The sequence below is a fragment of the Oncorhynchus tshawytscha genome, linkage group LG20 (genome assembly GCF_018296145.1).
Source record: "Oncorhynchus tshawytscha isolate Ot180627B linkage group LG20, Otsh_v2.0, whole genome shotgun sequence".
Classification (NCBI taxonomy): Eukaryota; Metazoa; Chordata; class Actinopteri; order Salmoniformes; family Salmonidae; genus Oncorhynchus; species Oncorhynchus tshawytscha.
This window is the reverse complement of record NC_056448.1, coordinates 35,118,623-35,356,122: the sequence shown is the minus strand read 5'-3', so window position 1 is coordinate 35,356,122 and position 237,500 is coordinate 35,118,623. Positions and strand designations below refer to the sequence as shown.

Below are 237,500 nucleotides of genomic sequence, written 5' to 3'. Positions count from 1 at the left end.
AACAGCATGTGAAATTTATTGTCAATCAGTGTTGCTTCCTAAGTGGACAGTTTGATTTCACAGAAGTGTGATTGACTTGGAGTTACATTGTGTAAGTGTTCCCTTTATTTTTTTGAGCAGTGTATATATACACACATATACACAATGTTTGGCTCACATAATATAATTTAAAAGTATGCTTTTTTTTTTTACCTTTACTTAACTAGGCAGGTCAGTTAAGAACAAATTCTTATTTTCAATGACAGCCTATGAACAGTGGGTTAACTGCCTGTTCAGGGGCAGAATGACAGATTTGTACCTTGTCAGCTCAGGGGTTTGAACTTGCAACCTTCCGGTTACTAGTCCAACGCTCTAACCACTAGGCTACGCTGCCGCCCCATTAGGGTGTGTGTAATAGAATAAACGTGGCTTCCAAAATATTTTCAAAAATGGAGGAGGAGTACTAAGATGGCTGTGCGGTGGCTTCAGTACAGCGCCCCTGTCAGTCCAGGGTTTATATACATAATTGGTTCTTTCCCTACCCCAAAGTGTAGGCCTAATTGGGATTTTAGAAATCAACAGCTAACCCAATTACATCAAGCTCTAAAACGACAGCTAGCATTCCTTTTAAATTTGTTTTAGCTGTTTTCCATTGACATTTACATGCATGTTAATGATGCTGCTGCATGATTTTGCCTGGTCAGAAAAACAGTCAGCGGACGTCCCGACATCAGCTCTCTTTGGAAAGGGGAAGATCTAATTCATATTTTGCAATAGTGTTGCTGTCACGTCCTGACCATAGAAAGCCTCTATTTTCTATGGTAGAGTAGGTCAGGACTTGACATGGGGTTTTAGTCTAGTTTATTATTTCTATGTGGGGTTCTAGGTTTATTTTCTATGTTGGGGTTTGTGTATGATTCCCAATTAGAGGCAGCTGGTAATCGTTGTCTCTAATTGGGGATCATACTTAAGTTCAATTTTTTCCACCTGTGGGTTATGGGATATTGTTTGAATGTATGTGTTTTGAGTTCGTGCACATAGCATATCTGTAGTCACGGTTCGTGGTTAGTTTATTGTTTATTTGTTTTTGTCATTGCTTAGTTTCACTTTCATTAAAATATGTGGAACTCAACATACGCTGGCTGCGCCTTGGTCCGACCATCATTATTACGAACAACGTGACAGTTGCAGAGGTCTGAGTGGTAAAGACCAAGGTTCTTACACACCCGTGCTGTTGCAAACTAAATGCTAGCCAGAAGCAACAGGAAATAATGTGCTTAATAAAAGCATACACTCTATATATAGAACATTTAGGTCAATTCAACATTTGACTGCAATTCTGATTTTAAAAAACAACTGACAATCCATTCCTGCTTGATGACACAAGAGGACGGTGGTTGAACCAACTTCCAAGTAGGGATGATTTGCAGGTTGACTCATAACCCGCAGTCCCCGCAGTTATATCCGCGTGGTGGGCGGGTTTAGGGTCATTAAATACTGTGTGGATGAAGGGCCGGGCAGCTTGAATAAAGAGAAAACAATAGTCTAACTATAGGCTACATTGAGCTTTTTCTTTCATTATTTTTAGGCTTTCTGGCATTATTGTGTAAACTTAAGCTTTAGGATCTAACTGTAGCTACCCACCAAATAGCCCACACACCAATCACCAAAAGCTTTTGGGAATGGGCAGAAAGTCAGTTTAATTCAATAAGAGAAAAGCTGCGAAATGGAGAGTTGGTGAATGGTAAAAGATAATGACTGCAGTGCCAGCTATGTTTTGTGTGATGATGAGGCGCGCTATACGAATTTGGCAGTCACAAGACAGGGACTTCAAATAGGCCTATGGCACGTCAAGGGAACTGTATCCTTTTCTGTTCAGATGGGTTCAATGGAAACTGAAATCTGGACACTGACAGTAGGTCTATAACCTCTTGCATAGCCTTCATTTATTTGCAATAAAATTATAGGCCTACACCAAAATGTATCCTACATTTAGACTTGGGAACAGGTGTTGAGAAATATTTATTTTTCAACATCTTGAGAGAATGAAATGTGCAGTTAGCACCTTTACAGACGGTCCCTATCTTTATCAGCATCATGAAAGCTGAAAGTATTTCCACCACATCAAGTATCCATCCAAGCAGACATTAAATCTTATTGCATTCTCCTCAGTCCCTAAACATCTTTCCTGTTATTTAGTTATTGCATTCTCCCCGGTCCCTAAACATCTTTCCTGTTATTTAGTTATTGCATTCTCCCCGGTCCCTAAACATCTTTCCTGTTATTTAGTTATTGCATTCTCCCCAGTCCCTAAACATCTTTCCTGTTATTTAGTTATTGCATTCTCCCCAGTCCCTAAACATCTTTCCTGTTATTTAGTTATTGCATTCTCCCCGGTCCCTAAACATCTTTCCTGTTATTTAGTTATTGCATTCTCCCCGGTCCCTAAACATCTTTCCTGTTATTTAGTTATTGCATTCTCCCCAGTCCCTAAACATCTTTCCTGTTATTTAGTTATTGCATTCTCCCCAGTCCCTAAACATCTTTCCTGTTATTTAGTTATTGCATTCTCCCCGGTCCCTAAACATCTTTCCTGTTATTTAGTTATTGCATTCTCCCCAGTCCCTAAACATCTTTCCTGTTATTTAGTTATTGCATTCTCCCCAGTCCCTAAACATCTTTCCTGTTATTTAGTTATTGCATTCTCCCCAGTCCCTAAACATCTTTCCTGTTATTTAGTTATTGCATTCTCCCCAGTCCCTAAACATCTTTCCTGTTATTTAGTTATTGCATTCTCCCCAGTCCCTAAACATCTTTCCTGTTATTTAGTTATTGCATTCTCCCCAGTCCCTAAACATCTTTCCTGTTATTTAGTTATTGCATTCTCCCCAGTCCCTAAACATCTTTCCTGTTATTTAGTTATTGCATTCTCCCCAGTCCCTAAACATCTTTCCTCTGTGAAAGAAGCAAAGATGACTTTAACAACGTCAACTAGATTGAAGCATTCATTCCATCAATTTATGCCATTACATTGAGCAAGGCTTTATTTTAGTCTTCTAGGGCAACATATAGGCTAATGACAGAAGAGAAGCTGCATGTATATACAGTTGAAGTCAGAAGTTTACATACACCTTAGCCAAATACATTTAAACTCAGTTTTGCACAATTCCTGACATTTAATCCTATTAAAAATATCCTGTTTTAGGTCAGTTAGGATCACCAATTTATTTTAAGAATGTGAAATGTCAGAATAATAGGAGAGAGAATTATTTATTTATTTCATCACATTCCCAGTGTGTCAGAAGTTTACTTACACTCAATTAGTATTTGGTAGCATTTCCTTTAAATTGTTTAACTTGGGTCAAATGTTTCAAGTAGCCTTCAACAAGTTTCCCACAATAAGTTGGGTGAATTTTGGCCCATTCCTCTTGACAGAGCTGGTGTAACTGAGTCAAGTTTGTAGGCCTCCTTGCTTGCATGTGCTTTTTCAGTTCTGCCCAGAAATTCTCTACAGGATTTAGGTCAGGGCTTTGTGATGGCCCCTCCAATACCTTGACTTTGTTGTCCTTAAGCCATTTTGCCACAACTTCGGAAGTATGATTGGGGTTAATATCCATTTGGAAGACCATTTGCGACCAAGCTTTAACTTCCTGATTGATGTCTTGAGATGTTGCTTCAATATATCCACATCATTTTCCTACCTCATGATGCCATCTATTTTGTGAAGTGCACCAGCCCCTCCAGCAGCAAAGCACCCCCAGAACATGATGCTGCCACCCCCGTGCTTCACGGTTGGGACGGTGGTCTTTGGCTTGCAAGCCTCCCCCTTTTTCCTCCAAACATAATGATGGTCATTATGGCCAAACAGTTCTATTTTTGTTTCATCAGACCAGAGGACATTTCTCCAAAAAGTACGAGTCTGGCTTTATGGCGGTTTTGGTGCAGTGGGTTCTTCCGACTGCTGAACGGCCTTTCAGGTTATGTCGATATAGGACTCGTTTCACTGTGGATATAGATACTTTTGTACCTATTTCCTCCAGCATCTTCACACAATGTCCTTTGCTGTTGTTCTGGGATTGATTTGCACTTTTCACACCAAAGTATCTCTAGGAGACAGAACGCATCTCCTTCCTGAGCAGTATGATGGCTGCTTGGTCCCATGGTGTTTATACTTGCGTACTATTGTTTGTTCAGATGAACGTGGTACCTTCCGGCATTTGGAAATTGCTCCCAAGGATGAACCAGACTTGTGGAGGTCTACAATTTTTTTCTGAGGTCTTGGCTGATTTCTTTTAAATTTCCCATGAAGTCAAGCAAAGAGGCACTGAGTTTGAAGATAGGCCTTGAAATACATCCACAGGTACACCTCCAATTGACTCAAATGATGTCAGAAGCTTCTAAATCTATGACATAATTTTCTGGAATTTTCAAAGCTGTTTAAAGGCACAATCAACTTAGTGTATGTAAACTTCTGACCCATTGGAATTGTGATACAGTGAATTATAAGTGAAATAATCCGTCTGTAAACAATTGTGGGAAAATTACTTGTGTCATGCAGAATGTAGATGTCCTAACCGACTTGCCAAAACTATAGTTTGTTAACAATACATTTGTGGAGTGGTTGAAAAATTTGTTTTGACGACTCCAAACGAAGTGTATATAAACTTCCGACTTCAACTGTAATTATAGACAAGTTGACTAACAACCTGCCTACCAAAATGTCAAAAATTATAAGCAGAAACATATCTGCTGAAAAATATCCTGCACCCCCTGTCAAAACAAATCGTTCAGCTGTTTCTCAATGGCCTACAGCCATTTTTTATATTTGCGGATTATAGACCATTTATGCTCTGAAGATGCGATCCGTAGGAATCATACGGAGGGTCTGATGCAATTGCAGAGCCTCTGGAGGCTTGCTGAAGCCAAAACGAGTTTTTATTATACATTGTTTATTATAAATAATTTATACATAATCTACCTCCTCTCAGTCAGCAACAGTCTTCTATTGGCTTCATGAAACAGGCTAGTCCCTCAATCGACTCCACACTGAAAATCGGAAATAAAATACACAATTAACTATTTTCCAATGTCAGGCTGGGTATGTAGCTCTTTTTGACATATCCCACAATAAAAAAATGAAGTTTATTTGAGAGTTAGCTGGCTAACTTGTAAAGTGGCGAATAAAAGTAGCCTTTTCTGTCTAGCTAGCTGCTTACAAACGTGCTCAAAACACTTTATCTAGCCTATAGTTTATCATATGACTTTGGATTCATATATTTGAATTAAATAAATCAACTTTGCTTACCTTAACACATTGAAAAATAACGTGCTTATTGGTAAGAACAGAGCAAAAGACACTAATGAACAAGGTATATCATATTGCATTGGTAAAGTTGACATGGACTATCATTGGGAGGCAGGTAACCTAGTTGTTAGAGCGCTGGACAAGTAACTGAAAGGTTGCAAGATCGATTCCCCAGGCTGACAAGGTAAAAATCTGTGCATATTTCCAAACTATCTTTGCATATAATGACAATCAATTCTAAAAAACATTGCTGATATTCTTGTTTATTAAATGATATTCTTCACTCAAATGATGACTATTTAATAGCAGTAGACAATTCATAAATTGCACAGGCTTCTATATGGAACCATTTTGGTTCAGTGAAGAAAAACCTCTAGGGTTCGGATCAAAGAACTATAAAAGGGTTCTATTTAGAACTTTTAGGAGTTCCATATATGAAGCAAACGATACCCCTTTTGGTTCGATAAGGAACCTTTTTTCTACAGTGAGGGTAAAATAGCTTAGTAACAATGTAGCACACAGTGTGAACAGTACCAACTATGCTGTTAGCATTCAAGATACAGAAGAATCAGAAAACAAAGAGGTGAAGCTGTTCCCAGGGTGAATGATGAAGGGATGTATGGAGTGAATATGGCCAGATTTTTTTTTTTTTTTTACACACACACAGCAAATATTAATTTAAAATATGTGTTACATTTATTATAAGCTACTAATAATTCATTGGATAGCATTTAGAATCAAGTCTTAAGCTTTTTATCAGATCAGGCTCGAATTTAATCGTAATCAATCACAAGTTTACTCAGGTGTCATATTTTTTTTTTTTAATTTTACCTTTATTTAACCAGGCAAGTCAGTTAAGAACACATTCTTATTTTCAATGACGGCCTGGGAACAGTGGGTTAACTGCCTGTTCAGGGGCAGAACGACAGATTTGTACCTTGTCAGCTCGGGGGTTTGAACTCACAACCTTCCGGTTACTAGTCCAACGCTCTAACCACTAGGCTACCCTGCCGCCCCATATACATGTGTAAAGAGCCTAATCAATTGATATCTGGCATTTTAGCTGCAAATTTCATTAGTGACACGGGCACCAGGGGCTCCCAAGTGACGCAGTGGTCGAAGGCGTCACTACAAAACCTGGTTCGATTCCAGGCTGTATCACAACCGGCTGTGAATGGGAATCCCATAGACAATTGGCCCAGCGTCATCCGGGTTAGGGTTTGGCCGTCATTGTAAATAAGAATTTGTTCTTAACTGACTTGCCTAGTTAAATAAAGGTTAAATAAAAATAAATAATAAAAAAACAACAGACATATGCAGAAAGAGGCGAGTACAGACGCATGGCTAAAGTAGTGCAGGCACGCCCTCTACTGGTCAGATACAGATCTGCTCCAAAAGGAGGCTCAGCAGCAGGTACACCAGTGAGGTTTCGGCACATCTTGGACTGGTAACTCCGATAGACCTAGCTACTCAAACATAAAACTACAGCTAAACTAAAACACAACCAGCTATAACACACGACACACCATGTTCTAAAAAATAAAAGTGTTTAATACAAACAAAGGCCTTTCCAGTGATGTACAACTTTGATAAATCCTCTTTTCACTTCTGTACAAATCAAAATGTAGTTATTACACCTCACAAAATAGTTTAAAAGAATGGTTCAAACAAAAACCCTGTACATTTATGTCAGTGCCATGATACTCTTAGGGAAACATAATATAAAACTCTGAATGTGAAATAAGGTGCTTCGTCATAAGGTGCCCAGTACATTGGGGATTCACTCTCAAAGGTAAAGTAAAGACAGTGAACTTGGATCATTATCTATTGACCGTGTTTGTATGTACCGGTCAGTATTGATGCTGTACTCCATATTCGTCCATGATGTCTGATCTGGGCATGACCAGGCCTCTCTCCTTCAGGGCCAGGTGTTTGGTCTTCTCTGCCTCCTGCCTGCTCTGCTGCTGCAGTCGCTGTTCCTCCAGGATGTCCTCAATACACACCTGCTGCAGACTGGTGTCACTCTCCTTCTCCAGGTCCTTCACAGGAGTAGACACACATTCAGACATTGGTGTGTGTAGGAGAAGGGGGAAGTTGCATCCCAATATGGCGACCAGAGAATAGGCGATTGGGCGCGTGGAAAGCAAAGCAGTGGGCGGTTGGAAAGCAAAGCAGTGGGCGGTTGGAAAGCAAAGCAGTGGGCGGTTGGAAAGCAAAGCAGTGGGCGCGTGGAAAGCAAAGCAGTGAGCGAGTGGAAAGCAAAGCAGTGGGCGCGTGGAAAGCAAAGCAGTGGGCGCGTGGAAAGCAAAGCAGTGGGCGCGTGGAAAGCAAAGCAGTGGGCGCGTGGAAAGCAAAGCAGTGGGCGCGTGGAAAGCAAAGCAGTGGGCGCGTGGAAAGCAAAGCAGTGGGCGCGTGGAAAGCAAAGCAGTGGGCGAGGGGAAAGCAAAGCAGTGGGCGAGTGGAAAGCAAAGCAGTGGGCGAGTGGAAAGCAAAGCAGTGGGCGCGTGGAAAGCAAAGCAGTGGGCGAGTGGAAAGCAAAGCAGTGGGCGCGTGGAAAGCAAAGCAGTGGGCGCGTGGAAAGCAAAGCAGTGGGCGCGTGGAAAGCAAAGCAGTGGGCGAGTGGAAAGCAAAGCAGTGGTCGAGTGGAAAGCAAAGCAGTGGGCGAGTGGAAAGCAAAGCAGTGGGCGAGTGGAAAGCAAAGCAGTGGGCGAGTGGAAAGCAAAGCAGTGGGCGCGTGGAAAGCAAAGCAGTGGGCGAGGGGAAAGCAAAGCAGTGGGCGAGTGGAAGACAAAGCAGTGGGCGCGTGGAAAGCAAAGCAGTGGGCGAGGGGAAAGCAAAGCAGTGGGCGCGTGGAAAGCAAAGCAATGGGCGAGTGGAAAGCAAAGCAGTGGGCGAGTGGAAAGCAAAGCAGTGGGCGCGTGGAAAGCAAAGCAGTGGGCGCGTGGAAAGCAAAGCAGTGGGCGCGTGGAAAGCAAAGCAGTGGGCGCGTGGAAAGCAAAGCAGTGGGCGCGTGGAAAGCAAAGCAGTGGGCGCGTGGAAAGCAAAGCAGTGGGCGCGTGGAAAGCAAAGCAGTGGGCGAGGGAAAGCAAAGCAGTGGGCGAGGGGAAAGCAAAGCAGTGGGCGAGGGGAAAGCAAAGCAGTGGGCGAGTGGAAAGCAAAGCAGTGGGCGCGTGGAAAGCAAAGCAGTGGGCGAGTGGAAAGCAAAGCAGTGGGCGCGTGGAAAGCAAAGCAGTGGGCGCGTGGAAAGCAAAGCAGTGGGCGCGTGGAAAGCAAAGCAGTGGGCGCGTGGAAAGCAAAGCAGTGGGCGAGTGGAAAGCAAAGCAGTGGGCGAGTGGAAAGCAAAGCAGTGGGCGAGTGGAAAGCAAAGCAGTGGGCGAGTGGAAAGCAAAGCAGTGGGCGCGTGGAAAGCAAAGCAGTGGGCGAGGGGAAAGCAAAGCAGTGGGCGAGTGGAAGACAAAGCAGTGGGCGCGTGGAAAGCAAAGCAGTGGGCGAGGGGAAAGCAAAGCAGTGGGCGCGTGGAAAGCAAAGCAATGGGCGAGTGGAAAGCAAAGCAGTGGGCGAGTGGAAAGCAAAGCAGTGGGCGAGTGGAAAGCAAAGCAGTGGGCGCGTGGAAAGCAAAGCAGTGAGCGCGTGGAAAGCAAAGCAGTGGGCGCGTGGAAAGCAAAGCAGTGGGTGCGTGGAAAGCAAAGCAGTGGGCGAGGGGAAAGCAAAGCAGTGGGCGAGGGGAAAGCAAAGCAGTGGGCGAGGGGAAAGCAAAGCAGTGGGCGAGTGGAAAGCAAAGCAGTGGGCGAGTGGAAAGCAAAGCAGTGGGCGAGTGGAAAGCAAAGCAGTGGGCGAGTGGAAAGCAAAGCAGTGGGCGAGTGGAAAGCAAAGCAGTGGGCGAGTGGAAAGCAAAGCAGTGGGCGAGTGGAAAGCAAAGCAGTGGGCGAGTAAAAATAAAATTTAAAACATGTATTACATTTTATTGCTCTGCTATAGGTTAAATGGTTTTGACTGAGCTGTGTTTAATTGTTCTTCCGTTTCCTACCATGAAATTACCTTACATTGAGCTACCTTACCGCAAGAGTTCAGACTTCTGTTAAGAAGCCTGAGTCGTATGTGTCTGAGTCGTATTTCACTCTTAGTTTTAGACAAATAATTGTAAATGTTCAGTTATAAAACTGACAATAGTTTATTTTTTATTAAAGTATTGATGGGTCTACTGTTGCTTCATGCATTGTATGCGTGTGCTTACTGTGACTGCCACTCTGATATTGGCTAATAGGTAGCTACTTCCCGCGGCGTTGCCAGACAGTAGCACTTGTCAAGTGGGAGCAAAGGGCACTGTGTCCTGGTGTTGTTGCCATTCATGTTCCCCCCTAATTTTGTAGTAGACTGTATATACAGTACCAGTCAAAAGTTGACACGCCTACTCATTCAAAGGTTTCTCTATTTTTACTATTTTCTACATTGTAGAATAATAGTGAAGACATCAAAACTATGAAATAACATATATGGAATCATGTAGTAACCAAAAAAAGTGTTAAACCAATCAAAATATATTTTAGGTTACTCAAAGTAGCGAACCCTTGGCCTTGATGACAGCTTTGCACACTCTTGGCATTTTCTCAAGCCAGCTTCACCTGGAATGCTTTTCAAACAGTCTTGAAGGAGTTCCCACATATGCTAAGCACAGTTTGCCTGCTTTTCCTTCACTCCGCAGTCCAACTCATCCTAAACCCTCTCAATTGGGTTTAGGTTGAGTGATTGTAGAAGCCTGGTCATCGGATGCATCACTCCATCACTCTCTTTCTTGGTCAAAGCCATTACATAGCCTGGTGGTGTGTTGGGTCATTGTCCTGTTGAAGAACAAATGCGCAAACCAGATGTGATGGTGTATCGCTGCAGAATTCTTTCATAGCCATGCTGGTTAAGTGTGTCTTGAATTCTAAATAAATCACAGACAGTGTCATCAGCAAAGCCCCCACACCTCCTCCATGCTTCACGGTGGGAACCACACACATGGAGATCATCCGTTCACCTACTCTGTGTCTCACAAAGACACGGTAGTTTGAATCAAAAATCTCAAATTTGGACTCATCAGAACAAAGGACAGTTTTGAACCAGTCTAATGTCCATTCCTCATGTTTCTTGGCCCAAGCAAGTCTCTTCTTATTATTGGTGTCCTTTAGTAGTGGTTTCTATGCAGCAATTCGACCATGAAGGCCTGATTCACGCAGTCTCCTCTGAACAGTTCATATTGAGATGTGTCTGTTACTTGAACTCTGAAGCATTTATTTGGGCTGCAATTTCTGAGGCTGGTAACTAATGAATTTATCCTCTGCAGAGGTAACTCTGGGTCTTCCTTTCCTGTGGCGGTCCTCATGAGAGCCAGTTTCATCATAGCGTTTGATGGTTTTTACGACTTGAAGAAACTTTCAATGTTCTTGAAATTTTCCAGATTGACTGACCTTCATGTCTTAAAGTAATGATGGTCTGTCATTTCTCTTTGCTTATTGGAGCTGTTCTTGCCATAATATGGCCTTGGTCTTTTACCAAATAGGGCTATCTTCTGTATACCCCCTACTTTGTCACAACACAACTGATTTGCTCAAACGCATTGAGGAAATCAATTCCACATATTAACTTTTAACAAGGCACACAAGTTGATTAAAATACATTCCAGGTGACTACCTCATGAAGCTGGTTGAGAAAATGCCAAGAGTGTGCAAAGCTGTCATCAAGGCAAAGGGTGGCTACTTTGAAGAAACACAAATATAAAATGTATTTTGATTACTACATGATTCCATGTGTTATTTCATAGTTTTGCTGTCTTCACTATTACTCTCAAAACTTTTGACTGATACTGGATGTATCAAGGTGACAACTAGATGGTTATCAATATTAGTTATTTCTTGTGTAGGCTGCTATCATACTTGAAATAAAATCATGTGAGAGAAAAAAAATGGCCACGTAGCTACCGCCAGCGACCCGACACCCAGTAGGAATCACTTCAAGTCAGCAGGCACAACACTGGAGTACTGGTCGGCGGCTTACTATCGACTCGTAGTGAAACCCAATCAGCCACAAATAAACGCTTGAGTGACAACAAATCTTCCCATTTAGCCGATTCCCTTTTCATACGCCGATTCCCTTTTCATACACCCATTCCCGAGTGGCGTAGCAGTCTGAGGCACTGCATCTCAGTGCTAAAGGCGTCACTACAGACACCCTGGTTCAAATCCAGGCTGTGATTGGGAGTCCCATAGGGCAGCACACAATTGGCCCAGCATCGTCTGGGTTTGGCTGGGGTAGGTTGTCATTGTAAATAAGAATTACACTCCAAGTATGTGTAGTTGTAAGGGGGTCTGTGTGTGTTTGTTGCTGACTTACGATCTCCCCCAGGAGGACTACGTTCTCTCCCCTGACGATAAAGATTCCTCGAGGGATGTCTCCATACCTCTTGCCCACGTGGATCCTCTCCACCGTCTGCTGCAGCACCAGGTTGGCTACACACACAAACACGTACACAAAAATGCTTGGTTGCTTTCCGACTATGTTGTATGCAATACTATGGTATTGCAATGCAATGGTTGGAATACTTACATACCAAACTGATCAATGCTTCTGAGAAAGCCGATCAACGTTCTTCCATCTCTGAGCAGGACGAGATGTTTTTCTGTCAATTCAAACAGGCAGCAAAATGATTGTATATTTGATGCAATTACTATGGTTTTAACTGTGCATTTTTGTTGGGGGTTTATGAAAAGAGATCATGATTATTGATGGTTAGATTAGTAGCCTACTGGTCATGCTCTGCTTACAATCGCGGCCTACAGCCGTTGCCCCTGACCTAGGGAGGTAGCTATGTTGACAGTTGATTTGATAACAGTGTTCAGGTGTGCACTCATCTAAGTGTCAGGCGCACACATCAAGTCCTCTGGTAATACCATGTGTGTGCATGTCATGTTGGCGCTGCTTTACAAGCTGTTATCTAACAAATATATCAATGGACATTATTTCTAAAACCCTCTACCAGAACCAACCAACGGTAAAAACCGGTGCATCTCGACACAACACCGGCTAGCGGTGTTAGCATGCCTTGGAATGGCCATGCAGCGCCATCGACTTACTATCGATATCCTCGATGAGGCTGGCTGTTCCTGGCATGTAGTTCATTTTTGGTCGGCTTGTAAATCTCATGTACACGATGTTTGGTGCGAATTTAGAGGGGTTATTTGCTGTTGTGTCACTGTCCTTTCAGGCCATCGGACTCTCGTGCAGTTCGGTTTGGGCGATAGTGAAACACTTCCTGTTATGTAATGTACGCACAAGACAGTTGGGTAGCTCCGTTCTCTGCTACTATTGGTCAAACCAAATTTGACGCCACTTGAAGTTTTAATTCTAGAGTGTTATTACAGAATAGATGTATTTGTCTGTAGGTTATAATATTAAACCCAAATAGACACCAGTAATTATATAATCTTCAACAACAAAAATCCTCCCACTTCTTATCCCGTACAACACCATGGTTGTCACTAGTTACCACAGCCACAAAATAAAAATGGTCCTAATTTAAGTTTAGTGTTAGGCATAAACAGTGGCGGATTTACACATAGGCGACATAGGCAGGCGCACAGTGCGGCATCTTGCCGGGTATGGCACAGGGGCGCTGCACGAATTATGTTCAGAATGGTGTCATTTACGCGATCGTTTTTTATCACTCATTTTACTAGACAAGTCAGTTAAGAACACATTCTTATTTTCAATGACAGCCTAAGAACAGTGGGTTAATTGCCTTGTTCAGGGGCAGAACGACAGATTTGTACCTTGTCAGCTCAGGGATTTGTTCTTGCAACCTTTCAGTTGCTAGTCCAACGCTCTAACCACTAGGCTACGCTGCCGCCCCACTTTATGTCGCCCCACTTTATGTCAATGGGATCATGTCACCGTGTGGGGCTGTTGGTCAATTAACCTTGTCGGAGAGGGTGCCCTGTTTCTAGTTTGTGAGCTAGGCAGGCTACTGCCTGGGAAGGTCTCCCACTCAGGTACCGTGAGCAGGGGAATCTATCAAATAGCCCACCTCTATATTTGTACAGTACTAATTACTTATTTTTTATATTTACGAGTCTTATTTTTATACATATTTATATAGTTTTAAATGTTTTGATTATTTATTTGTGTTGTTCCAAATGTCTGAATAAAAATGACAGTTAGTGCAGAATGGTGTTTTGTGAGGGGGGGTTCGCCCAGGGAGCCATACAAGCTGGAACTGCCACTGGATAAGGTTAGCAGTGTGGTTAAAGTTAGGGTTAAGTTTAGGGTTAGGCTTCAAATCTGATTTTGAGTAGAGAACTTGTATAAATAGGTGGAGTTTAGCCATAATTATAACTTTGAGGCTGTGGTAACTCGGGACGACCCAGTACCATACTTGATTGGTTTCATCATCTCATTCCACAGTGATGCCACAAGAGAGAGTATAATCATGTGTACATGTTAAGAGTTTGACCATGGATGGAAATTCTGGCCATTATCTACTTTTATAAAATACAAATATATTACAGTCTTAAACTTTCTTCCTGCTTCTATTGGTCTACACATGCTTCCCTAAGTTCCCTCAGAGACTATACCATATGGACTCATTTAACCCAAACATCTGCCTTCCTCTGCTGGAACATACACTGAGTGTACAAAACATTAGAAACACCTACTCTTTCCATTACATATTGATGTCACCTGTTAAATCCACTTCAATCAGTGTAGTTGAAGGGGAGGAGAAGGATGTTAAGCCTTGAAACAGTTGAGAAATGGATTGTGTGTGTGTGCCATTCAGAGGGTGAATGGGCAGGACAAAAGATTGAAGTGCCTTTGAACGGCAACACTGCTGGGTTTTTGACACTCAACAGTTCCCCGTGTGTATCAAGAATGGTCCACCACCCAAAGGACATCCAGCCAACTGGACACAGCTGTGGGAAGCATTGGACTAGCATCCCTGTGGAATGCTTTCAATACCTTGTATAGTCCATGCACCTACACAGTGGCGATTTTAGCATGTAAATCTTGGTGGGGCAAACACACAAAAAATGTGGGATGCATGCCAGAAAAGCCACTACACAACACAACACTAAACAATACATGAATTGCACTATAACAGTGACAAAGGTTGCCCACAAACTGTTAGGGCCTACATAAAGCTGACCCAACAGCAGAATCCCAACAGCAGAGTCCCAACACCCTACCACTGCTACACCTGGCTATCATCCGAGCCTTGTCTGGCAGCGAAACAGTTCATTCAGCTTCATTACTGCCTTTTAAAAAAACATAGCTGTTCTGCTGACTTGCTTAAACAAATGTGGTTTCTACAAAAAAATGAGATGTACAAATTATGGCATAAGGGGACGACAAGCAGATAAGAGGCAATCTGTAATTTCGATTAAGACATTAATGAGCGAGCTAGGACGGATATAGTCAATATAACTATGTGTTCAGCACTTTTGAAATGTACAGCGACAGAATTCAGAACATGGGCCGTTCTTACAACGTACTCCCTGTACCAGTCAGAACCGTAGGATAAATAAATGGGGTATATAAACAGACAATGAAAGCTCTTACAATATTCGATGATTACATTTCTCTAAAACAGGTTATAGGCTATTTGTGCACTACCAAGTTAGAACAGTAGGTGAAATTAAGAGGTGAAAATAGACACAATTATTAGGCACATAGAATGTCGTTTGGGTCTTTACGTGTCAAAAAAGATACACGTCATATAACGCTATTTGACGCGTTAAATAACACAATTCTATTATAGAATGTTGTGTGAAGCCATTACCACAACTACTAATGTTCTGTGTTAACAATACCGCGTTGGTGAAAATAGACCAAATTATTAGGGTGAGGCACATTGGTGACTAACATCTTACTACACAACATACACTTAGTATTACTTTCTTAGCTACATTATACATATATCCCTTGTATATACCATCATTTATGCAGCAGCATACAATACATTTTGTGAAGGTGGCGCAGCGGCCCTTGGTGGGCAAATTTTGTCTCAAACTTTGACATGAAAGTCTGCAATTCTCTGGATTTATGGTTGGAACTCTGAAAAAACACAGCCATTCCATTGAATAGCAGGCTAACATTAGTGTTTTTTTGCAATACTTGCAGTTAGCCACTGATTCATTCCAAACTACTCATTGTTGTGTAATCTTCATGTACAATGGCCAATGAGCATGGATACTTTTTATCTATAATTTCTCTTCATTATTTATCTTCAATGACAAGGATTAAAAAGGATTTGCCAGTAGATTGTCGACTTGATGATAACTGATGATGACCGCTAGCTAAGACTTTGAAAGTAAGATGTTGACATGATCAGTCCAATCAAAGCTACTGTAAATATAACGTGATTTGATGTCATTCTATCTGTGGCCAATGACCTTGAGCCTTCTTGGATGGCCGCTTCTAATATAACTCTATGGCAGAACTCAAGGGGCTAAAATTTTAGAGCTCTAACCTTAGAATTGGGGATGACGTACTGTCCCATGAGTGACAGAAAACTGAGCCAATCATGAGAGAAAACTGAGCCAATCAGGCGCAACACTCTGTATTTTCTGCTGGCTAGCCCCACCACCACAGAAAGCACTGAGCTAGGCTGAAACACAATTTTGCATCTGCCTTACTCAAGAAAACAAAAAAGAGACAATGTTTGTATGCGGCTTTATTAACTTAATTAATGATTTATTTTTTACATTGTTTGCAAACTGATATGTGACACGTATTAATGCCAAAATAGCAAACAAAACAGATTATTATTATTTTTAACCTAAAAGTGTTCCTAATGTTTTGTACAGTCAGTGTACAGTAGGGCTACTCATGATTTCACAAAGATGGATGCATGCAGATAACCTGGCTGACAGCAAATGGAGAGTTGGGGGCACTAGTCGCCAAATTCAATTTCCATGGATAAATCCTAAGTAGGTAAACATCTTATAGGCATACATTTATATCCTCAAACTAACTCGGTATAATTGAAGGATGTGCTTAACTATCTGTTAGTGCTTAGGCCTATAGTTTACATTGGCATTTGAGTAATTTAGCAGACACTCTTATCCAGAGTGACTTACAGTTAGCTAGGTGGGAAAACCACATATCTCAATCATAGTAAGTACCTTTTTTCTCAATAAAGTTGCTATAGGCAAAGTCATTGCTAGTAGGGAAAAAAAACTCAAGTGTGAGTGTTTGTTCACAAAAGGCAAGTTATTATTTTATTTTTTGGGGGTGGGCTGCAGGATTATTTAAGATACTCTTTTAAGAGGTATGGTTTCAGATGTTTTCGGAAGAGGGGCAGGGAGAAGCTTGTTCCACCATTGGAGTGCCAGGACAAAGAAGAGATTTGTCTGGTCTGACGGGGGCTGCCATACCGTAGGGGTAGAAGGACCAGGAGAGAAGAGGTGGCAGAACAGAGTACTCAGGTTGGGGTGTAGAGTTTGAACATAGCCTGAAGGCAGGGAGGGTCAGATCCCCTTGCTGCTCTGTAGACAAGCAGTATGGTCTTTTAGTGGATGCAAGTCAGTGGAGTGTGCAGAGGAGTTTGTGGTCTTTGGTTCAATGTTTTTACCCTCTGAGTTGTCCTGAGCTGCAGAGGAATCACTGTACTGCTGAACATCTTTTCACTTTGATGCTCAGGGTTTGGGCCCTGAGAGATGGAGAGAGAGAATGAGTAGGAAACCCAGATACCCAGCTCACACTGCAGAGATGGAAGAGGGAGAGATCTACAGAACCCCAGCTCATACTGCAGAGATGGAAGAGAGAGATCTACAGAACCCCAGCTCACACTGCAGAGATGGAAGAGAGAGATCTACAGAACCCCAGCTCACACAGCAGAGATGAAGGAGAGAGAGAGACAGAACCCCAGCTCACACTGTACAGACCCCAGCTGAAGGAGATGAAGGAGAGAGAGAGACAGAACCCCAGCTCACACTACAGACATGAAGGAGAGAAGAGAGAGAGACAGAACCCCAGCTCACACTGCAGACATGAAGGAGAGAGAGAGACAGAACCCCAGCTCACACTGCAGACATGAAGGAGAGAGAGAGACAGAACCCCAGCTCACACTACAGACATGAAGGAGAGAGAGAGACAGATCCCCAGCTCACACTACAGACATGAAGGAGAGAGAGAGACAGAACCCCAGCTCACACTACAGACATGAAGGAGAGAGAGAGACAGAACCCCAGCTCACACTACAGACATGAAGGAGAGAGAGAGACAGAACCCCAGCTCACACTACAGACATGAAGGAGAGAGAGAGACAGAACCCCAGCTCACACTACAGACATGAAGGAGAGAGAGAGACAGATCCCCAGCTCACACTACAGACATGAAGGAGAGAGAGAGACAGAACCCCAGCTCACACTGCAGACATGAAGGAGAGAGAGAGACAGAACCCCAGCTCACACTACAGACATGAAGGAGAGAGAGAGACAGAACCCCAGCTCACACTACAGACATGAAGGAGAGAGAGAGACAGAACCCCAGCTCACACTACAGACATGAAGGAGAGAGAGAGACAGAACCCCAGCTCACACTACAGACATGAAGGAGAGAAGAGAGACAGAACCCCAGCTCACACTACAGACATGAAGGAGAGAAGAGAGAGAGACAGATGCCCAGCTCACACTACAGACATGAAGGAGAGAGAGAGACAGAACCCCAGCTCACACTGCAGACATGAAGGAGAGAGAGAGACAGAACCCCAGCTCACACTGCAGACATGAAGGAGAGAGAGAGACAGAACCCCAGCTCACACTACAGACATGAAGGAGAGAGAGAGACAGAACCCCAGCTCACACTACAGACATGAAGGAGAGAGAGAGACATAACACCAGCTCACAATTCCACAGACACCCACACCTAAGCCTGGTTCATGTTTCCTGGTCCTCCAGACCACAACCCAGTCTTAATGTGGTTCTAAGACATTTAGATAAAGTTCAAATATGAACTCCCTTGCCTAAAAAAATACACAGATCTTGAAACTAAATAAATAGTAATAGATACAATAAACATAGTCTGTATCCACACAGGAAACAAACCCTGGTCATAGACATAGCTCAAAAACCACAATGTCCTCTAACATGAAGCTGCTTTACCGGAAGACTGATGGTTTTAGGTCAACTCATTCCATGATGTCATGATACATTACCACTGAGCTATACAGTACATTCTATTGTTCACTCCAAGTCAGGAAACTACTTTTTATTTATCAGAATTTCCCACACAAACCCACAGAACATAGAGCTCACATCATTAGTAGTGTCTTTAAAATGGTTTATTAGCAAAGCATTCATATTCCATTTATAAAGCTGGAGAACATAGACAGAATGGTATTCCAAGGCTCTGATTCAAGGGAGAGGATTTGTTAAAGGAAAACACCCAAAAACTGTCTTTTGGTATTTGTTTCATTAGTCCATTGTTGACATAGTCCCAAAATGTTTTGCTTGTCAGCAATCAACTTTTCAAGATATATAACTTCAAAATATCCCTATGATGCAAAATGATCAAATATCAACTATGAATCAACTTAATAACTATCTGTCAACAACACTTTGGTCATCATGAGTTCCATTTTACAAGTACACATAGGCTAACCATGAAACACTCATATACACACACTTGAGATGTCTGTTAAACACATTGAATAACTTTTCCATAGTGAGTGAATGTGAGAGTGTGTCCACAGTGGTGTGTGAAGTGATACTCCAAGCGGCACCTCAGAGGTTTCTACTCATCCTCAGTTTGACCTCGGAGTCGGTTTGTCCTATACTTCACCACAGCCATGATGGTGCACAAGAGGAACACCACTGCATTAACAGTTTTCGGCAGGTAGAATAATGTTCGCTCCCATCTGTAGAAGAATAGCATTGCTTTGAGATAGTAATTCATGAAATCTTTGCATAATGACTATAGGATGGTGTAGCCTACCGCTGGGCTCCATGGTGTGTGTTGTTGACTGAGGCCTGTGAGGTGGAAGAGGAGAGTGCATATTCTCCCGTCATAACTGAGAGCTCTTGGGTAGTTGGCATTGGCATTGCTGTCAATGTTTAAGAAAAAATGTAGTATCAGTACTTCACAGACTAGGATCAAAGTGTGAATATAAAGCAGAACCTACATCAAAATGGGAAGTTTTCGCATTACTGATTCACAATATTGTGTGAAAAGAGATTGCGCAGTACTTACTGATGGTGGTGGTAAACTGTGTTATTGTTTGAACTGCAAACATCTCTTGAATAGTTGGTATTGATGTCAAAAAAAAAAACTCAACTCCAGTCTCCTCTTGGTCAACAATAGGACTGTCTGAATAAAGAGGTTCAGAACACAAGAACTCAGGAGCAGAAAAACAACGTCCATTCAAGACTCTTAATTCAACAGACCACTAAGTTACATGATGTGTAAGTTTCATTATCAAAATAGACATAGAATTGTATTTCAAATGTCATTCTTCTACAGTACTGATATTTATGCCATTCAACATTTTATCTACATTTCTTGGGTCAGCTTGCTAGTTGATAGTTATCAGAAAATGAAGCAATAATGTCAGTAATTGTCTAAGAATGTCAGTGACACACTCATCAACAGGACTATCCATTGGACATTACTGGGCATTATTCATTGTGCTTTACTAAACACAGACTCAAGCAGTGCAGGGATCTTCTTACCTGTAATGACTAGTTTGAACAATTCTAGCCATTCATCTGGTCCGTTCTTCTCCACTACACACCAGTAAATATCAGAATCACTTTGTTCTAGACTTTTCATAGTCACAGTAAAGGTTCTCAGATTGACGGCATCAGATATTGAGGTTTTACCACTGCTATTGGGATGGTCAGTGCGTACCACATAAGAGCATGTAATCCAGGAATCCCCTTTACACCAGTATTTGACATGGTTTAGGTAATCCTGATGATAGATACATGGGATGGCGATGGAGTCTCCTGTCCACACAGACATCAACCTAATCCCGTCCGTTCCTGTAGACATAGAAACAGAAAACATTCAATTAGATTTTAAGATGTCTTGTGATTTTAGGGTTCTTTTTCTTGTCAGTGCAGGAATGATGTACCTTTTTCCATGGTAACTGTAAGTGAACATTTCTCGGGCTATACCGTATATATGCACACTACCGGTCAAAGGTTTTTGAACACCTACTCATTCAAGAGTTTTTCTTTATTTTTACTATTTTCTACATTGTAGAATAATAGTGTAGACATCAAAGCTATGAAATAACACATATGGAATCATGTAGTAACCAAAAAAGTGTTTAACAAATCAAAATATATGTTATATTTGAGGTTATTCAAATAGCCACCCTTTGCCTTGATGACAGCTTTGCACACTCTTGGGATTCTCTCAACCAGCTTCACCTGGAATGCTTTTCCAATAGTCTTGAAGGAGTTCCCACATATGCTGAGCACTTCTTGGCTGCTTTTCCTTCACTCTTCGGTCCGACTCATCCCAAACCATCTCAATTTGGTTGAGGTTGGGGGATTGTGGAGGCCATCTGATGCAGCACTCCATCACTCTCCTTCTTGGTCAAATAGCCCTTACACAGCCTGTGGGTGTATTGGGTCATTGTCCGATTGAAAAACAAATGATAGTCCCACTAAGTCCAAACCAGATGGAATAGCGTATCGCTGCAGAATGCAGTAGTGCCTTGAATTCAAAATAAATCACAGACAGTGTCACCAGCAAAGCACCCCCACACCATAACACCTCCTCCTCCATGCTTTACGGTGGGAAATACACAGTTGATGTTGAGATGCGCCTGTAAATTGAACTCTGTGAAGCATTTATTTGGGTTGCAATTTCTGAGGCTGGTAACTCTAATGAACTAATCTTCTGCAGCAGAGGTAACTCTGGGTCATCCATTCCTGACACTTGAAGAAACGTTCAAAGTTATTTTAAGAAGGCACACCTGTTAATTAAAATGCATTCCAGGTGACTACCTCATGAAGGTGGTTGAGAGAATGCCAATAATGTGCAAAACTGTCATCAAGGTAAATTGTCGCTACTTTGAAGAATCTCAAATATAAAATATATTTTGATTTGCTTAACAATTTTTTTGCTTACTATATGATTCTATAGTTTTGATGTCTTCACTATTATTCTACAATGTAGAAAATAGTAAAAATATAGAAAAACTCTTGAATGAGTAGGTGTTCTAAAACTTTTGACCAGTAGTGTATTTAAAAATAAATCAGGGTTGATCAAAACATATTCACATCCAAAATATAGATACAACTTTCTTGTATGAAACCAACAGAAGCCACCTGCTGCTCCTGTCTTCAATGTCAGCATGTTCCTAAGTTCATGGAGCACAATCACTTCAGAGAAACATGGTGCCCTTACCTGAGAGTCTGGAGAAGATGAGGAGGAGGGAGAAGGAGAGACGAGAAACCATGTGTGAGCTTGTGTCTGCGTGTTATATAGTACCTGTGCACAAATGTGTGTGTGAAGGACCAAAGCACCAAAGACAATGACTTTACTTAAACATCAATGTCTGTAACTCTCTTCCTGGTTCTGTTTGTGCACACCTGCCCCATCTGTGGCAGGAAGTAATATCTTATCTAGGCTAGTTGTAACCCAAGGCGTCCAGTCACCTGAATTTCATTCTTTATTTACGTAGAGTTAATTTGTTTCTTTATCCAATACGCTTACACTCCGGGAACAGAGCACCTAGCTACAAAGGAGGCCTCATAACATCAGACATTTCTGTTTTAGTCCTTTACACAGCACATGTCTATGGGTCAGATCCTCTGGTATATCTTCTAGGTATTTTTTTTAACCTTTATTTAACTAGGCAAGTCAGTTAAGAACAAATTTTTATTTTCAATGACAGCCTAGGAACAGTGGGTTAACTGCCTGTTCAGGGGTAGAACGACAGATTTGGACTTTTTTAGCTCAGGGGTTTGAACTTGCAACCTTCCAGTTACTAGTCCAACGCTCTAACCACTAGGCTACCCTGCCGTATAACATAGCAAGTCAGATCCTCTCTGGTTATCTTCTCTTCAAGGCTTGTTCTGTGGTACTGGAGAGCAGGTCTGCTCTGATAGGGGCATTGAATTTGAAATGATTTATACTTTTACTTTTGATACTTAGGTATATTTTATCAATTACATTTACTTTTGATACTTAAGTATATTTAGAACTAAATACTTTTAGACTTTTACTCAAGTAGTATTTTACTGGGTGACTTTCACTTTTACTTGAGTCACTTTCTATTAAGGTATCTTTACTTTTACTAAAGTATGACAATTGGGTACCTTTTCCACCACTGCAACTACTTTGCAGTGAATAGTCTGTGTGCATGCAGTACTTTATCTAAACACAAGATGGTGAAACACACCACGATTCTTAAATGGAGCTTCAATAAATAGGCATATTTTCATCCTGCAATGCAACGTAGATATCAACAAATCCACAACCGAATGTAATTGTGTTCAACTCACACACACTACGTTATTCAATTCTGATAAAACCATCATTGAAAAACTTGCGATTCTTCTTCAAATATGCTTTACCTGGTGGCTGTCCTGGTCCTTACAGGGATACTTTGGGATTTCTACTTCCCAGAGTCAGACTAAGTTGTGGATACCATTTTTAGGTCTCTGCATGCTGTTTGAAGGAAGTTGCTAACTAGTGTTAGCGCCATGACTCACTTCCAGCCATTGCACTAACGCTAGTTCGCATTGGCTCATAAAAATACACTACATGGCCAAAAGTATGTGGAAACCTACTCGTTGAACATCTCATTCCAAAATAATGAGATGGTCCCCCCTTTACTACTATAACAGCCTCCACTTTTCTGGGATGGCTTTCCACTAGATGTTGGAACATTGCTGTCGTGACTTGCTTCCATTCAGCCAAAAGAGCATTAGTGAGTTCGGGCACTGATGTTGTGCGATTAGGCCTGGCTCGCAGTTGGTGTTCCAATTCATCTCAAAGTTGTTCAATGGGGTTGAGGTCAGGGCTCTGTCCAGGCAAGTTCTTCCACAATGATCTCGACAAACCATTTCTATATGGACCTCGCTTTGTGCACGGGAGCATTGTCATACTGAAACAGGAAAGGACCTTCCCAAGCTGTTGCTACAAAGTTGGAAGCATAGAATCGCCTAGAATGTCATTGTATGCTATAGCTTTAAGATTTCCCTTCACTGGGCCTCCTGAGTGGCATAGTGGTCTAAGGCACTGCACTATTGTGTCCTGCATCGCAGTGCTTGAGGTGTCACTACAGACCTGGGTTTGATCCTGGGCTGTGTCGCAGTCAACCGGGATACCCATGAGGCGGTGCACAATGGGTCCAGCATCGTCTGGGTTAGGGAAGGGTTTGGCTGTCTGGGATGTCCTTGTCCCATTGTGCTCTAGCATGCACTCTGACACGGTCGCCAGTTGTGTTTCCTCCAACACATTGGTGTGGTTGACATCCGGGCTAAGCGAGCATTGTGTCAAGAAGCAGTGTGGCTTGGCAGGGTCGTGTTTCAGAGGACGCATGGCTCTCGACCTTCGCCTCTCCTGAGTCCATACGGGAGTTGCAGCAATGGAACAAGACTGCATCTACCAATTGGATATCACGAAAAAGGGGGGATTTTTAAATATTTTTTAATACAATAGATTTCCCTTCACTGGAACTAAGGTGCCTAGCCCGAACCATGGGGGCAGGTAGCGATCTCCTGGCATCCGCTAAAGCACAATTCATCCATCGGACTGCCAGATGGTGAAGCGTGATCCATCCCTCCAGAGAACACGTTTCCATTGCTCCAGAGTCCAATGGCGGCGAGCTTTACACCACTCCAGCCGACGCTTGGCATTGCACATGGTGATCTTAGGCTTGTGTGCGGCTGCTTGACCATGGAAACCCATTTCATTAAGGTCCCAACGAACAGCTCTTATGCTGACCTTGCTACCGTGGCAGTTTGGGACTACGACTGGAACCGCTCTACGTGCTTCAGCACTCTGCGGTGCATTCTGTGAGCTTCTGAGGCCTATCACTTTGCTCCTAATTTTTTCTACTTCACAATAACAGTGCTTACAGTTGACCGGGGCAGTTCTAGCAGGACAGAAAGTTGACAAACTGACTTGTTGGAAAGGTTGCATCCTATGACAGTGCCATGTTGAAAGTCACTGAGCTCTTCAGTAAGGCCATTCTACTGCCAATGTTTGTCTATGGAGATTGCATGGCTGTGTGCTCGATTTTATACAGCTGTCAGCAACGGGTGTGTCTGAAATAGCAGAATCCACCAATTTGAAGGGGTGTCCACATACTTTTGGTGATTTAAAAAAATATATATATTTTCACCTTTATTTAACCAGGTAGGCTAGTTGAGAACAAGTTCTCATTTGCAACTGCGACCTGGCCAAGATAAAGCATAGCAGTGTGAACAGACAACACAGAGTTACACATGGAGTAAACAATTAACAAGTCAATTATACAGTAGAAAAAAAAGGGGAGTCTATATACATTGTGTGCAAAAGGCATGAGGAGGTAGGCGAATAATTACAATTTTGCAGATTAATAACACTGGAGTGATAAATGATCAGATGGTCATGTACAGGTAGAGATATTGGTGTGCAAAAGAGCAGAAAAGTAAATAAATAAAAACAGTATGGGGATGAGGTAGGTAAAAATTGGTGGGCTATTTACCGATAGTCTATGTACAGCTGCAGCGATCGGTTAACTGCTCAGACAGCAGATGTTTGAAGTTGGTGAGGGAGATAAAAGTCTAGTGTACCTCTAACTTCCTTCATACTGGACACAGAGACATAAAAATGGTATCCACAAGTTCATCTGACTGATAAAGGGCATCATTGCCAAGTAACATTTTAGTCATTTAGTGGACAAGTAACTTACAGGCGCAATTAGGGTTAAGTGCCTTGCTCAAGGGCACATCGACAGATTATTCACCTAGTTAGCTTGTGATTCGAATCAGCAACATTTCAGTTACTGGACCAACCTCTTAACAGCTAGGCTACCTGCCATGTTGTTGTGTTTTGGTCTAAACTATTGTACCCTTCATCATCTATAGCAGCCTTTATTGAATATTATTATACTAAATGTTTTATTGGTCAGTATCATTAGTGAAAAGCCCCTTTCTGTAATATAATCTAATAATCGAATTAGTTGCTATCAAAACAATGTTTCGTAAAGTAATAACATGGGTATGCTACAATATTGAGGAAAAAGTTGTGTTATCTTAAATTTGCCTGGTAAGTAATGTGTTGCTGTGACCCTGTTTATGGTCAACTATGATTTTTACATGATTTTACATCCCACTGTTGCTGTATCATGTTCAATAGGCGAGGAACATGGCGGATAGTATGGGCGCCCTGTAGTCGCGTGAGGAGAGGAGAGGAGGGGTGACGCTCGAGAGATAGAAAGTGAAACGAGAAGGAAGAAGGTGAATGATTCTTATTGTGGGATTTTTTTTCCTCCGGTTTGTAGTGTTGTTAGAAGATGTAAGGCATTGTGTAGATAACTCTAATTAATACTGTGTAGCATCAAGCATAAACTCGAGAATAAACAGACATCAAAGAAATTCAAGCGAATCAGAGAAATAGATGCGCTTTAATGTTGATTATTCGCTCTCGTATTATTGCAGAGAGAAATGTCGCCCACCGTTAAAACGTGGATATTCTTTATATGTTCATATAGCTATGTTTTTGCTCTGCAAGCCAATTGTGTTATCTGATGGTGATTTCACCAGCATATGCACGCAACAACAAAAATATGTTTTCTGATTAACGAAATCTATTCACTCATAGGCTACATGAGTGGGCCACGTTTTTGGCAATTACATATCGAGTATTAAATATTGTAAAACAAAGTAACGTTGTGTAGATAAACATATCTCATAATGACTTGAGAAGCATTTAACGTCTTAGGAACCATTAACAGAGCTGATAAACCAATCATATGCGCATGCTGCTGTGATATTGATGGTCTGGAACGCAACCAACAAAAATGTATTATTTTTCTACCAGAAGCACACGCCCCAGATGGCGTTCATGTCCCGGTTCTCCCGGTCCCGGAGCAGCTCGAGATCTCCCAACAGGAAAGATTCGGGGCGCGGGTCCCCGGTGCTAACAGTGTCTGAGCTGGAACGGCTCCTCTACACTGGGAAAACAGCGTGTAACCATGCCGACGAGGTCTGGCCCAGGCTCTACATTGGAGACCAGTGAGTAACCTAGGCTGCAAAACATTGTGCTTTTTCCTAAGTCTAATATGATATCCAAACATTTTTTAGACATAAGAGATAGGCCTCTATCTGAATTTCAGCAAATTTTGTGATTGGTTGCTTGAATAATTGATCAATTTACTGATTGCCCTCCCCAACCCAACTGTACTGCAGAGACATTGCATCAGACCGGCGTGAGCTGGCACGGCTTGGCATCACCCACATCCTGAACTGTGCCCAGAGTAAGTGGCGCGGCGGGGCGGAGTACTACGCTGGCATGGACATCACCTACCAGGGCATCGAGGCCCACGACACGCCCTCCTTCGACATGAGTGTCAACTTCTACCCCGCTGCAGAGTTCATACACAGAGCCCTCAGCAGCGGTGGTGAGTCAATTTGTCTTCCTCTCTCTCTCACACATACACTCAACACACTCAGCAAAACCGAGGCTTGAGTCAGCACAATCGATTCACCTGCAACAATTCAAGCATGGCCCCCCTCGCATGCAGTAGTTCACGCAGACACACACACACAAAAACACATACACATACACACCTTCACATCTGCACACACATACACCTTAACACGTACTTAGGTGCACACCATCTACAAATATTCATCCCACACCTGTTGATCTGTTCAGATGTTCCTGTGTGTGTACTATTGCCCTGGAGGTCAACACGTCCTCATCTCTCTCTCTCTCCTTCTCTTCTTTCTCTTTCTGTACCTCCCTCCCTCTCTCTCTCCCTCCCTTCCTTCCCTCTCTTTCTCTCTCCCTCCTTCCATCCCTCTCTTTCTCTCTCCCCCCTCCCCTCTAGGTAAGGTGCTGGTGCACTGTGCGGTGGGTGTGAGTCGTTCGGCCACGCTGGTTCTGGCCTACCTGATGATCCGTCAGAACCTGACCCTGGTGGAGGCCATCAAGGCAGTGAAGGACCACCGTGGCGTAATCCCCAACCGGGGCTTCCTACGACAGCTCAACGGCCTGGACAGCATCCTCCGGGACAACCGCAAGGCTCTACACTCCCCAACCTCCGCAACCTCTCCAACCTCTCTTTAGAGCTAACAGGCTAACACAGCTAAAGACACTACTTTAGAGTTGTAACAATGCTAACCCATCTACAAAACCTGGGTTAACCAGGGTAAACAATTTTTTAAACCAGAAAAATACATCAGCAACGGGTGTGTCATTGTCTTTCCCATGTCTTGATCTCGTCATGAAAAAGGCGTCTTTACCTGGTTGAAACAGAGACCAATTGGTCAGAATCTGGTTTTATGACATCTTCAAAACCAGAAAAACAGTTTACAACCAGAAATGGATATAATTCAAACGTCAGGCAGAATTTCTTTCCTGCTGTGTGGTCGTGTGACAATCGTTGTCTGTTTCCCTTTTTATCTTTGGATAAAAGCGCCTGGGTCTTGACTAACAGTCCCAGGTATTGTGGTCAGTTATACAGTACTAACTATATGGTAGAATTAAGTATCAATGGGATATAAATCATGCCTTATATAGAAGTAACTTCAACCTATACAGTGCAGTAGAGACATGGAGACATTTTGATGACATGTACAATCATATCATTCCCAAATGGCCATTCCAAGACATTTAAATGTTTCCCCTTAAACCACTCGAGTGTTGCTTTAGCAGTATGCTTAGTATCATTGTCCTGCTGGAAGGTGAACCTCCATCACAGTCTCAAATCTCTGGAAGACTGAAACAGGTTTCCCTCAAGAATTTCCCTGTTTTTAGCACCATCCATCATTCCTTCAATTCTGACCAGTTTCCCAGTCCCTGACGATAAAAAACATCCCCACAGCATGATGCTGCCACCACCATGGCAGCATCATGCTGGGGATGGTGTTCTCGGTGAGTGCATTACGCACTCAAGCCACCATCAGTACGCACACCTGCCTTCCCCCCGTAACATGCATCAGCGATCATTGGACTCACGTGGACTCCATTACTTGTGTCATGTCATTACCTTCCCTATATCTGTCTGTTCCCAAGCTCTGTTCCCTGCTTTGGGATTAATTGTCTCATGTCCATTTTACCCGTGTTCTGATGCTGTTCCTGTCTTGTATCCTTGTCTGTTCCCGAATAAATTTCTGACTCCTCATTCCTGCTTCTCCTGTCCAGCGTCGGTCGACATTGCGTTTTCCTTGATGGACAAAAAGCTCAATTTTAGTCTCATCTGACCAGAGTACCTTCTTCCATATTTTTGGGGAGTCTCCCACATGCCTTATGGCGAACACAAAACGTGTTTGCTTATTTTTTTCTTTAAGCAATGGTTTTTTTCTGGCCACTCTTTTGTAAAGCTCTGTTGAGTGTACAGCTTAATGTTGTCCTGTGGACAGATACTCCAATCTCCGCTGTGGAGCTTTGCAGCTCCTTCTGGGTTATCTTTGGTCTCTTTGTTTTATCTCTGATTAATGCCCTCCTTGCTTTGTCTGTGAGTTTTGGTGGGCGGCCCTCTCTTGGCAGGTTTGTTGTGGTGCCATATTCATTCCATCTTTTAGTAATGGATTTAATGATGCTCCATGGGATGTTCAAAGTTTCTGATATTTTTTTATAACACAACCCTGATCTGTACTTCTCCACAACTTTGTCCCTGACATGTTTGGAGTGCTCCTTGGTCTTCATTGTGCTGCTTGCTTGGTGGTGCCCCTTGCTTAGTGGTGTTGCAGACTCTGGGGCCTTTCAGAACAGGTGTATATATACTGAGATCATGTGACACTTAGATTGCACACAGGTGGACTTTATTTAACTAATTATGTGACTTCTGAAGGTAATTGGTTGCACAATCTTATTTTGGGGCGTCATAGCAAAGGGGGTGAATACATAGGCACGCACAGATTATTTTGCTGTGACAATACAAGTCAAATTAAAATACTAGCTAGCTACTACCTACTGTGTTTTTTGTTATTTTATGTGCTAGGCTTCTGTACCAGCTGAACTTTGGGGATTTATTTTGCATAATGGCAAGCTGGTTTGAGCTCAATCAAATCAAATCAAATCAAATTGATTTACATAGCCCTTCTTACATCAGCTCATATCTCAAAGTGCTGTACAGAAACCCAGACTAAAACCCCAAACAACAAGCAATGCAGGTGTAGAAGCACAGTGGCTAGGAAAAACTGCCTAGAAAGGCCAAAACCTAGGAAGAAACCTAGAGAGAAACCAGGCTATTTGGGGTGGCCAGTCCTCTTCTGGCTGTGCTGTGTGGAGATTATAACAGAACATGGCCAAGATTTTCAAATGTTCATAAATGACCAGCATAGTCAAATAATAATAATCACAGTAGTTGTCGAGGGTGCAGCAAGTCAGCACTTCAGGAGTAAATGTAAGTTGGCTTTTCATAGCCGATCATTGAGAGTATCTCTACTGCTCCTCTACCGCTCCTCAATCCCATTTCAGTTCAGTTCATTCAGCAAGTGCCAATTATTTTGAGTAGTTTTCAATATATGCTCCTGGGTGGCGCACCGGTATAAGGCACTGCATCTCAGTGCAAAAGGCATCACGACAGTACCTGGTTTGAATCCAGGCTGTATCACATCTGGCTGTGATTGGGAGTCCCATAGGGCGGTGCGCATTGGCCCAGCGTTGTCCGGGTTTGGCCGGGGTAGGCCGTCATTGTAAATAAGAATTTGCTTTTAACTTAATTTGCCTAGTTAAATAAAGATTAAAAAGTATATATACAAAAAATAGGAATGTCAATTGGCAGAATTGATATGGACCTCAACCCTGCATGCAGACAAAGTCAAGAAGGCTTGCGTATGGAATAGATGACAAGTCAGAATGATTGATTATCCAATGCTGACATTTACTCCAACTGAAAATATTCCTGTTCGTTGATTATGAATACCTCAAGTAGCCTCTATGTGTGTGACACATACTTTATGTCTGGTCTCCACATACCATTTGATATACCATCTCTAAACAGTGCCAGGATGTTAGAGTTGCACCTACAGTATTACTATAGTATTTCTATGTTATTACTACAGGTGTACTATAGTATTACTATGATATTACTAGGGTTGCACATTTTGGGGAATATTCTGAGGTGAAAACTTTCCGTGGGAATTAACAGGAATATATGTGTAGCGGTTTTCTAGTGGTGATGAAGGAGAGTCGGACCAAACTGCAGCGTGTCGATTGCGATCCATATTTATTAATCAAAACGTAAACACGACTAAACACTAAACACGACTAAACACTAAACACGACAAAACAATAAACGTAATGAAAACCGAAAACAGCCTATCTAGTGCAAACTAACAGAGAGTACAAGTAAGACACTAAGGACAATCACCCACGACAAACTCAAAGAATATGGCTGCCTAAATATGGTTCCCAATCAGAGACAACGATAAGCACCTGCCTCTGATTGAGAACCACTCCAGACAGCCATAGACCTTGCTAGACAACCCACTAAGCTACAATCCCAATACCACCACCAAAACCCCAAGACAAACACACCACAATACAAAAACCCCATGCCACACCCTGGCCTGACCAAATACATAAAGATAAACACAAAATACTTGGACCAGGGCGTGACAGAACCCCCCTAAGGTGCGGACTCCCGAACGCACCTCAAAACAATAGGGAGGGTCCGGGTGGGCGTCTGTCCATGGTGGCGGCTCCGGCGCGGGGCGTGGACCCCACTCCTTTAATGTCTTAGTCCCCTCTCCCTTCGTCCCTGGATAGTCCACCCTCGCCGCCGACCATGGCCTAGTAGTCCCCACCCAGAATCCCACTGGACTGAGGAGCAGATCGGGACTGAAGGACAGCTCGGGACCGAGGCAGCTCGGGACTGAGGGGAAGCTCGGGAGTGAGAGAAAGCTCAGGAGTGAGAGGAAGCTCAGGAGTGAGAGGAAGCTCAGGAGTGAGAGGAAGCTCAGGAGTGAGAGGAAGCTCAGGAGTGAGAGGAAGCTCAGGAGTGAGAGGAAGCTCAGGAGTGAGAGGAAGCTCAGGAGTGAGAGGAAGCTCAGGCAGGTAGATAGATCTACCAGCTCCTGGCTGGCTGGTGGTTTCAGCAGATCCTGGCTGACTGGCAGATCCTGGCTGACTGGCAGATCCTGGCTGACTGGCAGATCTGGAAGAGTCTTGTTGACTGGCAGATCTGGAAGAGTCTGGTTGACTGGCAGATCTGGAAGAGTCTGGTTGACTGGCAGATCTGGAAGAGTCTGGTTGACTGGCAGATCTGGAAGAGTCTGGTTGACTGGCAGATCTGGAAGAGTCTGGTTGACTGGTAGATCTGGCGGTGCTGGGCAGACTGGCGGCGCTGGGCAGACTGGCGGCGCTGGGCAGACTGGCGTTGCTGGGCAGACTGGCGGCGCTGGGCAGACTGGCGGCGCTGGGCAGACTGGCGGCGCTGGGCATACTGGCGACGCTGGGCAGACTGGCGACGCTGGGCAGACTGGCGATGCTGGGCAGACTGACGGCGCTGGGCAGACTGGCGACGCTGGGCAGACTGGGGGCACTGGCGGCGCTGGGCAGACTGGCGGCACTAGCTGCTCCATATAGGCTGACAGCTCTGGCGGCTTCTTACAGACTGACCGCTCTGGCGGCTCCGGGCTGACTGGCAGCTCCTTGCAGACTGGCAGCTCCATGCAGACTGGCAGCTCGGGCTGCTTCATGTAGACTGACAGCTCTGGCTGCTCCATGCAGACTGACAGCTCTGACTGTTCCATGCAGACTGACAGCTCTGGCTGCTTCATGCAGACTGGCAGCTCTGGCTGCTCCATGTAGACTGGCTGCTTCATGCAGACTGGCAGCTCGGGCTGCTTCATGTAGACTGACAGCTCTGGCTGCTCCTTGCAGACTGGCAGCTCCATGCAGACTGGCCGCTCTGGCTGCTCCATGCAGACTGACAGCTCTGGCTGCTTCATGCAGACTGGCAGCTCTGGCTGCTCCATGCAGACTGACAGCTCTGGCTGCTCCATGCAGACTGACAGCTCTGGCTGCTCCATGCAGACTGGCTGCTTCATGCAGACTGGCAGCTCTGGCTGCTCCATGCAGACTGACAGCTCTGGCTGCTCCATGTAGACTGGCTGCTTCATGCAGACTGGCAGCTCGGGCTGCTTCATGTAGACTGACAGCTCTGGCTGCTCCATGCGGACTGACAGCTCTGGCTGCTCCATGTAGACTGACTGCTTCATGCAGACTGGCAGCTCGGGCTGCTTCATGTAGACTGACAGCTCTGGCTGCTCCATGCAGACTGACAGCTCTGACTGTTCCATGCAGACTGACAGCTCTGGCTGCTTCATGCAGACTGGCAGCTCTGGCTGCTCCATGTAGACTGGCAGCTCTGGCTGCGCTGAACAGGCGGGAGACTCCGGCAGCGTAGGAGAGGAGAAAGGCTCTGGCTGCGCTAAACAGGCGGGAGGCTCCGGCAGCGCTGTAGAGGAGAAAGGCTCTGGCTGCGCTAAACATGCGGGAGGCTCCGGCAGCGCTGTAGAGGAGGAAGGCTCTGGCTGCGCTAAACAGGCGGGAGACTCTGGCAGCGCTGGAGATGAGGAAGGCTCTGGCTGCGCTAAACAGGCGGGAGGCTCCGGCAGCGCTGTAGAGGAGGAAGGCTCTGGCTGCGCTGAACAGGCGGGAGGCTCCGGCAGCGCTGGAGATGAGGAAAGCTCTAACAGCGCTAGAGAGGCGAGGCGCACTGTAGGCCTGATGCGTGGTGCTGGTACTGGTGGTACTGGACCGAGGACACGCACAGGAAGCCTGGAGCGGGGAGCTGCTACCGGAGGACTGGAGTGTGGAGGTGGCACAGGATGGGCTAGACCGTGAAGGCGTACTGGAGATCTTGAGAGCAGTGTTGGCACAGGATGTGCAAGGCTAGGGATGTGCACAGGAGGCCTGGTGCGTGAGGCTGGCACCAACTTCACCAGCCGACTAACACGCACCTCAGGACGAGTATGGAGCGCTAACCCAGGTGCCATCAAATCCCCAACACGTTCCGTCGGGCGAATTCCATGCAAAAGCACCAACACAGCAACTCCCTCATTTCTCTCTCCTCCAATTTCCCCATTAACTCCTTCACAGTCTCTGGTTCTGGTCTCCTCCTTGGCTCCTCACGATAAACAGGGAGAGTTGGCTCAGGTCTGACTCCTGACTCTGCCACACTCTCCCTGAGCCCCCCAAGAAATTTTTGGGGCTGATTCTCAGGCTTCCATCCGCTACGCCGTGCTGCCTCCTCATATCTGCGCCTCTCAGCTTTCGCCGCCTCCAGTTCTTCCTTGGGGCGGCGATATTCTCCAGGCTGAGCCCAGGGTCCTTTACCGTCCAGTTCTTCCTCCCATGTCCATTTCTCCAGGTGGTGCAGCCTCTCCCACTGCAGCTGCTGCTGCTCCTGCTGCTGCTGCCTCTGTTGCCTCTCCTGTGGTTCCTGCCTGTTAACACGCTGCTTGGTCCGTTGGTGGTGGGTGATTCTGTAGCGGTTTTCTAGTGGTGATGAAGGAGAGTCGGACCAAACTGCAGCGTGTCGATTGCGATCCATATTTATTAATCAAAACGTAAACACGACTAAACACTAAACACGACTAAACACTAAACACGACAAAACAATAAACGTAATGAAAACCGAAAACAGCCTATCTAGTGCAAACTAACAGAGAGTACAAGTAAGACACTAAGGACAATCACCCACGACAAACTCAAAGAATATGGCTGCCTAAATATGGTTCCCAATCAGAGACAACGATAAGCACCTGCCTCTGATTGAGAACCACTCCAGACAGCCATAGACCTTGCTAGACAACCCACTAAGCTACAATCCCAATACCACCACCAAAACCCCAAGACAAACACACCACAATACAAAAACCCCATGCCACACCCTGGCCTGACCAAATACATAAAGATAAACACAAAATACTTGGACCAGGGCGTGACAATATGGGAATTAAGGGGAATTAAGGGGAATATATGCTAATTAATATTAATACCATTTAAATGTAGATGCTTTTTGCATTGGATATATTTACCATATAATATGGAGACAGAAACATAAACCTTTTAACTTATCGTAGACATAATTGGAAATTATTAAATCCTTCCAATAGAAATGAAAAAAAAACTATTTAGTTACGAATTGAACTTTAATTAAATGAGTTGACTCTTCACATGGGATGATTTCACTGAACAACAAAAGAAAGGGAATATTGAATGATCCCCAATGATCCATCGCATCTCCCAAAAACATTTTCAACATACATCTGGAAAATGATAGTCTAGAAACTAAAGCTTTGGTTGTTTTCCTCTCAGGCTTCCATGTCTTCTCCCTGGATCTCCTCAGTGTCCACCTCTTGAACATCAGACTCTGAGGCCTCATCTTCACTGTCACTTTCCAACCTTGTTGAGGATGGCTCAAAGTTTGGCTCAAAAAGCCTCAAATTTTCCCAGATGGCCACCAATTTGTTTACCCTTGTATTGGTCAGCCTGTTGCGTGCTTTGGTGTGTGTGTTCCCAAACAAGGACCAGTTGCACTCTGAGGCGGCTGATGTTGGTGGGTTTTGGTGGATGATGGAGGCAACAGGGAAAGAGCCTCAGATCCACAAAGTCCCTTCCACCAGGTAGCTGATGAGATATGTTGGCACGACTGCCATATTGCATGTCCATCCCAAAGCCCTTCCTTGGAAGTGTGCTTCGCCAGACTGCCAAGAAACTTGCCCTCATCCAGGCCAAGGTGGTAAGACATGGTAGTGATGACACCAAATGTCTTGTTGAACTCTGCACCAGACAGGATGCCCTTGTCAACATACTTGGGGTCCAACATGTACGCTGCGGCGTCTATGGGCTTCAGGCAGAGGTCTTCACGCTTTTTGATGTATTTCACAACTGCAGTTTCCTCTGCTTGGAGCAACAGTGAAGTGGGCAGGCAGTACGGATTTCTTCTCTTACATCTGCAAGCAGAGTCTGAACATCAGACAGGATGGCATTGTCTCCCTCAATCCGTACAATAGCTACTGCTTTAGGTTTTAGGAGTTTCAGACTGCTTACCACTCTCTCCCAAAATACTGTATGTCATATAAAATATATTCACCTTACCCAGTATTGTAATCAAAACTCAGCTCAGACAGTCTAGTAGTATAGGTTGAATAGCATCTCATTAGTGTGCAAGGTCTTGAGAATCAGATGTACATGTGATGGAAGAATGCACTGTGCATGCAGAGGGTTGAAATTTCATTGAATTGTGGATAGTTTAACCAAAATATTCCATGAGACCTAGAATTGCCTTATGTGTATCCCACAAAAAAGGTTCACTGTTATAAGCTAATTTTTTTTGATGAATTTAACTTCTTGTCGCACCCATTCCGTTATGGGGATAATTTTCGTCAACATCCGCTGAATTGCAGAGCGCCAAATTCAAATTAAATTACTAAAAATATTTCATTTTTATGAAATCACAAGTGCAATATAGCAAACCACAGCTTAGCTTGTTGTTATTCCACCTGGCATTTCAGATTTCAAAAAAGCTTTACAGCAAAAGCTATCCAAGCGTTTATGTTAGGACATCTCTCTCAGCAGACAAAACATTACAAACAGCTAGCAGCAAAGTAGATTGGTCATGAAAGTCAGAAAAGCAATAAAATGAATCGCTTACCTTTGATCTTTGGATGTTTGCACTCACGAGACTCCCAGTTTCACAATAAATGTTCCTTTTGTTCGATAAAGATTATTTTTATATCCAAAAACCTCCATTTGGTTGGCGCGTTTTGTTCAGAAATCCACAGGCTCATGCAGGTCATGACGGGCATTCGAAAATTCAAAATAGTAACCGTTAAGTTCGTAGAAACATGTCAAATGTTTCTGTACCAAATATTAAGTTCTGCTTTTCTGATATATCAAATACTTATGTCATGCAATAAAATGCAAATTCATTACTTAAAAATCATACAATGTGATTTTCTGGATTTTTGTTTTAGATTCCGTCTCTCACAGTTGAAGTGTACCTATGATAAAAATTACAGACCTCTACATGCTTTGTAAGTAGGAAAACCTGCAAAATCGTCAGTGTATCAAATACTTGTTCTCCCCACTGTACATTCCTTTCTTCCTAGGTCTATGCTACATAACCCCTTCCTAATGAACAAACATTATTCATCATTATATAAATACAGGGTAGAATTCTGTTAGTTATAGTTCTACATTGAAGTATACATCATTTAGTCATTATTCATAAAAATCCCATAACAGGCATGCAATGGAACAGGGAGATTCGTTTATCTTAGGCACTTCCTTGTTGGATTTTCCTCAGGTTTTCGCCTGCAATATCAGTTCTGTTATACTCACAGACAATATTCTGACAGTTTTGGAAACTTGAGAGTTTTTTCTATCCTAATCTGACAATTATATGCATATTCTAGATTCTGGGCCTGAGAAATAGGCAGTTTCATTTGGGTACGTTTTTGTTAATGTAATTCTCTTAGTCTATTCTATGAGAATTTGTAAGATTCTTATTTGCATAAAATAGACAGAGACCAGTCAAATCAAAATGAGATAATAGTATTTATTCTCGAAGCGCGCTGCCATGTAACCACGAACAACAGTTTATATACAAAATATGACGTCATAGGTTATAAAACGTCCTTTCTCCCAACAGTTCAAAAGTTTATTCCCACCCCTTCTCTCTCTCACTCCAGACACACAGTTAAGTCGAGATTAAACTTCTGAAGTCTTCATCCATCACCATTCAGCAGACAGTTCCAGCTAATGGAAAACCTAAGAAAACACACACTGCCTTATCTAAACATCCCAGAGCTAAGTTGAGTCGGTTCAACCATAGGTTAACGACCCTTTTTGCTTACTTAAAAACCCACAATTCCAGTCCTCTCTAACCTGGCTGGAATGGTATTTATTTTATTACCCCCTGTTTCATGCTCCACAATCATGTAACGATTTGGGTGTCGTGGGTGTGAAGTCAGGCGCAGGAAACAGAGAGTTCAATATAGTGCTCTTTTAATGCACACACGGTGAACAACGGCCACCCCACAAAACACTGGGTGCTCAAAACAAATGCCCTGTCACGCCCTGGTCTTAGTATTTTGTGTTTATATATTTTTTTGGTCAGGCCAGGGTGTGACATGGGTTTATTTTGTGTTGTGTTTTTGTATTGGGGTTTTAGTAGGTATCGGGATTGTGGCTGAGTAGGGGTGTCTAGCATAGTCTATGGCTGCTTGAGGCGGTTCTCAATCAGAGTCAGGTGATTCTCGTTGTCTCTGATTGGGAACCATATTTAGGTAGCCTGGGTTTCACTGTGTGTTTTGTGGGTGATTGTTCCTGTCAGTGTGTTTGTATTTTCACCAGATAGGCTGTTTCGGTTTTCACATTACGTTTATTGTTTTGTATTGTTCGTTTCATCATTCATTAAAGATGTATCGAATTAACCACGCTGCATTTTGGTCCGACTCTCCTTCGACGGAAGAAAGCCGTAACAGAATCACCCACCACAAGAGGACCAAGCAGCGTGGTGACAGGCAGCGACAGCAACAGCAGCGAAAAGAGGAATGGACATGGGAAGACGTTTTGGATGGCAAAGGTTGTTACACTTGGGAGGAGATACTGGCTGGAAGAGATCGCCTCCCATGGGAACAGGTGGAGGCACTTAGGAGAGCAGAGGCAGCCGGAGATAGGAGCCGACGATATGAGGGAACACGGTTGGCAAGGAAACCCGAAAGTCAGCCCCAAAAATTTCTTGGGGGGGGGCTCAGGGAGAGTGTGGCAGAGTCAGGGTTCAGACCTGAGCCAACTCCCCCTGTTTATCGCGAGGAGCAGCGATCAAAGGACTTCTGGACTTGGGAGGAAATATTGGACGGAAAAGGACCCTGGGCACAGCCTGGTGAATATCGACGCCCCAAAGAAGAACTGGAGGCGGCGAAAGCGGAGAGGCGCTGGTATGAAGAGGCAGCACGGCGACGCGGATGGAAGCCCGAGAGTCAGCCCCAAAAATGTATTGGGGGGTGGCTCACAGGGAGTATGGCTACGCCAGGTAGGAGACCTGCGCAAACTTCCTGTGCTTACCGGGGGGCTAAAAAGACCGGGCAGGCACCGTGTTATGCTGTGGAGCGCACGGTGTCTCCAGTTCGGGTGCATAGCCCGGTGCGGTACATACCAGCTCTTCGTATTGGCTGGGCTAGAGTGGGCATCGAGCCAGGTAAGGTTGGGCAGGCTCGGTGCTCAAGAGCTCCAGTGCGCCTGCACGGTCCGGTCTATCCAGTGCCACCTCCACACACCAGTCCTCCGGTGGCAGCTCCCCGCACCAGGCTTCCTGTGCATGTCCTCTACCCAGTGCCAGCACCACACACCAGGCTTTCAGTGCGCCTCGCCTGTTCAGCGCAGCCAGAGCTTTCCTCCTCTCCTGCGCTGCCGGAGTCTCCCGCCTGTTCAGCGCAGCCAGAGCCTTCCTCCTCTACAGCGCTGCTGGAGTCTCCCGCCTGTTCAGCGCAGCCAGAGCCTTCCTCCTCTACAGCGCTGCTGGAGTCTCCCGCCTGTTTAGCGCAGCCAGAGCCTTCCTCCTCTCTTGCGCTGCCGGAGTCTCCCGCATGTTCAGCGCTGCCAGAGCCTTCCTCCTCTACAGCGCTGCTGGAGTCTCCTGCCTGTTCAGCGCAGCCAGAGCTGCCAGTCTGCATGGAGCAGCCAGAGCTGCCAGTCTGCATGGAGCTGCCAGTCTGCATGGAGCAGCCAGAGCTGCCAGTCTGCATGGAGCAGCCAGAGCTGCCAGTCTGCATGGAGCAGCCAGAGCCGCTAGTCTGCATGGAGCAGCCAGAGCTGCGAGTCTGCATGGAGCAGCCAGAGCTGCGAGTCTGCATGGAGCAGCCAGAGCTGCCAGTCTGCATGGAGCAGCCAGAGCTGCCAGTCTGCATGGAGCAGCCAGAGCTGCCAGTCTGCATGGAGCAGCCAGAGCTGCCAGTCTGCATGGAGCAGTCAGAGCTGCCAGTCTGCATGGAGCAGTCAGAGCTGCCAGTCTGCATGGAGCAGCCAGAGCTGCCAGTCTGCATGGAGCAGCCAGAGCTGTCAGTCTGCATGGAGCAGCCAGATCCGCCAGTCAGCCAGGATCCACCAGTCAGCCAGGATCTTCCAGATCCGCCAGTCAGCCAGGATCCGCCAGTCAGCCATGATCTTCCAGATCCGCCAGTCAGCCAGGATCCGCCAGTCAGCCAGGATCTGCCAGAACCACCAGCTAGCCAGGATCCGCCAGTCAGCCAGGATCTGCCAGAACCACCAGCTAGCCAGGATCTGCCAGAGCCTACTACCTGCCTGAGTTTCCTCTCAGTACTGGGCTTCCTCTCGGTACTAGGCATCCTCTCAGTGCTGAGCTTCCCCTCAGTGCTGAGCTTCCCCTCAGTGCTGAGCTACCCCTCAGTGCTGAGCTACCCCTCAGTCCCGAGCTACCCCTCAGTCCCGAGCTACCCCTCAGTCCCGAGCTTCCCCTCAGTCCCGAGCTTCCCCTCAGTCCCGAGCTTCCCCTCAGTCCCGAGCTTCTACCTCAGTCCCGAGCTGCCCCTCAGTCCAGTGGGGTCCTTGGTGAGGGTTATTAGGCCTAGGTCGGCTGCGAGGTTCGCCAATCAAAGGATGCGTTACAGGGGGACTAAGACTTGGTTGGAGTGGGGTCCACGTCCCGAGCCGGAGCCGCCACCGTGGACAGACGCCCACCCGGACCCTCCCCTATGGGTTTTAGTGTGCGGCCGGGAGTCCGCACCTTGGGGGGGGTTCTGTCACGCCCTGGTCTTAGTATTTTGTGTTTATATATTTTTTGGTCAGGCCAGGGTGTGACATGGGTTTATTTTGTGTTGTGTTTTTGTATTGGGGTTTTAGTAGGTATTGGGATTGTGGCTGAGTAGGGGTGTCTAGCATAGTCTATGGCTGCCTGAGGCGGTTCTCAATCAGAGTCAGGTGATTCTCGTTGTCTCTGATTGGGAACCATATTTAGGTAGCCTGGGTTTCACTGTGTGTTTTGTGGGTGATTGTTCCTGTCAGTGTGTTTGTATTTTCACCAGGTAGGCTGTTTCGGTTTTCACATTACGTTTATTGTTTTGTATTGTTAGTTTCATCATTCATTAAAGATGTATCGAATTAACCACGCTGCATTTTGGTCCGACTCTCCTTCGACGGAAGAAAGCCCCAAACGCGGGGACGAAAACAGTCCAGTAAAATCCACGAACAGAAACAAACACGTTCGCCTCCAACATACACAAATGCACAAAGAAACAGGCGGGCCGGCTGACTAATAAAGACCGACTAATTACGACAAACTCATAACAGGTGTAACCAATAAACACACAAGGAGGGGGAGGAAAGAATCAGTGGCAGCTAGTAGGCCGGCGACGACGACCGCCGAGCGCCACCCGAACGGGAAGGCGAGCCACTTTCGGTCGGAGTCGTGATAAATCCCTTCCTTATGAATTAATATTGTTCATCAGATATAATAAAACAGAGTAGAGTTTAGTTAGTTATAGTTCTATTTAAAATGTATATATTGTTTAGTCATTATTCATAAAATTCCTAACAGTTTTTCATCCAAACATCAAAATACTGCCCCCTACACTCAACAGGTTAAAACCTCTTAGAGAGGCTGCGAATTTTTGCAGCTTTTTGTTAAAAATCGCGCAACATTTCAGCGCCCTGCTACTCATTCCAGGAATATAGTATATGCATATGATTAGTATGTGTGGATAGAAAACACTCAGACGTTTCTAAAACTGTTTAAATCACGGCTGTGACTATAACAGAACGTCTGTTTCATCGAAAAGCGCAGGAAAATCTGATCACTGGAGATGGAAAAAAATATCCATGCGCCACTTCCATGAATTGTTAAAGGTGAACCGTATTAAATGAGGCCGAGCTTGCAGTACCTACAGCTTCCACAGGATGTATAGAGTCTTCTCATTTGATTCTGATTTGATTCTTGGTAGATCTGACCAAAGGGAACCGATTCCCTCCGACCACCAACTCGAGGCATTGTCTCTGTGTTTTTCCGGACATTTTTTCCACACGACCAGCTAACGATTTACATCGCCTCCTGATGATTTTTATAGCTTATTAACGTGTAGTATTACCTAAAGTTGCATTAGAAAGGTATTTCGAAGTGTTTTGTGAAAGTTTATCGTCGACTTTTTAACTTTTAAAAAATGACGTTACGTTATGAAACGCTATTTTTTTCCGTTTATCACACAGTCTTCATAGATCGATATCTAGGCTATATATGGACCGATTTAATCCAAAAAAAGACCCAGTATTGATTATGGGACATCAAGGAGTGCCAAGAAAGAAGATGGTCAAAGGTAATGAATGTTTTATATTTTATTGTGCGGTTTGTGTAGCGCCGACTACGCTAATTATTTTTGTTTACATCCTCTACGGGTCTTTTTGGGTGTTACATGCTATCAGATAATAGCTTCTCATGCTTTCGCCGAAAAGCATTTTACAAATCTGACTCGGTGGCTAGATTCACAACGAGTGTAGCTTTAATTCAATACCTTGCATGTGTGTTTTAATGAAAGTTTGAATTTTATCGAAAAACGATCAGTGACGCTCTAAAATATCCGCTGATTACCCGCTGATTTGATCCCCCCGAGGGAACATCCTCCCTAAGAAGTTTTAAGCAAAATCCCCCAAATTCCTTAACTTCCCATGGAAGAATTATGGAAAGTTTCCGACCCATTGCAACCCTAGATATTACTTCAGGTGTACTATAGTATTACTATAGTTTTACTATGTTATTACTACAGGTTTAATACTGTAGTAAACCTGTAGTAATAACATAGTAAAACTATAGTAATACTATGTTATTACTACAGTTGTACTTCAGTATTAGGTGTGAGAAGTTAGCTAATGTAGCAAACTGTTGATAGATGTACAGTATGTAAGAGTTGGACTTGAGGATGTGATCGTGCTCAGTCAGTGGAGTGTTGAAGTGATCTGTTGACTCGTATGTATCTTGTGTACAGCAGAATATTTGGGGTTTTGCACATACAGAATTATCATTATTTGGCTGATAATGGGGACCTTGAGGGAAAAAATGGTCTGATTCTGGTCCCAGTCCGTCTCTTGTGTGCAGAGGTTTGTTTACAGGCCTCTGTAACTGTGATCTTGTCATTCTGTCCCTATGTAGTGTGTGTCTGTAGGGTTCGGTGAGGTTATTGATCCTGTATGTCTCTGTGTCTGTTTATACTCTACACTTCTACCTTTCCATTTCGTATAGAGACCCTTTCTATAGGAATTCTTGAATATTTTTTTTAGCTTTGTTATTTCTGTGTCCTCGGTCTGTGAAATTGTATATAAAGAACAATAGGAGCAGAGAGGTTGTCGCCTTAAGTGTAGTTCAATAACCTGACAGTTTAACCTGTGTAACAGTTCAATAACCTGGCAGTTTAACCTGTGTAACAGTTCAATAACCTGGCAGTTTAACCTGTGTAACAGTTCAATAACCTGGCAGTTTAACCTGTGTAACAGTTCGATAATCTGGCAGTTTAACCTGTGTAACAGTTCAATAACCTGGCAGTTTAACCTGTGTAACAGTTCAATAACCTGGCAGTTTAACCTGTGTAACAGTTCAATAACCTGGCAGTTTAACCTGTGTAACAGTTCAATAACCTGACAGTTTAACCTGTGTAACAGTTCAATAACCTGACAGTTTAACCTGTGTAATAATTCAATAACCTGGCAGTTTAACCTGTGTAATAATTCAATAACCTGGCAGTTTAACCTGTGTAACAGTTCAATAACCTGGCAGTTTAACCTGTGTAACAGTTCAATAACCTGACAGTTTAACCTGTGTAACAGTTCAATAACCTGACAGTTTAACCTGTGTAATAATTCAATAACCTGGCAGTTTAACCTGTGTAATAATTCAATAACCTGGCAGTTTAACCTGTGTAACAGTTCAATAACCTGGCAGTTTAACCTGTGTAACAGTTCAATAACCTGACAGTTTAACCTGTGTAACAGTTCAATAACCTGACAGTTTAACCTGTGTAACAGTTCAATAACCTGGCAGTTTAACCTGTGTAATAGTTCAATAACCTGGCAGTTTAACCTGTGTAATAGTTCAATAACCTGGCAGTTTAACCTGTGTAATAGTTCAATAACCTGGCAGTTTAACCTGTGTAATAGTTCAATAACCTGGCAGTTTAACCTGTGTAATAGTTCAATAACCTGGCAGTTTAACCTGTGTAACAGTTCAATAACCTGGCAGTTTAACCTGTGTAACAGTTCAATAACCTGGCAGTTTAACCTGTGTAATAGTTCAATAACCTGGCAGTTTAACCTGTGTAATAGTTCAATAACCTGGCAGTTTAACCTGTGTAACAGTTCAATAACCTGGCAGTTTAACCTGTGTAATAGTTCAATAACCTGGCAGTTTAACCTGTGTAACAGTTCAATAACCTGGCAGTTTAACAGTTTAACCTGTGTAATAGTTCAATAACCTGGCAGTTTAACCTGTGTAATAGTTCAATAACCTGGCAGTTTAACCTGTGTAACAGTTCAATAACCTGGCAGTTTAACCTGTGTAACAGTTCAATAACCTGGCAGTTTAACCTGTGTAATAGTTCAATAACCTGACAGTTTAACCTGTGTAATAGTTCAATAACCTGGCAGTTTAACCTGTTTAACCTGTAACAGTTCAATAACCTGGCAGTTTAACCTGTGTAATAGTTCAATAACCTGGCAGTTTAACCTGTGTAATAGTTCAATAACCTGTCAGTTTAACCTGTGTAACAGTTCAATAACCTGGCAGTTTAACCTGTGTAACAGTTCAATAACCTGGCAGTTTAACCTGTGTAACAGTTCAATAACCTGGCAGTTTAACCTGTGTAACAGTTCAATAACCTGGCAGTTTAACCTGTGTAACAGTTCAATAACCTGGCAGTTTAACATGTGTAACAGTTCAATAACCAGGCAGTTTAACCTGTGTAACAGTTCAATAACCAGGCAGTTTAACCTGTGTAACAGTTCAATAACCTGGCAGTTTAACCTGTGTAACAGTTCAATAACCTGACAGTTTAACCTGTGTAACAGTTCAATAACCAGGCAGTTTAACCTGTGTAACAGTTCAATAACCTGACAGTTTAACCTGTGTAACAGTTCAATAACCTGGCAGTTTAACCTGTGTAATAGTTCAATAACCTGGCAGTTTAACTTGTGTAACAGTTCAATAACCTGGCAGTTTAACCTGTGTAATAGTTCAATAACCTGGCAGTTTAACCTGTGTAATAGTTCAATAACCTGGCAGTTTAACCTGTGTAACAGTTCAATAACCTGGCAGTTTAACCTGTGTAACAGTTCAATAACCTGGCAGTTTAACCTGTGTAATAGTTCAATAACCTGACAGTTTAACCTGTGTAATAGTTCAATAACCTGGCAGTTTAACCTGTGTAACAGTTCAATAACCTGGCAGTTTAACCTGTGTAATAGTTCAATAACCTGGCAGTTTAACCTGTGTAATAGTTCAATAACCTGTCAGTTTAACCTGTGTAACAGTTCAATAACCTGGCAGTTTAACCTGTGTAACAGTTCAATAACCTGGCAGTTTAACCTGTGTAACAGTTCAATAACCTGGCAGTTTAACCTGTGTAACAGTTCAATAACCTGGCAGTTTAACCTGTGTAACAGTTCAATAACCTGGCAGTTTAACCTGTGTAACAGTTCAATAACCTGGCAGTTTAACCTGTGTAACAGTTCAATAACCTGGCAGTTTAACCTGTGTAACAGTTCAATAACCTGGCAGTTTAACCTGTGTAACAGTTCAATAACCTGACAGTTTAACCTGTGTAACAGTTCAATAACCTGGCAGTTTAACCTGTGTAACAGTTCAATAACCTGGCAGTTTAACCTGTGTAACAGTTCAATAACCTGGCAGTTTAACCAGTTTAACCTGTGTAACAGTTCAATAACCTGGCAGTTCAATAACCTGACAGTTTAACCTGTGTAACAGTTCAATAACCTGGCAGTTTAACCTGTGTAACAGTTCAATAACCTGACAGTTTAACCTGTGTAACAGTTCAATAACCAGGCAGTTTAACCCGTGTAACAGTTCAATAACCTGGCAGTTTAACCTGTGTAACAGTTCAATAACCTGACAGTTTAACCTGTGTAACAGTTCAATAACCTGGCAGTTTAACCTGTGTAACAGTTCAATAACCTGGCAGTTTAACCTGTGTAACAGTTCAATAACCTGACAGTTTAACCTGTGTAACATTTCAATAACCTGGCAGTTTAACCTGTGTAACAGTTCAATAACCTGGCAGTTTAACCTGTGTAATAGTTCAATAACCTGGCAGTTTAACCTGTGTAACAGTTCAATAACCTGGCAGTTTAACCTGTGTAATAGTTCAATAACCTGGCAGTTTAACCTGTGTAACAGTTCAATAACCTGGCAGTTTAACCTGTGTAATAGTTCAATAACCTGACAGTTTAACCTGTGTAATAGTTCAATAACCTGACAGTTTAACCTGTGTAATAGTTCAATAACCTGACAGTTTAACCTGTGTAACAGTTCAATAACCTGGCAGTTTAACCTGTGTAACAGTTCAATAACCTGGCAGTTTAACCTGTGTAACAGTTCAATAACCTGACAGTTTAACCTGTGTAACAGTTCAATAACCTGACAGTTTAACCTGTGTAACAGTTCAATAACCTGGCAGTTTAACCTGTGTAACAGTTCAATAACCTGACAGTTTAACCTGTGTAACAGTTCAATAACCTGGCAGTTTAACCTGTGTAACAGTTCAATAACCTGGCAGTTTAACCTGTGTAACAGTTCAATAACCTGGCAGTTTAACCTGTGTAACAGTTCAATAACCTGACAGTTTAACCTGTGTAACAGTTCAATAACCTGGCAGTTTAACCTGTGTAACAGTTCAATAACCTGGCAGTTTAACCTGTGTAATAGTTCAATAACCTGGCAGTTTAACCTGTGTAACAGTTCAATAACCTGGCAGTTTAACCTGTGTAATAGTTCAATAACCTGGCAGTTTAACCTGTGTAACAGTTCAATAACCTGGCAGTTTAACCTGTGTAATAGTTCAATAACCTGAGTTTAACAGTTTAACCTGTGTAACAGTTCAATAACCTGGCAGTTTAACCTGTGTAACAGTTCAATAACCTGGCAGTTTAACCTGTGTAATAGTTCAATAACCTGGCAGTTTAACCTGTGTAACAGTTCAATAACCTGGCAGTTTAACCTGTGTAACAGTTCAATAACCTGGCAGTTTAACCTGTGTAACAGTTCAATAACCTGACAGTTTAACCTGTGTAACAGTTCAATAACCTGGCAGTTTAACCTGTGTAACAGTTCAATAACCTGACAGTTTAACCTGTGTAACAGTTCAATAACCTGGCAGTTTAACCTGTGTAACAGTTCAATAACCTGGCAGTTTAACCTGTGTAACAGTTCAATAACCTGACAGTTTAACCTGTGTAACAGTTCAATAACCTGACAGTTTAACCTGTGTAACAGTTCAATAACCTGGCAGTTTAACCTGTGTAACAGTTCAATAACCTGACAGTTTAACCTGTGTAACAGTTCAATAACCTGGCAGTTTAACCTGTGTAACAGTTCAATAACCTGGCAGTTTAACCTGTGTAACAGTTCAATAACCTGGCAGTTTAACCTGTGTAACAGTTCAATAACCTGGCAGTTTAACCTGTGTAACAGTTCAATAACCTGGCAGTTTAACCTGTGTAACAGTTCAATAACCTGGCAGTTTAACCTGTGTAATAGTTCAATAACCTGGCAGTTTAACCTGTGTAACAGTTCAATAACCTGGCAGTTTAACCTGTGTAATAGTTCAATAACCTGGCAGTTTAACCTGTGTAACAGTTCAATAACCTGGCAGTTTAACCTGTGTAATAGTTCAATAACCTGACAGTTTAACCTGTGTAACAGTTCAATAACCTGGCAGTTTAACCTGTGTAACAGTTCAATAACCTGGCAGTTTAACCTGTGTAATAGTTCAATAACCTGGCAGTTTAACCTGTGTAACAGTTCAATAACCTGGCAGTTTAACCTGTGTAACAGTTCAATAACCTGGCAGTTTAACCTGTGTAACAGTTCAATAACCTGACAGTTTAACCTGTGTAACAGTTCAATAACCTGGCAGTTTAACCTGTGTAACAGTTCAATAACCTGACAGTTTAACCTGTGTAACAGTTCAATAACCTGGCAGTTTAACCTGTGTAACAGTTCAATAACCTGGCAGTTTAACCTGTGTAACAGTTCAATAACCTGGCAGTTTAACCTGTGTAACAGTTCAATAACCTGACAGTTTAACCTGTGTAATAGTTCAATAACCTGGCAGTTTAACCTGTGTAACAGTTCAATAACCTGACAGTTTAACCTGTGTAACAGTTCAATAACCTGGCAGTTTAACCTGTGTAACAGTTCAATAACCTGGCAGTTTAACCTGTGTAACAGTTCAATAACCTGACAGTTTAACCTGTGTAATAGTTCAATAACCTGTCAGTTTAACCTGTGTAATAATTCAATAACCTGACAGTTTAACCTGTGTAATAGTTCAATAACCTGTCAGTTTAACCTGTGTAATAGTTCAATAACCTGGCAGTTTAACCTGTGTAATAATTCAATAACCTGGCTTGCCATAACAAAGGGGTTCAATACTTGTTGACTCAAGACATTTCATCTTTTCATTTTAAATTAATTCGTAAAAACAATTTGAAAAGCATAATTCCACAATGTGGGAGAAAAAAAATCTACATTTAATATATTTTAAATTCAGGCTGTAACACAACAAAATGTGGAAAAAGTCAAGGGATGTGAATACTCTCTGAGGGTACTGTATATGAAATAAATATATCTACAAGGAAAATGGAATGTGTGTTTAAAGTCTATTCTACTCTTTTCTGTTCTGTTTAGTCCATTGCATGATATTAGACCTCTAGGTGGTAATGTGGAGCTGTTTCCTGATTCTGGTATTCCAGTAAAAATATATTTTACAGTAACATAATTATGCTGTAATATTTTTTATAGAGAAATGACGTCCCCTTAGGAGACATGGTCCCGTGTGCTATTTGCACATGTGTATAAAAACTCACCATGTCCCTTCCTTTCTGCCTCTCTTGGGACAACCCAAGTGTGTGTGTGTGTGTTTTGGGGTGCGTACACATGCGATGCGTATACATTTGTGTGCATTTGCGGTGTATATGCCCGCATGTGTGCGGATGTGTGTTTGCGGTGTGCTTATGTGCGTGCATGTGTGTATGTGCGTGCATGTGTGTATGTGTGTGCATGTGTGTATGTGTGTGCATGTTTGTATGTGCGTGCATGTGTGTATGTGCGTGACGAGGTTGGGACAGATGGAGAAAGTAATCTCCTTTGACGATATTCCCTGATATCTTCCACTGCCTATCTATCACTTAGAGTACTGGAATGGAATACAGAGGATGTAGTTGGTAAGTGACGTTTAGATATTATTTCAGAGCTCTCTCCAAGTGTTTACTTCCCTGACCTCATTCTAGTCACAACCAGGGCCGGCCAGCTCATTCAGCAGGATTAGGCGGCCGACTATGGCGGCAGATTGACGAGGGCAGCATTTTCTGAGCTAAACTGACCAAGATGCATCTTCAACAACACATAAAACATCACATAATGGTGCCCCAAAACAATGACAATTTATCTCTCAACCAGAGGCATATGGGCCTTTTAGATGAGAGCTGATGCTGCCCTGTGATAGGCAGTGCCCACTTTGTCAAAGGCAGGGCAAAATATTTATCTTGTCTATTCCCATTGCGCCTCTCCAGGGTGCTGTTGGAGAGACGCATCACTGCTGAGCTCCACCAACATTCTGTTAAAAACATGTTATCTAACATAAATCATTTAGCAGATATAGCATATGGTAGAAAGAGTTATGTATGTGGCCTTCACTGTAGCCTACAGGTAGGAGACAAAAATATATGACGATGTCAATGATACAGAAACCTTTTACATCATGCAGGTTTCTCCAATCAAATAGCCTGATCTAAATGGCACCCAATCAAAACAAAATGCGCTGACATGTTAACAAACAACATATTCTAAAAACAGGACAAATTGATTAGTCACAGGAATCCGGACTAATAAATCCAATGCAACGGCCTGTTTTAAAAAACAATGGGCCTACCACATGGATGGGCCTACCACATGGATGGGCCTACCACATGGATGGGCCTACCACATGGATGGTTCTACCACATAGATGGGCCTACCACATGGATGGGCCTACCACATGGATGGGCCTACCACATGGATGGTTCTACCACATGGATGGGCCTACCACATGGATGGGCCTACCACATGGATGGGCCTACCACATGGATGGGCCTACCACATGGATGGGCCTACCACATGGATGGTTCTACCACATGGATGGGCCTACCACATGGATGGGCCTACCACATGGATGGGCCTACCACATGGATGGGCCTACCACATGGATGGTTCTACCACATGGATGGGCCTACCACATGGATGGGCTTACCACATGGATGGGCCTACCACATGGATGGGTCTACCACATGGATGGGCCTACCACATGGATGGGCCTACCACATGGATGGTTCTACCACATGGATGGGCCTACCACATGGATGGGCCTACCACATGGATGGGCCTACCACATGGATGGGCCTACCACATGGATGGTTCTACCACATGGATGGGCCTACCACATGGATGGGCTTACCACATGGATGGGCCTACCACATGGATGGGTCTACCACATGGATGGGCCTACCACATGGATGGGCCTACCACATGGATGGTTCTACCACATGGATGGTTCTACCACATGGATGGGCCTACCACATGGATGGGCCTACCACATGGATGAGCCTACCACATGGATGGGCATTCATAAAATTCCATCACTAGCTGACATGGTAGGCTACACCCCAGTAAGCACGGACTGACGCCAATGTCTTTTTTTGGTCCTGTACGAACCAGCTGTCTTTTTTTGGTGTTTTCCAAACGGTAGGCCAACCCCTCTTTTACGCTACTGCTACTCTCTGTTCATCATATATGCATAGTCACTTTAACCATATCTACATGTAAAAACTACCTCAATCAGCCTGACTAACCAGTGTCTGTATGTAGCCTCTCTACTTTTATAGCCTCATTACTGTATATAGCCTGTCTTTTTACTGTTGTTTTATTTCTTTACTTACCTATTGTTCACCTAATACCTTTTTTTGCACTATTGTTTAAAGCCTATGAGTAAACATTTAATTGTTTTATTTATTTATTTTATTTCACCTTTATTTAACCAGGTCGGCTAGTTGAGAACACCTTTATTTAACCAGGTCGGCTAGTTGAGAACACCTTTATTTAACCAGGTCGGCTAGTTGAGAACACCTTTATTTAACCAGGTCGGCTAGTTGAGAACACCTTTATTTAACCAGGTCGGCTAGTTGAGAACAAGGTCTCATTTGCAACTGCGACCTGGTCAAGAGAAAGCGTAGCAATTCGACACATACAACAACACAGAGTTACACATGGAATAAACAAAACATACAGTCAATAATACAGTAGAACAAAAGAAAACAAAATGTCTATGTACAGTGAGTGCAAATGAGGTAAGATAAGGGAGTTAAGGCAATAAATAGGCCATGGTGGCGAAGTAATTACAATATAGCAATTGAAACACTGGAATGGTAGATGTGCAGAAGATGAATGTGCAAGTAGAGATACTGGGGTGCAAAGGAGCAAGATAAATACATAAATACCAGTATGGGGATGAGGTAGGTAGATAGATGGGCTGTTTACAGATGGACTATGCACAGGTGCAGTGATCTGTGAGCTGCACTGACAGCTGGTGCTTTAAGCTAGTGAGGGAGATATGAGTCTCCAACTTCAGAGATTTTTGCAGTTTGTTCCAGTCATTGGCAGCAGAGAACTGGAAGGAAAGATGACCAAATGAGGAATTGGCTTTGGGAGTGACCAGTGAGATATATCTGCTGGAGCGCGTGCTACGAGTGGGTGCTGCTAAGATGACCAGTGAGCTGAGATAAGGCGGGGCTTTACCTAGCAGAGACTTGTAGATAACCTGCAGCCAGTGGGTTTGGTGACGAGTATGAAGCGAGGGCCAACCAACAAGAGCGTACAGGTGGCAATGGTGGGTAGTGTATGGGGCTTTGGTGACAAAACGGATGGCACTGTGATAGACTGCATCCAGTTTATTGAGTAGAGTGTTGGAGGTTATTTTATAGATGACATCACCGAAGTCGAGGATCGGTAGGATGGTCAGTTTTACGAGGGTATGTTTGGCAGCATGAGTGAAGGATGCTTTGTTGCGATATAGGAAGCCAATTCTAGATTTAATTTTGGATTGGAGATGCTTAATGTGAGTCTGGAAGGAGAGTTTACAGTCTAACCAGACACCTAGGTATTTGTAGTTGTCCACGTATTCTAAGTCAGAGCCGTCCAGAGTAGTGATGCTGGACGAGCGAGCAGGTGCGGGCAGGGATAGGTTGAATAGCATGCATTTAGTTTCCCCTGCGTTTAAGAGCAGTTGGAGGCCACGGAAGGAGAGTTGTATGGCATTGAAGCTCGTCTGGAGGTTAGTTAAAACAGTGTCCAAAGAGGGGCCAGAAGTATACAGAATGGTGTCGTCTACGAAGAGGTGTACCAGAGAATCACCAGCAGCAAGAGCAACATCATTGATGTATACAGAGAAGAGACGGCCCAAGGATTGAACCCTGTGGCACCCCCATAGAGACTGCCAGAGGTCCGGACAACAAGCCCTCCGATTTGACACACTGAACTCTATCAGAGAAGTAGTTGGTAGACCAGGCGAGGCAATCATTTGAGAAACCAAGGCTGTCGAGTCTGCCAATAAGAATGTGTTGATTGACAGAGTCGAAAGCCTTGGCCAGGTTGATGAATACGGCTGCACAGTAATATCTCTTATCGATGGCAGTTATGATGTCATTTAGGACCTTTAGGACCACTGTAAGGTGTACACCTGTTGTATTCGGCGCACGTGACTATAACGCTCTTCTGAAGAAGAGGACCAAAGCGCAGCGTCGTACGTGTTCATGATAATTTATTCAAATTGAACACTGACACAAAATAACAAAGTGGAACAAAACGAAACAGTTCTGTCTGGTGCAGACACAAAACAGAAAACAATTACCCACAAACCCAGGTGGGAAAAAGGCTACCTAAATATGATTCTCAATCATAGACAATGATAGAGAGCTGCCTCTGATTGAGAACCAAACCTGGCCAAGCACAAAGAAATAGAAAACATAGAAATAAAGAAACTAGAATGCCCATCCTAGTCACTCCCTGGCCTAACCAAAATAGAGAATAAAAACCTCTCTATGGCCAGGGCATGACAGTACCCCTCCCTCCCCGAAAGGTGTGGACTCCGGCCGCAAAACCTGACTCTAAAGGGGAGGGTCCGGGTGGGCTTCCTTTACGGCGGCGGCTCTGGTGCGGGACATAGACCCCCCTCCGCCTCTGACTCCCCCCACTTTGGTGGCGCCTCTGGTGTGGGGACCCTCGCCGCCGACACCGGACTGGAGACCCTCGTAGCGGGCCCAGGACTGGGCACCCTGGTTGCGGGCCCCGGACTGGGAACCCTCGTTGCAGGCCCCGGACTGGGCACCCTCGCTGTGGGCCCTGGACTGGAGGCCATCTCTGGAGGCCCCGGACTGGAGGCCGTCTCTGGAGTGGAGAGACACACAGGTGGCCTGGCTCTGGGAGCAGGCACAGGACTCAACAGGCTGGGGAGACATACAGTAGGCTTCTTCCTTGGCCGAGGCACACTGGCACACACTTCTTCCTGGGCCGTGGAGGCGCACTGGAGATCTCGAGGGCAGAGCTGGTACAACCCATTCTGGCTGGATGCCCACTTCCACCTGGCAAATGCGGGACACTGGCACCGAGCACACCGGCCTGTGAATGCTCAACCGAGACACAGTGCACATCACCCCATAGCACAGGGCCTGACCAGTCCCATGCTCGCCACGGTAAGCACGGGGAGTTGGCTCAGGTCTGATTCCTGACTCTGCCACACTCCCCGTGTGCCCCCGGGCTTCCTTGCTAGCCGTGTTTCCTCATAACGCTTCCGCTCTGCCTTCGCTGGCTCCAGTTCCTCCCTTGGACGGCGATACTCCCTAGCCTGCCTCCAGGGTCCCTTACCATCCAGGATCTCCTCCCATGTCCAGAAGTCCTCTCTACCACGCTGCTTGGTCCTTTGGTGGTGGGTAGTTCTGTAACGCTCGTCTGAAGAAGAGGACCAAAGCGCAGCGTGGTACGTGTTCATGATAATTTATTCAAATTGAACACTGACACAAAATAACAAAGTGGAACAAAACAAAACAGTTCTGTCTGGTGCAGACACAAAACAGAAAACAATTACCCACAAACCCAGGTGGGAAAAAGGCTAGCTAAGTATGATTCTCAATCATAGACAACGATAGAGAGCTGCCTCTGATTGAGAACCACACTTGGCCAAACACAAAGAAATAGAAAACATAGAAATAAAGAAACTAGAATGCCCACCCTAGTCACACCCTGGCCTAACCAAAATAGAGAATAAAAACCTCTCTATGGCCAGGGCGTGAAAGTGACAAATAAACTTTGATTTGATATAGATGGCCATTCCTAAAATGTAATTTCAGGTGACACTGTAGGCTATACTTCAGTAAGAACGGATTGACGCATTTTGGATGTCTTTTTTTGGTGCAGACGTCTATGATTAGTTCACATTTTGTCTGGTCGAGACCAGCCTTGATTTGGCCCAAACATACATGCAATTATGTCTATAAATTATGTCTTTTCAACTCTAATTCAGAACTGAAAATGAACCTGATTTCAACGTTAGGAAAATACGTATTTTCAACATTTCATTCAGAACCGAAATGGAACCGAACTTCAATGCCTGGAAAAATAAGTATTTTAGACTGGGACTATCCTTGTATGGGTGGCAATTTTTTTTGTCTGGCCTAGGAGGGCAGAATGGCCAGGACTGGCCCTGGTCACAACCCTGCCCACTGACATCCAGATGTGGCGAGTTGAGACATATTGTGTTGCTGTCATTATTTTTTATATCCTAGTCAGAGGAAACAGAGGACATGGCAGATCTTTGTCTAATTGTCTCCTTCCTGTCACAGGATGAAATGTGATCACTGTGCTGACATCACCACTACACACAATATTGTATGACTCTATTGTCTATGTGTAAGACTCTATTGTATGACTCTATTGTCTATGTGTATGGCTCTATTGTCCATGATTAGGCTTGTATTGGATGGATGCAGCTTTACCCCAGACTAAAAGCTGAGCGTGTTTAGAGGCAATTTGTGTTGTATAGAATGAACACAGTTACCATAATTGCCACATGGTTATTATTGGCTCCAAGGTCATGTAGCCTCATCATCATCATTTGGCTGCATGACAATCAACCATAAGCTTCCCCAAGTTGCTACGGCGGTTGAAAGCCACTTGTCTTCATCCATCCCCCATCAGGCCTTGAATGTATATGTAACGCTCGTCGTCGTAAGGAAGTGTGGACAAAGTGCAGCGTGAAAAGCGTTCATGATTTTTATTGTCAAGAATCACTCAAACAAAAATAACGAATACAAAAACGAAAGCAAACAGTTCCGTCAGGCACAGATACTAAACGGAAAACAACACCCCACAAAACCCAAACAGAAAATGACAACTATTATATGATCCCCAATCAGAGACAACGATAGACAGCTGCCTCTGATTGGGAACCACACTAGGAAAAAACAACAAAGAAATAGAAAACATAAATTCTCCCACCCGAGTCGCACCCTGACCTAACCAAACATAAAGAATAAATAAGGATCTCTAAGGTCAGGGCGTGACAGTATGTGAGATATGTTCACTGGTGCTGTGGTCTTCTTTTACCAAGTGATGGATTGTAAAGGGTATATCACTTTGCAGGCTTTTTACTCTTCATGTAGAAAAAACATAGGCGCCAAGCCTTAAATAACACACCTGATTCAACTGAAATCTTGATTGAAGAATATGATATGATATGTTGAAACAGGTCTCATACTGCATGGACTGGAGGTCAGGGCCACGGCTTTAGACTAGATTCTAGACACATACGTGTGTTTGACTTTGTATGTTAGCTCAACAGCACTGAACAGTCTTGGAACCACAGGACTAAAACATTCAGCCATGCAGGAACCAAACTGGCGTATCGCAAACATCCTGAGGACAGTTTAAGATGTTGTTGGTGGTATTTGGGTTCCTCTTCTGACATGTAGCAGACAGCAGTACAAGGCCATGGGTCATTTCCTGCTCATATACATAGTTGGGACTTGACAGCAGTGTTTGGTCTTCATCGTGGTTCAAGTTCTTACATGGTTCATGAGATTGGTACAGAGATTGGTACATAGTACAGCCACTGTGTGAGAGGATGATCCATTAAAATAACAAAAAATGTATCAGAAATACAGTGTAGACAATGGTTGCTGATAACGGGCCTCTGTACACCTATGTAGATATTCCATTAAAAATCAGCCGTTTCCAGCTGCAATAGTAATTCACAACAGAGGCCAGTTATCAGCAACCATCACCCCTGTTTTCCAATGACAGTTTGTGCTAGCTAATCCAAGTGTATCATTTTAAAAGGCTAATTGATCATTAGAAAACCATTTTCCAATTATGTTAGCACAGCTGAAAACTGTTGTCCTGATTAAAGAAGCAATAAAACTGTCCTTCTTTAGACTTGTTGAATATCTGTAGCATCAGCATTTGTGGGTTCGATTACAGGCTCAAAATGGCCAGAAACAAATAACTTTCTTCTGAAACTTGTCAGTCTATTCTTGTTCTGAGAAATGAAGGCTATTCCATGCGAACAATTGTCAAGAAACTGAAGATCTCGTACAACGCTGTGTACTATGTTCAATATATGCATCATAAGGCATATCATCAGCTTGGCAGCACTGAAAATAACGCACTGTCTGAACTTCAAGCTCTGTCTCAGAAGTGTACGCGCCTCCCCGCGTCTCTCTCATTGTGAAAGGGCGGGGGAGGAGAGAGGAGGCAAGGAAAAGGAATTGTTTCCAATCCTCGCATTCATCAACATTAGCAGCAATTGTAGCTGTAACGGTAATGATGTGTATGACGATACCAAGGCAGGACTTGTGTCCTTAGGATAATAACGACAGATGTATAACCCTCAAGCCAAATTGTCTACAGATGCAACCCAGCACAGATGTGGTAAGATACGATACACATCACTCATCACTTGCCTGTCAACTTTTTTCGAAATCTTTTTTTGTCTCACATTTAATCCCTCATGGCAAGCCACTTGCACAAACGTAAGTTCAACATCTAGTTTCGATTTGCTTGAGTTGTCAACTAACGTGAATTGAACGTGAAATCAACGGGAGAAAATAAATTCCCTTACGTTGTTGGCGTTTTGCAAACCTTGAAATGACGTGGAAACCACGTTGATTCATCCAGTTGTTGGCCAGTGGGAAGATTTTTTTTTTTTAATCGTTTGTCTTTTTGGGGTGGGACATTGTAAAAGAGGGCCAGAGAGAGAGAGAGAGAAAGAAAAAGACAGAGAGAATAGTCCAGATGTGAGATGTGACGCGCTGCCGGACGAGCCAGACACGACGATCCAGTGTTATTGATGAAGAATAGAAAATGTTCTACCATCGAGGGAAAGTCTGCGCTATTGATGGGCTTTCTAATTTATAACGGTAAGCATTTAAGCATAGGACACATTTGTTTCTCTGAACGTTTCTTGTTTTTCAAAATATTTACTTAATCGCAGTGTGATATTACATGTTTTTGATGGCCATGCAAGAAGATTTATGAGCTGACACCATTTGACTTTTTTAAATGAGAAACTGTATGATAATGCACCATTTTAGCGGATAACACTAGGATTACATGGATTCAGTATATATCATATTTTCTAATACATTGGAACGTCGACGATACATATCCTCCGTTGATAAATACATAATAGGCTAAGATCATCATGATGTTATCATGTCATTGTCCCTTGGTGACTTGACGTCACCGTGAATGTGCAGTGTGCACAACTTAACTTTTGTGCGCAGACAGTTCTTGATATCCAAGTGTGTTTATGGCAAGTTTACGACAAGAGTAAACTTTCTTCAGAATGATTACCTCCTTTATATTACACACACCTATACATTTATCTTCAGATACTCTTAGCAAAGAAACTGGATGAAGTGTTTCGAAATCAGTCTCATATCCAGTTTCTCTTCCAACAGTGGCCCACACCAACATCTGCCTATTAGTGTGCACACCATAAACCTGCTGTGTGTGTGTGTGTGTGTGTGTGTGTGTGTGTGTGTGTACACCCAAGGGGATTTTATACTCTGCCTGAGAGGTAATGCATAACATTGACATTAATAGTGAACCCCTTCCTTATTTGCCAGGTCGCAATTGTAAATGAGAACTTATTCTCAACTTGCCTATCTGGTTAAATAAAGGTGAAATAAATTAAAAATAAAACCATTTTGGGTTGGAGGCTGAGTGCACCCCTGTGATCTCTGTTCTCTTAGCCAAAGAACTGACCATGTGCCTCTTGACTAATATAGCTTAGGCATGTAAACCGTGTCTGTAGCCAATGGCCTGCCTAGGTCTGTGTGTGTGTGTAGGTTGTTGTACTTGCCTGACAATATCTCTAGAGGCATTAGTGCTGTAAAGTCTTACAGAGGACTAGGGCATCAGTAAGCCCATAGATAGACAACAGTCAGAGATCTATGATCATCATTCCTCCCCCAATCCTTACTAACCTTCCATTAGATACTAACTGACCTTTCATCAGTGTCTAAGGGCATCCTTATACCGTCAGTCTATATCCTGGCAACTGCACAACAGCCAGACTGTATCACTTCCTGCTTTTACCAGGACTTGTTGCCTGAACCCTCACCCACCAACAGAGACAGCCTGGGTTGCATACTGTTTCTGTGTGTGTGCATGTGTGTCTGTGTTTTTGTGTTATGGTTACTGTATGTGCTTTTCATTATTTGTGATGAACATAAAAAATGAATAATGTGTCTCTCTCCAGGGTGTATGTGTGTGTCTGGTTAACCGTCAGAGGTGAAAGATCAGAGGTCACAGCAGGTCGGAGGCAAGAGGTCAGGGGTCATGTCTACCGTGGCATTCCAGAACCTTCCTCTCAACATTTATATGGTCATCTTCGGGACCGGAGTCTTCGTTTTCGTCCTGAGCCTCATCTTCTGCTGCTACTTCATCAGGTAAACATATCCCTCCTATCTAGCTATCTACACTGAACACAAATATAAACGCAACAATTTCAAAAAAATTTTTATAAATGTTTTATTTTGATTGAATATCCAAAACATACAATTTACTTGCAGTGAAGCCGCTCAACAACTACACCACACCAGTCACCCAACAGACTCCCATTCAGAGCGACACACAGAGGCAGCCAGGGTCAAAGCCCTGCTCAAGGGCACATCGACAGATCTCCCACAAGGCCAAAAACGGGGACCCGAACCCTCCAAGATCCCCCACAGTTCCCCAAACCCAAGAATAAATAAATAATAATAATACAAAATACAATTAATTACATTTCCCACCCCCAAGAACCCCCCCAATGCACCAACAACCAAGAAAATTAACTAAAGAGAAAAAAGACAAAGGAAAACAGAAAACAACAATGCAAAAAAACAAAGGACATTAAGGACAACTAAAAGCATAACAGCAAGACCAACTGTATATGTTTGAGGGAATGTATGGCACTATTTACATGTGTGTGTCTGTGTATGTGTGTGTTTGAATGGGAGTGTATGTATATGCGGAAGGTAGCCTAGTGGTTAGAGAATTGGGCCAGTATCCGAAAGTGTGTTAGATTAAATCCCTGAGCTGACCAGGTAAAAATGTGCCCCTGAACAAGGCAGTTAACCCACTGTTCTTAGGCTGCCATTGTAAATAAGAATTTGTTCTTAACTGACTTGCCTAGTTTAACAAACACCTGCATGGCCTCAGGCAAACTGGCATTAGCTATAAAAAAAAACACAAAAAAAACAACTGCCCCTCCGTGTTATTCAAACAAACTTTTTATTATCTATTAGTTTGAATTTATTTTTTACACTTATATCTTTGGCCGTCATTCTACCTCCCGCCCAGCAACTCCACTTCGACTTGTCTCCAATTCCACATCCCAACCCTCGACTTCCCTCAGCCCATCCCACCTGTCTCTGTTGGCCACCCTCTTCCGATTTCTACGCAACATATCTTTCAACTATGCTGTGATGTTTAATGTATGATTTCTATCTAATCAAATAGAATCCATAGATTATGAGTTGAAGATAAAATACTTTTACTAAGAGTATTAGTAATTGACTGACCCGGTCTCTCCAGATCTCCTATCAGTACTATGTCTAGGGTAAATTTTGGTTCAATGTTATGCATTTTTTGCCATTCCTGAACCTGAGACCAGAAACAGGCTACCTGAGGGCAATACCAAAATAAATGTTCTATTGATTCTGTATCCTTACAACAAAATCTGCAGAGCTTTGATGATTTTGTGCCCCAAATATTCAACATTTTGTTGGTGGCAAGAATTCTATATAATAATTTTAGCTGAAAAGCATGAAGTGTTGAATATTGCGTAATTTCTATATTTCAACTCATAGACCCTGTACCATGGAATCGGTACATCAAAAATCTATTCCAAACTATTTTTCAATCTGTATGGCACAGTTGTCAACATCCTGGTCCTCAAATGTTACTGATATACCTTCCAATTTATGCTATTGTTATTCCTCTGCCAGTTTTGATACTTTATATTGGGCAGACACCAGTTCCCTACCTCCTCACGCTGCCACCAGGCTCCTCCATTTTTGGGGTAATGCTGTAATCAATTGGTTGTACTCTTGGATTGAGGAGACCTTCCCATACAATTCTGATAACTCCATGAAAGACCTAACTCTACCATTCCAATGTACAATATAATTTAAGAACAAAAAACAAATTTCAAACATCTTTCCCATAAAGACAGGTATTTTATCAACCAGCACATTTGAGTTCAGCCATAATATTTGTCCTATCTTTTCAGGGGGATGAAATTGAAATTGTAGTCAGCTCTGCAGTGCTTGTTTGAAAAAGAGCTACTTTTTTCAACGTATCATTTTCAATTAATCGAAAATGAGACATGGCAATCTGCACAAATGCAAAAAGGCTATTTTTAAACAATGGCTTTAATTGGTAATCTACTTCAGAACCATTTAGGGTTTAAGTAAAACTTTTGAATAAGTGAAGCTTTAAAGAGGTTTAGTGCTTTTATATTTAATCATCTCAACCCACCCTATTCATTATATAGATAGGCATGCTTTATTTAGTCTAGTTTTGTGACGGTTTTCTTCTGGTGAAAGAGAGGCAGACCAAAATGCAGTATGGTTAGTTTTGTACATCTTTAATAAAGATGAAAGTACAACAATCTACAAAACAATAAACGTGAAAAACGAAACAGTCCTATCTGGTGCCACAAAGACAGGAACAATCACCCACAAGAGACCTAAAGAATATGGCTGCCTAAATATGGTTCCCATTCAGAGACAACAATAATCACCTGCCTCTGCTTGAGAACCACTCTAGGCAACCATAGACTTACCTAGAGTACTACTCTAACCACAATCCCATAACTACACACAACCCCAGACAAAACAAACCACATAAATCCCCATGTCACACCCTGGCCTAACCAAAATAATAACGAAAACACAGAAATACTAAGGCCAGGGCGTGACAAGTTTAGCGTCCCAGATAAATATTTTTTTTTTGTCATATGATTTGAAAAACAAATCATCAGGAGTAGGCAGCGCCATAATGTCACAAACGTCGTCTTGAAAATGACCGGACCAAGGTGCAGCGTGGTGAGCCTACATTTTTCTTTATTTTTAAATGTCTCCAACAACAAAAACTAACGTGAAGCTCCGTAAGGCTATACATGCATTAAACGAAGACAACAACCCACAAAGGAAAAAAGGCTGCCTAAGTATGATTCCCAATCAGAGACAACGATAGACAGCTGTCCCTGATTGAGAATCATACCCGGCCAAAAACAAAGAACCAGAAAGCATAGACTTTCACACCTGAATCACAGCCTGACCAAAAAAACATAGAGAATAAAAGGATCTCTACGATCAGGGCGTGACACATAAGTAAGTGAGTAAACTGAGATAATCAGTGCAATTTTTCCATAAATAGACCGGTATTTACCTCTCCATGTTTGCAGGATCTTGTCTATTTTTACAAGTTTTGTATTGAAATTCATTGTGGAGAGCTTATTTGTATATTTTGTGATATGAATACCAAGTATGTCTACTTCACCGTCAGCCCATTTTATAGGTAAACTGCAGGGTAATATAAAAGTTGTATTTTTTAAAGATCAAATACGTATTTATTGTACACTTATCATAACTTTTCTGGACTCAAATATAATTATCTAGATCTTCAATGAGACATTGCAGGGATCTAGCTTGCACACTTAATATGAAAGTTGAGTTATCGGCATACATGCACACCTCTGTTTTTAAACCTTGGATTTCAAATCCTCTAATGTTGTTATTAGATCTGATTTTAATAGCTAGCATTTTGGTGGCGTAACGAATAGATATGGTGACAGCGGACACCCTTGTTTCACTCCTCTTGACAATTCAAAACTCTGAGAAGTAGCCATTATTAACTATTTTACCCCTGGGGTTGCTATACATTACTTTTACCCATTTTATAAGACAATCACCGAAATTGAAACAATCCTGGCATTTATAAATAAAATCCAGTCTTACTTTATCAAATAACTTTTCAAAATCCGCTATAAATACCAGGCCTGGCTTCTTAGATGTTTCATGATCTATTATTTCTCGTAGTTCTAGTAATCTCCAATGTATCATCCACGTAAAAAAACCTGTCTGATCAGAATGAACAATACCTGGTAAAAAAAAAAAAATCTGAGTGCTATGCATTTCGCTAATATTTTTGCATCACAACATTGAAGTGTAAGGGGCCTCCAGTTTTTTAGATAGACTGGGTCTATATATTTGCCGTCTGAGTCTTGTTTTAATAATAGTGAAATTAGACCTTCCAGCTGAATACCTGACAGACTACCATTTCTATAGGTGTAGTTAAAACAATCTAACAATTGAGCTTTTAGTATATAAAAAAGGCTTGATATACCTCTACCGGTATGCCATCAAGCCCTGGGGTTTTTCCAGACTGAAAGGATTTAATAGCCTCAAAGTTCTTCCTCTGTAATTTGGCCTTCGCACGGATCTTTCTGTACATTTGTTAATTTTCAATTTTTTGTATTATTTGGAAAGAATTCCTTAACGTAATCTTCATTCAGTGGGAGAGGATGAGATGGAAAAGAGAACATCTGCTTAAAATACTTAGCTTCCTCTTAAAATATAATTTGTAGAATTATATATGAGTCTGTCTTCAGTAACGAGTTTCTGCAAATTATTTTTGTTAGCGTTCCTTTGTTGGAGATTCAGGAAGAATTTTGTGCATTTTTCTCCATATTCCATTCAGTTTGCTCTATTTTTGTAATAGATTACATTAGATCGTTCTTGAATAAGTTCCTCAAGTTCTTTTTGTTTTTCCTCTCACTTATTTTTTATCTCTGTAGTATCAGAGATCCCTTGTTAGTCCTGTCTCTTTAGCCAGAAGCTGCCTTTTTATTATTGATGAATATTGAATATACGTTTCTCTGAAGGTACATTTAAAGGTATCCCAAACAATAAAAGGGATTTGTTGAACCTACAGTGGGGCAAAAAATTATTTAGTCAGCCACCAATTGTGCAAGTTCTCCCACTTAAAAAGATGAGAGGCCTGTAATTTTCATCATAGGTACACTTCAACTATGACAGACAAAACGAGGGAAAAAAATCCAGAGAATCACATTGTAGGATTTTTAAAATGAATTTATTTGCAAGTTATGGTGGAAAATAAGTATTTGGTCAATAACAAAAGTTAATCTCAATACTTTATTATATACCCTTTGTTGGCAATGACAGAGGTCAAATGTTTTCTGTAAGTCTTCACAAGGTTTTCACACACTGTTGCTGGTATTTTGGCCCATTCCTCCATGCAGATCTCCTCTAGAGCAGTGATGTTTTGGGGCTGTTGCTGGGCAACACAGACTTTCAACTCCCTCCAAAGATTTTCTATGGGGTTGAGATCTGGAGACTGGCTAGGCCACTCCAGGACCTTGAAATGCTTCTTATGAAGCCACTCCTTCGTTGCCCGGGCGGTGTGTTTGGGATCATTGTTATGCTGAGAGACCCAGCCACGTTTCATCTTCAAGATGAAGACTGCTCTGTTGTCTGAAGAGCTCTTGAGACTTTTTAAATTTTTTACTAGGCAAGACCATTAACAACAAATTCTTATTTTCAATGATGGCCTAGGAACAGTGGGTTAACTGCCTTGTTCAGGGGCAGAACGACAGAAGGCACAGAACGACGTTCACCTTGTCAGCTTAGGGATTTGACCTTGCAACCTTTTGGTTACTAGTCCAACACTCTAACCACTAGGCTACCTGTGCACAACACAGCACTGTGTCCAGGGTATGACCCTCTCTGCTCCACAATGTGGTCCTTTCACCGTGGCAGAGAGGAGAGGAAAGGGGGCCCATTGAAACTGAGTGGGCACAGTGAGCGCGTGCCTCTTTACTAAGATTTATCTTTTGGATAAACAAGTAGTACCGTATATGGTCATTTGTACACAGAATTAATGAAAAAATATTGAACTTGGTCAATCCCAAGACTGAGATGACAAATATCATAACTATCTCTGTGTATATTGCTCTTGGAAGCTGCCAGTGTCAGCGGATGTCACTCAAACAGGTTGATTCGTCTGTCTGAGTTGTACTAACAGTCTCTCTATTTCTGCTCTCTCCTCCCTCCCAGTAAACTGAGGCACCAGGCCCAACGAGAGAGGTTTGGATATAAAGCGGTAAGCTAATTCAGGGTCCATTCTAATTACCTTTAGTGCAGTTGTGCTGTGCAGATCTTCAGAAGCACCTGGAGAAGTGTTTTAACATCTCAGGAATGCATTAGAGAAATCTATTGTAACTGCAATAAAGAGAGCCTGGAATGCCATCTCAATTCTCATAATGTCTCAGGCCCCCTAGTGATGAGTGCAGAAACATCCAAATTATATTTTAGTCATCAAACATCCCTTCATCTTTTGAACTAATAATGTGTTTCATTCTATGTTTATCTCGCAATTCTAGTTCTAATCAATTATGCTTTTTCACAGGTGGTGTTCAAAGGGGATACAAAGAAACTCAATCTACACGGGGTTAGTTCTGTCACCTGTTTAGTCTCTCTCTCTCTGTCTCGCTCTTTCTCATCCCCTGGTTTATTTTTCACTCTCCCCATTGCTCTCCCTCCCCTTCTCTCAATCACAGCAGACATGTGCGGTGTGCTTGGAGGACTTCAGAGTGAAAGATGAGCTAGGAGTGTTGCCATGCCAACATGCCTTTCACCAGAGGCAAGTGTCACCTCACCACACACTAAGCAGATATAAATTATGTGTGTGTGTGTTACGGGGGTGTTGCTTGTCCTACAGGTGCCTGGTGAAATTGCTAGAGGTGTGTGTGTGTGTGTGCATGCGTACATACACAGTACCAGTACCTAATCATTCCAGGGTTTTTCTTTATTTTTACTATTTTCTACATTGTAGAATAATAGTGAAGATGTCAAAACTATGAAATAACACATCAAAATATATTTTAGATTCTTCAAAATAGCTACCTTTTGCCTTGATTGGAGCTTTGCACACTCTTGGCATGCTCTCAACCATCTTCACCTGGAATGCTTTTCCAATTGTCTTGAAGGAGTTCCATCATATGCTGAGCACTTTTTGGCTGCTTTTCCTTCACTTTGTGGTCCAACTCATCCCAAAACATCTCAATTGGGTTGAGGTCGGGTCATCTGATCCAGCACTCCATCACTCTCCTTCTTGGTCAAATAGCCCTTACACAGCCTGGAGGTGTGTTGGGTCATTGTCCTGTTGAAAAACAAATGATAGTCCCACTAAGCCCAAACCAGATGGGATGGCGTATCACTGCATGATGCTGTGGTAGCCATGCTGGTTAAGTGTGCCTTGAATTCTAAATAAATCAGTGTCACCAGCAAAGCACCCCCACACCATCACCTCCTCCTCCATGCTTCACTGTGGGAAACACACAGGCAGAGATTATCCGTTCACTTACTCTACGTTCACAAAGACACTGCGGTTGGAACCAAAAATCTAAAATTTGGACTCATCAGACCAAAGGACAGATTTCCACCAGTCAAATGTCCATTTATTTGGGCTGCAATTTCTGACACTTGTAACTCTAATGAACTTGTTCTCTGCAGCAGAGGTAACTCTGGGTCTTCCTTGCCTGTGGCGGTCCTTATGAGAGCCAGTTTCATCATAGCTCTTGATGGTTTTTGCGACTGCGCTTTAAGAAACGTTCAAAGTTTTTGAAATGTTCCGTATTGACTGACCTTCATGTCTTAAAGCAATGATAGATTGTTGTTTCTCTTTGCTTATTTGAGCTGATCTTGCCATAATATGGACTTGATCTTTTACCAAATAGGGCTATCTTGTATAAACCCCCTTACCTTGTTACAACACAACTGATTGGCTCAAACACATTAAGAAGGAAAGAAATTCCACAAATTAACTTTTAACAAGGCAAACCCGTTAATTGAAATGAGTTTCAGGAGACTACCTCATGAAGCTGGTTGAGAGAATGCCAAGAGTGTGCAAAGCTGTCATCAAGGTCAAGGGTGGCTACTTTGAATAATATAAAGTGTATATACTGTATTTGTTTAACACTTTTTTGCTTACTACATGATTCCATATGTGTAATTTAATAGTTTTGATGGCTTCACTTGATGTCTTCACTACTATCTACAATGAATAAAATAAAGAAAAACCCTTGAATGAGTAGGTGTGTCCAAACCTTTGACTGGTACTGTATGTATGTGTTGTACTGACTTGTTGCTTGCCCCTGCAGATGCCTGGTGAAGTGGCTGGAGGTGCGCTTGATGTCTTCACTACTATCTACAATGAATAAAATAAAGAAAAACCCTTGAATGAGTAGGTGTGTCCAAACCTTTGACTGGTACTGTATGTATGTGTTGTACTGACTTGTTGCTTGCCCCTGCAGATGCCTGGTGAAGTGGCTGGAGGTGCGCTGTGTGTGTCCCATGTGTAACAGGCACATCGCTGGGCCACCTGAACAACGCCACAGCCTGGGCACACTGCTGGATGAACTGGTGTAGTGGGTTGCTATGGCGATACAGCTGGAAATGAGTGGTGTAGCAAGTTGATATGACGATGCAGCTGGAAAGGACTAGTGTAGGATGTTGCTATGGTGGTACGACTGGAACAGACTGGTTTAGAGGTCCCGGTACGGACTATACATTGCTGAAGCAAAATGACCTGACAATCTATTATTAGGGACCAGTGACGAAACCACATGACACCATAATTATAGGGAAACCTAGCTTCAGACTTCACACACTCATGTATTGATAAGGAGATGGGACACACGGGCGGCAGGTAGCCCATCAGTTAGAGCGTTGGGCCAGGTTGCTTGTTTGAATCCCCGAGCTGACCAAGCTGTAAATCTGTCGACGTGCCCTTGAAAAAGGAGCAACCCTCATTACTCCAGGGTTGCTGTTGATAACGGCAGACCTTGGCTGTGACCCCACTCTCTGGGGGTGTCCCAGGGAGAGTTGGGATCTGCAAAAAAACAAATGAAAGAGGACAAATATAAGCACCCACCAAATTATTACCATTATGGGTACTGTAGTATGTCATGCTACACCTTATCATGTAGAATCAGTCATTTAATGACTGACTGCCGAGCCTCTACAATACGCACTCCACCAGCATGCCCACTTTTCAGACTTCTTCATGAAGAACGGATTCACAAAGCCACAAAATCTGGGACAAAAACTCTGCTCTCAGTCACTGTCTGGAAGAGGGGCTACCTGTGAAAAGAGAGCTTGAGAACTCAAGGGATGTATTGCTGAACACCCAGATAGAAATATATGATGTAGAACAGACATGCCTTTCTGAAATCTGGAGTGAGGAATTGTGTCAGCTCTGTTCATGGCATATCTATCTGCAATGTCCAGTATGTTACACCCTGGGGACGATGACATATAGGTATCATTGTGACATTTTTTTCTGACTGTGTCACATGTCTGTCTGTCTGGTCTGTGTGTGTCTGTCTGTGTGTCAGGTATGCATCCTGCTTATATTAAGTGGGTGTGACATATACTCCTGTTATGAACTGTAGGAGGGACCAACAACTTTTTTTTATCCTGACTAGTATTTCCTTGCCAAACAAGCCTTTCCAGTTAATTATATTTAAAGTGAAGGGAGATTTGGAACAATTCCTTTCTGTCTGGGGACGTGTACTGAAGCACAGGCACTGCCCAATGGCAAAGTAAACATTCCCCATGTGTACAATATCTGCTTTTGTAAATATCTGAAAATACAACATGTCCTGTTTTGATCCATGTCCAACCGTGTTTGTGGTGTGTGAACGAACCAGTCGCTTTTCTTGAATTGACAATCGCAAAACGAACAAAAGCAACAATATCGTCAGAACTGACAAGCAAATCTTTTAGGGGTTAAAATCATATTTGTGATTAGAAATCTCTTCCGTCCTCTTTACCATGACCAGATAGTGAGTCGTACCTTCCTGTAGCTATCAGGAGTGTCACTAGAGGATAGTCCCATTGATGCACAGACGGTGGCCTGTATGAGTCATGTCATTCCAGGGTTTTTAGGTCAGAACACTACGCACCAGAAATCAATGAATATGATTGTTTCCAAAATGGCACCCTAATCCCATGGTGCAGTAGAATGCAATGACAGAATTTACTGATTTGGATAACACTTGACACACAGCATCATAACACGTTATGACAGTCTTAACATGTCATAACAGCTGACATAACTTGTCATAACCAGTTATAATATAGTCATAACACTGTCATGACACATTTAGACCTGTTAGGATATACATAGCATTATTTTAGGGCTGGTTACAAGACCTACATAAGCATGTAAAAACCAACATAACCTACCACGGTAGTTATTATATGGCTGTTTATGACACCTACATATAGTGCCTTCAGAAAGTATTCAGACCCCTTGACTTTTTCCACATTTTGTACGTTACAGCCACGTTCTAAAATGTATTAAATAAATGTGTTTCCTCAGCAGTCTATACACAATGCCCCATAATGACAGTGAAAACATTTCTTTTTGGGGGCAAATTTAAAACAAAAAATTAAAAGTATTCAGCCCCTTTGCTATGAGTCAAAATTGAGCTCAGATGCATCTTGTTTCCATTGATCATCCTTGAGATGGACTCGTGTTAACTTATGTTGTGTTATTTCAGTTAGCAACAATTTCTAAAAAGCTTTCTTTGCTTTGTCATTATGGGGTATTGTGTGTAAACTATTGAATCAATTTTAGGATACGGATGGAACATAGAATATGGAAAAGGTTAAAATGGTCTGAATACTTTCTGGAGCCACCAAGTGTCAAAACAAAACATTCCATTACACCATAGGCTACATGTCAGTTATATGTATTAAATTACCATTGTAATTGCACACACATTGATGGCTGCCACACACCTACCCCAATATGCTCTTGCTGATGACTGGGACAAATGGACAAGCCACCCTCTTACTGACATAAGAGCATATGTGACTTGCTTGTATGAATATGGGCATAATGCTTGACGTGTTAATAGTATTTTAGTCCAAGTCGTGGCACTGAACGGTCATAACACGTTGACAGTGTATTTTAGTTATTTAAAATGTATACAAGAAAGCATTAAACAATTTAACAGCTTTCAAACAAAAGGAAACTTCTTTGGTGGTTAAAAAATGGAATGTTGGGTTTGACACTTACAAGTGTCACAACAGTTATGGGTCAAGACCCTAAGTGTCAAGTGTTACCTCGACAGTAACAGGCTGCCCTTCAGTGTCTGTTGTAAAGGACATGCTGCACAACACCAGCGACTAAACCAAATAAGTATTAAAACAGAACAGAAATATTTTAGCATGGGCTTGTAAATCAAGCTTCACATTGTCTACTCAAGACTGTCAGTAAAGTGGAGAAGCTGCAGGTGTGTTCGTGAGGGTAACCATGTGCTTACCGTTCTAGATAACTCACATTTCCAGACCAGTCAAAAGCATTTGTTCTATTTCCACCCTGAAAATGGCGCCCATTTAGTGTACGAGCCGTTTGACTGAAATGTCAGTCCATTTGTCACCAGGAAGAAATGTTGATCAATTCCAAACCTGCCAATAACATGTTCCCCTCCCCACTGACCGTCCTCATGAAACCCTTACTTGATAAATTCAATGCTGCAAATCTTTGTTTACCATTTACATTGAACAAATCACATTATGTACTTGTGAAATGAGTAGCAAAGAGCTGCATTGGACCTTTAAAGCATAGCACTAAACAGTAAGACTCGGCTCACCTCCGGTGGAGAACGGTGTGAATTGCAAACTCGGCAATTTTAGCCTACAGGTTTGTGCATGTCCTCTAGACAAAGGTACATGTCCAACTAAGTATCCAGGGTGAGTAAAAGAGCAAAGCAGTTGGAACTACAAGTGTGTTGTATTGGTAGAGCATGACTTGTGACATTGGCTCAATCCAGGCCACCTATCAGGTTGGCCAGGGATGGAAACTGGAACATGAGGGGAGCCATACCCCGCTTACTGTTAATGATATTGTTTGAAAGAACCATTTCAGAATTTGTAGGATGTTAACTGGGTAATGAAGTCCCAGACAGGGAAGCATACAAGAGTAACATGCTTTGAGCTGGTTGTTGAATAACTTAAATCACATTACCAGAAAGAAACCCACTACCACAGCAAATACTGACCACTTGTATGTAGTGCCAAATACCAAACACTTCAAATTCACACATCCACTCTTAGGCAGTCAGTTAAGGAGTCTTTTGCCACTTTATTCTGATTTTGTTAAACAAAAGTGGTCCACATGGGACAATTCAAAATGCAAAATAAAGGCAAGCCACAAATGAAACAAGTTCAGACACAGGACAAACCGTTCCCTAAGGGAGAGGAATGGTAAAAAAAACTAATCTCAATATTAGGGAATATTTGATTCTGGGGAGGGGAGAGATCAAGGGGAAGTAAGGAGAGGTTGATGCTTAGAGCTGCATGGAGGGAACAAGGGAGGAAAGGCTCAAAGCTGGGTGAAGGGATGGTGTGAAGGACGCTCAGAGCTCTCCGCAGTCAGCGATGGCGACCTTGGCGGAACACTTGCCACTGCTGGAACCCTTCTTCTCCATGCTAGCGATGATGTTGAGGCCCTCGACCACCTTGCCAAACACAACGTGCTTGCCGTTCAGCCTAAAGACGGAAAGAGGTAAGAGTCAGTGGGTACCAATGCTGAGGGGGTATGGCAGTGTTCTTCCTGAACTAGCAGACAGGATTCCTCAGGTTTAAAGCAAACAAAACAGAATGTTTGTAGCCATAGGGCTGTGACAAATATGGACTTTGGGATAACAATTGCCTGACAAAGGTAAATGTACAACCACTCAAAATAGACACTCTTGCCCTTCTCCCTGGCATGTTACCCTAGTAGTGGGAACTACAGCAGGACCAGGGCTAATGTGTCAACATCCTGAAAATACATTTAGTATAAAAATTTCTTTATTCTTCATCCATAATCACTGGTAACACCATTATAGAACTCCAATAACATCCCTATTGCTTGGTGAAAACATTCAGGCCAATGGTTCTAGTATGCTGCCAGTGTGGAGGAAGTATCTTGCCAGTCTGATTGTTGGCGTTTGTCACAGGCAGCCCAATTCTCAACTTCCTTCTACCAATTGGTCTTTTGACCCATTCCTTTCAGATCTGATCATCAAAACAAGTGATTAAAAAAATCTGAACCAATCTGCCTGTTTAGAGAGCACGAGTAGTGCACGCATGTATCAGAGGCACCATTGAAGGGGCTGAGGAGTGTTGGAAGGTTGGACTGCATCAGTTGTTGCCATTAGGCAGTGTCGTCACAACCACAAGGCTTGGAAGACCATCGTGAGAAACATCACTTGCAGAATGTAAAGGTGCATTCATTTCTACTGCATGTCAGTGTCAACTGCGTGTCCGCATGCCTCACCAGTCAGTGTTAGCAGTGCAGATGAAGAACTGGGACCCGTTGGTGTTAGGGCCAGCGTTGGCCATGGACAGACAGCCCATGCCTGTGTGCTTCAGGGTGAAGTTCTCGTCAGCAAACTTATTGCCGTAGATGGACTTGCCCCCAGTTCCATTGTGGTTGGTGAAGTCTCCGCCCTGAAGGGAAGGAAAGAAATTAACATTGTCACATGTCATGAAACACGCACACTTACAAGCCCTTCCCCAACAACGCAGTTAAAAACACAATTTTGCACAAAAAAAGGAAATCATAACATAAACATTGCCTAGCCTACGTAATCTTGTATGTAGGCTAAGCAATCAGGACAGTCCGTGAGATCATGGTAATTTTATTTGTACAACTCGCTTTTTTAACCATGCCACTGGAAAGAATCCTGTTTTCCTCCCCAAAAATTGGGAGTGTTGGAACTGCATCAGTGTTGCCATTTTGCAACGTCGTCATAACCACAAGGTTTAGAAGACCATCATGAGAAAAACATCAGCTGCAGAGAACCTGTGTAAATCAGTCAATTAAACATATGGTGGGTGGGAGCCCAGCACTGGGCCTGGTTGCAGCTGTCAGCTATGATCAGATCAGAGCCTGTATACAGAAAGCGTCTCGGAATATACACGTTGAGCTAGGTTCAGGTCATACCCCCCGCTCACCTGGCACATGAAACCGGGGATGATGCGATGGAAGCTGGAGCCCTTGTAGCCAAACCCCTTGTCCCCAGTGCACAGGACACGGAAGTTCTCTGGAGGAAAACAGGCAACGTCACGATCAGTGACTGCATAGCAGCTTAAAGGCATAAAGGCTGCATCAAGTCAAAATGCAGCAGTTCTCTGATCATTGACATATCAAACTGAAAAGGTTGGTTTCAAGTACACTTCATTATATCTTTGAAACAGATTTGATGTAGAAGTCAATGCTTTTTTGGTGATAAAGCATTGCAGCTACATTACTGAAAAGTAGAATCATTGAGTCAAACAGAGTGGCCCATATGTTTGACATCACTAGAATATGTTCGCTAGCTAACCACGTCTGCATCACAACCCCAGTCTATTGCAGAGGCAGCAAATAGGCCATCTCTGCAGGGCCTAATTCACAGGCTGTCAACCAGGCCACGAGGACTAACAATAGGCGGGGGCCCCACTCTGCCGAGTAAACCCATTCACAGCACAGCGGGCCACACAATGCTCCTGCTTATCGGAAGCAGACCTGCCCTTTTGAATTTACATGTATCAGCAGTTCATTGTATATCTGGGGGGGCATGACAGGGGCACCTTTGGAAGGGGCTGAGGAGCGGCGGGAAGATGACTGCATCAGTTGTTGCCATTAGGCAGTGTCGTCACCACCACAAGGCTTGGAAGACCATCGTGAGAAACATCATTTGCAGAGAATGTGTGAATTATTCAGGACATTTTAATCATTGAAGCCATCTTACCTGCAGTCTTGGGGACAACATCTGCAAAAAGCTGCAAGAAAAGATGGCTTTACATTAGCATATAATCAACGAAGAGCAAAAACAGCATGCAGAGAAAGCCTGACACTGAACATGAGGGCAAGGCAGAGCTGGAAGGGAAATACTTAAAACATTGACTACAGGAACCAAGGAAGACATGGGCAAGACCTTTGGTTCAAGGTGTCGTGTTCTAGATTCACTCCGTTAAGATCCACCAGAACTCCCATGTGAGAACAAGACTGGTGTTACGCTGAGGTGAAGCTACAGAAGCTGTTCATTTCCAACCTATCATGTGACAATCCATTGCAACAGACAAGCAAACATCTTCAGGCAATGTCAGAATCAGAGCAGTGTGCACCATCTCATATTGCCTTATACAATACAACTGCTCACAAGACACTATCAGCTAACACTCACAGTAAAAGTTTAAATGATACTTTTCCTTATGGCACTAATCAAGGATCAGTTAACACATTTTGAATGCATTGGGAGGGATGGGAAGACAGTAACTGGCACCTAGACATCTATATTATATTCCTGACAAATGTCAACACCTGAAGTGATAACAGCAACATAAAGGCCCCTTCACAACATGCCTTTACTGCCAATGGGCAGCTACAGTTCTGGGAGGGCTTCTGCATGGAACACCATGCGCCAGCCTACACAGCAGCTCTCCTCCCTCCTAGCCCCAGACACACCCACATCTGGAGCCAGTACTTTTCCACTCAGGAACAAGTTCAATGCAGAAAAGGGAAGTCACCAGTTAACACAGCCACAAAGTCAATGGCTAAACCCCACCTATTTCCAATGCTTGATTTTTACAACCCACTGCTGACCTTGTCCAATCTTACAATAGGACCAAAGTGCAAATGTTTGTTTTAATGAATCTATCATAGACCATTGACTGTGATAAGTCCAACCCACTCCACCGCTAGAGCTGACCAATGATGTAGGACCAAGTGGCCAAGCACCATAAAGGCTTATCTAAGGGCAGGTGTGTCCCATGGCCAAATGATCCAGAATCTTATTGACCGAGCTCTACCGGGCTTTCTGGCAAATTTGTTAGTTTGGCAAGCACCAACAGGCAATGCCTGCATGGCCTCTACGTCAAACAATGGAGTCCGCTACATGGACACGTGCTCCCTCCCACAGGATGACAAAGGTTGGGAGATCAAATTGTACAAAACGCAGAAGTCATCTCTACAAGAATCGCCACTAGTCACTTTTGCCGTTTGGAAGGTAATGTTGAATCTGATAAAGTAGGAATTGCATTTTATTCTCCTGGATTTCGCTGAGGCCTTGCGGGTGGACAAGCGTGTCTTCATGTCCACGTGCTCCTGGAAGAGGCAACAACCGGTACACGCGTGCAATCTGGTGCCAACGCTGCACCTACAACTTCAGTCAACGAAATCTGGAGATTATGTCATAAATTGTAACGTAAAACGAGATCTTAGTGAAATTAATGGGCACTAGGGATATGCACGGGCCTTGGGAACCAGGGCCTTGTTTGAATGGAACACAATTATTGAACAGTCGCAATGACAATAGCAGCGATATTTTACCACATGGCCAGATGACTGAACATGTCTGGAATTTAGCAAAATAAAGCTTACTTAATAACGATGATTACCGATTGTTATCTGATGTGCTGCGGTTATACTGAGGGCGCATAGGCCACATACTCCTTGGACCATTGCAAATATGGCTGGTAGACAGCATTAATATAATTCAGATGCATCAATCTAAATGTATTCAAATTTAACCGATTGTACGTAATCAAAGCATGGGCTGCGGTGAATGCTTTTTTGTACGTTGTTCCCTTCCAAACCTGCATCCCCTCCTTTTTCAAAATGGCATCTGGCGCGACGAAACGGGGATGCTGAAAATGGCGACTGGCTAAAATTGCATGTGCGGTGACTAGCTAGCTACAGCACATTACCTAGCTAGTTATGTTAATCGAATCAACGTAATTACAACAATACGTTCACATGTCTAAGACTGTGGTAAACTGACTACGTTAACGAAAGCGATGGAAATATTTTACACACCATGGCAAGTTTCAAACTCTGCTTCCGAAAGAAATGCGATTTAGTTTAAGAGTACCGGTATGAAAATGCAACACATACCGCGTTAAAGGCCAGTCAACGCTAACAGCAAATAAACCACAATCGACAGTTTAAAATGTAGGCAAATCAAGCGAGGTAAGTTAGTGTTCGTGAAGTACGAGAAGAGTTAAGCTTTTCAATGAAGGTAAAGTTGAATTGGTCGTAAGGTAGCTAACATGTTAGAGCACGTGGACCACGTCTGACAGCATCCCGGGTGCAGTCACCTACCTGGCAGCGAGTTCGAATAAACCGAACGAGAAATTAAATTATTTTAAAAGTTCAGTTGAGCAGAAAGTTAATTGAGTCCAAAAAGCCGATCTGCTTCACTCCTTACCTCCATTTCAATCCTTCCGGCGGGGGTGTCGCCGATAGTGATGTCGAAGTAAACTCTGGGGTTAGGCATGATTGGGATTAAACTTTATTTTTTTTTGTGAAACTACACGAGTGCAGACAGTAGATACAGGACGGTGCCGCAGCTGAATCGGAACGGAAATGCTGCCGTTTATACAAGATATATATGCGCACCAAGGGAAGCCCCCGGAGGCAATGAGAACCAATAAGAAGACTGGGGCTGCTGAGTGACATCGGATTTAACCAATTAAAGGTCTTGTGGGTGAATAAATTGGAACAATGGTCACTTCCCCTGCACACCCGTTTGATCAGTAAGGTTTAGGGGACGGACTAGTGATTTACATCTCGATTGGCCCATTGTGGTTCGTACATATGACGATCTCGCATTCTGCCCAATGCGCTGCCAGGGAAAATGTGGGTGTGTTCTGGTGGTGGCGCGTTGGTGGATTCCAGGGCGTCTCCCGCCGAATAAAATCGCCATTATGGCTCAAATATAAATGTGAGTTATCAATGGATCTGTATGGTGCAACGGGTCGGGAATGTCCTGTTTCTCTCGATCACCGCTGGACAAAGCGCTCACGGAATGTATGCACACATCATCACGAATGATTGTAATAAAATACAAAGCTTTTATGTTGCATTGTGAATAATCTTCTGATTGTCATATTTGAAAAAGTGCTGTATGTGTGTGTGCGTGCCTGCGTGATGCCACAGCATGCGATGGGGGCCACGCCTGAAATGTTGCGGATGAATCGATTGTATCGGGTTGCTGACTCGAGCCTGAGTTCTGCTGAACATGGAATGACATCAGGGTGTTCTTTCCTGTAGCCTACCCTGCTACACCAGCTACGGGGACCGAATACAGTAAATAGAAAACTAGGGAAACTTGATCATTCAGAAGTGACATTTTTTACTTAGAAAACGGATGGAAAATATGGAAATCATCTTTAGAAAAACTGGTGTGCAGTTAAATAGGACAATTCAACATTTCATTAATTATTATTAACTGACATTAGCCTCTAAGCATCATCATCTAGAGAATAATAAACCATTAAAAATTCTTACATAGCATGTGCTGTTCATGTCTCATATAGTAACCATGGCCCATATTCACAAAGCATCTCAGGGTAGGAATGCTTATCTAGGATCTGGTCCATATAATCCATATAATTTTACTCATTATGATCGGAGAATGTGTGAATACAGGCCCCCATATGTCTTCTGACATTATGAATGACACATTTCCTAACTCATAACCTCTGTTAGTTTAAACACATATAGGACAGATGTGCACAGCTTCACCAACACTTTAATTACTCTAATAACAACAATATTATCATGATTATAAAAAAATGAATTGGATACAGATGTTCTTAAACTAAACATTGCACATCCAACATCTGGTGCTCTAAACAGTTAGGCCTACAAACCAATGACAACCTCAGAGGGGTGGGAACAGACAGATAGTCCCCTCAGGCTAAGGACCCAGAGAGAGGAAGCATAAAGGCTGTTTAAACCTTGGAAATAGGCGGTTTTAAATGTGTGTTACTGGAGAGGAAGAGAGAGGGAGGAAGGAATGGAGGGAGAATACACATTCACTCCTTGACTTATGGGAAACACATGGTGAGCATAATTTGTCCACCTGTCCTCTCTCCATCAATTCACAGGAGTTCACTGGGGATGCTTCGATCCATTCCCATGGTCTTGAAAGTGTGTGTATATTTGTGCATGTTTAAATGTCTCTGCAGTATAGTTATAAAAGAGAGACAGAGAGTGAGAAGGGAGGAGTGCCAGAGACAGATAGGGTGCGAGTGAAGGTGAGTTCCCCATGTCTGTCTTCTGTCGGTCCCCCTCTCAGGGAAAAACAAACAATTCAAACATCTAGTAGTTTCCTTATTTACCAACTGGCCTGATATGAGACACCTGTCTGTCTCAAAAATCCCTCCCATCTCCTTTTGTGTGCTGGCTTTGTATGACCTCATCTGTATAGAGACATTAAGGTGTGTACTGTTGGCATTACCCAGGGCCCAGTTTCCTGGTGGAACTTGGCTTAATGGTTTTATGCCTGGAGCAGACCAACTGCTTAATTGCATTTTGGTACACCAGAAGTACATTCATTTACAATGGAATGCTGCAGCGCGTTTGTTCTGTGTTGTGCATACATTGGATTTATCCAACATGGGCATCAAATTGTATGCGTAGACTTAACAAACAGTAGCAAAAGATGAATGTTGAACTTTTGTTGCTCATATACCAAGTAACAACTTTGGATTACATAATGAAAAAGTTGGACTGCAGAATGTATTATGCAGCGTTGATGCAACGGCAATGTTGGTTTGTTCCAGGCTTTAAATGATGCACATTTCCTACAACATCGAATAGGTAACGTGTTTCCCGAAACACAACGTAGAGTGAACGGTCGCTAAATTAATCATTGGAGCACTTGTCGATACCGATAGGATCGAAAGAACGGGAGCGCTGCTCTCAGATCAGCTTTCTCCATCCACATCTTACCTTAACATTATAATTATTTCACAATACTGACGACGGATAAGCTCCTAGAGAAATATTACCGCCTACTGCTGCAAATATTGACGCAGCTTATTCTATTTGGCACATCATTAAGCACGTTAGGCTACACATGAACTATATTGACTAATTTACAGACAGTAGCCTAGCCTAAAAGTAGCACAATAGAACGCGATTGAACATGAAATATATTTCAATATGACTATAATAGGTTTGTAGCCTACTTTTTATTTGAATAGGCATCTCGGTTTTATTTGAAACATTTTCATACGTTGCTTGTTTGTATCAAATGCAAAGACATTGGCAACTTAGTATTTGTATTCAACTTTGTACTGAAGTTTTCGGCGGTCATAGAGATGGATAAACCATGTGATTCTATGATTAGCGAGATCGGTGTAATGAAGTGACGCGGGAGGGTAAAACGATTCTAAGCACTTAGCTGTTCTACTAGAGGTCGGAGGCAGGCGATAAATCAGGCCTATGAGCGTTTAAGTGCAATGTTAATAACGATGGTTTTGGGAAAAAGCTCAATAAATTTAACTATCCTCCTATGAAGGTTCTAACGATTAATTTAGCCTTCGATGCTTTTGGGAAACCGGGCCCTGGTGTAAACACTACATATCTTCATTTCAGCATTCATAACTCCCATTTAGAATGAACAACAACAACTCTTAGTTTTATTTATGACACTAAGTAATGTAATGTCATGTCAGAGATCCACTGTCTGTTTCTCGTTTATTGACAAGTTCCACAATCATAAATACACAATGGAAAGTCAACATAACACTTAATTTTTCTGGTTTCTAAAAAGGTCCTTTAAAAAGTTGAAAATCCTTCGGCTTGTGATTTTTTAAGAACATTACAGTTATAGTGGCTGGCCAGTGCAGGCAGTCCCATTTTTCACTGGATTATTCTTTTTTCATTTATTTGATGGATCCAGAGTGCAAAGGGATGCTTTATAATGAGTCTAAAAACACTAGAGTCTTGACAGAGTTTCCAGACAGAGAAAGTCATGTCTGTCTCTCACTACCCTCTGCACCTTCCTGTTGGTCTGGTCCACAGAGGGTAGGGATGGGCAGGCATGGGGTATAAAAACATGAATCCCTCCCGTCCCCTCCCCCCTCTCAATAGGATGAAGCTGTCCCTAAACGAGGAAGAAAGTGAGTCTTCAGTTGTTCTCGAACAGAGAGAGCAGATCATCGTTGCTGTTGCTAGGTAGATCTGGAGGACCTAGGTAGGACAACAGCTCATCTGGATTGGTCAGCTCAGGGAGAAGCTGGAGAGGGGGCACAAAGAGAGAGAAGGGAGAGAAAGTGTTATTGTTGTTATTGTTGCTTTAACGTTTTCCTTCGCTTTTCATGCCAATAAAGCGTCTTGAATTAAAATAAATGGATTTTGAAAAAGCAGAGAGAAAGGGGTAGAGAGAGAAAGAGAGAGAGAAAGGTTTGTTTGTGGCACATGGATGTGGCAAAAAACAAGCTCTTTCCAAGAGTGAAGGTAGCTTCAGATAGCTTCAGTTCGACATGCCCAATATAACTCAATCTACAGTATCGCTGAACGAGCAGCTAGCTGGCTCTGTGTGGTTGCCTTACGGTTGTCTAACGGTTGTCTTATGGTTGTCTTACGGTTGTCGAAGTAGAATGATCTGTGGAAGTTCCTCCCCTGCAACCGGTTCACCCCGTCCCCAGTGAAAGAGGGAGGGTGGGGGTTAGTATAAAACCACCCACATGGGCCCAGATCCAATGTCCCACCAGAAATATCACTTAGGATGTATGCCCAATATAGGACTTGGTAATGGCATCGCATGCATCACATGTACACACTTAACTTAAACCTGCATGAATCATAACCACTTCCTCATTGGTGTTGCATTTCCAAACCAATGTGTACCTTACAGATTTGCAAAGTGGATGTTTTCTATCGCAGCGGTTGCCCAATCTCACAAGGAGAAAACTTGTTTTTGCCATATCTGTATCGGCTATCATTGTGTCTAGAAAATATCAGTTATCGGTATCAGACACCATTTCCATATGGGTGTGACAGGGCTAAGGTAGTGACTTACGTCCAGGGTGTGATCCGCTCCCTCTCCTCCTCCCGCTCCACCCAGGCCGAACGAACCCTCCGTCTGCAGCCGGGCATTCTGGGTATTGGAGTTCCGCTGCTGCATCTGTCCGCCAACGCCGCCTCCGATACTCTGGTTACCGTGGACACCCTGCTGGTGCTGCTGCTGTTGTTGCTGCAGGGCATTATGGGAAGGGTCCATACGGCCAGAGTGGGACATCTGATGGAGAGCGAAAGAGAAGGGGAAGAGAGGGATAGGAAGGGAGAAAGAGAACATCGAGTTTCACATTGTATGATGTTATTTGGAGGTTACGTTCAGGGCAGGTGCGAATGAATCCTTCACAACTTTTTCTCCACAGTCTGTGTGTGTGACAAGAGAGAGAGAGAAGTGAAGAGGAGGAATGGTGGATGCTTTGTGCCCTCTCTAAAATACTTTCTTGGACAGCTGAGCAGCTGTCTGTGACAGGCGTGAGCGCCTGCAGGTGTGTGTGTGTGTGTTTGTAAGAGTGTGTGTGTGTGTGTGTAAATGCTGTCTTCTCCAGGCCCAGTCAAAAGGCTCTTCACTGTACACACAAGCCAGAAGGGCATGACAGTCACTCTTAGAGAACTTCGATAAATACATCACTTTATATAAACGTGCGCACGCACAGAAAGTAGCTTCAGGCAAAACTAATGTAACATGGTCAATCAGCTGATGCCTTTATTCAAAGCCACTTACGGTGAACACAAACACACGATATTCACCCTACTCAGGATCCACCTAACTACCGTTTCAAGCACCATTCTCTAACCAACTGCACCATTGGAACCACAGCAAGACAGTGTTTGAGTGTCTCTGACTTACTACTCTACTGTGTCAAGAAGAGTCAATGGTTGAATCTCAAATGGCACCCAATTCCCTATATAGTTCACTACTATTGACCAGGGCTGTAGGGCTCTGTTCATATGTAGTGTACTATAGGGAATAGGGTGCCATTTGGGACGTACTCTGTGTGTGTAATTGGAAGCACGAGATAGTCATCTGATATTGGACACATTCTCAGGAGATACTCCATTACCATACTACTGCTACTTTTAGTCACTGCTTGTCAGACACTTTAAGATGTCCAATATGTACATATTTAAAAGTATGCTATGCAATTATAATATATTAGAGAATTTAGTCCTAACAAGTGTGCATCGGATAAGGGCACATTCCATTGAAGTTAACGGCAGTATTACATATAGCATAATATACAGTCCCAGTCAAAAGTTTGGACACCTACTCATTCAAGGGGTTTTCTTTATTTTTACTATTTTCTTCATTGTAGAATAATAGTGAAGACATCAAAACTATAAAATAACAAATACGGATTCATGAGGTAACCAAAAAAAAAGTGTTAAATCAAAATATATTGATGACGGCTTGCACACTCTTGGCATTCCCTCATCCAGCTTCATGACGAATGCTTTTCCAACAGTCTTGAAGGAGTTCCCTCATAAGCTGAGCACCTGTTGGCTGCTTTTCCCCATACTCTCTCATATTCATATATATAACCTGCAAAATCGATAGTGTATCAAATACCTATTCATTCATATAGATATACATATATATGAATGAACAAGTATTTGATACACTGCCGATTTTCCTACTTACAAAGCATGTAGAGGTCTGTAATTTTTTATCATAGGTACACTTCAACTGTGAGAGATGGAATCTAAAACAAAAATCTAGAAAATCACATTGTATGATTTTTAGTAATTAATTAGCATTTTATTGCATGACATAAGTATTTGATCACCTACCAACCAGTAAGAATTCAGTCTCTCACAGACCTGTTAGTTTTTCTTTAAGAAGCACTCCTGTTCTCCACTCATTACCTGTATTAACTGCACCTGTTTGAACTCATTACCTGTATAAAAGACAACTGTCCACACTCAATCAAACAGATCGGACACCATGGCCAAGACCAGAGAGCTGTGTAAGGACATCAGGGATAAAATTGTAGACCTGCACAAGGCTGGGATGGGCTACAGGACAATAGGCAAGCAGCTTGGTGAAAAGGCAACAACTGTTAGCACAATTATTAGAGCAATTATTAGAAAATGGAAGAAGTTCAAGATGACGGACAATCACACTCGGTCTGAGGCTCCATGCAAGATCTCACCTCGTGGTGCATCAATGATCATGAGGAAGGTGAGGGATCAGCCCAGAACTACACGGCAGGACCTGGTCAATGACCTGAAGAGAGCTGGGACCACAGTCTCAAAGAAAACCATTAGTAACACACTACGCCGTCATGGATTAAAATCCTGCAGCGCACGCAGTGTCCCCCTGCTCAAGCCAGCGCATGTCCAGGCCCGTCTGAAGTTTGCCAATGACCATCTGGATGATCCAGAGGAGGAATGGGAGAAGGTCATGTGGTCTGATGCAACGAAAATAGAGCTTTTTGGTCTGAACTCCACTCGCCGTGTTTGGAGGATAAGAAGGATGAGTACAACCCCAAGAACACCATCCCAACCGTGAAGCATGGAGGTGGAAACATCATTCTTTGGGGATGCTTTTCTGCAAAGGGGACAGGACGACTGCACCGTATTGAGGGGAGGATGGATGGGGCCATGTATAGCGAGATCTTGGCCAACAACCTCCTTCCCTCAGTAAGAGCATTGAAGATGGGTCGTGGCTGGGTCTTCCAGCATGACAACGACCCGAAACACAGCCAGGGCAACTAAAGAGTGGCTCAGTAAGAAGCATCTCAAGGTCCTGGAGTGGCCTAGTCAGTCTCCAGACCTGAACCCAATAGAAAATCTTTGGAGGGAGCTGAAAGTCCGTATTGCCCAGCGACAGCCCCGAAACCTGAAGGATCTGGAGAAGGTCTGTATGGAGGAGTGGGCCAAAATCCCTGCTGCAGTGTGTGCAAACCTGGTCAAGAACTACAGGAAACGTATGATCTCTGTAATTGCAAACAAAGGTTTCTGTACCAAATATTAGGTTCTCATTTCTGATGTATCAAATACTTATGTCATGCAATAAAATGCAAATGAATTACTTAAAATCATACGATGTGATTTTCTGGAAAATTACAGACCTCTACATGCTTTGTAAGTAGGAAAACCTGCTAAATCGGCAGTGTATCAAATACTTGTTCTCCCCACTGTGTGTGTATATACATACATACATACACACACACACACACACACACACACACACACACACACACACACACAATTATAATAATAATAAGCAGCTCAGTGGCCAGTTCATTAGGTATACAACCCCGTTCACAAAAATGATTCGCTCCTAGACAGTGAGCCACGTGGTGGCCACGGCTTGCTATATAAAGCAGGTAGACAGGCATCGAGGCATTCAGTCACTGTTTGATTAAACGTACGAATGGGCAAAACGAGTGACCTAAGCAACTTTGAGTGTGGTATGATCGTCGGTGTCAGGTGCGCCAGATCCAGTATCCCAGAAACAGCCAGCCTCCTGGGCTTTTCACGAATGACATTGTTTAGGGTGTTCAGAGAATAGCGTGACAAACAAAAAACATCCAGTCAGCGGCAGTCCTTTGGGCAAAAACAGTGTGTTGATGAGAGGTTGAAGGAGAATGGCAAGAATTGTGTGCAAGTGGGCCACAAACAGGCAAATGACAGCACAGTACAACGGTGGTATGCAGAGCATCATCTCGGAACGCACAACTCGTTAGTCTTTGTCACGGTTGGGCAGCAGACAACCACACCGAGTTCCACTCCTATCAGCTAAAAACAAGAAGTGGCGGCTCCAGTGGGCACACAATGACCAACACTGGACAATTCATTGAGTGGAATTGTTTGTTGCTGTTGCCTGGTACTACAAATCCCAGTTCCTGTTGCATCATGCTGATGGTAGAGTCAGGATTTGGCGTAAGCAGCATGAATCCATGGCCCATCCTGCCTGGTGTCAACGGTACAGGCTGGTAGTATAATATATAGGATATTATAAAAACTTGGGTGATTCGAGTCCTGAATGCTGATTGGCTGTGGTATATCAGACCGTATACCACGGGTAAGACAAAATATATTTTTTCACTGCTCTAATTACGTTGGTAACCAGCTTATAATAGCATTAAGACACCTAATACATCACGGCTAAGGGCTGTATTAAGGCACTCTGTTGCGTCGTGCAAAAGAACAGCCCTTAACCGTGGTATATTGGACAGATAGCATACCCACTCAGGCCTTACTTTAGTGATGATACCTGAGAAGCCGGTGTTTGGAGAATATATTGGCATGGGTGTTGTTCAGCCCGAGACTAAGTCAAGGGCAGGCAAAACATGCCAATATATCCAGCAAACATCAGCTTCGGGGGCACTATCACTTTTATACAACATGTTCAAATATTGATTAACATTTTCATTAAAAAAAATATTTTGATGAATTTATTCATACTATTTAATCTTTCCACAAGATACAGTCCTGACACAAATCTAGGGTTGCTACCCAAGCCTGATGGTCGTTTGTTCTATTGGCTAACTACAGCTAACTTAGTCACGTCAAACAGTGCAGCCAGTATAACAACAAAGTAGCTGAATTTGCATAAGCTCTTTTCTAGTGAAATTTGTTTGGATACAGTGCATTCATAAAGTATTCAGACCCCTTGACTTCACACATTTTGCTACGTTACAGCCTTTGTTGAAGCACCTTTGGCAGCAATTACAGCCTCAAGTCTTCTTGGGTATGACACCACAAGCTTGGCACACCTTTATTTGGAGAGTTTCTCCCATTCTTCTCTGCATCAGGTTGAAATAGCTGCACAGCTATTTTCAGGTCTCTCCAGAGATGTTAGATAAGGTTCAAGTCCGGGATCTGGCAGGGCCGCTGAAGGACATTCAGAAACTTGTCCCGAAGCTACTCCTGCATTGCCTTAGATGTGTGCTTAGGATTGTTGTCTTGTTGGAAGGTGAACCTTCACCCCAGTGAGGTCCTACGTGCTCTGGAACAGGTTTTCATCAATGATCTCTCTGTACTTTGCCTCGTTCATCCTTTCCTCGATTCTGACTAGTCTCCCAGTCCTTGCAGCTAAAAAACAACAACATCCCTACAGCATTATGCAGCCACCCCCATGCTTCACCGTAGCAATGTTGACAGGTTCGCCGAAGGGCATGACGCTTAGCATTCAGGCCAAAGAGTTCAATCTTGGTTTCATCAGATCAGAGAATCTTGTTTCTCATGGTCAGAGTCCTTTAGGTGCCTTTTGGCAAACTCCAAGCGGGCTGTCATGTTCCTTTTACTGAGGAGTGGCTTCCGTCTGGCCACTCTACCATAAAGGCCTGATTGGTGGAGTACTGCAGAGATGGTTGTCCTTCTGGAAAGTTCTCCCATCTCCACAGAGGAACTCTGGGAGCTCTGTCAGAGTGACCATCGGGTTCTTGGTCACCTCTCTGACCAAGGCCTTTCTCCCCCGATTGCTCAGTTCGGCTGGGCGGCCAGCTCTAGGAAGAGTCTTGGTGGTTCCAAACTTCTTCCATTTAAAAATGGAGGCCACTGTGTTCTTGGGGAACTTCAATGCTGCAGACATTTTTTGGTACCGACCTCATGGCTTGGTTTTTGCTCTGACATGCACTGTCAACTGTGGGACCTTATATGGACAGGTGTGTGCCTTTCCAAATCATGTCCAATCAATTGAATTTACCACGGGTGGACTCCAATCAAGTTGTAGAAACATCTCAAGGATGATCAATGGAAACAGGATGCACCTGAACTCAATTTTGAGTCTCATAGCAAAGGGGCTGAATACTTATGTAAATAAGGTTTGTTTTTATTTTTAATACATATGTAAAATAAAAAAAAATAAAAACTGTTTTCACATTGTCAGTATGCGGTATTGTGTTGATTGATGAGAATGGTTTAACATACAGCTTTATTCAACAACAAAAAGTATATTAAAAGGAGTCTGAAGGCACTGTAAATCCATAACAATGAGCCAATGATACACGATTTCACCTGGCATAGAAAATGTGCTTGCCAGGACACTGTTGTTCAGACCGAATTTGAATATTGAAACAATGTTGCAAATGTCAGAGAGACAGATAGCAAGGTTTATACGTATTTCAGCTGTTGAAACCTAAATATTAGTCTAGAAGAAATGTGAGAAAATGTCTAGATTATTTTTATAGCGGAGATCAAGTTGATAAATTGCTTGGCTGGGTTGATGAGACAGTGGATTGCGAAGTCTGATGGAACAGATTAAATAGGCATTTTAACGTCATAGATTTAGCCAGTGGTTACTTGTGGAATAGAAACCAGCTGGAATGCGGTTTAACCAATGAGAATTCAGGATTAGACGCACCCGTTGTATATTGCTTAAATATATTATTCTAGTGGATGTATCACACTTACGCTGACCCTTTTTACATTTATTTTTACAAGAAGCACGTGTGTGCAAAAGCTGAATAATGTAGGCGCACAGTAATTTAGGAGCACAATGAAAAATATTCGAGATATTACATCTAGAATCCTTCAATCTTTCTAGGTGCACCTAAACACAAATTCTAGGTCACACAGGAAAATATTTAGGCGCATATGCGAGTAAAATGGTCACACTGTAGAGCCCTGTGCACATCATTTAGTAAATCCAAGGGAGATAATGGGAAGTCTAAGACAAGGCACCCAGAATATTGGGTGGTTCACATTCCGAACAGATAAACATCATGTGTATAGTTCACTTTCCTGGACTGAAACAACTTTATATGCATTTCAAATTGTATCAAATCAAACTAATTAATTCCATTAACTGAAAATATAATGGAAAATAAATTAGAAGATTAAGTGCTTGTTTCAGGATAACATTTTTTGCCAATGCTTTCGAAGTATTTCAGGGTCCATTTGGACTTTCATGTTCACCCATCTCGTTCAGCTCCGCTGTTAACCATTAAGTGACCTAATTGGAGCCTGTGATGTAGGAACATCAGTGTGTACTTTGACCCTGTGTTTGTGTGTGTTTCTTCACTGCCTTTCTAACCCAGTCAGACATTAGGCCATTCACTTTCAGACCCTGACTGACTTGAAATGGAATCTACCCCTGAACCATATCACTGTAGCCTGAGGGGATCTGTGTGTGTGTGTTTACCTGGTCCTGCTGGTAGATGTTAGGTGGTCCAGGGGAGGTGAAGTCTCTCAGGGTTGGAGTTCCAGGGGTGTTGGGGAACTCAGAGAAGCCTGACTGGCTGGAGTATCCTTGACCTGCTGGATGAACAACACATGACAGACACAGGTGGAAGTCTTCTGTTGCAAAAAACTATTTCAATTGTAACTAATAGGAGGCAATATAATTAATTTGCTGTGCAGTACCAGTCAAAAGATAGGACACACCTACTCATTCACGGGTTTGCCTTTATTTTTGACTATTGTCTATATTGTAGAATAATAGTGAAGATTTCAAAACTATGAAATAACACATATGAAATCATGTAGTAACCAAAAATGTATATATTTTATATTTGAGACTCTTCAAAGTAGCCACCCTTTGCCTTGATGACAGCTTTACACTCTTGGCATTCTCTCAACCAGCTTCACCTGGAATGCTTTTCCAACCGTCTTGAAGGACTTCCCACATATGCGGAGCGCTTGTTGGCTTCTTTTCATTCACTCTGCGGCCCAACTCATCCCAAAACATCTCAATTGGGTTGATGAAAGATTAGTGGAATCTGTGTGGGTAGCTGGACAGGTAGGATGACCGACAGTGAAGGTGAACAGGTGGTCACGTGTCAGGTGACAGAGGAATGGATGAGACTGAGGCAGGAATTCCTTTAACCATAAAGTGGTATATTTACTGAGTAGTCTGTGGTGGATTCATGGACGCACAGAACTTCTGGATCCGATGGAGTTAAGGAAGTGAAAGCAGCGAGATCAGGCGATGGCAATTTCCTCCTTTTATGGAGTTGAGATCTGTCAGACATTTCCACCTGACCTAATTAAAGCGCCCCTGGCCCAGCTGAGTAAATGGCAATGCATTAAAGGATTATTCCACCAACTCCATGGGCCTTTTCTACAGCCACCCCGGAAATTTGTTAAATTCCACACTCCTCAAAAAAGGCTCATTGCTCCCCGTCCTCTGTCATCTCAGGGAGAGGAATTAGTCGGGCAACTGGCCGGATATATGTCCGGTTCTTCACCTGGATCTCCACTCCTCTAACACGACCATCGGTCCCAGGCATGGTCTTAGTTATACGGCCCACCGGCCAGGAGGCTCGAGGCAGCTGAGGGTCCACCATCATTACACATGGCCAGTTTCCAGGCTGGCCATTTCTCTCCGCCATTTCCCTCTGTGCTGTAGACTTGGTAGGTATTCCTGAATGAATCGGGCCCAAAAATGGTCAGCTAAGATTTGGCTGTGTCGCCACCGGCGTCTGCCTACGAGGTTGGTATCAGCATACATGGCTTGAGGAAGTGACGTATCTCTGCGTCCCATCAAGAGCATATTCGGTGTAACCGGATCAGGGTCAGCGATGTCTGCAGAGAGATTTCCCAAGGGTTTGGTGTTCAGAATCCCTTCCACCTCTATCAGGACGGTCCTCAAGACAGTTTGGTTCCCCCAGGACGACTCGTAAGGACGTCTTTACAGATTTGATCTCTCGCTCCCATGTTCCTCCAAAATGAGGAGCGTCCGGAGGGTTAAATTTGAATGAGATTTGTTGGTCCATCAGCTGATCCTGGAGGCTGGGTTCCATGGCTTGGAAGGCTTCCTCCAACCTGGCTTCTCCTGCCTTGAAGTTCGTAACTCTGTCAGCCAGGATCTCGTAGGATTTCCCCCGTCGGGAGATAAACCGCCGTGGGGCCATGAGGAAGGCTTCCGTATCCAAACTCTCCAGTAGGTCCAGGTGGACACATCTGGTTGTCAAACACTTGAATAGAATGCTCCAGCGCTTTTCCACATGACAACCTAACTTGATCAAGGGGCCAAAGCAATCTACTCCTGTTGACCAGAAGGGTGGTTTCAGGAGGCGCAAGCGAGCAGGGGGTAAATCTGCCATTTTGGGCACCGTAGCTCCGGCCCGCCATTTCTGACATTCTACGCAGTCGTATTGGTGCTTACGAATGGCTCCTCGTCCTCCAATTATTCAGTACTTCCGCCTTATCTCCCCATAGACCCTGTCTGGCCCTGGGTGGAAAAGCCGCTCATCATAACTCGAGGGTGTCTGGAGTCAAGGATAATTGGGTGGATAGCATCTGGGTCCAAAACCTCTGCTTGGCGCAGCCTCCCTCCGACACTGATCACTCCAAGGATTGGATCATATTCTGGGGCAAGAGAGAGAAGACGGCTGTCCTTAGCCACTTCCCTACCGGCTTTCAGAGCTTTTAACTCCTCAGGGAAGCGAACTGCTTGTGCTTGCTGGAGGAGTAGTGTCTCTGCCGCGAGGGAGGTGGGTATAGAAGCCACCCCATCTGAGGTCTGGTTTGTGGCGGCGATCAGATCCGGCAGTGTTTGAGATTGTGTTAGGTCAGGGAGAGCCGTTGTTGGTTCCGTAGAGATGCTGTAGCATTGGGCGGACTTCCTTAACTCATGAGCTTCAGTTGGTGGCGGAGGGGCCGCACGCCTGGGGGCTGTCGGCCACTCGTTCTCTGGTTGGGACAAGAATGGTGGTCCCAAGCTCCAGCAATGGGGTTGAGCCAGTTCCTGAAGGGTTTTACCTCTAGTAATGTCATCAGCAGGATTGTTTATGCTATCAACATACCTCCAGTCCTGGACTTCTGTTAGGTCTTGGATTTCCGCAATGCGAGTTCCGACGAACACCTGCAGGACTCCGACTTGAGCCAGGTCAATACAGTGGTCGAATCACTCCAGTAGATGACCCTTTGGATTGGCAAGGTGAGCTCGGCTCGCAAGGTAGAGGCCAACTGGGCTCCGGAAAGGGCAGCACTGAGTTCCAGTCTAGGCATTGACAACTGCTTCTTGGGTGCGACCCTGGACCTGGCCATGACAAAGGAGACATGGGTGTGGCCTGCCTTATCCGCCACTCTAAAATAGGAAACCGCCGCATAAGCTCGCTCCGAAGCGTCACAGAACACATGCAGTTCCAGGCATGATCCCAGTTGGTCAGCACAGGATGGTACGTAACATCTTGGCATTTGGACATCAGAGAGCTCCGTTAACTCTGTTTCCCAACAGATCCATCGTTCCACTAGGTCAGCCGGGTGGATTGGTTCATCCCAGTCCCTCTTGGTCTGCCACAGGTCCTGGACTAAGACTTTGGCCCGTGTTGTGTATGGCAGGATATACCCAAGGGGATCATATTGACTGGCCAGGGTCCGATAGATGGTGCGCAGAGTGGGGGTTTCGGTACTCAGGGATGAGCGGTGCTTATACCCCAGCGTATCCGGTATGCAGCTCCACCTCAGTCCTAGAGTGGGCTCTTCTGGGTTAGCACCAGACTGCGTTAGCCATAGTTCACTGCTACTGGACCTAGCTTGTGGCAGGAGGTGCTGGATAACCTCCGCTCAGTTACTAGCCCACTGTCGGACCTCAAATCCCCCTTTGGACAGGAGATTCCGTACTTTATCAAGGAGTGCTTTCGCTTCAGCCGTGGATGGGATGCTCTGTAAGCAGTTATCCACATAGAAGGCATTTTCCACTGAATCCAATACTTCTGGGTCAATGTCTGGATGCTCCCGTGCGTGTCTCTGCAGAGCGTATAAGGCACAGCAAGGACTGCAGGTGGTGCCAAATGGGAGTACCTGCCATTCATAGATTGTGGGCTCTGCATCTCGTTCCATATCTCGCCATATGAACCGGAGCAGTGTGGTGTCGGAAGGCAGTAAACGAATCTGATGAAACATGGCTTTGATGTCTCCACTGATGGCTGTAGAGTGCTGCCGGAACCGGAGAAGGACACCGAGCAAGGAAGGACCTAAGGTTGGTCCGGGGAGTAGACAGTCATTCAGGCTTTGACCAGCAGCTTGGAATGAACAGTTGAAGACAAGTCTATACTTCCCACCATGTTGCTGGATAACATGGTGAGGAAGATACCAGGATTCACGGAGTGCGTTTCCCTCTTCATGAGCTGTCACTTCCGTGACGTAGCCTGCCTTCACAAGGTTATGAATCTCTCGGTTATGAACTTCTGCAAGCTTCACCAGGCGTCGCTCCGTTCCACGCAGTAGTGAGAGTACAGCCCGTGTCGTGGTTGCCAGAGGAGGATGGTTGGGCACCCGTAGCAGTGGTGTTGCATACCTGCGAACGCCATCCATTTCAGTGGTGGTGGTGCTCTTCTCCAGGAGGTCTAATGCATAGGAGTCATGTTTCGAGCGAGTGACCTCCTGTACCTTCCGGTTGGAGAAGGTTTCCATCTTCCAGAGCATCTCAACATTCCGAAGGAGGTCAGTGGCTGCATCTGGATTGCTTCTGGTGAAGAGGACTTGCTGTGACTGTACAGCTTGGGTGGAGAGAAGTAGATGGGATGGACCTTGCACAGCCCAACCCAAGGATGTATGGACAGCAATGGGCCCTCCTTCTGGTCCAGCTCGTATAGGCTCAGTCGGGGTGACGAGATGTGGGTGGTCTGACCCAATCAGGATAAGTGGCGCTACTCTGGCCAGGTTAGGAAGAGGCAATCCTCGTAAATGAGGATATTGTTTCTGTAGAACACTTACCGGGCAGGAGTGCGCTGCGAGATTCAAGCCATCTGCCGTGAAATCAAATCAAAATCAAATCAAATTTATTTATATAGCCCTTCGTACATCAGCTGATATCTCAAAGTGCTGTACAGAAACCCAGCCTAAAACCCCAAACAGCAAGCAATGCAGGTGTAGAAGCACGGTGGCTAGGAAAAACTCTCTAGAAAAGCCAAAACCTAGGAAGAAACCTAGAGAGGAACCAGGCTATGTGGGGTGGCCAGTCCTCTTCTGGCTGTGCCGGGTGGAGATTATAACAGAACATGGCCAAGATGTTCAAATGTTCATAAATGACCAGCATGGTCATATAATAATAAGGCAGAACAGTTGAAACTGGAGCAGCAGCACGGTCAGATGGACTGGGGAGAGCAAGGAGTCATCATGTCAGGTAGTCCTGGGGCATGATCCTAGGGCTCAGGTCCTCCGAGAGAGAGAAAGAAAGAGAGAATTAGAGGGAGCATATGTGGGGTGAAGGCATTGGTGATGTTATAGGCCACATCCCTGTTTGCTGAAGGTGAAATGCTAAAGGTTACAGCAGAGCCTTTCATTTGGATAACATCATGTCGCACCGTTCCATCATGTCTCGGGGGTCCCCTCCAGGTTAAGCTGACGGGTGGCCGCCGTGAGAATGATTCTTCTTTCTGACCCATCATCTAGAATGGCGAATGTATCAATGCTTCTCCCTTCACTTTGCAGAGTGACCTTGACCACCTTCAACATGACCCTTGGAGACCGGTTCTGCTGGTCGAGGTACAGCTCCTTTGCAGCTCCTACCATGAGCATACTCTGCTCCTTCTGTGCCTGGGGAATTAGATCATGCAACACGGTGAGATGGATTTCTTTACAGCGGTTGCAGGGTTTCCTCAATGTGCAGGTCTCCGCCTTATGGCTACGGGCACACTTGTAGCATCGCTCGCCTGAAGTGATCCAGGACTTCAATTGAGTTTGAGTGAGCTTTTTTACCCTGGGGCATGAGCCAAGGAAGTGCCCCTTACTATTGCAATATGGGCAGTAATGCTGGAATTTGATGTTCTTGCTCTTGAGAGGGGTCTTCTTCCCGGGTGCCTCCCCGGCCTCACTATTTAAGTACATGGTAGTGGGATTTGGCCTTTTCTGTCCCTCCTGGCGTTCAAACTCCTTCCTTCCCCCGGTGGCTATGGCTGAGATTGTGGCCTGGTGAGCGATGCTCTTCGCCTTTACCTCCAACCATGCGGCCAGGTCTCTAAGAGCATAGGTGCTTCTCGAGCCCTCTTTCAGGATGCCCTTATTCAAACAATGTTCAATGAAACTCTCTCTGAGGTACACTGGAAGTTTGCTAAGAAGCCTGTCCACGTGGGAGCCACATTTCAGCTCGTTCCGGTCTTCTCCTTCAACGGATTGGAGCATCGAGGTCAGGGATTGGACAGCCAGGGAGAATTCTTGGAAGGCAGCATGGTCTCCCATTTTAATTGGAGACGTGTTCAGGATGTTGTTTAGTTCATTCTGGACTAGCTGACGTGGCTCACCATATCTCGCCTTCAGGGCCTGGAGAGCTGCAGTGTATGGTGTTGCGGAGTGCATAAAGGATTGGGCCAGCCTGTATGCACTGGGAAACCGCAAATGTACTTGGTATTTGGTATATCCATTAGTACTTGGTATTTGTAGCGTTCTGACAGATGACTGTGAATACCCAGTAGGCTTTCCAATGCAATTTCCAAAAGGACAAATTCACTCTCCTTTCCGTTTTCAAAGTATGGCAGTTTGGGTCTGGGAATTCCATAGGCTGAGGCTACTAGAAGTTTAATGTTGGCTCCCTCTTCTGGTTGCGTGAAGGATAAACCCGGGACTTCTGATGAGCCCACTGTGGCCTTATTGGCCCGGTCCCCTACTGTCCCAGACCCTCCATTTGTGGCAGCCGGAATTGGGCGAGAGCCCTCCAACCTGTTATTTGAGGACTGGCCTGGCCCTGGACGAAAGGAAAGATTTGCCTTGGTTAGTAATTGGCGGAAAGGCGAAGGAGTGATGCTTTGTCCAGATGGAGGAATGCTAACTTGTGTCACTGGCATAGAGGGCGTTGGTGAAGCGGCCTGTCTCCCGTGCTCCGTGTTGGCTGTTGATCCCGGAGCCTCCGGGGACTGTGTGCCATAATGTACCAGAGGGGCAGACAGGTCAGGTCCATGTGGAGGGGTGGTCAGGTCAACTCCCTGTTCGTTCCTCTCCAGGAAGGATGAGACCATCCGTGCCTCCTCCAATTCCCTTCTGGCTTGACGGTGCCGTCGCTACTGTGCCAGGTCCTTGGCAATGAATTCCCGTTCCTGTAGAGCTCTACGGGCCTGCACATCCAATTGGTGACATCGTTCATCAGCCTGTCGTTCCTCCTCAATCTGACGCTCAATTTCCTCCAAAGCTAATAGTTTCATCCTCTCTTGTAGGACAGCGGTCTGTGAATCACTGAGGGCTAGTGAATGGCGGCTGCCATGGCCACTTCCAAAGGGGTATCCACTGGTCGAACTCCCACTCCGTCTGGAGTGCTTCAACGATTTCCCATTAGTTAAGGGGTGAGCGGAGCCTGCCTCAGGAAGCTGTTCGACCTGTGCGTTGGGAGTTATCTCCTCCATAGGTTCTTCATGTAGACCACTTTCCTGCTCCTTTCCTGTGCTTGCCTGGTTCTTCTGGTGCTACTGGTGGTTGAGGATGAAGCCTTTGTTGCTTTAGGCTTAGCTCCTGGATATTTCCTTTGTTCCAAGACCTTTCCCTCAGCTGCTCTCTCCTCCTCTCTTCTTCCTTCCAGTGGAGACAATTCTTCCCTCTCCGCCTCCATTTCCTTTTCACCTGTCTTTGGTTCAGTCATCATCCAGCTCGAAGGACCATTGAAAGATTAGTGGAATCTGTGTGGGTAGCTGGACAGGTAGGATGACTGACAGTGAAGGTAAACAGGTGGTCACGTGTCAGAGGAATGGATGAGACTGAGGCAGGAATTCCTTTAACCATAAAGTGGTATATTTACTGAGTAGTCTGTGGTGGATTCATGGACGCACAGAACTTCTGGATCCGATGGAGTTAAGGAAGTGAAAGCAGCGAGATCAGGCGATGGCAATTTCCTCCTTTTATGGAGTTGAGATCTGTCAGACATTTCCACCTGACCTAATTAAAGCGCCCCTGGCCCAGCTGAGTAAATGGCAATGCATTAAAGGATTATTCTACCAACTCCATGGGCCTTTTCTACCGTTGAAGTCGGGTGATTGTGGAGGCCAGGTCATCTAATGCAGCACTTCATTACTCTCCTTCTTGGTCAAATAGCCCTTACACAGCCTGGAGGTGTGTTGGGTCATTGTGCTGTTGAAAAACAATTGATAGTCCCACTAAGCACAAACCAGCTAGGATGGCGTATCGCTGCAGAATGCTGTGCTGGTTAAGTGTGCCTTGAATTCTAAATAAATCACAGTGTCACCAGCAAAGCACCTCCACAGCATTACACCTCCTCCTCCATGCTTCACGGTGGGAACCACACATGCAGCGGTCATCCGTTCACATATTCTGCATCTCAAAAAGACACAGCAGTTTGAACGAAAAATATAAAATTTCCATTAGACCAGCTTTCCACTGGTCTACTGTCCATTGCTCGTGTTTCTTGGCCCAAGAAAGTCTCTTCTTCTTATTGGTGTCCTTTAGTTGTGGTTCCTTTGCAGCAATTCAACCATGAAGGCCTGATTCACGCAGTCTCCTCTGAACAGCTGATGTTGAGATGTGTTGGTTACTTGAACTCTGTGAAGCATTTATTTGGGCTGCCATCTGAGGTGCAGTTAAATCTCATGAACTTATCCTCTGCAGTAGAGGTAACCGTCCTCCTTTCCTTCGGCGGTCCTCATGAGAGCCAGTTTCATCATAGCACTTGCGACTGCACTTCAAGAAACTTTCAAAGTTCTTGAAATGTTCCGTATTGCCTGACCATCATGTCTTAAAGTAATATTTGAGCTGTTCTTGCCATAATATGGGCTTGGTATTTTACCAAACAGGGCTATCTTCTGTATATCACCCCTACCTTGTTACAACACAACTGACTGGCTCAAACCATTAAGAAGGAAAGAAATTACACAAATTAACTTTTAACAAGTCACACCTGTTAATTGAAATGCATTCCAGATGACTACCTCATGAAGCTGGTTGAGAGAATGCCAAGAGTGTGCAAATCTGTCATCAAGGCAAAGGCCACCCTTTGAAGAAGGATCTCAAATATAAAATATATTTTGATTTGTTTAACACTTTTTTGGTAACTACATGATTCCATGTGTTATTTCATAGCTTTGATGTCTTAAGAAAAACCCTGTAATGAGTAGGTGTGTAAACTTTTGACTGGTACTGAATGTGTGTGCCTGTCTCCTCCGTACCTTGGCTGTTGTAGTCAGGTGTGTTCCTGCCCCCAGGTGGTAGACCCTGGTAGGGCGAGGAGGCCGGTCCCAGGGCAGCTATCATCTCCATGACATTGGGCATCATCATGTGACTGGGGCTGACCGTCCGGCAGCGCTTCAACACAGGCCCGTCTGCTTCCTCCTTTATGTGGATGTCTGGTTTAATGGGCACCGGCCTCCAGCCACACACTGGATCAATGGTGATCTCCTCATAGTCCGAGCTGAGGAGGGAAGAGGAGGAGAGAAAGGTTAGTGAATGAAGAGAAAGAAGGTGAGAAAGATGAAGGGCCCATTTCAAGGACACCTAACTTTAGACCTCATTCTGGCTAAGTTAATGAACTAAAAATGGACATAGGACAGGCAAATTCAGATCTAGACCTCAAAGCTAGTTCCACTTCTGATGTATTTTAATTCTTCCCTTTTAAATGGACACCAGGTGGGTGTAATTCATTCTCAGGTAGAACAGAAAACCAGCAGTAGTCTGGTCCTCCAGGCCCAGATATGAACACCCCTGTAGTAGGGGATGTGTACACAGACACACATTCTTTTTTTCCTAACCCCTAACCTGACCCAACCCTTACCATTCACCCCTAACCTAACCATTCACCCCTAACCTAACCTAACCTAACCTGACCCATACCATTCACCCCTAACCTAACCTGACCTTTACCATTCACCCCTAACCTAACCTAACCTGACATTTCACCCCTACCCGAACCCTTTACCATTCACCCCTAACCCGACCTTTACCATTCACCCCTAACCCGACCTTTACCATTCACCCCTAACCCGACCTTTACCATTCACCCCCCTAACCCGACCTTTACCATTCACCCCTAACCCGACCTTTACCATTCACCCCTAACCCGACCTTTACCATTCACCCCTAACCCGACCTTTACCATTCACCCCTAACCCGACCTTTACCATTCACCCCTAACCCGACCCTTACCATTCACCCCTAACCCGACGCGACCCTTACCATTCACCCCTAACCCGACGCGACCCTTACCATTCACCCCCCCTAACCCGACGCGACCCTTACCATTCACCCCTAACCCGACGCGACCCTTACCATTCACCCCTAACCCGACGCGACCCTTACCATTCACCCCTAACCCGACACGACCCTTACCATTCACCCCTAACCCGACCCTTACCATTCACCCTTACCATTCACCCCTAACCTAACCCGACCTTCACCCCTACCATTCACCATTCACCCCTAACCCGACACGACCCTTACCATTTACCCCCTAACCGACCCTTACCATTCACCCCCCGACCCTAACTAACCCGACGCGACCCTTACCATTCACCCCTAACCCGACACGACCCTTACCATTCACCCCTAACCAACCCTTACCATTCACCCCTAACCCGACCCAACCCTTACCATTCACCCCTAACCAACCCTTACCATTCACCCCTAACCCGACCCAACCCTTACCATTCACCCCTAACCTGACACAAACCGTACCATTCACCCCTAACCCGACCCAACCCTTACCATTCACCCCTAACCCGACCCAACCCTTACCATTCACCCCTAACCTGACCCAACCCTTACCATTCACCCCTAACCTGACCCAACCCTTACCATTCACCCCTAACCTGACACAACCCTTACCATTCACCCCTAACCTGACCTAACCATGAACCCCTCACCCTTACTGGAACTCTAAACCTAAACCCTAAGCTTAAACTAGCATTTGTCCTCATGGGGATGTGGGAAATGTCCCTACGAGGGAGAATTGTCCTTGTTTTACCATTCTTGTGGGGACTTTGGGGGATTTTAGGTCCCCACAAGGATAGAATGACCCCTCCCCCCCATACACACACTTACTTCTGTATGTAAATTAGAATCCCCAGCATGTACTGGTCCACTTCTAGTCCCTCCAGTAGAGCGCTCTTACTGTGGAGTGGAGACACGGTCAGGTTAACTAAGAAACAACAGGTCTACCTATGGGAAAAACAGCAAATGGTTGTGTTAACCTACTTGCACACAGGGCATCTCCAGGTCCCTCTCTCACAGTTCAACTGCAGGTACGACTCCAGGTCAAAACACTGCAGAGGGAGAGAGACAGACAGACGTTTAGGGTGTGTGTGTGTGTGTGTGTGTGTCTCTAGTCTCTCACCTGGATGTTTAGAGTTATAGTATGTAAGTTCTTGTGGGAGTATGTGTATGTTTTCACCAGTGTGCGTGTGTCTCGCTCACCTGGATATGTCTACAGTCGTGTCCTCGTGCGGGCAGCTGGATGCGTCTGAAGGTGATGGGACATTTCAGAGAGACTTTGATGGCTGTCTGCTCCACACCATCCTCTCCGTTCAGCCCTGTGGTTCCAGGGATGGTCCCACTATTGAAGTTCCTCTTAACTGAGGAGAGGGACATGGCGGGGGAGGAGACAAGGCAGGCCAGAAAATAGGTGAGAACTGCGACAAAGTCTGTCTTTCTGAGCACCAACCAGGCAGTCAATCAAGTGTGTGTTTGTGTGTGTGTGTTCCACTCACTCTTAGACACACAGTGCTCTGCGGGCAGTAATCTCTTCTTCATTAAACCTTGCAGAACTGAGCGTACTGATGGCCTGTGGACCAGCTGCAACACAAACAGGTGGGACTGGAGGGAGACAGAGTGAGATGAGAAGAAAGGGATGGGGGAGAGAGAGAGACAGGGGGAGGTTCATTTGGATCCTGCATAACACTTATAGACCAACAGATGTGCACATCCAGCATGCAAAATTTGCCAGGTGAAGTACTTTTCTGGCTGTAAACTGGTTGTTAAGATATCATAAAACCAGATTCCATCCAACCAGTCTCTGTTACAACCAGGTAAAGAAAGATTTTTCATGACAAGACCAAGACGTTGTTTCTAAGACCTCATATTTTGGTTTTCTGACCAGATAAAGATTTTATAAAGACGTTAACAAAACATGCTTATAGAACCAGTATACCACCGAACCATGACATCATTAAAGCAAACAGTTTTGCCCACTATGCAAAACATGTCCCATGCATCCCCCACTTACGCAGCAGCAGGCGGTGACTGTGATCTGGATGGTGTTGCGTCCCGGCTGACACACCTGCTTGAGGTAGAGGGGCTTGTGGGACGTCTTGTTGTCGCCCCTCTCGATGGTGAGCGGTGTGGCGTTCACACTCACCTGTAAGCAAGGACCAGAAACCTACATGACAGACAGGTGAATGGAGGGTCGGCTAACACGCTAGTCACAGTCGTCACACTGGCCTCAGAGCAGGGGTGCTGATCTATGATCAGGTAACTGCTGTCCATATGATCGTATTCATTATGAGCTAAAAGGACAAACGGATCCTAGAGCAACACTCCTACTCTGAGACGATTTATGAACATGGGCCTTGGGCCACCTTCAGTATAGGGTGCAGCATTGTGGAATGTTTGAACAGAAATATGTTGTGTAGAACAGACATCCAGAGTAGAGATATTGAGTAAGGAATCATCAGTTTCATTGATGTATTTCTATCTACAATGTTCAGTACCTTGTACCCTACTGAATGCTACCCTGTATGCTACCCTGTGGCTCAAATGGCTAGCTAATTCACAGTTGTCTTTCATCAACTTGTTAACCCAGAAACCAAGGATGGATTAACACTAGATCAGGGGTGGGCAATTCCAGTCCTCGAGGGCCTGATTGGTGTCACACTTTCTCCATCCCTAGCAAACACAGCTGATTAATCAAATGGCATTCTAAACTGAAGATCATGATTAGGTGATTATTGGAGTCAGGTGTGTTTGCTGGGGCAAACATGTGACACCAATCAGGTGGAACTGCCCACCCTTGCACTAGATGAACTCTGCTGAGACTCCACAACAACTTTGAGATTTCGGTGCATGCCAGAATTTGTAACTTTACGCAAGCATAAGTGAGAGCGCTTAGGGGAGCGTAATCCCAGCCTAACCCATTCTGATTTGGATGTGTGTACATGCACATAGATCCAGTTGTATGTGAAAAAAAAAAACCTGCTTTCATGGGAAACGTCTGTTATGCTTTGATCGCTCTCCCTCGCTCTCTCTCTGTGTGTGTGTATATATATTTGAATGGGTACCTGTACATGTGATTGTACCTGTACGTGTGATTGTACCTGTACGTGTGATTGTACCTGTACGTGTGATTGTACCTGTACGTGTGATTGTACCTGTACGTGTGATTGTACCTGTACGTGTGATTGTACCTGTACGTGTGATTGTACCTGTACGTGTGATTGTACCTGTACGTGTGATTGTACCTGTACGTGTGATTGTACCTGTACGTGTGATTGTACCTGTACGTGTGATTGTACCTGTAAGTGTGATTGTACCTGTACGGAAGCGGGCCAGTTAGTGTTCATCTGCCGGTCCTCATGGTGATAACACTTAAACTGCAGCTCCAGGTCAGGCCTAGGACACACACAGTCAAAAGATTCACGCACACACCAGTGTCATTAGTTAATAATGTGGTAAAACTCTAAACTCCACGGTATTAAAAAACACTGGATCACGTCACAGAAACAGCTGAGTGATTGGTTGAGAGGCGTTGGGCTCTGACCTCATCATGAGGGTTTTGTAGACAGAGTCTCGCAGCTGGAAGGCATGGTTGCTGACTGCCAGGTTGTGCTCCAATCGGAACGGCTCCAGCACCACGCCGTCGCGCACCGGGAAGGTCAGCCGCAGGTCGTCGCTAGGGTTACCTAAACAGGGGGAGGGGAATGAGAGTGCACAGGTACTTAACCTATGAATTGGTCCCAGGGTCATGTTCATTAAGGAACACAAAGGAACATTTTGCAAAGGAAAACAAAAATGTCCATTTCTTACTGGACACGTCCAGGCAGTCTCTTCTCATTTCAGTGTTTTTTTCCCCGGTTTGGTGTCTAATGAACACGACCCAGGTCTCTCTCAATACATTTCCATTAGTCCAATAACATGATAAAGGAGTGTGTGCTGCAGTAAGTATCTCACCAGTGGGGGGCTGTAGGGAGTTGATGTTGGGCTTGATGTCAGGGCCTTGGGGGAGGTAGGGGGCTTGATGTCAGGGCCTTGGGGGAGGTAGGGGGCTTGGTGTCCGGTCCAGGCCCACCGGGTGACAGGTAGGGGGGCATGCTGCCTGGTGTCATGGGAGGGGTTGGGTTACCCCCCAAAGGAGAACTGGGGTACCCCGGCATCACTCGGCCACCCTGCTGAGAGAGAGTTTTAAATAGAAGATATCATCATAAGGCTACAATACATAAAGTGAAAGGTGGATACCTTGTCAGTTGTACAACTGAATGAAAGGTGGATACCTTGTCAGTTGTACAACTGAATGAAAGGTGGATACCTTGTCAGTTGTACAACTGAATGAAAGGTGGATACCTTGTCAGTTGTACAACTGAATGAAAGGTGGATACCTTGTCAGTTGTACAACTGAATGAAAGGTGGATACCTTGTCAGTTGTACAACTGAATGAAAGGTGGATACCTTGTCAGTTGTACAACTGAATGAAAGGTGGATACCTTGTCAGTTGTACAACTGAATGAAAGGTGGATACCTTGTCAGTTGTACAACTGAATGCAATCAACTGAAATGTGTCTTCCGCATTTAACCCAACCCCTCTGAATCAGTTACTGTATAACACTATGGCTATAAAGACATGCATGAACACAGATTCAATTGTATATTAATTATTTAATTGTCAACTCTAGTCAACTATTTTTAGATGAGTAGCATACAGCAATTGTGAGTTTTTATTTTATTTTTTACAGACAATCATCTCCGTTGTCCGTCATATGTCAACGTATGACTTGCATTGAAAAACCATTTAGCTCAATCTAATTGCTGACACAAAATCCCTGTGTGCCACAGCCTAACATGTTCTTTATTTGGATCGCCAAATTACAATTATATTATAAAATTACATTTGCAAAGGACCCAAACATTCCAAAGCAAAGGACCATCTCCTCCACACCGCTAAGCTACACACACACACACAAGGTGGCTTACCGCATTGACAGCAGCCTGTGTGAAGGCGTTGTAGCCTCCTGGTGGCATGTTACCCTGCTGCCCATTGTACTGCTGCTCCTGTTTAAACACACACACAATAATCAGTTGTGTTGGAGTGCCAGTAGGAGGCACTCTTAACTCTATTCTAAAAAATATATATATCCCAATGCCCCAGGGCAGAGATTGGGGACATTGCCCTGTGTAGGGAGCCATCACTAAAGATCCCATGGCACTTATCGTAAGAGTAGGGGTGTTATCCTAGGTGTCCTGGCTAAATTCCCAATCTGTCCCTCATATCATCATGGCCACCTAATCATCCCCAGCTTCCAGTTGGCGCATTCATCCCCCTTCCTCTCCCCTGTAACTATTCCCCAGATCGTTGCTGTAAATGAGAATTTGTTCTCAGTCAATTTACCTGGTAAAATAAGGGTTAAATAAAACACGAAAAAATATCAGCACAAGATCGGCATCACCACAGACACTAAGAGGTATCGGTCAATAACATGTAGCGATTAAGAGCATTTGGCCAGTAACTGAAAAGGTCGCTGGTTCAAAACCCTGAGCAGGGAAAGTGACAAAATCTGTTGGTGCCCTTGAGCAAGGCACTTAACCCTAATTGCTCATGTAATTCGCTCCAGATAATAGCATCTGTGTGTGTGTGTGACAGATGTAAATTAAATGTAAAATACTTAATACAAATATATGTATTTTAAAGTAAGGAAAACAGAATTCCATTCCACTTTCATATTTTAAAAGCTTTTATTTGTGAACAAAAATGTGAGAGATGAAAGGGAAGTCAAGTAAGGCGTAAGCGGATATCGAACCCCTATTAAATGGAGGACGTGTGTGATCTTGGGTCGGCTGCATTGCTGCTAGCCCCTTTCACAAGTTAACCTAAACACAGGAGTGTGATCTCACAGCTTACCTTGTAGTACTGTGCCGGGTTGGGTGGTCCTTGCTGGTACTGTGCCATGGGGGGCATGCGCTGGTTGTGGTGGTATGATGGGGACTGGGGCGGGCGCTGCTGGGGTCCGGGGGGGTACTGGAGCGGCTGGCCACCATGGTACGGAGACATGCCCCCTGAACCATACTGTTGCTGCCCTGGGAAACCCTGGGGGAGGGACAGGGGGAGAGGAGGGGGAGTTTTTAAGCTCATGTTGACGCGTGTTAGTGTCTTGCATGTGTTTGCTCTGTGTATATTCTAAGTGTACCTCAGATTGGTAGGGGCGTTTGAGCCCCTGTTGTTGACCTGCTGGGTAGCCTGGGTGCTGCTGGGACATCCTCTGGCCCTGACCCTGGGAGGGGTGCGAGGGGTACCCCATGCCCCCCATTGAGGGGTGCTGTCCAGGCCGGGACTGGACCATCCCACTGGGGCTCATCCCCGGGGGGCCGCGGGGCCCACCCTGCTGGGGGCCCGGGTGGGACAGGAACTGGGTACTGTAGGAGGAGGGTCCTCCACCCATCTGAAGACAGAAACAAAAAAGAGAAAAAAAAGGAGAGAAACAGACCGATGAAGAGAGAGGACTTACAGTGTGGTTTCTCCTCAGAGACAGATTCTGTAGACGTGTAAACAGTCTGCTAAAAAAATACTTATGTTCTCCCTCTAATCAAGCCCATGTCTCTAGAGTCTGGAGCGTGTGTGGGTGTGGCAGAGCTAGTTCCTGCTCTGTCCTGCAGGGTGTGTAATGAGCTCTAACAATGAAACAAACAGAAGCACAATATCCCCCCCAATAAATTGTTTAAGAAATAGCCCACTATTTAGAGGAATGCTGTCCAGGTAAGCAGTTTCCTGCTCACACACACACGGTAAGGTGGAGCCTCTTACCTGGCCGTAGTTCATTTCCTGGTTCTGCTTCTCCTGGATGGCGGCAACTGTTGCCGTGGCAGTGGCGGTTGCCGTGGCAGCAGCGGCGGCAACAGCAGCGGCAGCAGCCTGGGTGAAGTCAGAGGGGGGGCGTTGGCCCATTCCCCCTCCACCACCACCATTATTAGAGTAACTAAGATACACACAGAGAGAGGGAGAGAGAGAGGGGGAGAGAAAGGGAGAATTATTTGCAACTCACTCCATAGTGGCCAAGCACAATGAGTGTTGATTGTGTGTGTGTGTGTGTGAGTGCGTGTGTCTTGCTCAGAGATGTGGGTGGGACTCCCTCTCTGATACACGTAGCTCTTGTTCTGACTCCATGAAGAACCCCCCACAGACAGCAGTGACGCAGCCTGCTGCTTTGACTGAGACACACAGCGACATAGGGAAGATCTCAATTGCATACTCCTCACGTCCCCTCTCCTCCTCAAAACCCATTGGAGGTCAAGGCCAGAGGGGAGGGACCTCCGTCTTTCTCATCCAATGGGTTTTGAGAAGCAGACGAGGAGAGAACGTGGATCTTCCCATAGCACTATGACTCACTCACACAGCAGAAATAAACCTTCCTCCACCAGTGTAGTCTCCATGGGAGAATCTCAATGGCATTTCCTTGATTCCTTCTCAAAACCAATTGGATGACAAGATCAGAGGTTAGGGACGTCTGCTCTGTCCTTCTCAACAAATGGGCTTTGAGAGGAAGAGGAAACCAAATCAAATGCAATTCAAATTCTCCCCATGTGTCTGACTGACTGGAGCCCTGGGTTGTGTTCATTCGGCTAATGAAACTTTACACATTCTGCAATGGAGAAGAAAAGTTCAGGGTTATATTCATTAGCACAAACCTTATTGTATTTGTATTTATTATGGATCCCCATAAGCTGCTGTAAAAGCAGCAGCAGCTACTCTCCCTGGGGTCCAGCAAAATTATGGCAGTTTATATCATTTTAAAACATTACATTCACAGATTTCACAACACAGTGTGCCCTCAGGCTCCTACTCCACCACATATCTACTGTAATAAATCAATGTGTGTGTATAGTGCGTGTGTGTGTGTGTGTGTGTGTGTGTGTGTGTGTGTGTGTGTGTGTGTGTGTGTGTGTGTGTGTGCATGCGTCTGTGCCAATGTTTGTGTTGCTTCACAGTCCCCGCTGTTCCATAAGGTGTTTTTTAAAATCTAATTTTACTGCTGGTGTCAGTTACTTGATGTATAATAGAGTTCCATGTGGTCATGGCTCTATGTAGTACTGTGTGCCTCCCATAGTCTGTTCTGGACTTGGAGACTGTGAAGAGACCTCGTGGCATGTCTTGTGGGGTATGCATGGGTGTCGGAGCTGTTTGCCAGACAGCGCGGTGCATTCAACATGTCAATACCGTTCATAAATACAAGTAGTGATGAAGTCAATCTCTCCTCCACTTTCAGCCGCGAGAGATTGACATGCATATTATTAATATTAGCTCTCTGTGTACATCCAAGGGCCAGCCGTGCTGCCCTGTTCTGAGCCAAATGCAATTTTCCTAAGTCCTTTTCATGGCATCTGACCACACGACTGAACAGTAGTCAAGCTGCGCAACACTAGGGCCTGTAGGACCTGCCTTGTAGAGTGTTGTTAAGGCAGAGCATCGCTTTATTATAGACAGACTTCTCATCTTAGCTACTACTACATCAATATATATTTTTTTTTAAACATTTTTTTAATTTTTTTAAATTACCTTTATTTTACTAGGCAAGTCAGTTAAGAACAAATTCTTATTTTCAATGACGGCCTAGGAACAGTGGGTTAACTGCCTGTTCAGGGGCAGAACGACAGATTTGTACCTTGTCAGCTCGGGGATTCGAACTTGCAACCTTTCGGTTACTAGTCCAACGCTCTAACCACTAGGCTACCCTGCCGCCCCAATATGTTTTTACCATGACAGTTTACAATCTAGTGTTACTCCAAGCAGTTTGGTCTTCTCAATTTGCTCAATTTCCACATGACCTATTACAAGATTTATAGTTGAGGTTTAGGGTTTAGTGAGTGTTTTGTTCCAAATACAATGCTTTTAGTTATAGAAATATTTAGGGCTAACTTATTCCTTGCCACCCACTCTGAAACTAACTGCAGCTCTTTGTTGAGTATTGCAGTCATTTCAGTCACTGTAGTAGCTGACGTGTATAGTGTTGAGTCATCCGCATATATATAGAAACTCTGGCTTTACTCAAAGTCAGTGGCATGTCGTTAGTAAAAATTGAAAAAAGCAAGGGGCCTAAACAGCTACCCTGGGGAATTCCTGATTCTAACTCGATTATATTTTATAGGCTTCCATTAAATAATTCCTCTGTGTTCTGTTAGACAAGTAACTCTTTATCCACATTATAGCAGGGGGTGAAAAGCCATAACACATACGTTTTTCCAGCAGCAGACTATGATCGATAATGTCAAAAGCTGCACTGAAGTCTAACAAGACAGCCTCAACAATAATTTTATCATCAATTTCTCTCAGCCAATCATCAGTCATTTGTGTAAGTGCTGTGCTTGTTGAATGTCCTTCCCTATAAGCATGCCGAAATTCTGCTGTCAGTTTGTTTACTGTAAAATAGCATTGTATCTGGTCAAACACAATTTTTTCCATAAGTTTACTAAGGGTTGGTAACAGGCTGATTGGTCGGCTATTTGAGATAGTAAAGGGGGTTTTACTTTTCTTGGGTAGCGGAATGACTTTAGCTTCCCTCCAGGCCTGAGGGTACACCCTCTCTAGTAGGGTTAAATTAAAGATGTGGCAAATAGGAGTGGCAATATCATCTGCTATTATCCTCAGTAATTTTCCATCCAGATTGTCAGACCTTGGTGGCTTGTCTTCCATACGGAATTCAAAAGTACAATTCTCGTCTTTCATAATTTGGTCTCATATACTTGGATGTGTAGTGTCAGAGTTTGTTGCTGGCATGTCATCCCCAAGTTTGCTTATCTTGCCAATGAAAAAGTAATTAAAGTAGTTTGCGATATCAGTGGGCTTTGTGATGAATGAGCCATCTGATTCAATAAATGAAGGAGCCAAGTTGGCTTTTTACTATCATTCTTTATATTATTTATCTTCGTTTCATAGTCTAGTTTATTTTTATTTAGGTTAGTCACATGATTTCTTAATTTGCAGTATGTTTGCCAATCAGTTGGGCTGCCAGACTTAATTGCCATACCTTTTGCCTCATCCCTTTCAACCATACAATTCAATTCCTCATCAAGCCAAGGGGATTTAACAGTTTTTAACAGTCATTTTCTTAATGGGTGCTTATTATTATTTATTTTTTTTACCCCCTTTTCTCCCCAATTTCCTAGTATCCAATTGTTAGTAGTTACTGTCTTGTCTCATCGCTACAACTCCCGTACGGGCTCGGGAGAGACGAAGGTCAAGAGCCATGTGTCCTCCGAAACACAACCCAACCAAGCAGCACTGCTTCTTAGCACCAATGTGTCAGAGGAAACACCGTGCACCTAGCGACCTGGTCAGCGTGCACTGCGCCCAGCCTGCCACAGGAGTTGCTAGTGCACGATGAGACAAGGATATCCCTACCGGCCAAACCCTCATTAACCCGGACAATGCTAGGCCAATTGTGCGTCGCCCCATGGACCTCCCGGTCGGCTGCGACAGAGCCTGGGCTCGAACCCAGAGTCTCTGGTGGCACAGCTAGCACTGTGATGCAGTGCCTTAGACCACCGCGTGCTTATTATTAACTGGAATAAGTAGTTTCATAAATGTGTCAAGTGCAGCGTCTGGTTGCTCCTTATTACACACCACAAACCAGCAAATATTCTTTACATCATCAACATATGAATCACTACAAAACTTATTGTATGACCTCTTATTCACTATACTAAGCCCAGCCTTTGTAACTTTGGTTTTCCTAGATATGGCTATTATATTGTGATCACTACATCCTATGGATTTGGATACTGCTTTAAAGCACATATCTGCAGCGTTAGTAAAAATGTGATCAATACATGTTGATGATTTAATTCCTGCGCTGTTTGTAACTACCCTGGTAGGTTGACTGACCCTGGCCCTGGTTACAGCTTGAAGCTTGATGATAGCCAGTCAATATTTAAAAATCACCCAGAAAATATACCTCTCTGTTGATATCACATACATTATCAAGCATTTCACACATATTATCTAGATACTGACTGTTAACACTTGGTTGTCTATAGCAGCTTCCCACAATAATGGGCTTTAGGTGAGGCAGATGAACCTGTAGCCATATTACTTCAACAGTATTTAACATTAGATTGTCTCTAAGCGTTACAGGAATGTGGTTCTGAATATCGACAGCAACACCACCTCCATTGGCATTTCTGTCTTTTCGGTAGATGTTAAAACCATGTATTGCTACCACTGTATCATCAAAGGTATTATCTAAGTGAGTTTCAGAGATTTCAGAGAATATGAATGTCATCTGTTACAAGCAAGTTATTGACTTCCTGGATCTTGTTTCTTAGACTACATATGTTAAAATGGGCTATTTTAAGCACCTTTCTGTGTTGATTGTTTTTAATTATTTACTGGGAAGCTTATCAGACGTACTCATGTTATTTACATTGGAGCTGATTATGCAACTCACCCTGCACTAAGTGGTCATCCTACTATTACACACCACCTAAGTGCTAACAGCATAACTCTGGTTTACAGGCTCATGATTACTGCTTACTATAGCTATAGGTTAAACAGATGTATTCGGTGCAATGTTCCAGGTAGTCCTTCCCTATTTCAGTCAATTCTTTCCTTCCATTTCATGCCTAGTGAATACCCTAGGTAGTACCTTGCAGTTGTACTCCGTTTTCTTCCATTTGATGCCTAATGAACACGACCCCGGTGAACATATACCATAAAAACAGGTCAAAAGGTGTTTACCTCTGTCCATATGGTGGTGCTTGGTTATAGGCGGTGTTGGGGCGTCCGTAGAGACCTGGTTGTCCGTAGCCCTTATCACCATAGCTCTGGTACTGGTGGTTCACACCGGGACTCATCCCCCCACCGCCACCGCTGCCCTGCATCATGTGACCTCCAGAGTTCCCGCCCGGGCCCATGGGCGCGCCAAACACCTAGACGGGGTAACACAGGAAGTGGATAGGTAGTGGAAACAGGTAACCGGTAGGAAAAAAAAGAAATTGACATTCCATACAGTCTGCAAAGCACTTATACTGTACAAATGAACAAATAATCAAAAGCTGTGTCATCTACATTGTAGCAGGATTGGAATATCACCGATGTGGTACTAACATGTTAAAACACAATCCAGGCCTTGTCAGATTTGGTGAACAACTGCTATGTAGGCGGCCTGGAATGCTGCCAAAGATATTTGCTCTCCTTCAAACAAGGTTAAATACATGGACGTGGGAGTGGGGGATGGAAGAGGGTTGGCTGATGGATGGAAAATATGATAATGATAGCAGGATGGATGAGAGAAGGGGGGTGGGGTGATGAGGAAGGAGACATAATTGGCCTGGTCCGTTACCTGGCTGTGCGAGGGATTGGTCACGCCCCAGACAGTGGTTACCACAGAGAGGGCGCCTGGCTGCTGATTGGTGCCTTGTTGCCAGGAGGCAGAGTCATACAGGAAGTTACCGTCACTAAGGGAGACAGGAAGCAGGGATATTATGGTATGGAGTCATGTACGGGCATGGCTTACAGACCTGGGTCTGTAATGTGCATCAAACATCTCAGAGTAGGGTTGCCGATTTAGTATCAGTCTTGCGTTTCAGATAAAAAAAATTAACAAGAGTACATGGAAAGGGGATATGATCCTAGATCAGCACTCCTACTCTGAGACGCTTGCTACATATGGACCCTGGACAGGTGAAAGCAATACCTGGTAGGTAACTGTACACCACCATAATGCTCTCTCACCTATCCTAATTGGTCAGATCTGTGCAGATGAAGGAGAGGAAGCAGTTATTGTTAGTTTGTTAAAGAGAAAGACAAGTGGGTGTATTTGTAGGAGTTGAATGACTTGTACCACATCACATCCTCAAGAGGCACTCAACAACGTTTCCATAACAACAACAAAGCAGTTACTTAGAAACCAGTATGAGCAGCCCTTCCGAGGGAGAGGAGGCTCCTGAGAGTGTGTGTGTGTGTGTCAGAGTTGGGCTCAATTCATAAATTTGGAATTGACTCCTATTCAACTCATGAATTGAAATTCAAAATTGGCCACACCCGACACAGGATGTAGAATTTGAATTTGCGTTTGAATGACAGGAAGTGTAATTCCACTCAGTCAAAGCATAAGAGTTTCAGCCTCCCATGTGGCTTCCGGGTTAAGAGGGCGGATGTTAATTAAGGAGAGCGGTTTGACGGGTCATGTTTTGGAGGACGCATGGCTCGACCGTCGCCTCTCCCGAGCCCGTTGGGAAGTTGCAGCGATGTGACAAGATCATAATTGAAATTGGGAGGGAAAAAAAGGGGGTAAAATATATTTATAAATAAATAATAAACACAAGTTTAATTGAATGTGACACGTAACACCTCCAGATACCAAATAATATATTTATCACTTTTTTCTGGAAACTGTGTTCATGTACTCTAACCTTAGTGCATAGAATAGCCAATAAAATGTCCACCAACCATTTCATTTGTTTGGCTTCTTTTTGAAGGCTTCGGGGTCAACTTTAAGGTTAGGCTAATGCATTCTGGGAAATGTATTTTCCCCATATTTAAATTATTAATGAAATAGAATAACTTAGAATATTTGCATACAGATATTGTTCATTTTAAGAGTTTGTTCTGCAAATCAATTGTTTCCCCCCAAAATAATATGTATATAACATGTTTGATGTTTTATGTACAGTACCAGTCAAAATGTTGGACACCTACTCATTACAGGTTTTTTTCTTTCTTTATACATTGTAGAATAATAATAAGACATCAAAACACATAAGGAATCATGTAGTAACCAAAAAAAAGTGTTAAACAAATTAAAATATATTTATATTTCAGATTCTTCAAAGTAGCCACCCTTTGCCTTGACAGCTTTGAACACTTTTGGCATTCTCTCAACCAGCTTCATGAGGTAGTCACCTGGAATGCATTCCAATTAACAGGAGTGCCTTGCTAAAAGGCAATTTGTGGAATTTCTTTCCTTCTTAATGTGTTTGAGACAATCAGTTCTACCGTGACAAGGTAGGGGTGGTATACAGAAGATAACCCTATTTGGTAAAAGACCAAGTCCATATTATGGCAAGAACAGCTCAAATAAGCAAAGTGAAATGACAGTTAATCATTATTTTAAGCTATGAAGGTCAATCAAACTATCAAGCACTATGATAAAACTGGCTCTCATGAAGACCACTACAGGAATGGAAGACCCAGAGTTACCTCTGCTGCAGAGGATTGGTTCATTAGAGTTACCAGCCTTAGAAATTGCAGCCCAAATAAATGCTTCAGAGTTCAAGTAACAGACACATTTCAATATCAACTGTTCATGTGAGACTGCGGGAATCAGGCCTTAATGGCCAAATTGCTGCAAAGAAACCACAACTAAAGGACAACAATAAGAAGAGACTTGCTTGGGTCAAGAAACACGAGCAACAGACATTAGACTGGTGGGAATCTGTCCTTTGGTGTGAAGAGTCCAAATCAGACATTTTTGGTTCCAACCGACATGTCTTTGTGAGACGCAGAGTAGATGAACAGATGATCTCTGCATGTGTGGTTGTGGTGCAATGGTGTGGGGGTGCTTTTCTGGTGACACTGTCTGATTTATTTAGAATTCAATGCACACTCAACCAGCATGGCTACCACAGCATTCTGTAGCGATATGCCATCCCATTTCGTTTGAGCTTAGTGGGACTACCATGTTTTTCAACAGGACAATGACCAGACACCTCCAGACTGTGTAAGGGCTATTTGACCAAGGAGGAGAGTGATGAAGTGCTGCATCAGATGACCTGGCCTCCACAATCACCCAACCTCAACCCAATTGAGATGGTTTGGGATGAGTTGGACCGCAGAGTGAAGGAAAATCAGCCAACAAGTGCTCAGCATATGTGGAAACTCCTCAAAAACTGTTGGAAAGCATTCCAGGTGAAGCTGGTTGAGAAAATGTCAAGAGTGTGCAAAGCTGTCATCAAGGCAAAGAGTGGCTACTTTGAAGAATCTAAAATATATTTGGATTTGTTTAACACTTTTTTTGGTTACCACATGATTCCATATGTGTTATTTCATAGTTTTGATGTTTTCACTATTATTCTTCATTGTAGAAAATAGTAAAAAATAAAGAAAAACCCTTGAATGAGTAGGTGTGTCCAAACTTTTGACTGGTAATGTATATTTGTAAAGACCACACTTAATATATAATAATAGAACAGGCATTTTAATGTCATTGAATTTCACTGAATTCAATTCTATTTCCTTTAATTCAAATTGCAATTATGTATCCTGTTTACTAATTAAAATTCAAGAATTGAATTGGAATTTATGAGACATTCAATTGAACTGAGCCCAACCCTTGTGTGTGTGTGCGGATAAGGTTACGCTCTTGAAACCACTTCCCCCCTGAAACCACAGGAAGTGAACTCTTAAACAGGAAACCAGCGCTCGGGCCAGCAGCAGCAAATCGGCAGTCAGATCCCAGAGATCAGCCAATAGCAGGATAGGTGAGAGGTCAAAGCCAACCAGAAGCCAACTGACAATCAGCTCAGCACTCCCTCTATGAGTCACTCTGTGTGTGTGTGTACCTGTGCGGAGTGGGAGGCAGACCGGGTTTCATGGAGTTGAGGGGGTTCATCGGAGGAACGGGGGGGTCAACAAGACCCTGACAGGCAGCCTGAGAGAGAGAGAGAGAGAGAGAGAGTGTATTGAAATGGTGTGTCATTTGTGTTTCATTAGTATTCTGAATAGGCCTAATTATTTTGTGATAATTTATTATTCCATGTATTATCGTTTCCTTGTCATCACCAATATCATGTCAATTGAATTGAATGAATTGAGAGCGAAATTAGTCTCATAGCATTGAACTGAAGCAGTGATTTCACAATCATAGCCCACACAAGTTACCCTCCTCTCCCTTTTAGCCTCTGTCTCTATGTGTGCGTATCCGTGTGTGTGTGTGTCTCAGAGCGGTAGCCTATCACTGCCTGGCATAAAGCTTCTCATAGAAGGGAGGGGCAGCAGCAGGAATTGAAGAGAACAGCCATGAAGAGGCTGCCTACACACACACAGCTCGTTAAGGGCTGAGAGAGAGCGAGAGGGGGCTTCTCTTGCACTGCCATTTCTCAGTTTTAGGATCACACGCCTTCAATATAACTTTCCCTCCATCACTGTTCCCTTCCCTCCATCCCAGTCTCTCTTCTTCACCCTCCCTTTCTGCCTCTCTTTCTCTGTAAATTACTCTTCATTCCAGGGTAAGCTCCACTAACTGACAGGCTAATTTGTTGCCAACATTAGAGCCATCTCTTTCTTCTTCGTCTCCTCTCCTCACAGAATTGGGTCAGACACCCTGCAGATTGAAGAGGGGTGTGTGTGTGTGTGTGTGGGGGGAGGGGATATATAGAGTGACAGTTACCAGACAGAAACCTTCTCTATGAATATTAGTTCCCTTCAACCTTGTGTGCGCGAGTGTGGGTGTTCTCCTTCCCTCACTCTCTTCCCAATTCTCCCTCTCTTCCATTTCTCATTCCCTCGCCCCATCCTCCTCCCATCTCTCTCAGACAAAAACACCATCCGACTGTACAGCCACCACCTCGTTTTGCCTCCTACATATAGCCAACATGTGTGTTGCGTCCCTGCTGTCTGAGGGGGTTTCATGGAGTCGAACAACAGTTAAGTGTGTTAGAGAGGGAGTCCCACCCACATCTCTGACTCACACGGTCTGACACACAGGTTTGCATATCTATCATATCCTGTCTATCTGTCACCCACTGCGAGTACAGCCACTAGGAGCAGTCACACTGTCACTCGCCGGGAGTATTTAGATGAGGCATCTTATGTAATTAAACACTGAGACCTCCAGATACCGCTCATATAAAGCTGAATCTAAATACACGACTTAGGATGGCTGTGTAAATGCAAGCTAAGAACCAAATTCAGATTATAATTTTTATGACTGTCTACAATCAGTTTTATATATGTGGCCCATATCAGATATGTGCATTACTAAGATTTGTGCATGACCTTTGAAATAGCACACAGATGCAATTATAATTTCCTATCACTGTTCCTTTACATTTTTGGGTGGTTGTCATGCAACAACAGGTCATGTGCAAAAAAACACACAAAAAAAACTACAAAACACTTCAGAGCAAAAACAACTGATTATAGTGTCCAGGCTGAGGTCACATATGAACCATCAGAATTGTATCAAGATTGAAATCAGAACTCAAATGATCAGTTTCCATGTGGTTTCTGCTGGTTAGACAATGGGGAAAAGATCAGATTGGTATCAGATATGCCAATACATTAGAATTGGGGTGACTGTGTAAACACAGGCTAGGAGTTTTTCCCACACATGGGCCGAAAAGCAATTTATACTACTGCGATTCATGGTTCTCCATGGAAAACGTACTGTGACAGCAGGTTGGGTGATGGAGGCATCTGATGAAAAGACACTGATGTGCGGTCAGACTGCGCACCACTATTTCACATATAAGCAATGGTACTCAACCGTTCCGCGTCCCTCCAATATAGATGGACCTTTACAGTACATGCTCTGAGACACAGCTGAAGTGTTCAGTGAACTGAAATACATCTACATGTTGGAGGGTAGATTAAAGAGATAGTTCACTCAAATTACAGTTTACAGGGCAATGAATCCAATAAGACATTTTGTAATTTGGGTGAACTATTCTTTTAATACACCAAGTGAAAAATCAGCGAGATGTGGAGAAGGAACTATTCAGAAGCTTAAGGTGGGAACACACAGGGGAAACATCTCATCACATCCTGGTATGAGGGTAGGATGTCATTACCCCTAGGTGCCGATATTGGTCACCACATGTCTCCTGCACAGGGACAAGAGAGAGCCATGACAACACGTTTTGATCAGTCATGGAAATAAAAGTGCTGAAAACAAATTGGCTTCCTATTTTCCTAACAAGCTTTGAAGGAAAAATAATTTAAAAAAGGGAACTATCTGAGCCAGCACATTAGGGTTTGGGTTGGCTCCATTGGTGTGAATCAGGCATTATCATAGGCTGAACTATGACCCCTGTCCCCTGTCCCCTGCCTGACTTCAGATGAAATAGTCCCGTTTGGTTCAGTTGGTAGAGCATGGTGCTTGCAACTCCAGGGTAGCGGGTTCTATTCCCACAGGGGACCAGTAAGAAAAAGTATGGAAATGTATGCAGTCGTCCTGTAAGTCGCTCTGGATAAGAGCGTCTGCTAAATGAATGTTTGGAAAAAAAGTTTTTAATATAATAGTGCTTTATAGCGGATCTCAACATAAAGACTTCAAACATCTGAAGTGAAGCTCCAGTTTGTTCTGCATAGCCCCTGTTTACACCTCTACTACAGTAAACCAATGTTCTCTCTCACTCACTCTTCATCTCCCCATCTATCTCCCTCTCCATTCCAAGGTCACAGTGTTTACTGCTTGTCACCAGCAGGGTTGTATTAATTAGGACACTGGCTTCTTATTGGACAAGTTCAAATTGTACTTCCCAGTTTCCTTCCGTTTAGTACCTAATGATTAGGACCCAGGGCTGAGAAACACACTGATGGATTCCCCTACTGCTCTGCTGAATGTACATGGAAACTTGGCTCTGGCTCATGACTTGCTAATTGATGTTGTTGTGTAATAACAGTACAAACACACACTTACATACCACCCAAGAGACCAAACCACCCAGAGCAGTGGTCTGGGCCCACATTCACAGAGTAGAGTACTGATCTAGGATCCACCCATTCCCTCCTTATAATTATGATCTAAAAGACAAAACTGATCCTAGATCAGCACTCTTACTCAGATGCTTTGTAAGAACAAGCCCTGGCTGGTCTTCAACCCTAGTCCTGGAGGGCTACAGAGTGTGCAGGCTATTGTTTCGGCCGAGCACTAACACATGATTTAAATAATCAACTGATCATCAAGACCTTAATGGAAAAGTTGGCTTTTTTTCAACCACATCCTTTATTTTTTATGTAAATGGCATGTTAAGGAAGGATCTTGATACCTTTTTTGTAATTTCACTTGTTTTTGAGAAACTTACCCCAAACAGCAAATCACTTCCTCATCCTCATTGAATAGTATGGGGGCCCTGAAAAAACATGAACAAAGGCTCCATTTCTCAGTATAGTGATGTCTCATTTAATTAGTTGAATCAGTTGTGTTTCCGTGGGGCTGGAACAAAAGACCTTGGAGAAGGTTGTGTGTCCTCAATCCCTGTGACTGTTTGTCTGTGTGCCTGCATATGTAGAGGACTCACAGCCAGATGAATGGACTCCAATGACTCACCTACCAGACCAGCAGTCCAGGATTAGGTGGCTTTCACCCTTTCACTTTTAACCCTTATTTTACCAGGTAAGTTGATTGAGAACACTTTCTCATTTACAGCAAGAACCTAGGGAATAGTTACAGGGGAGACAAATGAGCCAATTGGAAGCTGGGGATGATTAGGTGACCATGATGGTATGAGGGCCAGATAGGGAATTTAGCCAAGACAGCGGGGTTAACAACCCTACATTTACGATAAGTGCCATAGGCTCTTTAGTGGCCACGGAGAGTCAGGACACCCGTTTAACATCCCATCTGAAAGACGGCACCGTACACAGGGCAACGTTCCCTATTACTGCCCTGGGGCATTGTGATATTTAATTATAGACCAAATGAAAGAGTGCCTCCTACTGTCCCTCCAACATCACTTCTAGCAGCATCTTGTCTCCCATCTATGGACTGACCAGGACCTAACCTGCTTAGCTTCAGAGACAAGCCAGCAGTGGGATGCAGGGTGGTATGCTGCTGACCCACTCACTGAGAGGGATATCTGGAGGAGGGGTGTGGAAAAGGTGAGGAGAAACAAGTGAAGAGGGAAATGAGTCCAGTGCCATCGATCATACTGTCAATCACCAGAGGTACCATTGTAAACATTATCATCATTCTAGACACAGATACACACATTGTCATATGGACTTAACCCATAATTGTGTGTGGATTGACATTTAGGCCTGAAAGGCAATTGCCCATCGGGGTAGTCAGGATCATTTTTTCAGGTTGCCAGAAAATTATGGTCACTTGCCCGAAAATGTGAAAATAGCCGAAGACACACAGAAATGCCATAACTTGTCAGTCTTTCACTTAAACAATGGGGAGGAACCAAAAACATCAGTTTTAGTCTAGAATTATTTGCAGTTTGGTTGTTTCAAGACAAAATTGATTTGGGTTCAGGCAGGCCTTGATTACTTGAATCATAATTGCAATGAACTAGTTTGACGCTAGAATGTTGTCTATGCACTAAAGTAACTACAGTCTATCAATTTTCAGTAGATTTTATGGGTTAGTCTGAGATGCAAGCCAAATTCTTTCGATTTGATCTGATTGCAGGAACAATTCACAACGGTCAAGCATTGAATTTAAAATTGTTCTAAAGACTGCCTTAGTTGACAGAATAAACAATATGTTCATAATATTGATCTTATAGGATCCAAATCAAATGTTAAGTCAAATGTGCTACAAACTGACTTTTGAGAAGTACATGACTTATGATAAAGCTCTCAAAGGAACAAAGGCACGGTAAAGAGGGAAAGGGAACAGGGATGCTACAGGTCGGTGACATGTGTGCGCAGTGGTGTGTATTCATGGATGCCAAGGGAGGTCAGGCTTCCCCAAATATTTGACCAATAAATAAATTACAATTATAAAATAATTTCTCTATCATCTCTGTTTCCCCACAAAAATTGTGAATTTGCAAGTAGCTGAATCTCACTGGCGAAATGATCAGAGTGAGGGAAACAGCACCCCTCTGTCTCAGTATGTGTAGCCCATGTATCTGATGCGGTCTGGACCAAAAGAGTATAACATGTGACCGCCACTGTATTTGATTGATTGATGCCAGCAGGCATTTGGCTTCCCTAGATAAAAAATTAAAAAATAGCCAATCGGCATTGAGCTGAGCTCAACTGTGGGTTGTCCTAGTGCAGCAAAACACCCCCCCCCTCCCAACATCGGTAAAAAAAAAGCTATTTTACAGCCTGCTTGGCATCCGGAGTGATTTTACCCACACACTGCTACTGTGTGCGGTGTGTGTGTGTGTGTCTCTAACAGCAGTGAGACAGAATTTCAGGTGACAGCATCTGTTCTGTTGAGAAGCAGCAGAACCCTCAGGTCATTCATGCGGTTTGTCTGCCTGCCCGTCTGTAAGTGAGAGCCAGACACATACAGTGGGTGCATTTCAGATACATAAATTCAGCTCCTGAGTGGCACAGAGGTCTAAGGCACTGGTTTGAGCCCAGGCTGGATCACAACCGGCAGTGATCGGGAGTCCCATATGGCGGCGCACAATTGGCCCAGCATCATCCGGGTTAGGAGAGGGTTTGGCCGGGGTAGGCCGTCATTGTAAATAAGAATTTGCATAGTTAAATAAAAAGGTTAAATATATTAACTACTTGTTATGACTACATGTTATGGGAGTGCAGCAAGGAGCCAAGGTAAGGTGCTAGCTAGCATTAAACGTATCTTATACAAAACAATCAATCTTAACATAATCACTAGTTAACTACACATGGTTGATGATATTACTAGCTAATCTAGCTTGTCCTGCGTTGCATATAATCGATGCTGTGCTTGTTAATTTATCATTGAATCATAGCCTACTTTGCCAAACGGTTATTTAACAAGCGCATTCGCAAAAAAAGCACTTTCGTTGCACCAATGTGTACCTAACCATAAACATCAACGCCTTTCTTAAAATCAATACACAAGTATATATTTTTAAACCTGCATATTTAGTTAATATTGCCTGCTAACATGAATTTCTTTCAACGAAGGGAAATTGTGTCACTTCTCTTGCGTTCATTGCACAAAGTCAGGGTATAATGCAGCAGTTTGGGCCGTCTGGCTCGTTGCGAACTAATTTGCCAGAATTTTACGTAATTATGACATAACATTGAAGGTTGTACAATGTAACAGGAATATTTAGACTTAGGGTTGCCACCCGTTTGATAAAATACGGAACAGTTCCGTATTTCACTGAAAGAATAAACGTTTTGTTTTCAAAATGATAGTTTCCGGATTTGACCATATTAATTAATGACATACGGCTCTGATTTCTGTGTATTATTATGGTATAGTTAAATCTAGGAATTGATATTTGATAGAGCAGTCTGACTGAGCGGTGGTAGGCAGCAGCAGGCTCGTAAACATTCATTCAAACAGCACTTTCGTGCGTTTGCCAGCAGCTCTCCGCTGTGCTTCAAGCATTAAGCTGTTTATGACATCAAGCCTATCAACTCCCGAGATTAGGCTGGTGTAACCGATGTGAAACGGCTAGCTAGTTAGCGGGGTGCACGCTAATAGCGTTTCAAACGTCACTCGCTCTGAGACTTGAAGTAGTTGTTTCCCTTGCCCTGCAAGGGCTGCGGCTTTTGTGGAGCGATGGGTAACGATGCTTCGAGGGTGGCTGTTGTCGATGTGTTCCTGGTTCGAGCCCAGATAGGGGCGAGAGGGACGGAAGCTATACTGTTACACTGGCAATACTAAAGTGCCTATAAGAACATCCAACAGTCAAAGGTATATGAAATACAAATGGTATAGAGAGAAATAGTCCTATAATAACTACAACCTAAAACTTCTTACCTGGGAATATTGAAGAGTCAAGTTCAAATAAACCACCAGCTTTCATATGTTCTCATGTTCTGAGCAAGGAACTTAAACATTAGCTTTCTTACATGGCACATATTGCACTTTTACTTCTCCAATACTTTGCTTTTGCATTATTTAAACCAAATTGAACATGTTTCATTATTTATTTGAGGCTAAATTGATTTTGATTTATTATATTAAGTTAAAATAAGTGTTCATTCAGTAGTATTGTTGTAATTGTCATTATTACATAGAAATAAATGTTAAAATCGTCTTCGAATCGGTTTCGGCCTTTTTTGGTTCTCCAATAATCAGTATCGATGATGAAAAATCACTCGGTCTACCTCTATTCTCCAGGCATTGTAAAGATCTGATATTCCTCACAGGCCTGTGTAGAACGTGTGTATGTGGAATAGGCCTACTCCCAATCTCACCCACCTCTGGGTTTGACTCCATCTAGCATACAGGGGACATCTGGCCAGCCGATAGACACCCAATGCCATGTATTGTCACCTAGCCTCACCTTTAACCTCTGACACCCAGCTGCCTCACCTGGCTACAGCTGGACCCCTAAATACCTGGAGCAGAGTCCCTCAACCCCCAGTCTCTGGACCAGCACTGGTCCTTGGGATGTTGCTGACCGGTCCTTCAGATGTGTTATTTGTGTATCGTTGTACATGTAGGTCTGGGTATAAGTGTGCGAACTAACCATTTACATATAGAAAGTCCTCATGAATACACAGGTATGTGGTGGCTGAGGTGATACACAGGGGTGATCATATTATTTGACTGCCTTGAGCTAGGTTAAGTTTGTGTTTTAGCAATTCGTAACACAGCGTCTAGTCTGATGGAAACTCACACAAAGACTATGGTGTTTAAGGAGCTAAATTGCCTACAAGGGATGTAGCTTTTTGGCGCTAATCTATTTAGCACCAGCTCAGATCTCATCGTGAGGCGATCGACAGATCGCAAGATAATCTGTCAGTATACATTTGTTGTAGCCTAATAAAAAATACACACATTCAACCCAATTATCTCACACACACAAAACATCAACCATAGTGTTGTTGAAACGTTATGCTTTGCGCGGATACAATGTAAGCAATGCACGGACACGTTTCCACTGAAATCGTGCATCGCTTACAGATAGATGTCAGAGAATTCCAAGGCAGTCCGTGCTACATCGTAGCTACCATGCTACGCATGCTGCTCGCACTTGAAATAACAATGGGAGACATTTTGTTTCATCTAACCTTGTAATATCAGAAACTGCTCAGAGGTGTTGCGACTTGCGACCCCGTTTGTTTACAACCAGACTATTTTACTGTCAGTTATGTCCACGTTTCCCCATTCGAGAAGGGGACTCAACCACGTAATTATGCTAACTACTTTGTAGCTAAATTAGCTATTGCCCTGTAGGCTACATACAGAACGGTAGCCAACAAGGCATGACCAAACTATTGTTTGCAGCAATTAAACAACGTGTTCCGGAGCGCTTGTCAGACAAACCGAGATGCAGACGCTGTCCAAACGTTATACAGCACAGGCTAGTGACTGCATATTTAGTCTGGGTAATATTTGCAAATAGCTTAACGTTAGTGGCTACAGTAGGCTATTCGACAACGCTAGCCTAGCCATCTGGTGTTTTGCTGGGGCTTACCTTTGACTCCAACTACCCGTGGTTGGAATTCTTTATTTGATTCTGTATTATTCAGCTGGTAGATAGTTCCAAGAAGTATTGGTCGGTGACAATAAAAGTAGGCTATGTTCGCTATTTTTCCTTATATCCGCAACAGTGTGTCTTGTCTGTCTTCAAGTTGTAACGTTCGCTCCCATGTCTGGATGTGGCGAATCGTTTCCCCTTTAAAACTGTAGCTGGCAGCCTCGTCGAATGTGCCTCAAAAGATCCGTATCACTGCTTGTCCGGCGTCGTCACTACTCGGAATGTAAGCATGCACAAAAGTGAGAAGAATCGCTGTGTAGTAGTTGGTCCTTGCTCCGAGCAGCCGTTTTTGCCTATGAAACTGGATTGCATACCTCCCTGACTATTGCACAATGGCCCGCCAGCTAGAATATATTCATGAGATCACGGGGCTGTTGTCTCCGACGGGAGAAAGGCATTTTTCATGTCCCTCACACACCCTACACAAGGCTAGCGACTGACTTTTCTCCTCGCCCCTAGACCAGAGTAGCTGATCATTACAGAAGGAGTCATCGAGAGAGATGTCACCCCTGCCTCCACGGTGACGTCGGTTCGGTAACGATCGTTAATCAGATTCCCATTGACGATTACATTTTGTATATTGTATATTAGGTCTGTTTCAGAATGGTAGCCTGTTTATTCAGAGGAAATGATTTAGAGTTGCAGGTAGACATCTATAGAATATAGGCCTACAAATATAGATTTCCACAGGGTAAGTGATGCATGTCTATTCTATGCATTACATTTTTATTGGAAGCAAATGAAACTATGGCCTTCATTTGTTGTCATCGTTAAAATCAGCAGTTCTCCTTGACACAAAGCATCAGTGGCAGGATAGTAATTTTCTGTTTGATACATTGGTGTGTCAATTAATTAGAGGAAGAGAGGGGTAATGGAAGGACAAAGTCACACACCTGTCCCTTTCTACAGCAGCAAGAGGGGGAGGGGTGAGCGAGATGGACCGGGTTTAGAGAGAGAGCGCACTAATGTCTGTCACTTTTATCCCTCTCAGGTGTCCCCATGGCTCTGCCTGTTCTCAGGTATCTGGGAATGCCCCTTACATGGGTATAGGGGTTAAGGGAAGTATCTGAGGTGTCTAGCAGCTAATACTCAACCTTAAAAACACTTAACCGGAGTTGTGTTTAGTATGTCACAAGCACAATGTCTTGAAACCGAAAACCGAAATATGTGCTGTTATTGAACACATTCAGTTTTACTTTGTGTTTCAAAACATTTTGTACCTACTAAACGTGACCCAGGCTGAGGGTAACAGATCGTATCCCTGCAGACTGAGAAGGGGGAGATGGGTTGGGTTACACCAGTGTCTGTGTGTGATATAGCACTGGTAGGGGGTCTCTTGTGTAGATCAGTGCTTCTCAAACCTTTCCTCTGGGACCCCAACCCATAACTGTCTAATTCCATAACTAGCACACCTGATTCAATTTTATTATATATATATATATATATATATATATATATATATATATATATATATATATATATATATATATATATATATATATTTATTTAACCTTTATTTAACCAGGTAAGCTAGTTGCTACTGTGACCTGGCCAAGATAAAGCAAAGCAGTGCGACACAAACAACAACACAGAGTTACACATGGAATAAAGAAGCATACAGTCAATAACATAATAGAAAAAAAAGAAAGTATATATACAGTGTGTGCAAATGGCATGAGGAGGTAAGGCAATAAATATGCCATAGTAGCAAAGTAATTACAGTTTAGCAAATGAACACTGGAGTGATAGATGTGCAGATGATGCTGTGCAAGTAGAAATACTGGTGTGCAAAAGAGCAAAAAAGTAAATAAAAACAATATGGGGGTGAGGTAGGTAGATTGGATGGGATATTTACAGATGGACTATGTACAGCTGCAGCGATCGGTTGGCTGCTCAGATAGCTGATGTTTAAAGTTAGTGAGTGAAATATAAGTCTCCAGCTTCAGCAATTTTTGCAATTCGTTCCAGTCATTGGCAGCAGAGAACTGGAAGGAAAGGCGGCCAAAGGAGGTGTTGGCTTTGGGGACGACCAGTGAGATATACCTGCTGGAGCGCGTGCTACGGGTGGGTGTTGTTATTGTGACCAGTGAGCTTAGATAAGGCGGAGTTTTACCTAGCATAGACTTATAGATGACCTGGAGCCAGTGGGTCTGGCGACGAATATGTAGCGAGGGCCAGCTGACTAGGCATACAGGTCGCAGTGGTAGGTGGTATAAGGGGCTTTGGTGACAAAACGGATGGCACTGTGATAGACTGCATCCAGTTTACTGAGTAGAGTATTGGAAGCTATTTTGTAAATGACATCGCCGAAGTTGAGGATCAGTAGGATAGTCAGTTTTACAAGGGTATGTTTGGTGGCGCGAGTGAAGGAGGCTTTGTTGCGAAATAGGAAGCCAATTCTAGATTTAATTTTGGATTGGAGATGTTTAATATGAGTCTGGAAGGAGAGTTTACAGTCTAGCCAGACACCTAGGTATGTGTAGTTGTCCACATATTTTAAGTCAGAACCGTCCAGAGTAGTGATGCTAGTCGGGCGGGGCAGGTGCGGGGAGCGAACGGTTGAAAAGCATGCATTTGGTTTTACTAGCGTGAATGAGCTAATCAGCAAGCCCTTAATTAGCTGAATCAGTCGTGCTAGTGGTGAAATGTAACAGGTATGTGAAACAACTGGGAGTTCCTGAGGTTTGGTTTAAGGAACACTGCTGTAGTAGAGAAGACAGGTTCTAAAGTGTGTGTCAAGATGGAAACTAAAAAGCTTTCCTTCCTTTCTGTGCCTTCCCTTGATCTAGTGCGGTTGGTATGTTCCACCCTAGGGCAATCACATACTGTATCATGTGAATTAGCCAGATGGGAGAGGGGGAAGAGAGGGGTGCAGTGGGAGAGAGGTTGTAGGGTGGAAGATAGAGGGTGTAGAGGGAAAGAGGGGGTGCAGAGGGAGAAAGGAGGTTGACAGGGAAAGAGGGGAGTGAAGAGGGGATGGGAGGGAGAAATCAAAGGACAGAGGGGGTGGAGAGGGAGGGGGTGGGATGAAAAGAGGGGGAAGGAGGGGTAAATCGAGGGGGAGAGAGGGGGCTGCAGTGGGGAACGACAGAGAGGTGGGTGTAGAGGCAGAGCTGGAGGGAGAGGGTGGTGAGGAGAACAATAGATGAAGAGTGTTGTTGACTACGGCTGAACAGAGCTGCCCTCTCCTGATGTCAGGTCAGAGCAATACACAAGGGAACGTGTGTGTGTGTGTGTTTGTGTGGGACGACAAAGCCAGTGTTGGCAGACCATAGTGTCTGATCAGACAGTCACACAAGACTGAATACACAGTTACTACTCTGTTTATAGACACCTTATAGATGATGAATATACATGAAGTGGTCATAAAACTACAGCTGGTTTATGTGTGCATGTGTGTGAGTGTGAGGGGGCAGACACAAATACACACACACACACACACACACTCACCTTGTACATTAAGTCCTGACCTGATGTAAAACACAGTTATTCAGTGTTAGGTACAGAGCTGTTCATAGCCCATCACTAGCAGAGATTCAGAAGCAAGGACACATTGCTCAGTATGCACTGAGGTAAGTCTGAGTTGTGTGTGTGTGTGTGTTTATAGGTGTCTGCAGTGTGTGTGCAGAGGTGTCTGCAGTATTCTGCTAGAGGGCAGCGTAGCGTGGAGAAAACACTCCGACCTGCAGTTTTCCGTTGCCCTGGAAACAGGTAGAGATCCTCTCCTGTTCTTCATCTTTCTCTCCTCTACCCAGTGTCCCCTCCTCCTCTCCCTCCTACTCCTCCTCTTCCCTCTTCCCCCCACCGCCTCCTCTTCACCCTCCTCCTCCTCCCTTAATTCCTTCCTCTCCACCCCCGTCCTATGCCCCCTCCCCCACGACCTGCCGCAGCGCGAACACACACACACTCACCAACTCCCCACCATTCCAAATCACTGCAGTCATTTAACAACCGACTCTTCCTGACTCCCACTCCACATACTAGCACACAGAGTGAACGCACACACACTCAAGCACGTACACACACACACACGCTTACAGGGCACAGGGTCAAATGGTGCTTCAGTATTGATCTGATATTTGTGTGTGTGTGTGTGTGTGTGTGTGTGGTTGAGACAGGAGGATCACTATTGCAGCAATATGACCTCCAGCTAATCTCTCAGAAGAGAGGGAGGGAGAGAAATAAGAGAGGGAGGAGAGAGAAGGGAAAGAGAGAGACAAGAAGGAGAGAAAGAGAGTAAAAGAAAGAGGGAGGGGGAGAGAGAGTGTGTGAAGTGTCTGCATGTGATTATGTCTGTTTCTGCACTGCTATTGCTGCAGCTGATGATGGAGACAAAGGGAATGGAAGCTTTTTCCTTTCTTTCTCTCTCTCTCTCTTTCTATTTCTCCCTCTCCTGTGCTGACCTTCTGTCTCTTACACTATTTTACATTATTTTAGAGACGCTAGACACACACACAGACACAGGTGTGTGTGCTTACCCACACATGCAAGGTAGCCTTTCTTCATTTTCTGGCCTTTCTTGGTCAGTGTTTTGTTTTTCTGTTTTCTCAGTGCATTCCATTGTGGTGACTTCTCTCTGGCCAGGGGCGGAACATTCCACAGAAATGGCTGACCCACAATAACACACACACAGGCAGGAAGAGTGAACAAGGGTCTCCACCCTCGCTCAGCCAAATACAGTAGTCCTACACACACACACACACACACACACACACACACACACACACACACACACACACACACACAACTCATCCATGTAATGACACATACTGCTCATACAATCTCTAGCAATGTGTAGTCCCTGGTTTTCCCTCTCATATTTGCAGACCACATGCCTAAGGCAAACTGATACAGTTGCCATCTGCCTCTCTACCCCTTACACTCACACAGCCTAGTGACTGGGACTGGCACAGTTATCGTATCGTCGTGTATCCAACAATTAAAGACAAAAATCGTGAAAAAAAAAAGATAATCATCTTAATATTCATTTTAGGAGTAGGTGGGATACAACTTTGTATTCAAGTAGATATAGTTTTACCCTATAGCAGTTTTAAATGTTTACAGGAAATGGGTAAAGTTGGTAGTCATTTGACGAGTAGAACAGCACGAATGGGAGGAGAAGCTTAATTTCCAAAAGTTCAAATGGTCAGAACCATTTTTTTTGTGTGTATTTTACCCCCTTTTTCTCCCAATTTCTTGATATCCAAATGAGATCCCATTACAATCTTGTCTCATCGCTGCAACTCCCCAACAGGCTCGGGAGAAGCGAAGGTCGAGTCATGCGTCAAACCGCGCTTTTTAACAACCGCCCTCTTAACCTGGAAGCCAGCTGCACCAATGTGTAGGAGGAAACATTGTTTATCTAACTATCGAAGTCAGCCTGCAGTCGCACGGCCCGCCACAAGGAGTCACTAGAGCGTAATGAGCCAAGTAAAGCCCCCCCAGCCAATCCTCTAACTCGGATGACGCCGGGGCAATTGTACACCATCCTATGGTACTCCAGGTCGCGGCCGGTTGTGACACAGGCCGGGATCGAACCCAGGTCTGTAGTGACGCCTCAGAACCATTCATTTTTGAGACAGGGGTGTTCCCAAAGCTGTGCTCTATTCATTAGGTATGTCATTGCTAATTTTCAAAAATGCATTATGATGCATTACTAGCTCAAAACATTTTAAAACAATTTTGACAATAACCAAGTCTATTTGCATGACAATTAACTGTTACCCAAAATTCCATAATCCTCACAGCCCCACATACCTGTGTCTGTGTGCCCTGACTACACACACACACACACACACACACACACACACACACACACACACACACACACACACACACACACACACACACACACACACACACACACACATATTCACAACAGTGGAGGCTGCTGAGGGGAGGACAGCTCATAATAATGGCTGGAATGGAGTCAATGGAATGGTATCAAACAAATCAAAGATGTGGTTTCCATGTGGTTGATACCACTCCATTGACTTCATTCCAGACATTATTATGAGCTGTCCTCCCCTCAGCAGCCTCCACTGACACACACAGGCATGTACACATTCAGGTCCACAGGCATGTCATGCACGAACACACAAACAACTCCAACCCCCCCATCTGTCCAGAAACATATTGATAACAGACCGATGGTGTGTTTTAATAGTCCATCCTATCTTTGCCTCTTATTCTGTGTTTCCAGATCAGATTAGGGAATTAGTGGAGAATGAGGAGACACAAAATTGACGACACCAGAGCCCCTGGATTACACTGTCTATCACCGCCACCTTGTGTTCAAGGGTGGTCTTGACAGTTACTCTTCCACAGCGAATTTGCACAGATACCTGCTTTATTTCGTGCTGGATATGCAATGACAAATGATCAAATGTGCGAATAAAATAACTAGCAAGTTAAGTCTATTGAGTGTAGTCAACTTTGTTCTAAAGGCAGAAATTATCTGATTGGTTTCAAGCTAGCTAGCTATGCATTTAGCAACCTCAAATGAATAAATAAAGCTAGCTAGGTAGCTAGGTGTCAAATCTACAAGTCAGCTAACATTTTCTTAATTGAAATTTAATCAACTATATGAATTTAAGAAAATGGGGATGGACAGATAGCTAGCTAATTTTCCCCCAACATCGGACACTCTCTAGCGGTTGGAGGATTAAATCACTTTGAGCTCAACATTTAAATGGCCTGGAAAATAACGGTACGTTTTGCAACTAAAGACACCTTTCTAGCTAGCTGACCACCGATTTTCATTGCAGTTTATGTAAATTAAGTTATGTTTTGAGAGTTTTCAAAAAAGTTATATATATATATACACACATACATGCATACATATCATTTAATATCCAACTTTTTACCTAAATTATTCAAACTCATATGTGAGTATTAAACTGTTATCTACTTTCTCAAAACAAAAGATGAATCTGTAAAACAAATAATGAGACAGTATTTGGTTACAACACTGAAGAAGATGATTTAGTGATGAATGATTTTTAAGAGTACAGGAGGGTATACCGGGCTACGCAATGAAAAGTTGACGTTCAAGTATTATGTTTTTACTGGAAGGCTAGCCAACTAGTCAACTATCTAGTAAACACTTCGGATACGAGGCTGGTGTCTCTTTTTTAACAAAATTAAACATATATCTTGTAATTGAACAAAATAGTAAGATGGCGAATAACTGGGGAGCATGTTTTTACTTTCTTAAATGTAACCTTTATTTAACTAGGCAAGTCAATTACAAACAAATTCTTATTTACAATGACGGCTTATCCCGGCCCAATTGTGCGCCACCCTATGGAACTCCCAATCACGGACTGAAACAGTTTGAAACCAAACAGGGACTGTAGATGCAGGGACCTCTTGCACTGAGATGCAGTGCCTTAGACAGCTGCGCCACTTGGGAGCCCATTACCGATAATACAGGACATGCTAAACCGCTTATCAAAAAGCTGATAGTAGTAGTATTTTCATTGAAATGTCAAACACCAATAATGACAAAACATTGATGGCTTGATCACAAGATAACGCTGTTGAATATACCGATAATATGATAATTACTAATGTTGAGTCATAGAATAGAGCTAGCTAGCTAGGTCGCAAATATCAGTTAATCTGCTTCCACTTAATTTATCAGCATATTTAGTTGAATAAACTTAAACATTTCAATGGACTGTTATGCTTCACTGGGGGGAGAAACATAAAATGCTACGCTAAATGTAGTTTAGCTGAGCAGAGAGCCATTTCCTTTTATTGAATTATGAAATAGAAATCGCTAGCAAGTTAGGTGACAAATCTGCCAGTAAATCTGTTCGTTGAATAAGTGATATAAACCAGAAAAATTGTCTAGCTCTTTTTTATGATTCAACATTATCTACTTAACCAGCTAGTCCAGTTTAGTTTAGCATTTTACATTTCGGGAACCCAGGGCTAGTTCATTCAATTTTTTTTGTTTATTTAGCTTATCCCACAAAATACTGATGAAGTGGGCGATTACTTAATGGTATATTTGAGACCTAGCTAGCTAGCTTTATTCTATGACTCAACATTTAGTAAGAGATCTGCAAATCAACTAGCTCTGTTTAGCTTAGCAATTTACATTGCTGTCCTCGTTTGTGTAGCTTATTCAACATAACATTTCAATAAAACAAATGTTAGCTGACTTTCTTGTATATTTGCTAGCTAGCTCCATTCACTAATTCAATATGAGTAGCTAATTCTGTAGCTATTCTGAGTTCAAACCTATTCCATGTTTCCAAAAGTTGTGCAACTGTTAAACTCTGACCATTGACTTTTTAGAAACCAATCGGATTTGTTCTTCCCTAAACCAATCAGATTATTTCTGCCCTAAGAACAACGTTGACTTCGCTTCATAAAAACACGCACGTATGGCGTACGTCATATGCACAGTTGACGTGCTTGAAAATTTGCATAGTCTACGTTTCACTTTCATTTTCAGGATTGCTGGAACTTCGCGAAGAGTTCTAGATGGAAAAGCACATAATTTTGCTCTTCAGAAATTAGCTGCGGATTCGGGCATCATTTAAGTGAGTAGCCCACCTACACAATGTATCCCCGGTGCGTGTAACGTTTATCAATCCAATTATCAAATAGGATTGTTCACTTTGAAAAATAGAAACGGAGTTAAACATTTTCAATGTTGTAATTGACCTTGTGTCGTTTGAAAAGGGAAAGTAAAAATATTGGTGCTGTTAGGAAAACTGGGTGATTGTCAAATACATGGTTCTAGTGGACGCCACTAGGCTACTACAGTGCACAGGGCGAGACCCTATACTCATCCAAAGTGATAATTGGTTGTGTATGGTCTGATCGGCCCTTTTACTCTTGACACATTGGCTTCCGGGTTAAGCGGGCAGGTGTTAAGAAGCGCTGTTTGTTATGTTTCAGAGGACGCATGACTCGATCTTCTTGTCCCGAGGCCGTTGGATGAGACAGGATATAATTTGTGGGGAAAAATAAATAAAGAACCAACACACACACACATACCAGAGCAGACAGGAAAGCGAGTGCTACGATTCACGGACTTCGGCCCTTTAGAGGCAAAGTTGGGCACATATAACAGGCCGTCACTGTGCGCAAACACACACACATACATACATACAACTTCAGACTATAGGCATACACTCTTCTAATGGCCATGGTGCGTTATGAGCACAACCTGATGAAGAAACTCTTAGCTCTGTCAGTGACTGAGAAGAGACCTGGGATTGAGTCCCTATCATTCTGCCCTCTGAAGTGGCTACAATGTTCTGCTGTGTAGCAAACACCTTTCGTAGCCTACAGTAGTTTAGAAGTCTTAACATCTTGGCCTATGTGACGAAAGGAACGTTCAGAATAGGGGGTGTCAATAATCTTTGTGTGATGGCAACTTAACGACCATGGTGCTTTACTAACAGTAGTATTTCCCCCTTATGGCAACTATTCTAACGACTAAATAGTACATGAGCACACCCAATGAAACAAATTATCTTGAGATATGTTGCCAAATTCGCTACAACTGCTATTTTGCTGCCCATTACAAACCTACACTGGCCCAGTATATTGAGAACCCATAACCTGTATGCTAACAGTAGGTTGCAGTGGGCAAGTGAAATTAAATGAGACTATAGTTTAATGGCATTATAGGTCTATAGGCCTATCCAATGACTGGGAGGAGTGAAGGAGGGATTTTATGCAAATGTGTCTGTGGGACGAGAGGCAACTCAAGGACCACTCCTGCAAAGCAATGTAATTTAGGTGCTGTTTGAATATATTCATGGATGGATTCTCAGTTTCTTGAAATACTTTTTGTATTTAGATCAATTATTATGTGGACACCTGCTCTTCTAGTATCTCATTCCAAAATCATGGGCATTATTATGGAGTTGCTACTAAAACAGTCTCCACTCTTCTGGGAAGGCTTTCCACTAGATGTTGGAACATTGCTGCAGGGACTTGCTTCCATTCAGCAACAAGCGCATTAGTGAAGTTGGGCACCGATGTTGGGCGATTAGGCCTGGCTCGCAGTCGGAGTTCCAATTCATTCCAAGTGTGTTCAGTGGGGTTGAGGTCAGGGCTCTGTGCAGGCCAGTCAAGTTCTTTCACACTAATCTCAACAAACCATTTCTGTATTTCTGTAATTCGCATTGTGCGCAGGGGTATTGTTATGCTGAAATAGGAAAGTGCCTTACAGAAACTGTTGCCACAAAGTTGGAAGCACAGAATCGTCTAGAATGTCATTGTATGCTGTAGTTTTAAGATTTCCCTTCACTGGAACTAAGAAGCCTACCCCGAACAATGAAAATCAGACCCAGACCATTATTCCTCCTCCTCCAAACAAAGTTGGCACTATGCATTCGGCAGGTAGTGTTCTCCTGGCATCCGCCAAACCCTGATTCGACTGCCAAATGGTGAAGCGTGATTCATCACTCCAGAGAACGCTTTTCCACTGCTCCAGAGTCCAATGGTGGTGAGCTTTACACCACTCCAGCTGATGCTTGGCATTGCGCATGGTGATCTTAGGCTTGTGTGCGGCTGCCATGGAAACCCATTTTGTGAAGCTCCCGTCGAACAGTTCTTGTGCTGACGTTACTTCCAGAGGCAGTTTGGAACTCGGTAGTGAGTGTTGCATGGACAGACAATTTTTATGCGATTCAGCACTCGGTGGTCCCATTGTATGAGCTTGTGTGGCCTAGATGTTTCCACTTTACAATAACAGCACTAGCAGGGCAGAAAATTGACCAACTGGCTTGTTGGAAAGATGACATCCTATGACGGTGCCACGTTGAAAGTCACTCTTCAGTAAGGCCATTCTACTGCCAATGTTTGGCTATTGAGATTGCATGGCTGTTTGCGTGATTCAATGTGCTTGATTTTATACACCTGTCAGCAATGGGTGTGGCTGAAATAGCCAAATCCACTAAATTGAAGGGGTGTCGACATACTTTTGTATACACAGTGTATATTAGATCAATGATCATAGGCTATAGAAATAATCACTGATCTGACATCACTTGGTTGGTAGCCTAGCGTAACATCACCTATCATTCAAGAATGGGAGGACTGAAGGATGCATAGGTTATCCCAAATCAGGAGCATCGTTTCCATTATAGGCTATGCATTTATCTCAGCTATACCGCTAACTTAGGCTACTAGGTCACCGTACAGAAGCTAGTGTCTCGACCTTTAATAGGTTCTAACAATGGACCGTAACATTGCTGTCTCAGACGCTGCTTTACCTGAACCCCTGCCCCAAGATGTTCATCACAGGGGTTCGGGGGGCAACTCGTGAGTCGACAGGGACATGCAATAGATCTCGGCACAATCTGTGCATTAGGCTACATTCACAAGATAACAAGCCTATGAGGCTACTTCATTGGATGTTTACATAAAACACAATGCCATTACGCACAGATTTGTAAGTTTACCTTCCTTTTCGACTTATAGGCTAGGCGTAGCTGTTATACTTTCTATATGCACGGTGTTGGCATACGCAGGGGTTTGAAGATAACATTGTAGCGAAGGGCAATCTGACAGCAACTGATGTACGCAACTCTGTGTCTCTTCACAGTCAGTGACCGTACCAAGAGAGTTAACCCCATTTTGTGTCCTGACAACGCACGATGGCCGTTAGAATGGTATAGCATTGCTTCGGAGATACCTGGTGTTTCTGTGTGTGTGTGTGTAAGGGTGGACTGGGACCAGAAATCAGCCTTAGCATTTCTAACACACTGGGCCATGTTTTTCCTCAAGGCCCCCCACACCAGCCCATTTATTTCCTTGTAGCCCCCAGTATTAACCAGATAATTATCTTTTTGCGCAAAAACATGCCCTCCGCCCGAAATGCCAGATGGCCAATCCACCCCTGCCACTAAATTAACATCCACCACCCACACTTCTCTATGAGATGAAGTGTGCATGACTTTAGAGATACAGGCAGCAATGTGATACACTAACCACCACACTGTTGTTCCTTTGCTCACCCCCTCAGACCATTAATATATTTAGCAAAAAGGAACATTCATAACTTATACCAGTGATTAAGATATTCTTAGCAGGATAATGTTAAACTTGCATGATTTCAGTTTTGAACTGTTGCAAATGTAGCCTACACACAATTTCCTTTTTCTCAAAGTGGAAAAATAAGATCTGACCCAGATGAACCAACATATATAACGGTTCCATCCGAGTGTAGGCCATGAGACTACAATGCACTGCAGCTCTGCAGAGCGTCATGGAAACTCCCTCTCTGTGTGGGCAGAAAGCAGGAAGTGGTGTGATTCTCAGAAACAGGTTTAGGTTTAGAAGTGATATACACACACATCAGAATGAAAATAAATCCACAAAAGACATTGTAATGACTTGATTTCTGGAATAGGCTCTTTGAGGATTTTGTTTTTAGCCTTCACCTCCAAGTCAGTCATGAGTCATCCCAGGTTTCAGCATCCCTTAGGTAGAAAGAAGTCAGAATCTGTCATTTACAGCTTTATTATTGAGTAAAACATTAATACACAGTAGCAGTTTTTGTTTGCTTGTAAATAATTGTTTTCCTTGATCATTTGCACACAAAAAAAACAAGTTAGACCGGCCCATCCAGGTAAAAACTGATCAGCCAATCCGCCCCTGTGTGTGTAACAGTATATCTTTAGACCGTCCCCTCACCCATACCCGGGCGCGAACCAGGGACCCTCTGCACACAACAACAGTCACCAACGAAGCATCGTTGCCCATCGCTCCACAAAAGCCGCGGCCCTTGCAGAGCAAGGAGAACTACTACTTCAAGGTCTCAGAGCAAGTGACGTCACTGATTGAACCGCTATTTAGCGCGCACCACTGCTAACTAAGCTAGCCGTTTCACATCCGTTACATGTGTCACAACCTGACCTTAGTATTCTTTGTTTTCTTTATTATTTTGGTCAGTGGCGTGCCGTGGGCCTGGGCCTTCAGTGAGGTCCTACACAGTCCCACCCGAATTAATCCACCTTGTATTACCACCATTATGATGCCATGGCTCTAGACACTATACATTTAGACAGAAACTCAGTATAACCAGGCGTTGCGTCACCTTGAAAATGACATTTTTATTCAGAGAATTGCAGGGGAAGAGTACAATACAGTACAGTTCAACTAATTGGCAAGAACTTAGTCGAGTGCAACAGAGTTATATGAATATTCTTCTTCTATCCATTTCTGGTCCACAAACTTCGAGCTTTAAGTCCCCCCCCAAAAAAAAAAAAAAATCCTGTTTACCCAAAAACATGACACAATCAATGAGTCTTTTCAATATTTCCCTATTTTTCTTCACCTTTTCATTGTGCAGCTCCGTTGCCCTGGCGTGCTTGTTCGTTGAGCTGTAGATCCACTCGGGTGTCCCCAAAAGTTTTCAAAAGCACCTTTGCTTGTAAGTGGCCAGCCGTAATTTGGTGTCTCGTTGCTGCCTTGGTTAGACAACTCAAGTTTGCAAAGCCAGTGCAAAGCCATTAGAAGAGTGTATGCCTATAGCTCCAAGCACCAAATCGATCACTTGCAAATAATAGGCATTCCCAGCAGTACAGTTTGCAGTGTTCCTCGGAGCCTGTGAGCCATTGATAGCGCTCGTAGTTGGAACTTTGAAAGTGTCGAACAAACCCCTTTCCCGCCTGTGACAGGCTTTGTAGCGTCGGCGTCGGGCGACCTCTCCTTACAATGTCTAACTTTTCTTGAAAAGTTAATCTTGACAATGGCGTTATAATTATATCCTCGACCAAATCTACATCTTCTCCTCCTTCCGCCATTGTGGGTTGAAAAAAACAGCTTAGTAGTACGCGAATTAATTTGTTTATCAAATTCAGTTTCCTAGTTCTGAGGTTCTGCATAGACCTGCCCATAGGACTTGCCTCTCAATATTGGTAATCCAATCAAAAGACGTGCACGCACTACGCCTGCTAGCTGGCTCCTGTGTAACACGGGAGCCAGCCAGCAGGCGTACAATAGCCAACTCTAAAGCTGATTGGTTGACACTAAATTTTCATTTCCATTCACTTTAAGCTACAAGCGCCAGCACTGTTGATTCTGAAGGCCTGAGGGCAGATATTAGATCCCTGGCAACACATGATTGCTGAATATGATTGGATAAAAGATCTAATATAAAGACCAGCCCTCCAAATTGTTGTGACTAGTCTAGGTGTTTTTATGTCTATGGTTGCCTAGATTGGTTCTCAATCAGAGTCAGCTGTTTATTGTTGTCTCTGATTGGGGACCATATTTAGGTAGCCATATTCCTTGGGTATTTTGTGGGTTATTGTCTATGTATAGTTGCCTGTGTCACCACCAGTGGTTATAGCGTCACTTTTGTTTAAGTGGTCTTCCTTTAATAGAGAGGAATGTATTCTAGTCACGCTGCGCCTTGGTCTCCTCGTTACAACGAACGTGACAGTGTGTGTGTGTGCCGCATTAATTTACCACTTTATAGTGTAGGCAAGGCTAATCTCACCAGCACTGAAGTGGTAGCGTCCAATTGATCCACAGATTTAAGAAATAACCGTTTTCCCAGCCACACCAATATTTCATTTTTAATTTTCAAACAAATAAAGGTAAATTCTAAAATTTGAAAAACATTATAAAATCTCAATTTTAATGGGTTGAAAAATTCGAAAATTTTCAACAGCTTTCTATTATTCAATTTGAACGAGTAGTCAGAAAATTGAGAAATTGAAACTAATATTCTATTTAATTTCGTCAAGTGTATTAGACCATTTGACTGATAAGCGTTACACTGAACTGAGTGCCATCTTTTGATGGTTATATTTATCAAAGTGTCAATGTGACAACATGATTATATAGATTAGTCTGTGTTCATTTTGGTGTTATTTCAAAGACAAACAAACTAAATGGTCCATTTTCGTGGAACAGTAATTTCAATAATAACGTTTTAGTTTTTCAAAGTCATTGTCTCATGGTTAATTATAAAAATCTGAAGTAAAATGATAATCTAAAAGTTCAAATTCATCAAGAGCATTTGCCTCTGTCATATGGACACATTGATACATTGTGGTCCATTAGTGGCTAAATAAATGAAAGCATAGAAGGCCATTGCAGCAGTATGCCTATAACTTCCATCATCAAATAAGTAAAGGGCCTAAAGCAGACAAATAAAAACAGTAGAAAATATGATACATTCATCTCTCTTCTCTGCCTGTCTGCCTCCCTTTCGGTCTGTTTTGACTTGAGCTATTGCTAGTGAAGTTCAACATTGTATCAAATCATCACATTATATCAACTAGGCTATTCCGGGCCCTCAAAGTTTCCTGTGTCAGTGAGCTTGGAACAGAAAGCTGTTTTTATGACGTTTCCACTGGATATATGGATATCAGATCATGATATTTTGCTCTATCACACCGAGGCTTGGTGATTATCGAGGCCGGGAGTGTTGGAAAGATTTTTTAAATACTGAGGAACTATCATTTGCACTGGATATTAAAAAGACAGACTTTTTTGACTAACGTAAGGCGAATACATTTTTGGGGGGGTACGGTGCATTCTGAAAGTATTCAGACCCCTTTTCCCTCATTTTGTTACGTTACATCCTTATTCTAAAATGGATTGAATTGTTTGTTTTCCTCATCAATCTACGCACAATACCCCATAATGACAAAGAAAAAAATGTTTATAGAATTGTTAGTTTCTCCCATTCTTCTCTGTAGATCCTCTCAAGCTCTGTCAGGTTGGATGGGGAGAGTCGCTGCACAGCTATTTTCCGGTCTCTCCAGAGATGCTTGATCGTGTTCAAAGTCCGGGCTTTGGCTGGGCCACTCGAGGACATTGAGACTTGTCCCGAAGCCACTCCTGCGTTGTCTATGTTCTTAGGGTCGTTGTCCTGTTGGAAGGTTAACCTTCGCCCCCAGTCTGAGGTCCTGAGCGCTTTGGATCAGGTTTTGATCAAGATCGCTTTGTACTTTGCTCCGTTCATCTTTCCCTTGATCCTGACTAGTCTCCCAGTCCCTGCCGCTGAAAAACATCCCCACAGCGTGATGCTGCCACCACCATGCTTCACCGTAGGTATGGTGCCAGTTTTCCTCCAGATGTGACGCATAGAGACAGAAAAATGGTTTAATTTGTTTATTGCAACAGCACAAATTCTTGCTGTTTTTTTATTGCTGCACCCCAACATCTTGAGGTTATGAGAAAGTGCAGTTGTCTTCGGTCTGATATCTTTTTTAAATTTTATTATTTTTATTTTTTATTTTACCCCATTTTCTCCCCAATTTTGTGGTATCCAATTGTTGAAGTGGCTACTATCTTGTCTCATCGCTACAACTCCCGTACGGGCTCGGGAGAGACGAAGGTTGAAAGTCATGCGTTCTCCGATACACAACCCAACCAGCCGTACTGCTTCTTAACACAGCGCTCATCCAACCCGGAAGCCAGCCGCACCAATGTGTCAGAGGGTACACCGTGCACCTGGCAACCTCAGTTAGCGCGCACTGCGCCCGGCCCGCCACAGGAGTCGCTGTTGCGCGATGAGACAAGGACATCCCTACCGACCAAACCCTCCCTAACCCGGACGACGCTAGGCCAATTGTGCGTCGCCCCATGGACCTCCCGGTTACGACAGAGCCTGGGCGCGAACCCAGGGACTCTGATGGCACAGCTGGCGCTGCAGTACAGCGCCCTTAACCACTGCGCCACCCGGGAGGCCCTAGTTCTGATATCTGATTGGAGGTTAACTTTACAGTAATGCCATTGGTCATCAACTTAGATGTTGAATCCAAACAACTCAGATGTTATAAAATGGTCTCAGATTCATTGTCCTTTATCTTTGTTCCTGACCAGCTGTGGTCTCACACACACACACACACACACACACACACACACTCTCTCTTATCACTCTCTCTGTCTCCTCCCCCCTTGAATGCCTTGTATGTAAATCCTTTCATTTTATAATGAGTCAGATAAACATTTTAGTAGACTTTGCATACAAATGACATAGTCTTATCATAGGTCACATGTGAGGTATATTTAATATAATCTACAGTATATGTTGATATGATAAATATCACCCAGCATCAGGAGCAGACAGTATAACTCCTACTCCTGTCTCTCTGTCTATCTCCAGGTATGGCCGAACGTAACAACAGTTCCCAAATGAAAGCTGTCATGCAGCATGACGCCGCCATGCAGAACAAGAACAGGGATCAGGGGGTTAAACGCAACCCAAACGGAGAGGTCCCTGTTGGAAACCTGGTCGACATTGACAAAACTTTGGTCACCAAATCACTGCACAGAGACAGTGAGAGAGAAAGGGATGGAGAAAGGGAGAAAGAGGGGGATGGAAAGGCGGGTGGAGGAGGGGACACAAACAGCGGGAAGGATAGAGGAAGGAAAAGAGACACGGAGGGAGCGAGGGGTGAGGAGGAGAAGAGGTCGTGCTGCTCTCAGAAGCTGAAGAAAGTCCCTCAGTGTCACATGGAGCTGGAGCAGCTGTCCTTCAGTAGAACTCACAACGTCCTCATAGATGTAAGAGAGATAATTAAACCAGTGCAGATCAATAAAAAAGTTTGCATCTAAAGTGACAGAGTGAACTGGAATGTTTACACAAAACAATTACTACAAAGAGTGTCTCTCACTGTTCATTCATGTCTCTGTCTACCTCCCTATTCAGGTGAATGAGTTCCGCCATAAAAGGATATTAAAACCTCATTCTGGACGTCATGTGTGGCACAGTGACTTTGTTAAGATGCCCTGCTCACCAGAAAGCCTCATCAAGACCGGATGGGTGTGTTCATTGATTAATTAATTTACTGATGATCGATACATTATTTGTCAATTGATTGGTTCATTGAACATTTGGTTGATTGGTTCATTGATTTATTTGTTTGTTGGTTAATATATTGATTGGTAATTTGGTTGATTGACTTTTTCCAGGTAACCAGCTCTGAGGGAAGTCGGTGGAAGGTGGTCTCTAAACAGCTGCAGAGTCTGGCCAATAAGACCACTGCATCAGTGGGTGACGTTGAGGTACGACACACACACACGCCTCCATTATCCTAACATTTCCTAACACGCCTCCATTATCCTAACATTTCCTAACATGAATCTATCATCCTAACATTTCCTAACACCTCCATTATCATAACATTTCCTAACATGCCTAATTATCATAACATTTCCTAACACTTCCATTATCCTAACACACCTAATTATCCTAACACGCCTCCATTATCCTAACATTTCCTAACACGCCTAATTATCCTAACATTTCCTAACACGCCTAATTATCCTAACATTTCCTAACACGCCTCCATTATCCGAACATTTCCTAACATGCCTCCATTATCCTACCATTTCCTAACATGCCTCCATTATCCTACCATTTCCTAACATGCCCCCTCAGGTTAACCTGGGTTTGGGGTAACAGGTAAGGTAGGGGTTAGCATGTTTGACCAGTACTGTTGACCAGTACTAACAATAATTTACATGTTTCTCTCCACTTAGAAAGCCATAAAGAAATACAACCCAAAGTATGAAGATCAATGGTCCTTTGATGCCCTGCATACCTTTGTTCAGGTCAGTTACCACTTCACTGTGAATGGTCAACTTGCCCTCCAAATACACCTCCTCTGTTTTCAATCAGGATCTCAGCGATCACTGCCTCATTGCCTGTATCCGCTATTGGTCCGCGGTCAAACGACCACCCCTCATCACTGTCAAACGCTCCCTAAAACACTTCTGCGAGCAGGCCTTTCTAATCGACCTGACCCGGGTATCCTGGAAGGATATTGACCTCATCCCATCAGTCGAGGATGCCTGGTCATTCTTTAAAAGTAATTTCCTCACCAGCTTAGATAAGCATGCCTGTTAAAAAAATGCAGAACTAAGAACAGATAAAGCCCTTGGTTCACTCCAGACCTGACTGCCCTTGACCAGCACAAAAACATCCCGTGGCAGACTGCAATAGCATCGAATAGTCCCCGCGATATGCAACTGTTCAGGGAAATCAGGAACCAATACACGCAGTCAGTCAGGAAAGCAAAGGCTAGCTTTTTCAAGCAGAAATTCGCATCCTGTAGCTCTAACTTCAAAAAGTTTTGGGACACTGTAAAGTTAGTACCTCAGCCACGCTCAAGGTACTAAACGATATCATAACCGCCATCGATAAAAGACAGTACTGTGCAGCCGTCTTCATTGACCTGGCCAAGGCTTTCAACTCTGTCAATCACCGTCTTCTTATCGGCAACTCAATAGCCTTGGTTTTTCTAATGACTGCCTCGCCTTGTTCACCAACTACTTTGCAGACAGAGTTCAGTGTGTCAAATCGGAGGGCATGTTGTCTGGACCTCTGGCAGTCTCTATGGGGGTACCACAGGGTTCAATTCTCGGGCCGACTCTTTTCTCTGTATATATCAATGATGTTGCTCTTGCTGCGGGCGATTCCCTGATCCACCTCTACGCAGACGACACCATTCTGTATACTTCTGGCCCTTCCTTGGACACTGTGCTAACTAACCTCCAAACGAGCTTCAATGCCATACAACACTCCTTCCGTGGCCTCCAACTGCACTTAAACGTTAGTAAAACCAAATGCATGCTTTTCAACCGTTCGCTGCCCGCACCCACCCACCCGCCCGACTAGCATCACCACCCTGTACAGTTCCGAGCTAGAATATGTGGACAACTATAAATACCTAGGTGTCTGGTTAGACTGTAAACTCTCCTTCCAGAGTCATATTAAACATCTCCAATCCAAAATCAAATCTAGAATCGGCTTTCTATTTCGCAACAAAGCCTCCTTCACTCACGCTGCCAAACTTACCCTTGTAAAACTGACTATCCTACCGATCCTCGATTTCAACAATGTCATCTACAAAATAGCTTCCAATACTCTACTCAGCAAACTGGATGCAGTCTATCACAGTGCCATCCGTTTTTTTACCAAATCACCTTATACCACCCACCACTGCGTCCTGTATGCTCTAGTCGGCTGGCCCTCGCTACATATTCGTTGCCAGACCCACTGGCTCCAGGTCATCTAAGTCTATGCTAGGTAAAGCTCCGCCTTATCTCAGTTCACTTGTCACGATAACAACACCCACCTGTAGCACACGTTCCAGTAGGTATATCTCACTGATCATCCCCAAAGCCAACACCTCATTTGGCCGCCTTTCCTTCCAGTTCTCTGCTGCCAGTGACTGGAACGAATTGCAAAAATTGCTGAAGTTGGAGACTTTTATTTCCCTCACCAACTTTAAACATCAACTATCTGAGCAGCTAACCGATTGCTGCAGCTGTACATAGTCCATCTGTAAATAGCCCACCCAATCTACCTACCTCATCCCCATACTGTTTTTATTTTATTTACTTTTCTGCTCTTTTGCACACCAGTATCTCTACTTGCACATCATCACCTGCTCATTTATCACTCCAGTGTTAATCTGCTAAATTGTAATTATTCACTCCTATGGCCTATCTTATACCTTTTGCACACAATGTATATAGACTTTCTTTTTTCTACTGTGTCATTTACTTGTTTATTGTGTTGTCTTGTTTATTGTTTACTCCATGTGTAACTCGGTGTTGTTGTCTGTGTCACACTGCTTTGCTTTATCTTGGCCAGGTCACAGTTGTAAATGAGAACTTGTTCTCAACTAGCCTACCTGGATAAAGGTGATTTTTAAAAAATATTTTATTTTGTTACATATATTCTCCTTTCCCTCTTCTCTAGAAATCACCCAAAGAAGAGAAATACTACATGTCTGTTTTTCCTAAGATAGCAGAGCTGGCCTCCAGCCTGCCTCACTATATCAAGAAGGTAACAACATAGGAACTGAATGATGTACTATGGTACAGATGTAGTGTACTATGTAGTGTGGCAGACCAGGTCGTTTGGTCAAGACGTTTACACAGATCAGACATGGACAGAGTAGGATTAGCTCGGTTTCAAGGGTGTTTATTTAAATAATGAATCAAATTAAGAAAAGGATAGGTCTCCCCCATGAGACCCTACAGTGGTAGTGGACTATGTAGGGCACAGAGGTAGTGGACTATATAGGGCACAGAGGTAGTGGACTATGTAGGGTACAGATTGTAGAGGTACTGAATGTGTGTTCTCTACTCAGTCTGATAAGTGTGTGTGTGTGTGTGTGTGTGTGTAGGATATCCCTCTACTCAAGAAGGGCCAGACTCAGTCCATCACGTTGTCCCAGAGTCAGATAGCTTGTCTGCTGGCCAACGCCTTCTACTGCACCTTCCCCCACCGCAACTCTCCCAACCCCAGAGCAGAGTACCACAACTACCCCACCATCAACTTTAACAGGTCAGAATACACACAACAAACTCCACTGAGGACCCACACACATAGAGACAAACACAAAGTATTCCAACTTCAACAGATGATAACATGTGACCACTCTATCTCTCTGTGTTGTCAGTCTGTTTGAAAAGTGGTCTGAGAGGAAGAGAGAGAAGCTGAGAGCCCTCCTTCATTACTTCCACACTGTCACAGACCCAGGTACGTTACTACCACACACTACTATAGTCACTATAATGACTGGAATACAAGTGCTGTAGTGTACTGTAGTGTACAGAATGAGTGTATTATGTAGGTTACAGGAACCTATTTAAGGCCGTCTGATGAGTGTCGATGAGGAAAACCTTCTGATAATAGTTGCTGTGGGAACCAGGTTTACCTGTCTGAACTTTGACCCTTGTTGCCATGACAGCGACCAGGCCCAGTGGACTGGTGACCTTTGAGAGGCGCTACATCAGAGACAAAGACATGCCCTACTGGGGGAGGTACACACACTCACTCACTCACTCACTCACTCACTCACTCACTCACTCACTCACTCACTCACTCACTCACTCACTCACTCCTAATATGTCCCCTCTTGTCTTTCTCTGTGTGTCAGTTGTAAGGAGACTGTTCCTAAACTCCACGTCACCTCAGCAGGCTGCATAGAGGAACAGGGAGCAGGGATGTTACAGGTTGGTGGTTACTGGCTTGTGTGTGTAACACTGTATAAGTGTGTGTTCGTGAATTTTTGACTGTGTGTGTGTGTGTGTAATGCTGTATGTGTTTGTGAATTTGTGAGTGTGTAATGCTAAGAGTGTGTGTGTGTGTTGCAGGTGGACTTTGCCTGTAACATGATAGGAGGTGGAGTGTTGGGCTCAGGTCTGGTTCAGGAGGAGATTCTGTTCCTGATGAACCCTGAACTCATCGTATCTCGACTCTTCACTGAGAAACTAGGAGACAATGAGTGTCTCTTCATCACAGGTGTGTGTGTGTGTGTGTGTGTGATCACAGGTTATATCATTTCTCCTCCTCCCCCTTTCTCTCCGTTACATTTTCTCTGTCTCTCTCTCTCTCTCTGTAGGTTCTCAACAGTTCAGTCAGTACAGTGGCTACAGTGACACTTTTAAGTGGGAAGGGCCTCACAGAGACGACTTTGAGAGGTGAACACACACTCACACACTCACACACACACTCACACACTAAAGTCCCTGATTTCTCTGCCTGTGTTTGCAGGGATGAGTGGCAGAGGCTACGCAGACAGATTGTGGCCATGGATGCTCTCCACTTCAGACACCAGAGAGAACAGTACAACATGAAACAGGTCACCAGGGAACTCAACAAGGTGAGAGCCAACCCTCCTCTCCTGTAGGGGCCAGATTACAGCTGATTAGTAGAATCAGGTGTGCTAGCTAGAGCAGGGCTGGAGATAAATCTGATGTCGGTGGTGTCCTGTAATATCCTCCCTCAGGCATACTGTGGCTTTAAGGCAGATGACAACACTCACCCAGACTTCCTTCCTGACATCGCCACGGGAAACTGGGGCTGCGGAGCCTTCAATGGAGACCCCAAACTTAAAGGTACCCCAAACTGTTAACCCCTTTCTTAAAGGTACCCCTAACTGTTAACCCCTTTCTTAAAGGTACCCCTAACTGTTAACCCCTTACTTAAAGGTACCACTAACTGTTGACCCTGGCTCCTAACTCCCTAAACAATAACTCAACTCTACCCACAGGATATTCCACATAGACCCACTCTGAAAATTCACAGAAAATTACACTGTGATCTGATTGGTTGTTTGTCCCCTCCCAGCTCTGGTCCAGCTGATGGCTGCAGCCAGGGCCAAGAGGGGCGTGTCCTTCTTCACATTCAATAACTTCATCTTGGAGAGAGAGCTGCAGGACATGCACCACCTACTGGTCACACACAGAACTACAGTGGGTGAGTTAGTATGCACAGAACTACAGTGGGTGAGTTAGTACGCACAGAACTACAGTGGGTGAGTTAGTACGCACAGAACTACAGTGGGTGAGTTAGTACGCACAGAACTACAGTGGGTGAGTTAGTACACACAGAACTACAGTGGGTGAGTTAGTACACACAGAACTACAGTGGGCGAGTTAGTACACACAGAACTACAGTGGGTGAGTTAGTACACACAGAATTACTACACTCCAGAGTATGTGATCTGAGTTGAGTGGTCAGGAATCCCGCTCATTGCTCCTGGAGCACTGCTCTGACGTTCCATCTCCTTTCCAACCGCTCCGCTAAAAACCGCTCTGCACTCAAAAAATACAAATAAATGCTGCTCTTAATTCGCTCCATTCATTAAAATCACAATTGAACCAAAACCCATCTATTGTAACTACCTGGACCTACAGTAGCATTTGGTTTTGACGGATTGAAACCAAACCATTTGATTTGAATGAAAAGTATTTTAATACAAAGAAATACATTGTGAAGCATTTGCAAGTGCGACACAATTGGCTGGTAGGGACATAACGTGTTCAACATTTAAACAACATTTTGATGTATTAAATCATTATAGTCTATACATTGCACATATAGGCTGTGACATACTTACAATTAAATACAAATTAAATGAAAAATGCCTTATTAGACTCAGTCTACAGTGCCTTTGAATTCATTTTTAGAAACACAAGTTTGGCCAGTCTGTGGCTTCAGGCTCATGTGATGGTGCCTGGAGTCCAGAAGCACAGAGTACCCTCGCTCCACTTGCAGAGCTGCTGGGGATGCCAAGACCCTTTTGGCCACTCTTGCCATCCTGGGCAGAGATGCAGAGTTGTTGTTTTTTTCTCTCTCTAAGTAGTCCTAAAGGTTTTTAGGCAAAATAACACAATCAAAAGGGAAGCTCTTTGAAATTGGGAATATGCCAGGCCTATTGGGCCAAAATCAATGATGGCCTATTGTATAGATAATAGAACAAAAATGACCTAAACCTTTAAGAGATCAGATTTTTTGTTTATAAATACTTAGCTACAATGACACAGTTATCTACGCACCTCTTTCTTTCTGCATTTGAGATGTGTCCTTAGAGATTCCACAATGATTATTTAGTTGTGGACACCACATCACTCCCTCTCTTGCTCTTGGTCCTCATCTTTGTAAGTCACCTTGATTTTGCACCTGTGTGTTTTATCAGTTTCTATATGAAAATATTTAGTAGCTAAAGCAAGTGGCTCTAGCAGCACACAAGTAGACTACAAATGCATGCTGGGCCGGGGGCGTGCCCTGAGCTAATGAAGTGAGCGAAATTGGAGCGGGCGAGAAGGCTGACGCTCCAGCCTTTGGGAATCTCGCTCCGCGCTCCAGTCAAATTGGGCAGCCTCCGCTCCTCACTCCGCTCCAGCTCCACTCTGCTCACTTACAGTTGAAGTCAGAAGTTTACATACACCTTAGCCAAATACATTTAATCTCAGTTTTTCACAATTCCTGACATTTAATCAGAGTAAAAATTTGCTGTCTTAGGTCAGTTAGGATCACCACTTTATTTTAAGAATAAAGAATGTGAAATGTCAGAATAATAGTAGAGAGAATGATTTATTTCAGGTTTAATTTCTTTCATCACATTCCCAGTGGGTCAAAAGTTTACATACACTCAATTAGTATTTGGTAGCATTGCCTTTAAATTGTTTAACTTGGTTCAAACGTTTCGAGTAGCCTTCAACAAGCTTCCAACAATAAGTTGGGTGAATTTTGGCCCATTCCTCCTGACGGAGTTGGTGAAACTGAGTCAGGTTTGTAGGCCTCCTTGCTCGCACATGCTTTTGTGATGGCCACTCCAATAATTTGACTTTGTTGTCCTTAAGGCATTTTGCCACAACTTTGGAAATATGCTTGGGGTAATTGTCCATTTGGAAGACCCATTTGCGACAAAGCCTTAACTTCCTGACTGATGTCTTGAAATCTTGCTTCAATATATCCACATAATTTTCCTTCCTCGTGATGCTGTCTATTTTGTGAAGTGCACCAGTCCCTCCTGCAGCAAAGCACCCCCACAACATGATGCTGCCACCCTCGTGCTTCACGGTTGGGATGGTGTTCTTCGGCTTGCAAGCCTCCCCCTTTTTCGTCCAAACATAATGGCCAAACAGTTCTATTTTTGTTTCATCAGACCAGAGGATATTTCTCCAAAAAGTACAATCTTTGTTCCCATGTGCAGTTGCAAACTGTAGTCTGGCTTTTTTATGGCTGTTATGGAGCAGTGGCATCTTCCTTGCTGAGCGGCCTTTCAGGTTATGTCGATATAGGACTCATTTTACTGTGGATATAGTTACTTTTGTACCTGTTTCCTCCAGCATCTTCACAAGGTCCTTTGCTGTTGTTCTGGGATTGATTTGCACTTTTCGCACCAAAGTACGCTCATCTCTAGGAGACAGAACGCGTCTCCTTCCTGAGCGGTATGACGGCTGCGTGGTCCCATGGTATTTATACTTGCGTACTATTGTTTGTACAGATGAACGTGGTACCTTCAGGCGTGTGGAAATTGCTCCCAATGATGAACCAGACTTGTTGAGGTCTACAAATTTTTTTCCTGAGGTCTTGGCTGATTTCTTTTGATTTACCATGATGTCAAGCAAAGAGGCACTGAGTTTGAAGGTAGGCCTTGAAATACATCCACAGGTACACCTCCAATTGACTCAAATGACTTTCAGAAGCTTCTAAAGCCATGACATAATTTTCTGGAATTTTCCAAGCTGTTTAAAGGCAAAGTCAATTTAGTGTATGTAAACTTCTGATCCACTGGATTTGTGATACAGTGAAATAATCTGTGTGTAAACAATTGTTGGAAAAATTACTTTATCATGCAGAATGTAGATGTCCTAACCGACTTGCCAAAACTATAGTTTGTTAACAAGAAATTTGTGGAGTGGTTGAAAGGCGAGTTTTAATGACCCCAACCTAAGTGTATGTAAACTTCCGACTTCAATAGTGCTCTGATACACACAGACCTACAGAGGGTGAGTTAGTACACACAGAACTACAGTGGGTGAGTTACCATAGTACAGACTCAGATCTACAGTAGGTGAGTTACCATAGTACAGACTCAGATCTACAGTGGGTGAGTTACCATAGATAGTAGACACTAGGAACTACAGCGGATGAGTAACTATAGTAACTACACTGAACAAAAATATAAACGATACATGCAACAATTTCAAAGATTTTACTAAGTCACAGTTCATAAAGTGAAATCAGTCAATTGAAATACATTCATTAGGCCCTAATCTATTGATTTCACATGACTGGGAATACAAATATGCATCTGTTGGTCTCAGATACAGTTGTGTACAGATCTTTGTGACATGGGGGGTGCATTATCATGCTGAAACATGATGTGATGGCAGCAGATGAAGGGCACAACAATGGGCCTCAAGATCTCATCCGTGAATGGCTCACTTCTCCAGTGTGCCAGTGGCCATCGAAGGTGAGCATTTGCCCACTGAAGTTGGTTACAACGCCGAACTGCAGTCAGGTCAAGACCCTGGTCAGGACGACGAGCACACAGATGAGCTCCCCTGAGGCGGTTTCTGACAGGTTGTACAGATATTCTTCGGTTGTGCAAACTCAGAGTTTCATCAGCTGTCCGGGTGGCTGGTCTCAGACGATCCCGCTGGTGAAGAAGCCGGATGTGGAGGTCCTGGGCAGGTGTGGTTACATGTGGCCTGCGATATTGAGGCCTGTTGGACGTACTGCCAAATTCTCGAAAACAACGTTAGAGGCGGCTTATGGTTGAGAAATTACCATTAAATGATCTGGCAACAGCTCTGGTAGACATTCCTGCAGTCAGCATGCCAATTGCACGCTCCCTCAAAACTTGAGACATCTGTGGCATTGTGTTGTGTGACAAAACTGCACATTTTAGAGTTGGCTTTTATTGTCCTCAGCACAAGATGCACCTGTGTAATGATCATGCTGTTTAATCAGCTTCTTGATATCAAATCAAAATCAAATCAAATGTATTTGTCACATACACATGGGTAGCAGATGTTAATGCGAGTGTAGCGAATGTTAGTGATGGCTGTTTAACAGTCTGATGGCCTTGAGATAGAAGCTGTTTTTCAGTCTCTCGGCCCCTGCTTTGATGCACCTGTACTGACCTCGCCTTCTGGGTGATAGCAGGGTGAACAGGCAGTGGCTCGGGTGGTTGTTGTCCTTGATGATCTTTATGGCCTTCCTGTGACATCGGGTAGGTGTCCTGGAGGTGTCCTGGAGGGCAGGTAGTTTGTCCCCGGTGATGCGTTGTGCAGACCTCCCTACCCTCTAGAGAGCCTTACGGTTGTGGGCGGAGCAGTTGCCGTACCAGGCGGTGATACAGCCCTACAGGATGCTCTCGATTGTGCATCTGTAGAAGTTTGTGAGTGCTTTTGGTGACAAGCCGGATTTCTTCAGCCTCCTGAGGTTGAAGAGGCGCTGCTGCGCCTTCTTCACGACGCTGTCTGTGTGGGTGGACCAATTCAGTTTGTCCGTGATGTGTACGCAGAGGAACTTAACTTACCATCCTCTCCACTACTGTCCCATCGATGTGGATAAGGGGGTGCTCCCTCTGCTGTTTCCTGAAGTCCACAATCATCTCCTTTGTTTTGTTGACGTTGAGTGTGAGGTTATTTTCCTGACACCACACTCTGAGGGCCCTCACCTCCTCCCTGTAGCCATCTCATCGTTGTTGGTAATCAAGCCTACCACTGTAGTGTCGTCCGCAAACTTGATGATTGAGTTGGAGGTGTGCATGGCCACGCAGTCGTGGGTGAACAGGGAGTACAGGAGAGGGCTCAGAACGCACCCTTGTGTGGCCCCAGTGTTGAGGATCAGCGGGGTGGAGAAGTTGTTACCTACCCTCACCACCTGGGGGCGGCCCGTCAGGAAGTCCAGTACCCAGTTGCACAGGGCGGGGTCGAGACCCAGGGTCTCGAGCGTGATGACGAGTTTGGAGGGTACTAGGGTGTTAAATGCTGAGCTGTAGTCGATGAACAGCATTCTCACATAGGTATTCCTCTTGTCCAGATGGGTTAGGGCAGTGTGCAGTGTGGTTGAGATTGCATCGTCTGTGGACCTATTTGGGCGGTAAGCAAATTGGAGTGGGTCTAGGGTGTCAGGTAGGGTGGAGGTGATATGGTCCTTGACTTGTCTCTCAAAGCACTTCATGATGACGGAAGTGAATGCTACGGGGCGGTAGTCGTTTAGCTCAGTTACCTTCGCTTTCTTGGGAACAGGAACAATGGTGGCCCTCTTGATGCATGTGGGAACAGCAGACTGGGATAAGGATTGATTGAATATGTCCATAAACACACCAGCCAGCTGGTCTGCGCATACTCTGAGGGCGCGGCTGGGGATGCCGTCTGGGCCTGCAGCCTTGCGAGGGTTAACACGTTTAAATGTTTTCCTCACGTCGGCTGCAGTGAAGGAGAGTCCGCAGGTTTTGGTTGCGGGCTGTGTCAGTGGCACTGTATTGTTCTCAAAGCTGGCAAAATTTAGTCTGCCTGGGAGCAGGCATTGACGGGTCTGGTTTTCTTTTTGTAATCTGTTATTGACTGTAGACCCTGCCACATACCTCTTGTGTCTGAACCGTTGAATTGTGACTCTACTTTGTCTCTATACTGACGCTTAGCTTGTTTGATTGCCTTGCGGGGGAAATAGCTACACTGTTTGTATTCGGTCATGTTTCCGGTCACCTTTCCCTGGTTAAAAGCAGTGGTTCGCGCTTTCAGTTTCACGCGAATGCTGCCATCAATCCACAGTTTCTGGTTTGGGAATGTTTTAATTGTTGCTATGGGAACGACATCATCAATGCACTTTCTCATGAACTCGCTCACCGAATCAGCGTATTCGTCAATGTTGTTGTTGGACGCAATGCGGAACATATCCCAATCCACGTGATCGAAGCGGTCTTGAAGCGTGGAATCAGATTGGTCGGACCAGCGTTGAACAGACCTGAGCGCGGGAGCTTCTTGTTTTAGTTTCTGTCTGTAGGCAGGAAGCAACAAAATGGAGTCGTGGTCAGCTTTTCCGAAAGGAGGGCGGGGGAGGGCCTTATATGCGTCGTGGAAGTTAGAATAGCAATGGTCCAAGGTTTTATCAGCCCTGGTTGTGCAATCGATATGCTGATACAATTTAGGGAGTCTTGTTTTCAGATTAGCCTTGTTAAAATCCCCAGCTACAATGGATGCAGCCTCAGGATATGTGGTTTCCAGTTTGCAAAGAGTCAAATAAAGTTCGTTTAGGGCCGTCGATGTGTCTGCTTGGGGGGGAATATATACGGCTGTGATTATAATCAAAGAGAATTCCCTTGGTAGATAATGCGGACGACATTTGATTGTGAGGAATTCTATGTCAGGTGAACAGAAGGACTTGAGTTCCTGTATGCTGTTGTGGTCACACCACGTCTCGTTAATCATAAGGCATACACCCCCGCCCCTCTTCTTACCAGAAAGATGCTGTCGGCGTGATGCGTGAAGAAACCAGCTGGCTGCACCGATTCCGTTAGCATCTCTCGAGTGAGCCATGTTTCTGTGAAGCAAAGAACGTTACAGTCCCTGATGTACCTCTGGAATGCTACCCTTGCTCGGATTTCATCAACCTTGTTGTCAAGAGACTGGACATTGGCGAGTAGAATGCTAGGGAGTGGTGTGCGATGTGCCCGTCTCCGGTGCCTGACCAGAAGACCGCTTCGTTTCCCTCTTTGACGACGTCGTTGTTTTGGGTCGCAGGCTGGGATCCATTCCGTTGTCCTGGGTGGAAGGCAGAACACAGGATCCGCTTCGGGAAAGTCATATTCCTGGTCGTACTGATGGTGAGTTGACGTTGCTCTTATATTCAGTAGTTCTTCCCGACTGTATGTAATGAAACCTAAGATTACCTGAGGTACCAATGTAAGAAATGACACGTAAAAAAAATGTCAACAACTGCATAGGAACGCGAAGCGAGGCGGACATCTCTGTCCGCGCCGCAAGCTGTCAGGTGGATGGATTCTCTTGGCAAAGGAGAAATGCTCCCTAACAGGGATGTAAGCAAATTTGTGTACAAAATTTGAGAGAACTAAGCTTTTTGTCCATATGAAACATTTCAGGGAGCTTTTATTTCAGCTCATGAAACATGGGACCAACACTTTATATGTTGCGTTTTATATTTTTGTTCAGTGTATTCAAACCAAGGTGGCATTGACTTGCACTACGCTTTTTATCTCTTGATGGTTGCTAGGCTGCACCCATTACTTCTATCCTCCTGGCAGTTGTAAACTTTGTGAGGCATGTCACTTCACTCATCTCTGCATATAGCCCACCACATGCACTGTTTTCTTAACCACAACACGATGGATCCATAAAGAATTACTGTGGGAATAAATATCACTGAATAACGAAAATATGGGAATAAAGTAGGCTAATGCAATTGAAGGCATAAGATTGTTACTTAATGAAACTCCAATAGCATGAGCCTACCTGTGTGTTGTCAACTATTTCAGCACTGTTTTCAGACAACGTGGAACTCTTGACAAATCAAGGTTGCCATCCAATTGGCGACAGATTTCCTTGTGAATATTCTAAAAACCGCATAAAGGAAATATGCACATTTTCCCACTAGTGTGTTTCCACCAAATGGACTTGTTGTGGAAAAAAAATCAGTCTTGATGACATAGTGCACACAAAAAGTAATGAATGTACCAAATTCAATGTGTACAACAGTGAGAATATATTTGTTTGTCAAACAGCAGTCACGCATCGATCATCATGTCACCAGAATAAGACCCTCTATATTTATTGGAAAGGAGCATCAAGATCATCACCGTGCACTTTCACCACCCTGTGAAGTTCATCATAACTTATTTCATCTGTAGCCTAATAAACTGCATGGTTTCCTGACGAGTTGTAGTGGGAGGACCACACATGTCATCGCGTGACTCCATGTTCATAGGATGGTTATTATATCAATATTTGTGTATAAGCGTTTCCACCAACATTTCTCACGTAATTAATTTAATTAGACACAAAAAGCTCCCACCTTGTCTAGTGTATTTTGTTTTGTCGACATTTGGAAAGTTTACCAACAAATCTTCTGTTTCCATCAGGCCTGTCGTGACAATTGTTTTATCCAACATGTACACTAAATGACCAAAAGTATGTGGACACCTGCTCGTCCCCACCTATGCAGCTATAACAGCCTCCACTCTTCTGGGAAGGCTTTCAACTACACATGGACAATAACCCACAAAATACCCAAGGAATATGGCTACCTAAATATGGTCCCCAATCAGAGACCACGATAAACAGCTGCCTCTGATTGGGAACCAATCTAGCAACCATAGACAAATAAACACCTAGATATACAACAACCCCTAGATATACAAAACCCCTAGACAATCCAAAACTACACAAACCACCCTCGTCACACCCTGACCTAACCAAAATAATAAAGAAAACAAAGATAACTAAGGTCAGGGCGTGACAGTATTCCCCCCCCCCCAAAGGTGCGGACTCCCGGCCGCAAACCTAAACCTATATGGGAGGGTCTGGGTGGGCATCTAACCTTGGTGGCGGCTCTGGTTCTGGACGCCACCCCCCCTTCTTTACACTGAGTCTTCGCCGTAGGCCCCGGGCTGGGGACCCTTGCTGCGTGGATCATTGCCGAATGTTCTAGACTGGGGACCGTCGCTGGAGACCCCGGGCTGGGGACCATCGCTGGAGACCCTGGGCTGGGGACCATCGCTGGAGACCCCGGGCTGGGGACCGTCGCTGGAGACCCCGGGCTGGGGACCATCGCTGGAGACCCCGGGCTGGGGACCGTCGCTGGAGACCCCGGGCTGGGGACCGTCGCTGGAGACCCCGGACTGTGGCCCGTCGTTGGAGGTTCTGGACTGTGGCCCGTCGCCGGACGCTCTGGACTGGGTACTGTCGCCGGACGCTCTGGACTGCCGAGGCGCACTGTAGGCCTGGTGCGTGGTGTTGGCCACTGGTGGTACTGGGCTGGTGACACACACCTCAGGGCGAGTGCGGGGAGGAAGCACAGGATACACTGGACCGTGGAGACTCATTGGAGATCCAGAACTTTGAGCTGGCTCAATACGTCCTGGCTGGATGCCCATTCTAGCCCGGAAAATGTGAGGAGCTGGAATAGAGCGCACCGGGCTAGAATAGCGCACTGGAGACACCGTGCGCTCTACTGCATAACACGGTGCCTGACCAGTAACACGCTCCCCACAGTAAACACGAGGAGTTGGCTCAGGTCTCCTACCTGACTCAGCCAATCTCCTTGTGTGCCTCCCCCCTCCCCAAAAATATTGTGGCTGCCTCTCGGGCTTCCGTGCTAGCCGTGTACCTTCATATCGTCGCCGTTCCTCTATTTTCCGGTATTTTTCCTCGTAGTGTCGCCGTTCCGCTTTCGCTGCCTCTAACTCCTCCTTAGGACGGCGATACTCCCCCGGCTGTGTCCAGGGTCCTGCTCCATCTAATATCTCCTCCCAGGTCCATCTCCACATTAAGCTCTGTTGCTCCTTTTCACGCTGCTTGGTCCTTGTTTGGTGGGTTATTCTGTCACGTTCGTCATAACGATAAGACCAAGGCGCAGCGTGATAAGAATACATTCTTCTTTTAATTAAACGAAGAACACTTAACAAACTAACAAAATAACAAAACGAACGTGATGCTACAATAACAAGTGCTGACAGGCAACTACACATAGACAATAACCCAAAAAATACCCAAGGTATATGGCTACCTAAATATGATAAACAGCTGCCTCTGATTGGGCACCAATCTAGCAACCATAGACCTATAAACACCTAGATAAACAACAACCCCTAGACATACAAAACCCCTTGTCGTGTCTTTACTGTCATTAACTGAAGACTGATAGTTTTTATCAAAGTTTCTCTGTAATGAGTTACTATGCGATCAACTGATTAAGCACATAACTAATTAACTATGAAATCGGGGCACCAAGGAAAAATATTCAGATTACAAAGTTATCATTTCCTAAAATAACTTTTCAGATATTTTATCTGATCAATTAGTCTTTGAATTAATGAATTATTTACTTTACCTCACGTTAGTCTCATTCCAAACGTTGTAAATTGTTGGTTATCTGCACGAACCCAGTCTTCACTATGAGTCATCCATACATCAATTGTCTTAAATCATTTATTTATAACTAAGTAATTCACAGAAATGCATAAACAAACAAACAAAGGTAAATGTAATGATAGGAAACTGCGCCCTAGTGGGCTAAACCAACATGGCGGCTTGTTAAACAAAAAGGGAAATGGGGGTCGACTAAGAAGTCACTACAGAGTTAATTATAACAATTAAAATGCTAATCCTTTACACATGAACGCTCACTCATTCGGGAACAATTGCAATCAATATATATATTTACGCTCAGTGTGTCGTCTTGATCGCTGGTGTAAAGTTTGTCTTTCGTAGAATTCTCCGTCTCTCTCCCTCTCTCTCTCTCTCTCTGTCTTGGTTAGAGGGGATAGTTCAAAGTGTCATTCATTATAGAATGGATGTTTCGGCGGTTCTCGTTCAATGATACCGAATTCCTAGCTGTAGACTAGTAATTAGTATCAAAGACTTGTTCTCATTCTGTCGGTATCGATAGTCTAAGAGTTTAACCACGTGGTATGGTTAAAAGATTCAGCAATGGTCTACAACCTTTGTCCTCCCCTAATGGAGAATAACATGGTGATAATTTCTCAAAGTTGGGTTTTATTCGGAATGGCAGAAAAGGGCTGTCCCAGGATGTCTGACCCTCACTGGGCTCAGGGGCGGTCCTCTGATTTAGTTCAAATCCAATTCCCTTTTTGAGTTTTCCTTCATTAAACAGTCCAAAATCACATTGTAAAATTGTGTAAACAGTATCATACTCACTCATTCATCTTATACAACAATTAGATGTAAACATTATATCTGGGGCTATTATATAAACAGCGTTATGGTAATGTGGCCACACCGTCTCCCATGACCTTCCCAAGTTGTGACAAACGGACCAGTTTGTAGCTGGATTCTTCACCGATCTTTTACACTTTCTCTGGAATATGAACTTTGTTCGTACCTCAAGTTCTGTAAGGTGGAAGGATTTCCTTTGTCTCCATGAAAAACTGCTCTCTCTGTAACTGTGTGTCCATGAGTTCTTCTCAGGACTTTACGACCTCTGACCACAGCAGCCTAGTTGAAGGAGGAAAGGGGGAGGCAGGGAGAGGGGGATGGGGTTGCTATACTCAAAGAGGCCAACGTCATGACACCCTAGACAATACAAAAACTACACAAACCACCCGTCACACCCTGACCTAACCAAAATAATAAAGAAAACTAAGATAACTAAGGTCAGGGCGTGACATATTCGTTTTCTCATCTATCACTGATCAGAAACATTTGGCATTCAAGAATATAGCCTAAATCAAGAGTAGGTATATTATTTTGCTTGAGTGCGTATAGTCAACTCCAAAAGCTTGAGGTTGTGATTTTTTTTTTTATAGATTGTTATTATTTTCTATTGATATGATGAAGATTCTCTCAATGGAAGACCCTACACCTGCACCCTGTCAAAGTGGACTGAGGATAGAAAAAACATGGGCCTGCCTTGGACGAGGTTTTTTATATGACATTGGTTCCACACGTTGCCGTGATGTAAAAAAGTCCTCCTTCCCTTCACTGTGTTTAGTCAAACATCAAATCCTCCTGGTTGCCGTGTAAATCAAGTTTGATTGATTGATTCCTCTCCCCTGTCTCAGGTGAGCTGTATGAGTTGCTGGTTGACTACTGTGCTGTGATACAGTTGGCTCACACACATGCGGACCTGTTTGACTGGATCAGGAATACCCTGAAACACAGGAGTCAGCTGTGAGGACACATCTACATACTCTAAAGGAGCTTCCTTTCCTTGTCTCCTTTCCTTTTTTCACATTATTGAGATGCACCCCAGAGATAGTGGCTCTATGAATGATCTGTGGATAGAAACATGGTACAATTCCAAGTAATGGTTGATTATGAATGTGTTTGTCTTTTCAATAGACAACTGTTCCTAAATCAAACTGATACATTTGTAACTACTGCATACTGAACTATTTAGAAAACGACTAAATGTGATGATAAAACGAAGCTAATGAAATGATGTCAACAAAATCAGGGGTCCTGCTTTTTGATTTCTCCCTTGATGATAGCCAACAATTTAACAATCACCAGACATATATATATATATATATATATATACATGCAGTGTTCTGTAAAATACTCTAAAATTATACTTTTTTTTCTTTAAACATTTTGAATAAATTCCTCTTTATAATCTAGTGACTTCACTGTTTGTTTATTGGCAAAATGAGTTTTGTGGCTGTATTGTGGCTGACAGACATACGCACCAGTGGCGGCTGGTGGGACGAGCTATAGGAGGACTGGCTCATTGCAATGGCTGAAATGGTGTAAATGGAACAGTATCAAACACATCAAACATGGAAAACACTTTTGACTGTGTTGCATTAATTCTATTCCATTAATTCAATTCCATTCAGTCATTACAATGAGCCAGTCCTCCTATAGCTCCTCCCACCAGTCTCCACTGACACACACGTCTCTCTCTTGTTTCTCTGTCTCTCTCTCTCACTCACACACACACACACACACACACACACACACACACACACACACACACACACACACCCTTTGGCAGAACCAGGAAGTCCCTCCCACAAACTCTCTTCGGTGGAAACTAACCTGATCCGAGTCTCTCTGTCGTCTGTCTGTCTGTGTGTGAGTGAACAACAACAGTCTAAATGGCTCAGCAGGGAGTTCTACTGGACCAGGACTAGTTATGTTGTTCTGTCTGTCTGGATCTACTGAAGGAGCCGGTGGCTATTCCTTGTGGACACAGTTACTGTAGAAGTTGTATTGAGGGCTACTGGGATCAGGACGAACAGGGCATCTACAGCTGTCCTCAGTGCAATCAGACCTTCACTCCAAGGCCTACTCTGAGGAAAAATAACATGTTGGCTGAGGTGGTGGAGACACTGAAGAAGACAGGACTCCAGGCTGCTCCCCCTGCTCTGTGCTATGTTGGACCTGGAGATGTGGCGTGTGATTTCTGCACTGGGACCAGAAAGCCCTCATGTCCTGTCTGGTGTCTTACTGTGAGACTCACCTCCAACCTCACTCCTGGACTAAAGAAACACAAGCTGGTCAACTGTGTGCTGTGGTGAATGTTTGGTAACAATCAACAACATAGTCCAGGAGAGAGAGAGAAGGTGCGGAAGGAGCACCAACAGGCTGTGGAGTCTCTTAAGGTGAGAGAGAGAGACTCTCCAGTCCCATTGTATGGAACAGGCTGTCTGGGTTCCCAGTTAGAGTGGGAATATACGTTTTGACAAGGAGCCTCCTCTCTCTCTCTCGCTCTCTCTCTCTCTCTCTCTCTCTCTCTCTCTCTCTCTCTCTCTAACAGCATTCTGCAAATACAGCAGTGGATGACAGTGAGAGGATCTTTACTGAACTGATCCACTCCATGGAGGAAAGGCTCTCTGAGGTGAAGGAGCTGATCAGAGCTCAGGAGAAGGCTGAAGTGAGTCGTGCTGAAGGTCTACTGGAGCCACTGAAACAGGAGCTAGTTGATCTGAGGAGGAGAGATGCTGAGCTGGAGAAACTCTCACACACAGAGGATCACATCCATTTCCTTCAGGTGACTATACTGTCTTGTTACATTATGTAATGTAATATCTTATTACAGGTTACACTGAATTAGAGCTGGAAGTGACCCCTCTTATAATCCAGTGATGAGCTAGAAGTGACCCTTCTTATAATCCAGTGATGAGCTAGAAGTGACCCTTCTTATAATCCAGTGATGAGCTAGAAGTGACCCTCTTTATAATCCAGTGATGAGCTAGAAGTGACCCTCCTTATAATCCAGTGATGAGCTAGAAGTGACCCTTCTTATAATCCAGTGATGAGCTAGAAGTGACCCTTCTTATAATCCAGTGATGAGCTAGAAGTGACCCTTCTTATAATCCAGTGATGAGCTAGAAGTGACCCTTCTTATAATCCAGTGATGAGCTAGAAGTGACCCTCCTTATAATTCAGTGATGAGCTAGAAGTGACCCTCCTTATAATTCAGTGATGATCTAGAAGTGACCCTTCTTATAATCCAGTGATGTCAATCTTTGCTTGTTGGTAAACTAAACTGAGCATTGTGGAGCCCTGTATTGTAGTTGAGCGCTGACACACACAAGATATGTTTTTAATACGTTATTAATAATATCAAATATTACATTAGATTCCTAAAAAGCATTCTCATGCCCTCACGTTGAAAACAGAATGTCATGTCTTTATTGAATGAATAAATTATAAAAGGACAAACATATACTAACAACACTATACTAACATAAATAAATCCTTTATTTAGTTCCAAAGAGATCCCCACCAGACCAGTAGACATTTTCACCTCGTCTCTTCATAAGTTACTACTGTATCTTATATAATGTTTGATATAATAATATACTAGTCATTTCTCATCCAGTAATCTCTTAACAGCTTGTTTACATTTGGCACAGGAGGTGGAAGAGAGGGAGGAGAAGAGAGGAGGAGAAGAGGGAGTGATTGGTCAAGAGGAGAGGAAAAAGAGAAGGGGATGAGTGGGGAGAATAAAGGAAGGAGGGTGAAAAGACAGATGAAGAGAGGGATGGAGAAGAAAGAGAATGAGAAGGGAGAGATGGAGAGAGAGGAAAATGTACAAAAGTATTTGTATGGTTGATAAAATGGGTCCATTGTTTGTCTGACTCTATGGACATTTCCCCCATGAATCAACAGTTCAAGAGGACCTATGGTCAGTCAGTGTGCGTATCGCGGAAGTCTTCTATAGCAGACAATCCAGTGTATGCTGGTTTAGGGATAAGGGTTAGGGTGTAGGGTTTAAGTGAGTGTCACACCCTGACCTTAGAGAGACTTTTTTTATTTCTTTATTTGGTTAGGTCAGGGTGTGATTTGGGTGGGCATTCTAGTTTGTATATTTCTTTGTTGGTCGGGTATGGTTCCCAATCAGAGGCAGCGGTCTATTGCTGTCTCTGATTGGGGATCATACTTAGGCAGCCCTTTTTCCCACCTTCAGTTGTGGGATCTTGTCTTTGTTTATGCATGACTAGCTTTACATTTGGTTTGTGTGCATTGTTTTTTCCCGGTGTTACGTTTTCAAATAAAGAGAGAATGTACGCCTACCACTCTGCACCTTCATTTATCATCCGATGACAAGCGTAACGGTGAGCTAAAACTCAAGTGTATGCATCCAGGTGAAAACCTGACTAAAAAGCGGTGTAACTTCAGCAGAGTGAGGTAAGGGTAGGGTGTAGCCAGGGTCTAGGGGTCAGGATATCCCTGTGCTAGGACTTTCAAGTGTATGCATCCAGTTAAAAAGCGTAGAACTCCAGCAGGTAGAGTGGAGTGGAGGCCGAGGGTATAAGGGTGTATTGAGTAGGGTGTAGTACATTGGGTGTAGGGTCTTCTAAGACTTTCAAGTGTAAGTGTCCAGGTTAAAAGCTGTATCTAGGAAGTGTTGTAACTCCACCAGGTGAGGTAAGGTTACGGTGTAGGGTATAGGGGTTAGGGTGTAGTGTATAAGTGTGTTAGGACTGTTCAGTAAATGCATCCAGGTTAAAAGCTGTATCTAGGAAGCGTTGTAATTCCACCAGGTGAGCTGCTTTGTTCCCTGTAGCTGGAGCTGCTGCTGGCCCACGACCAGCATACCTACACATACACACAAAAGAATGAAGCACACAATTAATACAAAACACAAGTCTATTCCCCCTGCGTTTCATCAAATCATTCAATGATCTCTTTCCCAGAGCTGGTATGAGTGAAGGAGGGTGGGTTGTACCAAACGGGGCGGGTGCGGTCAACGGTGGTTCGTAGGCGGGGTTTGACATAGTCATAGTAACCCTGGTTCTTGTGTTCTTCCTGGCACCACACCAGGTCAGCATTAGGATAACGATCTGTCTCCACTTTCACCTGGTCAAACGGAAACGGAGAGAGCTGGAGGAAGAGAGAGAGAGAGGTGAGATTGGAAGTGTGTGTGTGTGTGTGTGTGTGTGTGTGTGTGTGTGTGTGTGTGTGTGTGTGTGTGTGTGTGTGTATGTACCTGCTCTATGCGCGCAATGGCCACAATATCATCATTGCCTCTGTTGTTGCGTTCTCGGGTCAGTTCATAGTAGACCTTCCCAGTACAGAACACAATCCTCTTCACCGCCTCTGGGTTCTCACACACAGGACCACTGTCTGGGATCAGACGCTGGAAGTGGGTACCTGAAACACACACGCGTCAGAGACACTGGGGCTCTTTCTCAAATCATCTTTCCTTGAGTCCTCACATCTTCTCGCCTCCTCAAAACCCAATGAGCCCCACTCTTCTCCCATTCCATCCATCCATCCCTCACCTGGCAGCATGTCATCAAAGCTTGACTTGGCCTCTGGGTGGCGCAGCAGAGACTTGGGGGTAATGACTATCAGCTGGAGGACAGAGAGAATCAATAAAAAGAGGAGAGGTTAGTGTGTGTGTGTGTGTGTGTGTGCGTCTGACACTCACAGGCTTCCTGAAGGCCTGTAGTATTTGTCTACGGAGGATGTGGAAGTAGTTAGCCGGTGTAGAGCAGTTGACTATGATCCAGTTACAGTCATACAGCTGACGCACTGCAAACTCCTCAGCAGAGAATATCTGTGGACGGGACAGGTCATACACACACAAGTTTAGAGACTCCCTCTCTCTCGCTGTCTCTCAGACATACACAAACACACACACACACTTACAGGGTAGGTATCTGGGTCTTCGTTACACATCTGCAGGAACCTCTCTGGTCGGGCCGAGGAGTGCTCTGGTCCCTGAGTGAAGAATCATTGGATACGTCGTTTATCATCCATTTGTGTCAACAGATTTTTTCCCAAACGGACACCGACATTTAGAGAGACAGAGATAAAGCGATAGGAGCTGCAGTACTATTCTGTTCTCAGTGACTATGGCAGGCAGGCAGACATGCAGACAGACAACGAACCCATATATAGTAGTCCCTACCATTCCCTCCATGCCATGGGGCAGCAGCAGGACTATTCCGTTCTGTCTGACCCACTTGGCCTGTCCTGGGCAGATGAACTGGTCTATAATACACTGGGCTGTGTTGTTGAAGTCTCCAAACTGGGCCTCCCATAGAACCAATGCATTGGGACTGGCCATGGCAAAACCCAGCTCAAATCCTAGAGATAAAGGGGAGAGAGGGACAGAGGCAGAGTGAGGGAGAGGGACAGAGGCAGAGTGAGGGAGAGGGACAGAGGCAGAGTGAGGGAGAGGGACAGAGGCAGAGAGAGGGAGAGGGACAGAGGCAGAGTGAGGGAGAGGGACAGAGGCAGAGAGAGGGGGGGGATGTTCAGGTCAGAAGGAATGAGGGTAGTAACTAACAAAAACAGACAAACCCCCATAATGTTGTGGCCAGACAACCCCCATAATGTTGTGGCCAGACAACCCCCATAATGTTGTGGCCAGACAACCCCCATAATGTTGTGGCCAGACAACCCCCATAATGCTGTGGCCAGACAACCCCCATAATGCTGTGGCCAGACAACCCCCATAATGCTGTGGCCAGACAACCCCCATAATGCTGTGGCATGCTGTGGCCAGACAACCCCCATAATGCTGTGGCCAGACAACCCCCATAATGCTGTGGCCAGACAACCCCCCATAATGCTGTGGCCAGACAACCCCCATAATGCTGTGGCATGCTGTGGCCAGACAACCCCCATAATGCTGTGGCATGCTGTGGCCAGACAACCCCCATAATGCTGTGGCATGCTGTGGCCAGACAACCCCCATAATGCTGTGGCATGCTGTGGCCAGACAACCCCCATAATGCTGTGGCATGCTGTGGCCAGACAACCCCCCATAATGCTGTGGCATGCTGTGGCCAGACAACCCCCCATAATGCTGTGGCATGCTGTGGCCAGACAACCCCCCCATAATGCTGTGGCGTAAAGCGCAAAATAATAGACTGCATCTGTATGTATATGAATGTGTGCATATACTGTATGTACGTACTGTGTGTGTACATGTTCCCATAAGAATAGTAAACCAAAATGTTTACTGAACACATTTTGCCAGTCCCCACAAGGAAAAAGTATATTTCTAGGGGTTATAGGGTTAGAATTAGTGTCAGGGTTAGAATAAGGGTTAAAGGTTAGAAGTTAGGTTTAAGGTTAGGTTTAAGGTTATGGGGTTAGGCTAAGGTTTAGGGTTCGGTTTAAGGTTATAGAGTTACGTTTAGGATTAAGGTTAGATTTAAGGTTATGGGGTTAGGGTAAGGTTTAGGGTTATAGGGTAAGGGTTAGGTTGAAGGGTGAGGGTAAGGTTTAGGGAAAATAGGATTTTGAATCGGAATCAATTGTGTACCCCCACAAGGTTATTAAAACCAGACTGTGCGTGTGTCCGTGTGCGTGCATCCGTGCGTGCGTGCGTGTGTCCGTGCGTCCGTGCATGTGTGCGTGCATCCGTGCTTGTGCTAACCCAGTACTCCATACTCCGACAGAGAGCTGTTACAGACGGTGTATGGAGCCTGGTTAGGAGAGATGTGGTTCATGGGGATACAGATCCTCCTATCAATCTTCTGGTCATGCAGGACATGGTGCCTGTGACTGTGCAGAGAGGAGAGAGATGGAGGGAGAGAGAGAGAAAAGAAATCAAGAAAGAGGCAAATATCATAGAGAGGGATGGGTAGAGAAAAAGAGGGAGTGGGATAAAGAGAAGTTAAAACACCACCATATTGTTACAGTACTGCTTGAGCTACATGTTGATTAAACTGACATAACATCCAGTTATGAACGTAACCCTGGTTTCCTGAAAGACACCTTACTATAGAATACTCAAACTACACAACACTGTCAAGCAAGTGACTTACGCTCGACATAGTCATAACAGTGACATAGACTGTCCTTAAGGGTGACATTAATACCTGAAGGTTCCTCTCTCTACGTCCTGTCCACTGAGACGTATGTGTGTCCCCTCCTTGAGCAGCGAACCAAAGGCCATGTACTCTCCTAGAGCCCAGTCACACACACGCTGGCCCACCATCGCCGCACGACCCTTTAGTAAACGACTCAGACCTGAACCACACACACACACACACACACATAGATAGATGAGGATATGTACTCTCCTAGAGCCCAGTCACACACACGCTGGCCTACCATCGCTGTACGACCCTTTAGTATACGACTCAAACCTGAACCGCACACGCACACGCACACACACACACACAGATGGATGAGGATATGTACTTGTCTTCCACAGGTTTTGTGTGTGTGTGTGTGTTTATCAGTACCCCTGTGTAGGGTGAAGTCTTCCACAGGGACAGATGAAGCGATGTATCCTATGTGTACCAGCTCCTCCTCAGGCAGGCCTGTAGACAGACTGGTCATACTCTTAGGCTGGCCGTCCACGTTGAAGAAACCTACACACACACACACACACACACACAGAGAGATAAATATACATGTTGTTAGTGTCTGTCTACACATTATAGATTTTAACATATACATATATATGCCCTTAACCTATGTTTTACAATATATAGTTTCTCACGCACAAAGGCATACACACACACACACACACACACACACACACACACACTGACCGGGCCAGGGAGAGTCCAACCAGTGTTTGATGTGTAGAATCTTCTCGTCTTTAGAGCGAGCGTGAGCCTCCTCACAGATCTTGTCATACTTGGCTATCTCCTCCTACAGATGGGAAGAGTTCATATCTATTTAATGTTGAATGATGTTATACTCAACACCAGATGGGAAGGGTTCATATCTATTTAATGTTGAATGATGTTATACTCAACACCAGATGGGAAGGGTTCATATCTATTTAATGTTGAATGATGTTATACTCAACACCAGATGGGAAGAGTTCATATCTATTTAATGTTGAATGATGTTATACTCAACACCAGATGGGAAGAGTTCATATCTATTTAATGTTGAATGATGTTATACTCAACACCAGATGGGAAGGGTTCATATCTATTTAATGTTGAATGATGTTATACTCAACACCAGATGGGAAGAGTTCATATCTATTTAATGTTGAATGATGTTATACTCAACACCAGATGGGAAGGGTTCATATCTATTTAATGTTGAATGATGTTATACTCAACACCAGATGGGAAGGGTTCATATCTATTTAATGTTGAATGATGTTATACTCAACACCAGATGGGAAGGGTTCATATCTATTTAATGTTGAATGATGTTATACTCAACAACACCCCTTTGCCACCTCATGTCAATCAGCAAGTACATTCTATTTCATTCATTCAAGATAGTATTTTATGTAAAGACAGAGGGCAGAATAGGATATCTTAGTACACGTTTGTACGGTTTGCAAGGGTTGTGTGACTCAGTTGGTAGAGCATGGCACTTGCAACGCCTAGGGTTTTGGGTTCGATTCCCAAAGGGGACCAGTACGAACAAATATGAAAATGTATGCACTCATTACTGTAATTCGCTCTGGATAAGAGCGTCTGCTAAATGACCTAAATGTAACATGTTGTTTATGATTTATATGGCCATATACTGTATATGAGTATATAGTATAAATGGCAGAATGTGTTACCTCATAGTCCTGTCTGCTGACTGCTCCCTCTGCTAAGAGTTTCTCAGAGTATTTCTGGAGGACTCCTTTCTGCTTCTTGATCTGCTTGTACATCAGAGGCTGAGTGAACAAGGGCTCGTCCATCTCATTGTGGCCGTTACGCCTGTAACACACCTGGAGGGTACACACACACACACACACACACACACACTCATATATATATATATATATATATATATATATATACACACACAGATTAGAAGGGTGTGTAAACATTGGCTCAGTCATCTGATTAAGACCATTACACTTTAGCAACACACCTTGGTGACGGTCAGTGGGGCACGCGACAGAAAACGTTATTTAGAGCTGACAGGCGTTTTGCACCGTTTCACTGTGGCTTTAGTCATCAACCTAGCAAGAGGTCAATATTTTATTGATGTAGTAGTGTTTCCCCACCTAGAAAGATATTTCCCACCAGAGGGAGGCAATTCGACCAAGGATGTTTACATGGTCCTAGGAAGGTCTGGATTGCTGTTTTCTGACTTATAAAACGGTGGGAAATCAATCAAATAAGTCATGTAAACATATACATATTGTTTTAAGTCATTCTAGTGCCCCATTTCGGGGACTGTCAGCATAAGAGGTAAACAAACAACGAAAATCGTGTTTCAGTGCTCTTCCGTTTGCCTAATGAACAGCACCCTGATCAGGGAACACACTCACCAAGTCTACCACCACGTCCTTGTGAAAGGTGGCTCTCCACTCGGCGGCGACGTTACACACGTACATGACGGCCTCGGGGTCATCAGCGTTGACGTGGAAGATGGGGGCATTGACCACCTTGGCCACGTCTGTAGGGTAGGATGATGACCTCGCCACCCTGGGGTCGGTGGTGAAACCAACCTACAGGGAAAAGCGACCGGTGGTTAGAGGGTGTGTGGGTGCGGGCTTGTAACAGGGTTGTTCTTCTGTGAATGTGACAGTGATGTAGGAGGTTTTGTGTGTGTGTGTGTATGTGTAGGGTATAGAGAACAACTATTCATGGGGCAGTTAAAGTGTGTTTGTTACCTGGTAGTTAATCTCAGAACCCAGAACCAAATGTTGTGTACACTAGCTAACTCTATTTATGGAAGTAAGCCCCTCCCCATGACAGAAACACCCAAAATTTCCAGTAAAACTCCCCCCTCCACTTCAAGCATCACCTCCACAAAATCAGGATTTGTCAAAGAGTCAGTGACACGATACACCAAATGAAGATCGTCAGAAGAACATGGACAGTGGTGTGTTTGGTGTTGCAGGATGTGTTACCTGGTTGTTGACCACCACATGGACAGTGGTGTGTTTGGTGTTGCAGGATGTGTTACCTGGTTGTTGACCACCACATGGACAGTGGTGTGTTTGGTGTTGCAGGATGTGTTACCTGGTTGTTGACCACCACATGGACAGTGGTGTGTTTGGTGTTGCAGGATGTGTTACCTGGTTGTTGACCACCACATGGACAGTGGTGTGTTTGGTGTTGCAGGATGTGTTACCTGGTTGTTGACCACCACATGGACAGTGGTGTGTTTGGTGTTGCAGGATGTGTTACCTGGTTGTTGACCACCACATGGACAGTGGTGTGTTTGGTGTTGCAGGATGTGTTACCTGGTTGTTGACCACCACATGGACAGTGGTGTGTTTGGTGTTGCAGGATGTGTTACCTGGTTGTTGACCACCACATGGACAGTGGTGTGTTTGGTGTTGCAGGATGTGTTACCTGGTTGTTGACCACCACATGGACAGTGGTGTGTTTGGTGTTGCAGGATGTGTTACCTGGTTGTTAACCACCACATGGACAGTGCCGTGGGTGGTGTAGGAGGGCAGGTCAGAGAGGTGGAAGGTCTCGTAGACAACCCCCTGGCCTGCAAACGCTGCATCACCATGGAGCAGGATGGACATCACCTGGAACACACACACAGAGAAATATAAATGCGCACACACACAGAAAAAAACGGTGTGCATTTGTGTGTGTACATACTCTTTTTCCCTCTGTGTCTCCACAGTAGAACTGCTCAGCCTTGGTCTTGCCCTGCACCACAGGGTCCACAGCCTCCAGATGGGAGGGGTTAGCCATGAGTGACAGCGTGATGTTCCTATCAGTGACCCGGTTGATCCTACGGTGCCACATCCCCAAATGGTACTTCACATCTCCAGAACCCTGATGGAGAGAGAGAGAGGGGGAGGGATAAAGAAAGGGCATGTTCAGAAGTGAAATGGAGGTAAACATGAGGAAACATTTTTCATTTTCTTTTGCTTCTGATAGGACTTTTTCCATGTTATTCACTTTCCACATTGTGTTACCGGGAGTTTCCAATGTGTTAGCAGGGGAGTTTCCACATTGTGTTACTGGGAGTTTCCAATGTGTTAGCAGGGGAGTTTCCACATTGTGTTACCGGGAGTTTCCAATGTGTTAGCAGGGGAGTTTCCACATTGTGTTACCGGGAGTTTCCAATGTGTTAGCAGGGGAGTTTCCACATTGTGTTACCGGGAGTTTCCAATGTGTTAGCAGGGGAGTTTCCACATTGTGTTACCGGGAGTTTCCAATGTGTTAGCAGGGGAGTTTCCACATTGTGTTACCGGGAGTTTCCAATGTGTTAGCAGGGGAGTTTCCACATTGTATTGCCAGGAGTTTCCACATTGTATTGCCAGGAGTTTCCAATGTGTTAGCAGGGGAGTTTCCACATTGTGTCACCGGGAGTTTCCAATGTGTTAGCAGGGGAGTTTCCACATTGTGTCACCAGGAGAGTTTCCACATTGTGCCACCAGGAGAGTTTCCACATTGTGTCACCAGGACTAACAGGTCTGTGAGAGCCGGAATTACTGGTTGGTTGGTGATCAAATACTCATGTCATGCAATAAAATGCAAATTAAATACTTAAAAATCATACAATGTGATTTTCTGGATTTCTGTTTTAGATTCCATCTCTCACAGTTGAAGTGTACCTATGATAAAAAATGACAGACCTCTACATGCTTTGTAAGTAGGAAACACTGCTGATTTTGCAGGTTATCAAATACTTGTTCTCCCCACTGTATATACTGTACTCTATACCATCTACTGCATCTTGCCTATGTCGTTCGGCCATCGCTCATTCATATATATTTATGTACATATTCTTATTCATTTACACTTGTGTGTAAGGTAGTTGTTGTGAAATTGTTAGGTTATATTACTTGTTCGATATTACTGCATGGTCGGAACTAGAAGCACAAGCATTTCGCTACACTCGAATTAACATCTGCTAACCATGTGTATGTGACAAATAAAATTTGATTTGATTTGCTCTCTACTGGCTGAATAATTTACCTCATCAGCAGCTTCCAGTTTGGAGTCAAACTGACAGAAGATCTGATCCAGCTCCTTATGGATCACATTGGCCAACACATTCAATCTCCCCCTGGGGAGAGAGAAACTACGATAGACTTTTAGCTTTCATGTACAGTATAGTAAATGTTACAGGTCTAATGAACAATCTATCTGGGTTTTCCAGTAAAGAACATGTTAAACAGCATGTAAGTAGTTGTAATGGAAACTGTGAATATTCCCGGGAACCCAGCAACCAGGAGAGCTACAACAGTAGGTTGAGACCGGTGTCTAGTACTACCGTAGCGACGCTATGTGTGGGGCAGCCTGGGATTGGCATTTCCATGGTAACAGTACCTGTGGGGCATGCCCATGATGATGCTCTCTACTCCGTTCATGCTGGACTTATCGATGATGGTCTTCAGGGCCGGGATGAGAGACTCACAGCCCTCCAGACCAAAACGCTTCTCTGATGACCACTTCCTCTGGAGGAACTCCTCGAACCTGACCAACAGGAAGTCATACAAGGTTAGGCCCCGCCCACTCCTCATTTTACCCAGTCCAGAATCCAGTCATAGAGTTATACAGTAAAGTCCAGAATGATTGGATCCCTTGACAAAGAGCAAAAAAGACTGTATAAAATAATACAAATACTGATCTATATTGTATGTAAAAAAAACAAAAAACATTCAAATGATATTCTTTTATACTAATACAATTGCTCAGAAAAATAGATTTTGTTTGACAAATAATAATAAAAAAATCTCAAAATGATGGTGGATCCCCTGTTTTCAATACTCCATCACCCTCTTGCGAGGATAACGACACAGACTTTTTCGAAAATGTTTTATGAAAAATGGTGAACATATTTGGAGTGATCTTAGGGGCTCCCGAGTGGTGCAGCAGTCTAAGGCACTGCATCTCAGTGCTAGAGGTATCATTACAGACCCTAGTTTGATTCCAGGCTGTATTACAACAGGCCGTGATTGGGAGTCCCACGGGGCTGCGCACAATTGGCCCAGCATCGTCTGGGTTTGACCGGGGTAGGCCGTCATTGTAAATAACTATTCGTACTTATCTGACTTGCCGAGTTAAATGAAGGTTACATAACAAATTCAAAACAATAGACCATTCCTCCATTTTGTGGTCAAGTAACAATTTCTTTGTGGATGTTGATGTGTGTGGGGGGTTATTGTCTTGCTGGAAGATCCACTTGCGGCCAAGTTTCAGCCTCCTGGCAGAGGTAACCAGGTTTCTGGCTAAAATGCCCTGGTACTGGGTAAAGCTCATGATGCTGTTGACCTTAACAAGGACCCCAGGACCAGTGGAAGCAAAATAGCCCCATAATATCAAAGATGTACCACCATATTTTACAGTAGGGAAGAGGTATTTTCTGCATTTGCATTGTTCTTTTGAAGGCCAAACCCACCACTGGTGTGCGTGGCCAAAGACCTCTATTTTTGTGTCATATGACCATACTTACAGACACACAGACAGACACACAGACATACTTGGTGGATCGAACCATTCTGGTCAGCAAGGTCCTCTTCTCCTCCAGGGTAAACTGCATGACACCTGGCCTCTCAAACTTCTGTCTGATCCACTGGCACTGCTCCAGGTCATTAATGAACATGAACTCTACCCCAATAGACTGACAGTATGCCATCTACAGGACAGGAAAAGAGAGGTGAGGTCAGTGTGTATGTGTGCATGTGTGTACTATTTTTGTTAGTAATGATTGTTACTACTAGTGTGTGTTGTATACGATGCGGCGGATCTACTTTACCTCGAGGCGGCTTATGATCTCTTTGAGGGGCAGAACGCTCTCGCTGCCCCCGATGAAGGTGGTGGTGGGGAGCCGGAACACCTTGTCCAGGTCAGACTCATCCAGACCATAAAACCCTGCCATCATCACCATGGAGACAGAGGATAGGGGTGAAGAAACAAAATATAATGTCAGGAGAGAGGAAGTGGTGATCCGAGAAAGAGAGAGAGGAAGAAAGAGGGAGGGAGAGTGAGGGGGGGGGCATGGAGATGGAAGACAAATATAAACATCAAACCTACTTCATATCTAGAGAAACACTTTATTTGAGTCTAAGTTAAACATACAGCCAAAAAACTCAGCATTGAGTGGTTAAAAGCTAATAGAGGCACAGCATTAGTTTGATGGACAAAAACAGGTTTATTGCATGACACAAGAGAGATGGGAGGGATAGGATCAGGTGACAGAGAGAGGAAGAGTTGAAGAGAAAGAGGGGGAAGAGACAATACCAATGTTAAAATGGAGAAAGGTGTTGGAGAGAGAGGTGACAAAAATGTCATTCCGCTTCTAGAATACTGTACCTTTAGATTCTAGAAATTCTATTATAGAGTGGTATAGCAACAGGAGAGAGGGATGATGTCCTGTCTGGAATGAAAGGGTGAGTGATGATGCAAATACAAAATGGAGGCAGGCAATGGCGTGCACTTGATAGGATGTCCCAGAGAATCCTAACATATGGAATTGTTTTAAGATGGTCAAACTGAGGATCACTTAACTATTTGATTTAGAATTTTAGAACCCCTTTAAGTATAAAAAAAGTATTTAAAAAAGTGTTTGATGAAACACTGAATGACATTTCTGATATATATATATATATATATATATATATATATTTTTTTTTTTTTAAATGGACACTAAACTATCTCCATATATACTTCCATTCGGGTTTTTTTACTGGTACGGCTACCTTCAGACTAGTCTTGTGAGGCTTGTGGGCGTCCTAGAGAAAAACATCTCATCTTTCCATAGGGGCTCATATTAGTGTGTAGAACAGTCTTGTGAGGCTTGTGGGCGTCCTAGAGAAAAACATCTCATCTTTCCATAGGGGCTCATATTAGTGTGTAGAACAAACTAATCAGATGCTACAGATGTTTTCGTGAGAAGACCGATTTTCGGGATGTCTCATGGTCTGACAAACACGGCTGTAGCTCGGCCACCTTCCACTGCAGATGTGGAAGGCTACATTTGGTGGATGCTGTGGATTGATACACAGCCCATGCAAAACAACATATCTCTAGTTTAAACAGACGTATTTTGTCATTCTTTTGTTACTGCTTATTAGATTTTCGTGGGGGCACGGACATCGCCTCTAGAGGTTTAAACAATATGGTCATTTTCAGATATACAGGGTAAAGCTGATAATTTCATAACGAGGACAGCAAACATTTTTGCAAGGCGCACTGCATGTCCGAAGCGGGAGGAGAAAACAAGAACTCCATAAAAACATCCAACATCCGATTTAGAGATGGGGGTGAAATCCTTTATAGTTGTGCTATATATTCATTGGCTATGTCATAGCTCATTTGTAAATTATAAATATTGATACATTAGTAGCTCAAACACTTAATCTGCAAAAATGACAAGTTCATTTGCGGGTGATGGTGATTTCAGAACCAAAGTGGAGGGACAAAAAACAGGCTGCATTGCCCCCTAATCTGATAGCGGTAATGAGATGGTAAATGCCTAGTCTCCCGTATGGCTCAACTCAGGTGCCTACATTGTTACACTCGTCGTCGGATGATAAATGACCGGACCAAGGTGCAGCGTGGTAGGCGTACATTCTCTCTTTATTTGAAAACGTAATACCGGGGAAAAACAATGAACACAAACCGAACGTCATGCATAAAGCAACAAACAAAGACAAGATCCCACAAAACCCAAAACGAAACTGACAATTTATATCTGATTCCCAATCAGAGACAACGATAGACAGCTGCCTCCGATTGGGAATCAAACACACCAACATAGAAACAGAACCTAGAAGGCCCACCCTAATCACACCCTGACCTAACCAAATAGAGAAATAAAAAGGCTCTCTAAGGTCAGGGCATGACAGTACCCCCCCACCACCCCCAGGTCCGGGTGGGCATCTCTGCTTCTATGGAACCGGACCATGGATGTCACTGGAGGCTTCGTGCCATGGATCATCACTGGTGTGTGGAGCTGACACAGGGCTTACCAGGCTGGGGAGACACACTGGATGCCTGGTACGTGGAGCCGGGACCGAATACACTGGGCCGCGGAGGCGCACTGGAGATCTCAAGCGTAGAGCTGGCACAACCCGTCCTGGCTGGATGCCCACTTCCGCCCGGCAAATGCGGGGGGCTGCCACAGAGCTATGACCGTAGCATTATGACCACAGTGTAATGTTATGCCTGTAGCATAGTGTTATGACCGTAGCATTATGACTGTAGCGTAGTGTTATGACCACAGTGTAATGTTATGACTGTAGCGTAGTGTTATGACCGTAGCATTATGACCACAGTGTAATGTTATGACTGTAGCGTAGCGTTATGACTATAGCAGAGCATTATGACTGTAGCATAGAGTTATGACTGTAGCATTATGACCATAGCGCAACGTTATGACTGTAGTGTAATGTTATGACTGTAGCGTAATGTTATGACTGTAGCGTAACGTTATGACTGTAGCGTAACTTTATGACTGTAGAGTAGCGCTATTACTGTAGCGTAATGTTATGACTGTAGAGTAGCGCTATGACTGTAGCGTAATGTTATGACTGTAGCGTAATGTTATGACTGTAGTGTAGCGCTATTACTGTAGCGTAACGTTATGACTGTAGAGTAGCGCTATGACTGCAGCGTAACGTTATGACTGTAGCGTAATGTTATGACTGTAGTGTAGCGCTATTACTGTAGCGTAACGTTATGACTGTTGCGTAATGTTATGACTGAAGCGTAATGTTATGACTGTAGTGTAGCACTATTACTGTAGTGTAACGTTATGACTGTAGAGTAGCGTTATTACTGTAGCGTAACGTTATGACTGTAGCGTAACGTTATGACTGTAGCGTAATGTTATGACTGTAGAGTAGCGCTATTACTGTAGCGTAATGTTATGACTGTAGAGTAGCGCAATGACTGCAGCGTAACGTTATGACTGTAGCGTAATGTTATGACTGTAGTGTAGCGCTATTACTGTAGCGTAACATTATGACTGTGCGTAATGTTATGACTGAAGCGTAATGTTATGACTGTAGTGTAGCACTATTACTGTAGTGTAACGTTATGACTGTAGTGTAATGTTATGACTGTAGTGTAGCGCTGTTACTGTAGCATAACGTTATGACTGAAGCGTAATGTTATGACTGAAGCGTAGAGCTATGACTGCAGCGTAATGCTATGACTGTAGTGTAGCGCTATTACTGTAGCGTAATGTTATGACTGTAGCGTAACGTTATGACTGTAGCGTAACTTTATGACTGTAGAGTAGCGCTATTACTGTAGCGTAATGTTATGACTGTAGAGTAGCACTATGACTGCAGCGTAACGTTATGACTGTAGCGTAATGTTATGACTGTAGTGTAGCGCTATTACTGTAGCGTAACGTTATGACTGAAGCGTAATGTTATGTGACTGAAGCGTAATGTTATGACTGTAGTGTAGCACTATTACTGTAGTGTAACGTTATGACTGTAGTGTAATGTTATGACTGTAGTGTAGCGCTATTACTGTAGCATAACGTTATGACTGAAGCGTAATGTTATGACTGAAGCGTAATGTTATGACTGTAGTGTAGCACTATTACTGTAGTGTAACGTTATGACTGTAGTGTAATGTTATGACTAGTGTAGCGCTATTACTGTAGCGTAACGTTATGACTGAAGCGTAATGTTATGACTGTAGTGTAGCACTATTACTGTAGTGTAACGTTATGACTGTAGTGTAATGTTATGACTGTAGTGTAGCGCTATTACTGTAGCATAACGTTATGACTGAAGCGTAATGTTACGACTGAAGCGTAATGTTATGACTGAAGCGTAGAGCTATGACTGCAGCGTAATGCTATGACTGTAGTGTAGCGCTATTACTGTAGCGTAATGTTATGACTGTAGTGTAGCGCTATTACTGTAGCGTAACGTTATGACTGTAGTGTAGCGCTATTACTGTAGCGTAATGTTATGACTGTAGCGTAATGTTATGACTGAAGCGTAATGTTATGACTGTAGTGTATCATCACTGGAGGCTTCGTGCCATGGATCATCACTGGTGTGTGGAGCTGCCACAGGGCTTACCAGGCTGGGGAGACACACTGGATGCCTGGTACGTGGAGCCGGGACCGAATACACTGGGCGGCGGAGGCGCACTGGAGATCTCAAGCGTAGAGCTGGCACAACCCGTCCTGGCTGGATGCCCACTGCCGCCCGGCAAATGCGGGGGGCTGCCACAGAGCTATGACCGTAGCATTATGACCACAGTGTAATGTTATGACTGTGGCATAGTGTTATGACCGTAGCATTATGACTGTAGCGTAGTGTTATGACCACAGTGTAATGTTATGACTGTAGCGTAGTGTTATGACCGTAGCATTATGACCACAGTGTAATGTTATGACTGTAGCGTAGTGTTATGACCGTAGCATTATGACCACAGTGTAATGTTATGACTGTAGCGTAGCGTTATGACCATAGCATAGCATTATGACTGTAGCATAGAGTTATGACTGTAGCATTATGACCATAGCGCAACGTTATGACTGTAGTGTAACGTTATGACTGTAGCGTAATGTTATGACTGTAGAGTAACATTATGACTGTAGAGTAGCGTTATTACTGTAGTGTAACATGATGACTGTAGCGTAACGTTATGACTGTAGCGTAATGTTATGACTGTAGCGTAATGTTATGACTGTAGCGTAACGTTATGACTGTAGCGTAACTTTATGACTGTAGAGTAGCGCTATTACTGTAGCGTAATGTTATGACTGTAGAGTAGCGCTATGACTGCAGCGTAACGTTATGACTGTAGCGTAATGTTATGACTGAAGCGTAATGTTATGACTGTAGTGTAGCACTATTACTGTAGTGTAACGTTATGACTGTAGTGTAATGTTATGACTGTAGTGTAGCGCTATTACTGTAGCATAACGTTATGACTGAAGCATAATGTTATGACTGAAGCGTAGAGCTATGACTGCAGCGTATTGCTATGACTGTAGTGTAGCGCTATTACTGTAGCGTAACGTTATGACTGTAGTGTAATGTTATGACTGTAGTGTAGCGCTATTACTGTAGCATAATGTTATGACTGTAGCGTAATGTTATGACTGTAGTGTAGCGCTATTACTGTAGCGTAACGTTATGACTGTAGCGTAATGTTATGACTGAAGCGTAATGTTATGACTGTAGTGTAGCACTATTACTGTAGTGTAACGTTATGGCTGTAGCGTAACGTTATGACTGTAGCGTAATGTTATGACTGTAGCGTAGCACTATTACTGTAGCATAACGTTATGACTGTAGTGTAGAGCTATGACTGTAGCGTAATGTTATGACTATAGGTTAGTGTTATGACTATAGGTTAGCGTTATGACTATAGCGTAGCGTTATGACTATAGCGTAATGTTATGACTATAACTATGGTTCCCTAAAGGAGGGAAACGAGGTACAACATACTATGGGGAGCCGCACTATCGCAATCTACATTCACACTTGACAAGGTTAATGAAATCCCCACCTTGCTGGAAGCCCCGCCATCCACAGATGATAAGCGTGAGGCTCGGATTCATTCCTTCAATTTAATACCACTCTTCATCGAGCCCAGGACCTGGTGGTGCGGGGCCAAACAGGTGTTGTACCTCGTTCCCTCCTTCAGGGAACAGTAGTTATAGTCATAACGCTACGTTCCCTTTCAGTCAGTCAACTTCGGTATAACATATTATGGGTAATATAATCACGCCCCAAGCCGATTTCAATGGATACTAAATGAAAACGTCCCATGACAGACCACCCAGATCTGACCCCGCCAGATGCAGCTGTCTGGGTATTGTGCACACGGCACTCTGCTTAGTGACCTGTCCCAGCCGTAAGAATCCTGTGGCCCTCTCTATCTGAGAGTGTAGTCTTAGGGACACAGTCAACCAGTACGTAGGGAGTCGGTGACAGTTTGGAATCAGGCTGCAGCAGTATGGGGGCTAGTGGAGCAAGAGGAATTATAGGATCCTGGGTATAGTAGTCTAGGAGGTGTGTCCACACCTCCAGCTGTGAGATCATACAGTCGCTCTTTTCCCCAGAGATGTCTGGGGGACACAGAGACACACACACATACGTGTTAGTGAAATGTACACACACATGGCTTAGTGACACACGTGCGCACATGCTCACACACAGACAAGACACATTCTGGTGCACACCCACAGATGTCTCTTAAACACACATACAAACCAGGATATTGCTTCACATTTTTACATTTGCATTTTCTCAAAGTTGTTGAGTGTCCTGTCAGCTAAAAGTGACAGCCAGTCAACCAGCCAGTCAATCAGTCCGTCTACTGAAGTTCGACAATAACAGTTTTGAGCCACACAGAACCAAAGGGCTGAAGAGAACTCATTGACCCTAACACCACATAGGCTATCTATCTGTACATTCCATGTCATCACTCTTTTTTGAACTCTGTAACCCTTTCAGTGCACACTCACATGCACGCATACGCATATGCAGACAGTACACACACCCACATGCACACACACACAAACACACACACACACACATTCACTGCCTTCCCTATCGTTTGTGTGAATGTCACTAGAATAGCGTGCTGACAATGACGGGTTGTTTTACGTGAAGGCCTTGTGAGAAAGCAAGGTGGCACAATAAGACCAGTCCCCAACGTCATCATGATATTGTCACACCTTTTAACCCCCAGTCCCCCATGCAGTTAACCCTACATGGGTTGTGGGGGTGGGGAAACACACATTTCCATGTGGAACGTTCTGACAGATTGCATGATGGCATCAATGTGGGAATTCCAGAAGAGAATTCCAGAAAAGAACCCTTATGTTTGATTCTCTTATCTCTAGCATGTGCATGGATACTATGGAATATTAGTGTTTTACAAATGTGGGATCTTAATTTGATCACTATTTTGTTGCTGAGAATTTACCTGCACCACAGGAAATGTATATTAGCTCTGTGATTTACATACATTTACTGAAAACCCACACTAACACACAGTTATATTAACAGCATCAGACTGTTAAACAGCCACCACTAACATTGAGTGGCTGCTGCCAACACACTGACTCAACTCCAGCCACTTTAATAATGGAAATTGATGGAAATTGATGTAAAAATATATCACTAGCCACTTTAAACAATGCTACTTAATATAATGTTTACATACCCTACATTACTCATCTCATATGCATATGTATATACTGTACTCTATATCATCTACTGCATCTTTATGTAATACATGTATCACTAGCCACTTTAAACTATGCCACTTTGTTTACATACCCTACATTACTCATCTCATATGTATATACTGTACTTGATACCATCTACTGCATCTTGCCTATGCCGTTCTGTACCATCACTCATTCATATATCTTTATGTACATATTCTTTATCCCTTTACACTTGTGTGTATAAGGTTGTAGTTGTGGAATTGTTAGGTTAGATGACTTGTTGGATATTACTGCATTGTCGGAACTAGAAGCACAAGCATTTCGCTACACTCGCATTAACATCTGCTACCCATGTGTATGTGACAAATACATTTGATTTGATTTTGATCATTGCACTTTTCATGTAGCATACTTTTGACCAGCTAATAGCCTAACCACCAATCAAGCAACATTATGGCAATATAGGTCAAATTAAGATCCGACATCTGTATGTGTACTGTAAGAGATCATTACCTAGAGATTAGCAAGGCAGGAAGAAGGAGTGATTAGGTAATAGTATGTGTAGAGATAACTAGATAACTAACAGTACGACAATCTGGCTCTCTGTTCCTTAAACGTGACTGAGAATGACTGAAACAAAATGTCGCCCCAGATATTTATCCATGGCATATGCAACACTAGCACAGCCATATATATATAGTTTGGCTAGCTGCTATAAGTAGCAGCATGTTCAGTTGAAGTCGGAAGTTTACATACACTTAGGTTGGAGTCATTAAAACAAATTTTTCAACCACTCCACAAATGTCTTGTTAACAAACTATAGTTTTGGCAAGGCGGTTAGGATATCTACTTTGTGCATGACACAAGTCATTTTTCCAACAATTGTTTACAGACAGATTATTATTTAATTATTTAACTTTAATAATTCACTGTATCACCATTCCAGTGGGTCAGAAGTTTACATACACTAAGTTGACTGTGCCTTTAAACAGCTTGGAAAATTCCAGAAAATGATATCATGGCTTTAGAAACTTCTGATAGGCTAATTGACATCAATTGGAGGTGTACCTGTGGATGCATTTCAAGGCCTACCTTCAAACGCAGTGCCTCTTTGCTTGACATCATGGAAAAATCAAAAGAAATCAGCCAAGACCTCAGAAAACAAATTGTAGACCTCCACAAGTCTGGTTCATCCTTGGGAGCAATTTCCAAACGCCTGAAGGTACCACGTTCATCTGTACAAACAATAGTACGCAAGTATAAACACCACGGGACCACGCAGCCATCATACCACTCAGGAAGGAGACGCATAGTGTCTCCTAGAGATGAGCGTACTTTGGTGCGAAAAGTGCAAATCAATCTCAGAACAACAGCAAAGGACCTTGAGAAGATGCTGGAGGAAACAGGTACAAAAGTATCTATATCCACAGTAAAACTAGTCCTATATCGACATAACCTGAAAGGCCGCTCAACAAGGAAGAAGCCACTGCTCCAAAACCGCCATAAAAAAGCCAGACTACGGTTTGCAACTGCACATGGGGACAAAGATCGTACTTTTTGGAGAAATGTCCTCGGGTCTGATGAAACAAAAATAGAACTGTTTGGCCATAATGACCATCGTTATGTTTGGGGGAAAAAGGGGGAGGCTTGCAAGCCGAAGAACACCATCCCAACCGTGAAGCACGGGGGTGGCAGCATCATGTTGTGTGGGTGCTTTGCTGCACTTCACAAAATAGATGGCATCATGAGGAGGCAAAATTATGTGTATATATTGAAGCAACATCTCAAGACATCAGCCAGGAAGTTAATGTAACGGCAGATTTCCTCCTCTTCGTCTGAAGAGGAGTAAGGATCGGACCAAGATGCGGCGTAGTAAGTGTTCATGACGATTTTAATAAGAAAAGCCTGAACACTGTGAAATACAAAACAATAAACAATAAACCAAACCGAAACAGTCCCGCGTGGCACAAACACTGACACAGGAAACAAACACCCACAAACCAACATTGAAACCCAGGCTACCTAAATATGGTTCTCAATCAGAGACAACGATAAACAGCTGCCTCTGATTGAGAACCATATCAGGCCAAACATAGAAATGGAAAAACACACAGACTACCCACCCCAACTCACACCCTGACCAAATAAATAAAGACAAACGTGGTCTGAACGTGACAGTTAAAGCTTGGACGCAAATGGGTCTTCCAAATGGACAATGACCCCAAGCACATTTCCAAAGTTGTGGCAAAATGGCTTAAGGACAACAAAGTCAAGGTATTGGAGTGGCTATCACAAAGCCCTGACCTCAATCCTACAGAAGATTTTTGGGCAGAACTGAAAAAGCATGTGCGATCAAGGATGCCTACAAACCTACTCAGTTACACCAGCTCTGTCAGGAGGAATAGGCCATAATTCGCCCAAAATATTGTGGGAAGCTTGTGGAAGGATACCAAAAACGTTTGACCCAAGTTGAACAATTTAAAGGCAATGCTACCAAATACTAATTGAGAGTATGTAAACTTCTGACCCACTGGGAATGTGATGAAATAAATAAAAGCTGAAATAAATCATTCTCTCTATTATTCTGACATTTCACATTCTTAAAATAAAGTGGTGATCCTAACTGACCTAAGACAGGGAATTGTTATTAGGATTAAATGTCAGGAATTGTGAAAAACAGAGTTTAAATGTATTTGGCTAAGGTGTATGTAAAATGACGACTTACACTGTATGCTATAGTAGAGGCTATTGTTGGGTGACAGGTGGGTTTAACCATGTGGAGGGTGAGGATGGGAGTGTAGGGTAAGGGTTAGAGATGTGGTGACAGACCATATTTGAGGCCTAAATCCTGTAAGTCTCCATTATCCCCTTAACCCCTCCCCTTCTCTCCTCACCCAATTTGTCACTGGAGGTGATGATGTCAGAGGAGGGAGGACCAGCTAAGATGCCTAGAGAGTCCAGTGTAACGTCCGTCGTTAAATGAAGACCAAGGTGCAGCGTGGTAGGCGTACATTTTCTGTCATTTTAAATGTTCCACCAAAAAAACAATAAACAACTCAACGAACGTAAAGCTAGGAGTGCAACCCATGCAACAAACAAAGACAAGATCCCACAACTGAAGGTGGGAAAAAGGGCTGCCTAAGTATGATCCCCAATCAGAGACAACGATAGACAGCTGCCTCTGATTGGGAACCATACTCGGCCAACAAAGAAATATAAAAATAGATTTCCCACCCTAGTCACAACCTGACCTACCAAACAGAGAATTTAAAGGATCTCTAAGGTCAGGATGTAACATCCAGCTGCGCCATGTGGTGACTCCGAATCTACAGGGGGCAGGAGGGGCAGGTCCGAGAGAAGGGGGGAGCAACAAATTGAAAAAATAAATAAATAAACAAACAAAACAGAGAAAGAGAGCAGAGGGGAGGGAGTAAACAGAGAGGTGAAAGACAAAATATATAAACAAAGTAGAAGCAAAAAATATATATATATATATTTTTTTTTAAGAAAGGAAGGGAGAAGACAGAGGAAGAAGAAAGAAAGACAATCATTCAGAAAGATGAATCAGAGTTGGCGCCACACAGCAGCGAGATGAGGCAGGCGCACATTTCTCACCAACTTTCTTCAAGCCCAGCATTACTGGGGACTCATCAAAGTCTATCACACCGATGTCCAGAGGGTCCAGCTTGGCTATGTGGTGCCCCCGTACCTAGACACATACAGGGCAACCACACTCAGTGTGTGTGTGTGTGTGTGTGTGTGTGTGTGTGTGTGTGTGTGTGTGTGTGTGTGTGTGTGTGTGTGTGTGTGTGTGTGTGTGTGTGTGTGTGTGTGTGTACAGTACCTGGTACGCTCGTACGAGTGACTGTACAGCCAGATGGTCCTCCACTAACTTCTCCATGTTAGGTTGAGCTCCAACCATCGCCTGGGCGTTGGCCAATCCCAGAGCAGCACCACCCAGAGGAGGAGGGCTCTGATAGGCTGCGCCTGGTGACACCCCAGCGTTGGCATTCCGGAAGATAATATCCCATGACTACAGAGAGAGAACAAATAGAAGAGGGAGGGCAGAGAGGGGGTGGAGGAGAAGGAGGGAGAAACATACTTCAGCTTGGTTAGAAATCTATCAATCCAGGTATGCCAGGTATTCACCAAGATATGACATGGTTAAATGGTATTTACACAGTAATAACCTATGAATTACTGTTGTTCCTTTTGGAATGAATTTAAAAACAAAACACCACTACAAGACACCATTTAGTACCAGGTAGTTAGTTAACAATTGCATTGTCTAATAATATCTACTCAACTTAGGTCACCAAAGTTAAAGTCATTTAGCCCTGTCAGTCACAGTGAGTGCTACAGAAAAGGTTTTGCAACATGTGGAAGTGTTGCTGAACAGTAGTGTTGAGGGGTTGGTTCTTAGCTCAGTAATCTATGTTAAGCGTTGGTTGACCAGATCAGGCATTACTAAATAAAAGGGGGCCAGCCAGGAGCTAGATAGATTATGGGTTGCAGTATCACACACCATATCACAACTAGAGTTATTGTGTTATATAAGCTAGAAAAAACTGTTAGAAAAGCTGTGATATGCACAACCATACACACACACACACAAATTATACACATGCATGCAGGTTAAAACCATGCTTGCATGTGTGTGCTCAACCTCCGGCCTTCTTTGCTCACTTTGAGGACAATACAGTGCCACTGACACGACCCGCTACCAAAACCTGCAGGCTCTCCTTCACTGCAGCCAACGTGAGTAAAACATTTAAATGTGTTCACAATCGCAAGGCTGCAGGCCCAAACGGCATCCCCAGCGTCCTCAGAGCATGCGCAGACCAGCTGGCTGATGTGTTTACGGACATATTCAATCAATCCTTATCCTAGTCTGCTGTTCAAGAGGGCCACCATTGTTCTTGTTCCCAAGAAAGCAAAGGTTACTGAGCTAAATGACTATTGCCCCGTAGCACTCACTTCCGTCATCATGATGTGCTTTGCGAGACTAGTCAAGGACCATATCACCTCCACCCTACCTGACACCCTAGACCCACTCCAATTTGCTTACCGCCCCAATAGGTCCACAGACGACGCAATCGCAATCACACTACACACTGCCCTAACCCATCTGGACAAGAGGAATACCTATGTAAGAATGCTGTTCATCGACTACAGCTCAGCATTTAACACCATAGTACCCTCCAAACTCGTCATTACCCTGGGTCTCGACCCCGCCCTGTGCAAATGGGTCCTGGACTTCCTGACGGGACGCCCCCAGGTGGTGAGGGTAGGGAACAACATCTCCACCCCACTGATCCTCAACACTGGGGCCCCAAAAGGGTGCATTCTCAGCCCTCTCCTGTACTCCCTGTTCACCCACGACTGCGTGGCCATGCACGCCTCCAACTCAATCATCATGTTTGCAGACGTCACTACAGTGGTAGGCTTGATTACCAACAACGAAGAGACGGCCTACAGGGAGGAGGGGAGGGCCCTCGGAGTGCGGTGTCAGGAAAATAACCTCACACTCAACGTCAACAAAACAAAGGAGATGATTGTGGACTTCAGGAAACAGCAGAGGGAGCACCACCCCATCCACATTGACGGGATAGTAGTGGAAACGGTGGAAAGTTTTAAGTTCCTCGGCATACACATCACGGACAAAGTGAAATGGTCCACCCACACAGACAGCGTGGTGAAGAAGGTGCAGCAGTGCCTCTTCAACCTCAGGAGGCTGAAGAAATTCGGCTTGTCACCAAAAACACTCACAAACTTTTACAGATGCACAATCGAGAGCATCCTGTCGGGCTGTATCATCGCCTGGTACAGCTACTGGTCCGCCCACCACCGTAAGGCTCTCCAGAGGGTAGTGAGGTCTGCACAACGCATCCCCGGGGGCAAACTACCTGCCCTCCAGGACAATAACCACCCGAGCCACTACCTGTTCACCCCGCTATCATCCACAAGGCGAGGTCAGTACAGGTGCATCAAAGCGGGGACCGAGAGACTGAAAAACAGCTTCTATCTCAAGGCCATCAGACTGTTAAACAGCCATCACTAACTGGCTGCTGCCAACATACTGACTCATCTCTAGCTACTTTCATAATGAAAAATGATGTAATACATGTATCACTAGCCACTTTAAACTATGCCACTTTGTTTACATACCCTACATTACTCATCTCATATGTATATACTGTAGTCGATACCATCTACTGCATCTTGCCTATGCCGTTCTGTACCATCACTCATTCATATATCTTTATGTACATATTCTTTATCCCTTTACACGTGTGTGTATAAGGTAGTAGTTTTGGAATTGTTAGCTAGATTACTTGTTGGTTATTACTGCATTGTCGGAACTAGAAGCACAAGCATTTCGCTACACTCGCATTAACATCTGCTAACCATCTGTATGTGACAAATAACATTTGGGTTAGGGTTAGGGTTAGGGTTATGGTTAGGGTTAGAATTTGTTTTGTTGACGTTGAGTGTGACAGGCGGAAATTCAGGAAACTAGCCTTACTCGCAGAGAGGTTAATAGCTTCTACTCCCAGGCAATAAGACTGCTGAACACTTAATAACATGGCTACCCGGTCTACTTGCCTTGATCCCCCCTGTTTTCACACTGCTGCTACTCGCTGTTTATTATCTATGCATAGTCACTATACCCCTACCTACATGTACATATTACCTCAATTACCTCAACTAACCTGTTTATTATCTATGCATAGTCACTTTACCCCTACCTACATGTACATATTACCTCAATTACCTCAACTAACCTGTTTATTATCTATGCATAGTCACTATACCCCTACCTACATGTACATATTACCTCAATTACCTCAACTAACCTGTTTATTATTTATGCATAGTCACTATACCCCTACCTACATGTACATATTACCTCAATTACCTCAACTAACCTGTTTATTATCTTGCATTAGTCACTTTACCCCTACCTACATGTACATATTACCTCAATTACCTCAACTAACCTGTTTATTATTTATGCATAGTCACTATACCCCTACCTACATGTACATATTACCTCAATTACCTCAACTAACCTGTTTATTATTTATGCATAGTCACTATACCCCTACCTACATGTACATATTACCTCAATTACCTCAACTAACCTGTTTATTATTTATGTATTAGTCACTTTACCCCTACCTACATGTACATATTACCTCAATTACCTCAACTAACCTGTTTATTATTTATGCATAGTCACTTTACCCCTACCTACATGTACATATTACCTCAATTACCTCAACTAACCTGTTTATTATCTATGCATAGTCACTTTACCCCTACCTACATGTACATATTACCTCAATTACCTCAACTAACCTGTTTATTATCTATGCATAGTCACTATACCCCTACCTACATGTACATATTACCTCAATTACCTCAACTAACCTGTTTATTATCTATGCATAGTCACTTTACCCCTACCTACATGTACATATTACCTCAATTACCTCAACTAACCTGTTTATTATCTATGCATAGTCACTATACCCCTACCTACATGTACATATTACCTCAATTACCTCAACTAACCTGTTTATTATCTATGCATAGTCACTATACCCCTACCTACATGTACATATTACCTCAATTACCTCAACTAACCTGTTTATTATCTATGCATAGTCACTTTACCCCTACCTACATGTACATATTACCTCAATTACCTCAACTAACCTGTTTATTATTTATGCATAGTCACTATACCCCTACCTACATGTACATATTACCTCAATTACCTCAACTAACCTGTTTATTATTTATGCATAGTCACTATACCCCTACCTACATGTACATATTACCTCAATTACCTCAACTAACCTGTTTATTATTTATGCATAGTCACTTTACCCCTACCTACATGTACATATTACCTCAATTACCTCAACTAACCTGTTTATTATTTATGCATAGTCACTTTACCCCTACCTACATGTACATATTACCTCAATTACCTCAACTAACCTGTTTATTATTTATGCATAGTCACTTTACCCCTACCTACATGTACATATTACCTCAATTACCTCAACTAACCTGTTTATTATTTATGCATAGTCACTATACCCCTACCTACATGTACATATTACCTCAATTACCTCAACTAACCTGTTTATTATTTATGCATAGTCACTATACCCCTACCTACATGTACATATTACCTCAATTACCTCAACTAACCTGTTTATTATTTATGCATAGTCACTTTACCCCTACCTACATGTACATATTACCTCAATTACCTCAACTAACCTGTTTATTATTTATGCATAGTCACTTTACCCCTACCTACATGTACATATTACCTCAATTACCTCAACTAACCTGTTTATTATTTATGCATAGTCACTTTACCCCTACCTACATGTACATATTACCTCAATTACCTCAACTAACCTGTTTATTATCTATGCATAGTCACTATACCCCTACCTACATGTACATATTACCTCAATTACCTCAACTAACCTGTTTATTATTTATGCATAGTCACTATACCCCTACCTACATGTACATATTACCTCAATTACCTCAACTAATCTGTTTATTATCTATGCATAGTCACTATACCCCTACCTACATGTACATATTACCTCAATTACCTCAACTAACCTGTTTATTATCTTGCATTAGTCACTTTACCCCTACCTACATGTACATATTACCTCAATTACCTCAACTAACCTGTTTATTATCTATGCATAGTCACTATACCCCTACCTACATGTACATATTACCTCAATTACCTCAACTAACCTGTTTATTATCTATGCATTAGTCACTTTACCCCTACCTACATGTACATATTACCTCAATTACCTCAACTAACCTGTTTATTATCTATGCATAGTCACTTTACCTCTACCTACATATACATATTACCTCAATTACCTCAACTAACCTGTTTATTATCTATGCATAGTCACTATACCCCTACCTACATGTACATATTACCTCAATTACCTCAACTAACCTGTTTATTATCTATGCATAGTCACTATACCCCTACCTACATGTACATATTACCTCAATTACCTCAACTAACCTGTACTCCCGCATATTGACTTGGTACCGGTATCCCCTGTTTATAGCCTCGTTATTGTTATTTTATTGTGTTATTCTTTTTACTTTATTTTATTTAGTAAATATTTTCTTAACCCTTGTGTAGTCTTAACATTATGTATAATCTCCTTGTCCTAAGGGTAAAAAATGACCCACCTTCACTAAACCCCTCAAATAAAGCAGCTTAATTGAATTTTAAACCCCAAATCTAATTTGCATGAAGAAACAACCTGTCATTCATCACAAACTTTGTGAATATCTGGGTTTTCCCTCTTCACAATGCAGAACGACTGCATTTAATCAGTGGACACCACTCATTTTTATTACGACACACCTGTCATAATTGTTTTCTTTTACTAAAGTAGAGGTTTATTATTATTGTTATTATTATTGCTAAAGGTACTGCATAGGTGTAAAAATATTTTTTAGCAAGACATTACTTGTATAGACTAAGAAAGTGGCAGAAATGTGCAGAAAGTAGTTTTGAATTAATTTTATTGAAGGAAAACAATAACAGTCTTGGACTTTTTTGGCAACATAGTGATATATTCTTATGTACTGTACAATGAGGAATTCTACTACAAAATACTAGTCCTCCCATTTTTTAGCCATTGTCTCCACCCACAAGGTGTTTAAACAACAACAATACATAAGAATAAAATAAGATAATAGATACAAAACAAAAATATGAAGAACATAAATCAATCAACTCTAATTAGCACACATAGAACAGTATGCAAGTGTGTGTGCATGGACTTTGCAGATGGATTTCTCACATGTGCAGCACATAGTATTTGTTTTACAGTCCTTCTTTGGGGGGCATAATTGGCATCTCCTCCTCTTGCCTGCCCCAGCTACAGCCTCAGGTGGATCAGGACAAGATTCAGCCCCCTGAACAGCTTTCACAAGCGCTGCAGAGGCTGCTTTGCGGTGGATACGCTCCCTTCTTTGAAAGTGCCTTTCCCAGCTGCTTCAGGAACCCCCTCCTATTGTTCCTCTTATCAGGCATCCAGGTAGGGTTGATATTCTTCAATATCACAAAGGCATTGTATGAGGACACATCAATGATATTATGGAAGATAACCAGGGGCCAGCGGGCAGTCATCCTCCTGCAGCTGTAAGTTCCAATCACCTTGTTCAGATTGTCCACGCCTCCTTTGTTGTGGTTGTAGTCCAGGATGATGGCTGGCTTCCTGTCCTCACGATCACTAATCTCAGCCATTTTGTGCAGTGTGCTTAGGAGGACCACATTCTTGTTCCTCTTTGGGAGGTAAGAAACTAGAATGGTGGTGGGGGTGAAGGCAAACTTTGATGAGAAGGCCTCTCTCCCACTTGTTGCGAGGAGTGCAGGGGAGCTCAAGCTTGTTCTTTCTGTGCCAACCATAGTGATCTTCCTCTTCAGGAGCTGTTCATAAGAGGTGAAGAAATTGTCACATGTGACATTGTGCCCCCTCAGTCCATCTGTCACATCAGGCACAACCCGCGTCCCCTGGTTCTTCTCCGGGCCTACATCGGTAGGCTTCCCTGTGTAGACTTGCATCTTCCAAGCGTAGCTGGATTGTGCGTCACAGGCCACCCATATCTTGATGCCATACTTTGCTGGGTTGCAGGGCATGTACTGCCGGAAAGGACAGCGAGCTTTTGACAAAATAGATCAACATCAGTAATAAGCATCAGTGTCACAGAGAACAATCACATAAATCAATGATATTACAGCAATACATAATCAAATGAACAGTAAAAATCACTTACATTACAGATATGAAAATAAAAATGTACCTCTGAATGGAACCAGTTGCTCATCCACTGTTACTTCAGGCCCAGGGTTGTAGAGGTATGGCAGATGCCCCACCCACTTCTCCCAGACCTCTCTTATGGCTCCACCCACTTCTCCCAGACCTCTCTTATGGCTCCACCCACTTCTCCCAGACCTCTCTTACGGCCGCCAGTTTGTCTCTCACATGTCTTGCAGGTCTTGACTCACGGTTATCAAACCGTAGCATTCTTGAGAAAGTGGAAAATACTTTTCAGTGGCATTGTGGCATGGAAAATCGCCTTTTCACTCTCTGCATCCCACAGGCTACATGTAGCCTCGCCTCGGGACCTATACACACCCGCTAAGATTAGCAGCCCTATATAGGCATGCAGGTCAATCTCATCCATCCTTTTACAGTTGTCTCCATATTTACAGAAACCCTCCAAATTTGTCATCTCCAGGATGATTTTTTCGATGGCTGGTGTGATGAACATGTAGAATGTTGAGGAGATGTCCTGGGCATGGACAACTACATGTCTTGTGGGCTCTGGGGTCATCCTTATGACTTTTTGTGCTGCCACCCTGCCCTGGTTGTCATGGTGACAAGGACCATGTTATTTTGCTGTTCTTTGACAAAAATGTCTCTCTTTCAGTTTGGGGTATTTCTTCTTCATCTGTAGATGATGCATCGTGCTCTGGGTTGTAATTCTTCTCCATCTGTAGATGATGCATCGTGCTCTGGGTTGTATTCTTCTTCATCTGAAGATGATGCATCGTGCTCTGGGTTGTACTCTTCTTCATCTGTAGATGATGCATCGTGCTCTGGGTTGTATTCTTCTTCATCTGAAGATGATGCATCGTGCTCTGGGTTGTATTCTTCTTCATCTGAAGATGATGCATCGTGCTCTGGGTTGTATTCTTCTTCATCTGAAGATGATGCATCGTGCTCTGGGTTGTATTCTTCTTCATCTGAAGATGATGCATCGTGCTCTGGGTTGTATTCTTCTTCATCTGAAGACGATGCATCGTGCTCTGGGTTGTATTCTTCTTCATCTGAAGGTGATGCATCGTGCTCTGGGTTGTATTCTTCTTCATCTGAAGGTGATGCATCGTGCTCTGGGTTGTACTCTTCTTCATCTGAAGATGATGCATCGTGCTCTGGGTTGTACTCTTCTTCATCTGTAGATGATGCATTGTGCTCTGGGTTGTATTCTTCTTCATCTGAAGACGATGCATCGTGCTCTGGGTTGTACTCTTCTTCATCTGAAGATGATGCATCGTGCTCTGGGTTGTATTCTTCTTCATCTGAAGATGATGCATCATGCTCTGGGTTGTAATTCTTCTTCATCTGAAGATGATGCATCGTGCTCTGGGTTGTAATTCCTCCCCATCTTCTTCATCAGATACCTCCTCCTCTTCTAAATCATTGTTCTCTTGTTCCTCCGGGACATCTGAAAAAGTCAGATCTACGACCTGTTTGGCACTGAAACATGTACTCATGGCTTCAGCAAAGAGAGAACTGGGGGGACTGTCATCTGCAGCACCGTTATAGCCTCTGACTGCATTCCTCATTAGTAAACAATGCTTTCAAGAAATGTTTATTTTGTCTGAAATGTTGTTTATTATGTCTGTGAACTTGAGTCATGTGAGGTCGTGGAGGGGAGATGCTGCACATGCACAATAAAGTTTTTTAGTTTTGTCTGAGTTCAATCTGTACCACACATAACCTACATTTCTCAGTGTGTGTGTGTGTGTGTGTGTGTGTGTGTGTGTGTGTGTGTCTTTATGGTTTTTGTGGTGTGTAAATTATTTTATAACTGCCGGGTGAAAAATGACCCTAAGACAATCTTTGTACCCTGGTGGTGTACAGCTTTCATGGAAATATGAATAAAGGCGATGTTTCACTTTTTCTAATGTTGGGATCACTCTATGAAAAGTAATCAAATTTTAAGTTGAAAAAATATAATTTAGGGGCTTTTCTCTGTTAAACATAGTGGCGGGTCATTTTTTACCCTTAAGACAATACAAGGGTTAACTCTTGAAACTATAATGTTGGTTAAGGGCTTGTAAGTAAGCATTTCACAGTAAGGTCTACTACACCTTTTTCAGCATGTGACAAATGCAATTTAATTAGATTTTAGACACCACAATGACTCCAATACTGTACCTCACTTTCAATGTGTGTGTGTGTGTGTGATCCAATATTGCAACTCTCAACACACACTCACTATCTCTCTCTTACACACACACACACCAACAACAATGCCCTTTAACCAACAGACAATGGCTGGAGGGGAGGACTGGACATTCCAGATGAACGAGAGAGCGAGAGAAAGAATGAGGAAGAGAATGAGAGAGAAAATTAGAGTAAGCGTGATGGAGAGAGACAGAATAATGTGCTCAGAGGCAATGTTCCCTCTAAACTGCGTGCGTGTGGGACTGCCACACAGAAGAAATAACAACCCACAGAGAGAAGCGCGAGATTGAACTTCACTCAACTTTCTAGAGCTGTGGTCACCAACCGGTCGATCGCAATGTACTGGTCGATCTCCAAGGCAGTCCTAGTCAATTGCCAAACATTTCTGTAAAAAACCCACCTATAAAGCCTTTTTATTTGTCTCGGGCTGTTGGCGGTAAGTGTACCCAATTCAACTGCCCTGCGCACCATTTTGAACCATTTCATGTGTTTGAAGGTACAAACTCTGCTTTCCCTGCGGGCCCTGAGAGCAAATCAGGTGCACTATAAGTTTACCGCTGGCCAATCGTATGGCTCATATTTCAGTGTCTGCAGTAACGTAGCAAGTATAAAAGAAAGCTAAGGCAAAGTTGATATTGTGAGATTTCAAAACATTTAAAACAATGACTAGAGAAAGACTGTCAACGAGTACACCAAAGATCTGATGTTTTTATGAGTGAGTTCTTACTCAGCACTGTCAACACTTTATATTCAACACTTTTATAAGCCATAAAATGCACGTTCTTCCTATTTCCACTCAGTGCTTCAACAAGCAGTGCAGCAGTAATGAATGAATAGGAAAGTGTATCTATAGGCTTGTGTTGTTGTTATTATTAGCGACTTGGGTCTTTTTTAATATTAAAGAATATTTCACTTCCTCTGTAACAACATGAATTTGTGCATGAGGCAGAAATAATGCGGTGCGACTCAGGTTTCGCCATCAGCTGGAAGACAGGCACCATCAGCTGGAAGACAGGCACCATCAGCCCAGTTGTAATGCTCCGGGTGTCATGGGTGTGGAGTCAGACGCAGGAGACAGAGAGTGCAAGGCTGTGCTCTTTTAATGCACCAACGCACCACAGGGTGCTCACAATAATAACGGCCCCAAACACGGGAAATGAGAAAGGTACAACTGAAATTTCACGACCAGGAACAAACACGTTCCTCTACATTAGAGCCGAAGGTTACAATCATTAATCCCGCACAACAACCAGGCGGGCCGGTCCGGCTGTCTAATAAAGACAAACTAATCATTCACCAACAGGTGCTACCAATAAACATACAAGGAGGGGGAGGAAAGACAATCAGTGGCAGCTAATAGACCGGTGACGACGACCGCCGAGCGCCACCCGCCCGGGAAGGGAAACCACCCTTGGTCGGACTCGTGACACCAGTAAAAAAAAAGCAAATGACTTAAATGTATGTTCACTCACCTGTGCCTCACAAGTAAAACAACAATAGATCTATTAGTGTTGTGATTATATAGCCTACCTTAAAGTTTGAAATAACGTTTACAAATATTTCCCAAAAAACAGTGCATTGGCAGGGCAATTCAAGCAAAGCCAATATGCGGTGATAATGTATTGGGCCTATAGCTTACTGCACAAACCTCGATGCTACAGTGCTGTTTTTAATTGGTTAGTGTTGCATAGGCTTACGTTTTTAAGTCATGTTAAAAGAAATCTGAGCGGTAGATCTCAGCTTGCATTTTGACTCAGAAAGTGATGTTGACTCAGAGAATGTTTGTGACCACTGTTCTAGTTTTCCCTGTTAACACTATCAATGTTTCCCATTACTGTGGCAATTGTGATTGAATCAATGCAATATTAGCCACTTTGCAACATACCGAAACAAAACTAACTATGCAAGAGATTTTGTTGTAGTCAGAACGCATCAGTGTAGGATTCTATTGCGTTGACACGCATGCATGACTCAGCCCGCACTCTACACAGACCGATGCGGCATAAACAATGAGAGCTGCAGTAGGCCTATATGCAAGTAGACCATTGCCATAATATGGATCTGTACCATTTACTTTGAGCTGGACTGTGTTAACAGCATGAGCGGTCATGAGTAGATGCGCTTGTTTTGAGATCAAAGCGAGAGCTACATGTGCACATTTTGTTCATATCCTTTGCTAGTTAGTGAGCTATTAGCCCCGTTACATTTCTAGACATCTTTGAAAAGTGAGTCAGGTAAAGAGTTGTTTTATGTCTTAAAGGGGCAGTTTTTATTTTGAGACAGGCTTGAATAAGCTAAGTAGCCAATAGGCAGAGGGTAGCATCATTTGTCTGATTCTCTGTTGGTATGGGAATAATAATGCATTTTATTTTGTAAAGTATTTTTTTTTTGCATCAAACAAAACAACACCATTTTCAGTCACCTCCTTGTCTGAAGGATAAATCAAAATCAAATCAAATCAAATCAAATCAAATTTTATTTGTCACATACACATGGTTAGCAGATGTTAATGCGAGTGTAGCGAAATGCTTGTGCTTCTAGTTCCGACAATGCAGTAATAACGAGCAAGTAATCTAACTAACAATTCCAAAAAAAACTACTGTCATACACAGTGTAAGGGGATAAAGAATATGTACATAAGGATATATGAATGAGTGATGGTACAGAGCAGCATAGGCAAGATACAGTAGATGATATCGAGTACAGTATATACATATGAGATAAGTATGTAAACCAAGTGGCATAGTTAAAGTGGCTAGTGATACATGTATTACATAAGGATGCAGTCGATGATGTAGAGTACAGTATCAACGTATGCATGAGATGAACAATGTAGGGTAAGTAACATTATATAAGGTAGCATTGTTTAAAGTGGCTAGTGATATATTTACAACATTTCCCACCAATTCCCATGATTAAAGTGGCTGGAGTTGAGTCAGTGTCATTGACAGTGTGTTGGCAGTAGCCACTCAATGTTAGTGGTGGCTGTTTAACAGTCTGATGGCCTTGAGATAGAAGCTGTTTTTCAGTCTCTCGGTCCCAGCTTTGATGCACCTGTACTGACCTCGCCTTCTGGATGGCAGCGGGGTGAACAGGCAGTGGCTCGGGTGGTTGATGTCCTTGATGATCTTTATGGCCTTCCTGTAGCATCGGGTGGTGTAGGTGTCCTGGAGGGCAGGTAGTTTGCCCCCGGTGATGCGTTGTGCAGACCTCACTACCCTCTGGAGAGCCTTACGGTTGAGGGCGGTGCAGTTGCCATACCAGGCGGTGATACAGCCCGCCAGGATGCTCTCGATTGTGCATCTGTAGAAGTTTGTGAGTGCTTTTGGTGACAAGCCGAATTTCTTCAGCCTCCTGAGGTTGAAGAGGCGCTGCTGCGCCTTCCTCACGATGCTGTCTGTGTGAGTGGACCAATTCAGTTTGTCTGTGATGTGTATGCCGAGGAACTTAAAACTTGCTACCCTCTCCACTACTGTTCCATCGATGTGGATGGGGGGTGTTCCCTCTGCTGTTTCCTGAAGTCCACAATCATCTCCTTAGTTTTGTTGACGTTGAGTGTGAGGTTATTTTCCTGACACCACACTCCGAGGGCCCTCACCTCCTCCCTGTAGGCCGTCTCGTCGTTGTTGGTAATCAAGCCTACCACTGTTGTGTCGTCCGCAAACTTGATGATTGAGTTGGAGGCGTGCATGGCCACGCAGTCGTGGGTGAACAGGGAGTACAGGAGAGGGCTCAGAACGCACCCTTGTGGGGCCCCAGTGTTGAGGATCAGCGGGGAGGAGATGTTGTTGCCTACCCTCACCACCTGGGGGCGGCCCGTCAGGAAGTCCAGTACCCAGTTGCACAGGGCGGGGTCGAGACCCAGGGTCTCGAGCTTGATGACGAGCTTGGAGGGTACTATGGTGTTGAATGCCGAGCTGTAGTCGATGAACAGCATTCTCACATAGGTATTCCTCTTGTCCAGATGGGTTAGGGCAGTGTGCAGTGTGGTTGAGATTGCATCGTCTGTGGACCTATTTGGGCGGTAAGCAAATTGGAGTGGGTCAAGGGTGTCAGGTAGGGTGGAGGTGATATGGTCCTTGACTAGTCTCTCAAAGCACTTCATGATGACGGATGTGAGTGCTACGGGCGGTAGTCGTTTAGCTCAGTTACCTTAGCTTTCTTGGGAACAGGAACAATGGTGGCCCTCTTGAAGCATGTGGGAACAGCAGACTGGTATAGGGATTGATTGAATATGTCCGTAAACACACCGGCCAGCTGGTCTGCGCATGCTCTGAGGGCGCGGCTGGGGATGCCGTCTGGGCCTGCAGCCTTGCGAGGGTTAACACGTTTAAATGTCTTACTCACTTCGGCTGCAGTGAAGGAGAGACCGCATGTTTCCGTTGCAGGCCGTGTCAGTGGCACTGTATTGTCCTCAAAGCGGGCAAAAAGTTATTTAGTCTGCCTGGGAGCAAGACATCCTGGTCCGTGACTGGGCTGGGTTTCTTCCTGTAGTCCGTGATTGACTGTAGACCCTGCCACATACCTCTTGTGTCTGAGCCGTTGAATTGAGATTCTACTTTGTCTCTGTACTGGCGCTTAGCTTGTTTGATTGCCTTGCGGAGGGAATAGCTGCACTGATTGTATTCAGTCATGTTACCAGACACCTTGCCCTGATTAAAAGCAGTGGTTCGTGCCTTCAGTTTCACACGAATGCTGCCATCAATCCACGGTTTCTGGTTAGGGAATGTTTTAATCGTTGCTATGGGAACGACATCTTCAACGCACGTTCTAATGAACTCGCACACCGTATCAGCATATTCGTCAATGTTGTTGTCTGACGCAATACGAAACATCTCCCAGTCCACGTGATGGAAGCAGTCTTGGAGTGTGGAGTCAGCTTGGTCGGACCAGCGTTGGACAGACCTCAGCGTGGGAGCTTCTTGTTTTAGTTTCTGTCTGTAGGCAGGGATCAACAAAATGGAGTCGTGGTCAGCTTTTCCCGAAAGGGGGCGGGGCAGTGCCTTATATGCGTCGCGGAAGTTAGAGTAACAATGATCCAGGGTCTTTCCACCCCTGGTTGCGCAATCGATATGCTGATAAAATTTAGGGAGTCTTGTTTTCAGATTAGCCTTGTTAAAATCCCCAGCTACAATGAATGCAGCCTCCGGATAAATCGTTTCCAGTTTGCAGAGAGTTAAATAAAGTTCGTTCAGAGCCATCGATGTGTCTGCTTGGGGGGGGATATATACGGCTGTGATTATAATCGAAGAGAATTCTCTTGGTAGATAATGCGGTCTACATTTGATTGTGAGGAATTCTAAATCAGGTGAACAGAAGGATTTGAGTTCCTGTATGTTTCTTTCTTGGAGGATATGCAGGTTGATGTGGATGAACAGGTTAATGTCAAGCCCTGCATGTTTTTTCAAAGGTTTTATGGAATGTAGGCCAACATTGAACACCACACACTGGATGCTACTGTAGGCTGAATGATAGAACAGCTATTTCCATGTTAAAATGTAATGAGATGCATGTTCTCCATTGTGTTTTTTTTGTTGAATATTTTATTGTTGCATTTTCCAATTAAGAACATTCAAAACAAAAGTGAAAAGATATTAGACAACGATAGGACAAAGTGACAGTTACAGACGAGCTTAACAAAAAAAAAAAAAAATATATACAAACACAATAAGAAAAAAAAAAATAACGAGACATTGGATCACCTGCCATAGGCTACATATTATACATTACGTGTGAAACATTATGTGAGGATTAAATATATAGATTCAATCAATGAGATGTGGGGGGAGATTCTCCATATAGTCAATAAAAGGTTGCCAAATTCTGTCAAATGTCTTTAACTTATTCCTCAAGCAGTAAGTGATTTTCTCCAAAGGGATACAACTATTAACTTCCGATAGCCACATTGCAACTGGCAGGGAGGAATCCAATTTCCATTTCAAGGCAATACATTTCTTGGCAATCGCTAGCAATATTTCTGTTAGCTTTATAGTATGGCTTTGCCTAAGATTGGTGTTAGTAAAGTTACCCAGTAGACAGACCTCCGGGTCTAAAGGGAATGCAACCCCGTGAATTGAGGATATGGTACTGCATACCCCCTGCCAGAAACCGTGTAGTTTTGAACACTGCCAAGTGGAATGGAGGAATGTTCCTTCATCTGAGCCACATCTAAAACATATGGAGGAGATATCTGGGTTGAACTTGTGCAGTCTAGATGGGGTGATATAGAGCTGATGGAGGAAATTAAACTGGATCTGTCTGTATCTGGAGTTCAATGTGGATGTAACACCATCCCTGCATAGGTCACTCCATAGATCCTCATCAAGATCAATACCCAGATCTTTTCTCCATCTAAGTCGGGGTTTATCTAGCCCAGGCAGTGTTAGTCCTGACATAAGAGCATCGTATACACGGGAAATGGTCTTGAACAGTGGTTGGTCTGCCTGGCAGAGTTGTTCAATAGGTGACATCTTAGGTAGGTTCCATTGCCCCTTGAGAGTCACCCTAATAAAGTTTCGTAGTTGTAGGTAGATAAAGAAGTCCCTGTTAGGCAAGTGGTATTTCTGTTTCAGCTGATCAAAAGACATAAGAACTCCCTCCTCGTAACAATGTTCCAGAAGAGTGATCCCCTTATCAGACCATGGTCTAAAGTTACTGCTCTGGAAAAACATAGGGATCAATCTATTGTTCCATAAAGGGGTTTTAGGGGAAAGGAATCCCTCTCGTCCGAACAGCTCATGCAGTTTGCACCATGTCAGGACAGAATGTATGATTAAAGGGTTGTCTGTGATGGTTTTTATAGATTTTCTGTCCCATTTGTAAAACAATTCTGCCCCAGTATCATCATTTACCTCAAGCTTTTCAATGTTCAACCATGAGGGAGAGGGACCATTGTCAAACCTCTGAGCCAGAAACCTAGACTGTGCAGCCCAGTAGTACATTCTAAAATTGGGGAGGTTTAAGCCCCCTTGACTGTAATCAAGGGTCAGTTTATCCAGGCCAACCCTAGGGGTTTTGCTGTGCCAGATAAACCGTCTGGTCAGCTTGTCGAGAGAGGAACAAAATGCTGCGGGATCAGGGATAGGGAGAGATTGAAACAGATATAGAAATGTGGGCAGGACATTCATTTTAATTACATTGATTCTACCCAGTCGAGTGAGAGGTAAGTCCATCCATTTACAAATGTCAACCTCCACCTTTTGCAACAAACTGGCCAGATTGAGTTTATAGAGGTTGTTCAGATTACCATCCACCATTATGCCCAAATATGTGAAGCCCATAGGCAACCATCTAAAAGGAAACTTGTGCTTGATGGTATGATGGTCAAAGACAGACAACGGTAAGATTTCGATTTTTATCAAAATTGACCTTATATCCAGAGAAAGAACTATAACACTGTAGTAGGATCTGCAAGTGAGAGAGGGAGTGTTCTGGGTTTGTTAGAAATAAGATAAGGTTGTCCGCAAAGAGTGATAATTTATGGGTATGGGGGCCCACCTCAAAGCCATGTATGTCAGGGCACGTTCTAATAGCCTCAGCCAACGGTTCGATGGCGAGGGCAAAGAGGTGGGGGCTAATTGGGCAACCTTGTCTGTTCCCCCTATAAAGAGGGAAAGAGGAGGAAGTAATCCCATTGGTATCAATCCTAGCTTTAGGAGATTCGTAGAGTAATTTTATCAAATTTACAAACACGGTACCTAAACCAAACTTTTCCAAGACGCAAAAGAGGTATGGCCATTCAACCCTATCAAAGGCCTTTTCAGTGTCGAGGGAGACTGCGACACTAGGTATTTTGTTTTTGTTAGCAAGGTGAATTATATCAAAGAACCTTCTGAGATTATTGGAGGACAATCTATTAATTATGAAGCCAGTCTGATCTGGGTTGACCAACAGGGGAAGACATGACTCCAGTCTCTTAGATAGCATCTTGGTGACTAGTTTACAATCTGTGTTTAGGAGAGAGATTGGTCTATAGGAGGCGCACAAGTTTTTCCCTTTCTTGTGGATTACAGTAATCACTGCTTGAGAGGAAGACTCTGGAAAGCAGTTGTCTTCTCTGGCTTTTTTAAGTACCTCCATAAGGACCAACAGCTCCCTAAATTCTTTATAGAACTCTGGAGGGAAGCCATCCTCCCCAGGAGATTTATTAGAAGGTAAGGATTTAATGGCCTCCAACAATTCAGGAACTGAGAAGTGTTCACTCAGGCGCTCGCTGTCTTCCCCTGACAGGCATGGGACGTTGAGAGAGGAGAGAAAGGAGTCGATCTCTGATAGATCATCGCTTGATTGGGAAGTGTAGAGGTCTTCATAGTATTTCTTAAAAGTATTATTAATTTCAGTAGGGTCGAAAGATATCTCATTAGTAAGAGTTTCTATGGCATTAATTGTCCTCTTACTTTCCTCTGCTTTCAGTTGTCATGCCAATACTTTGTGAGCTTTCTCTCCAAGCTCGTAATAACGCTGTTTTGATTTAGTGATGGCCCTCTCAGCTTGATATGTGTTCAGAATATTATATTTAAGTTTTTTATTTACCAAAAGCCTGTATAGATCTTTAGTCGGGCCTCTTTGGTAGGTTTTCTCTAGCTCTGAGATTTCAGATTCAAGGGCACTCAGTTCCGCACCGTGTTTTCTCTTCAGCCCTTTAGTATAGGAAATAATCTGTCCCCTCAGATAGGCCTTCAATGTGTCAAAGTAAAAATATTGATCTGCTCTTAGATGAATGCACAAAATTCAGGTTGCTTTAGGAGTGTAGAATTTAGTCTCCATCTATATGCTCCATTTACCTTGGTAGGAATGGAGATTGATAATACCAGAGGAGAATGGTCACTAAGCAATCTGGGGAGATACTCGACATCTAACACTCAATGAAACAGTTGTGTCGAAAGTAAAAAGTTATCTATGCGTGTGTGTGTCTTGTGTGGGTGTGAATAAAAAGAGTAGTCCCTATCCTGTTCGTGCAACTGTCTCCAGATGTCTAGTAAATTGAGATCTTTCATTAATGACATGGTGAGCTTGCCGGCTTTGGTAAGAAGTGAGGGTTTATCAGAAGACCTATCAAGAACTGTATCTAAGCAAAAATTAAAATCTCCTCCAACCAGTAGCCATCCTGGTGGTGCTTGAGCGATCTGAAGGAAGACATTCTGAATGGTCATCGAAGTTAGGAGCATAAATATTCAATAGGGTCCAAGACTCTGAAAACATATGCCCCTGAACCAAAACAAACCTTCCAGAGGGATCAGAGATGGTGTTGTTGACGCAAAAGGGGATGTGTCTACTGATCAAAATTGCAGTTCCTCTTGCTTTGGAGTTAAAAGAGGATGCAAAAACTTGTCCTACCCATATTCCCTCTTTAATTTCTTGTGTTTACTGGCTGTAAGATGTGTTTCTTGTAAAAACACAATGTCAGTCTTTAATTTCTTAAGGTATGTATAGACTCTTTTCCTTTTAATCGGGCTGTTAAGACCTTTTACGTTGAATGTGAAATATTTTAGTGGATTAAGCATAGGTTGGGTTTCAAATATGTAACTGAATAGAAATCTATCATATGCAGATAATTAGGTAATGTTTCAACTTTGGTTTGAGCACAAAAGGGACCTGTGTGTCTCTTTAGGAAGGAAACAATAAACATAGAAAAAAGGAAGAAAAAAAGAATAAAAATCCCACCCACCCTGATTGTCAGACTAAAACAACAATCCCAACAACCAAACATGAATACACTTGTAGAGATACGTTGCTGCTCGCTTTCCATCTTGCTCTTACTAGCTAAACCTTGGCGGAAACTAAAACCTGTGAGCTCTCTGAATTGAAAACAAACGTTGTGAATAGATATTTATGGCTGAATGTTTACTGCCCACGGTAAGGGCTGCTTGAGTCTCTTTTCGAAAGATTAACATAAATGAGGGGGAAAGCAGTGGGCCTAAGCCCACTTACTGCTTCGCCCAGTAGATATGGACTAAACCAAAACATACTTTCCTGTAAATGTAATAGAACTCACCCCGGAAAGATACGGTTAGTTGAAAATGTACAAATCAATTATAGTGACCGGGAGATACCAGCAGTTCAGTCTGGATAAGAGAAAACAAACGAACTGCATGTTATCCCCCAGAGCGACCGTCCTGGCTCAGACGTTGCTCAGTTCTTTGAGAAAAGTGTGCACTTCTCCCGGTGTGTTGAAGAGATGGCTTCGGCCTTTGTACTGAACTTTCATCCGCGCAGGGTGGATGAGGTAGCCGGTGATGTTCTTCTCCTTCAGTGCTTTGGCGGCAGGTCTGAACTGCTTGCGACATCTGGCGAGATCCGCGCTCATATCCGGGAAAAGGCTGACCCTCTTTCCATCGATGGTGATGTCCCCTTTGGCTCTTGCGAGTTGCAGTATCTTCTCTCTGTCTTGGAAACGGAGGAACCTGATCAGGACGGCTCGTGGGGGCTCATCTGGCCGGGGTTTCGGCGCTGATGTTCTGTGGGCGCGTTCGATTTCCAGCGGCTTGGTGAAGTGGATTATGCCTAGGACCTCCGGGATCCATTGAGTGAAGAAACTGACCGGGTCACGGCCCTCGCTGTCCTCTTTCAATCCCACCACACGGATATTACCACGTCTACTCTGGTTCTCCATCTGATCTACCTTGTTTTTGAGATAGCCATTGTCCTTTTGCAGTTGTATCAAGACCTGGTCATGTCTAGCGATAGTATCTTCAACTGTGCTAATGCGCAACTCTGCCTCAGTCGTTCTCAAAAGGAGATCATTCATGGAGGATTTCAGGTCGTCAATGGAAGAATGGAGTTCAGCCGATTTCTTATCAATTTTCATAGAAAGACCTCTGTTACCATCCTGAATTTCCCGGAGGAGAGTAACCAGCATGTCGGCAGGCTCGCAAGAGGCTGCTGAGAGCAACAGTCTGGAACTGCCATCTGAGTTATGAGGGCTAATGCTAATCTTGCTAGCTGTAGCGTTATCGTTATCTTGGGAATCAACAACGTTTTGGTCGTCCTTCTTGCCTCTCGGTCGGAGGTCCATGGCTCTTTGGGAAGGTAAGTACTTGACAATTTATCAGCCGATGTTAGAATATTGTTTCAACGTTGTTATTTAGGTAAAAATAGAATAACTTTGAAGAGCTCGGTTTGTCAACGTCTGCTCAGCTCCGCGGCATGTCACTCTGGTTGGCCTACCTCATGATCAAACAGCCACAGTAGTCTACTTTGCCACTGGTAAAACTGTAACTTAAAGTGGGTACATCCTCAGTGTTCACAATAAACGCGCACTGGAAATTGCACAGATTTTTTGAGCCCCAGCTGTTAATCAAAAAATATATATATAAAGTACCAGTCAAAAGTTTGGACACACCTACTCATTCAAGGGTTTTTCTTTATTTTTACTATTTTCTATATTGTAGAATATTAGTGAAGACATCAAAACTTGAACACATATGGAATATTGTAGTAACCAAAAAAGTGTTTAACAAATCAAAATATATTTTATATTTGAGATTATTAAAAGTAGCCACCCTTTGCCTTGATGACAGCTTTGCACACTCTTGGCATTCTCTCAACCAGCTTCATGAGGTAGCCACCAGGAATGCATTTTAATTAACAGGTGTGTCTTGTTAAAAGTTCATTTGTTGAATTTATTTCCTTCTCAATGCATTTGAGCCAATCATTTGTGTTGTGACAAGGTAGGGGTGCTATACACATGATAGCCCTATTTGGTAAAAGACCAAGTCAATATTATGTCAAGAACAGCTAAAATAAACAAAGAGAAACATCTTTTTGAGATGCAGAGTAGGTGAATGGATGATCTCCGCATGTGTGGTTCCCACCATGAAGCATGGAGGAGGAGGTGTGATGGTGTGGGGGTGCTTTGCTGGTGACACTGTCTGTAATATATTTAGAATTCAAGGCACACTAAACCAGCATGGCTACCACAACATTCTGCAGTGATACTCCATCCCATCGGGTTTGCGCTTAATGGGACTATCATTTGTTTTTCAACAGGACAATGTCCCAACACACCTCCAGGCTGTGCACAGGCTATTTGACCAACAAGGAGAGTGATGGAGTGCTGCATCAGATGACCTGGCCTCAACAATCACCCGACCTCAACCATATTGAGATGGTTTGAGTTGGACAGCAGTGAAGGAAAAGCATCCAACAACTGCTCAGCATATGTGGGAACTCCTTCAAGACTGTTGGAAAAGCATTCTAGGTGAAGCCGGTTGAGAGAATGCCAAGAGTGTGCAAAGCTGTCTTCAAGGCAAAGGGTGGCTACTTTGAAGAATATAAAATATAAAATATATTTTGATTTGTTGAACACTTTTTTGGTTACTACATGATTCCATACGTATTATTTCATAGTTAAGATGTCTTCACTATTATTTTACAATGTAGAAAATAGTTTTTAAAAATGAAGAAAAACCCTTGAATGAGTAGGTGTGTCCAAACTTTGACTGGTACTGTATATATCCTCAACTGGCAGCTTCATTAAATAGTACCCGCAAAACACCAGTCTCAACGTCAACAGTGAAGAGGCGACTCCGGGATGCAGGCCTTCTAGGCAGAGTTCCTCTGCCCAGTGTCTGTGTTATTTTGCCCATCTTAATCGTTTCTTTTTATTGGCCAGTCTGAGATGTGGCTTTTTCTTTCCAACTCTGCCTAGAAGGCCAGAATCCCGGAGTTGCCACACTGTTGACGTTGAGACTGGTATTTTGCGGGTACTATTTAATGAAGCTGCCAGTTGAGGACTTGTGAAGTGTCTCAAACTAGACACTCTAGTGTACTTGTCCTCTTGCTCAGTTATGCACCAGGGCCTCCCACTCCTCTTTCTATTCTGTTTTGAGACAGCTTGTGCTGTTCTGTGAAGGGAGTAGTACACAGCGTTGTACAAGATCTTCAGTTTCATGGCAATTTCTCGCATGGAATAGCCTTCATTTCTCAGAACAAGAATAGACTGACGAGTGTCAGAAGAAAGTTATTTGTTTCTGGCCATTTTGAGCCAGTTGTTTTGAATCCACCATAAATCCAGAGAATTGTAGATTTTGATGACAAAGTTTCATGACAAAATTTTCCTACTGTCACGTCTACTCCCGCTCCCCCTCTCTGGTGCTAATTGTCTGCAGTTTTCTCATTATTACGCACACCTGTCACCATCATTACGTGTACCTGCGCCTCATGAGACTCACCTGGACTTCGTTACCTTCCTGATTACCACCCCTATACCTGTCACTCCCTTTGGTTCTTTCCTCAGGCGTTATTGTGTCTGTTTATCTGTCTCATATCTGTGCACTACTCGTGATTCTTGTTTTGTTCCATGTTCATTTATTTATTAATTCCCCCCCCTGCAGTCGCTCCCGACTCCTACCGTACAAATGACAAAATAACAACGTCACCTAGGGATACAACAGGATTTAAAACATATATTTTACTGGTGAGGTTGGGTACATGGGCTGCTGCCGAAGCAAAAGGGGATGCCTCAGCTGGCTTGTCAGGCTTCCATGCCTCAGCCTGCTTGATAGATTCACAAGCCTCAGTTGGCTCGTCAGGCTTCCATTGCCGAAGCTACCGGGGATGCCTCCGCCAGCTCGTCAGGCTTCCATTGCTGAAGCTAACGGGGATGCCTCAGCTAGCTCGTCAGGCTTCCATTGCTGAAGCTAACAGGGATGCCTCAGCTAGCTCGTCAGGCTTCCATTGCTGAAGCTAATAGGGATGCCTCAGCCAGCTCGTCAGGCTTCCATTGCTGAAGCTAATGGGGATGCCTCAGCTAGCTCGTCAGGCTTCCATTGCTGAAGCTAACGGGGATGCCTCAGCTAGCTCGTCAGGCTTCCATTGCTGAAGCTAACGGGGATGCCTCAGCTAGCTCGTCAGGCTTCCATTGCTGAAGCTAACGGGGATGCCTCAGCTAGCTCGTCAGGCTTCCATTGCTGAAGCTAATGGGGATGCCTCAGCTAGCTCGTCAGGCTTCCATTGCTGAAGCTAACGGGGATGCCTCAGCTAGCTCGTCAGGCTTCCATTGCTGAAGCTAACGGGGATGCCTCAGCTAGCTCGTCAGGCTTCCATTGCTGAAGCTAATGGGGATGCCTCAGCTAGCTCGTCAGGCTTCCATGCCACAGCTGGCCCGACAGGTTCTCAAGCCTTGGTTGGCTCGTCTGGCTTGGCTGGAACCGTGCGTCAGGTAGGGGTACTGTCCTGTCTACTCCAGCTCCCCCTCTCTGGCGCTCGTTGTCGCCAGTTCTCATTATTACACACACCTGTCACCTGCACCTCATGAGACTCACCTGGACTCCATCACCTTCCTGATTACCCCCCTATACCTGTCACTCCCTTTGGTTCTTTCCTCAGGAGTTATTGTTTCTGTTTATATGTTTCATGTCTGTACGCTACTCGTGTTTCTTGTTTTGTTCCATGTTTGTTTATTTATTAAATTCACTCCCTGTACTTGTTTCCCATTTATTAGCGTACACATAAGCGGATATACCTCACCAAGGGGAAGCAACAGGAATTTTTAAAATATTTTTTAAACTGGTGATGTCGGGTCCAAGTGCTGCTGCCGAAGCAACCGGGGTCGCCTCAGCTGACTTGTCAGGCTTCCATGCCTCGGTTGGCTCAGCAGGGAGGTTTCCATGCCTCGGTTGCACCGCCCGGCCCGTCAAGCTCCCGCGCCTCGGCCGGCTCTACAGGTTCCCGCGCCTCAGCAGAAGCGACCGGCCAGCTCCTGGTCCTCGGGACCGTCCCTCTGGTCGGCATCATCCGGTGGCTGGAGCCGCGCGGCAGGGAGGGGGTACTGTCATGTTTACTCCCGCTCCCCCACTCCGGTGCTTGACGTCGCCAGTTGTCTTATTTTTTCGCACACCTGCCACCATCGTTACGCGCACCTGCGCCCCATGACACTCACCTGGACTCCATCACCTTCCTGATTACCTCCCCTATATCTGGTTCATTCCTGAGGCATTATTGACTCTGTTTCATGTCTGTACGCTTTTCGTGTTTCTTGTTTTGTACTATGTTTGTTATTTATTAAATTTGCACTCCCTGTACTAGCTTCCCGACTCCCAGCATAAACATCACAGTTCTGGTCTGATAAGTTCATTTTCTTCACCTCGTGTTGAGAGTTTCAGAGTTTCTAACCATTTCAACGTATAGACCACGGTCTCATGTCTTTCTGGTCTGGTATGTTAATTCTCAACTCGTCTTTTATACACTCTGGTAAAAAGGGGGCATTTCCGTCATGCTGACATGCTCTCTGAGCTCCCTCGGGGCGTGGCTACTTACTGTGCAAGGTATTCTCAAAAACAAATCTTATTAGAAAACTAAAATCACATTAATATCTTATCAAAAAAACTGTACTTGTTTTTTATATTGTCTACACTACGTATTGGATGGAGACTTATTACCTGTAGTGCAAATACTTTGAGTTACAGTATTTCATTTATAACTTTACTAATAAAATCACAAAATGAAAAACAATATGACATGATTATTCTTTAGGTCCCCACTGACCATTTCCCACATTCTTTATGATAGAATTATTGTTCCATTATCCACTTTTGGATGTTTTGGCTGGCAAAAGTCTGTGAACAAAGACATTCCTTTGGTTCATACTAGAGAGCCAGAGGGTCCTCTTGCTGCATAAAATTTATGACTGGGTGTGAGGTGTCAAAAAGCATCCCAGCCGCTTTTTTATGCACATTTCTCTCTATGCGTATTCTGACCTGGAATTTAAGCATGAGAATAGCATGCTTTTCACCTACTATTTTTGGGGGTGGAGATTAAATAAATGAAGGTGTAGTGGAGGTGTGTCTACAGATACACCATATTCTAACCTTCATTTAATTCCCTAATAATTCCACCACTTTTATGCGCGATGAAACTATGAATAAGGTCGAGCAATCTGTCAGTTCCAAGTGGAACAACATCTAATAATTTTTTTCTGATAGAAATAACACCATTACAAAAAGAGCTAGGTAAATGAGTCAACTGTTTGGATAAGGGGATTGTAAATATAAATTATCATTGTTTTAGATCTATTTTACCTTATTATCGCTGGAGACAAATGTGAAGCCAGTCATGTGGCAGAAAACTGAAGCATATCAACATATCACCTTTTCCACAATGAAGTTGATGAAATGTTGGTCTTGTAACTTTCAGTGATGAAATTTTGAGACCCAAGCTATAGGCTTATGTTGCCATGTGCGTATGACAGTATAGTGCCAAACCTACCGAGTTGATTTATGATTCCTAAAATGTTTTAATTATATGCCCAGACTTTTCACTGTATTGTGTACAATTTGTATGGTGTTTAATATTAACCACTATTGGTAGCCTCCGTCAGTTATACCACATATATTTCTAACTCACTTTAGTGTTAGTTTCCATTTTGTATCATTCCATTACATCATTAGTTTACCTTTCTTTCATCTGTCACGCTGGTGTGGTTGTTCCTGAGGACCTAGCAATAGTGGATCATATTAGGCTAACATATTACAAGTTGTGCAATAATTTGGGACATGTAGCCTATTGGAATCATTATGGAACGCAGACCATGCGTAGCAGTTTAAACCTGGAGGCAGGTGCACGGTTCACGACAACGGGACCGTTGTCATCACAGTTCCATGATTAATGAGGATTATCAGGGTTGATTTATACGATTACTGTTCAATTCCTATTGTACAATTTTCTCACTTTCCAATATTTCATGGATTAAACACAATTGTTCAAGCCATGAAATATTGGAAAGTGAGAAAAGTGAACAAATATGACAACTTTCAGGATGAATCAAACGACTATGGTTTTGATTCGCCAATATATTTAGTGCAGAAATACTTTCCTAACCCTAAATAATATACAGAGTATTTTTAAACCTTACCAATTGGTCCTATGTGCATTTAAGTATGATCTCTCTCTCTCGCTCTCAGAGGATCTGAGCCCTAGGACAATGCCTCAGGTCATGTTATATCTACAGTAGCTTTGATTGGATTGGAATTTTAGCTAAGAAGCTAGCAGTCATCGTCATGAATAAAGTCGACAATCTACTGGAAAATACTTTTCAATCGTTGTCATATGAAGAGAAATTACGAAGAGAAATTATAGATAAAACATATAGGTGCTCATTGGCCATTGGACATAATCATTACTACACAAGAAGATGGAAATCACAACTTGTTGTGGTTTGGAAGGAATCAGTGGCTAACTGCAAGCATTGCAAAGCAATCACTAGCCTGTTATTCAGTGGAGGGCCTACTGTTCTGACTTTGTGATGCACATATAGCCTATAGCCTGTTTTAGAGAAATGTCATCATCGAATATTGTAAGAGCTTTCATTGTCTGCTTACATGCCCCCTTTATTTATCCTACGGTTCTGATTTGGTGTACAGGGAGAATACTGTAAGAACGGCCCATGTTCTGAATTTTGTCGTTGTACATTTGAAAAGTGCTGAGTAAATACTGTAGTTATATTGAGTACGTCCAAGCTCGCTCATTAATGTCTTAATCGAATTTACGGATTGCTTCTCATCCGCTTGTCGTCTACTTATGCCATAGTTTGTACATCTCAATTGTCAGTAGAAACCACACACAACCATTCACATGACCTTAGTAGCATCTCTAGCTTCCTGTATTACACAGGAATCTGATGGGTGAGGGGGAGCGGTATGTATGTGTGTGTGTGTGTGTGTGTGTGTGTGTGTGTGTGTGTGTGTGTGTGTGTGTGTGTGTGTGTGTACGCGCTCACATTTTTGCCCTGACCAGAGGTCGTGCAGGTGTATGCGTAACTCTCGTCCCACTGCGTTTTGAACATAAACAGGCCATAGTCCTGGGAAGCAGCTCACCTGCCTGCCCCCCACACTCTCTCTCCTACCTTGTGTACACTCCTAGGGTTCTCCAGCCATGCATAGTACATCTCTTCTACATAATTAGAACTGGTCCCATTCATAAAAGGCTCGGCTGACACCGACGTAGTGTAACTCCTCATTGGTTCAAATGTCCTCAAAGCCCCTCCCACTGCCATCGGCCTGGCCTGTGATTGGCTCTTGACTGTCTGGGTGGCCGTAATAGGCCTTAGCCTAGCAACTGTAGTCCTTAAGTGCTGCATGGTAGCCTATTAGCTGTGGCTTCTACCCCTCTCGAGGAAGTAGATCAATAACAATTCCCGTCGCCAGGAAACACCAGGATTAGGAGAAAGTTATCCTCTAGATGCTGATCTTAGGTCAGTTGTGTGTTTCCCTCCTAATGTTTCAGGTAAGGATTGGTTTAGGAACAGCTGATCCTGGTTCTTTGGCCTACATGCAACTTCTTCCAGGAGCATGGGACATACAGAGCTTCTTCTTCCTCTCGTTTACTCTCGCTCGTTGTATCAGGTCTAATCCTGTAAATCGTTGTTTTCTCAGGCTGTGTAGAGAGAGATTACATAATTAAACAGAGGGTCAAGTCATACTTCCCAGTTCCCACCGACCCCGCCTGTGCTGTGTGAACATATAACATATTTATGATATGGGCTGGATCATATATCATTTTTTATGCATTTAGACCTGGCTGCCTACAACAAATGGCAAATAAGAGAAGTCTGCTAAAAATATATTTTAGTCACACTCACAGACACACACACACACACACACACACACACACACACACACACACACACACACACACACACACACACACACACACACATACAAAGACTCACTGCAGCGACTTGAAACAAGTTATGTCAGTCAACTATTCACACAGAGAATAAATAATATAAATACCCCACATACAGTACTTGTTGTATTCAGACCAGGAGTGGAAAAAATACCCAATTGTCATACTTGAGTAAAAGAAAGATACCTTAAAAGAAAATGACTCAATTAAAAGTGAAAGTCACCCAGTAAAATACTACTTGAGTAAAAGTCTAAAAGTATTTGTTTTTAAATATACTTAAGTATCAAAATGAAAAGTATAAATAATTTCAAATTCCTTATATTAAGTAACTCAGACTGCACGATGTTCTTGTTTTTTATATATATACAGATAGCCAGGGGCGCACTTCAACAGTCAGACATAATTTACAAACGAAGTATTTGTGATTAGTGAGTCTGTCAGATCAGAGGCAGTAAATATGACCAGGGATGTTCTCTTGATAAGTGCGTGAATTAGACAATTTTCCTGTCCTGCTAAACATTCAAATTGTAACGAGTACTTTTGGGTGTCAGGGAAAATGTGAGGAGTAAAATGTACATTATTTTCTTCAGGAATGTAGTCGAGTAAAAGTAAAACTTGTCAAAAATATAAATAGTAAAGTAAACACACCCCCAAAAAACTACTTAAGTAGTACTTTAAAGTATTTTTATTTAGGTATTTTACACCACTGATTCAGCCCCGTACAATTCTGTATTCTTCTGTAACTATCAATGAAGTAAGCATTAATGAGCCACGTATTACAACTCATAACCTAGACTAAGCCCATATATTATGTGCTAAACTGTGTAGAGTCCAAACGCATTGCGCTCCTTGCGTTATCTGTGCGTGTCAGGTAATGATAGCATTTGGTTGGACAAATATAACTAATACTTTAAGATTTGTATAATACAAAAAAGTACCCCATATATTCATATATTTATAACTAAGAAAACGGCAATACCTAATAGTTCGACAACATATAGTTATGGACTTAACGCTCTATCTTATGGCTGGCGCGTTTTATGCAAATAATGCAACAAACATTTTTTGGTATCTATTAAAAATAGGCGTCTGTACTTACTTTCCGCGACTTTGAACACTTCGGGACTTTTAGTAGTAACTTATCTAGCTTGCTCGTGGCTTCCCGAGACTGTACTCTCGGTATGTCTCCTCTTTAAACTGGCAGGCAGGTTTTCTGATTGCACTGTCCGATGTGCTGATATGCGTCACGCTGCCGTTACGTCAGCCTGAGGAGAGGAGCGCGGTGCACACATGTTCTGCTTTCTGTGTACGAGATAAACGGTGTGCTCTATTCTACCCTACTAAGCAAAATAGCAGTAACTGCTCATAGGGTGAAACAGAAAAAATCCTTCAACGTTTAATTGTCAAACGAAATGAATTGTAGGCAGATCACTGGAGATGTGGTTGTCTGTTGTCTTGCCATTAGGTCATTTTTATTCATGTTGACCCTAGACATCATTTACTGCCTTCTTGCTTGGTACACCCACTGAAATGCTTTCATAATGATTCATTGTTTTACACAATCTTGATTTGTATGTGTCATACAGTTGATAATTGTATCAGCAAAGAACAATCAATCATACCAAGGTAAACCATAGTAACCAAAGTCCAAAGCGCAGTGAAGCCCACATAAAAAACACTAACTGATTTGAGGGATTGCAGTTACTGCTTTTTTCCTTAATTTCACTAACTTTTTCCACTTACTGCAAACATGACCCACCATTTTCTCCAAAACAACACAGTGGAGGCATGATATTTGTCCACATGATAAAGCATAAAAAAATGCAAAAACACATTATAGTGAATAATGAATTAGTACAAAATAACTTTTTAAATACATGATTTTAAAGCTTCAAATGCTTTCTTTGCAAATTCTCAAATTACAAATCATTAACAGGTATTTCACATTTTTATATTGACAAATATTCTTATAATTCTTCAAAATCAACAGAATGCATATTTAATTTTTTAAAAATAATGATAATTTAAAAAACAGGCAATGACCAATGTCCTCATTTTTTTCCATCACTGAAAAAATTTCAGGTCTGCATAACGCAAGCACAAACTTGAACAGTGAAAATTCTGTGCATCTTCTGGTGTGTGTTTACTGTGAACAGAGGCTGTACCCGCTTTAAGTTACAGTTTCAACAGTAGCCAAGTAAACTACTGTAGCCATTTGATCATAATGTAGGCCTACCAGCATGGCCTACCATCAAAATCAATGAAGGAAAAAATCACATTCCATAACATTTTAACATGGAAATAGCTGTTCTGTCGTTCAGCCTGCAGTAGCAGCCAATGTGTGGTGTTCAATGCCTACATTCCATGAGACTTTTGAAAAAAAAACATGCAGGGCTTGACACGAACCTGTTTATAAACGTGTCCTTCAGACAGGGAGGTAACTGAAAAAAAACGTGCAGGGCTTGACACGAACCTGTTTATAAACGTGTCCTTCAGACAGGGAGGTAACTGAAAAAAAACATGCAGGGCTTGACATTAACCTGTTTATAAACGTGTCCTTCAGACAAGGAGGTAACTGAAAAAAAACATGCAGGGCTTGACACGAACCTGTTTATAAACGTGTCCTTCAGACAGGGAAGTAACTGAAAAAAAACATGCAGGGCTTGACACGAACCTGTTTATAAACGTGTCCTTCAGACAGGGAGGTAACTGAAAAAAAACATGCAGGGCTTGACACGAACCTGTTTATAAACGTGTCCTTCAGACAGGGAAGTAACTGAAAAAAAACATGCAGGGCTTGACACGAACCTGTTTATAAACGTGTCCTTCAGACAGGGAAGTAACTGAAAAAAAAACATGCAGGGCTTGACACGAACCTGTTTATAAACGTGTCCTTCAGACAGGGAGGTAACTGAAAAAAAAACATGCAGGGCTTGACACGAACCTGTTTATAAACGTGTCCTTCAGACAGGAGGTAACTGAAAAAAAACATGCAGGGCTTGACACGAACCTGTTTATAAACGTGTCCTTCAGACAGGGAGGTAACTGAAAAAAAAACATGCAGGGCTTGACACGAACCTGTTTATAAACGTGTCCTTCAGACAGGGAAGTAACTGAAAATGTTGTGTTTGATGCAAAAAAAAAACCACTTTACAAAATACAATTCATTATTATTCCCATACCATTATTACAGAGAATCAGACAAATTATGCTACGCTATGCCTATTGGCTACTTATCTTATTCAAGACCGTCTCAAAATACAACACTTCCCCTTTAATACATAAAAAAGCTGTTTACCTGACTCGCTTTTCAAAGATGGCTAGAAATGCACTCGTTTTGTGCTCTTGTTGTCAGCAACCTCTCCCCCATTGTTGACTAGAAATGAGCAGTAACTGGACTAATAACTCACTAACTATACAGGTAGAACATAAAACCAGCAGGCTCCAGACCTTGTAGGGTAGGAGTTGAGTACCCCTGCCTTATACAGTCTTGAGGTAAGTTGATTTAACATGGAATTAAATTAATCATCCGCTCGAAACCTCTATTTCTTTTCATTAGTCCACGGTTGATACAGTCCCAAAATGTTTTGCATGTCAGCAATCAAGTATTCAGCTTTGCATTTGGCATCATCATGATGATGTGGCATGTTGGGAGAAAGAAATGTTGGGAGAAAGAATATTAGCTTTTTGAAAGTCCTATAACTTGAAAACTTGATTACTGACATGCAAAACATTTTGGGACTGTATCAACCGTGGACTAATGAAAAAAAATACCAACATATATTTTCAGTGGATTATTCCTTTAAATCCATGTTTTATTGAGTCCATGTTGTCTACTTATCTCATCTGAATCAGCCCCATGTGCTCAGTGTAACAAGGGTGGTTCTGCAAAACCATTTAGTCCTGAAGACTGGCAGAGTGCACTAAGGCAGAGTGCACCAGGGCAGAGTGCACCAAGGCAGTCTTTTGACAAGCAGGAGACCCTTGTTCACATCCACCTTCTGTCCATGAAAACAAGTGATGAAGGCCCACTTTACACACTACCTCTTGTTATCTTACATAGCCCTAAACATTTGGATTATAACATTATTTATGATGTCACAATGGGCCTGGCTTGTCACCGAAAACCCTCACTAACTTTTACAGGTGCACAATTGAGAGCATCCTGTCGGGCTGTATCACTGCCTGGTACGGCAACTGAACCGCCCACAACTGCAGGGCTTTCCAGAGGGTGGTGCGGTCTGCACAATGCATCACTGGGGGAAAACTACCTGCCCTCCAGGTCACCTACAACACCCAATGTCACAGGAAGGCAAAAAAGATCATCAAGGACAATAACCACCTAAGCCACAACCTGTTCACCCCACTTCCATCCAGAAGGCGAGGTCAGTATAGGTGCAAAAAAGCTGGGACAGAGAGATTGAAAAACAGCTTCTATCTCAAGGCCATCAGATTGTTAAACAGCCACCACTAGCACAGAGAGGCGGCTGCCTACCTACAGACTTGATATCATTGGCCACTTTAATAAATGGAACACCAGTCACTTTAATAATGCCACTTTAAGAATGTTTACATATCTCACATTACTCATCTCATATATATAATGTATACTGTATCCTTTACTATCCATTCTTTACTATCTATTGCATCTTAGCCGCTCTGTCACTGCTCATCCATATATTTTATACTTATATATTCTCATCCCATCCCATTCCTTTGCTAGATTGTGTGTATTAGGTTTTGTTGTGGAATTCGTTAGATATTAGGTTTCATTGTGGAATTGTTAGATATTACCTTGTAGATACTGCTACACTGTCGGATCTAGAACCACAAGCATTTCACTACACTCGCAATAACATCTGCATGTGACCAATAACATTTTACTTGATTTGTAGCCTATAATTAATGCAAAGTCTACCCTAGGAAACTTTTTAAATTACCAGTGTCTTCTTTCCAATATTAATCACAATATGGACAGAAAATCAGCATCAATCAATATTTATGTTATAAAGCATCTTATTGTTGGAGAGAGACAGTCTGCCAAAACATTATTTTTGTATTTTGATGATGTCTTTTACATGCACTGAAACACCAAAAAGTGTTTTCACAAACCTCTCTTAAAAACACAATGATTCAGAATGAAGAACCACTTTGGGTGTTTCAGAGTACTTCCATTCTGTTTTGAAATCCATTCAGTGAATCAGAACATGTCCATTGGGTTTACATTCAAACACCCTCCAAACACCAGATCTCAGCTTAGGTACACTACTTCTCATGGTTTCACTACGCAATGATGGTGTTTTGAGTCTTTCCATTTTAGTACCCTTTTACTGCAGTGGGCTAAATCAGGGTCACACAGAGTGTTTCTTTGTAGTCTTAAACAAATCTACTTTGAAACAAAACTATACACCTCACACACATGGTTGTGGGCTTAGAAAAAGAAGACACATGTACCATGTCAGATATACAGTTGAAATGTATAAAATGTTGAGTTTGCATCCCAATATTACACTTTATATACATCACAGAAGACTAAAATATAACAAACCTGTTTGACATAGCAGTTTTTAAAACAATGTTTATTAATTATGAAACATATGAATACCATTCCACCCATGAAGCCACTAGGTCTTTTGACTGCAGGAAAGCACTACCAGCACTAAACTCTGGCTGGCATTCACTGTTCCATTCCAGTTAATGAGTCATGTGATATTACAAACCTACCTACAACACACACACACACACACACACACACACACACACACACACACACACACACACACACACACACACACACACACACACACACACACACACACACACACACACACACACACACACACACACACACACACACACACACACACACACACACACACACACACACACTCTCTCTCTCTCTGTGCAGTACACATAGAACACACATTGTGGTACGCTCATGCATGAACACACCCTCACACAAATGCACACACATGCGCATACCTCTCTCAGTGGTAGAGTGATAGTGTTAGAGAGGTTTACGGGGAACTTTGTCCCTGGTTGAGAAACTGTTAGAGGAATTTAGTTCCTATGTGTTCATTAACCAATTCAATTAAAACACTCTGTCCGTTTATAAGAATTTGTAAGGTTCTTATTTACATAAAATAGACAGAGACCAGTCATTAACTTTAACCAATAGCAGTTATTCTCGAGAGCTCTGCTCATAATACCATGTACATTGGTTTATATACCTCACATTTCATCATAAATGTCCCTCCTCCTCTCAGATACAATGGCAATATAGTTCATAAGCCTTCTCACATTGTCTGCCAACTGTTAATTAAACAATCTACTACAAGCCCAAGGTTTCTCCCCTCCCTGGGTGGGGACAGAATGTCCTGTAAGGAACACAGTATTCCAGCCGGTCTGACGATAGCTCCATTCGGTTCTAACAAGGAACAGAAAGTCTTTGTTCTAATTCAGAACTAAAACTACACACATTCTATTCAGTGTTATGATTATAATACGATTCATACAGTGACAGGGTAGTATTCTGTTTAGTTATAGTTCTACGTTAAATGTATACATCATTTAGTCATATAAGTCCCATAACAGAAACAAAGGCAGATGTTTCCTGGTCTGTCCTTATCTTATCCACTAATGATATACTGTATCTGTCAGCACACACAGTGACACACACATGCTGATAAGCCTGGCCCTAGGTTGCAGCCAATTGTGCTTATTCTGCTCCCAATAGGAGTCAACTGTGTGTGTGTGTGTGTGTGTCAGCTGGAAGGAACAAGGTATAATAGACATACAGAGAGACACAGCTGGCATTGACAGGAGTTCTCTTTATTGGTAACATATTGATAACACCTCAACACTGTTACACAACACAAGGAATGCTCACTGGAAGAACAGAATTCATCGTCATATTGGATTCATGTTTACAAAGTCATCTTGTGAAAGTGTGGGAATATCCCAATGGATTTCTAGTCCATCGCCTTAGCCACTCGGCCACGACAACAAGTGTGTGTGAAAGTGAAAGTGGATGATATGATGGCAAGCCCTCAGAGGAGAGTTAAAATGAAGGTTAGGACTAACAGCAACCAGTGTGCTAAGATGAACACAAACACAGTCTTAATTTCACCAATGGCCGTGTGAGGTAATGCCACCTCTCTGAGTGACCTCATTCTGACGTTGTTAGCTGGCCTGATTAGCACTGATCCTGTTACTGAGACTACACAGGGGGAGGACTGCCAGGAATACATGCAGTGTATGACCCTGTGTGTGACTGAGGCCTGAAAAATATCATCTTTAGTTGAAACAAAGTGACACCCTGCCTCTGTTCCTTCTTCCTTTGTTTAGGTAAAATACTGAGGAATGGGCCTGTTCCTTCTTCCTTTGTTTAGGTAAAATACTGAGGGATGGGCCTGTTCCTTCTTCCTTTGTTTAGGTAAAATACTGAGGAATGGGCCTGTTCCTTCTTCCTTTGTTTAGGTAAAATACTGAGGAATGGGCCTGTTCCTTCTTCCTTTGTTTAGGTAAAATACTGAGGAATGGGCCTGTTCCTTCTTCCTTTGTTTAGGTAAAATACTGAGGAATGGGCCTGTTCCTTCTTCCTTTGTTTAGGTAAAATACTGAGGAATGGGCCTGTTCCTTCTTCCTTTGTTTAGGTAAAATACTGAGGAATGGACCTGTTCCTTCTTCCTTTTTTTAGGTAAAATACTGAGGAATGGGCCTGTTCCTTCTTCCTTTGTTTAGGTAAAATACTGAGGAATGGGCCTGTTCCTTCTTCCTTTGTTTAGGTAAAATTCTGAGGGATGGACCTGGAGAAATGTAACCACTCTCAAACTCACAGACAGAGACTTGGATTCAAGGACTGATCATCCACGATTTCAAAATTATAGTTTTGACCATGGCTTTACATTGTTTGTTTACATTGATTACAAACATGGGAGTAAAACAAGCTTATATGTTGGGTTCTGATGGGGCACGACAGTTGAACTAAGCTCATGAGGCATTTATAAGTTATATTCTTCAACAATCAATGGCTTTACATCATTTACGAATTTATAAGTCAAAAAATGGCTGTAACAATTAAGGACTCTAGTTTTAAAGTGTGTGTATGCCAGGGCAAGTCTTAGGGACAAGCTCTAATTTTCAACCCAACATGTAAGGTGCTCAGCCCTAATTTTCCACCCAACATTGTAGATGTAAGGTGCTCAGCCCTAATTTTCAACCCAACATTGTAGATGGAAGGTGCTCAGCCCTAATTTTCAACCCAACATTGTAGATGGAAGGTGCTCAGCCCTAATTTTCAACCCAACATGTAAGGTGCTCAGCCCTAATTTTCAACCCAACATGGAAGGTGCTCAGCCCTAATTTTCAACCCAACATGTAAGGTGCTCAGCCCTAATTTTCAACCCAACATGGAAGGTGCTCAGCCCTAATTTTCAACCCAACATTGTAGATGGAAGGTGCTCAGCCCTAATTTTCAACCCAACATGTAAGGTGCTCAGCCCTAATTTTCAACCCAACATGTAAGGTGCTCAGCCCTAATTTTCAACCCAACATGTAAGGTGCTCAGCCCTAATTTTCAACCCAACATTGTAGATGGAAGGTGCTCAGCCCTAATTTTCCACCCAACATGGAAGGTGCTCAGCCCTAATTTTCAACCCAACATTGTAGATGGAAGGTGCTCAGCCCTAATTTTCCACCCAACATGGAAGGTGCTGTGCTTCAGTGTGTATGGTGACTCCCCCTAGAGTTCAAGATATGTAACTTTTAAATGACAGAAATCATCACCATATGATGCGTTTTGTATGATGAAAAATGCATCATATGGTGATGATTTCTGTATTTTGAAAGTTACATATCTTGAAAACGTCATTGCTGACAAGCAAAACTTTTTGGGACGATGTCAACAATGGACTAATGACAGTTTTTGTGTGGAATTGTCTTTTAAGTGCACTGAGAGACAGCAAGGCAAGTCAACAGGGAGGGAGGGAGGGACACATAATACTGGTACACACCCTGTGGACCAGTGACCTCATTTATCAAATGTTCTTAGTTATTATATAACATTATTATAGAACATTTCTGTGATCATACAATTGTACAATCATTTCTTACAATATGATGACATTCTGTTTATATAATGTATACACTTATAAATAAAGTTGGTCACAAAAAAATATAAATATATATAATTCACAAAACTTCATGCAAAATCTATGTAAATTGCATATTTTTATCACATTGTTGATGTGGATTCTGTCATACGCGATTCACGATCAGATGTTTACATACAAACATTTTATAAATGAGGCCCCTGGATATATATAGGTACTATATCTGTTCACAATGAAATCCCATCAATAACCATATGAAACACTTTTAGTGACCTGCCCACTCTGCCTCAGCAGTAGAGCCTGTTCAAAAGCATGTTTTACAATCATCATCATCACCGTCATCATCATCATCATCATCACCGTCATCATCATCATCATCATCATCATCATCATCATCATCATCATCATCAGTATACACTCTCCAGACAAAAATAATTTTATGCACATTCCAAAGTTAGGAAAAGTTAGTTGGACATAGGAGGTCATAGTTCACCAGCATTCAGTAAAAAATCCAGACAACAAACAATAACACCAATTTTATCGTCATGTTTCCATTTTCATGCAAATAAATGCAGTATAGTCACCACAATGAAACTGTAGTTGTACAATACAGTGTGTAATCATTTCAAATGTATTGTTGTATCATCAGTGACTATATGCAATGCTCAACACATAGAGAATCAAGTATAAGAACAACAATATACAACGGTCATGCTGTATCGACTTGGCTCATCTTCACTCCCCGAAGGGGAAGGGGGAGGGTGGTGCATATGGTTCATCATCAGAGGGTAGGCTGTTTCCATATTTAAAACTGTAGCAAAAACGCACAACTGCACTAATCCTGTTGGTTTATACAATGTGTATCAGTTCATACGCCAGGCAGGAAGCAGCCTTAAGCCTAACTTAAACTTTGCGCAAGTACGCAACTGGGAAAACAGACGTTACTTGCATAGCGAAAATAAAACAGAAATCAAAATGAATCCCCGTATTTTTAACTCAACGCCATTTTGCTTGGTTAATTTGTGTTATTGGGTTGCGTACGGTATGAATTAGACTTTACTGGAGGAGCACAACTCAACTAACACTCACTGGGAAATAACACTGGAGAAGTCATGCTTGTCTTTAACAAGAGGAACAAACCCCTTTAAAGAGAATCAACTGGACCATTAAAGACATTGTACACTTTCATTATAACAACAACAACTTACTTGCATCAATAATAATAATAACAACAACAACAATAGTAGTAGTAATAGTAATAATACAAACAATAACACAGTAATAAACTTGATTTAAACTGTAGATCCTATATGTATCTGCGCCAGGGGTGGGTCTACAGCAGAGGGAGAGTACTGGACTGAAGGTTTGAGTGTGTTGCCATTTGTATTGGATGATATGGTTGCAGTGATAGTCGTTGCTGCAGCTTGTGTGTGTGTGTGTGTGTGTGTGTGTGTGTCCAGGAGGAGTTGAGGCTGTGTGTTGTTAAGTTGCAGTAGTGTGCACTGGTTAGTAAGAAGAGCTGTAGCAATAGAGGGAGGGAGAACAGGCTCTCCATCTCCCCTCTCTCTCACTCTCCATCTCTCTCCATCCTCCCTCACCTCTCTCTCACTCTCCATCTCTCTCTATTCTCCCTCACCTCTCTCTCTCTCCCTCTCTCCATCCTCCTTTCCTCTCCTCTCTCCCCATCCTCCTTTCCTCTCCTCTCTCCCCATCCTCCTTTCCTCTCTCTCTCTCCATCCTCATCTCTCTCTCTCTCTCTCTCTATCCTCCTTTCCTCTCTCTCTCTCCACCCTCCTTTCCTCTCTCTCTCTCATCCTCATTTCCTCTCTCTCTCTCTCTCCATCCTCCTTTCCTCTCTCTCTCTCCACCCTCCTTTCCTCTCTCTCTCCATCATCTTTTCCTCTCTTTCTCACTCTCCATCTCTCTCCATCCTCCTTTCCTCTCTCTCTCTCTCCATCTTCCTCTCCATCCCTCTCCCTCTCCTCTCTCCACCCCTCTCCCTCCCCTCTCTCTCTCTCCATCCCTCTCTCTCTCCATCCTCTTTTCCTCTCTCTTTCTCTCTCTCCATCCCTCTCCCTCTCACTCCCCATCCTCCTTTCCTCTCTCTCACTCTCCAACTCTCTCTCTCTCCATCCCTATCCCTCTCACTCCCCATCCTCCTTTCCTCTCTCTCTCACTCTCCAACTCTCTCTCTCTCTCCATCCTCCTTTCCTCTCTCCATCCTCCTCTCCTCTCTCTCTCCATCCTCCTTTCCTGTCTCTCTCTCTCATCCTCCTTTTCTCTCTCTCTCCATCCCTCTCCCATCCCTCTCTCTCTCTCTCTCTCTCTCACTCTCCAACTCTCTCTCTCTCCATCCTCCTTTCCTCTCTCCATCCTCCTCTCCTCTCTCTCTCCATCCTCCTTTCCTGTCTCTCTCTCCATCCTCCTTTCCTCTCTCCATCCTCCTCTCCTCTCTCTCTCCATCCTCCTTTCCTGTCTCTCTCTCTCTCATCCTCCTTTTCTCTCTCTCTCCATCCCTCTCCCATCCCTCTCTCTCTCTCTCTCTCTCTCTCTCTCTCTCTCTCTCTCTCCAACTCTCTCTCTCTCCATCCTCCTTTCCTCTCTCCATCCTCCTCTCCTCTCTCTCTCCATCCTCCTTTCCTGTCTCTCTCGCTCATCCTCCTTTTCTCTCTCTCTCCATCCCTCTCCCATCTCTCTCTCTCTCTCCATCTCTCTCCATCCTCCCTCACCTCTCTCTCTCCATCTCTTTCTATCCCCCTCACCTCTCTCACTCTCCATCCTCCCTCCCTCACCTCTATCTCTCTCACTCTCCATCCTCCCTCCCTCACCTCTCACTCTCCATCCTCCCTCACCTCTCTCTCTCCCTCTCTCCATCCTCCTTTCCTCTCCTCTCTCCCCATCCTCCTTTCCTCTCTCTCTCTCCATCCTCATTTCCTCTCTCTCTCTCTCTCTCACTCCTCCTGGAAGACAAAAAAAAGCATTCTAGGTTTAACAGCAACTCTGGAAACAATAACTGTCAAGCTCTGAAGTGTGTGTGTGTGTGTGTGTGTGTAGCTGTGGGTGTGTGTGTGTGTAACTGTGTGTGTGTGTGTGTGTGTGTGTGTGTGTGTGTGTGTGTGTGTGTGTGTGTGTGTGTGTAGCTGTGTGTGTGTGAATGTGTGTGTGTGTGTGTGAGTGCGTGCTGGCTGTGGGTGTGCGTGTGTGTAGCTGTGGGTGTGCGTGTGAATGAATGAGTGTGTGTGTTAGTAACAGTGAGTGCGTGCTGGTGTGTGTGTGTACCAGTTCACTGCTGCAGCGGTGCGGCCGGTGCTCCAGAGCAGTGGAAGTGAACATTCTGCCACTTGCTCTCTCGGCGATGCCACACCCTCGTCTCCTCTGATTGGCTGGAGCATGGGCGGCCAGTGCCGTCGACGAATTGCGTGAGGCGTATGTAGGCGATGCAGGCGGCGTCTTCACCAATCAGGTGGACGTGAGGGTTGAGGATTGTGGTATGGATGGGCTTACTGTTCTTAGACAGGACTGAGAAAGGAGAGAACAGATAGTTTATGGTTGTATAATAGTCATGTAATGGTTATTTTAAGGTTGTGTAGTGGTTGTCTTAAGCCTGTGTTATAGTTGTGTAATGGTTGTTTAGTAGTCTTAAGATTGTGTTATAGTTGTGCAATGGTTGTGTAGTGGTTGTCTTAATGTTGTGCTATAGTTGTGTAATGGTTTTGTCGTGGTTGTGTTAGAGTTGTGTAGTGATTTTCTTAACGTTGTGTAATGGTTGTCTTACGGTTGTCGAAGTAGAACCGGTGGAAGTCCATGCCCTCCACTAGGTTCCCCAGGGCCTCTGGCTCAAATGACGTCAGACATGGGTCACAGATCTTCCTGTTGAAAACAAAGAACACAACACTTTACAACATAGTGTCACTACACAACAAACACAACAAGCTCAACACATCACATTGTTTCACAACACATCATCTGAGCTCAGACTAAAAGAGCAACCAAAGAATCTCAGTTTGGAACCTCCGTAGTTGTAGCGAGATAGTGAGGTGCATGCTGGGAGATGTAGTGTTATGGTGATTTGAGTTGCAGGCTATCATCCCTGCTACAATATTTAGAGTATAAAGGTGTAGGTCAGTGCAGTTTAGCAGAGGTCAAATGTCAGCCGTAGTTTTAGGGTAAAATTTGGGGCAGACTAGGAGTTTTAGTGTTATGGTGAGGGGCAGGCTGGGAGTTACAGTACTCTGGTGAGGGGCAGGCTGAGAGTTGTAGTGTACTCACGCATAGGCCTCAAAGTCTCCATTGTTGACAGCTTCAATCAGCTGCTCAGTGATCTTGATAATCTCCTGTTTTCGCACTGCAGGGGGAACCAATAACAGAGTGAACATGGGTTGGGAACAATAAAATGGTTTTGCCACAAATTTCGCAGAGCAAGATTCCCAAAGGCAGGAACGTCGACTCCAATTTTGCTGCAGCAGCTCTCACTTCATTAGCTCAGGGCACGCCCCCGGCCCAGCATGCATTTGTAGTCTACTTGTGTGCTGCTAGAGCCACTTGCTTTAGCTACTAAATATTTTCATAAAGAAACTGATAAAACACACAGGTGCAAAATCAAGGTGACTTACAAAGATGAGGACCAAGAGCAAGAGAGGGAGTGATGTGGTGTCCACAACTAAATAATCATTGTGGAATCTCTAAGGACACATCTGAAATGCATGACAGTGTACTTACTACGTGTACATGCTAAAAGAAGGGAACGAGGCTAGCTAAGTGTGTCATTGTAGCAAAGTATTTATAAACCAAAAATCTCATCTCCTAAAACTTTCGTACATTCTTTTTCTATTATCTATACAATGGGCCGTAATTTATTTTGGCCCAATAGGCCTGAAATATTCCCACTTTTTCCCACGAACGTATAAGACTACCTATTGAAAAACGTAAAATAAACAACTCTGCATCTCTGCCCAGCCTGGCAAGAGTGGCTCAAAGGGGATTTAGAATCCCCAGCGGCTCTGCAAGTGCTGAAAGGATATTCTCTACTGCAGGCCTACTTTACAGGCACCATCGCATGAGCATGAAGCCCCAGGCTTTGGCCAAACTCGTGTTTCAAAGGCACTGTTGACTGAGCCAAATAAGGCATTTTACATTTAATTTGTATTTAATTCTAAGTCAGTCGCAGACCACAGTATATGCGCAATTTATAGACTTTAATGATTTAATACAACAAACTGTTGCTTAAATGCTAAACACTTTATGTCCCTACCAGCCTAGTGCTTCACAATGTATTTCTTTGTAGGTGTTAAGGGATTTTTATGAATAATGACTAAATTATGGATACATTTAAAATCAGAACTATGACTAAACAGAATACTACTATGTTACTGTATGGATGTATGAATCTTATTATAATCATAGTACTGAATGTAATGTGTGTAGTTTTCGTTCAGAATTAGAAGGACTGTCTATTCCTTGTTAGAAACGAATGGAGCTATCGTCAGACTGGCTGGAATGCTGTGTTCCTTACAGGACATCCTGTCTCTACCCAGGGAGGGGAGAGGTGGCAGACAATGTGGGAAGGCTTGTGAACTATATTTCCATTATATCGGAGAGAAGGAGGAGCAGCATTCAAAACGCTATGACAAAATGTTATATAAACCAATGTACATTGTGTTATGATCAGTACTCTCGAGAATAAACACTAATAATTGATTTTGAGACTGGTCTCTGTCCATTTTATGCAAATAAGTATCTTACAAATACATATGTATAAAAAAAAAGACAGGAAATATTATATTTACATGTAGTTAAGGTCGGAAGTTTACATACACCTTAGACAAATACATTTAAACTCAGTTTTTCATAATTCCTGACATTTAATCCAAGTAAAAATTCCATGTCTTAGGTCAGTTAGGATCACCACATTAATTTGAGAATGTGAAATGTCGGAATAATTGTAGAGAGAATTATTTATTTCAGCTTTTATTTCTTTCATCACATTCCCAGCGAGTTAGAAGTTTACATACACTCAATTAGTATTTGGTAGCATTGCCTTTAAATTGCTTAACTTGGGTCAAACGTTTCGGGTAGCCTTCCACAAGCTTCCCACAATAAATTGGGTGAATTTTGGCCCATTCCTCCTGACAGAGCTGGTGCAACTGAGTCAGGTTTGTAGGCTTCCTTGCTCGCACACGCTTTTTCAGTTCTGCGCACAAATGTTCTATGGGATTGAGGTCAGGGCTTTGTGATGGCCGCTCCAATACCATGACTTTGTTGTCCTTAAGCCATTTTGCCACAACTTTGGAAGCAAGCTTGGGGTCATTGTCCATTTGGAAGAACCATTTGCGACCAAGCTTTAACTTCCTGACTGATGTCTTGAGATGTTGCTTCAATATATCCACATCATTTTCCATTCCTCATGATGCCATCTATTTTGTGAAGTGCACCAGACCCTCCTGCAGCAAAGCACCCCCACAACATGATGCTGCCACCCCCGTGCTTCACGGTTGGGATGGTGTTCTTTGGCTTGCAAGCCTCCCCCCTTTCCTCCAAACATAATGATGGTCATTATGGCCAAACAGTTCTATTTTTGTTTCATCAGACCAGAGAACATTTCTCCAAAAAGTATGATCTTTGTCCCCATGTGCAGTTGAAAACCGTAGTCTGGCTTTTTTATAGCGGTTTTGGAGCAGTGGCTTGTTCCTTGCTGAGCGGCCTTTCAGGTTATGTCGATATAGGACTCGTTTTACTGTGGATATAGATACTTCTTTACCTGTTTCCTCCAGCATCTTCACAAGGCCCTTTGTTATTGTTCTGTGATTGATTTGCACTTTTCACACCAAAGTACATTTATCTCTAGGAGACACGTCTCCTTCCTGAGTGGTATGACGGCTGCGTAGTCCCATGGTGTTTATACTTGCATACTATTATTTGTACAGATGAATGTGGTACCTTCAGGCGTTTGGAAATTGCTCCCAAGGATGAACCAGACTTGTGGAGGTCTACAATTTCTTTTCTGAGGTCTTGGCTGATTTCTTTTGATTTTCCCATGATGTCAAGCAAAGAGGCACTGAGTTTGAAGATAGGCCTTGAAATACATCCACAGGTACACCTCCAATTGACTCAAATAATGTCAATTAGAAGCTATCTATCAGAAGCTTCTAAAGCCATGGCGTCATTTCCTGGAATTTTCCAAGCTGTTTAAATGTAACGGATGTGAAACGGCTAGCTTAGTTAGCGGTGCGCGCTAAATAGCGTTTCAATCGGTGACGTCACTTGCTCTGAGACCTTGAATTAGTAGTTCCCCTTGCTCTGCAAGGGCCGCTTTTGTGGAGCAATGGGTAACGATGCTTCGAGGGGGTGACTGTTGTTGATGTGTGCAGAGCGTCCCTGGTTCGCACCCGGGTATGGGCGAGGGGGCGGTCTAAAGTTATACTGTTACATAAAGGCACAGTCAACTTGTGTATGTAAACTTCTGACCCACTGGAATTCTGATACAGTGAATTATAAGTGAAATAATCTCTGTAAACAATTGTTGGAATTCCTTGTATCATGTACAAAGTAGATACCCTAACCCACTTGACAAAACTATAGTTGTTAACAAGAAATTTGTGGAGTGGTTGAAAAACGAGTTTTAATGACACTGAGTTTGAAGGTAGGCCTTGAAATACATCCACAGGTACAACTCCAATTGACTCAAATAATGTCAATTAGCCTATCAGAAGCTTCTAAGTGTATGTAAACTTCCGACTTCAACTGTAAGTATTCAGACCCTTTCCTCAGTACTTTGTTGCGATTACAGCCTCGAGTCTTCTTGGGTTTGACACCGCAAGCTTGGCACACCTGTATTTGGGGAGTTTTTCCCATTCTTCTCTGCAGATCCTCTCAAGTTCTGTCAGGTTGAATAGCGAGTCTCGCTGCACAGCTTTTTTCAGGTCTCTCCAAAGATGTTTGATCGTGTTGAAGTCCGAGCTCTGGCTGGGCCACTCAATGACATTCAGAGACTTGTCCTGAAGCCACTCCTGAGGGGTCTTGGCTGTGTTATTAGGGTCGCTGTCCTGTTGAAAGGTGAACCTTCACCCCGGTCTGAGGTCCTGAGCGCTCTGGAGCAATTTTTCATCAATGATGTCTCTGTACTTTCCTCCCTTCATCTTTCCCTCGATCCTGTCTAGTCTCACCCCTGCTGAAAAACATTTCCACAGCATGATGCTGCCACAACCATTCTTCAGCGTAGGGATGGTGCCAGGTTTCCACCAGATGTGACGCTTGGCATTTAGGCCAAATAGTTCAATCTTGGTTTCATCAGACCAGAGAATCTTTTTGCTCATGGTCTGAGAGTCTTTAGGTGCGTTTTGGCAAACTACAAGCTGGCTGTCATGTGCCTTTTACTGAGGAGTGGCTTCCACCTGGCCACTCTACTATAAAGGCCTGATTGGTGGAGTGCTGCAGAGATGGGTGTCCTCCTGGAAGGTTCTCCCATCTCCACAGAGAAACTCTGGAGCTCTGTCAGAGTGACCATCGGGTTCTTGGTCACCTCCCTGACCAAGGCTCTTCTCCACCGATTGCTCAGTTTGGCCGTGCGGCCAGCTCTAGGAAGAGTCTTAGTGCTTCCAAACTTCTTCCATTTAAGAATGATTGAGGCCACTGTGTTTCTGGGGACCTTCAATGCTGCAGACATTTTTTGGTACCCTTCCCCAGATCTGTGCCTTGACACAATCCTGTCTCGGAGCTCTACGGACATTTCCTTCGAACTCATGGCTTGGTTTTTGCTCTGACATGCACTGTCAACTATGGGACATTATATGGACAGGTGTGTGCCTTTACAAATCATGTCCAATCAATTGAATTTACCACGAGTGGACTCATCTCAAGGATGATTAATGGAAACAGGATGCACCTGAACTCAAATTCTAGTCTCATAGCAAAGGGTCTAAATACTTATGTAAATAAGGTATTTCTGTTTTTATGTTTTCGCTTTGTCATGATGGAGTATTGCATGTAGATTGATGAAAATCATTTAATACATTTTAGAATAAGGCTGTCACGTAACAAAATGTGGAAAAAGTCAAGGGGTCTGAATAATTTCCGAATGCACTGTAATACAGTATAGACTAAATAATAGATTTTTGTTACTTCTTAGGCTCCCTGTCAGGCTCCTGACCTATTTAGAGAGTTGATATGCTGTTTAATACGACATGTGGCCTATTTGAAATGATAAGCGCTTCTTACATTCACCTTTTCATTTTTATTCAAATACTTTTCATTCAAATCAAATGGTTTGGTTTCATTCCTTCAAAACCAAATGGTACTGATGGTCCAGGTAGTTACAATAGATGGGTTTTGGTTCAATTGTGATTTTAATGAATGGAGCGAATTAAGAGTGGCATTTATTTGTATTTTTTGAGTGCAGATCGTTTTTTAGCGGAGCGGTTGGAAAGGAGGTGGATGTTCTTCAGCGATGAACAGAATTTCTGACTGCTCAACTCTGCTCACATACTCTGGTAACTCTACAGACGGCTTGGTGGTAAATCCTCTCTTTCAATTCTCTCTTTTTATCTATCTCTCTCTTATCTCCCTCTCATCCTTTGAGCCTGGTATAAGTATACTTACACACACTCCTTCCTCTAGCATGGTACACACACTCACACATACCCATAATATACAGTCCTGCCACTCAGGTCTCCATAGAGCTATGCAGGGCCATGGAGAATGAAAACCTCAACACCAGAAAGAACTACAGATATAGTTCACCTGGCTACAGTCACTAGGACTTATTTCTCCTTCTCACTCTCCTTCTCTCCTCTCCTTCTCTTTCTCCTCTTTCCTCTCCTGTGTGAGGCATGTTGAGCTCATCCAGCTATTTCTGTCCCTAGATAAAACTTACTTCCTCCCTCCCTCTCCCTCTATCCATCCCTCCCTCTCCCTCCCTCCCTCTATCCCTCTATCCCACCCTCCCTCTCCCTCTATCACTCCCCTCATCCCCCTCCCTCCCTCCCTCTATCCCCCTCCCTCTATCCCCCTCCCTCTATCCCACCCTCTATCCTCCCTCCCCCTCTCCCTCTATCCCACCCTTCCTCCCTCTATCCCACCCTCCCTCTATCACTCCCTCCCTCTCCCTCTATCCCTCCTTCCCTCTCCCTCTATCCCTCCCTCACTCTATCCCTCCCTCCCTCTCCCTCTATCCTTCCCTCTCCCTCTCTCTCCCTTCCTCTCCCTCTATCACTCCCTCCCTCCCTCTCCCTATATCACTCCCTCCCTCCCTCCCTCTCCCTCAATCCCTCCCTCTATCACTCCACTGTCTGCTTCCTCTCTTCGTCCTCTTTACTTCCTCCCCCTTCATCTCTACTTCCCTTTTTTCCATCCTATTTGTTTCCTCTCTCCTTCCTCTCTTCTTCTTCTCTACTTCCCTTCTTTCCTTCCTGTCTGTTTACTCTCTCCTTCTTCTCTCCTTCCTCTCTTCTTCCTCTTTACTCTCCCTCTTTTCTGCCTCTCCTTCCTCTCTCAACTTTGTTTGGTGTTCTCATGGTGTTCAACCATAGTGCTGAAAGCCCGAACCACTGCTTTTAATCAGGGCAAGGTGACTGGAAACATGACCGAATACAAACAGTGTAACTATTCCCTCCGCAAGGCAATCAAACAAGCTAAGCGTCAGTATAGAGACAAAGTAGAATCTCAATTCAACGGCTCAGACACAAGAGGTATGTGGCAGGGTCTCAGTCAATCACGGATTACAAAAAGAAAACCAGCCCCGTCACGGACCAGGATGTCTTGCTCCCAGGCAGACTAAATAACTTTTTTGCCCGCTTTGAGGACAATACAGTGCCACTGACACGGCCCGCAACTAAAACATGCGGACTCTCCTTCACTGCAGCCGACGTGAGGAAAACATTTAAATGTGTCAAACCTCGCAAGGCTGCAGGCCCAGATGGCATCCCCAGCCGCGCCCTCAGAGCATGTGCAGACCAGCTGGCTGGTGTGTTTACGGACATATTCAATCAATCCCTATCCCAGTCTGTTGTTCCCACATGCTTCAAGAGGGCCACCATTGTTCCTGTTCCCAAGAAAGCTAAGGTAACTGAGCTAAACGACTACCGCCCCGTAGCACTCACTTCCGTCATCATGAAGTGCTTTGAGAGACTAGTCAAGGACCATATCACCTCCACCCTACCTGACACCCTAGACCCACTCCAATTTGCTTACCGCCCAAATAGGTCCACAGACGATGCAATCTCAACCACACTGCACACTGCCCTAACCCATCTGGACAAGAGGAATACCTATGTGAGAATGCTGTTCATCGACTACAGCTCGGCATTTAACACCATAGTGCCCTCCAAGCTCGTCATCAAGCTCGAGACCCTGGGTCTCGACCCCGCCCTTTGCAACTGGGTACTGGACTTCCTGACGGGCCGTCCCCAGGTGGTGAGGGTAGGCAACAACATCTCCACCCCGCGGATCCTCAACACTGGGGCCCCACAAGGGTGCGTTCTGAGCCCTCTCCTGTACTCCCTGTTCACCCACGACTGCGTTGCCACGCACGCCTCCAACTCAATCATCAAGTTTGCGGACGACACAACAGTGGTAGGCTTGATTACCAACAACGACGAGACGGCCTATAGGGAGGAGGTGAGGGCCCTCGGAGTGTGGTGTCAGGAAAATAACCTCACACTCAACGTCAACTAAACTAAGGAGATGATTGTGGACTTCAGGAAACAGCAGAGGGAACACCCCCCATCCACATTGATGGAACAGTAGTGGAGAGGGTAGTAAATTTTAAGTTCCTCGGCATACACATCACAGACAAACTGAATTGGTCCACCCACACAGACAACCTCAGGAGGCTGAAGAAATTCGGCTTGTCACTAAAAGCACTCACAAACTTCTACAGATGCACAATCGAGAGCATCCTGTCGGGCTGTATCACCGCCTGGTACGGCAACTGCTCCGCCCACAACCGTAAGGCTCTCCAGAGGGTAGTGAGGTCTGCACAACGCATCACCGGGGGCAAACTACCTGCCCTCCAGGACACCTACACCACCCGATGTCACAGGAAGGCCATAAAGATCATCAAGGACAACAACCACCCGAGCCACTGCCTGTTCACCCCGCTATCATCCAGAAGGCGAGGTCAGTACAGGTGCATCAAAGCTGGGACCGAGAGACTGAAAAACAGCTTCTATCTCAAGGCCATCAGACTGTTAAACAGCCACCACTAACATTGAGTGGCTGCTGCCAACACACTGACTCAACTCCAGCCACTTTAATAGTGGGAATTGATGGGAAATTATGTGAAATGTAAATATATCACTAGCCACTTTAAACAATGCTACCTAATATAATGTTTACATATCCTACATTATTCATCTCATATGTATACGTATATACTGTACTCTATATCATCTACTGCATCTTTATGTAATACATGTATCACTAGCCACTTTAACTATGCCACTTTGTTTACATACTCATCTCATATGTATATACTGCACTCAATACCATCTACTGTATCTTGCCTATGCCGCTCTGTACCATCACTCATTCATATATCTTTATGTACATATTCTTTATCCCCTTACACTTGTGTCTATAAGGTAGTAGTTTTGGAATTGTAAGCTAGATTACTTGTTGGTTATTACTGCATTGTCGGAACTAGAAGCACAAGCATTTCGCTACACTCGCATTAACATCTGCTAACCATGTGTATGTGACAAATAAAATTTGATTTGATTTGATTTGTACATGTCTCATGATAATAGTAGTGTGTGTGTGTGTGTGCGTGCGTGCGTGACTCACGTTTCACATCCTCATCCTCAATAGTGGTGTTGCTGTCAGATGAATCCTGCAGACACAGAGAGACATGTTAGTGACAGGTTAACCTAGATACACACACAGACACACACATACACACACACGCACGCACTATTATCATGACACACACATACAGTGCTATGGTTAAACACCATGAGAACCCCAAACTCAGTTTCCCCCATTCAGTGTGCTGTCCCATACATGCAGTGGTCTATAGCAGTAGAAACCACCAGATGGCAAGACATAGAGCACACCCACAGAGCCCTGTTCCATTTAATTCCACAAGATGGCGGTGGTGGACAAAATATCTCCACATAATGTAGTGTGGGTAGTTTTGTGTCAGTGTGGTTATATTAAGCAGCTGTTCTCAGGTCCGTATGACTGCGGCATGCAGGCACTCCAGACCTACAACCCACACAAAACTCCACAACCAGGAGTCATGCTAGACACACACACACTATAATACGCTAACACACCAGCTTGCCAAGGACAGAGCGAGAGAAGATGAGGATGAGAGAACTGAAAGCAGGAGAGAAAAAGATGGGTGGATGGAAGAAGGATGTACCTTGTTCCTATCCACATGGATAACAGTGGTCTGAGGCTCCTATTCAGAGAAATAGAAAGAGAGGGGAGAAAGAAAGAGAGAGGGAGAGAGAAAACAACAGAGAGAGAGAGATGAAGAGGGATGACAGAGAGCAGAGTTGTAGGTGTTAGAGAAAAGACAGAGAAAGAGATATGGAGGAAGAGAGAGAGAGAAGAAAATACAAGTTAAAATGAAGAAAGAGAGAGATTTCCCCCTGAGAAAGGGTTATCAAAGGGTTAATGGAAGGAAATAAATGGTTATTCAAAGAATTCCTCTAAGAAAATGATATCAGAAACAAAAAATACGAGTCTCACTCTAGCAAGAACCTAAAACGAACCCACATCAAACCCAAAGCCACCCTGCATATCGTCCTAAGGATTCACAGTTCACAGCAGGCCAAACAGAACACAGATTAACATACACCTGAGTGACACACACCAACACTGTCACCCACAAATAGAAAAAAACGGAAGATGGCTTGTGACTGCACTTCTACCAGTAAGCCGCTGTCGCTACTCTATTACGTCACCTTATAGCTACTACAACCTGACGAACCATAACTTACAAGTCATGCAGCTTCATCATACTCACAGGCGCACACACACAAACAGTCACACACATGCACACACACAGAATCTCTTCTAATAAGTGGCTGGTGATGGGTGCAGAGTGCAGACAGACGAAGATAGAGAGAGATAGACACAGAGACGCAGGCAGGCAGACAGACAGACAGGCAGGCAGACAGACACAGAAGAACAGACAGACTGAGGACATAAAGATGGACAGAGAAAGGGAGAGAAAGAAGTTGAATAGAGACAGAGGGAAATGGAGTGATATATAAAGGAGGAGTGTACCAGTGCAGCAGAGGGGGTTCCCTTGGGGCTGGTGACTGTGCTGTTTCTCGTGCTGTTAGGCTGCAGCAGTGCACAGAAAACAAGGGGTTAAAACACGACACAACAGAGAAGTGAGAGGAGGTGTGGATGTGGGTGAGGTTAGAAAGGAGGCTGGTCTAGTGGTTGTGTTGCCACCGCCTGGTCACATGTTATGCCCCTGAAGGCAGCGTTTCATATCCCCATTCTGCTACTCACTTTCTGTGCTACACTTCTATCATTACAACTTCAAAGAACACGTAAAGGGGAGTGGAATTCCACTTGTTTAAAGAATTAAAAACATTAGGGGTCTCCCCAGTGGTGCAGGGGCCTAAGGCCTTGCATCACAATGCAGCTGTGCCTCTAGAGATTCTCGTAACCGGCCGTGACCGGGAGACCCATGGGGGCGGTGCACAATTGACCCAGTGTCGTCCGGGTTAGGGGAGGGTTTGGCCGGCAGGGTTGTCCTTGTCCCATCGCGGTCTAGCAACTCCTGTGCCGGGCCGGGTGCAGTGCACGTTGACACGGTTGTCAGGTGTACGGTGTTTCCTCCGACACATTGGTGTGGATGGCTTCCGGGTTAAGTGGGCATTGTGTCAAGAAGCAGTGCGGCTTGGTTGGGTCGTGTTGCAGAGGACGCGCGGCTCTCGACATTCGCCTCTCCCGAGTCCGTCCGGGAGTTGCAGCGATGAGACAAGACTGTAACTACCAATTGTATACCACAAAATTGAGGAGAAAAAGGGGTAGGTAAAAAAATTATATATGTATATATATAACAAAAATCATTTAAAACAATAAAGAGTTGACCCTATACAGTGATTTAAGGTCAGTTTTTTAGGTTCCCCCCTAAAAATGTTCAAGGTTAGGATTTAGCTTAGACTTAGCAAAGCTGATCTTAGATCTGTGCCAACCTCTCAATGATAAACACGCCACTCTTTTTCCCCATCTCTGCAGTTAATATACTGTACGGTCTATATCAGATCCAAGTCTATGTAAGGTTCTTGTCTATATCTATCATGAGACGGACTCATTCAAACCCAAAGGACTGATATACAGGGCAGGATCAATATTGTGAGTCAGTCGGTGTGCAGCCAGCCTATCAGAGGACCTGGTTAGTGTGAAGGAGCGAATTAGAAGTGATCGAGCCTGTCAGGCGGAGCAGTTCTCCCAGGAGATGTAGCAGGTTGTGGACTGTGGGGGCAACACCACCTCACTGCACAGTAAGGCAGTGAAAACACAGCCCTAATGGAAGCTCATCTATCTAAAGGTAGACCGAAGGGTTTTACAGAGTTCCTTTTGGCACACTTCTACTAGAGAATAGGTGAAATTAGCAAGGTGCCAATGTACAGTTTCATGAGGGTTTGATGATGTTGCAGGTAGAAATGATTTTGTGCAAATTCTTCCTATAGGCATATGAGATAAATACTGAATAAAGATATAAACACAACATGTAAAGTGTTGGTCCCATGTTTCATGAGCTGAAATAAAAGTTCCTAGAAATTTTCCATATGCTCAAAAAGCTTATTTCTTTGTGCATAAATTTGTTTACATCCTGTTAGGGAGCATTTCTCCTTTGCCAAGATAATCCATAAACCTGACAGGTGTGGCATATTTTATTATTTTATTTTATTTCACCTTTATTTAACCAGGTAGGCTAGTTGAGAACAAGTTCTCATTTACAACTGCAACCTGGCCAAGATAAAGCATAGCAGTGTGAACAGACAGCAACACAGAGTTACACATGGAGTAAACAATTAACAAGTCAATAACACAGTAGAAAACAAAGAAAGAGTCTATATACAATGTGTGCAAAAGGCATGAGGAGGTAGTCGAATAATTACAATTTTAGCAGATTAACACGAGTGATAAATGATCAGATGGTCATGTGCAGGTAGAGATACTGGTGTGCAAAAGAGCAGAAAAGTAAATAAATAAGAAGCTGATTAAACAGCATGATCATTACACAGGTTCACCTTGTGCTGGCGACAATAAAAGGCAATGCTAAAATGTGCAGTTTTGTCACACAACGCAATGCCACAGATGTCTCAAGGTTTGAGGTAGCGTGCAAATGGCATGTTGACTGTAGGAATCTCCACCAGAGCTGTTGCCAGAGAATTTTATGTTAATTTCTCTACCATAAGCCGCCTCCAACGCTGTTTTAGAGAATTTGGCAGTACATCCAACCGGCCTCACAACCACAGACCACGTGTAACCATGTCAGCCCAGGACCTCCAGATCTGGCTTCTTCACCTGCGGGATCATCTGAGACCAGCCACCAGGACAGCTGATGAAACTAGGGAGTATTCAGTCTGTAATAAAGCCCTTATGTGGGGACAAACTCATTCTGATTAGCTGGGCATATGTGGGTGGACCTATGCCCTCCCAGGCCCACCCATGAATGCGCCCCTGCTCAGTCATGTAAAATCCATAGATTAGGCCCTAATGAATTTATTTCAGTTGACTGATTTTCTTATATGAACTGTAACTCAGTAAAATTGTTCCATGTTGAGTTGATATTTTTGTTCAGAATAGATGCACTTTAGCTTGGAATGGGAAACACAATCATCAGAAAGTCTTTATATAGCAGAGTTGTTGATGTAACGTAGTCTGTACCACTAACCTTCCCAGACCACTAGGTATGGGACATGCAATACAAATGAAGTAATAGGATCAAATCCTCGTTTTGATTATCAGCACCACTAATCACCCCAAACCACTTTTTGATGGCCTTTTCCCAATTCTTTTTTTGTGTATAGTTTTCTACATAATAGTACTTCTTGATGTGTGTCGTTATTTGAATTCTAATGATAGTTCAATTTAGATCTAATTCTGATTTGACATCATGTAGGGCGAAGTAAATGCAATTATGATGACTACTGGACCTGGTCGTTTATTTTGACAGTAATTAGATTGCAACATTTAAGTCTCTAATGGAAGGAATCTCATGTTTTTTTTATCATTCAAATATATTACCTATAACTATTACATGTGTTGTTTATGATGGGAATTGCTCTTCAAATGTAAACCTCTATAGACAGTTTGTTTTAAAGGGGAATGTTCCATGTTTTTTGATAACTTGGGTAGTATACTTTTATTTGATTATTTATCCCTTATTTTACCAGGTAAGTTGACTGAGAACACATTCTCATTTGCAGGAACGACCTGGGGAATAGTTACAGGATGAATGAGCCAATTGTAAACTGGGGATTATTAGGTGACCGTGATGGTTCGAGGGCCAGATTGGGAATTTAGCCAGGACACCGGGGTTAACACCTCTACTCTTACAATAAGTGCCATGGGATCTTTAATGACCTCAGTGAGTCAGCACCCCCGTTTAACGTCCCATCTAAAAGACGGCACCCTACACAGGGCAGTGTCCCCAATCACTGCCCTGGGGCATTAGGATACTTATTTTTTAGACCAGAGGAAAGAGTGCCTCCTACTGGCCCTCCAACACCACTTTGGCAGCATCTGGTCTCCCATCCAGGGACTGACCAGGACCAACCCTGATTAGCTTCCGAAGCAAACCAGCAGTGGTATGCAGGGTGGTATGCTGCTGGCACAATTTAGTCCGAAAATATGATTTGACATAAATACCCTCAATGGGGTTGTAAAACCAGGTTTTTATTTTATCTTGGGGAATCAATCTTATTTAGTATTTTCATTGTTATTTGATGCCATTGGCCCCTTTCAATTTGTCATTTTTGATTACTGAAACTTTCAAGTAAGTTGTTATTTTCAAGTTTGTGTTTCTTTCTGAGGTGATTAAATGTTAGGATACAGTAGGTATCCATTTATTATATCCTTTAAACATTTGTTATAGCTTTTAAAGTCTATTGTGCATGTACAGAAGATTGAAAGGAGGACAATAAGGCAGGTAGCCTAGCGATTGGGCTAGTAACAGAAAGATTGCTGGTTCAAATCCCTGAGCCGACTAGGCGTCGATGTGGCCTTGAGTAAGGTACTTAACTCTAATTGCTATTGTAAGTTGCTCTAGATAAGAGTGTCTGCTAAATGAGGTACATCTCAGAGCGTGTGGTTAGCGAGCAGCCAGCCTATCAGAGGACCATGTGAGAGGGTGAATTAGAAGTGACTGAGCCAGCATATTTCAAGATATTGCATATGGGGGTGTAGCGAGATTCCTGATGGGTTGGACGATTCTCTATTCGTCTTAAGAAAATGTGGAAATCAATCAATCCGCCATCATTAACACGATGGAAAAATCGAATGATTTAGTGTTTAAATATTGAAAGTGCCTGGGCTGAGAGAAACAACATGATGCAGTTTCAGGCCATGTGATGGAACGTGTGCTAGTGGGCCTGGGCAGGTGGAATATAGTTAATGTTTGTATGATGTTGTCGTTTGTATGTCTATGTTTGGTTTGGTTTATAAAAGATCAAACAAAATGTTGCAAAAAATAAGTGATTGAGCCTGTCAGAGGGTGTGGTTAGTGTGTGTGGGTGAGGTTTGAAGTTATTGAGCCT

General features: G+C 43.5%; 8 protein-coding genes, 3 non-coding genes and 1 pseudogene across 36 annotated transcripts in view; 3 read left to right on the top strand and 9 right to left on the bottom strand.

The window, feature by feature from the left end:
* Positions 1-6,814: 6,814 nt before the first annotated feature.
* On the bottom strand, positions 6,815-12,589 carry LOC112220116 (U6 snRNA-associated Sm-like protein LSm1). Its single transcript, XM_024381767.2, has 4 exons — positions 12,397-12,589; positions 11,874-11,942; positions 11,657-11,772; positions 6,815-7,323 (listed from the first exon to the last, which is right to left on the bottom strand). The coding sequence occupies exons 1-4, from the start codon at positions 12,464-12,466 to the stop codon at positions 7,135-7,137; spliced, it is 444 nt and encodes a 147-aa protein (XP_024237535.1). The 5' UTR covers positions 12,467-12,589; the 3' UTR covers positions 6,815-7,134.
* A 6,027-nt stretch (positions 12,590-18,616) lies between these two features.
* Positions 18,617-21,842, bottom strand: LOC121840160 (CMRF35-like molecule 3). The gene is made up of 5 exons (XM_042302030.1): positions 21,677-21,842; positions 19,987-20,298; positions 19,508-19,624; positions 19,253-19,361; positions 18,617-19,175 (listed from the first exon to the last, which is right to left on the bottom strand). Exons 1-5 carry the CDS (start codon positions 21,726-21,728, stop codon positions 19,052-19,054), a joined length of 714 nt encoding a protein of 237 aa, XP_042157964.1. The 5' UTR covers positions 21,729-21,842; the 3' UTR covers positions 18,617-19,051.
* Positions 21,843-25,605: 3,763 nt separating this feature from the next.
* Positions 25,606-28,187, top strand: LOC112219795 (dual specificity protein phosphatase 26). 3 transcript variants are annotated; one of them, XM_024381305.2, is made up of 4 exons: positions 25,606-25,722; positions 26,309-26,499; positions 26,674-26,885; positions 27,318-28,187. In XM_024381305.2, exons 2-4 carry the CDS (start codon positions 26,321-26,323, stop codon positions 27,554-27,556), a joined length of 630 nt encoding a protein of 209 aa, XP_024237073.2. In that variant the 5' UTR covers positions 25,606-25,722; positions 26,309-26,320; the 3' UTR covers positions 27,557-28,187. The 3 variants fall into 3 exon arrangements, with proteins under 3 accessions (XP_024237073.2, XP_024237072.2, XP_024237071.2); XM_024381304.2 differs by having other exon boundaries at positions 26,306-26,499; positions 27,318-28,186; XM_024381303.2 differs by having other exon boundaries at positions 25,722-25,780; positions 26,306-26,499.
* A 28,157-nt stretch (positions 28,188-56,344) lies between these two features.
* On the top strand, positions 56,345-68,021 carry LOC112220117 (RING finger protein 122-like). Of its 5 annotated transcripts, none has more exons than XM_042302557.1 (7): positions 56,345-57,184; positions 58,531-58,720; positions 64,397-64,442; positions 64,749-64,790; positions 64,903-64,982; positions 66,502-66,523; positions 66,677-68,021. In XM_042302557.1, the coding sequence occupies exons 2-7, from the start codon at positions 58,611-58,613 to the stop codon at positions 66,767-66,769; spliced, it is 393 nt and encodes a 130-aa protein (XP_042158491.1). In that variant the 5' UTR covers positions 56,345-57,184; positions 58,531-58,610; the 3' UTR covers positions 66,770-68,021. The 5 variants fall into 5 exon arrangements, with proteins under 5 accessions (XP_042158491.1, XP_042158489.1, XP_042158490.1 ...); XM_042302555.1 differs by having other exon boundaries at positions 56,349-57,184; positions 64,900-64,982; XM_042302554.1 differs by lacking the exon at positions 66,502-66,523 and having other exon boundaries at positions 56,356-56,696; positions 57,010-57,184; positions 64,900-64,982; positions 66,655-68,021.
* A 2,455-nt stretch (positions 68,022-70,476) lies between these two features.
* Positions 70,477-75,762, bottom strand: LOC112220120 (peptidyl-prolyl cis-trans isomerase A). The gene is made up of 5 exons (XM_024381769.2): positions 75,592-75,762; positions 73,135-73,165; positions 72,356-72,444; positions 71,676-71,848; positions 70,477-70,903 (listed from the first exon to the last, which is right to left on the bottom strand). The coding sequence occupies exons 1-5, from the start codon at positions 75,658-75,660 to the stop codon at positions 70,771-70,773; spliced, it is 495 nt and encodes a 164-aa protein (XP_024237537.1). The 5' UTR covers positions 75,661-75,762; the 3' UTR covers positions 70,477-70,770.
* On the bottom strand, positions 71,531-71,612 carry LOC112220433. Its single transcript, XR_002948867.1, has one exon. It is a non-coding gene; the product is annotated as a small nucleolar RNA SNORD35 (small nucleolar RNA).
* LOC112220432 lies at positions 72,115-72,197 on the bottom strand. Its single transcript, XR_002948866.1, has one exon. It is a non-coding gene; the product is annotated as a small nucleolar RNA SNORD35 (small nucleolar RNA).
* LOC112220431 lies at positions 73,004-73,085 on the bottom strand. Its single transcript, XR_002948865.1, has one exon. It is a non-coding gene; the product is annotated as a small nucleolar RNA SNORD35 (small nucleolar RNA).
* A 1,135-nt stretch (positions 75,763-76,897) lies between the features above and the next one.
* LOC112220118 lies at positions 76,898-122,043 on the bottom strand (annotated as a pseudogene).
* On the top strand, positions 122,044-157,123 carry pargl (poly (ADP-ribose) glycohydrolase, like). Its single transcript, XM_024381768.2, has 17 exons — positions 122,044-122,081; positions 125,155-125,258; positions 138,649-139,049; positions 139,195-139,308; positions 139,458-139,550; positions 140,028-140,099; positions 142,255-142,341; positions 142,685-142,845; positions 142,961-143,040; positions 143,252-143,324; positions 143,441-143,516; positions 143,658-143,805; positions 143,906-143,984; positions 144,058-144,166; positions 144,293-144,401; positions 144,634-144,762; positions 156,566-157,123. The coding sequence occupies exons 3-17, from the start codon at positions 138,651-138,653 to the stop codon at positions 156,676-156,678; spliced, it is 1,842 nt and encodes a 613-aa protein (XP_024237536.2). The 5' UTR covers positions 122,044-122,081; positions 125,155-125,258; positions 138,649-138,650; the 3' UTR covers positions 156,679-157,123.
* Positions 157,124-159,120: 1,997 nt separating this feature from the next.
* LOC112220122 (2-oxoglutarate dehydrogenase, mitochondrial-like) lies at positions 159,121-210,938 on the bottom strand. Of its 6 annotated transcripts, none has more exons than XM_042302547.1 (23): positions 210,759-210,924; positions 208,878-209,407; positions 181,819-182,007; positions 181,581-181,683; positions 170,571-170,686; positions 170,296-170,450; positions 169,142-169,288; positions 168,788-168,893; positions 167,459-167,638; positions 167,254-167,382; positions 166,165-166,344; positions 165,463-165,615; positions 164,477-164,579; positions 164,165-164,293; positions 163,796-163,946; positions 163,351-163,478; positions 161,872-162,050; positions 161,610-161,681; positions 161,389-161,517; positions 161,240-161,312; positions 160,945-161,108; positions 160,684-160,838; positions 159,121-160,553 (listed from the first exon to the last, which is right to left on the bottom strand). In XM_042302547.1, exons 2-23 carry the CDS (start codon positions 209,109-209,111, stop codon positions 160,433-160,435), a joined length of 3,096 nt encoding a protein of 1,031 aa, XP_042158481.1. In that variant the 5' UTR covers positions 209,112-209,407; positions 210,759-210,924; the 3' UTR covers positions 159,121-160,432. The 6 variants fall into 6 exon arrangements, with proteins under 6 accessions (XP_042158481.1, XP_042158482.1, XP_042158483.1 ...); XM_042302548.1 differs by having other exon boundaries at positions 181,590-181,683; positions 210,759-210,920; XM_042302549.1 differs by having other exon boundaries at positions 168,788-168,878; positions 210,759-210,919.
* A 10,752-nt stretch (positions 210,939-221,690) lies between these two features.
* The window catches only part of LOC112219901 (calcium/calmodulin-dependent protein kinase type II subunit beta), a 57,853-nt gene continuing 42,043 nt past the window's right edge, over positions 221,691-237,500 (bottom strand). For 5 of the 15 annotated variants that reach the window (XM_042302540.1, XM_042302541.1, XM_042302543.1 and 2 more), the window contains 4 exons: positions 231,550-231,595; positions 223,042-223,117; positions 222,548-222,642; positions 221,981-222,291 (listed from right to left, as the gene is read on the bottom strand). In XM_042302540.1, coding sequence (XP_042158474.1) covers positions 222,056-222,291; positions 222,548-222,642; positions 223,042-223,117; positions 231,550-231,595 — 453 coding nt within the window. In that variant the 3' untranslated portion in view covers positions 221,981-222,055. Of the gene's footprint in view, positions 221,733-221,980; positions 222,292-222,547; positions 222,643-223,040; positions 223,118-231,549; positions 231,596-232,129; positions 232,169-233,001; positions 233,062-237,500 lie in introns of those variants that run through there. The other 10 variants (XM_042302532.1, XM_042302537.1, XM_042302534.1 and 7 more) reach the window with 5 other exon arrangements.

Coding starts and splice junctions, on each gene's coding strand:
- LOC112220116 (XM_024381767.2), bottom strand. CDS start 12,466: ATGAGATTTACAAGCCGACCAAAAATGAACTACATGCCAGGAACAGCC. Junction 11,943..12,396: donor CCTCATCGAGGATATCGATA/GTAAGTCGATGG, acceptor TTGAATTGACAG/AAAAACATCTCGTCCTGCTC. Junction 7,324..11,656: donor TAGTCCTCCTGGGGGAGATC/GTAAGTCAGCAA, acceptor ACTCCTGTGAAG/GACCTGGAGAAGGAGAGTGA.
- LOC121840160 (XM_042302030.1), bottom strand. CDS start 21,728: ATGGTTTCTCGTCTCTCCTTCTCCCTCCTCCTCATCTTCTCCAGACTC. Junction 19,625..19,986: donor GTTCAAACTAGTCATTACAG/GTAAGAAGATCC, acceptor CTCTTTATTCAG/ACAGTCCTATTGTTGACCAA. Junction 19,176..19,252: donor ACACACCATGGAGCCCAGCG/GTAGGCTACACC, acceptor ATTCTTCTACAG/ATGGGAGCGAACATTATTCT.
- LOC112219795 (XM_024381303.2), top strand. CDS start 25,727: ATGATTCTTATTGTGGGATTTTTTTTCCTCCGGTTTGTAGTGTTGTTA. Junction 26,500..26,673: donor AGGCTCTACATTGGAGACCA/GTGAGTAACCTA, acceptor ACTGTACTGCAG/AGACATTGCATCAGACCGGC. Junction 26,886..27,317: donor CAGAGCCCTCAGCAGCGGTG/GTGAGTCAATTT, acceptor CCTCCCCTCTAG/GTAAGGTGCTGGTGCACTGT.
- LOC112220117 (XM_042302555.1), top strand. CDS start 58,611: ATGTCTACCGTGGCATTCCAGAACCTTCCTCTCAACATTTATATGGTC. Junction 64,983..66,501: donor CAACATGCCTTTCACCAGAG/GCAAGTGTCACC, acceptor TTGCCCCTGCAG/ATGCCTGGTGAAGTGGCTGG. Junction 66,524..66,676: donor GCCTGGTGAAGTGGCTGGAG/GTGCGCTTGATG, acceptor AAGTGGCTGGAG/GTGCGCTGTGTGTGTCCCAT.
- LOC112220120 (XM_024381769.2), bottom strand. CDS start 75,660: ATGCCTAACCCCAGAGTTTACTTCGACATCACTATCGGCGACACCCCC. Junction 72,445..73,134: donor TGTTGTCCCCAAGACTGCAG/GTAAGATGGCTT, acceptor GTTTTCCTCCAG/AGAACTTCCGTGTCCTGTGC. Junction 71,849..72,355: donor TCCCCGGTTTCATGTGCCAG/GTGAGCGGGGGG, acceptor CCTTCCCTTCAG/GGCGGAGACTTCACCAACCA.
- pargl (XM_024381768.2), top strand. CDS start 138,651: ATGGCCGAACGTAACAACAGTTCCCAAATGAAAGCTGTCATGCAGCAT. Junction 143,985..144,057: donor CACAGAGACGACTTTGAGAG/GTGAACACACAC, acceptor CTGTGTTTGCAG/GGATGAGTGGCAGAGGCTAC. Junction 144,402..144,633: donor TGGAGACCCCAAACTTAAAG/GTACCCCAAACT, acceptor GTCCCCTCCCAG/CTCTGGTCCAGCTGATGGCT.
- LOC112220122 (XM_042302547.1), bottom strand. CDS start 209,111: ATGCAGCACTTAAGGACTACAGTTGCTAGGCTAAGGCCTATTACGGCC. Junction 166,345..167,253: donor ATGTGGTGGTTAACAACCAG/GTAACACATCCT, acceptor TTTTCCCTGTAG/GTTGGTTTCACCACCGACCC. Junction 160,839..160,944: donor CCATTGCGCGCATAGAGCAG/GTACATACACAC, acceptor CTCTTCCTCCAG/CTCTCTCCGTTTCCGTTTGA.